Source organism: Sciurus carolinensis, chromosome 12 (assembly GCF_902686445.1).
Source record: "Sciurus carolinensis chromosome 12, mSciCar1.2, whole genome shotgun sequence".
NCBI lineage: Eukaryota > Metazoa > Chordata > Mammalia > Rodentia > Sciuridae > Sciurus > Sciurus carolinensis.
The window spans coordinates 29,514,014-29,802,371 of NC_062224.1; the positions used below are offsets into that span (position 1 = coordinate 29,514,014).

The following is a 288,358-nucleotide window of genomic DNA, read 5'->3' on the forward strand; positions in this document are numbered from 1 at the left end:
TCCCAGAGAAGGAGCCTCAATCTGTAGCGCTTGCCTATTTCTGAGGTGTAAATATTCCCACCTTGTCAAGTTCAGTTTGGCGGTGCTGATGGTGGAATCGTATTGCAAGGGCTCAGACTCAAATACACCACTTGGTCCTTTCTACTAAGTGGAAATGAAAAACACAAACCACTTCACCTCTCTCAACATTAATTTTTCCATCTCTAAAAATGATGGCAAATTATTGCTGTAAGATGTTTTTCATCTTAAATTTTGCAATTCCAAGGAAAGAAATTTTTTACTTGGTAAATGGACTAGCAGAGTAGCAGCTGTACTTCTTAAAGCTAAGCACTTCTAAGAAGAGCAAGGGTAGTTTCCCAGCTGTTCTCCTGTGCTGTGCCTGAGCCAAGTTTGGAAATATGTCCAGCTCGGCCTGGGGAGCATAACAACGGATGCAGGTGTTGCTGATTGTGTTACTAATAGCTGTAGGGGAAGGAGTCAGATTCAAAGTTGAAAGAGAAACGCAATCATTCAGTGAGGGAAATTTAAGATCTTCTTTGCAAGACTGCCCTAATCCCATTTAATGAACTAATTAATGACACCGGAATGATAAAGGCACAGACCGAGGCCTCAAGCAACTGAAGTGGAATCTGGCCTGGACCTGTCTCACTGCAAAACTTCATCTTTAATGGTAGAATCCAAAAGGACCTGTGAAGGAAAAGGAAACCACAGCCATAATCGCCCGGAGATGGAGTCGAAGCTTAGCTTTGCAGGGCCAGTCCACCTCTGGCTCTGCTTTACCCAGTCTTGACTAGGAGGGTGGTCAGGCAGCAAGACCTGGACTTCAGGTTTCTCCATAGTTGGAGAGGAGGGTGTCAACCGTGTGTCTCAGACACTGAGGGAAGAACCCTTGGCAATATAGTCTGAAAACCTTCGGGGTAATTCTGACCAGCAGCCACAGGTGAGAACATAATCTACTTATCCCTTCTATTTTTTAATGATTATTTGCTTGTTTCTAGTTTAGAATTCTAACAAATAATCTACTATAAATACTGTTACACACTTCTTATGTTGCTTACATGTATGCATTTTTGGCAGGACCGACACCAAGGAGTAGAAATACTGGATCATGGAAATGGTGACCATTTATTTTAGTTTTCCAAACTGAGACACTGTAGAGAATGAAGGGTAATCTTAAAAATAATTAGCATTCATTTATTGATAATCAAATTTATTTAATATGTTGGTAGACTATAAAAATATGAAACTGATTTTCAAAAATAAAATCCTTTCTAAAATATTAAATAGCATATATCATGTACATTAAAGTACATTTTTTTAATAATATATTGAAAAAATGAATTTATTTTGAAAAAAACAGAAAAACTTCTTGGTACATAGTCACACACATAAGTTAATTTTTCAGCCACATCGATATCTCTTCTAAAAAATATATATTTTAATAGAGTCCTCTTAATATATTTCATAAAACTGCTAGACTAATTTTACCAAAATTACATCTTATGCTTATTAATTTAATTGTTGACACCTTCAATGTCTGTTCTGCTGGGAGCATATTTTTAATTCAGGAAATGCTCTGTACAAGTACAAAGTAAATTCAGAACAAAGTTTGCTAAATGATGAGTAATCTCAACTTTAGTTTTTGTCATATGGAAATATAAAAATACTTATGCCTAATATTCTTCACGAAGAGTGTAATTGTGTTTCTATTTAGAATACTTTTCTTCAATAAATATTTTTAGAAGCAAAACTTATAAGTTGTCTCTATTTATAATTCTTTTCAAAACAAAATTGTGAGCCTTCTCAATTGTTTGTCTCTGATATAGAATATAAATGTATTCAATTAAAAGTAAGAACTCTATCGAACATGTCAATACAGTTCAATTTCAAAATTTCAGACTTAGGCCTCTTGGTGTTTACCACGGGCTCTGTTCTTAACATTGCCTGTAGAGAAAGAGGAGGGAGAGGAAGCTTCATCCACGTAGGACAGCCCAGACACAGGGTCTGGTCTGTATTGTAAATGGGGATCATGAAATTTAAAAAAAAAAAAAAAAATTTCTTTCAGAAGTAAATCTGGTATATTTGAGATCTCAACATTTAACCCTTCATATACCCCTAATTGCTTTTATGCATATAAATTACAGTGCCTTTTTGAAAAGTTCTGGCTCAATTTTGGAATATTCTGATTAAGATTTCTAATAGATTCTAAATATAATTCAAGCAAAATTTAGAGAATTCACTTCCAAAATTTCTAATACTATTGCAAGGCAATTAGGTTTATTGGCTAAGTAATTATTCAAATGCTCATACATTTCTAAAATCTGATAAATAATGGGCAGTAAATAGAGAGAAGTTGTGTGTGTTTGTGTGTTTGTGTGTACTTGTGTGTGTATGTGTGTGTGTGAGAGAGAGAGAGAGAGACTAAAATTTTGACAATATAGTTTCCATCTAGATTGGCAGGACAATATATTTTATTGTAGCAAAATAAACATAGTATAAAATTTACCATTTTAGCCACAGAATTCACTGGCAATAAATGCATTCACAATGTTGTACAACTGTCCCAATTTTTATTTCCAGAACTTTTTCATCATCCCAAACAGCAACTCTGTGCCCATTAAACATTTTCCTCTCCACACGTGCTGGCAACCTCTATTTTATTTTCTGTCTCTATGAATTTGTCTGTTATAGACACTTCATACAAGAGGTCATACAGCATTTGCCCTTCAGTGTCTGGTATTTTCACCATTTTGTAGTATGTATCAGAATTTCTTTCCTTTGTTCATTCCTTATTCCGGCTGATAATATTCTGTTATTCTGTTGTTGTGCTGTGTATATAGACCACGCTTTGTTTTTCCACTCATCTTCATTGAACATTGGGGTTTTTTCCATGTTTTGGCTCTTGTCAATAATGCTGCCATAAACATTTGTGTACAAGGATCTGTTTGAGTTCCTGTTTTTAATTCTTTTGCATATGTACCTAGAAGTGGAGTTGCTGGATTATATAGTCAGTCTGTTTGTTTTTATTGTTGTTGTTGTTTTAAGGATTCAAATACTATTTACCATAGTGGTGCACCATTTTACATTCCTACTAAATATGTAGGAAGACTCCAATTTCTCCATATCCTTGCCAACACTTATAAACTTTTCCATTTTAAAAGAATGATAGCTATCCTAGTGTGTGTTAAATGGTATCTCATTGTGGCTTTTATTTGCATTTCCCTAAGGTCTACTGATGTTGAGCATCTTTTTAAGGACATAATGGCTATATGTATATCTCTTGGAGAAATGTCTATACAAGTCCTCTACCCATTTTTAAATTAGATTGTTGCTTTATTGCTGTGTTGTAGTTGTTTATATGTTCTAGACACATTAGTACTTTATCAGATGTTTTCCTATATTTGTCTCATTCTGCAGGTTGTTTTTAACTCTATCGATAGTGTTTTTACAGTCAATGCAATGTCCACCAAAATTTGTATCTGTATCATCACTACTAAAATTCAGTTGACCCTTGTATCCAAAGGTTATGTATTGTGGGTTCCACATCTATGGATTCAACCAACCTCAGATTGAAAAGCTTTCTTAAAAATTTCTGAACAAATACAGATTTTTTTAAATAGTTATTATTTTCTAAATAATACAGAATTAAAATTACTTTATAGCATTTATATTATATTAGGCATTATAAATCATCTAGAGATGATTTTAAATATACAGGAGTATGTGCATAGGAGATATGCAAATACTTTGTCATTTTACATGTTTTCATAGTTTTCACAGATTTTGGTGTCCAAGGAGGATCCTGGAACCAATCCTTTACTGATGAGAGATGACTGTATTATCTTCAAGTTGAATACTTTAAGTGATTTTACAGAAGCATTAACCATATCATACATTTTCCCTTAGATAGAATATGTTTTAAAAGCTTTACTTTGATTCCCTGAGTTAGAGATAAAAACCCAGCCACTATTGGAATTATTTTCTATTTATATTATCAATGACACTGCTATAAAACACACATCATTTAACGTTTTGAACAGTTCTTCTGCTAATGGAGCCAAACCTCAGAGAGCTATCACTTTACTTTTTGTGTCTGCACAAGAAAATTAGAAATTTGAAAATGAGCAAAACTAATTTGCTATGTTCATTTGATCATAATGAAAAGTCATGCCTCATGAAGTGACATGAAAACTCATCTTTGTAGCTATTTGCAGCCTTCCTAAAATAGCCACTGCGATTTGCAGATACTCCTTTGGTCCATTTATGACTTCTGGGTTTCACGTGTTCAGACATACCACTAGGCTGGATGATGGGTAGTTGATGCCAACAAATATTTTGTGAAAATAATGTATTTAATAATACATTGTGAATATAATACATCATCACCTTCATTGAGAAACTGAGACATAATACTTAATTTAATGAAATATGCACTTCCACTAATTCTGGCTCATCATTCTCAATATAATTTATTGTGAAATAAAAAAAAATCACCAAATAATGACAAATAAATGACCAGTTATAGATTTATACCACTTACCACATAACAAATTCACCATAGATGATCATTTAGATTAAGTTTGATTCACTCTTTAATGGGACAGCTCAGCCTCTACTTTTTATTCATGTTTCTAGTACATCTAACCTCTAGTTTCTCAGTTTTCCTACTGAACATACCAACTTGAAACCATGAAGGAATCATGGTACTACTGGATGCTATTACACCACATGGCCAGCGGGGGCAGCAGTTAGTTCCATACTGGAAAGAAAAAAAAAAGGCGGCAGCGACCGCAGCTATCCTTAGACGTTGGTGTCCTAGAATTTGTTTGATCAAAGCACACTCTCCACGCTATACATCAAGAGAAAATTTTAGATACCTGGTATCCGGAGACAGTTGGGAAAGAAAAGTATGTTATCTCTGATTTCCTTGAAGAGTTAACAGTGGTTTAAATACCAATTCTCTTTCAACTGCACGTGTCCAGCACTTCTGGACAAGATCATGACCGAATCCAGAGTAAGAAGGTTGAAGTCAGTTCAATCCCCAGTACCATAAGAAAAAAAAAAAAAAAAAAAAAGGCTGAAGTCCCCCAAACTTTTCCTCGCTTATTTTAATGCAACTGTAAATGACAAATTCGTATTCAAAAATTTAAAATCCCAGGAAAAGTGCTAAACGGAACAACCTTCTAAGAAAGAATGTGTAAGCCAAAACTGTTCAGGGAAAACCAGGGCATGACTGGCCATAGGGAAGCACATTCCCAACGTCGGAGGGACAGTTTCCCTGATGGCTCACAAGAGACAGGATTGCTTGTCTTACTCATCTTCATTCCATCTCATTTACTTTTGACCATTTTGGTATGTAAACAGTGGGACCTCATCAGGGTCTTAATTTTACTTAGCCTGCTTAATGTGAACATGTGTTAATATTTTTAATGATGATTTAGATGTACTCTTTTTAAAATTATCTGCTCAAGTTTGTTTTTCTATTGGGTTGGGTTAAGTGTGTATATTTCTATTATTGATTTATAGGAGTTCTTTGTATATCTGATAAATAAGCTGCTTGCTAGTTATATGAATTATAAATATCTTTTATTACTCTTGGGGTTCTTTTGGAGGGGTTGTTGTTGTTCGTTGGTTGGTTTGTTGGCCTCCAAATGGTTTCTTTAGTGAATGAAAGTTCTTAACTTCAGTTTAATCCAATACCTGTCTAGAAATTCTTATTCCAAGGTCATGAAGGTATCATCCTATATTATTATCTTAGGGCTATTTATTTCTTTTGCCCTTCATATTTATCTATGCAATCCGCCTGGAATTGAGTCCTGGCTCTAGTGAGACAAAGAAATATAGTGAGGAAAGTGCCTGATTTTCTCATCTTGCTATCACTTGATCTTGTTTTGTTTTGTTTTCCCAGAATCTCCTTATCCACCGAGTTTCAGTGGAGATTCTGTCATATAGCTGGAAACCATATGTGTGGACCTGTTTCTGAACTCCATTCTTTTCCACTATGCAAACCACCATCTATCTTGGTACTATAACTTACAATAAATTGGTTCCTGGTGGTAAAACCTGTTCATTTTTGAACTTCCTCTAAAAGACTGGGTACGCTCTTCTAGGTCCTTTGCATTTCCATATAAATTTTAGAATCAGCATGTCAATTTTCATCCAAAACGACCAAAGGAAAAAAAGCTCTGTTCATATTGTGTTTGGGATTACATTGGATTTATAAATAAATTTGAAATAAATCCACATCCCAACCCGGTCCCCCCCCAAAAAAAAATCCACATCAATATGAGTCATGAACATGTTATATTCCTGTTTCATTAGATTCTCTTTAATTTCTCTCAGCAATCCTATGTAGTTTTCATTGCAGACATCCTGTTCATCTTTTAGATTTATGCCTATATATTTTGTTTATCTTGATGTTGTTGTACATTCTATTTTAATTTTATTTTCTAATTGTTTGTTGCTACCAAATAGAAATACAATTGGTATCTATATTCTGAACTTTTATCCAGTAACCTTGTTACATTCACATAGTCCAATAGCTTGTTTATACATTCTTTTAGATTTTTGTTATACACATAACCCTGTGATATGTGAAAATGGCAGTTTATTTCTTTGTACCTTGTATTATTTTTAAGTGCCTCATATATACCTCATTGCATCAGTCATAACCTCCAGCATCATGTTGAATAGAAATGGTTTGGTGGACAGGTTCCTCCACAGGGGAAGGTGGTTCCTATTTTACTATCAAGCTTGACATTACCTGCAGGGTTTCAGTATATGTCTGCAATCAGATTAAGAAAGTCCCTTTCTATTTGTATTTTATTAAGAATTTTTAAATTTTTTTAATTTGTTCTTTTTGGTTATACATGACAGTAGAATATATTTTGACATATATACATGTGGAGTATAACTTCCCATTGTTGTGGTTGTACATAATATGGAGTTATACTGGTCATATATTCATATATGAACGTAAAAAAAGTTTTGTCTGATTCATTCTATTGCCTTTCCCATTCCAATCCCTGCTTCTATCCCCCCACTCCACTCTGTTCAATCCAGTGAACCTCCTCTTCTTCCTACCCCCCATCTCCCCAGCCTATTGTGAGTCAGCGTCTGCATATCAGAAAGAACATTTGGCCTTTGGTTTTGAGGGCTTGGCTTATTCCATTTAGCATGATAGTGTCCAGTTCCATCCATTTATTGGCAAGTGCCATAGTTTTATTCTTCTTTAGGACTGAGTAATATTCCATTTGCATATTTACCACATTTTCTTTATCCATTCATCTGTTGAAGGGTACCTAGGTTGGTTCCATACCTTAGCTATTGTCAATTGAGCTGCTGTAAATATGTATATGGCCATCACTACAGTATGCTGATTTTAAGTCCTTTGGATACATATTGAGGAGTAGGATAACTGGGTCAAATGGTGGTTCCATTTCAAGTTTTCTGAGAAATCTCCATACGGTTTCCCAGAGTGGTTGCACCAATTTGCAGTCCCACCAGCCATGTATAAATGTACCTTTTCCCCATATCCTACTGAGATTTTTTAATCATAAACGTTATCAGATGTTTTTATATATGTATAGAGACCATGTGGTTTGTTTATCCTGTTAATTTTGTATATTACATAGTTTTATTTTGAATTTTAAGTTAATTTTGAATTCCAAGAATAAACTTGACTTGGTTAATTTTTTAAAATATTTTTATTTTTCTTTTTATAATTGCATTCAATTTCTTGAAGTTTGTTTTGAATTTTAACTTCTATGTTTGTGAGAGGGGTTGACTTGTAATTGTCTTTTCTAAATGTCTTTTCAGATTTTGTTTTAAGGTTATACATGGTTCATAAAAAAATTGAAAAGTATTCTCTGTTTTTCTATTCTCTGTTAGAGTTTGTGTAAGAAAGATTCTCTCTTTCTTAAATGTTTATAATAATTCATTAATAAAACAATATGGCTTGAATTTTCTTTCCTAAAAGGTTGTAAATGATAGATTCCAATAATATAACATACATAGTACTATTTAATTTTTCTGCTTCTTATTCTCCAGTTGGGTAAGCTGTGTGTTTCAAAGTATTTGTCTGTTCTGCTTTAATTTACTGGTATAAAGTTGTTTATAATGTTCTTTCAAGATATTTTTAGTATCTCTAAAATCTATAGTAAATATGTATATATTCATGTCTATAGTACAGCGATGCTTCCTTTTTATTCCTACAACTGGTTGTGAATTCTTGTCTATCTCTGTCTCTCCCAATTTTTTTTAAATCTATCTTGTCACAGAGATTAATTTATTTTATTAGGTTCTTTTTTCTCCTACTCCACATAGGCGAGTAACAAATTCTCTTTGAAAATATCTTTATTTTATGATAACTTTAAAAGGATATTTTTTGCAGTGCCAGGAACTGAACCCAGGGCCTAGCACAAGCTAGGCAAGTGCCCTGCTACTGAGCTACATCCCTTAAGAGAATAATTTTACTGTCTACAGAATTCTAGGTTTTCAGTTATTTCATCACTAAGATGTCATTGCATTGAATTACAACTTTCAGTTTCTATTTTGAGGTCAGCAGTCAGTCTTATTATTGGTTTTTTGAGGGTATTATGTTTTATCATCCTATGACTGCCTTTGGGAATTTCTTCTTGGCATTTAAAAAATTTTATATATTTGTATATGTAAAAATTATATGTAATTTTGTATATAAGAGCTATATATACATGAACATATATGTATACATGTAATATTATATACATATATATATATATATATTTTTTTTTTTTACTATGCTCTACCTAGGCATTACCCTGTTAAAGTAGACTTCTAGAGCCTTGATGTCTTCTTTCAATAGAAACAAAGAAATTTGTTTTGCTTTATTTTAAATGTTCTCATTTTAAGAGTAGTAACTAATCAAATATTTTTCCCACCTATGAGTTCAGGGAAAAATCAAGAGTGTATATAGTAATTACAGAAATAGAGCTCAAAATAATAATTTTATTCCTGATAAGGCTGAGTTTGAGAGAAATACTAATCTCGGATTTTAAACAGCTTTCTAACATTCCACCTGAAATCTGGACATAGGAACATTTTTCCCCAGTGAAGGATTTTCATCTGCAAACCAGGCACTTTCTCTCAAATGGCTGCCTAATATTGGACCCTGATAGTAAGGAAAGTGGCAACGATGCTATAATCTAGAAGGGAGATAATGTGTGCTTGCTCATAGCCAAAATCAATAAACTTTGAGCAAATAAGTCAGGGAAAAAGGAAAGACTCAATTTATTCATGATCAGTTCCTTCTTCCAATCTCACCAACTAGAGAAGTTACTTCCTTCCTAAAGCTAACAGACAGAATCGCTCCTCTCCCCTGGCGAGTTAAAATTTCCCCCACTCTATGGAAATATGCAATATGAGATAAGAAGTTTTCCTAAATAAATAAAATATACACTAAGAAGCATTTTTTTCCTATCTAGCCCCCAGTCCAATAGTTCAATGAGATTTTAGGTGAGTGCCTTGGATTACCTAGAAATTACTGAAAATGTGCTTCAGTTTGTGAAAAACCTACACAAAAGTAAATACAAATGTAATTCCAATTTTGATTTAGAATTCATAGTTGTAGAGAGAGCACCAGCTATGTGAGTTGGTTAGAAAAGGAATCATGGGAAGTAAAAATGGGCTGAATGGTAAAGAATCAAATAAACATTAAAAATCTTCCTGGGGGGTAACAGAGGGGTAATAAGTAAACCTGGGCAATTCATAACTTTTTATTTCTTTATACATTTTTATTAGAGCATTATAGTTATACATTGCAGTTGAGTTCATTTTGACAAAATCATACATGCAATGAATTTTATTCCAATCCCTACTCCCTGGCTTTTTCCTCCCCTCCTCCCTTCCCCTATTCTCCTTCTTTTACTCTACTGAACTTCCTTTTGCTCATTTATTTATTTTATTTTTGATTGGGACTTTCTACACGTATATCAAGGTAAAATTCCCCGTGGTAGGTTCATATATTCATATCACAGGATTTCGTTATATTCATTCTGTATTTCTTCCCTTTCCCTTCTTTCTTCCCTATCTCTCATTCTTATTCTCTACCTTCTGCTCTAATGATCTTACCAATATCTTTATGTCATCTGATCTCCCCACCACTTCTTTCCCTCACTTTGCTTTAGCTTCCACATATGAGCGAAAATATTTGACCCTTGATTTTCTGAGTCTGGTTTATTTCACTTAGCATGGTGTTCTCCTTTTCCATCCATTACCAGCAAATGCCATTATTTCATTCTTCATGACTGAGTAAAACTCCATTGTGTGTATATATATATATATATATATATATATATATTTATTTCTCTTTCTTTCTTTCTTTCTTTCTTTCTTTCTTTCTTTCTTTCTTTCTTTCTTTCTTTCTTTCTTTCTTTACCTGGAATTGAACCCAGGGGCCCTTAAACACAGGTCCACATCCCCAGCCCTTTTTATTTTTTATTTTGAGACAGAATGCCACTAAGTTGCTTAGGGCATCTCTAAGTTATTGAGGCTAGCTTTGAACTTATGATCCTTCTGCCTCAGCCTCCCAAACTTCTGGTATGCAGGCATTCACCACTGTGCCCGGCAAATTTTTTTGATCCATTCATCTATTGATGGGTAACTGGACTAATTCCATAATTTGGCTATTTCAAATTGTGTTCCTATAAACATTGACATAGAGGTATCTCTATAGTATGCTGATTTTAGTTTTTTAAATAAATACCAAGGAGTTCCACCACATGACCCTGCTATATACTTCTTAGCAATAAGCAATATAGAGACTGTGAATTAGATGGTCTCTAAGATTTCTTTTTCTCTAATAGTCCGTGCTCCATTACTAATTTATAAACTATAGTGTGCCCTAGATTTGTATGAACTACACATTCCTTCTACAAATCATGTTATAGACTGAATTGTGTTCCCCCAAAATTCAAATGCTGGCCAGATGTGGTGGCACACACCTATAATCCCAATGATTCAAGAGACTGAGACAGGATGATCACAAGTTTGAGGACAGTCTCAGGAATTTAACAAGGCCCTGTGCAAGTTAGCAAGACCCTGTCTCAACATAAAAGAGCTGAGGATATAGTTCAGTGGTAAAGTGCCCCTGGGTTCAATCCCAAAACCAAAACAAATTTTTTTAAATATATGTATGCTGAAGTCTTAATCCCTAACACCCCAAAACATGATTATAGTTGCAGATAGGACCCAAAAAAGAAGTAATTAAGTTAAAATGCGGCTACTATGCTGAGCCTTACTCCAGCCTAATCTATCCTTATAACAAGAGGAGATTAAGACACACGGAGACACACCAAGGGTATGTGTGCACTGTGTACCAAGGCACAAAGAAGGTAGTCATCTGGAAACCAGGGAGAGAGGCCTCTAAGAGCCTATCCTCAGGCACCTTGACCTTAGACTTTTCAGAACTGTGAAAAATGATTTTTTGCTTAAGTTGTCCAGTCTGTAATATTTTGTTATGGAAGCTCTTCTAAACTAATAGAGAGGAGGACCTTGAAATTAAAACCTGATTAACACAAGCTATTTTGAAGCTGGTCTTAACAGAGTTGGCACAATAAAAGGAATATATCCAACACTAAAGCGACCAGGAAAGTAAGCTAGTCCTTACTGAATGCCTGAGGAGGCAGCAAAGGAGAAATTACGTTGTATAACACACGCAAAAACAACCTCTAAAATTCCTCCCAATTCATCTCTCTCTCTCTAAAGCCCCACATCTCCTGGCAGCTGCTTATTATCTCTCCTTTTCTTTTTCTCCCTCCCTCAAAGTAAAAAAAAGAAAAGAAAAGAAAAAATGAAAAACTTCTCCAAAACTTTCTTTTTCTAGATATTTTATCCTTACCAAATCTCCAAGTAGTTTCCAAAGCCTCTGAATTTAAACTTGTCTAGACTTTTCCAAAGCTTTTACGCCCATCTGCCATCAGCATGATGAAAACCAACTAGTGACTTAAAACAATCCTGAAGACCTTTTTCATTTAGAGCCCGGGAAAAAAATGGAGCCTTTTCAATTATGTGTAAGTTAATATCTTTAATGTGAGTCCTGTCCCATTCAGGATAACTCAATAGTGTTTGAAAAGTGAAAATTCCTGAAGTCGGGCTTCATGAGGGATGACCCCATTAATTGTCAAAACAGCTCTCTTGTATTTTTTAGCTTTTGTTTTAAAATATGCTCTGTTATATTCACAAATTATCATTTGTTTAAATCAAAATAATTGGTTCATATGGAAAGAATTTTAAATATTGAACAACAACAAAACTAAAGCTATGTTTTGTAATTAAATTATTCAAAACTTGAACAAGTTACTGGTTTAATAGAAAAACCCATGCTTTAATTTACAAAACAGCAGGAAGTTCCTATAATGAAAATAGAATTTTGCCTGAGCAAGCTGAATTCCCATGCATCAATAGCAATGCTCAGTGTTTTACAGCTTTCCAAAGATGAGGTCACAATTCTAGGGCAGGCCCTGTACTCTATCTAGATGCCAAAAAGGAAGAGGATCAACAGCTAATTCCATGCCAACTGAAATAAGAAATTAGTCTAATATTAACAAGTAATTTGTTTTTAGTAAGCTTTCCAATAAAAATAAAGATAGTTTACATAGGCAGAGCCACCAAAACAAAGGCATTCATTCAAGAGAAATCAGCAAGAACTTGAGCAGCTACTGAAACTATCCGCCAATTCCAATAGAAACCATAAACAATATTTTTCATTTCTGAGAAATAAGTTTTATCTCAATGATTATTCATCAGGACACAAAGCCAAGCAGCTATTAAATATTCCATTTCATAGATGACCATACAAGGGGAATTCCAGTTAGAAATTTAGCCAAAAGACAAGTCATACCTGGTGCTTGCTGTTCTGCTAATTTCTTTAAGCCATCATAGGAATAATTTGTGATAATATAATAAAAAGAGGAAGTCTGTGCACCTAGAAAAGACTAAACAAACCTGGAGAGCTTAATGATCTTGTGCATGGCTACCCAAGTTCTTGTCTAAGCAAGAACCATGTCAGTTACCAATGGGGCAGGAACACAGGTGAATGTATGGGGAAATCTAAATCCACATCACCAGGTCTCAGACTCCATAAGAACAGGAGCGTCTGATCACTCATCCCTAAGGACTTAATGATACACCTTCAAGATGTGTTCCTTTAATTAAATTACATTAAGTCTAGTGGTATTTACCAAGGCTAAGATTTCATATAGAAAAGGACAGAAGTTAAAAAGAACACTCTCCCTTTATTTTTTATTTGCTCACTGGGATGCTTCCTCCTTGGCATATTCTTTATTAATTTCCTCTATGTGGCACCAAGGGAGCCTATGTTACATGTCTTCCTGCTCCCAGGCTGTAAGACTCTAGTGTTTAAATGAATGAATGAGTGACTCTTTAACTTCCCTTTTATAGGACATTACAGCTCTCTACTCTTGCAGAGAATCTGGTGAAGAGATTGTGACTCAGGAACACTAAGAAAGAAAGACCGATGCAGGAAATGGAATAAGTACATAAAGTGCACATCCTGTCTCTGTCCAATAGAAATTTAAAATCTAAAGCAGATATTCTGAAATCAGTGAAAATGTAAAGGACAAAGAAAATTAAATCAATAACAAAAAAGTATGTGCGTCAGCTCCATGAGTTTTAGTTTGAGGAGGAGTTATAAACCAGATCACAGATAGCAGTTTAAATTTTGAGTACAGAGCAAGTGGCAAGGATAAGCAATGACAAAGGGGACATGTAATCAAAGTGATGATAATCTTGCAACTGACTTCTGCCCTACCCCAAGTGCCTCTGATTATTATCATTGTATCCTGGATTTCCATCAAGTTAAGAAAAATAACATGAAATTCTTTTGAGTTCACAGTTGGCAGGTGTGGTATAAATTCTGACAGTCTCATAAGAGGGGGCACCCTTAATCCCATTTTATCAATGAGGAAGCCAGCTCAGGGATGTCACTTGAATCCACATCCATCTGGCTCCAAAGTCCATACTCTAAATCATCATCCTAGATTGCCCAGTTACCAGGGTTGCTTGTTGACATCTCAAGTCCATTGCTGCCAATCTCATAGAATAACAGACCTCTAAGAGCCAAGAGATTGGTCCATCATCAGGAACTAACCTGTCTTCCTTCATTACTAGATGTAAGGAAAGAGGATACTGACAATTGTCCTTCTTCACCAAATAGCTGTAAGATAAAAATGAAATACATATGTATTTCCACCAACCTATTTTTTTAACTTTTTTAAAAATTTTTATTTTTATTCATTGTACACAAATGGAGTATAACTATTGTTTCTCTGGTTTTATATGAAGTCGGGTCATATCATTTGCGTCTTCATACATGTATATAGGGTAATGATGTTTGTCTCATTCTATCATCTTTCCTTTCTCTCATTTCCGTCTACATAACATCCTTCTTCCATTCTCCCCTTACCTCCCCTGCCCCTGTTATGTATCATCAACCACTTATAAGAGAAATCATTTGGTCTTTGGTTTTTTGGAATTGGCTTATTTCACTTAGCATGATATTCTCCAGCTCCATCCATTTACCTGCAAAAGCCATAATTTTATTCTTCTTAATGACTGACTAATATTCCATTGTGTATATATACCACAGTTTCTTTATCCATTCATCTATTGAAGGGCATCTAGGTTGGTTCCACAACCTAGCTACTATGAATTGAGCTACTATAGACTTTGATGTGGCCATCAACCTGATTTTTACTGACATCTTATTACTGTGAAGGTAAAGGCAACATGATGGTTGGAAATACAATGGTCCCTAATCTTAAGAAGATTCAGTCTGGCTAAGGAGGCCAGAAAGAGAGAACATCAGATGAATAATGGCTAAACAATTTGACAGAGCCTGCAAATACTGTGCCCTCCCACTAAAAATTAGGGTGTGCTCACAGCTTATCACCAGCAACTAAAAAACAAAGCCAGGCATGTAATCAAGACTCCATACCTATTTACTAAATGAATAATAATAATGAATTAGTTAATTCAGGCCTGAGTTAATGCACTTTGGCAGTAAAATGCTATAAAAACATTTTTCAAATCTAAAAGAGAAGTTATTTTGTTATATTTGATGTTAATTCCTATATATACTCCTGAAGTCTGTGTATAAATATTATAAGATGAAAAATGATATCATCTCACGCTCTGAAAAAGCCACAGTAGCCACTTTTTCTTTGACCTCCTCATATCTAATCATAGATTTGGAAAATTAAGGTTGGAAGGGACCACACATATACTTTAGTTAATGTTCATTTCATATGAGAAAACTCTGATCCCAAGAGATTAAGCAGCTTCCCAAAGGGCTCCCTAGTGGCAGATCCAAGGCTTGGACGTGTGTATTCTGACGTCCACATCAGGACGTTTTCCAAGGCCTGCTTGGCCTCTCAATGCTATTTTGCTGCCTGGTTACTACCCAAACACACTCCCACATTTTTTCTAGAGTGACTTTGCCATGGCTCTTGTCAGCATCTCGAGGTTATGGTGGACCCCACCCTCCTGCCTCTTGAGCACAGATGCCACGTTACCCAGATGATTTCCACAACCTAGTTGCTGCCTTCATGGAACAGACAGCTGCTGGGCTGCCTTCTGAACCTGACTTCTACTCTCTACTCTCCCACAGAAACCAGTACTCTCACCTACACTGTGTGCACGTAGACACATGTGCATGTGTGAACACACACACACATATTCTATGGCTTCCACCAGGCATCTCAACCCTAGTAACACTGGACTCTGCTAGTTCTAACCAACTTTACCCCCTTGCTTATCTCCACAATTTCAAGGTCAGCATGCTGACAAATCCAGTCATGCAACATCAGAATATTTTTTAGAGATCTAATGAATAAGACTTTTGTTTCTGAAAGCATAGCATAGACAAGATAACCTGAAACCCTCACACTAAAAATGCTGGATAAAAATATGACAATCACCCCTTTGCATGTATAAATGCATTAGAAGGGTTGCATCATGAATATGTGATCTGGAAAGATTGTGAGGTCAATTTTCTGAGTTCAAAAACATGAGTTCACTTCAAATAGGTGGATACTGAAGCCACCTGTTGCCTTGCTGTACGAACTCATGCTAGGTGACCAGCACAGAGAAGGTGAACCACAAAGCCAAGAGCTTATGTTGGTAGGATGTCAGATCACTTCCTTGCCCCTGCTCACAGGTCATGATGCCCTATAATTTCGCAGAAAGTATCAAAGATAAAAGTCATTAACACAGCAAGAGCCACGGCAAGAAAACTTGACTGTGAGTATAAGGGGGAGGGTGGCTCCCCATTGTTGCATCCACAGGAAGCCCCAGCACAAAAGTGCACTAGAAAACCACAAGCCAGGAATTTTTCTCTCAAAAGGCATCAGAAGACCACATCTAAGATTTTATTTAAAAAGCAGATTAACAGCATGATAATTTTATATTTTTTTCTGTTCACATAGGTATTTGAAATATTAGAGATATCTTGACATGTAATATGAGAAAATTAATGTACTTTTCTATCTACTGAAAATCAAGTGGAGACAAAATTGGAGGATTATTATCGTCTCCCAGTTGTCAGCTCAAATTCACACACATACACTAAATCATATCAACCTGCTACATATTCTCATAATCATCTAAACTCTCTATTTTAGGGGATGATATAGGAGCCAGAGCTGAAGTCATGTTTGACTGGAGATCCTGCATAAGTCTGACCTGATCTTCCATGATTTGACAAAGAAGGAATGGAGAGTTGTTAATTATGGATACAAATTTTCAAATAGGAGGTATAGGTTTTGAGATCTAGTGTGTAGCAAGGTGACTATAGTCAATAATAATATACATTTCAAAATAACTAAAAATGTGAATTCAAATGTCTCAATAAAAAGTGATACATCATCCAAAATAAATAAATAAATAAATAAAAGCAGATTAACTCACTAGAATGGATTAGGTCTTCTAAGTTTGCCGAAACCCATGGAAGATAACCACATTTGGCCGCAGTTGACCATCCTTGACCTCTACGAAGAACACAGCACCCAGAGATAACCAAATCCCAAGCTAGAGTGGATTGTCTTAATTCCTTGATTTCTAGGCTTGCCAGTAGCAACTGTCATTTTGCATGCAGGGTTCTACATGACTCTTACAGACACATTTACAATCAGCATTTTAAAAATCAAGTTACATATTTTAATATTTTATTTAATATTTTAATACTTTATTTTAAATGTGTACACATGTATATGAGAGGAGGAGGAAGAGGAGAGAGAGAGAGAGATTAATGTGTGCTAAAATAGAAGGAGCCAAGTAAAACAGGTGGCATGCTCTTTCCTATTTCCATGTTTTTCCTAGAAATCTGAACTGGGAAATAGATGTTATTTTTGATATGTGTTTCTAATTTCATTATCTTGGACTAGAAAATTTGTGTTTTTCTATTTGTTTTTCCTTCCACTCTTGAGAATTAGACGTGTCCTCTATAAACTGTCATAAAAAGATCTATGATAGTGAATTGGAATATGTCTTAGTCAAATTCCCCAGAGAGACAGAACCAAACAGATATGTATATAGATATATGAAGGGGGATTTTGTTGTTGGAAAACTGACATACTCAAATGGCAGCTAAGTCTCATGACAGGCCACCTGCAAACTAGAGACCCTATGATGGTGATAGCATAGCTCAGTTCAAGTCAGAAGACCTCAGAACTAGTGATACCAAATGCCTGAGAACCAGGGGGGTACTGATGTAAGTTCTGGAGTCTAAAGGACAAAGAGTCTGGCATTCTGACACCCAAGGCAGCAAAAGAATTTATTCCAGCTCCCAGAGGGAGAGACCAATTCACCTTCTGTATTTGTTTTATCTGGGCCTCCAGCAAATAGGATGGTACCTATCCACACTGAGGCTAGATCTCCCCCACTTAGTCCCTCAGACTCACATGCTGATCTCTTTAGGAAACCCCTCATGCTAGATTTTCTTTCATCCAGTCAAGTTCACTCTAAAATTAACCATGAAGGAATTCAATGGCATTTGTCTCTGCAAAAAGACCTTATAGGGAGCATGTGAGTCAGTGACCATGATGGACACTTTGCTGTAGCCCATTTGTCGATGCTCTGAGGGATTTAGCTTAATTAAATGAAATGAGAGGATAAAAAGGACCTAGTCCATTTCCATGCTCCATAGACATTACTGGGCAGAAGCTCCCAGGTTCCAGGTGTTGAACTCTAAAACAAAGAGTAGAATTTCAATGCCTTTACTCCATGTACAAACAGAGAATCAACATGTATCCCATTTGTTTACAATAAAAATAAATTTTAAAAAAAGTAGAATTTCAAATACCAATTTTTAGATATTTTCCAATAAACAGCACCATGTGCCACAGAATTTTTTTCAAAAGCAGCATATTAGGTTGTCTACCGACTACAAGAGATACATGTTTAGGGAAGAAAATGTAGAAAATGTACATTGTGCACAAGTACAAATTTGTAACAGTGAATCCCACTATTATGTGTAATTATCATGCACCAATAAAAATATGATAAAAATGGAAAATACAGAAAAAATATAAAGGAAAATTTATGACCTCATCTGCGCAGAATGACTTATTCATGATTCCTGATTCTGACATACATGCTCATCTTTATTCCCACAATGACGTACTTATATTTGTTTTATGATTTATAATAATGTGATGATCTCTCATGGCCACCCCACCTGAAACAAGAGCTGGGACACTGATCATAAGTTCATGATCTTTCCCCAAATCACCTTCTTATCTCCTCCCAGCTCAGATGACTCTGTCTGAATTCAGCATCTGCAATTGCCTTAATTTTCTCTTTGTTTTTCTTGCATACATACGATACATTTATGTGTTTGTGTGTACATATACATGCAAATTCATATACACATTGTTATGATTATTTCATGTGTCAACTTGGCTGGGCCACAGGGTGTCCAGATATGTGGTCAAACATTATTCTGTGTTTCTGGAAGGATATTTTAGATGAGATTAACATTTAACCTTTTTTTCTGTACTGGGGATCACACCCAGGGCCTCATACATACTAGGCAGGCACTCTACCACTGAGCTATTCCCCTAGCCAACAAGATTAACAATTTAAATTAGTGGACTTTGAGTAAGGCAGACTGACCTTCATAATGTGGGTGGGCCTCATCCAATAGTTGAAGACCTGATTTGAATGAAAAGACTCTGCATATGTGTGTGTGTGCACTTTTATCCTCCATAAATTGTTTGCAAAGATAGAATCATACAAAAATCACTTGTTGGAGGGACTGCTTTTCTATTCAGTAGTATTATGGTTGGCTTTCTACATAACAAAGATAAAGTATAGAATAATTTTTGACAACTGGATGATAATGCATGATAATTATGGTATAATATGTTTAATCAATCTCAATTATTAGACCCTCATGTTACTAAATTGTTTACTGTGGTAAACACTGCTGTGCTGAACATCCTGGACTTGTCTTTTATCTGAAGATGAGTTCCCAGGAGAGGAAGAGTCAAAGTATATAAACTTTCTTTGAAGCATTGATACATGTCATCAAACTGCATTTGTCTTTTCAAGTCAGTAAATAGAGATTTCTACCTTCTGCTACCTTCATAATACTCCTTTGTATAGGAATGTCATCATTTATTTAATCAATGCAATATGTTAGTATTGACAACTTTTCTTTGCTATGATAAGCAAGGCTATAAAAAGCATTCTGGATTTGACTGATTATTTCCTCAGGAAGCATTCCTGAGTGGAATTCAATCTGTTTCTCCCACAGATGACAGCTCTGACAGTTACTGCCACTAGATCCACTCCTATCCCCCACCCATTCAACCCTCTGACCTAAACAAAGGTAGTTGTCTCATCCCTCGCCCCTCAGCTTGGCTCTGGGTGAGAGGAAAGAAAACATGAAAGAAAGACATTTAAACAATTGAACTTTTAAAAAATATCACACACCCATAGCTTTCTTTTTTGGTAATGCTGGGGATGGAACCTGGGGTCTCGCACATACTAAGCAACTGCTCTACCACTAAGCTACTCCCCCATCCCATTATACAACTTTTTAAAGGTCCATGAAATGCTGTTCCAACTTACACTTTCTTGCAGGGTATTAACTATTTGCAAATCACATCATTTCTGGCCTCATAATATGTTGTCTCCAGAGCATCAACTTCTGGGACTGCCTTTGGTATCCCAGCCTCTTCACACCTAGTTTTCTTATGGAGCATCAGGAAAGGCAAGAGACTCTTCCACAACCTCTGCCTGAGGTCTCTCCAGTGCTCCAGAGTTAGCAAGAGGTGTCAAGGTGGAAGCTGGTAGCTTCTCCCTAGAAAACAACTTTCAAAAAATTAGTCTCGGAAGTTTTTGTACCAGTTTCCTGGTCTGCTATTACTTTGGTTTATTTGGTTTTGTTTTTAGCTTTGGGCCTGCAAGGATGAAAATGTTGCATTATCATTACCTGTTAACATAGGCATAGGGAAATTTTTTTCTGGCCAAGGTGGTACCAGAGTACTCACTGATTATTTTTACTGTTTAACAGTCAGGCCATCAGAGGCAGAATATCCAACACATGAGCCGCCAGTGTCTTTATAAAATCTTAATGTCTTTCTGTTATCCAGAAATGCATGGCAAATTGCTTTGAGTCGTATTGTCCTATTGCAGAAACCAAATGCGGTGCTCTTGCCTTTAAAACAAAAAAAAAGTCTAAATGTCTTTCCTAAAGCCAAACTGAGGGAAGAGGATGAGATGACTAGCCTTGCTTGGGTCTGAGAGTTGAATGTGGGGTGGGGGCAGGATCTGGTGGCAAAAGCTGTTGTCAGAGGCATCAGTTAAGAAATATCTGGTACTCAGACATCACCAGCCTATGAGTTAAAAGAACCACATTCACATGAACTGCAAAACTTCTTAAAATCTCTTCCAGTAATCTCATCTTATTAATGAATGAATGCACGGCCCAAAGATGACTCAGCCCTTTTTATCATATTTTTTAAAAATTGTGACATAAATTACATAGCATAAAAGTTAACCATCCTAGCCAGTTTTAAGTTAGTCAGTGACATAAAGTCTATTTGTATAATGGTGCCACCACCTTCATCCAGAAAACTCTTTTGACCTTGCAAAGCTAAAATTCTGTTCCTGTTAAACCATAACTACCCCTCCCCCTCCCTGTGCCCCTGGAGTTTTCAGCCTGAGCAACTGAAGGAATGGGGGCATGGGGGTACCCACAGCCCTGCTCTTGTACCTATCATTGCCACTCGTCTTTTGATGGCAGCTCTTTTGGCTTGACCACACTCTCCTCAATGCTTCTTTTAACCTCCTATTACAAATGTCCTCAGGAGGGGACAGGCTTCATGATTCACCTGTGACTGCCACCTAGAGATAACCCACAGTGGTTCCATCAGTTTTAGAATTTTCCCAGTGCCTACGCTAGGATGCTGGTGCGTTTAATCCCCAACAGACAATATTTAGGATCATCTAAAGTGAGTATCTAATCTCTAAATTTACTAAAAAGTGAATAGACTACATATATATTCATGATGTAACTTGATTTTTAAAATGTAGATTGCAAACATTGTAAACATGCCTGTAAGAGACTGATAGAACCCCCAAGAGACAGCAATTTGCATACAAAATGTCAGTTGCCATTGGCAAGCCTAGAAATCAAGGAATTAAGAAAATCCACTCCAGCTTGGGGTCTGGTTACCTCTGGGTGCTTTTTTCATAGAGATTGAGGATGGTCAACTATGGTTGAATATGGTATCTGTCATGGGTTCAGGCAACCTTGGAAGACCTAATCCACTCTAGTGAGTTAACCTACTTTTAAAATAAAATCTTAGGTCATGGTCAACCCATGGATGAACTCCAGGAAGACAAGGGCAATTCCAAACATGGAGAAGTCTAACTCTCATTTTTTTCAAGATTTCAGGTTGCAAGGTGCTTCTTCATACACAGCAAAATGTCCTTCAACAATGTTGCAAGTTTGTTATAATCATCCCATTTTTTAGAAATAAGGAAACTGAGTCTGAAAGAGAAAGGAATTTGATTAGCAGTCATGCAAATAGTTGGGGTGTCTTCTCTCCAGTTCTCCCAGAAAAAACAGGAAAGGGAGAACTTCTTGAAATTTTAGAGAATTCCAAATGACTTTTGTCATTATTTCCTTAGAAAATAATTCTCAACATACTACCAGTGCAGCTTTGGTTACTGTTTTTGTTTAGCTGGAAAAGATTCAATCTGAATTTCTCATTTTTATTTTTAGTTACTTGAATTAATGCAATCCTAAAACTTGCTTGAATATTCTTGTTTTTTCTTTCATTGTTTCATTCTCTTATCATAACTGAATATATATATCCACCATTAATCCTATGGGTAAGAATAGCTACTTGTTGGTCAGTCATAGAAAAATGGATATTCTTTTCTCCTAAAAGGTACCTCCTCCTCTCAGATTCTTACCAGCTCACCTGCATATTTTTGCATTTCCAGCACAACAATAAATAAATGTATGAAGTACCACAGTGGTAAAATTTCATTCTGTCCTTTTTCTTTCAGATTTTTCTTTGGCCACTTTCTCTTTTTAATGTCTACCCTTTCCAGTCTCAGAACCTCAACACAAATGATTATTTTAGAGACAGTTTTCAAATTGTAGGAAAGGTTTTATCTCTTGTCCCTCCCCAGATACATAATTAATCCTATGGATTCGACATTGACCAATTTAGCATGAACAGTGTCTCTAGAGTCTACTCCTCATAAGCTGGATCCTGGAGTTCGTTGTGGTGTTTGGTGTATGCCAGTTCCTCAGCCACATGGCTTCTCTTCTTCACAGGGACAGATGGTATGCTCAGTGGGGGAGTAGTCGAACAGATGTGAGCAGCTATCTTCAGGTTGTGGGGGAGAGGCACAAGGCCTATCCTCCCAGAGAGCATAATATGACTGGTTTCTACATGCTGGCAGCCTTGCATATAGCAAGGGGCAATGTCTATTCTAACTATAGCCATATTTCAATTGTCATGGAGTTGTGGAATTCTACTGGGGTGTGGGACATGAAGACTTCTGCCTTGTTTCACGTCTCTCTCCTACATTGACTTTGTAAGACACTATATGTGAGAAAGAGGCATTGGAACTTTGCAGATTCACGTGGAAATCTCTTGAGCATTTTCATACCAAGTTGTTTTCAGTTGTTTCCAATCTCAGTACTATTGAAGCCTTTGAAGTGGCATGCATTTCATTTTGGCTTCTTAATGAGCCATCTTACCTCTCTGTACTTCAACAATAGGAAGAATCCTCTTCTTAATCTTCCAGCCACCTTCTCCTTCTGTTCCTCTGGCCCATTCCTTCTTTTCCATATAATAGCCTCACTTAAATTTATTTTATTTTATTTTATTTTATTTTATTTTATTTTATTTTATTTTATTTTATTTTATTTTATTTTATTTTATTTTTCAGTCTTCAGAGCTCTTTGCAATGTATTATCAGGTCTCCAAAAGCTATCGGGGAACACCTACCCACAAATTCCACTGTAATGTTGTAACCATAATCCCATTTTATGTGATTAACTCTGTAGATAACTGATCTGTGCAAACTCTATTTTCTATTCCCTGTCCCTCCCCCCAAGTGTGGGCTGAAACTCCCACCGAGGATTAAATGTGTGACTTTGCTTTCCTTGCCTGCCAAATACTCCGTCCTTGCTATGGAGCCTCCCATTCTCTTTGTGTTCCTGGTTCCTTGTTGATTAGCCCTTCCTTCCTCTGTAATAGGAGCTTTGGAGACAGGAAAAATAGTGACTTCCTGTTCTGCTTGTTTATTATGTTTAATTAACTCCTCTGTGACAATCTCTATTTATTGGCCAGGATAACATTCATATTTGAAAACTTGGTTTTCATCTATGGTTGAATTCTAAAATATTTACCATATCAGTTCTGGTTTTTGTAAATTATCCCATTAAAAAAAAAAAAAAAAGACTTATTTCTGTTACCCAGAATGCAGTTCTCAGATGGCAGTGGTTTGTGATACCCAACCATAAAAGATGGTGAAGTTCCAACTGTGGAGGTGAAAGGACAGAGATACAGGTAGATCTCTACCTGTATCTCCAATGCATCTGAATGTGTGATAAGCAAAAAGAGAAGACTAGGGTGGGCAAGTTAGGTTTCAGACCCTAATAAAGATGTGAACTCAAACACACTGAGAGTCCTCAGTGGTTGAGACTTGGTACATTCGGTATGTATCAGGATTGAAAGAGGCAAACATCCAGCACGTTCAGATATGCTTGCTTTGCTGCTGTCTTATCAGATGCTTATCCACAGGGGAAATATCCTAGAAGTGCCTCACTGCAGGAATTGAGTCTTCAAGAAAGCGTTTCTTCACTGGGAAAACATGGTCAAGGGCAGCAGGAAGTTAGATCAGTTCAACCTCATCCTGAAAGCAGCATCTAGAACCACCAAACTGTGGGTGCGCACTATTTCTGTTCTCCAACCATATTAGCCAGATTATTATGGTTTTAGGTGTTGAAAGCCCAATTTAAAATGGTTTAAGGAAAAAGAAAATGAGTTTATTGGATCAATATGTGAAGATACAAGGGAGAGCTAACTTCAGAAACCGACTAGGTTCAGGGGCTCATTGCTTTCTCTCCATCTCTTAGTTCTGCTTTCTTCTGTTTGGGGTCCATCCTTATGTTCTTTCCTCATGGTGGTAAGACGGCTGCCAAAAGTTGCCAGCCTTTGTCCTCTCCTCCCATTAATTCCAATCAGAAGAACCTGGCTCTCTCAAGCATTTAAAAAAGAAGAAGATGAAATCAAGTCTGACATCTAACTTTGACAGACTAGATCATGCTCCCACCCCTGAACTTGGCTGGGGAAAGGAGTATAGATATTGACTGGCCAGACCTGGATCACATGCCCACCCCTAGAGCCAGCCCTAAGCCACATGGGCTAAGAGGAGAACAAAGGAAGATCTTTTAAGAATATATCAGTTATGGGCCAGGGATATAGCTCAGTTGGTAGAGTGTTTGCCTTGCAAGCACAAGGCCCTGGGTTCAATCCCCAGCACCGCCAAAAAAAAAAAAGAATATATCAGTTCTTTGTTGGGCATAGTGGTGCACGCCTATAATCCCAGTGACTTGGGAGGCTAAGGCAGAAGGATCACGAGTTCAAAACCAGCCTCAGCAACTTAGTGAAGCCTTAAGTAATTCAGTGAGACCCTGTCTCTAAATAAAGTACAAAAAAGGGCTGGGGATGTGGCTCAGTGCTTAAGCACCTGTGGATTCACTCTCCAGTACCAAAAAAAAAAAAAAGAAACTATGGGTTCTGAAGAAAGTATGGGTTCTGATATCAATCAAATGTAGGGGGGTTGGAGACCACTCTAGCAAAACAATGTGCCCTGTGCCCAACTCACACCCACAACTGTCTCTATGGGGTAGAAGTCAAAGAGTTTGGTCTGATGTAGGCAGATTTATCCCAGAACTTCTGGGGCAGGTTTGGAATTCAACTCACCCAGTTAAGGTCTCCCCGCCCTCTCCTGGTGGGTAAGCCCATTTCTGCCTTCTTGTAACTCATGCACAACTTCAAGGTGCTATTCCTGTCATGTTGAGTGGGACTGCCGCCTCTCCTCAGTTTTAAAATCTTTTATACTTATGCAAGCATTAAAAAAAAAAAGCTGGACCATAAATTTCTTTGGTGTATAGGTATGAGTGTTTGGAAAGGGACAGAGATTGATAGTAATGATTTGAAAGTTCAAATTTAGAGACCCCTTAGGAATCACATTCAGGATTTTGTCATCTGGAAATAGCTGCCCTAGGCTTTTAGGTCTTAGACAAGACTTCACACAAAAGTTCAAGGATAGCAAGAAAATTAAAAGCTTATTTTCATCCAATATTCCAATTTTAACCTGTACAACATTTTGGGTAATGATATTTATAGAAGAACCAATTCCAAAGGAAAAATCTTCTCTTCTAGTTCCTCCTCCTCCTCCTCCTCCTCCTCTTCCTCCTCCTCCTCCTCCTCTTCTTCTTCTTTTCTCTCTCTCTCTCTCTCTCTCTCTCTCTCTCTCTCTCTCTCTCTCTTTCTGGTATGATACTGGAGATTGAACCCAGGACCTTGTGCATACTAAGCAAGTGCTCAAACCCTGAGCTACATCCCTAGCTCCACAACTTGGCAATTTTGAAAAAATATTGTAAATAATTGATTTTATTTTAAAAATGGATACTAAAGATTCCAGATTGTGCTGCAAATGTCTCCATCCCTCCTGACTTTTCCCAATAGCCCTCAACCCAAACTCTCAGCCCTTTTATCCCCAATGGGGTCTCTTCTTACCCCTGACAAGATATGACCTCTTCACAGGCTTAGTCTGATTTGTGCTATACACAGATTGGGTAATTTATGAACAACAGAAACTCATTTCTGAAGGCTGGGGAAGTCCAATCTCCAGGTGAGGGATTCTTGCTACATTATCCCATGGGGGAGGGCAGAAAGGCAAGATATGACAAAAGTGAAAGCAACCAAGAGAAAGAATAAGCAAGAAAGGAAAGGGACCAAGCTCATTCTTTCATCAGGAAATCACTCTTGCAATAAACTAACCCAATCTAAGCATGAGGAAAGAGCGCTCATTACCTATTCACCTCTTCATATCACAACTCTGTTGCATTGGAAGAGAAGTTTTCAATGCACGGATTTTGGAGGATGCATTGAAACCATAGCATAGGCTAAGGAAAGGAACACAGAGACTACTGATATGCGCCCTTCTGTGGTGAAGGAGGCATCAGTTTCCTTCATTCACGGCAACCAGAAGTTTTAGGAATAATAACCTAGAAATCTTATCCTTTTGTGCTACTATCTAACCTTTCCCCACTGGGCATCATCTGACACTATTGCGAAGTGAAAGCTCAGGCTCTTCCATGTGACTTATACCCCAGGTGACTTGTATTTCCTTTAAGAGACTTCTACCTTATAACTGAATTTCTCTAGGTCCCTCTCTCCTATCACCCCTCCCCAGGTCAAACCATTCTCCTCTGGGAAATGCACCCAGGACTGCTTCCCACAGATCTCTGCCAACAACCTCACTTTAGGGAAGGGCAGATTCTTGGAAGGAGGGGTTGGGCAGATGAAGTCGGGGAGGCAATGCTTAAGTCTTTCAGAATGGTGACTCAAAAAAATATTTATTTGGAAAGAAAATGTATTTAGACAAAAATGTTGCTGTTACATAACTCCTTTCTTTAAATATAGTTGAAAGAATAGATCTTCAATAAGATCACGTGTGCGTCAAAATCAAGTTCTCTACCTAACAATTTTCATGTAATCTGAATTATTTCTTATCAATCAAATCCACTTGTACTAGCCAATGGGTAAGTCAATGACATGATTGAAAGTCAGTTCTGGGTAGGACATGGTTGAGATCTCAAGGGAGGTACAGAGATGTAAAGGAGAAGGTCCCTTCAAGAGCTTGGCAGTGGGAAAAGATGTCATGCTCAGATTTTCAGAAATCCTATTTGGAGTTTATTTTAAATGACTGGAGGATGCCCTTTTTTCAAGGAGAAGATTCTGAAGAGTTATTGTATACATAAACCTTTGCCCTAAATGCTGATGTCACAACCCAAGAAGAGTGTACATACAGAGGTCAAAAGTTTACAAAAACATTCCCAGATAGCAGCGCCAGATGTTACATCTTTGAGCATTGGAGACAGTCTGCCTGCATTGCAACCAGTGTGAACCTCAACTCAGTTTACAGTGTGAACCCCAACTCAGTTTAGAACCTGGCTACACATCTTTTCTATACATGGTCTAACCTATGCCCAGGCAGCAGTCATCCCCGCCATAAGGCAATGTGTAGTTATAACAACTTAACTAGACTTAGTAAAGAATGGAATGGACCTTACCTGTCAGAGAGCTTAGAGAGATATGGAGGTCACAGCCCAGGTGAGACTTGAAGGACGAGAAGGATTAAAGAAGGCACACCAGGAAGAGGGTCAGCCCTAGCAAAGCTCCCAAGGTGAAAAGATTGGGCTCAGTTCAGGGCTCAGGAAGTGGGGTCTCCGAAGAGTAGCACTGAGATGAACATTCAGAAAGGTAGGAGGAGAACAAACCAGAAAGGGACTTGAATTACCTTATTAAACTTTGAACCCATGGTGAGAACTTAATAATTACTTGCCAATTCACTAATTAATCCAAGGTAGCAGAAATATATTTAGACTAACTAGAAGGAAATATTTCCTCAATGCAAGACATGATTTTCCACTTTGGGTCACAGTTAGTGAGCATTTCCTTTGTGCCAACCTTTTTTTTTTTTTTTTTTTTTTTCTCCTGTGCTGGGAATATGGCAATTTGTTAGACAAAAGTTCTGCTCTCAAGGAGCTGATATTTTGATGTGAATGTGGACAACAGACTATAAGAGCTGAATAAATGCATGAGTAATTAAGATCATCTCAGATAGTGATAGGTATTAGAAAGACCATGGAATGATCAGAAAATAAGTTGAAGAAGTGGGGATACTTTAGATAGGGTGGTCAGAGGATCTGAGAGAAAAACACATGATCAAGTTAAATCTCTGAAGGAACATTGGGCTCAGAGTTGTACCTATACACAAGGGTCCAAGGTGACCTGTTAGGGCAAGACTACACGTTTGGAGGTAGCTTCTATGGGAAGATGCTTAGAGAGAATTTTCTACTCTTCTGCAAAGGTAGCCTATATCCCCGAGAAGAGTCATGTGGTAGCCTGGACCATAACCCTACTATAATTTTCTGCTTTTTTATCTGGGAAACAACAGAAATGGACCTGTTCTTTCAAATTCCTTTGACTTATAGCATTCTGTGATTCCTACCATTGCATTTCATGTTCAAACTGCAGAGAAGAGAACAGAACCATTGTAAAGGAGCCACTGGATACTTGGACTATCCTTAAGCCTACAACTGGGGTGCTATGACATGTGACCACTAGGCTCAGTGCTGTGGAGTGAGGGGAAAGCTGGTGCTCAGCATCTGCACCTCCTCCTTCTGTATGCTGTCACATACTCCACAGATTAAATTTATTTATTTATTTATTTATTCCTAATGATGTTTCCAGACTTCCTCAAAGTTAAGCTTCTGGAAGGGCATTAGGTTCTGCCAAGTAGATGCTCTTGGTGGAGATTTGGAAAGCTAAAGAAAGGCTGTCTCCCTGCTGCTGGCCAGCCAGCATTGGTCGGGACAAACTGGGCCTTTCTGCTGGGGCAGCTTCCCTGTGGCTAGTCCCTGGCAGGAGGGTGCTAGGAAGTGCAGCTTCTGGATCCCTGGGTTCCACAAGAGTGTAGGTTCCTAAATGCAATCTTTGTGGCTCAGTTCAATTTCTTCTCTTTCTTGACTGAAGCAGAGGGAGCAGCTGCCTAGGAGGCAAAACTGTTCTGGAAGGCTTTTCTTGAGCCCCCTCCAGCCCTTGCACAGATTTTTTTAAGCCCCTAATTCCCTGTAGAATGTTGGCTGAAGAAGTTAGGAGAAATGTCTCTTTCCTTCGTGTGAGCCCTTCCTGATAGAGGCTCTAACCTGTGTTCAAAAGAGAAAAAGTTCTTTCAGACCCTGATTGTTAAAGTTTTAAATATATCACTTCTACCTTTATTTCCAAATCAGCCTAAGGCCTTTACTTCCTGAGAATCACAGCTCCCTATGTGAAGGAACTCTCTCCCTCTGTCCACCCCACGACTCTCAGGAATATATTGATCTTTAGCAAAAGCATTCACAGGGTTCAGGGATATTTAGATTGAAACTATTTACTCTACATTCAGATATATTACTGGGCGACCAGAATTTATAGCATAAAATGAGAAAAGTCACTGACTTACAAATAAACAGCTGAGACATAAAATGCATTTGTAAAACCGAGGACCCATATTTATACATAAAACCAGACCTTTCAAGGACTATAAAGAATTGATTTTTTTCCCTCTTCTTTGTTTTGGAAGACAACCATTGGTTTTCACTCAGTATTTCCCAAACAGGAAAGTATAGAATTTGAACGGATCTTTTCTCCTTGCTCTCCCTTCCCCCAGCTTTTTTTCTTTTTTTTTTTTTTCTTTTTCTTTTTTTTTTTTTCTTTTCTTTTTTTTTTTTTTTTTTTTTGTAGTTTCTGTCTTGGCTACTTTCTAAGAATTTTTGGAAATAAAACTATAGAAAATTGACTAAGGTTTGCATGAAACTTTAAAATATATACCATTGAACATCCTTTCGTCCATTAAAGTCTATGTCGTAAAAAAAGATAATTGAAAAGAAAATTAGCAGCTGAAGCACTCCTGTTTAGACTCACCAGAGAACCATTTCAGAGGTAATAGGGCTCATCCAGTCCTTTCACTGTATACAAAACATGATCTCTGAAAGCCATTTGTATTCAAATTAAGTGCATCTAAACCTACAATATTATTTGCTCTGAAAAATCACCTCTTCACCCCCGTTTCCACATATATGGATCCTCTAAAGAAGAGGATCCTTTGTTTCATAATTAAATAGAATCAGGACACTGAGAGAAAGGTTCTGATGGCAGGTAGTGTCCAGTCAAATTTCAGCAGGGAGGAAATGAAGAAGAAGGAAAAGAAAAGAACAAGTGTCATTCAAAGATTGAATTTGAATATTAGAGATTAGAGAAAGGGTCTACAGGCAAGTTTTCCCCATTTTGTGTACAGAAACAGTCAAAAAACAAGCCCAATTAATATTAATAATCCTCTTTATTTTCCCCATTATCTTCCTGAGTCCTTTCTTTTTAGTTGTTTTTATAAAACCGAAATTTCCTATTCCCTGCTTCCTTGAGATGCCTTCCCTTCCATGCATCTGAAGGCAGACCCAGAGTCTCAGATAATCTTCCAGCAAGATCATGGAAGATTACTGTCCTACTTTTCTTGCATTTTCCTCGTCTGTGTGAGAGCAATTCAATGGGTCAGCAAAGAATAGAGTTGGAAGCTTCTCCATGCTCTAATGGAACAGGCTCACCAAAAAAGAATGTTGTCCAGAAAGGAATTGCTGAGCAACTTGACTCTCCATTGGTCCCTAGCCTCTGAATACTCTTTCCAACAGCCAAGTCTATTGATCAAGTGCTTGGGAAGTGCCCCACACTCCTCTAGTCATTATGGGGTGCACAAAATAGAACAGGAATACAGGAATCTACAATTACACCACCAGAGATTCACTCTCACGGGATCACGTACTTTTGCAACTTCTCACATGAAGCTGCCATTAGGCATCTTTCACTGGATTATTTCCTGAACAAGATGGGAAAGAACTGAACTGAACTGGCTGGGAACCTACCTAAGAAAAGGGGGTTGTGGGAAAGAACGAAGGGCACCTTTGAAAGAACAAACTTGTTGGAAAGCCACTGGGATTGATATATTGATGTATAAAGAAGAAAGTGGGAGGGGGTAGGGTTCACTTAAACACATCGGTCCCTTGACAGTATTTTCCTTATATTTTTTCTTTTCTTTTTTAAATGGATGGCAAATGGGTTTGGGGGTGGGGGGAAATGTGGTACCCTTAGGATTTCTATTTATGGCTACATTTTATCTGACTTTAATAAAAACACCAACAAACAGAAGTAGGAATGTCCATGACACACTTCCTGACCTGTACAATCTCATAATAAGTTTGCATGCTGGTGGTTTCTGACTCAGGGACAGATGAGGAGCAAGAGCCAGGAAGGGAAAGGGGAGGACAATGCCTCTTGAAGTAAACTCAGACAATTAAAATTCCACCCTATGGGCACCAACATCAGGAAAAACTTTAAGAGAACAAATAATCTTGGGCTGAGAAACCTTGACACAGCCTCTGAAGTCAAGGTCTCAAAAATTCAGATAGGAAAAGTTCTTGGCATGATTTCTTTTGGCACAAGTCTCGAAAATTGAAATCAAATGCTGCACAGTCAAGCAGCTTCTAAGCAATTTCAAATAAGCACAGTCATAATTCATCTCCAGTCAAACAATGTGAGATTTTAATAAGAGCAACAGGAAAAGTTCTAGAAGGAAAGAACACTCCTAACTTCCATTGTTCTGCAAACACTCCCTCTCAAGTGATTTTTTTCCCCCTGCAGTTGCAGAGTGGGTGTCTGATGATCTGAACACGAAAAAAGGTAAATTGTACTCTTTTATTCCAGTAAAGGATAAGTGTGATTATTTCTTACATAATTCTGGATACATGATGTGCAAATGTATTTGCTTGTGTGATGTAGCAGAATTTGTGCTCGTCTAACTTCCCACCCAAGAAACTGGAAAATATCCATGTGATGAGGGAATGCCCCTTGGGGCCCAGTTTCTTCTTGGCCTGGAGACTGGCTTGCAGAATGTACTGTGCAAATTATTTAACTTCTTTCCTTTTTGCAGGGGCAGCTGCAAAATGGGATGGGGGTGGTGGTTCAGAAACTATATAAACCTGAATGTTGCTATGAAGGTACATAAACTCTTCCTAAAGGGCTATGCTGTCCATCAAAGTTTTGATACACACTCAATAATAATAACAACCATCAAGCCCAAGCATCTGTAGCCAGGACTCTGATCCAAAAGATTCAGACTTTATTAAGACTTCTTCCATCTTTAAAAGTTCTAGAACTCCACACTCACAAGCACCTGTTCTTGAGTGAAAAAATAAGGCTTAAAATTTTTTATATAGAAGAGGATTTTTTTTCTTTTTAAAACTTTTTAATTTGAAATAATGACAGATTTGTAAGAAGTTACAAAGATAGTACAGAGACGTCTGGTATATAGCTCCCCTAGCTTCTTCCAATTGAAATATCTTATAGAACTATAGTACATTATCAAAGTCAGGAAACTGATATTAGCACCACATTATTGACTAGATTTAGACTTTACTGGGTCTAGAACAGGTAGTTAAAACAACTTGGATCATCTGCATGATATTTATTCTTGAACGTGCCATGGTGTAGGGAATTTGACCTTGCTATCATTAGACCTATATATTTTGGGTAAATTATTTAATGTTACTAAGCCTCCATTTGTTCATCTATAAAATAAAAACAATACCATCAAGTTGTTATGAGGAAATATCTCTATTCCAGTGAGGGCATATATAAGGAACTCCCAGAATACTAGTTTTCTTCATTTCTTCACAAGACCTGACACTTTAGTTCCCAGAGTTTTGCAGGAGACCCACATGCCCTGCTAATAATTATCTGGGTTCTTGATTATAATTGTTGTTATTATTTTCTTTAGGTTGGTCCTGTCTCCTATAACCAACATCCCTGTCAGAGAACTTCCACAAAGTTTGTTTTAGTGAGAAGTCTCAACTCTGGGAAGAGTTTTAATGCCACTTCTGTCAGAAGCAGCCTTCTACCCCAGGAAAGTGTCTTGAAAACTTCAGGACCAGCCTGTTCTGTGAAGCCAGCATCCACCAAGTCATCTAGATGATCTAGACTCTTGTGTCCCCATGGCCTAGCACCCAAGCTGGAGTTGACAGCTGAGCTGGATGGTCTTCCCTGGCTTATAGGTGGACCCTGGAATAATGGTAAGGCTTTGACACTCCAGCTGAAAGAAGGGAATCAGTCTCAATTGTGGGGTTTCTTTCTGCCTTCCTGACTACCTGCCACCCTGTGCAGGTGCACGCTTTGTGGCATTGGGCCTGAGGGTGACTATAAAACCCAGATGGGCTTCTCCACCTAGTTTTTATTGTGTATTACAATAATTTGTCTATTATAAGCCAACTGGGTAAGTGCCATCCTTCATTTTCTTTTTGGTACAGTGCCTGCCATTGCCTTAATGTTCAATTAATAAAATTGCAGTAATGACCTTCCTTCTGGCCTAGTCTTTTGGAAGCAATGCTGGGCAGACAATATGTCTGGAGTGGATTTCCTCAGAGCCTCGGTTCTCAGCAGAGGTCAGAGTAATGTGGAGCAAGATGGGTGGACATGAGGGTTATATGGAGGGAGGCATACAGACAGGGTTGAGAGAAAGGGATGTTGGGGTGGTGATGGGGACATCCAAGGCTTAAGAATAGTCTGGAGAATTTTGTGAAAATACTCAACTTTGGTGTCAGACTGACTTTTATGAGACTCTTGGCTTTTCCATTGATCAGCTGTGTGCATTGGAACAAATCCTTTCAGCTTCTTTAGCCTTTCTTTTCTCACCTGTGAATGGGAACAATTCCTACCTCTAACATTGTGAAGGCTGAAAAAGATATTTCGCTTGATTAAACATTAGTCAAGCTCTTGAACTGGGTCCATCTGTGGCCTTCTTTTAAAATCTAGTCTTAACAAGAACACCCCCAACCTCACCCCACCACCTGTGTCCTGGATATCTGATCACCCTCCATGTTTGATCGAGTTCCTCATCCTCCACCATCTTCCAGGTGATTTCTAATCACCTTGACCTGTCTTCGGCAAGAATTCTGTTAGGTAATTTTAGCCAGAACCCATTCCTCCATATAGCTGGATATTTCCTCTTGGTAACATTCCATCCAGTGACCCCCACCATGCTCCTTGGCTATAAATTCCGGCTTGCCCATGCGGTTTTCAAAGTTGAAACCAACCTCTCCCCTGCTCTAAAACCCCATTGCAGTAGTCACTATATCTATCACATTAGTCCTGGGGTCTCCATGAGGAAGACCTTAACGAAGGCTTATGAATACATTTTTCTTTAACAAGACACAGTAAAACAAAGGCGTGGGGGAGGGCACCCAGGGATAAATGAAAATTTCCTCCCTACCCCAGGCTTCTAGTAATATCCAAGCACAGTTTTTACCTGAAACTGTTCATCTATCCACTTTGGGATACTGTCGGCCTACTCCTGTGGATTTAGGTTTAGGGATTGTTCCAGCTGACCTTGAATGTTGCATGTCAAATTTACCCTGGGGCACACAGGATAGTGACATGAATAGTTGCAGGATGGAGTTACACTTAGGAAACCCAGGGAGGTCACACCTAAGGCCCGAATGCTTCCTTTGGACTGCACAGGTAACCAGGTGTGACATGAAGGTCTTCACCCTGGCAGGAAGGGCTTTTTTTCCTTCCACGCTGCAGAAATGGAGGGTGCTAAGGCTGACTCTGTGCCAAAGGTGGTGTTCGGGGTTCTGAGCAAGACAACGTCGCGGGAGGCCAGGACATGCACTGGGGAGGTTCAGAGTGGCGGGGCCAGCTTGTTGGAAAGCAGGGGCGTCGGGCCCAGGCTCCCGCGGCGCGGCGACCACCAGGTGGCACCAAGGGCCCGGGGCCTGGCCGCCTCCCGCGGGCGGCGCGGCGGGGCGGGGCAGGAAGGGGTTAAGGAGCTGGCTGAGCCGCCGCCGCGGCTCTTCGGGGAAACCCGGCGCGGGGCGCGGAGGAGGGAGCGGCCGCGGGCTGCGGGGCCCGGCCAATCGGGCGGCGGGCCCGGCGCGCGCGGAGCAGGCAACATGGAGGGAGGCGCGGCGCCCGGCCGCCCGTGACGCGCCGCTGCCTGGCCGGCTCGTCGGCGAGCCCGAGCCGCCCGCGGCCCCGCGGCGCGGAGATGAGCAGGTCCGTGGCGCTACTGCTCTGCTTGCTGGGCTGCCACGTCTGGAAGGCGGTCACCAAGACGCTGCGGGAGCCAGGCGCCGGAGCCCAAGGTCGGTGGGCGGCGGCGGGGCCGGGGGCTTTGTGTCGCGCCGGGCCTGGCGCAGAGGCGGCGGCGGGAGGGTCCCGGGTTGCATTGTGGTGGAGGCGGCAGCCGCTGCCGGAGCCGCACCAGAGCCGCGCCGCACCGCCGGGCCTGCAGACACCGCGCTGCGCTCCCGAGGGGGCGGCGCCGCAAGGGGACGAGGGGCCCGCTGGGCAGATGCTCCCGGGGGGCTGGGGCGGGCGGGGGTGCGGGGGCACCAGCTGTTGTTGCTGCTGCTGCTGCTGCTGCTGGCTGGTCTGGATGCAACCGAAGATCCTTTCCTTTATGCGGTGATACGGACACGCGGCTCCATATCCTCCACGGAAGAGGGTGGCCCAGGGCTTGCTGCCGCCGCTCCCCAATCCAGGATCGGGGCTGGAGTCCTAGAATCCCAGCTCCGAGGCTGCGCTCGGCCCTTTTGTTGTGGTGGGGAGGGGGAGGCCGACGCCCCGGAGTACCCGCTGCGCCCCAGGACCCGGAGCTCTGCGGCTACTGCCCTCCACCAGCCTGCTGCAGTTTGGGAAAGTTTCGGGGTCTTCTCCCTATCCGATGTCTTTTGCAGACCTTTAGAGATTTGCTCAGCGGCCTAGGAATCATCGTGAGAGGAGAAAAATATTGGAATTGGAAAGCCCTAACCAGTTAAAACAAAAAAAAATCATATACCCGTCTGTCTCCAGCTCTTGCCTTTTGTCTAATCTTTGGCCTCTGCAAATCTGCTTTCCAGCCAGGGAAGTAACGTGGTCGCCTCTGAGAACGCCCACAAGACTGTCTTTTGTTTTTTACATCTGAATTTACCTGGGGGGGACCCCCAAAGCTTCCTTGGCATGCTTTTGTAGGGACAAAATCAAGTGCTTCTCTATTGCTGGCCTTTTAGATGAGATTGAGGCCCTCGGATGAGCATCTGCATCCCCTGGCTCCTTTGGGCCTCTCAGGTCTCTGGAAAGCTACTTCCCTGCGGCCACGTAGACCCCCAAGATCACAGAGAGGTGTGTGGCCTGCAAAGTTGGCCCTGCACACTGAGGGAGGAGGAGGGCTCCATCCCAGCGTTCTCTTGCTGGGACCCTGCCTTAGCTTTTTTCCTCATGCTAACCCTTCCCTGATGCCAGGGACCAGAGAAGCCTAGACCTAACACACCATGACAGGGAGGGGAGGCTCTGCCCACAATCTGGGTTTAATTTCTTACCTACATGTTGAATTAAAGGTTTTTATATCCATCATTTGACTGTATTCACTGTATTCAATGCAAAAACATGCATTGTTTTTTCCAGGGTTATGGTAGAAAATGACCATTATGATGTATATATAAATTTAGCATTACATTCTGGAAGGGGGGACATTGACAGGGTACAAAAAGACCCATATGTCTTTTCATGTAGGAGATGAATGTTTATGGCATTAGATCATCAGCACTGAATCGTAGCCTCTTTCATTTATACCCTACTGCTCTTTTCAATCAGCTATTTTAGTGAATATGATATTTGTGCCTCAATGAAGCCATTATTTTCAAAGAGCAGGTTGGATTTATGTCACTGGAAATAGTAATATATGGAAATATTGTTCATGCACTTATGAAATTGAGGAAGATATGGCTCCAATTTTTTAAGTCACCAAAAACCTACTAGATTTTAGGTCTAAGTTAATGCTTTACTGAGCTGTTGCTGCTAAACACTCAGAAATGGATATTCTGAAAAGAGGGGAGGAAAACCATCAACCTATGAGAATTTGTCATGGCTGAGTATCTTAGTATATGGTATGGTTTCAGTGGGAGTCAAGTGTCTTGGAATGTTCTTCCCCTTCGATTGATTCATTAACTTGTTATTTAGAGTAAGGATGAATTTTTAAGGTGTTGAATCCGGGAGCTGTAGCAAAAGTCAGGATCTCACCATCTGATATCTGGATTTTGAACTAGTCATTATTAAGGGAATGGACAATTTCTCTTTTGACACATGTGTTTGCCTTTAACCCCTGAGTTTGTTCAAAGCATCTTAACATTTATTACTTTGTTTTGGGTTTTTTTGCAGTGCTGGGGATTGAATCTGGGGCCTAGGCAAGCATTCTCCCACTGAGTCATATCCCCAGCCCATCACTGTCTTCTAATAGTTTTAAAATGCATGTCTTCTCTGTTCTCCTGGATCTTGTACACAGTGAAGACAAATGTTACATTCGATTTTACTTTGCATTTTTCACAGAAGTTTGCTGATTGTTTTGCTCATAGTTGGGGCTCAGGTAGTGCTGAATGGATGAAAGGTTGAAGATGCTAATGTGTATACCATAGTGCAATCTGGGATTATCATTATTAGCATGCATTTTAAGAAGGAAAGTTCAATGTCTAATTTCTCCAAAACCTAATTTGTAGGACTTGTTCTTGCATTGTGAAAACAAACTTGAATCAGATTTGGAACAAGCATGTACACACACATTGTACACCAACAGGGTTTGGAAATCACATAATACTTAGAGATCTCAAACATGTAGAAACCATGTACTCTAGTATTCCAACTAGATTCCAAATGACACCTTCTTTATTAAATAAATCTTTATTATAACATCTGGAGAAACCAACGTCTGCCAAATTTCTTGGCTTTACTTTGCTGTTTATATATTCAAGATAAAATTCAAGTTTTGGTGTTAGATTTTCTTACAAATCAGCAAAGTGATTTCCAACGCAGCGGTTAGTTGCCATGTGATTAATATCATTAATGTGAAGAATATGATTGGGTTTTTTATTAGGGGTCTAGATAGAGTTGCTCTGAAGCATTTACAGTATCTTTTGTGGAAATTTTACAGAAAGTGTTATTCAAAAGTATTGACTTTGACTTTCTGTGTGTCTTACCAAACTGCATGGAGGAAGCTTGATAGAGGGGGCCCTCTCTTTGAAGAGCAGTAAGCTGTGCAAATGTACTCTATAGGGGTATGTTTTTGAAGCCCAACACTATTTACATGCCAAAAGAAAGGTCAGAACTAGGTGAAAGACTTCATGCTCAGACTTACATTGTTCCATCTTTATTTTGTTGCTATTACCTAACAGTAAGGTAGTTTGCAATAATGTGTAAACTTTTTGTTCTTCCAGAAAAGCTACAATCTGGCATAACATTTGAGTGAATGGTTGGCTGCCTCTCTTCTCTCCAAGAGCTCTATTCTTTGCCAAACTCAAACTTCAGTTATTAGACCACTGTGATCAGTTGAAAGACTGAAGCAATGAATGGAGGTTTCTCAGGAGGGTCAGCCAACAAACATGACTTAGGCTGTCATAATATTAAGAGCAAAGAGCATGACTTTTTTTTTTTTTTTTTTTTTCTTGTGGTGCTGGAGATGAAACTCAGGGTCTCTTGCATGCTGGGAACGCATTCTACCAATGAGCTTTATGCCCAGCCCAAGAGCATACTATCTAAACAAAACTCAGGGGCTTGCATCTTGGGAACCTGGAGAAGTTAGACTGACAGAAGCCACTGGTGCTTCATTGAAAGCCAGATGTGATAACTCCATACAGAAGCAACTGCGACATCTAGGGGATTTCTGGCAAAGTCTTGGAAATGACTTTATGATTTTTGTTTTTTGAGACTTGGTTCACAATGTTGCCTAGGCTGCCTTCAAACTCCTGGGTTCAAGTGAGTAGCTGAAACTACAGGTGTGGGTCACTGTGCCCAGTTACAAATTATATTTATATTCCTGCTTGTTATGTAATACTTTGTAATTTATAGGCTACTAGCTTAAAATCCTAACCAAAGGAAGAAAAATACTGAGTGAACTAAATCCCAAGCTCTTTTTTATGTTTTATTTTGAAACAGGGTCTCAATTGCTGAGACTGGCTTTGAACTTCGGATCCTCCTGTCTCAGCATCCTGAACTGCTGGGATTATAGGCATGTGCCACTGCACCCAGCCACTGAGTGAATTTCTAAACTAATAGCTTTCAAATGGCTTTCTCAGTTTTAATCAGTTCTTCCTTTTGACACTGATATCTCTGTAAATCTATAAATCAAACTCTACAACTTTATCATTGTTGGCAAATATTAGGTAGTTTTAGGAAGTACTAATTTACTAGTTTTAATAGAAAGCACATGGAATTAAGTTGGACACCAGACATGTATAATACTGTATATTGAAGGAAAACTTAGATAAACATTTCAGAGGTTTAGATGAAAGAGTTCGTGATGACAACTACCTCGTGTACTTTTTATGAAACATGTTTAATGGAAATTTTTACACACACACAGTTTGATCAAGTTATAGAGAAATACTGTAAACAAATCATTTTCACTAGATTTTTACCAACTACTTTATGAGTTGAAAAGCACAATTCATACTAAATTATTTTGTTCCAGCAAACATGAAACTAAATATATTTTTTAAAATAAAACTTTAAGTAGATCAGTTAAGTATATGAAATAACTGTTTTTAAAAGAAATTCTACAGTATGACCCCTTTGCATGCCCTATATAAAGAAATGCCTAATATTTTTAAAGCCAAACTTGTAAATAGGCAAAATTTAAGGCAACTACCACTTTAGGAAGGGGCTTTTTAATAAGTTCTTTTAAAATAAACAATTTGGTCAGTATGTTTTGAATGAGTCCATCTTCCTGTGATCAATCATTTCATTTGCCAGCTCCTCTTCCTCCCTGATTCAAGTCAGTCTGCAAGTAGTTACTTTTCTTTCTTTCATTTATTCCTTACAAAATATATGAATCCTTACAGATTACAGTAATTAGACTTTCCTGTGTGGATAGCTCCACCTTTCCCATCTCTTGCCTTTAGCTGCTATTTCAGCTCTATTTCTTTATAACTAATAGAAACTTTTAATTCCGTGCACAAGGTTTACCTTCTCATCTTCCGCCCTTCTCCACCCCAGCATATTTTCTTAATTGGACTCAAAATCTGGCTATCCCCTTAGATCCTTTCTCTGCCTTGCAATCCATACAATCTATAATCTTATAAGCACATTTACATAGCTCATTTTAATACCAGCAGGATCTTGGAGATCAGGGTTATTTTCCTTGTTCCAAAGATGAAGAAACCAAGAGAAGTAAATTGTAAGGTAATGTTCTCTCCAGGCGCACAGACCTTGTGGTAGGTAGAATAATGGCACCAAAGATATCAGTGTCCTAATCCCCAGAACCTGTGAGTATGTTACTTTACATGGCACAAGAGACTTGACAGATAAGATTCTGTTAAAGATCATGAGATTGGATGATTACTCTGGATTACTTGTGTGGGGGGACCCAATAAAATCAGGAATCTTTATAAAAGGAAGGTAGAAGGAGTAGAATCAGAGGACATGGGATGATGGAAGCAGAGGGTCAGAGTTAGAGATAAAAGATGTTACACCCGCAGCTTTGAAGATGGAGGAAAGAACCATGAGCCACCTTTAGAAGGTAAGGAAACAGGTTCTCCCCTAGAACCTCCAGGAAGAGCACAGCTTTGTGAACATTTTGAAATTAGTCTAGTGAAACTGATTTGGAACTTCTGATCTCCAGAATTGTAAAATAATAAAATCATATTGTTTTAAGCCACTAAAGTTTTGGTAATATATTATTGCAGCAATTGGAAACTAATATGGACCCAAATCCCTAAAAACTGTAAACAGGGATACAACTGTTCGACATGGACCATTTTTTGGAATCAAGCTACTAAAGATAACATTTGAAAAAAATGCATGGGGTTGTTGCATCTGTTTAACAAAATTCTGCCAAACTGGAGCCATGGCAAGAATCCTTGGGGAACACCTCGAAGGATTACCAAAATAACTATTTTTCATCCAGATGAGATCAGTGTGCTAGGACTTTTTTTTTTCATAAGGAAGGTACATCAAGTCTGTCATGTTCCTTCTAGAGTTTGGATTCACATCTGCAGAGAGAACTTGGTTGACTTTTGAACCACCTGAAAAAAGCATTTTTAGAAAGCTTGCTTGCTTGGAAGCTATGCTCTAATTTTTGTTGAAACATAACTCTTAGTAGCAAAATAAGTTAGAGTTGTGATCAGAAGTCATCACAGGTTCTCAATGCCTTGAAATGTTAGGAACACCCCCCCACCCCCACCCCACCCCCGCAAACTTGAATAGCCTCCCAGTTGTCTCAGACAGAGGCTCAGAACACCCCCAGTATTTATCCATGTCTCTTAGGCAACTGGGCCCCTGTAGCTCCAGGATAGGCACCATTTAAACAATTGAAGGTGTCCCCAGGGCAGGTGCAGTGTGGGAACCAAGGATAAGCCTTGACCCTGAGCCTGTTAGGGAACACAGGAAAAGAGAAATCACTTGGCTTTCTCACTGAGAACAAAAGAATCAAGTTGAGTGTAGACAAGTGGGGGAGACAGGTTGACCCTGGGGCAGGTCCCAATACAGCAGCTGAAGAGGTCCCTGGGGATTCGGTGGAGAGTTTGAAATTCTAACCTGTGTCCCTGGGAAGGAGAAGGATGGGGACCTGGCTTAGCACAAGTTTCCCCCAAGGAAATGAAGAAAGAAGTCAAGAACGAAGAGAAGCTAGAACCTTCTTTACTTTTGGGTTTTGGCAATAAAAGGTAAATAAGTGGAGAAAGGAGAGAATCTTCTGGTGACTGAGGTCCTGGCATATTGGAGTAGTATACTTAACTCATCCTACCCCAACCCTCCTTCATTCTCTTAAGTTTTACTTCTGTGTAGACCTGAGTCCTCACCAGCATGCTTATGCCTGCCTCTGAGTCTGTTCTTTTGTCCCAGACTGCCTTCCAGTTTCTCTCTCTTCAAACACCTTTTTATCCAGTGTTCTTTCCTACAGAGTAATGTTTGAGTATTTCCCACTTACCCAAAGTATAAAGCATGAATTAGTAAGTCCAGCCTTTCCAGCCTCCCCGGTCTTCCTCAAGCGTGTCTCTCTCCCACCTTTACCTTCTGTTCTTCACCAGTTTAAATTATTTTCTCTGGTAGGACACTCTTGCCATTCCTGTATATCCTTACTTCCCTTCACCTACAGCTATTTTCTGCTCTTAAAATCAGGTTCCCACATCTTAGCATCTGCTCTATGAAGACAGAATGCCAAATGACTTATTAAATGAAAAGTGTTGGCACGTGGTCGGAGGAGGGGGTATTGTATTCTGTGTAAGCTTATTTCAAAGTTTTGGCCCTCTGATGTTTTACAGTCCAAGTAGACAAATAAATGAATAAAGTCAGAAGGACACACTAAAGTTCTTTTTATGTAATTAAGCAAGAGTCTGTTTAGTAAGTTGAAACCTGCCAATGCTTGGGTGGCTGAAAGTGACTGTCGCCTGTCAGTAATGTTTATTTCTAGGCATATCAAGGATTCACGCATAGTAAATACCAGGAAGTTTTATTAAGGAGGTTATATGTGTGCACCATGTCCCCCCGTGTTCCTGAAAGTGCTTAGACATAAGGGGGGGTCTTGGCGATTGGATGCTCAAGCCACTGCAGATAGGTAGGGCAGTCCTGTGTTACAGTGATTTCCACTTTCAGTTGGTGCCCTGATTAATAATTATGGAGACAATTAGGTGAAGCTCTCTTAGAGTATATAATCTGGGAAGATAAGATTATCAAATATAAATTTAATATATTCGTCAAGTGTTTCAAACCCCTAATTTTACAGAAAATATAACAAGATATGCTCAAATAAGAAAAATCCAAGATCTTTTGGAATAGTGGGAAGTAGCAAACAGCACAGGAAAATACGATTTTAGAACCAGATACTTTGCAAGTGAGTACTGAGTTTATGGAAGATTGTTTCATTCTATTACTTTGCTTGTCTTACTTTAAACTGCAAAGAGAGAGAGAAGTTTAATGAGGAAAGACAACTATTTCCAAGTCAAATGAACATTTTTGTTTGCTTGCATACACACATGCACACACACTGAAGATAATGATTGAATTTGTAGTAGGGGAAGGATTTGTGGTTTTGACAGAGATGAATGAAAGACACTGAATGCTTTGATTAAACCCATCCTAAGTCCATAAGGTGACTCATTGGAAAGACTTCTGATTTCAAAAACAGCAGTCTCAATGGATGAGGGTCACTCTTTGCCACTTCATGCCGACAGTATTAGAGTGTGGTTGTGGTTGGGTTCCTCCGCACCACAATGTGGCTTAAATCTTTCCTCTCTGAGAGGAAGGTCAACCAGGAATGTTTTCTGATGGAAATTTATCTTAACGGAGAGAATTAAAACACATGTATGTTGGATAGTGATATTTTATTATTAGATAACATTTATTATTAATTTAGTTGTTTATTAATAATTATCATTCATTTTTAATCATATTTTGTTAATAATTTGAATGAGGACTGGGTCAAGCCATGGATCATACTATCTTATGAATTGAAGTTAAAAGGGGGTTTGCAAAATGTAGATACAAATAAAAGAGCTGTAACTCCGGCAGAAACAAAATTTCAGAATACGACAGATTAATATTTCTTTTTTAATCAATGGGAAAAAGACTTAGATCCTTCAGGTGACCAAAATGTTCAAGGAAGGGCTATTGTGACTTGGTTACCCCAAATTCCGGGGTGATCATGGGTTGTCTTGATGAAGACATGGCTTCTAGAAAATGTGTTTGGACATAATACTACTGTGTTGTGAGCTGACCTGGCCGTCCTCAGAGGATTGCCTTTGGTCCTAGGTGGCAGATTTAAGGTTACTATTGATCCTGCTGGACATACCCAATGAGAACATGAGCTCAGGTTTCCAGGCTTATTGTACTGTTTATCCTTGTAATCCATGTGTAAGTTTTGGTGAGGGGGGTCTGGACTGGCAGGCCTCTGTGCACAGAACCCTCCAACAGGAACTTCATGGTCCTTGGTCATCACAGACTCAGCTTCAGAATATCTGAATTGAATTCAACGGGTGGAAAAGTTCAGAAATTTTTTTTAAAGGATAGCAGCTAAATGGGTAGTTTCAAAGTCTTGTTCACAAAACATGGTCCAGTTCCAGAGAATATTTGGTTTAGAAGAAAAGAAGACAAGGGGACATGTAGGGAATTTGAGATACTTTCAGGGCCAATACATTAGTTTTCTATTGAGACCCTAACAAATTACCTCACATTTAGTAGTTCAGAACACCCATCATCATGTGACAATTTTCATGGGACAGAAGCTGGGCATAGCTCAGTTAAGTCTCTGCTTTGAGCTTCACAAGGCCAAAATCAAAGCTTCAGCTGAACTCTGTTCTTTTTGGAGGCTCTGGGGAAGAATCTGCTTCCAAACCCATTCAAGTTGTCTGAATCCAGTTACTTGCAGATGCAGGCCTGAGGTCACCGTTGCTTTGCTATCTGTCAGCCAGGAGCCTTTCTTACCTCCACAAAGCCACCTACAGCCTGTCACCTTGCTTCTTCTGTCACCAGCCAGCAACAGCACATTTTATCCTCAGTATATCAGATGTCTCTGGTTTATTAATCTGCTATGCCTCTGACAACAGCCAGAGAAAGTCCCTCACCTTTAAGGGTTCATGTGATTAGATTGGACCTGCTGGATAATCCAGAGTAATCTCTCTGTTACCTTAAGCACTTTAATCACCCTTGTAGTCCCTTTTACCATTTGGCAGAATACATTTCCAGATTCTGGGGTTGTGGGATGTGGCTATTCAGTGGTCACAGCCCTAGTGCAGAGGATGGGTCATGCATCTCCAGTGGAACGAAGACACCTGTCACTAGCGGTGTTGAGGTGGAAAACTGCTGAGCATGTTCTCTCTGTAATTCTGGAGAAACATTTTGGGCAAGTGACTTGTGCCTTTTGCCCCTCAACTTTAGAACTTGACATGGGCACACATAAAAACAATGCAGCTTATGCAATAACAAAAGCTATTGTAAAGTACTGCATTTAAAGCTGAGTTTTTGTATTTTGACTCTGAGAACCTAGGAGTGAAGTTTATTTAGATAATAAATATTTAAATAGTATTTATTAAATATTTATTAAATGTTATTTAAACATTTAAATAACACTTATTAAATATTTATAATATCTCAGTTACACTTAATATTACGTCAGTGTAATAGAGACAGGTACTCTCCTGGACATGGAAAAAATACAGTAGTGATTACCTAATGTGTTGGGTGCTTATTATTACACAAAGTAACTTGATGGATTATCTTACTTAATCTTCACATCAATCCTTTGCAAGATAAATGTCATTCTTATTTTATAGAAGAAGATGGGGTGCAGAGAAGGTATACCACTTTCCCAGAATGACACAGTAATGAGCAGAATCCACTGTGTTACAGGGGACCACCGAGCTTTTACCCTCAGACTATGTCATTTATGAGTTTGAGGATAAAATTTTAATTTCACACATTTTTTCTATTTATTGATTTGTTTATTGCAGTCCTAAGGATGGTACCCAGGGCTTCACACATGGTAGGCAAGTGCTGTACCACTGAGCTATATCCCCAGCCCCAATTTCACATAATTTTAATTATTGTGATATTTTACCAGTATAAAATGGGGCTCTTAATTGTCCTGGTAATTTTTGTGAAGCAAAGCAAAATATACTCCCTTGTGTGCTCCTTCTTTGCCTTTGATCCATGGAAAGTGACCTTGAACAGTTATTTGCCGAGCATCTTCTAAGAGCAAAGCTTGGTACTTGGTGCTGTGTGGCATCCAGATTTGTAGAAGAGATAAGCAGCTCACACAAAGAACTCTCAAGAGGTTTTAAGGGATACTCAATAGAGCCATGTGGGATTGGGGGCTATACCCAGCCAGGGTTCCAGGAATCATTTGACTTGGGTACAAAGTTCAGTAATGTTAGAGAATCCTGAATCATGTTTGAGCCTACCAGTGGCAAGTTTGTTGGAAAGGTTGTGGTCCTGTGCAGAGCAACCACTCAGGGATGACTGTTTGGGATTCATGAGATGCCTTTTTTCTCTTTTTGGCACAAAGGGAGGAGTTGATTTGCTCTAAAGTGAATGTGAAATACCAGTATTTATTTGATATTTGAACTTACTTGCAAAACATTGATCTTTTTCTCTCTTTAAGAAAAACTTCCTGGCTTATGTTTGCTTATACAATAATCCCCCCCAAATTTTTAAAATGATTGTTTTATGTGACTGTAAACACATTTTCCAACTTATTTTATGAAAATGTCATAAAAGAAAAGAAAAAATTTTTACAGGGAATACCTATATACACCACTTAGATTCTGCAATTAACATTTTACTACACTTGCTTTATTATTACCTATTCACGTAGTCATCCTTGTACCCACCTGTAAATCATCATACTTTTTGATGTATTTTCAAGAATGTCTCAACCAAATACATCAGCATGTATATCATTAGTTTTTGATATTTATTTTTCTCTTAGAAAATTTATATACAAGAAAATACAATAATTATAAATATTATACATTCACCTGTGCAACCCAAACCCTTGTCAAGATACAGAATATTGCCATCATTCCAGAAAGGTCCCTCGTTCTCCATCCCAGCAAATCCTTGTCCCTTTTCTTCAGAGGCAACTACAGGTCTGATTTTTTCTACCATAGTTTGCTTGTTTGTTTGTTTCTACAACTTTATATACCTGCAGTCAGACAGTATATACTGTGGTGTGTTTTATTCACCATAATATTTGTTGAGATCCACTCATGTTGTGGCTTATATCAGTATAGTAGTGTGTTTCTTTTTATTGCTAAATAGTTTTCTGTCGTGTGGATACTCCAGGTTGCTTATCAGTTCTCTACTGATGTACACTAAGGTTGGTTTTAGTTTTGGCTGTGAAAATTTTATACAATTCCTCCGTGTACATATTTTTCATTTCTCTTGAAAAGATACCTTGGAGTAGAATTGCTGGCTAATAGGGTAAGTGAATGTTCAGTTTCATAAGAAACTGATATAACTTTTTCCAAATTGGTTGTATCTTTCTATATTCCCACCAAAAATGTATTTTTTTTTTTTTTTCCGGTGCTGGGGATTGAACCCAGGGCCTTATGCTTGCAAGGCAAACACTCTACCAACTGAGCTACATCCCCAGTCCCCATGTACATGATTTTCACCTGCTCTTTCTTATCAGTATTTGACATTGTTCATTTTTTTTTATTTTGGCCATTTTGAGGACAGCTTTATTTATTTATGTATATAAACATATTTGATAAAAATGTACAGTACATGTATTTTACTTTCCACATATAAATGACTTGAGTTTCTCAAAAATGTTGAAGCATTTTTAGGAACCAAAATTGAAGTTTCTGTACTGTGTTTGTTCTCAACAATATCTTGATGCAACACAGTTTTCTTTGTTATTTTATTGATCCTATCACATTTTCTAATTATCTCAATGTTTCTCATGCCTGATCATGTCGAACCACCTTATACATACCTACCAAACCGTGTGTGTGTGTGTGTGTGTGTCTGCGCGCACGCACGCACACATGTGTGCTCTCTCATGGGTGTGCATATGTGCCTGCATGTGTGTGTACCTGTGTGTGCCTGCAACTAAGATGGAGAGGAACTGGGAGAGAAAGATAAAATAACCCTCCCAGAGTCTTAATATATGCATAGCTCAGATGCAGATCTTGAGGTGATATGAAGTCGATTGAGTGCCAATTCCCCTCTTTAAAGGAAACCCAAGCGTGCATGCCAGTTGGAAAGTTCAAGGGTGGATATACTCAAAAAAGCCAAGATCTCTTAATGCCTAGGCAACTTCTAGAAGTTACTTGGGATACTTCATTGTCCCTTGTGAGTCACGAGTATATTGAGTCAACTCAACATGTTCTATAGTAGGTTTTCAAAGTTAAGATAATAAAATCATAACCTATTATAGAATCCATAAAGTTTGAGTCAGTGTTGAGTGTCCCAGGAGGTGGTCTACCGTAAAAAGTGAAACGCCTTGAGATTTATATAGTCGCCCCAAAGACTGGGCCTATCATTGAGAAAGTTCGGCTGGATGCGATTGTTCCTTATTTCCTTCCCTTGTGCCGTTGGTCTGTTGTGTGCTGACAAGTTGGTGATGGGAGTTTGATTCCAGTAGCAGCACCTGTGTTGAACAAAGGTTTATTGTACCAGGAACATTTGCCCACGGGAGCCAGTTCACTTCACTTGTCTTCACGTGAAGTGCTGTTACACAGCAGACTCGGTGTCACCCTGGGCTGTCTCCCCAGGAGACGGTTGCCAGGTACTGCCTCAAAGGCCCTACTGGCCTCTGCCTTTCACACAGGGCTCCAAGAGCCAGGTGGGAAGCAGGGAAGGAGCCGAGCATGGCATGGCAAGGGCTTGTCACTGCTGTGGTTTCATGATCAGGTGTATCCTGATCTGTGAGGGAACCCCTCGCTGTCCAGTGTGGAATTTCATGACTTGGCCACATGTTTTAGTCACCGGCTCAGTGGGCACACCTGGGGCTGTCTGTGTCCCAGAAGGGGACAGCGCCTAGTGTTGATACTATTAATTGAGTCACCATGTGACCAGGTTAAAGCTTGGTGAGCACTTGACCTTTCTGATGAAAGGGTATGTCATGTGCAGATTTGGTGGCGCTGAGCTACTTTGGCTTTGGAAGTTTGGGATTGAGGAAGAAGTGGGTGTTGGAGTCAGGTTCCTGTCTTGCAGTTCTGTTTCTTCTTCTTGTGACCTTTCCTAATTTTTCTATATCAGAGCCATCTACTGCATAGAAACTGCTTCTACTTAGAGAACAGTCCTGTGCAGGGGCCGCTCTCCTGCGGTATACACTGCAGACCTTCTGGTGGTGACATTTTCCCCAAGTCCTTGGTCTTTTTTGGACTCTGCATGGACAGATGGAATTTGTGGCATTAATAGTCCTTCTGTTGTTTATATTAAAATAGAGTTTTTTTTTTTTTAAAAAAAGGATAATTTTTTTTCGATCTTAGGGCACTTTCTTGCTTTGATGCTCACGAGCTGTGTTACTCGGTCTTGTTCCTCCTTGTGGAGCTCTATATGAGGGGTTTAATGTGTCAGAAATACTCAGATATTGCTGATTGATCTATTATTGTTCGTGTTTATCATATTAAAGGTGTGGTTATTCACAGTTGTGAAAACAAAACAGTTTTAGACAAATTCAAGACTGTTCTTCCCAACATTAAATACCAGAGGGCCATATCTGCTCTGTAAGGATAGTATGAAAGAAATTACTTGTGTTTAATGGCAGTTGATGTTTAAAATATATTACCATCTAATCAGAGGTTAGAGGCGATGGGATTTGTGATGCCTCCTTTAAAACAAGGTTTTTCACTCTGCTGGGCGGGTCGAGCTCCTCTCTTTGTTACCTACCATCTGCTCTACATGTTTTTGCATGTGTGATAAGGCATATGGTTAAGGGATAGAAAAGTCAATGCATGCAACTGGTGAGCATGGAGGACACGGTGTCTGCAGTCTGGCCAAGTTTGCAGCCCATCTGCCAGAGCACAGAGAGCCCTTTTAAAAAGCGACTTTGCTCACCAGGCCCTGTGTGGCAAGCCCCTCCATCCGTATTTAGTCCAAATGTTACAAATATGGCTGCAGCAAAATCAAGTCTCTCCTACCCAGATGACTTTGCTGGACACCATAGTTTTATGGAGACATATTATTTTCTTTTACCAAAAATGTAAAGACTATAGAGTACAATTAAGCTCAGAGCAATCTTTGTTCATTTACCTCTTGGCCAAGCAAACTGTTTGAGGGGCTTTTGATGCACACTTTATATTTTCTTTAAAATTGATTCTGGTGCTCAAGCTTAGATTTTCAGTTGGATTGCAAATTGATAAAACACTCTTATTGTGTACTTTCTCCACTACTTTCTGAAATTGTTTTCTTCACTGTCTTGAACCTCATTTACCTTTTAAATTTTAAAAATAAAGTCATTGCCTATACCATTACAATTTTTTTCATTGTCTTCATTGAAATGTAGATATCACATGTAAATATTAAACATGGGCATTCTAAATCAGTATGTGTTGAAGTACTTCATAGATGCAAAGTAAACAGGAGAAGGGAGTTCCTAGATTTTGGGTGAGGACTATTTTTTATGTGCATGTGTTAGAGAGAATATTAATTGGGTGGGGCTTCTTTCTACTCAAATCTTCCCATTTCCAAACTCAGACTCTTATAGTCCACAAGGGAAAGGACTGTAAATCTTGAAGTTAGATATTCCTCAACTTTATCCTTCTGTTGACTGTTGCATAACTGATGAGCCCTCTGTTCACCCATCCATTGGTCTGTCCAACAAAGAGTCTCCACTTTTCTTATTTTTCAACACTGAAATGTTGACATCATTATTATAAATGTGCATAGTCCTTAAGAGATTTTCAAGTACTTTCAGATCTATTATCTGTTTCACTTTTCAAAATCCTGAGATGTATTCAGGACAGATATTATTCTTTATTTTTTTCTGGAGTGAGCTGAGATTCTGCATTTTATTTTATTTTTTATGTCATTAGTTTATTTACAAACACATCTGACAAGCTATAGGAGTAGAGTAGTTTGACCCACTTTACAAAGAGATTGACCTCTTAAAACATAACCAGAGGGCTGGGGATATGGCTCAGTGGTAGAATGCTTGCCTAGCATGCATGAGGTCCTGGGTTTGATCCCTATCACTATAAAAGTAAAAAATAAAACATAGCTCATTATGGTGACCACGCCTGTAATCTGTGTAATATGGGAGGGTGAGGCAAGCAAATCTTGATTTATAGGACAGCCTGGGAAACTAAGTGAGTCCTGTCTTAAAATAAAAAAATGAAGAGCACTGGGGATGTAGCTCAGTGGTAAAATACCCTGGGGTTCAATTCCTGATGCCAAAAATAATCCCAGTGACTTGGGAGATAGAGGCAGGAGGATTTCAAATTCAAAGCCAGCCTCAGCAACTTGCAAGGCCCTAAGCAATTTAGTGAGACCATGTCTGTAAATAAAAAATAAAATAAGTAAATAAAAAGGACTGGGGATGTGGCTCAGTGGTTAAGTGCCTCTGGGTTCAATCCCCAGTATCAAAAACAAACAAACAAAAAAGAATACAGAACAGAAAATACAGATTGAAAGTACTCAGTCATGGTGACATACACCTATAATCCCAGCAACTTGGGAGGCTGAGACAAGAGGATTGCAAATTCAAGGCCAATCTCAGCAACTTAGTGAGACCCTGTCTCAAAAAATAAAAAAGGTAGGGGATGTGGCTCAGTATAGAGTGCCCCTGGGTTCAATCCCTGGTAAATAAATGAAAGAAAGAACACAGTCATCATAATTAAGAATCACCATTTGTTTCCCTGGGCTCCCATAGTAGCCCAGCAAACGGGAAGCTGTGAACTGTCCAATGCTGTGTCCCAACATGGTGCTGCAGGAAGCCCAGGGGAAGACAGAGACTGACAGCAGGAGAAAGAACCAGACTAAGTGCTCGCTTTCCACAACCTTGCTACCCTTCATGCTGAGACTGCATTTTAGCAAGTTCCGAGGAGGTGACAAAGGGCATGTTTCAGTGTTTGACTTTGAGTACTGAAGTGCATCTATGTGCCCAATAAATTCTGCCCTGACTTCAGAAGGGCTACATTTGTGATTCTCTAACTTCAGAAGGTGAAAAAGCAATATGCATCCAGTAGAAATCATACTCAGAATTTTGATCTTTCCCCAGGCTAGCAATTGTGGGATGGTGGTGTCAGGGAGGCCAGCTCCCATTGGCAGAGTTGTCATGTTGTTACCACATGTAAAGCATGCTGTGCTGGGTGACTGCTCAGCTGAAGGCTGATGCTGGTGTTCTGAGCATGTGTAAGGTGTGCAGGGTTAAGCTCCGATGTTCAGCAGGGTGGGTGCACCTTGCTCTCCATATTTTCAATCAAGCATAGGTTCACTAGGGTGCCTGCAGCTGTGGAACATCTATATCAGATATAGGTAATCAGAGAAATCCAGGGCACCTTGGATGTGAATGGCTAGACTATTGTCTGCCCTGAGAGCTACAATTCACACAAATGGCAGAGTGGCCCTTGGATGGAGCGAGTGTTTTCATCCCCTTCAGAAAATTTGGAGGATCCAGGGATCAGACTGGCAGGTGAGGAAGATGCAGGTGGAGAAGTGAACTGAGGCTCTGGAGGTCCAGGGATCCACCTAAGTCTCCATGACAGTCTTGCCAGTTCTTACTGTGGTGGCTGAGCAGAGGTGCACATTCAAGTTCCAAGATGTCAGACTCTGAGGCCCTTCCTGAAGGTAAGCTACAGGTGTAAGGGCTGAAGCAGAGAGGCTGAAGGAGCCATGGTCAGCTGCACTGAGACTCAGGCAGGGTGGGTGAGGCTGCCGTGGCCCTGCCTCAGCCTCATGGGCATGGACAGTGGAGACCTGTTCAGACACTGTTGTCCAAGATCGAAATCAAACAGGGAAACCCAGTTCCAATTCATCCTCCTTGTTAATGGTGTCACAACTGCTCCTGGATGTTCCCCCTAGAGTAAGGATAACTCTGATCCCGTATACTGCCTCCATCCCATCTCGGAGGCTCAACAGTGCCCTCCAAGCTGCATGACTGCTTCCCTTGACCCCTCATCTTCCAGGTGTGCTGCCCGGTATCCACATTCTAGCTCTCACAGCACCAGGTTCCTCACCTGTAAGCCTGCAAGGGAGACCTGCTCCTCTCTATCACCCAGTGCCCCACGGTGCCAGTCGGCTTCTCTTCTCCATGCCTGATGAGCCTATTATTCCTTTTTTAAAAAATATTTTTCTTAGTTGTTGATGAACCTTTATTTATTGATTTGTATGCGGTGCTGAGAATCAAACCCACTGCCTCACACATGCTAGGCAAGCACTCCACCACTGAGCCACAACCCCAGGCCCTATTATTCTTCCTTTTTATAAATGAAAACCAGTGTGATAGGAAACCCCGTGGTTATACGTGGAGGTGGATAATCCCACACTCCTCCCCTTCGTTTCTCCCCTCAGCTCATCTCTGTTACTGGCCTAAGCACCCACACTGTTTCCTTTATGATTTCTGTACAAGGACTCTGCTCAGAGCTGCCCAGTTCCCTGGTAGCAGTTCCTGCAGATTATTACCAAGCACAGCTCACATGTTCACTGTGAAGCATTGGTGGCTGGTTACCTAGTATGGTACCAGCATGGGGCACGCGATGAATTAAGACTTAGTCCCTGCTTTTCAGGAACTGAAGCTCCCCCGGGGGAAAGCAAAGATTAATATGGGGGTGGGTAGGGAGGGAGAAGGAACCAAGTGCTTTAGGTAGAAGCAAGGCTGTGGTGGCAGGGAAGGGAAGGAGGACCAGGGCGGGCAAGGAGGGCTGCATAGGGAAGCTACTTTCAAGCTGGGGTTGAAGGCAAAGAATGAATCACATAGAGAAGGAGATGAAAACACTCACTCCATCCAAGGGCCACTCTGCCATTCGTGTGAATTGTAGCTCTCAGGGCAGACAATAGTCTAGCCATTCACACCCAAGGTGCCTAAGTTTATAAAGTATTTGAAAAAAGAGTTTTATAAGTTTGTTTGATTTGCAAAATTATCAATTGCTGAGCGTGGTGGTCAACTCTTGTCTTACACCATATGAGGGCATAATGAGTAGTGGATTTCATTCTAAGCCTGTACACTGATTGCTGTGATCTGTCTTTCTCTCTCAAAGTACTGTAAATCCTCTTTCCCATTTATTCGCCTGGTCGATTAATATTCAACCAGATATTCCAACATCAAAGGGTCTGGCCTTTCCAGCCCCAACCCCAGTCTCCTCCACTAATCTCATGCAATTTGTTTAGAATGCAATTAGTTGTCTTTGTGACTGATCTCTTTTACTTTCTTTCCTCATTCTTGTTCTTGCTTTTTCAGTTAAGTTAGCTGAAAAGCATCCACATCACAGTAAGCCAAAGGGTACAGAAAGTTCAGCCCATTTAAAGTAAATTTCAGCAGAGGAAGAAAGAGACCATGCACATTGTTGAATGAAGCACTTGTGCCTGGGTCTTAGTTTATATTAGGGTTATCAAATGTGCAGTGTTTATCTTTCTAAGATGAGGAAGTTGATGTTCAGTATCTTAGTGATGGAGTGGGAGTGATTTAGTTTTCAGTGGAAAAGGCACTTCCAGTGTCCTCCTCGAACCCACACAAGAGGCACTATCTCAGTGTGGGGAGTGGGCTTTTGCAATCAGGATTAATTAGAGCTTTCTTTAATTCTCTTGCCTTGGCAGGAATTGAAAGGAAAGTAGCAAAGGAACCTATGTTGAAGTGCTATTCATTTATTCACTTATTCACAGATATTTATTGAAGCTCTCCTCTTATTTATTAAGCAATATAAAATAGAGACATGATCCCCAACCGTTTTTTTTACTGTGTCATATTTGTTCAATTTACAAGTTACACACAGAAATGCATACAAATGCACACATACAGTTTTTCTCTTTTACATACATAGGATCACACTATTACAGTATTTTGTAACTTGCTTTTTCCCTTTCAACAATGTTTCATTTGATTTCCTACCTTTGGAGTTTACATTTTATTGCATGCAGCCGACCATCAGTTAGCAGGATTGCTGTTCCAGATGGGAAAAAATAATGTTCTTAGACCGGTTATAGAACACCTATCTAGAGGTGTATGACCATGGGCAAGTGATTTTGTCCTGTGCTTTATACACACTCCTGTGTGGTTCTAACTATTTGTCATTTTTCTTGATCATGATGTAAGCGACTTCCTAGTTGGTTGTGAAAACTCAGGTTTGCTAACAAGTCACTTAACAACTATCATGAAAAAAGTTAAAAAGTTACATACTCATATCTTACATTGAATATGAAAAATATTTTCCTCCCCCCACACCCTATTATGTAAATAATTTAAAGTTGACATGATTTGAGATGGTAGCATGAAGCTAAATTTACTTTTAAAGGATAAAGAAAAGGGAAGTCGCTCTGTTACTTTAGGAAAAAGTAAATAAAACAGAGAAAAATGTTATAGGATGAAATGTAATCTGATGAACGTAATTGTAGATAATTTCTGCAGCTCCTGGCCTGATCTTTCCAGGTTGTCTCTGGGTAAGGGATGATAATACATACCTTGATAACTGCTCTTCTAACCACTGATTCTCAAACTTCCTTGTGTATGTGAATCACCTGGGAATCCTATTACAGATTAGGATTCAGCTGGTCTGTTGTGACCCCACTCTTAACAAGCTCCCAAATGAAACATGATCTTGCTCCTCTGTGGACCAGACTTGATATAGTGAGGCTCTGCCTTCACTTGGCAGATCCTGAAGTGTAGAGAATTATAGACCCACTGGATCTGGAACCAGCCTTTGGAATCCAACTCCCTTCATTGTACCCTGTTTTGCTCTTGCCACTTCTTTGGCCTTGGACTTTTAACTTCTCCATTCTAGAAAGCCACCTAGGAAATATTATTCTCACTTTGCTCAAAACCTAGCTGCAAGGGAGGTAGATGATTGAGGCCATTAAAGAGGTTTGGTAGAACACATGACTTAGGAGGGATTCTGCCTCTTCTTTCTAGGTAAGCATTCACTCAGTGACTTCATACAATAAAAATATTATGTATATAATATTTCATAATAGTGATTCGAGTTGTGGACTTCGGTTTCATGATTTTTGCTCTCCTTTTAGCCTACCTCCAATCCTTTGGCATTTTTTTCTTGTCCAGTTAAAGTTATTTTAAGGAGGAACAGAAATATTGATGTTGTCCTGGTTCTGGTCTGTGCTTAGTATTAGACTCCTCTTTTTCTTTTTAAATGGAGTGCCGCTGTTATCAGTCATAAAGCTTGCACATTTTTATGGGTTTGTGTTAGTGTGATTTTAGTATTATGCAAATGGCATCTTGAGTAAGTCATTTAATGTATTTTTGGGGAGCCCCTTTAAAGAAGTTGATGTTGCTCAGAGATGCAGTCCTTGGGTATTTCTCTCTCTCTCTCTCTCTCTCTCTCAGTAATATTGAAGAGCTAGATCTTTGAGCAGATGTAGTAAAAAGACTTCAGTTTTGGACCACACCCAGAAAAGCAGGCTCTGGCTGCTGCCTCTGGCTGCTGGATGTCTTCTTTGTCCCTATATAGAAGGTGGCTCAGGCACTGCTGAGGTAGCAGAATTCCCCGGTGACCTTTTAGTAATTTATCTCCTGGAGACTCTTAGCTGCCTGCAGAGTCCCCTAGGGCTGTAGAGGAGACTTTAAAACAATCATCCATGCGAGTAGTTGTCTTTCTAGTTCACAGGGCTTTTATTTTTGGTTTGTGTTTTTGAATGAATTAAGTGAACTTGAGTCCTCTAGCGCTGTGTGGGGTGAAATGCTCAGAGAGCAGGCACTCTGGGAGGGCTGAAGACCTCTGGTTTTTGTCCTTGCTTCAGAGTATCTGGGTCCCATGAAGGGGTAGGAGGGAAAGAAGTTCTAGCTTTCCAACTTTGATTCAGCAACTCTTCAATCAGGGTCTCCCTACCTGTGGTCCGTCTCTTCTTTTCACACAGACCTTGGGGCCTCTCCTACCTCAAAAATACACCTGTGAAACAGCCCCCTTTGACCAATACAGTAGCACCTCTACTTTATTTTTTTGATTCCATTACCAGAAAAACTGCTGTCTTCATGCAGTCTCTCCACTGCTCACCCCCAGAGTTGTGCCTTACCCTTCTGCCATCTGTGCCCACACTCACTTTCTGCCAAATCCAGCAGGCGCCTCTTGGTCTGTTGTCCTTCCCTTGAGCATTCTGTCCTGGCTTTTCTTCTCCCGCCAAAGCTGCCCTTTCTTAGTTACTTTGGGCCTTTCCTTTCTCAACTTCTCCTTCAGAGGAGGTGGTGGCCCAGGGGTCTGTCCCTGGCCTCCAAGAGCATCCTCTCTCCACCAAGGCTTCAGTTCCCAGCTGCCATCTGGATGGACTTCCAGTTCAGACCTCTCTGCTGGCCACCAGCCTGGTGCTGTTACTGTTCCTTGGATGTCTCCCCATGTGGCTCCAGCACTGTCTCTTGGCCCTGCCGCTCTTCCTGCCTGGAGCGCTTTGCTTTACTAAGTCAGGTTCGCTCTTAAGTATCAGGAGGCAGCCCTTTGGGGAAACCATCCCTGGTCTTCTCACCCCAGGTCTCTGTGTTTGCTGTTTATTTAAAAAATATTTAATGATGTGTTCTAGACTCTGTTCTAGGTGCTGAGGGTACAACAAAAAACCTGGGGGTACGCTGTGCACCCTGCATTGCTGTTGTCTGTACACGTCTTAATGCCTCTGTCTCCCCAGGGCTAGAGCTGCCTCTCACTCATCTGGTCCTCAGCTCTGTTTGCTGAAAGCAAATCTGATCATGCCCAATTCCTTCCTTCTCTTCTCTCCCTTTTCTGTGTGTGTCTTCTCTCCACTTCTCACAGGAACAAAAATCAGGAAATAGAACTCAGTAATTACAAGATTGAACCAATCAAATTTCATCATCAGGTCTGTTTTCTACGTAGCGTTTGTTTAAGTGTTTGGTGTGCGAGCATGATGCAAGGTGTGGGTTGAATGCTTCCTTTGTTTGACAGATGCTGAAGCTGGGGCCAGCAACAAAAGTTTCCTTTCTGCTCTGTCCTTTGTTTAGGGCTAGAGAACATGGTTCTCAGAGAAACCACTGTGAGAGAGGAATATTCTGCTTATTCTTAGATTATCCCTATGCCTGTGAATATCAGAGCATTTCATTGGCTGATAAGCACAGTATTTGCAGATGTTTTTAATTTTATAATATTATCATCCCTTTCTCTTGAAACAAAGTACCAAAGTCTCCTAAAACACAAGACTACAAAACTAGTCCATTTATTTTGGGGCTTATTATGGGCAAGGTTGCCAAACAAAATAAAAACTACCCAGTTAAATCTGCATTGCAGATAAGCAGTGAATTACTTTTTTTTCAGTGCTGGGAATTGAACCTGGGGTTTCCCACATGCTAAATATATATATGCTGCCACTGATGTACATTCCCAGCCCAAATAGGTTTTTAGTGTAAGTATATCCCTAATACTGCTTGAGATTGTTTTTACTACACTAAAAATTGAGTTGTCATTTTTCTGAAATTCAAATGTAACAGGGTATTCTGCATGTTATTCCCTAAATCTGGCAACTGTTATTAGTGGCAGAAGAAAGTTACCAGAATTGATGGGTTTGAGCTCTCCATTTGCAATGTTTCGGAGAGAGAGTTAGTACAAGCTGCTACCTTTGCCAACTTGTCTCAGCTCAATCCTGAACTGGAGGAGCAGCAAGTAGGTTCCCTCTTTCATTGCCCCTCCTTAGTGAAAGTCAGACTCTAATTGTGACAAAGTTGCTCAGTATGAAAGATGAAATCACAAATAGCAGTCCAGTGTTGCATCCCTGGGGTTTCTTGCTTATTATAGAAATAGAAGCTTTCAGATGTGTAAATACATCCAGTTTCATTTAGCAACAAGTTATTGAGTTTTCCTTTGTTAGGATGAGGAAAACAGTGTCCACCTTCAAGACACTCGCAGTCTTAGGAATAAAAAAACTTCCCAGTGAACTCAAGTCTGAGGACAATACTGTTAGCTGGGGAGTGTCCTAAAGCAACACTCTGGGGACCTGCCTGAGATCCTTAGTCCCATGGCCTGCAGGGCCTGCACACAGGTCATTTTTCCAAAGCTTTTCCAGTGTTTCTTTCTCCAGGGTGGAAACCCACTGATTTTCAGCAATGTGCATTCTCTTGTCCTCTGAGTGTGTAATATGAATAGTAAGTGGTTGAACTTTTGCTCATAAGTTAAACATGGGCAGTTTAAATTCTGGGTTTCCTGGTTCTTTTGGTACTGGACCAAATGGTCAGAAGAACATCTGTGTGCTGTCATATTTTAAAACTCATCCGTCCTGAGTGTGGCTGGAGAGGGTCAGACGCGACCTGCTAGAGTGCCTGAAATGGATGTAAAAATGGCATGGAAACTGCAGTCACTTATGTTTCTCTTCTATTTGTCAGTAGTCCTTTCTGCTGTGCAGTTTTCTGATGTAATTTTAGTCATGTTAACCGAAGACAGTGAAAATGATGAGTGTGAAACTGAATGTAATTAAGTGCTGACCGATGCACGCCTATTGTAGTGACACCGTTCACTAAATAAGTGCTAGCACCAGGCTGCTAATTAGACCCTCTTCTGTGGGGGGTGCCACTAATTAGCTTAACAAATCTGTCCTGTTGCTGAAATCTTGAGGCAGCTCCCAGGATGATTTGACCTGCAGATGGCATAGGATTTGTAACCCCCAAGTTAATTTGTCTCTAGATGTCCTAAGGACCTTCTGCATCCCAGTCCTGGTTAAAGACGCAGATTCCTTGATCTTACCTCCTAACTAACAGATCGGGATCTCTGGAATCTAGTTATGACCCTGGGATTCCATGTCTGGAACCAAGGGTTTGGTCTAAGCAACATTTTGGCAGCAGCAGACTGCTGTACAAATAGTTTTCTCCCAGTGAGACAGGCATAGAGACTGGTCCCGGCAGATGAGCATGCAGGCTTCCCTCTGTGTGGAGTAGTAGAGGTCCAGCCTCTTTACCTTTGCACAGGGTCCCTTATCCCTGCAATGGGTCTGGGGAATATCATGGGCCTCCTCAGAAGTCCTAGGTTCCTCTACAGTATTATCTGCAGCACTAGCTGATAACTTTGCATAGCTAGTCTGAGCGGGTGGTGGAATGAATGATTGGTGGAATTTTATCTCTTTTCCCTCTTTAATATATTCTTCCTGTTGTAGTGAAGGAAGATTTACTTTTTTACCTTGAGCAGTTTCACATTAAAATGATAAGCACAGATGGTCCCAACTTCCATTTGTTCAACTTAATGATTTTTCAGCTTTATGATGATGCAGAAGCTCTCTACATTCAGTAGAAATTGTACTTCAAATTATGCATCTTGACCTTTCCCCAGGTTAGTGATATGCAGTATGACTCTTTTCAGTGCCTGACTATAGACTGATATGTACTGAGCACGTTTAAGGTGGTCTGGGCTGAGCGATGATATTCTGTAGGTTAGGTATGTACCAAAAACATTTTCCTTATAATGTTTTCCACTTATGAGTTTATTCAGACATAATCCCAAGTAAGTTGAAGAGCATCTATAATTCTGTATACCTTATCAAAACTCTTCATTGCATAATAGTTAAATCTACAACAGTGTGACTATTGCCAGCAATTGGAAAAAAGTGTAAGAAAACTCTTACACAACATTTTGAAAATTCATATTATGAAGTCTCTGTATTTTATACTTTCCTTATTTGGACATTGTAGTGATTTATGCAGAATGGCCTCTAAAATGTATCCTTCAGTCAACTGAAAATAGGACTTGCTATGCAAATTAGTATCATAGATCAGTAGTTCTCGATAGGAATTTTTTTTTTAAGCTAAGCAGAGATGTTTTAATACCAAAAATGGAATTTGGGATGAACTTCCTCAGTTTCTTCTAGAAAATACAGCTTAAAACTTTTCTTCTGATGTGTTTTTCTAGTTCGTGCTATGTGATTCTATTAGTACCTTTTGTAAGATGAATTTCATCCAAACCCAAATGGTCAACTTTTTTTTAACAGTTTGATATACCTAGGCATAAGTACAAATTTTCTATCTCTTCCAGGTATTATGTTGCCTGATAAGTTAAAGATTACTGGCATGGACAAAATTTGCAAATGTAAAAACATTATACTTTATTTTTGAAGGACCTCAGTGACATTGAAATGTTGATACAGTATGAATTAGAATCCATCCTTCCCTTCTGTATCTCAGTCTTTCTTGTTATTGCAAACTGGTCATCTCAGTTGTCATCAGAGTGACATTCTTGTAGCACTCAATATAACCTCCCTATATCACCTTGCTGTTCAGCTCTTACTGTCCCCAGATGTACTCACTACCCAGACTTGGAGGATTGTTTGCTCTAAAGCCACTGTCCAAACTGAAAACCTATTTATTGCATGCATCCAAGTGTACGCAAATTTGTGAGGGACAAGGTAGAGTATGTCCCAAGTTCTGGCCATTCTCCTTAACATCTCATGCATATGATTTGGTGGTTGCTGGGACGTGGGGCCTAAAGGCACAGGTGAGGATGGGCACTTAACATGGACAGTGGGGACTGTAGGGATCTGTGGCATCATGGGTTCAGTATTTACAGTTTGATTATTTAGACTGAACCCAAAGTTCTGTAACACATAGGACTTTACAATTGTATTGAGGCAGACATTTCAGTGTTGTGGAATATGAGATGAGAAAGAACCTCATTGCTTTGAGAGAGCCCTGCCACTCTCTTGTGCCCACATCATGGGGCCACCATACTCCCTAGGCTTTGCATAGGCACTAGGCCTCTGCACAAGCCACCACAAAAATCCCTTGGTCTTCCTTCCTGGAAATTAACTGTGTGTATCCATGAGTACATACCGATACAAATAAGTGATCCAGCAAATGAATGGAGAAGAGACAAGCCTCCTATAAGGAAGAATTCCAAATAATTGAAGTTTTCACTCTGCTCTCAAGGAGGAAGAGCAAAACTCCACTCCTCAGTATGGGCCATGCATAGTGACTTCCTTCCAAAGAGGTCAGTATGGAAAAACTCTGCAGTGGAGAAACCTGACAAACAATGCCCCAGACAGGTGACCCAGGGCAATGTCCTTGGTGATAAGTCAAGTTGATAGAATGTACCTTTGGTGCAATGAGCTGTGAATGGCACAGAAGTCTATACTTTCTATAAAGTTTATATACTTCTGTTGTCTTCATCCCAGATCCCATGACCCTCATCAAATCACTAGAAAATCAGGGAAACCCAAATTGAAGGATGTTCTGCAAAACACATAACTGCTGCTCCTCTAAACCATCAAGGTCATTAAAAATCATGGAAAGTTGAGAAACCCTCACACCCAAGAGGAGTTTAAGGAGATTTGATGGCAGAATGTAATATGGTATCTCAGATGGGATGCTGGAACAGAAGAAGGATATTAGGGGAAAACTAAGGAAATCTGAGTAAAGCATAGCTCCAGTTAATCATAACATATCAATTTAGGTTCATTAATTATAACAACCAGGTGAGAGGTACACAGGAACTCTTGATATTATCTCTGCAAATCAAAAACCTTTTCAAAATTAAAGTGTTATTTAAAAAATAAAATAATCCTGAAAAGGAAGTTAACTATCAGTGTGGGAGGTAGAAGTGAAGAGATTTTAGATGATGAAGTCTGTAAGCTAAAAATAAAAGCTTTACAGGAGAAAATATATGCCACATTTGAATTTGGGGATTTTTTTTCTTTTTAGCATTGCCTTAATTAATAAGGTTTTTAAATTATTATTAATAGGAACTCCTCATACCATGAGAATATATTCCTCACCAATGTCATTGGTTTTCTTTATTTTGATTTCAGGTTAAAAAGTACATATATATTATGTATATATATGTACTTTTAATATCTTATATACATATATATTATATACATTATATATACATACACATACATATACATACATATATACATACATACTAGATGTCTTATGAAATTATGTACAGGTATCAACAAGTATATTAAAGACAAAAGATGTCAAAACAGATTAGTCATGACAGCAGAAGCAAATGCGGTAACATAATTAATGACTTTGCTAATTGCTATTTCCTTTATTAATTGGCATTTTTTTTAGTTTGACATGCACCTAACATGTATTATTTATGTTTATACCTGTGGTGTGTGAGTTTTCCTCAACTACTTCAGGTCTGAATCAGAACAAGATGGCAATCTGCTAGTGGCTTCAAGAATTTTAAGAATATAGAACTATTAATGTTTCTCCTGTATTAAATTCATTTTTCAAATATGTGTAATCCAGATGAGCACTTTGTTTCTGGAACTCTGGAACTTCAGTGCTAGGATCATACTCCTCTAAATCAGACCTCATGATTAATTCCAAAGTGAATAATATTCCAATAAAAGCATTTAATTGTGGTACACTTGTGAAGAAGAGTGTTTGGCTTTATAAATAGAAGTTTTTTTGTTTTTTTTTTTTTTACGCTGCATACATTTTAATGATTATTGTTGAGCATACATTTTGGAAATTTTTTACTTCAAACTGCAACAAGTTAAATAAATGTATATAATATACAAAGAAAATACAACCAAACATAAAACTTGCTTTAAGTGTGCCTTGCACCTAAGACCAGTGTTTCCCCCCACCCTTAATATATCTTTATTTTTGAGCTGCACATACACACTTAAGAATTTGATCTTTATAGTATGGCATTAAGGAAATAAAAATATACTCCCGCCTCAAAGAAATAAAAAGGTTGTGCATGATTATATGCCAAACAAAAAGAGAGAACACTTAGAAGTTTATTTCTTTTAAGCTGTGATAATTGAGCCATAACAATCCTGAAAGAGAGATTTTTTTTTTCCTACTGTTAAAGTGCTGGGCTCATTTTTTTATTTTTCTGTTTTCCAGAGACCTTTGATGTATTTAAACTAAAGATGCTCTTTGTGTGCTGTGTTCAGTTTAAGCCATCAAAAAGGGATCTGGGGACATGAACTATAGTTTAGGAATACCAGGACAATTTAAGGTTCTAGTCTTAAGCTCCAGGTAAAACATCATTCACTTACAGTCAAGTCCTGATGTTAGAGCACCTCAGTTGTGCTCAGGAGTTGTGCGGGTGGGTGCAGCCTCAGGACTTGGGTCACCCTGGTGAGGAAAGGTGCGTTCTGAGTCTGCTGAGGGTTTCTAGAAAGATTGGCTTCCTGACAAGAGGCAGTCAAGGTGAGCAGAGACAGCCGAGCCTACCCTCTTCTTTCCACTGAGTCACCGCTGGTGATCCCACACTCCAAGGGTGACTTTTGACTGGGGAGCAGCAAAAACCCAACCTGCTGAGGATGATTCCGTGAACCACCAGAAAGAACCTGAGTTTTTGATGGAGCCATTGAGCAGCTGGACCTGGCCGGCAACTGCTGCCTCCAGATGCCTATTTCTTTAAGAAAAAAGAAACCCCTGTTCACTTAAACCTCTGCTTAGTGGGTTTTCTACTCCTTGCAGTTCAAAGTATCCTTAACAGAAGCTGCTCTTTTATCCCAGTTCTAAGTGTGAGAGCAGGAAGACTTTCAGAGGTGGAGCCACGTCCGGAGGGTCTCAGGACTCCCACCTGGAGCTCTGGCACTTGCCTGCTTAGGAATACCTTTCCTCAAAGATGGGGCATTCAGCTTCTCTCCATGATGGGTGTACTTGGAGCAAATCTGATAATAAATATAGCTTTTCCAGAGTGCTCATGTCTGTCTCTGGGGAATTTCTTCAGGAACTTGGACTCTGCTCTCCAGGGCTAAAGCTTCAGCTTACATAAATAATTGATATTCTGATAATACACTAAGTTCATCTGCAGGAGTTGCCGTAACAAAAGACCACAAACTGGGTGACTGTAACAGCAGAAGTCTATTTCTCACCGTTCTGGATGTTGGAAATCTAAGGTCAAGGTGCCAACCAATTGGGTTCTTGGTAAGGACCCTCTTCCTGGCTTGTACACAGCCATCTTCTCTGTGTGCCCTCACATAGTGGGGAGAGGGATCTGTTTCTCTCTTCCTTTTCTTATAAGATCACCAAGTCTATCAGACTAGTACTCTATTTTTACGAATTTATTAAAGGTGAATTTCCTCTGAAAAGCCTATTCTCCAAAACCAGTCACACTGGTGGTTAGGACTTTGGTGTGTCAGTTTGGTTGGACAGAATTATTCCCATATTATGTAACATAGGACAATCCAGGAGAAACAAAAGATGCAAGAAATTCCAACCAACCCCAGTGCTGGCAGGTTGTCCCTCTGTTTAATGTTTTAGAGCCAACTGTGGTCCTGGCACCCAAATTGGGACATATTCAGAACAGCTCAGCCATCTCTGTGGGGCATCCCTCCTAGGGTTGCTCGGAGCTCACTTGGAATCCTCAGGATTTCAGTTTTCAAGGTAGCCAGCTCATGGCTGCTCCAATTCCCTAGATGGATTATAATTGGGGGGGGGGGGGGATTGAAGGGTTTAAAGAAGAACACTTCCAGAAAAATGGGGATGGGGGTGGTTATTTGCAGCAGTGATTTCCCATGTTGGCCCATTACTACTGATGTTGGGCTTTTGGAAAGGTTGTCCCAGCATGACTCTAAGTGAGACAACATGATTTGCTTAGAGAGAACCCCAACTGGAGCTCAAATGTATTATAGGAGTGAGAAAGTAAAATGTGATTCTGTCCATCTTTACTGCATTTAGAAAATTCAAACCCAGACAAATGATCCCTAAATCCTGAGTTCAAGAAACTATGTCTTATCAGCATGGATTGTAGAAACCCATAGCCATTGCACACAGTATCATTGAGAAAGTATGTCAACCCTCTGAGTGCACTCACACTTTTAAATTTTGTTGGCATTTTAACTAAAACCATATTTGTGTAGAACTGAAAATAATAGGAGGTCATGGGCAACATCTCCTTGATACTAAGGGAGCATCTCTAGGCCAACACTGCCTCCTTCTATGCCCACATAGAATGTAAAGCATATCCCCATTTCAGAAATATTAAAGTGGAATAGCAAAGTGACATCTTGAATTCTAAGAAATGCATGTGACACAGATTTTTGTAGTTCACAGAAAACGTTTCTGCATGTGACTTTGTGCTGATGTAAACCCCCCAGCCATCACAAGTCAAGTCCTGATGTTAGAGTATCAGTTGGTCTTCTCTGTTTTGTCCACAGGATACAAAATAAGTTTTGCTGATGAAACTGCTCTATCTGGTCTTTTCCCCCCACTTAATAAACCTGGGTCTTTTTCAGTCCAAGAAGATGTGGGTCTTCTTGCCTCAGGAGAGACATGCACAAACACCATAACCCCAACCACCCTGATGGGCCAGTGCCACCAGATGGTGGCCTCACATCTTGGCATGTCTCTATAGGTTTCCCTTTCACTTCACTTGGTTTTTGAGGGGACCATGCTCTGAGGAACAGCTTTTCATCATTATTCCTTTCTCTCTCAGAATACAGCATTGTTGACTTGCATATAAATCAAAGATTTCACAGTTGTCACTCATAAGGACCTCTGGTACCACATGCCATATTAAGTGCCTGATTGCTGGTTAAAAATCTGGGGGCAGTCTCAGAGATTGAAAGCATTTCTTTCCATCACCAGTCAAGGTAAATAACAAAAGCTTCAGCAAGTCAGAAATGTGATGCTAGGTGGAAGATAAAAATAAATCTAATTTTTATTATCAATCTTACGAATTTATTCCTACATTCTTCTTCATTTTTTTCATCTTTGTTTTTGTGGCTAGGGATGGAACCCAGGGCCTTACATGCACATGGTAGGTACACTGTCTACCACTGAGCCATGCCTCAGCTCTCTCCTTTTTACTCATTCATTCATTCATTCATTCATTTATTAATTTAATTTTTGGTACCAGGGAATAAACCCAGGGGCACTTAACCACTGAACCACATCCCCAGCCCTTTTTGTGTTTTATTTTGAGACTGGGTCTTGCTAAGTTGCTTAGGCCCTCACTAAGTTCCTAAGGCTGGCTTTGAACTTGGGATCCTCCTGCCTCCCAAGTCACTGGGATTACAGACATGTGCCATCACACCTGGCTCTCCTTCAGTTTTTAACCTGCGTTAGAAAAGAAAGCAGTGTTATCTGAACATACACACTTACTTGATTTTAATGGAATCAAAGATAAAATATATTTGTAAACAAAGATAAAGCACAGTTGTATACAGTTTGCTTTTGTTGATGAGTTAATCTAATACACAAAGAATGTGTTTCTGGAGTCTATCACAAATTTAAAAAGGCTGAAATCTCTTGTCAATTTCAGGTTACAAATCAAACAAGTTCAGCATTGCATTTTTCAGTTCTCACCACTATTGCACAATAGAAGCACATCTCTTGTAAAATGTTTAATTGCTGCTTAAAAATTGATAATCTCCCTTGGCTCATGCTCTGTTTTCTTTCTATTTGGAAATCATGGTGAGGAATTCTAGGACTGTGGAGTTTTATTTATTTTCTTAGGAGAAAACCTTTCTTTTTTGTAAAACTAAAAGGATAGATTTTTGAAATCAGCATGTTTAGTGTAAATTTATGCTGTTTTCTTTGTAAAAGAGAAATGAAATATTTCAAGTGAGGTAACACATGTTTGAACCTGCATACTGGTTCCTTGATGTATTTGTGTACCCTTCCCTAAAGCCCTGAAAGCTTTTGGCATCCCATGAATACAGTTTGGGAAACATCATATTGAAGATTTACGTTCGTTTGACTTCTTTAAATTTCTTGAATGTTCTGTAAATGCACTGTTGCATGCACCTATTCCTGAAAGTCATAAACAAAAGTAAGGTTAATAATGTTAAGGGTTAACCTCAATTGTTCAGAAATGTGATTTGAGGTGGAGATTTTGTAAATCAGCTACCCTCAGATTTCCTGATTCCTGGAGCATCATTAGTACTGCAGTGTTTACCAGCCATTGAATAACGAGCAAGGAGACGATGGTGTCTCCTCTTCCATCCCAGAACCATATTTGAAAATCCGGGGTTTGAGGATGTGTTTCACTTTTCTATTGTTCATTAAAAGTGGGGCTATAGGAAATCTTTACTGTGGTTAAACCACTCCCGGAGGAATATGTAAAAGGAAATCCTAGGCTTACTGAGGCCAGAATAATGGAGCCATGATATCCGGGTGAGTTCTTTGACATGTTTAGGGGTTGTGGACGTGCTGGAGAGTGAGGAGCACTCTCTTGGAGGAGAGACTTCCTAGGGGAAAGGCTTTGGATACTCAGGAGGCAGAATTGAAAGCCTGGGCCTGTGGTTCTGGGAGGAAGGCTGCTGCTGAAATCTTGAGCTCTGAGATGGGTACTCCAGAGAGCAGGGGACGGTGACCAGGATGGACAGAGAAGCTGTATAAGGTGCCAAACACAGTTTTTTTTTTTTTTTTTAAGGATGCATAATAATTACACAAAATAGTGGGTTTCAGTGTGGCATCTTCACACATGCACATAACATACTTTGCTCAGTTTCATTCCCCAGTACCTTCTTTTCCTTCCTCTCCTTCTGCTCCCAGTCTTCTTCCTCTGCCCAATGGATCTCCCTTCTATTTTCATGAGATCCCTTTGTTCCATTTTTTTTTTTCCTCTCTCTCTAGCTTCCACCTGTGAGAAAAAGCATATGATCATTGACTTTCTGAGTCTGGCTTATTTCATTCAGCATGATGTTCTCCAATTCCATCCATTTTCCTACAGATGACATTATTTCATTCTTTTTATGGATGAATAAAACTCCATTGTGTATATATATCACATTTTCGTTATCCATTCATCTATTGACAGGCCCCCTAGCCTGGTTCTATAATTTGCCTATTGTGAATTGTGTGACTGTGAACATTGGTATGCATGTATTGCTCTGACATGCTGACTTTAGTTCATTTGAGTAAATACCAAGGAGTGATAGCAGAGACCATTTCGAGGTCTTCTGAGGAGCCTCCATACTGCTTTCCATAGTGGCTATAATAATTACATTCCCACCCACAATGTATAAGAGTCCCTCCCTTCCATCCTTGTCAGCATTTATTATTTATTTGTGTTCTTGATGGCTGCCATTCTACCTGGAGTGGGATGAAATCTCAGTGTGGTTTTGACCTGCATTTCCCTGACGGCTAGAGATGTTGAACATTTTCTTCATGTAATTATTGGTCATTTGTATTTCTTCTCTTGAAAGATATCAGTTTGGTTCATTTGACCATTTATTGAATGAATTATTTACATAACAGTCCCAGACCCAGAGCCCAGGAGCTGGGGAAAGATGGTGTTCAGCTTGTATTAAGCAGGCAGAGTTCTCATAGTGGTTAGGAACTATACGAGTAGCTGTGGATTGCCAAGAGGAGATTTAGAGAGTGAGCTGTACTGCTTGTATTTTGGGGTGACTGTGATTTAATATGAAAAGGGCTGCAGGCTCTGTGTTGTGATGTCACTAGAGTGACATTGGTTTGCTTGGAATATACATTAGTAGATTCTGTTCTTTTTTTATTGCCATAAATGCTATAGATTGCAAAATGATTCCAAACTCCACCTTCCTCCCCCATGTATCCTTGTTCTCCTAACCTACCCATTCCTCAGATCAACTGTGAAAGAGGATTCAGGAGGAGAGATAAAGTATCAGATCACTGAGGATAAGTAAAGAACAGTGCCTATAACTTGATTTGTACTAGGAATGCTGCATTCATTAATTTGGTCTTGGCATTTCAGCCTGGTAAGTTCTGTCTGTCCTATAAAGACTTTATATTTGTATCACCTCTTTCATGAGATTGAAAACCCACATATCTATTTTACAAAAGAAAACATTGCTCAAGCAGTCCCATATCAGGATCTGTCCTATAAAAAAGAATGTGACCCCATCTAACACTGACCCAAAGAAATTTGGGGGCTACTCTTGAAATTTGAATACCTGTCACATTTCTTCCTTTGACTATTGTGTACAAGATTTTCTGCATTTTCACTTTTAATTCTATTTTCCTATGGCATGATACCCAAAGAAAGCCATGGAAGTAAAGGAGAAAAAAAAATTTGAGAAGATCATGATTTGACAATAGAGTAAAGTAATTCAATCTGGAATGGACTGAAGTTTATTATTTATATGAACCATGATGAGAGGGGAAATGTTGACTGAGCAAATTCAGTTTATAGACAATGATTTTTTCAACCAGTTTCAGGGCTATCCAATGCAGTAAAGAGAGTGCTTATCTTAAATGCATCGTATGACAGATCTTTTTGAAATGAATAAGAAGCATCACTCAAAACTAGCTTAAGCAATAAAGGCAGTATCCATTTATGAGACTAAAAATTCAAAAGTGTAGTGGTGGCCTCAGGTGAAGCTTGACAAAGCTAGGCATTGTCACTGAAGTCCTGGTTTCTCTCTATCTGCTTTGCTCTCAAATGGTGTCAACTGTATTGTAAGGTTGTCTCCCCTTGTGCCCCTAAAATGACTTTCAGTAGGTCACAGGGCCATATGTATCCTTGTTCCTGGCATTCCCTGAAAGAGCCCGCCATTTGTTCTTACTGCATCAGCTTGGCATTCTTATCAGATGTCACCTCTGGAATCAAACAGAATCCTAAATGGAAATTGTGGGCTCACTAAAAAGGTCTGTCTGCAGGGCTGGGGAGATAGCTCAGCTGGTAGAGTGCTTGCCTTGCAAGCACAAGGCCCTGAGTTCTATCCCCAGTACCGCAAAAAAAAAAAAAAAAAAAAGGTCTACCTGCAGTCATTCAGCTTAGCTGCTTTGTCAGGATTCTAGTTTGTAAACTATTAATTTTCAGTTCAGGTTAGTATACCCATTTTAAACTTACAAATGAGTATCTATAAAAAATATGCAGTGCTTGTCTTTACCCTAGCATGTGATTCTCAACTTTTTTTCCACATCACTATACCTGAGGGCTTTATTCCACCTGTAGCCATATGGGACTCTTGGATGCTTTCAGTTGTGTTGGCTTTGCCAATGCTGCTTGTTTGTTGACAACTGAGGGTGAATTGCTTAACCTCTGAGCTGCAAGTTCTTAATGGAACTTCCCCTCTTTATAGGGTAGTTTTTTGAATGTTTCCTGGGATGACGTATCTGTCAGAAGAAGCCCACTGATGGACATGTGGTTTCTGATCCCTACTCTGATAGTCAGAGGCAGAAATAAAGGGTGGCCACGTCTCTTGGTGCCCTGGGGATGCCTATATTTGCTATATACTAAAACTTGGAGTGGAGGTGCTTGTTAAGACCTGAGTCATTTGAAAACCAGGTTGCCAAATCACAGGGGCTAGATAGGGATTAGAGATAAAATAGTGAGGAAATCAAGGAAGCCAGTGAAGGAAGAGTAACAACATCAATCAAGTGGAAGCAGCCAGACTCCTGTGCTACTGCAGCTTCAGAACACCTGAGATGAGGCTGATTCAACTTCAGGAGAAGGGTAAGTTACCTAAAACACACAACTTCAGTAATTCTTACAGAATCAGCATTGTTGTGCTTCAAGGGTTAAACTCCAAGGCCCTGCCTACTCTACTTCTGAATCACTTAGTTGCTGATAAAAACCAAGCGTAATATTTATATTTAAAAAGGTTTGTTTTCTTTGAGGCTGCAAAGGTACCAGTGGATTCAAGCAACACGTATGCAATATCTCTGTCTAGGCTGTTCTGAACAAGTTTCCTTACCAAGATAAGTTATCTCTGATAATCTCATAGAAATAACTAGCATCTAATGTGCTCTTGGTGCATGCTAGACTCTGGTCCCTATAAGTATTGACCTTATTCTTCTAACAGTCTTTGTGGTGAGGCGACCTACAGAGGATTAGGCAGCTTGTCCAAGGTTGCACAACTGAGAAGAGGGATTTGAACCCAGCTCATCTAGCTCCAGACCTGTTAACTGCCATACTGTACTACCTTCTAGTGTTTGATGTTGGTTAATTGAAAAAAAAAAAAAAAAAAGAAATGCTTGATCTAAAACGTAAAGCTAATTTTATAATTTTTTTTATCACCACATTTTAGTGGTGAAAATCCTCCATGTGTAGCTGGGTCCTCCTGACCAAAAAATAGAAAAGAACAGTAGGAAGCCCTCGTTCTCGCTAGAGGCAGCCGTTTGAGACTTATTTTTAATTACTTACTGAGCCTACTTCAACAGATGAACTCTGAGTGAAATGGTGGGTTACACAGGAGGCAGGGAGAACATAAGCCCATCCTCACATGGCTCTTCCGAGTTATTAATAGAACATAAAACAGAAGAATCTAAACTTTCCCAACAGATACATTAGAGGGTAATTAGCTGCAGTGGAAAATGATTCTTTTTGCTGAACAGCTCATCCTTGATTTTGCAATCCTGAGCATCCATAGGGTATTTGCAATGTGATTTGATATAGATATGTTTAATCTGTACTAGGTTGAAGTCAGAAATATGGTCCAAGAGTAAGAGTCCACATCGATCGCTGATTACAAAGAGTGTGAGGAGATGGACTGATGGGGTGGCAGATCAGTCTCTTCCCTTTTGATGACTTGTCTTTGCCCAGGTCAGAGTAAAGCAGCTTTCGCATTCGGCACCACCCAGCCATTCACTCCCTGGCCTGATTGGATAGGAAAGCAAGCACCATCATGGGTGAACACGAGTAGGTAGTATGGAGATTAAAAAAAAAAAAAAAAAAAATGGATACATATTCCAGGATTTATCCAACATTAAAGCTGAGTTCCACCTGATGACTCCCACAGAGCAGGTAGGCTTTTATGAAACTCCCACAAAACATGAAGCACCCTGACCTAGGCTAGAAGTCTTTGAGATGCACAGTTTTGGGGGTGAACAAAATGGCCTGGGAAGGAAGCAGACCTTAAAGGGCAATAAAGCTTGGAACAACCAAACAGGGAGGGAAGATTTTGAGAGCTGAGGTCAAAGCACGGCCATGGGGGACAGTGGGAAGTTGTGGGGGTGACCAGGGAGGGACGGCATTCTTCTAGGAACAGCAGTAAGTCCTGCTGGCCAAAGGAGAGTGTGCAGCCAGAGGCAGCAGTTGTCTGGGTACAGAAGACCAGTTGACTGTGCAGGTCTCAAGCAGAGAGGTGTTCTGGAAAATTCTCTTAAAAGATATGAGGCAGTTTACATTACAAAGCAGACAATCATCTGTAGTTTACCCTGTGGCAATTTCAGGTGTGGTAAGCAGGCCACACTGGCTAGATCCACTGGTGACCCCACGGATTTGGGATTGGTGCCCTCAGGGGACTGTACCGCCAGCAGGTCCTGGAGATGACAGGCAGTGCTGCCCTGGGAACTGACACCCTTGTTCAGAGAATCAGTTTTGTTCTTCAGTTGTTAGCACAAGTCGAACTTGTTGGCACTTAGCTGCTTTAATTAAATATTGTATAAACCATAAATGCAAAAAGGAGATTATCTGTCTGTGAAGCATCAATTGAAATTTTAGAAAGAGTCAATAAAGGTCAGCCACTGAAAAAAGTTGGGGTATCCCACAATAAAAAAAAAAAAAAATGACAGGAAGGAGAACAGTCATGAAAATCTATAAGGACCCACGTCAGACTGCTTTGTGTCTCACACTCCCCTGTGGACTTGGGAAAGAGCAACACAGAAAGCCAGGGTTTTCTGTGTTCAGTGTTGATTTTGCAAGAAAGATGACATAGAACTCCATCAGCTGTCAGGGAAGGAGAGAAAGAGTGGGGACATCGGATCGCATGGTCGTAACCAGTTTATTGCTGTTAGTTATTTATCATTGGACAGATGTGTCCTGTGATGTACCTCCAGCTTTTCTCAACTCTTGTCACTTAACATTGCTTATTTTTCCATCTTGTTCTGAGTCCTCAGATGCTGAATGTAGGAGTCAGTACAGATGTTTCTTCTCAGAAAGTGATTGGAAGTATAAAGACCTTTATTTAGGATGGGTTCCCTGGCCTGTGATTTGTTACTAAATCCATGACTACGGTGTGGTTCCTATCATGACAGCAAGGATATTGATGGTCTCGTTTGGTTTTTTTGTTCTTATGTTGTGGACTATTTCTCTCCGACACACACACACACATACCGTTGCATCTAAGGCTTTTTAACAATCACTGGTGGTTAAGTAGATTTTAAGATTGTCAACAGGAATTCTCTTAAACATTCCTTGGGTGGATGTGTGTAATGTGAGTAAAGCCATCACCAAAAACAAACATTAAATCTCAGCTGGGTACACACGGCAGGCAAATAGTGCATAGGACAGAGGCTGAGTGGAGTTGATGCCAACAGAGTACTTTAGTGCTGGCCAGAGATTGCTGATCACCAGGAGAATATGGCATATTGGAATAGTCACATTGTTTTGCAATAGGGAAAGATATATTTGTTCATAAAATAGAAAGAATGTTTCCCCCAAAGAAGAAATAAGATGGACCTCTTACGAGTGTCATTGGAGGATGGGAGAAGGACCTGCATCGCCCTGGGATGGTCTGTCACTCACGCCCTACTTGAAGTGGACTTCTCAGCTTAAATAACCTCATCTTCCTGGGGGAAAGGTGGAGATGAAAATGAAGCCAGGTCTCAGTTGAGTGAGACAAGAGGCTGCCTTGGTGTTCACTTCCAACTTTCTTGGTGTTCAGAATCGGGCACTTGGCACTGGTCATATTCCTCTCAGTTCTTACGCATTTTGGGGTGGGGGTTAAGACTCAGCTTCGTCTTACCGTCATCCCCTTAACTGGCCATCGATTTATGGATTGTGGGAGTTCCAAAGTCACATGATTTCCCTCTTATAAAATTGGCTCACCATCACCCTTTCCATTTCTGATGCTCCATTTTGAAGTGGTTTATGTTCTGGACTTTTTCACCGCTATATTCTTAGTAGCACCAAAAGTGGAAGCTTTTCCTGGCAAGTAGATGAGTCTTTTAAACTGCACTATTTTCAAGGATCTTTTTTTTTAATTGTCAAAAGGAAACTATTCACTGAATAACACTGGAATCTTAAAACCTTGTTCTTTTCTTCCAACCATGTTACTTCCCACTTAATTTAAGTAAAATCACACCACAGAGGTCAAAAGATATCATTCTCCCTTTTACAAAACTGTTCTGATTGTGGAAGCATATGCATTTGACTATTTTAGCTTGCAACGTTAAATGCCTTTGAATCCTATCATTAGGTCTTCTCTTTCCTAATTCTGTATGGCCCATAAAATAGGTTTTTAGTTTTTTATTTTTTGTTTTTTGTTTTTATTGTAAGTTGACTTTCTAGATAGGTCTCCTTCTAAGGAAGAGAACATCCTAGTCATCTGAGAGTGGTACTACCATCTTAGGAGAGATATATATTTCACTCCACATGGAAACTTTGTTATTCTTTTATTATGCATAAGTCTCTGGCAGCCCAATAAAGGTAAGTCCATCCTGAGGCAAGATCTCCATTAATGAAGATCAGGCCCAAACACTGAGGTGAATTCACCAGAATGGTCCCACTCTTGGGGGTCACTTGGTGACTTACTTCCTTATTACACCTGGAAGAGTCCTTTCATGCCATTTGAAACATTGTTACTATTAAGCGATTTGGGTGATAATGACTGATACTGCCACGTAATGTAGGGATCAGTAACATTTGACTGAGTGCAATATCCTTTTGAAGGTAACAGGGACAGTGGGCCACATCTCCACTGTATGCAGCTAAAGTTAGATGAGTGGGATAGAAAAACTTGAGGCTCTCTTCTTTAAATCCACAGGCTATTTTATCTATTGTGGCTGAAGTATGATGGAAAAGAATTACAATAAAACCATCTTTTTAAATACTCTTAAAATAAATACGACTGGTTTGAGTGTTGGAAAGCACTCTGGAAAAGAAAACCTGGTGGTGAACCAAAGAGAAGTCCCTTGGCAGCTGACTCTCCCTCCAGCTGTATTCAGTTATTGAACAGCTGTCAAAGAAAGCAAAGCATTATTTGTCCATTTAGAACAATTTTAGAGAGCTGTTTTTAACCCCCCAGTGGTATCTTTCTGCAGCCTTCTAATCTCTGCAAAGGTTTTAAAAGATATAATAACCCATGCTTGTGTCAGGCCCAAGGTTACTGCCAGAGCATAATGAGACACCGTACTCATGTGAAAGGAATTATAACCCTTAGAATTTAGTTCCTGCAGAATTTTGCACTGTGACATGTAATCATATATAGCTGTCTTGGCTCAGAGTCAGCAAGAGTAGATGCTTCTATGATTTGTTTCTCAACTGTATGATAAATAATGCAAGATAAAAATACAATGCTGTTTGTACTCCTTGCCTAACTAAAGAATTAGAAACAAGAATCAGGTGAATTTCTGTTCCAAACATTTCATCCTATAGAGAGGCCGAGTCTGTGTAGTTTTATGAACTTGTAATAATACAAAATGCAGCCAGCGTAGTCTTTCTTTTTGAGTCAGTGCACAAACCATTTTGGTTTTGAAACCTGGGTTTTTTTTTTTTGTTTGTTTGGTTTTTTTTTCCATTTTCATTAAAGTGTTTTGTTTTCTGACTGGGTATGCTAGTATTTGCATATATGCAAATTTTAGTCTTAGGAAAATTCAGAATGTTTGTGTTTTGGCTTTTCTCTGTGACTAGTTTGCCAAAAAAGTTTTTTTTTTTTAATTTTAGTTGTAGTATACAAAATTATAAATCTATGTATGAAATCAGGTCATAGTAACAAAGTTTAAAAAAAAAAAACTATTTGGTGGCTTCTGAGGCCTAAAGCTAAAACTGTGGGTTTCTCCTTGTTATATATTTGTGAGAAGCAGTTCTGAGAGGTGTCCTCTTGGGAGTAAGAGAACAGTTAGTCTATCTGAGGATAAGCTGTGTTTCTTAAGACCCCGGGGACACAGATATGAGTTTACTTCAGAAAATCTCAGCCTGTATTCTACTGGATTTTCATTTCCAGTTGCTCTCATTTTCCTAACCAGAAATTCTCCTCCAAGGAAATCGTGTGAGTTACTTTATCTCTTATCTAAAGCATTTAATATGTGTATTTTGATTATTCCAAAGATTGTTTATTAGCACCATTATTTTTACCATGTAGCAAACGTGAACATATAAGGAAATTATTTTACATCGAGCCTTCTTGAGTCAGACAAAAAAATGATCAAATGTAAAATAAACCATGTGAATTTGACAGTGAATGCCAAGGTCCACACAAAATCTGCCCATCTTACATCCCCATTGAACTCTCTTCAAATGCAGTATTTAGTCACAGTTGACCTACACAAAATAAGTTACCTGAGTTACCTAAAATCTTTCATACTTTTTACCGATAATTTTCAGTATATCTTCTGCATGATGTTAGTGTAATAACTATTAAAATAGAACTAGAAGAATATCATTTCTTATGTTCATACTTACTACATGATTAAAGGTGGTTGAACTCATTTTTTATATTTTATATTACAAATGAGTATTTTTATCTGCTGTTCTCATTTCTTTCATTAAAAGGGCTACAGATGGAGACTTTTACAAAATATGCCTCTTCTGTCTCTTCCTTGAATCCTTGCATTAAAGGATTGCTTCTGTTTTGGTTGGTTTCCCATTCCCCACTTGGAGAATATCTTCCCGTGTGTCAGAATCCCTGGCCATGAGTCACGCTGTGATGGGGAGGAAAGGTGAGGTAGCCTTGTTCTTTTGGGGGGAACAAGTAATTTCTGCTGAAGTGAACAAAGGGTGGGGGCTGTGGCATCACACCCAGAGGCTTGTGCTGGAAACATACATATGCATCGTGATTATCCAGGTCTCTTCCATCCTCTGGAGTGCGGCTGGCCCCTGCACAGATGCTTCCTGCGTATCACCGTTCTTGGTCGTTCTCTGGTCTTCTCCATCTAGGTGGGGCAGTTGTCACACCTGTGACTTTCTGGTTTTTCTTGATGTTCTTCTTCCCCTTTGGTCCCATCTGAAGTCTTTAGAAGACCTCTTAGAACTGCAGGTAGTCCTTCCTCTTGGGAATGTGTTCAAGGAATAATGACAAGGAAGGAAGCAGGTACAGGTTCAGTTCAGATGCAGTTTTAAAAAAATATTTTTGACCTCCAGTTGGTGAACTTGCAGGTGCAGAATCCATGAATAAGGGGAGTTAGTTGACTTTATTTATTTATAACTTATGTCAAGTGTGTCTTGTGAAATTTTAGTGCAACCAAACTTCTTTTTTTAACCGTCAGTGTATATAAGTGGTTTTATTCTTTAGTGACTACTGGCTCTTTGCTGTGGCAGTCAGGTCCCAGCAGTTGAGGAAACGCCCACCTCTCTCTGGACAAGACGTCCTAGTGCCACCTCTCCTTGGCCTCCCCTATCCCATACACCTTTCTATACTCTCTACCCTTAACCTGGCTTCACCTGGGCCTCCTGTTTCCTTGAATGGGAAAGGCCTGTGTTTCTGCCCTATTCATTGGCCACTATCTTATAATTTTTCTTCAGTCTCCCCCAGAAAAATATCTGGGTAGACAACTCTCCTACTAGACACAGTAGACAGGCACAGTGAGCAGCTCAAGTGTTGGTGGACTATTTAGACCCTGTGTCTCCTGGTTGCCTTTAGGACCCAGGGTGGGCAGAGCATCTTTCTCTTACATTGTACCAAGGAATGTGTGAGTTTATCTGTGAAATAAATTTGTAAAAGTAAAATTGCTTATCAAAGCATCAAAGCATACATGCATTTGTGAATTTGATAATAGACTTTGCCAAATTTTCCTCCAGAGGGTTTATTCTAATTTATATTCCAACCGGGAGTGAATGTTGAATCCCCATTGTTCTATCGTTATATCAATAGTGTATCATCAGATATTTGGATTTTTGCCCATCAAGTAAGAAATTGGCATAACAACTTATAAAGATAACCTATAAAACCTGAAATAACTGTACTGTGATCCTGCCTAGACCCTCCAATTGGAAAGACAGTAATTGGGTGGAGGTGGCCATCCAACCACAGTTTCTACATCAGCATCTGCGAGCCAATCCTGAAGGAAGCCAGATACCCTGGCTTACCCAGAGGACTGCTCTCTTATAAATGCAGGTCATACAAAGACTTTCATTTAGTAGATACTGACTTTGCACTGCAGGACTTCTGAGCACAGATGCATGAGCGTGAGTGGCCTAGTAAGGGACAAACCACATGCTGCCTTCTGGGTTGATGCCTGGGCATTGCAGAGGCAACCTGACTGTCTAAACAGAATACCAAGGAATGCCTGTCAACCAGATCAGACAAATCTTCATGCATAAGAGTGTTCACTATATATATATAATAAATATATATTTCAATATATATATATATATTTTTTTTTTTAGGTGTTGATGGACCTTTATTTTATTTATTTGTATATGGTACTGAGAATTGAACCCAGGGCCTCACTTATGCTAGGCAAGCACTCAACCACTGAGCTACAACCCCAGCCCAAGTGTTCACTCTTAAAATTATTTATTGTAATGAAAAAGCTGAAAACAGTCTTCTACAAGTTCAAACTAGGAAATTATTCCTTGATATTTTCATAAGGTAGGTGTTAGGTTACCTTTAACATGAGATTTAATGTCAAGGAATTTTTGGGGGGTTGATGGTACTGGTACTAGGGATTAGACCCAGGGGTGCTCTGCCACTGAACTACATCCCTAGCTATTTTATTTTTAATTAAATTAATTTTTTTTTCTTTTGGTACTAGGGATTAAACCCAGGAGCCTCTTTACTACTGAGCTACATCCTTAGTACATGTTTGTCGGGGTTTCGGCCGGACCCCTGACCCTAGGTGTGGCAAGGCTAAGATGGCGCCTGGCAGTGAGCCAGAGCAGTTAACTTTTGCACAAACAACTGACATTATTTTGAGGAAGTTCCAGGGATTGGCTAAGCTCCCTGATGGACAGTACAGGTCCACTATATGCCTGCCTTCGCTGCCTGTATCTGTTAATGCTCTCCCCTCGTGCGAAAATGCTGATTGGTTACAAGTACTGTATATATTGGAGTGTAAGTTCCACAAAGAGGGAGAACAAAGAAAGAGAGAACAAAGAAAGAACTATGAGGAAGAAACGCGCAAAATAAAGAGCTCAAAAGAACCAGGCCTGTGTCTTATCTCTCTGCGGGCAGGGAGTGCGATACATGTTGTCGTAGTTGTTGTTGTTTTGAGGCAGGATCTCTAAGTGACTGAGAGTAAGTTGCTGAGGTTGGTGTGGAACTTGGCAATCCTCCTGCCTCAGCCTCATGAGTAGCTGGGAACACAGTCGTGCACCATCACACCTGGCACAAGGGAAAATATTCATATGATAAATTTAAGGTAAAAATGCACCTATAATATAATCTTCCTCCTGTGTAAAGAAAAATTGAAAAGAAAAAAACAAACACACACACACACACACACACACACACACACACACACACACACAAAAGAGAGAGAGAGAGAAACAAACCAACCTGAAAGAAGTAAGCTAAGCTGTTAAGAGTTACTTGCCCCTAGTGGGTAGGTTTATGAGTGGTATTTTTTTTTTCTACTGCTTTAAGCTTTTCTGTATTAATGTACTACCTTACATTGATGGTCAGGGGAGAAAAAGGTAAAATTCTCATCTTCCTCCAGCCCCTCATTGTTCCATTTAAAGGACATTGCTGCTTGCTAAGGCCTGAGCCTGGGACAGAGGGGCACCCGGTGAATCTCAGGGAGGAAAGGGGATAGTTTGTATGTGATCAAGATCTAAGCAATCTTGATTCATCAGAACATAGTAAGCACTTTGGGTTGAGGGTTTGAAAAAGTATGTACTTGTATAAGTATTAAGTCATGTTGGTCTGGTTTCCATTTCTATAACAAGTGTCTAAGATAATCAACTTATAAAGATAAAAGGCTTATTATGGCTTATAACTTTAGAGGTTTTAGCCTATGGTCAGTTGGCCTCATTGCTTTGGTCCCATGGTGGCACATCAAGGTAAGAGTGATGTTGGAGCAGAAATGCTCACCTCATGTCTGGGAAGTAAAAAAAAAAAAAAAAGAGGAGAGACAAGGCTCCCACAATCCCCTTAAATGGCATATACCCAGCAACCTAAAGTCCTCCAAATAGGTCCTAGCTCCTAAAGTTTCCACCAACTCCCAGTAGTGCCAGCTAGGAACCACTCTTAACACATGAGCCTTTGGAGGATATTTAAGATTCAAACTATAGCATAGGTTCTCTAGAATAAGGGGATAATTTGGTATTAAAAAGTAACTTCTTGCAAATCAAAACTACTCTAAGATTGCATCTCATCCCAGTCAGAATGGAAATTATCAAGAATATAAGCAACTGGGGCTATAGCTCAGTTGGTTGAGTGCTTGCCTCGCAAGCACAAGGCCCTGGGTTCAAATCCCCAGTACCACCAAAAAAAAAAAAAAAAAAAAAAAAAAGAATATAAGCAACAATAAATGTTGGTGAGGATATGGGGAAAAAGGTAAACTCATACATTGCTGGTGGGACTGTAAATTAATGCGACCACTCTGGAAAGCAGTATGGAGATTGCCCAGAAAACTTGGAATGGAACCACCATTTGATCCAGTTATCCCACTCCTTGGTTTATACCCAAAGGAACTAAAATCAGCATACTACAGAGATACAGCCAGATCAATGTTTATAGCACCTCAATTCATAATAGCTAAACTATGGAACCAACCTAGGTTGTTTCCATCCATCCTAGATGAATGGATAAAGAAAACGTGGTACATATACACAATGACCTATTACTCAGAAATTATGACATTTGCTGGTAAATGGATGTATCATGTTAAGTGAAATAAACCAGTTCCCAAAAACCAAAGGCCAAATGTTTTCTCTGATATGTGGATGCTAATTCACAATAAAGAGGGGGAGGGGGAGGAAAGAATAGAGTTACTTTGGATTAGGGGAAGGAAGTGAAGGGAGGGGAGGGGGTGTGGGAGTAGGAAGGATAATAGAATGAATCAGATATTATTACCCTACATGCATATATGACTACACGACTGATGTGATTCTACATCATTTACAACTAGAAGAATGAGAAGTTATACTGCATTTATGTATGATGTATCAAAATGCATTCTACTGTCATGTTTAACTAATTAGAACAAATTTTTAAAAATTCCTCAGAAAATAAAATAAAATAAAAGGTAATTTCTCTTAGATGATGTCAGAGGCATCCTCCACAGTAGAGAAAAATCAGTAATGGAGAAGGAAGCATAGTCATTTCTTTTAATGATAATGATAGCAGCTGACACTTATGGAAAACTAGTTATGTGCTGTGCACAAATTTCAATGTCCTGCACATACTTAACCATAAAATTGATATGAAAGTACAATGCTTTAAATGTTATCATTGGTCCCACTCTGCACATAGAGAAATTGAGGCAAAGAGATTATATAACTGACCCCCGGTCACATGCCAAAAGACCCGGGGAGTATAGGCAGTAGGGGGAATGTTCTATGTCTGTATTCGTTGTGGTGGGTACATGGGTGTATACATTTGTCCAAATTCATTGAACTATATACTTAAAATGGATGGACTTTATCTAAATTATACCTCTATAAAATTGGTTTAAAAATAATTAGAAGGCCTGCTGATTACCTATTCCCTAATTCCACACTGGCATCTGAGAACTAAACCTTCTGATAAGTGGAAAGGCAAGGCTAGTCAAAACTCACCCACTAGTCCCAGAAGAACAGGAGGGCAATGTAGCTATACAGAGTGGGACAGCCCTTTCTCCACAGCTGCAGGCCAGGCCAGGGAGGCAGGGGTTGCTGGCTTGGGGGCTGCTCCTGGCCTGTTCTCCTGGGCTCCTTAGATAGGAGAGAGGAACATTGTGTACTGGATGCTGGCTGACCTGTCACCCCCAGGAATGTGGACCACTTTTGGGGCATATTCCCTGTCTTTGGGGTTGGGATGAAATACCTTGATCCATCCCAGGGATGAGGAGGGGTGTCAGGGCCCTCGAACTGTTTACCCAGAAATAACATGATATTCACAGGCAGCTTGCCTCTGAGTTAAGTTGTACTGTTGGATGGTCGGCCAGATTGATCCAGTAACCCTCTTGCATGTACAGTGAGCATGATTCATGCCCCAGACAAATTACAGTCCCCCACAGTGCCAGCTATAAAAAGATGTGGAAACAAGCAAACCCACAAAAGTTAAAATCTGCAACTGAGTGGTCAGGAGAGACCTTTCTAAGGAGATGTCATTTAAGCTCAGACCTGAAGGAGACCCAAGAACCAGCAAGGCAAAGAGGTGGGTGGGACAACAAATGTCCTGAAATGAGAACAACTTGGTTGCTTGAGTTGACTAAAAAGCAGCTTGGTGGGAACCCAGTGCAGAGGCTCTTGTGCCCAGAGATGAGTGATCCAGACCATACACCTACCACCTCTTTGTGGTATCTGGTATAGCCTGTGAGCCCCTCAAGAATAGCAGTCTCCACTTTTAAAATGAAGCTGACCATCCCCAAACCCAGCACCATACGATATGGGAGCCACTAGCTATATTTAGGCATATAGTTTTTTTGTTGGTTTTATTTGTTTTTTGATACTGGAATTGAGCCCAGGAGCAATTAACCACTGAGCTACATTCCACATCCCCAGCTTTTTTTTTTTTTTTTTTTTTTTTTAAGATAAGGTCTAACTGGTCTTAAACTTGGCAATCCTCACACCTCAGCCTCTCGAGTCTCTGGGATTACAGGCATGTGCCACCATGCCCTGCTGCTAGATTTAAGCTTTTATGAATTAAAATGAAATTAACAGTCCAGCTCCTCATTCACACTGGGCACATGTCAAGGGCTCAGTAGCCTCACATGACTGGTGGTTGCCCTATTGGACAGTACAGATAACAGTTCTGGCTCTGCAAAAAGTTCTATTGGCTAAATAAAAGAAGTTGAAAGCATGTCAAATAGATTTCTTCTTCTTCTTCTACTTTTTTTTTTTTTTTCCTTTTGTCAGTAATGTCAGGATTGGTGGTGATGAGGGTAATGTGCATTCCAGTCTGTTTCTGAATTTCCAGGCTGTAGGGTGGTGGTTCATCTTATTGTATTCCACATGACCCAGTCTCTCGACATACCGCCCCTCCAGCCCTTCACACCATCAGGTTTGGGCAGTGGAAAATGACTTCTCTGTGATTGATCAAGGAAGCTGTGTCAACAGGAAATATCAGCCAGTGAGATGGAGCAGACTTCAGGAAAGATAACGGGAGGGGAGGCCAGGCTCTACATGTCATGTTCAGCTATGTGGCCTCAGGAAGTAGGACAGGAGTAATTCTACTTGCATAGAGTGGAGGTGACGTTCTGTTTCAGCAGGAAATGAATCACCCTCCTTAAAGATCATGGAGGCTCACTTTTCTCAGATCACACTACTGCAGATCATGAAGTGGTTTCCATAATCACACTTTATTTCTTCCAAATTCAGGATGACAATGCAAATAGTGAATGGAGTTATTCACCTTGGGCTTCTGTTTTTCTTTACCCTTGGAATGTTTATGTATGCACCATAATTGCCCTTTGCGTATGAATGAGCTTTATTATAAAAGGTTTGGAAATCTGAAAAAAACAACAAAAATTAAAATCCACAAATACCTAGTTCTCCTGTACCTTAAAAGTGATCAATTCCTTTATCATAGGAAAGTTGATCTATTAAAATATATTTTACTGATTTAGAGGCTGCCTATGGTTCATGAGTTTTCATTTCAAATACTTGTTCAGCTGGATCCTTAGCAGGGCTACGGGTAAGTGTTAATATCAGACTCCTGAGGCCAGAGTTAGGACAGTGTGAAAGAGAAATTACAGAGGGGAAAATTTTAGGTCAGGAAAAGGAAAGATTTTCCAATGCTCAGAGCTGTCCAGTCACGGAATAGGCTGGCTGCCCAGGCAGGGCCACATGTGGCAGATGCTAGGGACATTTCAGCCTCCAGTGTGGGGTTTCTCCCTCCTGGGGCTATCAGGAGCTCCCTGTTTCCTTCCTCCAACTTCTGGGTCCCAGGACAGAAGGAAGGGAGAACATGGAAGAGGGAGTGCTCTTGCTAGTCAGAGCAGAAATTTTAAGTGGGTTTCCAGGACAGGGAAAATGTTCTAATCAAGTGCTATCAGACCCTAGGACTCCTGGAGCGGGTCCCTGGACCAGTGCTTTGTTTTTGGCACTCAGGGAGATGCAGAGCTCAGGCCAGAATGGAAATCAGCAGTCTGTTTGCTTCATCAAGAACTTCTTGCTCAAAAGGAAAAAATGAAAACATGCCAAACTCAGTCCAGTAGTTGATTTACATTCTGGTGCCAAATTGAAAAAAAAAAAAAAAAAAAAAACCAGTAAGAGTCCACTTTGCATGCAGGCACTTCTGTGAGCCATAATCTAAGCAGCACAGGCCTGAAGTGTGGAGCCACAGGGGAAGGTCCCTGAGAAGGTGGAGACCCAGGCCAAGTCCTCTCCCCCAACCTCGCCCACTGGCTCTCACCAAAGCAAGCCCCACTTTTACTTAGCATTAGCACAGTACTTTATCTTAAAGAAAGGGCACAAAGGCCAAAAAATATTGGAAACCTCTTCACATAGCAGCAGACTTATTTCAAGAGTTCAGCAACAAGGTGGCAATGAGGAGTTTGGCACAGAGCTGACATGTCAGCATGGACACCACCTCCATTTCTAACTTGGGAACTGGCAGCACATTTTTGTCCCCTGCCACATCTTTTTTTTTTTTTTTTTTTCCAAGCCAACTTTCATATGCAGGGAGCTTTTTCTCTTCTTTTCTGGTAACCTCCTAATCTGATCAGATTTAAAAAGCAGTGCCTGGTACTTAAACCAGAGGCATCTTCGTATATATATTGTGTGCATGCACTAATTTGTAATCAAAAAACTTCAACTATTATTTACAACTATAATGCACTAATTAAAAATGTGGGGAAAATGTTTTAAAAAATTGGACAATGCAAACTTAACTCTCAACTTTTGTCCTGTGGCATTTGTGTACTCTGGACAGATCACTTAGCTTCTCCGAGTTGGTTTCCTTGTCTGTAAAAGTGGGGCACATCTCACAGACCTCATGGTAAAAGTAAATGATGAAATGACATGTGAATATGCTCTGGTAAGCTGTACAGCAATGCTCACTTGTGGGATGATGTCCTCAGCTTCTGCCTTCGTCTAACACTGTTTAAGCACCATTTTTCTTAGGTTGAGCTGTTACTAAACTGTACTGCTTATGAAAGATGGTTGGAAGAAATACCCTGCTGTGTGCATGCAAAAGGATAGGGCAGAGAATAGCTGTGACTTTGTGTAACAGCTCTCCTTCCTTCCCAGTGCCCCAGGTGCCCCTGTTGCCCCTGTCCTTCAGGTGGAAAGACAGGGAGCCTCCTCTCTTTCCTCCTCCTGCAAGGAGATGGTGCAGTTTACTGGGATGTAGCAGGGAAGAAGAAATCTGTGCCTAAGTTTCAGTCTCAGCAACCCAAGAGCAACTTACTTGAAAGGAGTCCCACAATGCCTGAAGATGAAGCCATATGCACTGCTCATATTTAATGTCAGGAGGGAGATCAGGTCTCTTTAAAGGAGGAAACAAACTCATTTGCATAAGGAAGGCAAAGATCACTTTCATGCAGACTGGAGCCTTCCAAGGCCATACACTACTTTGGCAGCAAGTGGGTTGAAAATTATTAAAAAGAAACATGGGTTCAGTTTTCCCCCCTCTCTTCTCCCTCCACTCTAATTTATTAAAATGTTCAGTGCAAATGGATATTTTGCAGTAACACATTGGGAATATACTTGTGCTGGCAGAATGCATGTGTGTGTTCTACCTTGTGCTTATAAAATTGCAAAAACCTGCTCAGCTCTTTGGTCAGAAATGCTTACACTTAGCATGAAAGTCAGTGGCCCGTGTTTTAAGGAAGGCAGTAACTAAATGGGTATTTTTTGTGGGGGAGGGGCTGTGTGAGCAACCTGTGGGTGAGCCTATCAGGCTTAACAGCATTAAAAGCAGGGATACCACTCAGAACAGATGGGTACCTGGCAACCTTCCCTTCCGGCAGCCTTTGGGTCCCCTGGGCCCTGCTGACCTGGCCTCTGCCCTCACTTCAGGACTCTCTCTCCCTCTCACCACAGAGCTAACTGCCTTCCAAGTACCTAGAGATGGAGAGGGAAGGAGACCTATAGAAGCTCCATGCTCAAACCCCAGGGATCTTCCTATGAGAAGGAGTTTGTTTTAAAGACCTACCAGTTAGGAAGAGTTTTCAGTGCAGGGTTGTGGAATCAGCCTCTCAGGCTGTGGGAATGGGGGCCAGGAGGGCTGCTGCCACTCTGCAGAGATAGACCAGGCAGGTCATGGTTCTCTGCATCCACTGCTGAGGCCTTGCGGTGGGTCATAAGACCAGAGCAATTTGCAGCTCAGCTCCATCATTATTGGGGCATTTTTAACCTTTTTCAGGGCATCCTTCTCATTACTTTAAGAACATTAGCTGCTCTGCTATGTCATGAGATTACATTAAGATCAAATGAGAGAACCTGTGCGATTGTTGTTTGGAAACTCTAATATTCTCGACATATATGTTATTTTTTTAAATCACTTTTCTTCTTAACTATCAAATTCCTCCCTTACCAATTGCTTTCTCTCAGTCCACACCCACCTCCAAGCAGACATAGCAACAGAAACTGGAAACTAGCCATTCTTTTGGTCTTTCAAGTCCAGAAAGAAAATTTGAACTATCAAGTGTCATTGGCTAGGTAAGCCCAGTTCTCATCTGCTGTCAGGCTGACTGGTCCTGTGATCCAGAGACTTGAGAAAATTAGACTATAAGCATAAACATTAAGCATACCTTTTGTCTTCTTTCTTTCTAATTAAAGATTTATGTGAACATTAAGAAAGAATAATTATCACTGAAAGTTTCCTACATTAAAATATTAGCAGTATTTTACCTGTGTTTTTCATGAATAATTTGCGTTTCACATTGCATAAAGGTAAGGCATAGAAACCATATGTCCCCTTCAAGCCCTAAAGCAAGGCTTTAGAACTTAGGTGGGATTCACTTCTGAATATTTTGTTTTCTGTGTGAGTTTCACATTCACATTCTGTTGAGTATGTCACTTTGAACCCTAGGATTCTCAGTCAGGACTATATGAGTACTGTGGTTTTCTTGAGGTCGTCTTTAAATTGTGAATGAATGTTCAGCTTACTAGTTATTTTGGTTAATGTATGTATTAAAAAATAAGATAAACTTGGTTTCTGCCTGCTCCTAATTCGTATTTTGTTCACATTTAAATTATATGACCATTAATTTGTTACTCATACATTACATAATAATAAGAAATTACATAATCATAAGCAAATGCTCAGAGTATAAAGTAGAACCAGATTTTCAACAAGGAATAACTACTCTTGTTAAGGTTATATTTGTTTTATTATAAGTTGAAAAACTGGCAGTTATTTATGGAAATATTGATCAAAATAGACTTTGTGAAGATAACATATCTGAGTGTTCCATATCTCCAAAAATGCTCTGCTTTTAAAAATGAAATGTTAGCAGATGTTTGTCTGTTTACAAGACTTTCTCTGAAGAACCTCCCCGTTGTATCTGTAATGTTCATGATGAGGTAGCAGATCTGCTTCCTGACATTCCAGCTCATGCCCCTCCTAGGTAAATGCTGCATACTCTGATTGTGTGCTTGGAAGTAGAACATAAAGTATTGCATGTGGATTGTATGTGTGACAGTCACTGATTTTGAAAGACTAATATATGAATATGAACAGCTTGAGCGTGACAAAATTGTGTAGTATTTTCTAATAGTAAAGACTAAAAAGTCTCCATTTCCCCACATCGTGCCTATGTTCCTAAATAAGTGCTAAATATTTATTGACTGGTTGATTGGAAAGAAACATCACAGTTTAGAAGAATATTTCACATTTTTGTGGTGGTGAATATGGGAGTCTTCTTCAAGACCCTTCCTGCTTTAACATGAAATTGTTAGCTGGGCACAGTGGCGCACACATATAATCCAGTGACTTTGAAGACTGAGGCAGGAGGATCACAAGTTCAAGGCCTGCCTAGGCAACTTTGTGAAACCCTGTCCTGTCTTAAAATAAAAAAGGACTGGGGATATAGCGCAATCCCCAGTACAAAAAACAAAACAAACAAAAACCAGAACCTTCCCTATTTAATCCTGTGTTCAGCCCACTGGCTGTGCTTATGTGAATCTGTATGCGTTAGACCAAGGTCATGGGTTCAGCCCCCATCTGGCCCACATACATGGGGCCAACACTACCATAAAAGCAAATGGAAAGTTGTCAGAATTTCCTGAAAAACAAGTCAAAGTGTTTGCACTCTTCAGGGTAGATTGAAGAGAAATATTACTCCTGGGTTAGCACCTGGAATCAGGAAATGAGGTCTTTGTGACAGTACCTTGTTTATTTCCACACCCACAAAATGTAATGACCCAAAGCCCTGCAGAGGTTCCCAGGTTCACTCCAGAGTTACGGAGTGTTTTGAAAGGGCCTGTGGCATGATGGCAGTCTTGCTCTGGAAAGCTTCGTCCATCCAGCAGGAGTATTAGCCTTTATGGATATTTGCTTAGTTCAGTTTGGATGAGTAGGTGGATATGACCTAATGGAGCAGAAGAACTGGAATCCGGAAGAAACTACTGGTCCTCTGGGTGCAGAGTGTCAGGTTTAAGATGCAAAGTGCTGTTCTGCCCTGGTTTATGTTTTGGGTCACCCTTGAGAATCTTCACCTTGAATCTGATGGTCTTGCCAGGCAAATTGTAGAGCGCATCTAATCCTAAAAAAACTAAATAAATAACTCTGTATTGGCTAATTCTGATGATCAGATGACTTCAACAATTTTCCTCTGCACAGTTTTAATATTTTAATGTGACTTTTTAAAGAAGAACCAGAAATACTAATCCTGTCATAGCCTCAGTGAAACACCTGCATTTACATTCATAACTTAATATCTTGTGAATCAAGTTATTTTGATAAATATGCCTTCAAGCTAGGGTCCAGCCCTGGCAAGACACATATGTGGGTTTGGTTCCTCTTGGGTAATTCTGCATGTTAATGATTATGCTGTTGGACCCTTCCCTGGTGGCAATTTAGGTGCACTTTCACTAAGAGCCACTGCCCAGCTTCTCCTCCTCTGTATTGAAAGGGGGCAGAAGATCCAGTTTATTCTTCCTCCCCCTTTTTTCGTCCCCCACTTCATGAACATGTACCTTCAACAACCATCTCTGAACTATCCCTTTGTCCTGTAATCTCCCTCTATAGCAATCTGTCTGTATATTGCTTAAGATTAATCACTTCTCTCCTTGCTCAAAAATCTTCAGTGATCCTCTGCTGTTCAGTCTGAAGTTTTTCAGTTGCTGCCCTGGTACATTTGGTTACTTTTTAGAAGTCAATTTCCTCAGGTTTCATGCCAATTGTGCTTCCCTGACCAGACATTTTCTCCTTTCACTGCCTAAATATTTTTCAATGATCTAAAATTTATTTATTCATGAAACCTAAACTTCTAGAAAGTTCTTTCTTGCAGCAAATATAAATATCATCAGTTCTGTACCAGTACTCTATTAACAGTGTAACTACAGCCAAAAAAACCTTGAGTCTCTTACTTTTTTAAAAATAAAGATTTTATTATTATTCAGGTAATGGAGGCTGACAGATCAGAGGGTAAACTGCCACTGAACAGATAGTTCGTTATAGTTCCCGGGAGGGAGGGGAATGCTGTACCCTTTAGGTCCATCAGGAAGCAGAGGAAGTGAAGGAAAATGTGAGCAAGAGTCTTCAGAGAGAGAGAGAGAGAGAGAATGTGCGTGCACATGCGTGTGTGTGTGTGTGCATTTCAGGAAGGAATATACGAGGCAGGTAAGCAGCCTAGGAAGGTTTAGGATTGGCTAATTTGAATAATTTCATCACCTCTGGGTCATAGCTACTGCACCCAATTGCCTGGTTTCTCCTGGAACAATAAGGGCAGAGGAATAGTAGCTTTTAATGTAAGGACCCCAAAGGAGGTAGTTTGGGGTGTGGGTTCTGGATTTGTTGGTTGCAATAAAAACCATGCTGCCTTGGGAGGGGCAGTTCTTCCGTGGTTTGCAAGCTCCAAGATGTCAAAGCATCAAAATTAGAGAGTAGACATCATTAGACACCTACTCACCCTAACAGCCCCATCTCCATTATAAACTGCTGTGCAACCTTGAATGATACTTCGAGTGCCTCATCTGTAAAATGATGGGTTGAAATCATGACACATCCAAGTCCCCACTCTTTCTTCCCTATGGGGATAAAGTTTCTGACACTTCCCACAACTTCTTCCCCATCTCAGATTCTTTGGCTTCTGTTCCAGTGGGAAGGTGCATGGTCAGCCCCAGAACTGACCCCAGTATCTGTGAAGTGGGTGACTCTATGTGACTCCTGCTTATGGAGGCTGGTCTGTAGCCAGCCACCCTGGGCTTCACTTTAACTTTAACCTCTTGCATATGTGGACTTTTCTGCCTATGCTTGTGTTTCTAAATCCTTTGGCTAATGGATTCTCTTGGGGGCATACTTATTAGCCCTGCAACTTTCATAACTTTTGAGTTCTTGGTCTGAGCCAAATGTTTTGACCCATTTGACAGGAGATACTTAATAATGCCTTTCTGAAGGAGAACTAAAAACAGCATCCATTTCTGAAATATGGCAGACCTGTGCTGCCACTTGGAAAAATAAATCTCTGTTTTATGTGGTTGAATTAGTAATGGAGGCAGGCGGCAGTGAAAGGGTGTGTGGAAAGCTTGACTTTCAAAGCAAGAGAGGAAAATAAAAACTCCTTGTTGATATTGCTGCCAGGACATGGGCTACAAAGGTTGAAAGGTGAAAGGTTAATCCATTTGGCACAAAGTAAGAACCATTCTTAATATGTGAAAATTATTGTATGTTGATGTTCATTACAGAAAAAAAAAATAATTAGAAACAGTACTTTACTGTTAAGTCAGATCCCACACCAAACAGATGAAGCAGGAAATTTCAATAGTATTGTGAAAAGTTTTACATTACTTAGAAAACTCCAATAAATTGGATTTCAAAAATATTGCTGTTAATTGGGTTTTGTAACTTATAGGAGTGAGTATAGCCAACAGTGCTGTCCCATTAATATAGAATTTATTCAAACAAATGTAAAGAGCAGAACTGGTACTTGACTAAACAAATGTGCAATGAATTTGTGAAATGAATAGCAACTGGCACCCTAATTAGCATGTCATTTTAATTCTGCTCTTAATTACTGCCGTGGTGACCTAAATGTGGCTTTGCAACTCAGGACTTTAAAGGGAACTACAGTGATCAGTGCTTAAAAACAAACAAAACACACACAAAAGCTTAGAGTAAAAAACCCTCAGATTCTCCTTCTCCTTGTTGTCCTTTGGGGAAGGCTGGACCCATATGGAACATTCTAGAACAACATGTTAAGCTAACAGAACAGAGTGACTGGTAGGTGGAAGTAAGTGTGGTATGAGGAGTGGGAGTGGTTAGAATTTGCCAAGAGAAAAGGATAATTTGGCCCTCTCTGACAGAAAGTTATTTAAAGAATGTGAAAATCCACAGGTGGAAAGAACCTTCATAAACCAAAGGACATTAACAAACTTGGAACTGTCTTGTCTGTGTTGTTTTTCCCCCTGGGTCCCCAACCCCTTCTCCTAGACCTCTAGCCCGCTCCTTTCCTGCTTCAACCTTCCTAATTCCTGGATTCCTAAGTGATCAAGAAGAACTGTTTGAGGCCAGAGATTCTGCCCTTCTTGGAAGTTAATACACTAGCCGGGCACAGTTTTATAGATGCTGGTAGAAGACATGATACTTCTGGGTCAGAAATAAAGGCCATTTATTCCTCACAACAGCAGTAGCAGTAGCCAGAGTATCCAACATTCTTGTATCAGTTCCCTGAGCCCTAACTCCTATAAGGACAACACAAAGAGAGCCACCTGATAACTGTGCACACAGTGGTTTGCTTTACAGATGAGAAACCCTGAGCCTTGGGAACCCAAATGTACAGTAAAGAACGCCTGCCCTTTGCTGTACAGGGAGATAGTAGCTCTGTCTTCCACAACTGTTAACTAAGTGAACGTCCTCGAAAAGATTGCACAGAACATTAGAGCAGTCACAAGTTACTCTGGTCACAAGGTTTGCAGCAGTACAGGAGAGTCATGGAGAATTCTCCAAACAGTGGCTTCTGCTGTCCCTATGACTCTCTTGTCTTTGATCAGTATGAGAGAAAACTTAAGAATTTCACAAACTAGCCAGGTTAATTCCTTCCATGTACCTTTTCAGGAGATCTTTTGTGATTTTTCTATAGATAAACTTGGTAATCCTCATTTAAGAGTCAAATGTTTGGAAATAATGACTATTTTAAAATGGCTAAAAGGGACTGGGGATATAGTTCAATGGTAGAGTGCTTACCTGGCATGCCTGAGGCCCAGGGTTCAATCCCCGGAAGGAAGGGAGGGAGGAAGGAAGGAAGGAAGGAAGGAAGGAAGAAAGGAAGGAAGGGTGGGAGGGAGGGGCTAACAGTTACTAAGCCCTGTATGCCGCACCACTGAGAAGTACACTGTATTCCCTCACTGTAGCTCTAGGGGGTTACTATGTTAAGGGGCAGAACCCACATTTCTTATGATGAGAAAACTGCTTCACAGCATTAAGCTATCAGTAACAGAAATGACACTCAGACCGGGTCAGAAATGACCCCGACCCAGAATGTCAGGATCCAAAGCTTGTGCCAGGGTATACTGTTTTTCCCTTTTCCATTTTCTTTCATTGAGAAGATTGTGGTGGATGTGGGGGTGTTAATGGTGATTTTGAGATTTGGTTTCAACAAATAAAATTAGCGGAATGCTTGCAAGTAGGCAAAATCAAGAACACCTGAATGTTCACCTTATAAACAGCATCACATTAATCCTCCACATTAATCCTACAGTCTTTTCAAGGGTGATGGTGTTTGTCTCTTATGGTGGCTCAAGGAGGTCATGAACTTGCTTGAAGCCATACAACTGACTAAATTAGGAACCTGGAAGCCAGGGCCACCCTATGTGGCCATAAAACACTACTAGTTGTCAAGAATATTCATACATGGACCGTAAATTGCCCTAAAATAGTTCAACTTCATCTGAAACAGGAAAAAAAAAAAAAAAAAAACATTTTAATAATAGGTTCACTGTAGCTTGTTAAATAATTCCATTTCTTTGAAAGACTGAGTACATATGTGTAATCTAATCACTGCATTGACTAAACTCAGCTGCTCTGAGGGTCTTTATCTTGCTTTCATAATATTTCAAGTGCTGCAGAGCTTCACATACTTGGGCCATTCATGGCCTTCCAGCAGCCTCTTCAGCTGGCCACCTTTGTCCCTCTTCTTTTTTTTATTTCTTTTTTTAATTTTAAAAATAATGAGTCCATTTCCTTACTACCAGCTCCCACTTAGCACTTTCTAACTGTTCCCTCCCCAGAGGGGGAAAAAATGACTTTTTAAAAATAATCATCATCATTTTCCTCATCAAAGCTCAAGGCTTCTTTATTCAAAATAAATACCATGTAATTTTGCTCTCATCCTAGCCCTAGACAAAAAAAAAAAAAAAAGAAAAGAAAAAAAATGGTTATAAATGCATATCAGCAGATATAGGTAGATCTGGAAACACACACAGACAAATGTAATTTTCCCCAGCAGGTTGCCTTGGCAACCAGTCCACTAACATCTTCCAACAGACATTTGAAGCTTGGCTAAGGTATGCACGCTAATTGTATAGACATGCTTAATACTGTCCGTTAACATAGTAGTTCCCAGATTCGTCCAAGTCCTCATAAGGGGACTTTGTGCCCTCGTGAACATTTTAAAACACCAACAAAACGAGCATTTTAAAGTGGTTTCTTGTAGTGGTTTCCTTATAAATACGTGTGGGTCCTCTAGTTACCACTAGGTTGCACCATCAAAATTCTCTTGTTCAGTAGCACAGAGTACCATGTGAAGCTGAGCAAACACATTTACCATATTTGCATTTTCATGTTATTGTCATTATGTATTTTACCATATCTGATCAAAACGAAGGTATTCTTAGGTTTATGGATATGTATTCACTTTTATGGGAGAGTTTGTAAAAGTTGAAGCCATGGTTTTAAAAAGTTTTTAGCTACATTTAGCATCATTTTGGTTTTTAGTAACTGCTTCAATTATTATTTATTTTGAACAGTCACATTCTTTATCTCAAAAGTTCCCACCAAGATAAGTAATTATATTTTAGAACAGTACTTTAAAGCTATATCTAAGTGATTCCAGAAAGCACATAGAGAAGATTATGTCATTTTAGCCTTTTGTCCAATATGTATTTATTAAATGAGATCACAGGAACATCCTGTCATTAATTTTGCTTGTGAACTCTTGGTTGTATATGTAACTTGTACAGTTGAATCAGTAAGTCCAGCCATGGTTTTCACATTATCCCAGGATGTTTACCTAAATAATCCTTTGATTGGTTGCAAGAATGTAGCTACTTTATATTTGCTCTGACAGTATCATATATATATGGAACTAGCCCCAGAAAAAAATCATTTTGCACCAGGTACAGCCACGCAGTATGAACTTCTGCTATTGAATTGGTTTCAGTGACTTGGATAGTTCTAACAGAATCCTTTGCCAAAAAGTTGGTATTTCCTACTTCCATTATAGAGTGTTTCAAGGGAGGAAAGCAGGTACCCTGTCTCTTGGGGGAAAAAAAAAAAAAAAAAACAAGAAAACTCTTTGTGTGTGTGTGTGTGTGTGTAATGATTAATTGTTGTGCTTTTATGAATGTTGATTGTGTATTTCAACATTCTTGGCAACTTGGTGACATTGGTTAGAAAGTGTTCATAGGATGATCATCGATTTGATTCTCATACAAATTTCTCAGGGGAGGGGAGGAAGAGAATCCACTCCTAAATAATTACCCAGAGGTATGGTAGTGTCCCTGCCAAGACAGAATTTTATCCACCAGAGGGACCATTGAGGAGGTTGAGGTGACAGAGAGAGTACATTGTTGCACAGCCTGTCAAAACAATGATGGGAAAAAAAAAAGATTCCAAGCACATGTCAGTAGCAGGCTATTGGCTGCCTGCATAGATCTCTCCTTCCCAGCCAAAGCGGTAACTGTTGAGTCTGCCACATGGCTTTTCATGAGGCTGGGAGTGCGAGTCAGTAGCCAAGGATGGGAGAAACACCCAAAGGCACAAAACGACTCTCTTATTCCTGGAGGCTGCTGTAGCAAACTTCACTCCCGTTGGCTTTTCGGGTGAGTAGAAAATCAAATGCATGTTAAAATCTCTGAAAATTAAGAAACACATTGAAAAGGAAACCTTAGCAGAGGTGGGAATTTGGTATGGGAACTTGTGACATCAGATCAGTAGAGAAGTTTAGGGCAGTTTGTGGTGCCATCAAGAGCAAAACACATCTCCATGGAGGACAACTGTACAGGGGTAATCAGGAAACCAGGAAGGTTCCTGTGCCCAGCAAATATGTCTCTCTGAAGTAAGCCTGCCTTGTCTTTTCTCTTCTGGATGGCAGAGCAGGAGTCTTTGTCTTTGCAGAAGATCATATTGCTTTTAGAATTAAAAACACTCTGGGTATGGTGACACAGGCCTATAATCCCAGTGACTTGGGAGGCTAACGCAGGAGGTTTGCAAGTTCAAGCCTAACCAGGCAACTTAGCAAGACTGTGTCTCAAAATTGTTATGACAAGATTGTAATAAATAACCAAGTCAATCTCCAAGCAGGGGATGGAACATATATTCACCAGCTGGTGGGCCAAGAGGCAGACTGTAAGTCTGCACTTCTCAGCCCCCTCCAGGGGTTAGAGCACACCTTTTATAGTTCAACACCACAAGTAAAGCATGTCAGTACATTAATCATAAGTGGCTGTTGCTATCATTCAAAATCACAAACAAAAATCATGAGATCTAAAATCATAAGCAGAAGGGGAAGTGGGTCAAAACAACCCTTGTTGAGTGTGATTTGAAGAATAGTTACTAATGTCTAGACAATCATTCTCTGACATTCTATGCAGTTAAGGTACATTGCACAAGTACAGTGTATAAGAATTGACATTTTGTATTGCCAAATATGTTATGCTAAGCAACTGTTTTTTGGTGCAGAGGTGGGGTGTTACCATGAGAGGAGCATTTCTTACCTGAGAGGAGTCTCAGGGTAAAATGGAGTGTTTGGTCATTGCCCATAAAGCCTGGCCCATAACAAAATAAAAATATAAGAAAGGTTGGGGATAAAGCTCAGTAGTAGAGCACCCAGTACCCCCCCACACACACACACAAAGAAGAATAATTAAACACACGTAAGGATTGCCAAATGCTTTTGTGATGCTAGGAACTGAATGTAAAGGAGTCCTGGCATGTACATGTTGCAGAAGATTTTTTTTTAGTTATATTATACATAATGTATTAGTAAATAATATATTAATATAATAACCATATTATGTGACCTACTACATAATGTTATATGGTAAATAATATACAGGTTTTAAAAACCATGGTATTTGCTTAGAGAACATGATTCACAAAAGATTGAAAATTTTTAAATTTCAATTTTAAAAATAAAATTGAACAGCATAAAGTATATGTGTACTTATGAGAAAATAAATTACAGAAAAGCTCTAGTGGAACAATGTGCATCCCAATTTTATTAGATCACAGAGTGGACAAACCTTGTATGTTTGTAAGAAAAATAATAGATAGAAATCTGCCCCTTCACAGGTGTCTTAGAATTGGGCTTTTTGTGACTGTATAAAGACATGGGAATTCCATGCACATTCTGCTACTGTAAATTTCTAGAAACACGGGGCAGAATCTCTTAGAGCACAGGTCTGTAACATTTTTAAAACAGCCTCTCATTTGGAAAATGTTTTTAAGTGATCAAGTGATCTTTATTGTTTCATTTAAGAGATAAAAAGTCATTGTAGCTCCCTTAAATTGGGGTTAAATATAGATAATGATAGTGCTGGAGGCTAAGTATGCTGACTTCCTTTCCAGCTGCTGCCCTGGTGTCAGGCAGCCCCAAAGCTCCGGGCAACTTAACATCAGAGCCCTGTTTGCTATGCCTGGGGGAAATGGACTCTGTCAGGCCCTTACGACTAACCCAGAAAACACTGGGTTCCCCATGAGGGTGGGTTGCTGTGGAAACCAACAGCTCTAAAAACCAAAGGAAAGGAAAAATTAAAATCCCACGACAAAGGCCAATTTGAGGAAATATAAAAGAGAACACAAAACACTCAGAGGAAGCTAAAAACTTCACAGAACAAACCCAAACAACAACAGTTCAAGTCCACAGACATCCTCACCTTCCCTTCAGAGATGAAGTCAGAGTTTGTTAGATGTGAGAGTTGAGAAGTATAGGATATTCAAAAAGCAGGTGAATATTGTGCTTTCAGCTCTGTTCCCAGTGGAACATCACAAAGGGATTTCTGTTCTGGAATATTCCATGTTAGCACGTAGTTTTAAGAGAGACAGAGGGTGTTTGTTCTGGAGTTTGGATGAGAAGTTATAAAAAAGATGCCTTCTGATATTAAAAGTAACTGAAGGTGTTCAATATTACTTAAAGATGAGGAGCAGCAGGAAAACCCAGGCCTGCTTTATTTGTGGCCCTGTCGTCAGGCAGTTTCGTCAAACCCTAACTGGGGGAGTCTTCCATGTACCATAATTCCGTCCTCTTGTCCCTGCAATTATGTTTGTTCTTTACTTGCTACTTAGAGGTCCCTTCTTCTAAGCCAACAATTTGAAACAGTCTTGTTGCATTTAGTTCTAAATCTGTGGCAGTTAAAAAGGAAATGACTAAAAGATAATACTGGACTAAAAGATAATGTTTAGTTTTCTACCCACAAAGCAGATGCTCTTTGTACTACTTAAAATGGACTAGTTTGTACCCACAGAGCCAAAGTTCTTGCAATTGCCAAGAGCAAGGGAGCTCTGAATCATGCTAGAGGAAGAATTCCTGAGTGCTTGCTGCTTCCTTCTTGGCTCTGCCACTGGCTGATGAAAATTCGAGACCACTCTAGAGGCGATGACTGAATTCCTAATCATGAAGTAATTCACTGAGTAACTGTGTAGCAAGAAAAGACCTGAGCTCCACCCCCCGGGGGGTCCACCCACAGTGGGCAGGCATGCAGGGTAGACTCCATGAGGGGTGCTGACCAAGAATGAAGTCCAGGGCTGGAGGAGAACTGGCAGGTGCAGTTTCAAGGACATGGTCCAGCCTTGTGAAGTCATGCCAAGATGGCACAAGACGCGTGAAGAGTAAACAGCATTGCCCACATTAGCTGGTTTAAGGAGAAGGACGTTCATTAAAGCTTTTAGGTGACTCAGAGAATTTGGGGGAGGACAGGGCTAGAAGCCAGAACAATGCCAGAGCCATACATGGAGGAACTGTTCACATGACACTTTTGATGTCCCCAAACCAGATGCCTAGTCCAAGGTAACTTTGGTCAGAAAAAGCACCTGCTTCTTGATGATACTGTCTTCCAAATCAGAATCTAGCATGAAGACATCAGAGTAGCAGAGCCAAAGTCCATTCCTTCTCCATCTTAGCTACTAAGGAGGCTGGGAACATGGGTTTCTGGAAATCATAGAAACATCCTCAAATGGAAGAAGTCTTTGAAAAGATGCCCAGTCGTCCATGGGACTCATCTGCTATGCCTCCTGTCCTAGTCTCGGCCTCACTTGTCATGTCTTCCAGGAAGCATTCCCCACTGAACCCGTAACCCATAATCAGGGTCAGTCTGTGTACAGCTCCTTCCCAGAAAGCCACGTCCATACCATTGGAGAAGTGGTCCTACCACACCCTTTTGTAAATCTCTGGATGGTCACCCCCACCTCAGTGGATGCTTTCAGATCTTTGTTGTTTTCTCTTGGTTTTGCACACAAACTCCAGATCTCATTAGCCTCTTCTTTGCTGTATCTTATATACTAACCAACCCCATTTCATCCTTTTCCCTCTCTGGTACCCACATGGTCACCCATTCTCCCCATCAAAAACCGTCAACTCTAAAAATGAAGCCATGTATCTTTTTCTTTTGTTATATATCTCCCATAGCACCTAGCATCAAGCTAAGCTTACGATAGTTGATTAATAAATATTTTCTAAGTACAGTTCATTAGTTATCTGAATTGATCAGTGCTTTCCAAATGGATTTTAGTAGTAACTACTTAAAAATAGTGAAGAAGAAATAAATGAAAGAGGGACACTTAGACTATGTTCCAGTAAATCTTAATGGGAAAATGTACATCCACAAGACTGGGATCCTAATTAGAATAAGATATATTTCATGTTTGTATAAATATGTCAAAATAGATTCTACTATCATGTAGAACTAAAAAGAACAAATAAATAAAAACTTCACAGACACTGAAATTAAAATTCAAGATCATTTTTTTGTGAGACAAATATTATTCTTTTGATATTTTTCAGTCATTTAAAAGTATAAAAATTATTCTTGGTTTATGGACCATTCAGAAACAAGCCATGGACCATATTCAGCTTGAGTGTTGGGCTACAATTGCTCACCCCTGCTACAGATGATGGGAGGGGAACAACTAAAAGGGTTCAAGGTCAGTTCAGTATTTAGATAACTCCCTCTGATTTCAGTGGAACTTTGAAGCTCAGGTCTGAAGATGGGGGAAATTTTGCTAAAGAGTCTGGATTATAGTGAGGGCTTGAAATAGAGCAATGTTAACATGGAGGCAAAGGAAGGACCTGCTTCTGGATGTGTATTTTGGAATCAAAATCAACAGAACTTGGTGACTGATGTGCAGGGTAAGGAGTGAAAGAATGATGTCCCAGTTTTGGTGTAATAACAACTGCCCCAGGTCAGTAGGATCCTGAAACTCTCACTGATCACAAAGAAACACCGTGTATCTTAACATGTTTAGGTCTGGGGCCATTTATAGGCTCTTCTTTTATCTGTAAAAGACTAGTGTTAATAGTGCCTCACCTGGTCAGGTTTCTTCTTTGGTTGTCTTAGTAGTAATAATTTTGTTTGCTGTTGAATAGATAGCCTCAGTGTTGCTCTAATTAAAATGATACCCCAGTGGTCTGTAAGACTTACCCAACCACTGACACTTTTCCCTGATCTGTCATGCCAAAAGAAGGTGCTAAGTAATTTCTTCCAAAGTATATAATTGCAGAACATAAACTAGGCTCCCCATATTAGAAGAAATTCAAGTGGTACAATCTAGGACTGATTAGAGTTTATTTCATGAATAAACTTTCTCTGTTTATTCATGAATCCTTTTTTGCAAATCTTGGTGGTTTTCGCCTTCTCAGCAAACATTAAAGGGAGAGTTGAAACCTAATCCCAATTGTTAGTAAATGTTACATTACCATAAAATTACATAAATCATCAATGAAGCCCTACAAAGCTCTTCCCACTTGCCCTCTTGCCATGTGAATATTATGAAAATGAGTTTATGTTATAATTTAACCTCCTATTTGGGGACATGGGAGACCAAGTTCAATGAGAAACTGTGTAGTGTGTTATACCTTCTGCAAGTCTGCCTGAAGACACTGATATGATTGGAGGACTGACTCAGTGTATCATATACATCGCATCCTTGATTTTCATGTTGATTTTATCCCGCACCGACCATGTATGTCCCTTCTGTAGTGGCCAGAGTCCTGTTGGGGCTGTTTTCCAGCAATGCTAGAAAGAATGAAAGACTATTGTGTTTGTTGTCCAGCATGTTGAAGGGATAGAACTTGTCTCTCAATTATCTGTTGGAGTAAGCAGGAAGGAGTAAAGAAGAAAGCTGTGTATGGCAGGCAGTGACTTTGAAGAAAGTAGGAAATTATTTAAGGTAAAAGGGGGACCTCTGAGAAGAAACCATCACCAGTCAACATGACCCACACTGAGGATGTTGACCTAGATTTTCTTACCATGGCCGCCTTCCACCTCTTAGCACAGCTATGGCAGAATTGCTGTTGCTGTTTCTTAATTCACAACAGCTGTTCTCTTTGCTTCTTCTGCTTCCAGAAGTCACACTAAAGGTGCATGTCAGTGACGCCAGTACCCACCAGCCTATCGCAGATGCGCTTATTGAGATCTTCACCAACCAGGTCTCCATTGCCTCTGGCACGTCAGGGACAGATGGTGTCGCCTTCGTCAAGTTCCAGTACAAGCTGGGCAGTCAGTTGATCGTCACCGCCACAAAGCATGCCTACGTGCCAAACTCTGCCCCGTGGAAGCCAATCCGATTACCTGGTAAGGCATTCTTAATCTTTCTCCAAAACAGACTTCATGGTATTGGCAAATGATGTTGGAGTCGGAACAGAAAAGGTTTTGAAGGTGTAAGTCAGACCGTCAGTAAAACCTGTGTGTCTGTTTTCTGCTTACTGTGTCACGCACGCACAGTGGACTCAGAAGCTTGAGCATTTCTGCTCATCTCCCCACCCTCGCTTTGCACCATGACAACTAGTAGGACAAGGTGTGTGGCCATGCTTTAGTGTACAATGCCCTCATCTGCTTCCAGGGCCTTCTTCCTCCACTGTCACACCAGAGGCCCAAGTACAAGGATGTCCAATGGGTACAAGGCCTTAAGAGACTGTGTTTCTTTCCCCTTTCCTGCTGGTCACTGTACAGAACAGAGTGTCCACTGCCAGGAGCAAGGATGATGCCTGACACAGCTTCAGCTCGGTGTAGGGTAGGTGGGGAGTGGGAGCTGCTGGACCTTGACCTGACCTCAGGCTTCACCTGGTACCCAGACCATACTGCCTGTTGGCACTCGGACTGCTGAGTGGTGAGGCTGGGGCTGAGAGTCGTGACAGCACAGGCTTTAGAAACGACCATCTTGGGCTCTAGAGTCCTTTCTGCAGTGGAGCCCTCTAACTTCCATGCCAGTCTCTGTAAAATGGAGCTAAGACTACCTTGTGGACTAGTTCTGGCTGAAAATTAGTCACCACAGGTAAACTACCCTAGTGTGCCCAGCACGGTAGGGGTCAGGATGTGTGCAGCATTGAGGGCAGTGCTGAGAAAACTACCTGAGCTAGTGCTCACCTCTGTCCTGTACCACAGCCAGACTCACTCCTGCAGGGACCCTGCTGCCCCTGAGGATATGTGGCCACACCTAGAAGTGCTTTTTCTCTGTTTGATAAAGCCCCAGTGTCTACTCAAATTCACAAGATGCTTTGTATTTCAATTTACTTTTTATAAAGTTCCTGTTGCCTGCCAGGCACTGCCCTGGGCACCAGACCTGGATCTTGGCCTAGAGAGTTTCTACTTCGGTTTTGAAGTCAACCCTAGAAATGATTTCCATCACATTAGTAAGGACTCTCCAGAGAGACAGAACTGATAGGATATCTAGAAAGAGAGAGGGAAGAAGGGATTTACTAGGGAAATGACTTTACCTGATTATGGAGGCCATTTTATACTGGAGAATCAGGGAAACCTATAATGTGACTCAGTTGAGGTCCAAAGGTCCCAGAATCAAGGACTCCAGTGTGTAAGGCTTAGTCTGAGATAAAGGGCCGAGAGCCCAGGGGCCACTGGTATGAGCCCCCAAATATAAAAGTCAGAGAACCTGGAGTTCTGACCTCCAAGGGCAGAGGAAGAAGGGCATCCCAGCTCCAAAAGAGAGTTAGCAAGATTTTGCCTTTCCTCCATCTTTAGTTCTATCTGGGCCCCCACCCAATTACATGATGCCCCCCTGCCCCCCCGCACACACACACTGAAAGCAGATCTTTCCCAGACTGCTCACTTGTGGGCCAAGATGACTGAGCCCAAGCATTGTAACCAAATGCCAAACCACCTGGGTTTTCCTTTAGCAGAATAGGTATGTGCTCAGTGTCAACAGAAGCTTTTAAAATAAATAATGCATTGATGGAGAATAATTAATACTTTTCCACTTGTCTTGGCAAGTTGATATACAAAGTCAACCATCACGCTTGGATAAACTTTTGTACAGACACCCATGTGGGATGCCAGGAGAGGAGGCTTAACCAGTGCAGGGGAGTGAACTGGGCTTCCTGGAGGAGATAACGGGGGTGCTGACCCTTGAGGTTAATAGATACCAGCATCAAAAAGTAATGGTAGATTCATCATTGAGATTTCATTAAATTTACAAATTAAGTTACACAATAATATGGTCCTATTTGTAGAAAGCCTATTTTTTTTGCTCCAGTGGTATTTTAATTTTAATTTTTAGTAGGTCTCACATTTTTATTGACAAACATTAATATATTTTTGTTACTGTTATATATGAAATCTTTTCTTCTAGTAAATCTTCTAAAAGATTGTTTGAATATATGTAAACTACTGGTTTTTGTATGTAGATTTTGTACTTGGTAATCTAAATGAGCTATCTTACTATTTGTAGTAGCTATTAATAAAATATCTTAAATCTAAAAAATAAAAACAAAAAAAATAAAATTTACATGGAAAAAAAAGTGTTGGTAGAAACAGAGAGCCAGGACTCAGCCATTCAATCTGGGGAGGCTGCCTTGGGAATCTGTATTTTAACAAGCAATCTTATCACTGCCACCACTAGATACTTTATGTATAAAAACATTCACTAAGGTTTGAGATCACTGCTGTATTAGTTATGGAAAGTGAATTTGATGTCAATACAATCAAGGAGGTTGTTTAGGAAAATTTAAGAGAAAAATGGACAGACCTGAGAAATATTTAGCAGGCAACATCATTGGAAGGCCTTGGAGAATGGATGGAAAAGAGGTAAAGTCATGAGTTGAACCCAGATATCTGCCTGGTGAAAACTGGACGGGACCTTCAAGGGCAGGTGATAGGCTTGGAGACCACACCCTCCAGGTGCAAGCAGAGGCAGATGGAGACCTTAAAAGACACCAGGGAAACGGGAATTGAGGAACAGGTGTTGGAGTGGTGGCTGATGATAAGCTTAATGTATCCTATATTTGGTTAAATTGCGTCTGGGACACCAAGTGAGCATAACCGACCTTCAGTTTGAAATGCATTTGGGGTTCAAGAGAGAGGTTTGGGCTGGAAGTTTAGTTTGGAATCATCAGGAGTGTCAAGATGAGAGTCAAAACTATGAGCTGCACCAGAGAATGGGCAACAGTGGGCCTGGGACAGAACCCTGGACAGTCAGCAAAAGAGGAAAGGATGTATTTGTTAGGTTCCATCTCAAAACAAACACACACAGTTGACTTCATTATTTTCTATATTGAGAAGACACTAGAAATAATCCAGGGGAAATTTAGACAGTATCTGCCTGTGTTAGGTGAACAGCCACATAGAGTACAGTCAATTGGAAGTTCTAGTCTATAAAGTCACCTCAAAGATGGGAGTTAGCAGATGCTGAACCAGTACTATGAGGGAAGCACAGGTTAAGTTTGTTCCTGGAAGCCTCTGTGCTCAACAATGTTTTCATAACTTTGAGGTATTTGTGTTTTTGTTTAAAAATACCTTATTTAATATTTGCTGTTGACTTGTGAACTTTGTACTCAAGGTCCATAGCACTGTAGTCCATGGCCAAACCAAGCTTATGTGTCACACATATTTTCTCTGTAAGGCATATCACAGCCTCTTTCACTAAGGAACACAGACAGCACTTCAGCTTATGCTCAGGGGCCATTTTCAGTAGTGCAATCATCAAGAGAAAGCAAAAAAAAACAAAACAAAACAAAAAAAAACAAAAAAACGTGAAAAGCTTAGCAGCTAAATAAATGGAGAAAAGGACACACATAGATATCAGAGCAAAAGCAAGATGCAGTGTCCAATGTCTTCCCTGGAAATGTGTGTATCAAGAGACTCACATTTTGGCTATTCTTTCCATAAGCAGGTAAAGCACCAAGAGTATTGATTTTGAAGTGACAAGTAAATTTTAGCAAGTAGGCACATTTGCAGATATGGAATCCATGAATAATGAAAATCAACTGTGCTCTAATTACATTAATTTTGACTATGTTAACAGATGATCCTTTGAGGAAAAAGAAACCATTTCCATAATATCCATTTTCTTAAATGAGTCAAGTAATGGCAACAATGTAGTTTAATTGAAAGAGTTTTGGATGAAACATAAAGACACCTGAGTATCAGGCCTGCCCACCCCCCTTGCTGACCCTACATAGCTTGGGCCTATCAAGAGTTTCTGAACCTGTTTCTTAGTTCTAAAATGAAATTGAATAGACTGAATAATTTCCAAGCACCTCCCCAGGTCTTTGATTATTTTATTCTGCTTGACTTTTCAACGTAATAAAGATGCTCTTAACTGGAATGAAACAAGAAGCAACCAAAATTTAGATGGGCCTCTTGTAAAAGAAAGCGGAGTAAATTATTGCTTTTGTCACATTTTTGGGGGTCAGGTCATGACACTTTTGGTATTTCAGATAATTGGACAAGGAAGAGAGAAGAACTGGGAGAGCCTCTTCTAAACTAAATGAAAAAAACCAAAACTAATAAATATTTTCTGTGTGTACTGTGTGTGCACACAGTATTTTAGTTGGCATGAGCATCCTTATGAGATCTTGGAATGAATTTCTTTTTTCATCCTTGACATTAGCTCCTGGGGGATGTGTTGGGTTTTTTCCCTTTCATAGAAGCAGGTATAAATTGGGGATGAGGGAGCCCAGCATAAAGCAAGCACTCTTTACCTTTGACCAACAAGAAAGCATAAATTTAGCTAAATAAAAATATAATCCATCCATAAAGACTGACACTCTGCATCTTTAAAATTGTTTCCTTTTCAATAGTCACTGCCTCAGGCAAGAGCTTTTACAGTGATCTAGGACTGTTGCTGCAGCCTCTGGTCAGGTTAATCTGCTCCCTTGAAACCACCCACTACATTGCCGAGCACAGTGTCTTAAAATGCTTGTGTCTGGTTATGTTTTACACCAACCTAAAATCCTTGGGTGGCAGCAGATGGGTGTAAAGAGGCGTGCAGAGCCTTCTCCCCTGACCGCTGCTCTCTGACCTGCCTTATAGTCTGGCTCCCCTGGACAGTTGTCATTCCTTAAAAGAGTCTGGCCTTTCTGTTTGTCCGAGCTGTTATTCCTTTATCATAACTTAATTGACAAGCTTGTCTTTTGTCTTTAAAGCCCACCTGGGAATGTTTTCTGTTTCAGGAAGTCTTCCTGCCTCTTCCAGGTAGAGTTAGATGTTCCTTTCTTTGGATTTATCAAAAAAACAAGGGTCTGGATGTAGCTCATTGGTAGAGCATTTGCCTAGCAAGTGCAAGTCCCTGGGTTCCGTCCTCAGCACCACCAAAAAAAAAAAAAAAAAAAAATCTACTTGTGTGAAGAGGACCTCTGGGTATCAGTCTGAGATGAGTAGAAGTACCGTCTACTTGAAACTTCCACTTCCCACCTTGGGTACAATGGATTTGGGTCTCTAGTCCCTACCCTCCTGCTCCAGGAAGCCCCTGCCACACTTTCAGGCTCATTATAAGAAATCATTTTTTTTCTCTTTTGAGAAACAATTTGCCAAGCAGCTGCCCTGTTACCGTGTTTAGGTGAGAAAAGTTTTCAAAACACTGCAGTGGTTGGACACGTAACTCTTAAAGGATGCCCACAGGTAGTTTACAGCTCAGGGACCCCTATGCCTGTCAGACAGAGGTGTTCCGAGCCTAGAAAATGCCTTAATGCCTGGGTGAGCTCTGGACTGGAGTAGCACTTAGAGAGGCAGAGTGTGGCCCTGCTGCATTTGGAGATGAGCTCCTTCCCACAGATGCACCCACCACAGCGGTCTGTCCTTTATTCCTGGCCATCAGGTACCTTATGCCATTAGGCTACAGGGTTAGTGTTAGAGGTTAAAATAAAGAAGATTTTATCATCTCAGGGCCCCTCCTGCCAATGGAACCACCCATGGTCAGGCAGGCAGGCAGAGGCAGGAGCTCTCTAAACCCTTTGCTGTAGCAGTTTCTTCTCATTCTTCCTCCCTAACCATGTCTGACTTTGAATTGAGACCAGTTCTTTTTTCTTTAGCTTTTCTGTTCATTTTTATGTTTGGGATGTAATGTGCCATCTGTGCAGCCACCACATCACCCGATTCTAGCCTTTCTCACCCCCACCTGGAATCCCGTCCCATCAGCACTGCCTTGCTGTTCCCCATCCCTTCCAGCACCTGGCAACACTCATTTGCCTTCTGTCTCTTGGATTTGCCTTTCTGGACATTGCGTATAAATGGAATCAGACAGTGCATGGTCTTTGTGCCTGGCATGTCTCACTTGACTTCATGTGCAAGGTCCACCCATGTTCTAGCATGTCCACACTACATTCCTGTTTATGGATGAATAATATTCCCTTGTATATGTATACCACACTTAATTTTTTCTGTTCATCAGTTGACCAACATTTACCTGGGTTGTTTCCATTTTTTTGCTATCATGAGAAATGCTGTGTGAACATTCATGTGCAAGTTTGTATGTGTGTGTTCGGGATGTAGCTCAGTGGTAGAGTGCTTGCCTAGGATGTGCATGGCCATGGGTTCAATCCCTAGTACCACAAAAAAATAAATAAATTTCTGTGTGAACACATTTCGGTCTCTTGGGTATATACTCACAAGTGGAATTATGGAGTTATATCATCATTCTGATCATGGCACGTGCCACACTGTTTATTGTATAGCTATTTACTGTGTCCTAATCTTCCTCTGCTGCATAATTCTTGAAGGTACTGTCTGCCTTCCTCATTTATCTGCTCCACCCAGGAGCTAGCACTGGGCCTTGCACATAGTAGCAGCTAAATAAATTGCCTATGTAGGGCTAAGAGAGAAAAGAGGACACATCCAAGGCCAGGTTAGTGGTCCCCAATGGCACTATTAAGAACCCATACTGGGCTGGGGAGATAGCTCAGTCGGTAGAGTGCTTGCCTTGTAAGCACAAGGTCCTGGGTTTGATCCCCAGCACTGAAAAAAAAAAAAAAAACCCATACTGTTAAGTCATTGTTCTTTCTAGTTCCTGATATTTTCCTAGAAAGTCATGTTACCTCTCTCAGCCTCACTTTACTCTTCTCTTGACTTAATGTGGACAGGGTAAAGTCCAAGTGTCCTTCTAAAGCTTGAGTTTATGTGCATAAAGGTTGAGGACAGACTCCAGAGTTCAAGTCCTGGCTCCTGTTCTTATCAGCTAGGTAATGAAGGGCCGGTTATTTCCTCACCTTTAAGCCAATTCCCTTACCTATAAAATAGATGTGTCAATAATAGCTAATAACACTTCAGAGAGGTGTTTTGATATTTAGTAGATAAATGGCCAAAACCAAAGGATTTAGAATAGTGTCTGTATGTTATAAGGGTTTGGGAATGTTAGTGATTAGTATTATTCTATAATGCAGGTTTTTTTTTCTTATATCGGTGCATTCTACCCAGAAATGTAGAGACTTCATGAAAATTTTTTTGAAAATCCAGGTACTTAAACAATAATTTTTAAATGACATAGTTCTATCATGTTATTAGTCTCCAGAATAGGGGCAAATATTTTACCATGAGGCACACATAATCTAAATACAAGTTTAATTTTTTTTCTTAATATCTAACATTATGTATTCTACATTTATATAGTGTATGCATTAAGCTTTTAATATACTCCTAGTGTGAAGAGGCTGTTACTTTACTAGAAACTCGTAACAAAATTTTTCTTTTGACCATTGTAGGGCAAGCAGTTTGTGTATAAGAGATTGCAATAATACTCTTGTGGTATTTTGAAAGGCTTTCACTGATCATCTTGAAAATCAGTATTATTGATTGATTTGACATCAAAATTAAAAGAATACAGAGTACCCGGAAAATTAGAGTGGGCCTTTGAATTGGAATGTCAGAATAAACTCATGTCCATTTTTGTTCCTGCAGTATTTTCTTCGCTGAGCCTTGGCCTGCTTCCAGAGCGATCTGCTACTCTAATGGTCTATGAAGATGTTGTCCAAATAGTATCAGGATTCCAAGGTAGGTGTAATATTTTAAAAGGGAAGCAACAGTAACTTTGGGGCTGACTACTAAAATCTCATGAGGGATGGTGATAGAAATGAATTTATCCGCAGCTGGGACGTAACATGTTTTGTCCCTGTGAGGTCACAACACATCTAAATTTTGGTTAAACTATCAGTTGACTGTAATCTCATTTCTGTCAGACCCATCCTTCAAGAATATGAAGGGGAAAAGGGGACTGTCCTGCTCTGCCCCTGCCATCTTCTCTTGTCTCCCAAGGAGAGACTGTTCATTTTGCCTGGGTCACAGTCCAGGGCAGACCTGGCTGCATTTACTAGTGGGCTGCTCACTCTCAAAGGCTCATCCATATCCGAATGTTGCTTTTTCCTCTCTCTCACCCCTTGGAAGCCCCAGAGTCATTATTGCCCCCTTCTTTTTCCTCCACAGCCATTTTGACACTTGTTGTTCTGCATTTCCCTACAGGAGAAAACATGTCATTCCTTCCCTTTCCCTCTGTCTTTAGTGAGGTATTTGGGACCCATGCTGAACCTATAGGATCCGGAGCGATGGCCGCACTGTATTGCATCATGGCTCTCTGGCCTCCTTGTTGCTGGCTGCTCACCTCCTCGCTGTCGCCTGCCAGCCCTGACACCTAGTATCTCCTCCCGTGGCTCTGAGGGGTTTCATGAGGGATCGCAGAGTCCCTGTCATGTGTGGTCTGTAAGCAGTCATCCTCTGCCCTTGCAGGGTCGTGTGTGACTTTCGTCTCCCCTTCTCACACTTCCATGAGTCCAGTACAGTTACAGTGAACCTGGCCCCCGGCCAAGTCACTGCCAGTCACTACCCTGCGCTTGCACCTCCATTTGCACTGCCATTCCCAGGCACTTCCTCGGGCCCTGGTGGATCCCTGCAGTTGCCCCCAGCTGGTGTGCTGGCCTGCAGTCTTTGCAATGGGATTGGAGCTGAACTTGAGAAGGGTCAACTGGGCTTCGTGCCTTGAGTCTCTCCCTTCCTGGCCCCACTTTACCTATAGAATAAAATCAGTCTCCTTCCTGAGCACTCACAGGCCTCTGGGATCTGGCCTCAACCTCTCTTCTAAGTGTTCTTCTCCCTCGTGTGTTTTGTCCTGGCCTGAGTTTCTTTTCCTGTTTTCTGTTTGGGACATCCCACCTCACCTTCTATCCTGTCTTCAAACCCTCCCTGGACAACGAGACCAGCTTAAATGTCACATTCTCCAGCTCCTTCCTGTATCTCCACTGGAGATGAGAGTCATACCAACTGCCTTGCCTTGCAGCCCCCTCTGCCAAGGGCTTTGGATCATGTGACCCCCAACCCTCTAGGCCGTGCTGTCCGGATCTGGAGCAGACATCCAGCAAAGGGGTAACCATTCCACCGAGTGGCCAGGACTTGGGACCTGGCTGAAGCCAGCAGCTCTGGCTTCTGTTTCTTTTACTGAGACTGAACTACGAATCTAGGAGAGGTGGGAATTGCAGCTGACTGGTTAGGAGGTGCATGCTGGGCCCGTGCACTTGCCTGGTGAGGAAGAAGAGACCATTTGGTAACAAGTCAGAAGGAAGTAGACCAAGAGTTAGTGGAGTCTTGTTGATGGCCTTGGAGTGAGAGTGAATCCCATACACTTCTTCCTTGTCATCCCAGAGCCGTCCTCAGCCCAGAACCAGCTGCGCCAGCTCCTGCACTTTCAATGCCCTCTGGCTCCTGTCCTCAGGTATCCACAAGCCTCGCCCTCCCTTGTTGCCCCTCAGGTCCTTATATATCACACGCCAGCCAGGGCCTCTGGACCCTTTTACAACTCCTCCTTGTCTACCATGCTTGGTGGCATACTCAACTAAATTTAAAAACCCAAAGGGCAACAACTGTGTTTCATGATCTTGGTACCTTCAAAGCCTGACCCTGTGCCTGCCTTATGACAGGTACCCAGTGAGTAATTCACTGATGGAGTAAACAAATACAAAGAGACCGTCAAAAGCCAGCTGCTTTTTTGGACTTCCTATATAGACTGCTTATTCCATGGTCAATATTTTTCTTTGTTGTGAATGCCAAAACAAAATAAATACACACACGCACACACACACGCACACACACACACACACACACACACACATCCGTACACACAGTGCTTGAATAATTCCTTCTCTGCAGAGCAGTCATATTATAAGTAAGCCCAAGGAGGTAAGTCATTCAGGTAGTTTTTGTTAACAATTAATTTATTCAGTCTATTGAATCCTTGCCTCCTGTTGCTAACCAGAAACTAATTGAGAACCATTTCTTCCTCTCCATAATCCCCTTACCATGCCAGCTTCCCAAAATTACAGATGTTTTGTTAATTTATTTAACTTACCCTATTTCATGAATTTAACAACATTTAATTTTACTATTCCTTGGCATGGCAGTAACAGTAATGGATAGCTTACAAGTTGGAAGAAAAGCACTTTCATTCTCCAAAACCAACATATCACTGAATTTATGAAAGATGTATTGTTTTTATTCTCAAACTGTTCATATTTGGTAGCATTTATTATTTTTCAATGAGTTTAGAAGAGGGAAAAAGATAAATTCTTGCCTGCTCAGAAATGTTAAGTGCTGTAAGCCAGTTTACTTGAGCATGTTGCTTGGATGGTCTGATGTGTCAGACAAGCCTGGAAAAAGGAGTAGGTCTATGACGGCAGAGCGTTTGTGAAACTTCACACAGAGAGTTTGCAGTGTGAAATGATGCTGCATTGTTTGATGTGACACTAGCGAAAAAGCTTCCAGAGCATGAAGGCTACTGGGGGAGAGATGGAGATGGGAAGAGAAAGGAAATGGAGCCATTGTTCTCCCGGGCAAAGTCTCAATGCTGCAGCTGGAGTTTTGACTTTAAAATGTTAACAACCAAATAAGATAAACTCATGGTAATGAAAGTTTTTCTATAAAAATAAAATGAGTATCTGCTTGCTTCATTCTTTGAAATAAAGTCTCTCCCTATTCATCGATAAAACAATTCTGTCGTCAAGGTAGGTAGGATTAGGTAGCTTACTGCAAACATCCGAGCTGCAGTAAATGCATGTTTCCAATGGAATTGGCCTTAGCAGTCAACACTCCTTGCATTTTAAAAGTAAAGGAAGCAATTATCTTGTTAGTGTTGATATTCTTTCATAAAGAAAACCTGGAACAGTCATATAACAGTGGGAATAAAGGAAGGGGGCCACTGAGGAGTAACTGGTCAGTTAGAGGAATTTCCCACAGTAGAGGCTGTACCTGAAAATGTGCTCATTGTTGTAAAACGCTGGCAAATAGGGGCTGGGGAGATAGCTCAGTCGGTAGAGTGCTTGCCTTGTAAGCACTAAAGCCCTGGGTTCGATCCCCAGCACCCCCCCAAAAAAAAAAAAAAAAAAACGCTGGCAAATATCTTTGATTTGTCAGTGAGAAGAGGAAGAAGAGAACACTGGTCAATTTTTGATAAGAATTATTTTCTTATGGGATATTTACACTTGGCTGAAGAACACATTCAATGGAAATCTTGCAGGGAGGGGGTTTGGTGGTAAATTCAGAAATGAGTCCCAAGGTGATCCATGGTAAGGGATGAAGAGTGACACTGGAGTTCTTTGAATGTTGCACACTGAACTGGGGACCACCCTGCAGCTCTGCCTCTCGGAATCCTGCATACCATCTTGGGAGAGAGATCCAGAATGTGATGACTGTAAATAGGAAGATACAGGCAGGATGCCCCAGACTGCTCCTGGCTACTCATCTGTCGACAGGCCAACCGGCACCACCCAGACTGGCAGTCTCCATCCTTTGCGGGTCCTCTTCACTGTGCCCTGCACGTTCCCTTTTCTGTTGCCCAGAGCATGTGCTGGAAGCCTTTCTTGTGTCCACCTTCAGGCCCCATCTCTTAGCAGTGACCTTGCTGATTGTTTCAGAGAGCAAATTAAGGCCTTCGGTGTATGGTGACTTCAGTCGCCTTCCTTCTGCTTGCTCTCTGACAGGGACCTGCTCGTGTTCCTTCCTGCAGTTTCTCTGCCCCACCGTGAGCCTCTTCACATTCCCACCAGGTCCCCTCCCTGATCTCCTCCTCTTCAACCTTCCTCCATTTGTGCAGAATCTTCTGATGTTCTCTAGTTCTTTTTCAGCTCTCAGGATTGCTGAGGTCTACCTTTAATGTGAAGCCCTTCTTACACCTGCAGGTTGCAGTCTCCTCATTTCCTTTCCCTCCCAAACTTTGGAGAATCTACCCCTGCCATGCGCTTTCCTTTGAGCCCCCTTTTACTTGGCCTTGGGCTATTCTTTAGAAATTTCTCTTGCTGAGCTCAGCAGGACTTTGCCAGATCCAACAACCCCTTTACAGTCCTCATTCTGATTGACTTCTGCCTGGCTTTAAACCTTCCCCATTTCTTCCTTCTTGACTCTTGTTTCTCCTTCCCATCTCTGCCCCTAACTTTGTTCATTTCTTCTCATCTTTCTCATGTTCTTAGTTCCCTATCACTTATTCCAAAAATGATTTTCAACTCTATCCACCTCTTCTGTGTCAAAGCCCACCATGTCACTGTCTTTATTTGGAGATTTTAGCATTTTCTCACTGGGACTACTTCGTAGCAGCTTCGGCATTAGGCTCTCTCCACCCACAGCCATTCCCCACCTGCTGTCAGAATCAGGTAAAAACAACTACCATTGTTTCACTGCTATGCCAGGAACTCCCATGACCTTCCCTGGCAGGCCACAAGTCCAAGCTTTTGAGTGGCACATGCTGAGCCCTTCACAAGCCTCATCCTCTGCCCCAGGTCCCAAGCAGCCTCTGCCGGGCACCCACACTTCCTCAGCCTCCAGACACATGCTGGACTGTCCGGCATCTCTGCTCTTCATATGTGTGTGTCTCTTCCCATCTGCCTCCTCACATGTTCTAGAACTCAGAACACTGTGATTAGCAAGCCATTTCCATATCTGCCTCCTCTATTCTTTCTTTAAAATTTTTTTTTAGTTTTGATGGACGTTTATTTTGCTTATTTATTTCTATGCAGTGCTGAGTATTGAACCCAGTGCCTCACACATACTAGGCAAGTGCTCTACACCAAGCTACAACTCCAGCCCGCCTCTACTCTTGAGTCCAGGAATGCAGAGGCTTTGTCCTTTTCCTCTTTGGATATCCCGCGTCCATGATGCAGGAGACTCTCAGCTTGTTTGGGGGATTATTGTGAAGATTCTCAGAATATACAGAGAATGGCCATCCACTGGGGCATTTAGCAGTGTCTGGAGACATTTTAGTTGTCCCATCATGAGGGCTGCTACTGGCATCTAGTGGGTAGAAGCCAAAAATGCTATTGAATGTGCTACAATGCACAGGATGGACTCCGTCCCAACAAAGCATTACCTGGCCCAGAGCATTGGTGATCCTGATCTAGTTGGAATTAAAATAAAGCATAATTATAACATAGCACATTGCCAAATATAGTTTATTCTTCTCATTCAGTTCTAAGCATTGGTGACCATCAGGAATAGTGAGAACATGGTGCAGTGCATTCCACAGAACACCTGACTTTAAAGTTCTTCACTCTAAAAAAGGAAGAAGAGATGATAAAGTAATGCTTATCCTGTGCCTTATCCTGCTCCTTTACATGTGTGTTCTGAACTAACATCACAACCATTTTAGGGGATAGGTATGATTCATACCCATTTTAATGATAAAAGAAACTTGAAGCCCAAATCTACTTAATTAAGGTGGTAGTCAGGGAGGGCTTAAGCCTGGAGTTAGGTGACTCTGAATAAGACCCATATTCTTCTCTCATAGTGCCTCTGATTAGGGAGATATACAAATATTCACATAAACATGGCACAAGGCACAGTCACATTTGGAGTGTATGGGAGATACAAATGGAGCTTAGAGCTTGGGATGGGGTCAAGAAAGTCTACGTAAAGAGGTGGCATTTGAGATGTGTTTTGGATGATATGTAGACTGTAAGATGAGCATGAGCATATATATAGACATAGAACTGTGTGGCCCCGTTTGGCCAGATGACTGGAGCTGATTGGTAACTGAGCATTTATTTTGAGGTAGGCATGGGATAACAGAAAGGGACACAGAAATTTGAATGAAAAGATTTCTTCCTCTTATGAGCAGAATGACTTTGGCCAAGTTGCTTAACTTCTTTGACTTTAGTTTCCTCACCCATAAAGAGAGAAGATCATTCCTTCTTCACAGGGTTATTGTAAATATTGTGTGTGTGTGTGTGTATCTTTACCCCCCATATATATGTGTATATATATATATATATATATATATATATATATATATATACACACACACACATATATGTAAGTAGCATATATGTATAGAAGTATAGATTGGTAATTTAGAATTTATATGTTGTAAGTTATAATTTACAAAGTTATATGTTATATATATATATATATATATACACATGTGTATACATGTATGTGTATGTATACATTATATAACTTTATAAATTTTAAAGCACCAATGTATGCCTCTCCCTTGGATGAAGTAGTAGTTTGGATCTCTATTAGTCTACATATTTTTGTGGTTGTTCTTATCATTATTTTTAAATGGTTTCTGAGAGGACATGGTCAGTGCAGTATCTTAGAACAAACAATGTGTTAGTAGGTGAAATGATCAGTGCTATATCTGAGAACAGATGTGGAGTAAAAAAGAAAATGGGGTAAAACTGAGGTTGGGGGACAGTTAGGAGAATTTTAGAATAGTTGAGGGAAAGGTAACATAGGGAACAAAGGACAGAGGCAGAAAGGGAGGAAAAGATGATGAAAAAATGTTGACAAAGGCAAATTGGTCACTCTTGGCATTTAAGTGAACATGAAAGTTATTAGAAAGGAAAAAGGATGATATTGACCTGGAGTCAAAACTGGATGTTGGGGAGGATGTGGGATCATTAAAGGAGAGAGAAAGCACATGATGATTTTGAAGTGCACAATGGGCATCTGGGTAGAAATATCTTAGAAGTAAAGGGGAAGTGCAGATGGGGAACTCAGAAAAGAGTTCAGGGCTGGAGAGGACAGTGATAGTCAAGGTTTTAACAATGTAAATGTGAGGAACTTGCTAAAGAGAGAGTAGAGAAACGGCAGAAGCAGTGAATGGCAGCCCTTTAGGAACTATTTCATCTGAAGGCAGGAAGAAAATAAAAGTACTTGCAAGGGTAAAAGCAGATTCTGGAGAGAACCAGTGTGCAGGCCCATGAATACCGGGAAAGAGGGGGTTCGTGGGTGGGGATAGCAAACAGTGTTGACCATTGTGAAGAGGTGGATGAGGATAAAGACTGAGAAGTGGTCATGGGGTTTGCAGTTTATGCAGTCAACGTTTCCAGCATATGCTGTGGGTAAAAGCCACATCACTGGAGGTTGGGTAGAAGAGAAGGCATTTGCTTATGGGGATAATAGAGTTAAAGTAATTTTGATTGTGATTTTTCTACACGGGGAGGAAATGAGTCTGTTGGTGAGGGAGGAAAAACCTATGGACAAAGAGATTGTGGACAAAGGCAAGAATTGTTGGTGGAGTCACATCTTACAATAAACAAGCAACAGTTGGTGTAGGGGTTGGGGTTGACCTTGGAGGAGAGAAAAAAAGGACCGATTTTGAAGTGTAGAGAGGGGAAGTGAGGACCCAGTGTCTTCAGCAAAGTTGAATCTAAGCATTTTGAGGATGAGGATGGAGCCATAAGTGTGAGAAGAACAGAGGAAGTTGAAACAGCTGCTGTGAAGAACAGAGGAAGTTTGAAATAGCTGCTCGGAGGAATGTGAGAGGCAAGCAGGCATGACAGGCGGGCTGGTCCACTCTCCAGCCTCATTTCCACCCAGTCGCATGAAAATTTAGCAGCTTTAATGCGTGAAGATAGACCAGATCACAACCACTCCCCCAACCCACGTATACCCATTTGGATATGTTTAGGCCATGGCTTAGAATAACCTGTGCCCTTAGATTCCTCAGATGTCTCTATCATTTCACCAGTCATAGGTTTTGCCTGCAGTCAGCTGTGGGAACATGTTGGGTCCCTCAGCAGGCAGTATCCGTGTCATGGCAGTGACAGTGCGTGTCAGAGCCACTGGGCCAACCCCTTCCTTTCTCACAAACTTGCCCTAGGCATAGCCCCCTAGGTACTCCTGTGCTCTAGCCACAACGGATAGACCCTGGAGATCTGTTTAGTGACCAAATTCTCCTGCTCAAGGAAGGACGGGGACACAGAAGAGGGAGGGAGAATAGAGAGATGCATCTCCCACCCAAATGCATGATGTGTGTGATCTGCTTAAGAATGGAAGAAGCGGGGAGTGAGAAAGAACGGGAATGCACTGGAATGACGCCCAGGGCCCCCCACGGTCTGTGGTGCTCCGGGTTCTTGGCCAGCCCTGAAAGGCCTGGTTGGTCAGTCTGTGTCTCTCCTCATCCTCCAGCAGCCTGCCCCTTACCTGGTCAGTCTGAGTAGGTTTCTGTCACTCATTTGCACACAGATCTCAACCCTCTTGTCTCACAGAAGCTGTGGGCCCAGATCCCACTCTGTTCTGAATCTACCAACCTGGTCAAGGCCTTCTGCCTTGATCCTGGTGAAACCCACCTCCTCCTTTATCCTGTCACATATAGACACACCATTCTTTTCTTCATATTTGCCAAGTTCTTTGCTTTTCCGGTGTGTGAAACCCAGGCCCCTACTCAGTAGCATATTAACTGGCATTGTTTCAACTGAATAGCAGTAGAGACGTGCATGTCCCCATTGTTGAAAACCTAAGAAGAGAAGTAGTGACTGCTAGTATGTAGTCAGGGTGAGGAGATGAAAAGCCAGAAGGCAGACTCGGACTTTCTACCTGGGGTGTGGGTGGGACGAGAAAAGAGAACGAAAGAAGCAGCTTGTGTGTGCCCCAGTGGAAGAAAGGGGATAGGAGCAAACTGCTCCCACAGGACACAAGGCCTTCTTGGGGACTGCAAGGAGTCTGGATTTGTTACAGACCAAGGAAATAGCAGGAATGAGAGATCAGTATTCAGTAGAATCAAAAGCAAAGAAGACCAGGCTAATAAAATGGAGAAAATGTTGAAAGATACAGATGCACTAGCAGAGACTAGTATATGGCTGTGCGTTTGTTTTAGGGATGAATATAGGATGTGGATGATCTGGAACTGGACTGATGGATGTGTGCAATGAGTTTCAGTGGAAGTGACCCAAGTGAGAAAGGACCATCATGACTTTGGGCACCTGGCTCCCTGGGCTCTGAACCTGGGCCTATGTTTCACAGAGGACAGCCAGCCAGAGGAGGGATCTTACCAGTGATTTTTAGGTGGAAGGAGTACCATGGCTGTCTACCACTTAGGTCACAGGTAGCCACGATGACCCTATCCATACAAGACATAAGTCTGTAAGTTTTTTGGGCTTCCATGGTCTCACCTATAGGAAGAGAACCTTGGACTCATTGATTCTTCAAACTTTTGCTTCTAGAATACTTCTGGATAGGCTGTTCCTCCCTTGCAAGTTAAAGGGAACCCTGGGGCGGGTGTGAACACCATTCACTCCTGGCAAGGCTGGTATACTAGGCCAGCTGTGGGTTGGGAAGACGGAACCTTTGCCTAAGCTTCAAACTCAAGCTGGAGTAGGATATACAGTTTTTGTCTTAATGATATTTTTGCTGGATTTATGCAAAATTACTTCCCACCTTCACGTAAACAGGTTCAAATTTTGTAATCATAACAACATCTGGAAAAAGGTAAACTGCAGGCGACATCACATGGTGACTGGGTACACCAACTTTCTCACAAAGGAGCAGATCTTGGTGAAGGAACCTATTTCACATCATTTTCAAGTCTTATTATAAAACCTGTGACATAATCTGACACAAGTAGTAAGCACCCCTGAGGAATAATCGGGTTGCCAGATGGCAGTTTCCACAGGGAGAAGAATATTCATACTGGTGGGCTCTTGTTTGCAACTTTTTCCAAAACTGCACATTTAATTCCCTTGCTCTGCTTCACTTTGGTCCGCAGAGTTAAACCAGATTTTGCCAGAGAGATGAAGGATGGTTTGTACCCAAGTCAAAATTTATCTCTGGCATTGTTTATGTAAAGGGATAATTGTCAAATACTTGTTTCATTTACTCCACTTTCCCAAAATGTTACCCGATCCCCAGGCAAATGTCCTGCAGTGACAAGAGTGTTCACAAATAGAACTTGGAAAAAGCTTTTTTGTTAAAAACCTAAATAACATCCTGTGTCAAAACAAATGTGACAATGGGCTATTATTTCTCGCCCCATAATAGCATGTTGTCACATTTTTGTGTCCTGCCTGAATGAGGGCTGGGAGGTAGTCTGGGAAGGAGTAGGGTGGGGGAGGCAAGCCCTTCCTGGTTTTGCATTTTCTAAAATGGAATGGACTCCTCAGGGAGGTGGTAACTCAGAGTTTAATCCCTGCAGGTGCCCGGCCACAGCCTCGCGTTCATTTCCAGAGAAGGGCCCTGAGGTTGCCTGAGAACACCAGCTACAGCGACCTGACCGCTTTCCTCACGGCTGCCAGTTCCCCCTCAGAGGTGGACAGTTTTCCTTATTTGCGAGGATTAGATGGAAATGGAACAGGTAATTTGAATCTCTTCTCTGATTTTCAGGTGGAACTTGTTGGTTTTATTTTGTATTTATTGGTTTTGGGTATGGTTGGAAGCATGCTTATGCTGAAGGGGAGAAGGGTACTGGAGTTGCCGAAGAAGAACTCTTCCCACAAGTGCAAGTGCATCTGTGCTGTTAGGTTCCACCAGTGCATTTGGGGGAATTCAGTCTGCACCCCTGCATAGTTGTGTTTTAGTGAATTAGTGTTCTCCAGTCTTTCTGCTGGAACCCACTGCCTGAGGCACCTTCTCTAAGCTCTCCTTTCATGGACTACATTCAATTCAGAGAACTTCTTACTATTGAAATTGCATTTTTTCCCCCTTTTTACATATGAGATCAGGATTAGGGGATTTCTGCCTCCCTGACCTCCACTTTGTCCCACTTGCCTCCCTATATGTGGTTGGGGGTGCACAGCCTGCCCAGTTGCTCTGGAGGAGCTGCAGAGCCCCCACCACCACGCACCACAGCTGGGAGGGGAAAGGGTGGGGCTGGGCCTCATTTGTAGATTAGCAATGGCACTCCACACCTCACCAGCACGGGGGCCCTAAGAAGCAGGGAGCTTCTGCTCTTTGTCATCAGTATCCATCCAGCTTTCCCCCACATAGTCCCCCTCTCTGCATTTGCTTTCTCTACCTTTCTTTCCTTTCAAAGGGAATTGGAAGGGGCCCTGGAGAGGGGGTTCCTTGGAGTGTCTTAGAGTGGCCAGCTTTGAAGTTATGTGGAATCTTCTTCTGGCAGATCTCTAAGTCAGTTCTGTCATTGTCATTATTATAACATGACATGTATCCAGCTACAAGATCAGAGTAACCAAAAACTACCAGCCAGAAAGTAGGGGATAATTCCTTACCAGAGAAGGCCTGCCAACACCTGCCTTCCATCTCCATTCATAGCCAACAGGGCGCTTGGTGATAACATGGTCCCGGGTCCCCCATGGTGCATAAGGACAGCAAGGTTTTTGAAGCCCTAAATCATTGTCTTGTCTTCCTCTTCTTTCCCCCAATTTAGACTAGATACAGCATAAAATTGAAAACCAGAGGCTGTTCTGGTCTAAATTGTGCTAGGTAAGTTACTACATTTCCCAGGGACACTTTTATTGAATTTCACTTGATTTTACAGTACTTTACATGAACTTGTAATTCTGAAAAAGCTTTTAAACCTGAAATATCTGATCCATTTTATAGTATGTTAATAAATTTCTTATTAGAGATGAAGGTGACCTGGTCATTTCTTACTCACTTTTCTTCCCTCTATGGTACTTAGTTTGAGAATTGTTTCTCCCTTTAATTTTTGTGTCCTGGAGATATGATTAATATGTCATCATTTGCCATCAGACAGATGTGTGTCACCTTTAGTAAACATTCTCGGGAGAAAAAATAATAACTTTTAGTTTAAATGTATGAGAGAGAAGCATTGCTTTGCTCTTGCACATTTGAGACTGTCCTAACTTCCATCCAATGTCCCCAACAAAAGGGAACACAGTCATAAAACCCCAACTCAGAGGTACAACCTCATTTTTCAGAGCTCATTAATTTTTCTGTGTCCCACTTCCAATAGCTTTTGAATAAATTATGAAATCTGAGAAGACTGGGCAGGAAGAACACAAAGACACAGGACTATTGATTTTAGAGAAGTTTGTCTTATTTTAAAATCACTCTATTTCACAGGGAAGAGAGAAGGTCTTTAGAAAGTGACATTAAAATTCTTTTCCACTGAAATAACTGATGAGTTGACCTAGAAAGGACAGGCCTTCTCGAGACCTACCAGCACAGGCATCCAGCCTGTGGTACAGTCACATGTGCCTGGGGGGACCTAAACCTGGGGGCCACTGAGCACCATTACCCTGCCGCTCCTGAGCTCCATGCCGGCCTCAGTTGCAGCTCGAGCACAGCTTCTCTTCTGCCCCACAGTTACTTGCCCCTGCTTTACAAAAGGCACCTAAGAGATCTCAGCTTAGAGGGAGAACCCAGGCCAGGTGTGTCTGTGAGATGACAGGTCATGTCTGTGAAGTCAACAAAGGTGAAAGGAAACAGGAGGCTGCAAAAGGGATTAGAAGGAGGTTTTCTTGGGACATCATAAGGGCAGTTTAGAGAAAGTAGAGAAACACAGCCATATGGAGAGCTCAGTCACTTCCCACTCGCTCCTTCCAGTCCCTCTGCTCCGTGGCTTCCTGGCATTAAAAGGAGTCACCCTCCTCTCCCGCAGGCCAAAGACATTATACCTTAAAGCATCACACTCTCCCCTGGTTGCTAAGAAAGCGCTGACCTGTGCATTCCCAATGCTCTGTGGCATTCCCAAGGGGTCTTAAAGGAATAACTTCTGCTGACAACTCCAGGAAGACAGAGAGGAGAACAATAAATGATCAAGTTGCCAGTTGTCCTGCAACCCTGAAAAGTTGGTAACAGGTTGATTATCCTTTACCCAAAATGCTTAGGCAAAAGTATTTCAGATTTTGAAGAGTGTTTTTTTTTTAATATTTGCATAGACGTTATCATTTGAATATCAAGAGACTTAGAAATCTAGATTTCAGATTTGATCGGGAATCAGGAGCAGAGTGCAGTGGCTCACCCCTGTAATCCCAGCAGTTTAGGAGGCTGAGGCAAGAGGATTACAGGTTTGAGGCCAGCCTCAACAACTTAGCAAAACTCTCAGTAATTTAGCAAGAACCTTTCTCAAAATATAAAGGACTGGAGATGTAGCTCAATGGTGGAGCTTGGTGGTAATTGAATGTAGATATTTGAATCTACATTCAATTACCACTATCACAAAAATAAAAGATTTTTCCAGATCAGAACCCTGGTGGCTGAGCTGCACTGCTCATGTTACCAGTAACTGATCAGCTAGAAGCCTGAGATGAGACCATTGTCTCCTAGCTGTCCATGATGCTTCCCACTCCTCCTGTTCTTTGACCTGACACCTGTCTTGATTTGGACATAAAGAACCAAGTCACATCAAGATGGGGCAGAAAGCTAGGCACAGTGGTGCACACCTGTAATCCTAGCAGCTCAGGAGGCTGAGGCAGGAGGATCACATGTTCAAAATCAGCCTCAGCAATTTAGCAAGACCCTAAGCAATTTAGCGAGACCTTGTCTCAAAATAAAAATTAAAAAGGGCTGGGAATGTGACTCAGTGGTTAAGAACTCCTGAATTCAATCCTCAGTACCAAAAAAAGAAAAAAAAAAAAGAAGAAGATGGGCAGGAAGAGAGGCCTGGTTATCTGTAGAACTCAAAGAGTATAAGGAAAATAATAGCCCTTAAAATATGAATCATTTCAGAATAAAGAAAGCAGGAGGGTAGGAGTGTCATCAGGGAAGCATGGAGTAGGAGAAAGCCTTTAATGGAGTATGAAGAAGGAAACAGGCTTCCAAAAAGCAGATATGACTACCTGAAATGTTTCAAGGCAACTAGAAAACTTCTAAAGGGACCCCTAGTGACAGGAACCTAATGCATAGTGCTTTCATTTAATATGCTCTTTCCTGCAATGTTGGCTTTCTTCTGAATGTTAAGAATATTTATGTCCATATATTCAAGAAGGCATTTGGTCCACCCTCCTTAGTTATGAAGATAAGAAAAACAGCCCTAGAGTAGCAGAGCAACTTGCCAGACTGTGTGGATAGTTCACAGCAGATCTGGTTCTGGAACCCCACTTCCCTGGACCAGGAATGTATGGGATCATGGAAAGGAAGAATCAAAAAAGGAGGAGGGCGGAGGGAGATGCCATTTCTAATGCTTTCTGCTTCACTTACTTGCTGTCTCCCTATACAGGGAAATCCCACAGGGGGCTTGATGGAAGAAAACAGTGTTCCCTAAAGGAAGACGTTAACTCCAAGTTGTTTACACAGAGTCCAACAAGTTATTTAATGTCTCTGTAGTTTTAAGTTAAGCTAACTAGTGCATGACGGTAGGATAGCTACCATTGCTGCCCTCTCCAAGCCTGATTTTAAGCATAAAATGGGAGGGTTTTACCTTCCCGAAGAGGTTATGATGAGAATCATCCAGAGATTCTGACAAAACCTAGAGCCGGACTTTATTGGCCTGGCTTTGCTACTGTGTCACCTTTAGCACTTGTCACCTGTCCCAATCCACAGGTATTTTAACCAGAAACATGGTAAATTCTGGGGTTTGGTTTTCTTCATCCTAAAATAAAATGACCAGACTAAAAATAAAAGTCTTCTCTTCCCCTGCCTTTCCCTCATTGAAAAACAGAGATGAGAGGCTCTCCTGTCATTGACTGTTCAAAAGTTGCTCTTGTGAAGGATTTAACTAAACCTCCCTGTAGAAACTCTCAAATTCACGATTTGCTTTCAATGTGTTCTTGTTCCAAAATAGAGGCATTAGCTCAGATAGATAGGTAAGTGAATAAGGAACTGATAGGAAACCCTATAGATCATATTCTAATATTGCTTAAAATTTTTTATCACTGTCATTCTGTTCAAGGAGGGATGGAAAATTATGGCAGAATACATTTGCATGATATTATATTTTACTATAGAGAAATCTAAAATGGATTGCTTAAGTGAATAAATATTATACACTCCCATAAAGCATTCTCTAACTTATCAGGAGACAGTCATTAAAACATTGGCTTGAATAAGTCCTCTAATGGAAAGTAAATGGGATATTAAGTTCCTTTTAAATAGACCAAAATAACAATGGCAACTAAAATAAATCATAAATACTTCAAGTTCAAATTTTAATAGTCTACTTTTAGCAGAAGTTAATATTTTAAAGCAGACCTTGAAGCAATTTACTTCTTAAAAAAAACACTCTCTAAAATATTTGGAGCAGGGCTGGGGATATAACTCAGTTGGTAGAGTGCTTGCTTAGCATGCACAAGGCCCTGGGTTCAATCCCCAGCACCACCTAAAAAAAAGAAAAAAAAATTATAAAAGATTTGGTTTCATTATGGTTATCTATTATTGATGTGTGCTATTATATGTGTTATATATGTTATTGGGACTTACTTTGTATAGAAGTTATTTTCAGTGATTTCCACATACACCTTCACCGTGCATTATAAAGAGAAAACTCTTTCCCTTTTGAGGTCCTTTTGGGAAATGTCGTGTAATCGAATTGGCAACCCGGAGCTTGGAATCTGGTTCTGTACAAGTACATGACCGTAGGGTAGCTACCATTACTGCCCTCTCCAAACCTGTTTTTTATGCATATGATGGGGGCGGTTTTACCTGCCTGAAGAGGTTATGATGAGGATTATGGACACAGTTCCTGGCATGTAGGAGGTCCCACTCACCAAGTGTTATCTGTGACTATTCTTCTACAAGGGTTTCTGCAGCCCCAGGTGCTTAGTGAAAACATGACGGAAAATGCCTCTCCCTTCTAGGAAACAGCACCAGGTATGACCTGACCCCCGTCACGGCTGTCAGCGTCCACTTGCTCAGCAGCAATGGAACCCCGGTGCTGGTGGACGGTCCCATCTACGTCACTGTGCCGCTGGCCACCCAGAGCAGTCTGAGGCACAATGCTTACGTGGCAGCATGGCGGTTTGACCAGAAGCTGGGTAAGCAAGAGTCCTGCATCACCACTGGCTGGCAAGACTTTGTTACTGTTCGCTTTTCCTTCTGAGGAGCTCGTGGATGTCTGCTTTCCTCGTAGTTAGTGGCTACTGCTGCTCACAGGTGCATTTTGGTTTCTGGTGGGTAAGGATTGCTCCACCATGTCCTTCAGCCACTCTGGTGGGAGTTCGATTTTTTTTTTTTATTTTGTACTTTGAAACTAATTAACTTGAAAAGAACCTTTAATTATGTGATGAGCTAAAATGGGATCTCCTCATCTTTATCCTTTGATTCTTCAGGAGGTTGTATGATCTCTCTTGGTTACATGGTCTTTTTGTGTCTTCTAAAAAAGGAAAAATATTTGACAACATTTTGCAAAGCAAATAAAAGTTACTTATCCTACCACCTAGTGAAAATCACTAAGATGTTTTGAATCCTATGCTTGTCATTTCATTTGCACATGTGTGGTAGTTACTAATTGGTGCTGTGTAACAAATTACCTTAAAATTTAGCAGCTTAAAGCAACAGTGAACGTCAACTGCCTCGTGGTTTCTGGGGGTCAGCCAGGCACAATTGAGCTGAGTGTTTCAGGCTCAGGGTCTCTAGCAAGGTTGCAGTCACACTGTCAGCCAGGGCTCTGGCTCATCTCTGGTCATCTTAAGCAGGGTTGAGCGGGATCAGTAGGCATGCTTCAGGACTCACTCGCATAGTTGCAGTCAGACCTCAGTTCCTTACCAGTTGTCAGTCAGAAGCTTCAATTTCTTGCATAGGGGACTCTCCATAGAACTACTTAAAGTCTAGCAGCTTGCTTTCCTTTGGAGTGAGTAATCCAGGAGAAAATAAAAATTTAAAAGCACAAGTACCCCAAATGGAAGTTCCCTTAAAGGTTGCTCTCTAGCCAGCATTTTAAAAGAAATGGGATTATTCCTAGGTAATGTGCTTTATATAGCTTGTTTCTAAAAACCAATAGAATAGCATGAACATCATTCTAAGTATTATTATTCAGCAGTATCAATTTTAGTGAGTGTGCAGTATTCCATTCATGGATATATTATTCATAAACTCTTTACAGTAAAAATGTTACTCTTCTAAATGTTTGATAAATATCTTTGCAGCTAAATTTTTATGTATAACCATAATTATTATCTCATTTGTGAGAAACATGCATTTACAGGGAATCATTCTCTCATATATTCTGCCTCCCTTTGTTAGCCCTCTCAGTGAGCCCCAAACACACTCAGGTCTGTGCTCTGGAAAAGCAGCAAAACATTGATTAAGTGCAGGACTCTGTGGACACGGTGGGTTGAAGTTCTACCTATGCCACCCTTGGCTGTGTGGCCCTGGTCAAGTTGCTTAACCTTTCTGTACCAGTTTCCATAGCTTTAAAATAGGAATAATAATAGCACCTGCTGTTTTTATGAGAAGTGTATTAGGGTTCTCCAGAGAAACAATTATTTGATGGAGATCAGGGAAAGAAATAAAGGAATTGGCCCATTGAATGAGGAGGACAAGCCCAAAATGCAGGATAAACTGGCCAAATAAAAATGCAGAGAAGAATCGATGTTGCAATTTAAGTCTAACAATAATCGGAGGAAGAATTTCTTCTTTGGGGAACCTCAGTCTTTCTCTAAAGATTAGATGAGGGTGATCTGCTTTACTCAAAGTCTGTGATTTCAATGTTATTCTCCTTCCCCACAAAATACCTTCACAACAGCATCCAGGTGCATTTGATCACCTATCGGGGCTATGCCTTACGACCAGTTGACAGATGAGACTCATGGTCACAGGAGTGGATGAGTCAGTACCAGAAGGAGCTCAGTGCTGCACTGGGTCCATAGCAAGCAGGCCTGAGAGTTCACAGAGCAAACAGAGGTCCCCACTCTGGAGAAGGCCCTCTCTGGTGGTGCCACCCCAGCACTCCAGATTTTTTGTAGCACAGGTTTCTTGAGAGATTGTTCCCCACATGCTGCTCCTACCTCTCAAACCCCTGTGGTCCCTCCTCCTCCTTCCAGTCTCCCGAAATGAACATCACTGAGGCCATCAGCAGCTGCCAGTTGTGGAATCGGTGACCTCCTCACCCTCTCTGATGTCCCTGCAGCATTTCATGGCTTCCTTTCCTCTGACAAGCGTCCTCTTCTTGGGCTTCTGACCTAGTTTCCCCTGGGTTCTCTGTATGCCTGTCCCTGGGTTCTGTCCCATGCCCCACTCTTGGCTAACTTGACATGCCATTGCTGGGGCATCTCACCACGTCCCGCACTCCTGCAGCTACCAGAGGTTCCCACCATCTCTCAAACTTCTGTCTCTGCATAGCCCACAGGAAACTCAAATGCAACCTGTAAACACTTAGCTACCCCCACACACACATACTCCAACCTCCGCACCTGCTCAGCTCTCTGTCTCCTCTCTTGGTTAAGGGCATCATCTACCAATCATCAAAAAAGTAACCTCAGAGTTTCTCAACTTACTCTTTGGCATCAGTGCCCCATGCCACCTGCAGCAGTGTCTGATCCTTACAGTCATGTTGATGTGAGATCATTGATTCTCAAATTTACCCTCTCCTTCTCTGGGTCATCACTACCTCAGCTAAGACCCTTTTCAATTCCAGCAGTTGTCTGGATGCTTTGAACCCCTCCTTCCCTCCGTGGTCCTTGTGCATGGCTGCTTGGGTTATCTGCAAAGCCACAGACTATCTAAGAGTCATTCATGTGAGGAAGGCCAGACTACAGCATGGCACACAGAGCTCTGCAGAGCCAGCCCCAGCCATCGGCCTTCATCCCAGACGCTGTCCTGTGCTTGCCTCCGTTTCCACCATACCAAACTATTTACCCTTCCTTGGACCAGCTAAGGCCTCCCTCAGAGCTTGTCACTCTGCATGACCAGAACCTGTTCTCCAGCTCCCTTTGTCCCTCCAGCACATGTGCACTGTAGTACTGGCATTGCATCAGGACATGGCTGTGCTCTTCCTCAGTCACCACCTGGAACTCACAGAGTCCCATTTGTCTTTGAATCCTTAGGAGTAAGAACAGTTCCCAGCACATGCAAGGTATCCAGTTGAAATGTCTGTTGAATAATCCAATCGAATGAGGATGACTGAGATGTTTTTAGAAGTCAGACATGTAATATTATAATATGACATTATGCTCAAGATGATTGTATACGTAGACTTCACCTTTACATATGTACATGTGTTAACTTTCTGTCACTGTGACAGAATGAATGCCTCAGAAGGAGGAAAGTTTTGTTTGGGCTCAGGGTTTCAGAGGTTTCATCTGTGGTCACTTGGCCTTGTTGCCTTTGGGCCTGTGGCATGGCAGTACATCATAGGAGGGAGCACACGGCAGAAGACACTGTTCCATTAATGACAGCAGGAAAGGAAAGGGTTGAAGTTCCAATACCTCTTTCAAGGGCAGGCCCCTCGTGACCTAACTTCCTTCCACTAGGTCCCACCCCCTGAAGGTTCCACCACCTCCAATGGCACCACTGACTAGGGGCCAAATCTGTGATCTATGAGCCTTTGGAGGGGTGGCCATTCAAGATCCACACAGAGGGACAGAAGGATGATTCTTGGAGCTCTTCTTCATGGGAGAATAGTTACATTGGATCTTTCCCCATCATTATTCTCTTTCTTCTTCCTGCGTCCTCTTTCCTAAATGAACACATTTGAGTATAGGTGACTCGGACTGGGATGATAAAAGATCATGTTCCCAACACAACGAAGCTTTCTCTAGGTTGCACGTGTGTGTTGCGGGTGTGGTAATGATGTGGTGTGGATATATAAAAGCAGTACGGTACCCTCACTCTCACTGGTGTTTTTCATGTACAGTTTACAAACAATAAAATTTTATTTGAAGAATTGTTCGATGTACATGGCAGGTTGAATAAAGCCCTTCCTCCAAATGTCTCCACATCCTAATCCTTGGACCCTGTTAATATTCCCTTATGTGGTTAAGGGACACCAGGGTCTTTATCAGAAGGAGGCAAAGGAATTGGAGTCGGAGGAGATGGCGGTGTGATGGTGGGGCAGGGTTAGAGCGCTCTACAGGTGGAGAAAAGGGCCATGAACCAGGGAGTATAGGTGGCCACTGGAGCTGAGAAGGGCCAGAAAGGATTTCTCCCATAAACCAGCCCTGCAGAGATCTTCACTTTGGCCCAGAGAACTATATGTGGACTCTTGACCTCTGGAAGCATAAAAGAATAAATTTGTAGTATGTTCAAACCCTCAATTTATGATAATTTGTTATAGCAGCAGTTTGGAAGCTAATACAATATAGAAATCACTGGAAATAAAGAAGTGCACATTGTTATAAAGCCCCTGAAATATATCTTCTAGTTCTCTGTTTCTTCTCCAGAAATAATCCCTGTGGTATTGAGCCTTTTCAGTGGGAGTCTTCATTGTGTGGTTGATCTATTTCCATTTAAATGGTCTTTTTAACTTAGCATTTACTGCAAAAAAAATGTAACTGCCAAATTCCTGGCTGTAACAGATTGCATGTGCACAGAGAAAAGCCAACGTTTGGATCGTCATTCAGAAATACTCGAATGAATTAAAATATGTTTTCTGAAAACTTTAAGATTCGATGGACATTTCAAAGAAACCATATGTTCCTTAACTGACTAAATTCAAATGAAGCCTACATATCTCATAAGTTGTTTTACTAATATATTTAATCAATAATATCATTATGTAAGTTCAAACTGAAATATTTCAATTAAATAAAAACTTCCCAAGACAGCATTATCAGATCAAGAAAACAATTTAGGAATGCACCAAAACATATCTTAATAAACACATACAGTTTATCATTAGTTTATCATTAGTTTATCATTAGTTGCTGCTTATGGTTACAATAATCACTTCAAATAATTTAATACTTTAAATTATCTACTTTGGAGATAAATCAAAATAATTACCAATTCTGAATTGTTAAACAACCAGAAGTAGCAACTTATAAATCCATTAAGAATTTTTTGCCTAAATCCGGTTGACCAACTATGACCCAAAAGCCAAGATTGGGGTTTACATTTTTTTTGTTTTTTTTTAATGATTGAAGAAAGAATCAAAAGAGGCAAGAGGGAGAAATGGTCAAAGGATACAGAGTTTCCAGTAAATTCTAGAGATCTACCTTATAGTAGTGTGAATATAGTTAACAGTGCTACACTGTATACTTAGAATTTGTTAAGAGAATAAGTCTTAAATATTCTTACCATAAGAAGAAAATGGTAGTGGTGAGGTAACAGTGTGTTGTTTATCTTGATATGTATGTTGAATCATCAAGTCGTGCACCGTAAGTATATACAATTTTTATTCGTCAGTTATAACTCAGTAAGAATGGAGGGAAATAAGAATCAAAAGAATATCTCATGACAATTTTTTTTAAATTATATGAAACTCACTGTAACTGACAGAACACTCGGCTTGCACGTGTGGGGCTCTGGGTTTGATCCCCAGCACTGCAAAAAAAAAAGGAAGGGAGAGAGATGGAGGGAAAAATGAAATTTTATTTAACTCATGCATAAGCATCACTAAATAAAGTTTTATTAGCATACAGCCATGGTCATCTGTTAGTATGCTTCGACACTACAGCACTCTGTGAGTATCTAGTTATCATTTAGGTCCCCCCAAGCCAAAAATATTTGCTATCAATCTGATTTTTTACAGAAAAAGTTTGTGACCCCTGACCTATTGCCTCCTGAGGGGAAGCTTTTTCCATTCTTATATCACAATGCAAGAATATTCTACACTTTGCAGGACCAAACTGGGGTATGGGTTCAGCCACAACCTCCATATTTCCCATGTACCAGACTGCCTTGTGCACTTTGCCAAATATGACAGCTGATGTTCAGAGAATCAAATTTTCGCTGTAAAAAAAAGATAAACTTCTTTTATAGTTCAGTAGGACTTCTGTTTGAATGATAAAACCACATTTTTAATATTGACTCTATAAATCCATGTTTTAACTCTAACTCAAATACTAAAATCCTTGATTACAGATAAAAGTTTACTCTTAGTAGAGAGAGTTAGATGGACCCTTTCTGATACCTTCAGAGGGATCAGTATTTAGTGCTACCATTTATTCCACTTGTCATTTTTTTAATGACCATGACTGTCTTTCAATGTTCTTTTTTTTTTCTTGGAACTTGTGAAGAATTTCTCATACTAGAAATTAGCATCTCCATAGTCCAACCTACATATTCACCAGAAGGTGACCTAATAGATTAACACTAATAACACTGGATCATGTTCAATATGTTTACATCAGTGTCAGTTGGCTACATGGCTGTATATACTCTCAAATACTTTGTTTAAAAATGCACAACCTACATATTCTAGATTGAAACTTTTGCTGCCTTAACAGTAAGCTTTGCTGAAAATGTGTTAAAATTCCACTTGATTTTTAGCACAAAGAGGACCCTACTTAGTGGTCTTCTGAGGAATTGGCAGAATTCTTTAACTTTTGATCATCTGATTGTGCCCTCTCTGGGTGCTAGGTAGAAAGGTGTGTTTGAAAGAATGGGATGGGATGTGAATGAACATACCCATCTTGTCAGTCATGTGTAGTGGTCAATTTGACCTCTGAAAGAAGCAGTGTTCCTTCCCAGGTCTGGTAAAGATAGTTGGTCACGGTGAATGCATTTCAGCTGGGACTTTCTGCACAGTAAGAGATGACCATGTCAACTTGCTTTTCTGGACCTTTACTCTTTCTTTAGTATATAACTGGGGCAGCAGATGGCTGTCTGATGTAGGAGCTTGTCAAACTGAGATCTGACTTGTAGCCCTGGGGAATGGTCACTTATGAACAAGCAAACCAGGTCAGTGGTTGGAATTTAAAGTGACTGACTGACAGTGAGTGGCAAAGAAATTGAGATTTAAGATTTTGGATTTGCTAAGTTTCTGCTATTTAATGGCACCTCATTTGATTTGGATACTTTCATTCTCATGAGATGACAAAAATAAAAGCATATTCTAAGAGCAAAGCTACATTGTAGAATCCAGTTTTAACTGCCTTCTCAAAACATAGCAGGCAGAGCGTATGTGGGTTGCTATAGAAATGGTGGTTACTGAACTGGCTTCTTATCATGTATGGTGCATACGTGGCATGGTTCAGGAGTACCTAGTTGTAATTGGCCTGGAGTAGATTTGTGTCTGCTTCAGATGGTGGACGTTACTGCTGATGCTGTGCACATTTAATTAGTCCTTTAGGTAAGTCATGGCCAGCTTGTCCTTGAATGTGGAGCTTATTTAAAATACAGATCTAATATTTTTTTCCATTTCATTAGTTTTGAGGGAGTGGATAACAGGAGGGAGTGGAAGTTCTTAAAGCACTAATTTTGCTTATAATTTTTAGGAAATGAAGATCATAGTACTGAACATGTAAACTACAGACCCTGGGTGATAATGATGTGTAGGTACAGTTGTAGCAAATATTACTGCTCCAGGTAGGGGATATCGATGATGGGGGAGGCTGTACCTGGGGTGGGGGTGGGGAATAGACAGAAGTGAGAATACCTTTTTCTGTTTTGCTGTGAACCTAAAACTGTTCTTTGGGGAAAAAAAAAAGTAATTCATAATAACATTACTAGCTTATCTTTTTTCTCCATCATAAGCCACATGTCTGGATGAAAGAACTCTGATTGGAATACTGGGTGTTGTGATTATATGGTAAGGGTGAACTGTTTTATATTTTATGGGCAAAAGTTAGAACAGAAAAATGAGTTTATTTCTCTACATTAAGTATGTATTTATATGCATGACATTAATTTTAGTCATAGACACCATTTTTTTCCCATGAGAACAGATGCAGTTGTGAAGGGTGTTGAACAGAGGAAGTCAGCTTACCTTAGTATAATATTAATATATCCCTAAGAATGCTGTTACCTGAAATAGGTCATTTCAGAGCAAAAACAATGGCTTAGAAACAAGTCTCAGGAAAAAAGATTCTGTACTTTGCCAGATGTAAAAATTATCCTTGGAAGTGAATTGGACTTCAGTGAGATGTGTGGGAGAAAAGGGGTGATTCACCTGCAAAGAAAGCTGATCGATATGATGTAGCAGATGGCAAAGAAAACTGACCACATAGGACTCGTTTGAGTAAATGATGACAAAGTGAAAACTTTGTCTTGCCAGAGATTTCAACAGCCAGTCAATGGTGATTTGCTCTTTGATACAGATGGGGTTCTTTGGGCTGCTATGAACCCTTAGCATCCCAGTTGGAGTGTTCTGCCCCTCTGGGCAGACAAGAGGGGATAAAACCAGGGTAATAGCCCTTGTGCTGTCCCTGGGAGTGATCTCAGAACAGGGGCAGTTGTTTTTCAGTGTTACCTAGCAACTCAAGAAACAATTTTGTTATATCAATCTATTTCTGAGAATTGTTAAGCCTTTTGTGTTGGTAGCCTCCCCCAAATGACAATTTTCAGAAAATAATATCATCCCACTAGCTCTGGCATAACTGTGATTCAAAGCGCTTTTGTTTTAAAACCCTATTCTTAGGAATTTGGTTTTCTTAAAATATCATTGGCTGGAGAACTAGCATTTCCCATGCTTGGGTTTAATGAAAACCATTTTTTGACAAACTTGACAAAGTACTGTTGCTTGCTTTTGTGGTCTTAGAGTTAACAGATCAGTGTCTTCCTCCTCAAAGAAAACCTGTCTTCTTTTATAGTCAATTTTAATGACCAATTATGGAGAGTCACTTTGTGGGCTCTCTGTGGCAAGTGTGTGTCCTGCTGGCTTTTCACATCACCAAGAAGCCTCTGTGCCCCTTGGTGTTCTGCTATTTGGCCTGGGTTTTAAGTACGGATCTAACATGTTCATTCCAGTATCACTCTGGATGAAAAGTAATTTGGAAGGTAATGGTGCCACAGTTATTTTCAAAAACAAATATTTTAAGGGTATTATATTGCCAATTTCCTCTGTGTAAATGAATAATAAGTAAAAATATTTTTGGTAGATTTGAATGTTGCACTGGATAATGCATAGCCTCTGGCATTAGTGGACAGATTACTAAGGCAGCATGAACCCCAGCAATTGGGACAGCATGGGCTAGAGTCATGGCTCCTCATTGGGTCACCGATAATTCTGTGAGCTAGAGTAATAAGTCCTTGAACCTCTTGGGCTTCCATCTTCTCATCAGTAAAATAGGAAACACAGTAGCCACAGTCCCTACCTCAGAGAATTGTTATGAATGAAGAACAATTACAGTAGCACTGGGCACTTGGTGAAAGGCTTTGTGGGTGTAGGCCATTGTTGTTGTTATCATCATTGTTGTTCTTTCTTAGTGAATTTGGGGTAAAGTATGATAAGAAAGGAGGACAGGTACTATCAAGATTTAATGTCCCTAAATGTAGCATCCCAATCTCACCTTCTCCCCCAGGCTGGTATTCAGCTAGGATGCCCCAGCCTCCAGTCTGACTGGTCAAGTGCCCATGTTCTACCAGCTGTTTTATATTTTGAATATCATTAATTATTTGGAGTTGAATATCCAAATAACCCTTCAGTTCAGAATAGGTACTGCCTTTTAATTTGAGCAATGTAAGAACCTGCCTTCAGGTATGCAGAGCAGGTCTCTCACTAGTGGAGGAGCCCAGCCACCTGCCTGGGTCTGCTTCTTTCTTTCCATTGGACACCACTGGCCATTACGGCAACCTGTCTTGTCATCCTCATCTCCAATGAGGACAGCAAGGATGGGTGCTTGGGGTAAATGAAGATTCCAGATGTCCTTGGTTTCCTGAACAAGATTCAGTGCTTCCAACCTGGGGCCTGAAGACCCAGGGGTTTTTTTTGGTATCTGGTAATTTCTGCAAGGAACTTCAAATTGGGGATTTGGGTTTTGATAATGATCTTTTAGAATTTAACTTGAAAATATTCCATGTCATTTGGATTTGATACAGAACTTAAAATTGTCAGATTTTTTGATGCCTGAATTTACATTTATAAATGGACTTTTTTATAGAATAGACTAATGAACACTGAACAGCAGTAGACATGGTAGGAGAATGATGCAATCCCAGCATATTTAAGGAAAAATGAAAAAGTACATTAGAAGAAAGGAAGTTTTATAGTAAGTTCAGCTCATGGAAAGTGATGGAAGAATTGTATCATAGACATGCCAAACTCAAAAGAAGCCCCACCCTGGGCCATCTATGTCCCATTTATGTTGCAATCTAGACATTCGGCTCAGTAATACATCATCAGGTACTACATTAATTAAAATTAATGTTTTTAATTTTATTGAAACAGTATAGCCTTGTTTCTGTTTGTTTGTTTGTTTTTTGACAAATTTGGTTTTATATTTTTACATGAGCTGTAATCTCTTTTAGATTAGGACATACTTAACACATATGATTTTTTAAAAAAGGTTATGACTCCATATAAGTTTTCTTTTTAAAGTGATTTTGTGTATAAATCAGGTCTGAAATTTCTCAAGGTCTGTAAATGTTAGGGATGGGACTGTCCGGGGGTAAATTACCAACTTCCCTGGACCCAATGTTTCTAGCCTCAAAAATGAGATAGATAAAGCCTACCATCCAATATCCTAAAAAGCTTAACTATGATGTGCATAATGCATTATGCACATTCTGGCCACATGTTAGGTTCCTAATATTGTGATTCTTTTTGCTCCTTCTCTTGAATCCTCCCTTTAAAGTCATTTGTGTGCACACATGTGGGCAGACACACACCCCAGACAAACTCAGCACGTACAGAATGTGGAGGTTCAGAGGTCTCCACAGAAGCACCCTCACTTGCTCCTCGTAGATGTGGTTGTACACAACAGCCCAGCCATTTAAAATATGCAGTTCGAAGTGACCAAAATCGAAGTGAGAGAAAAGTAGGATTACAACTCAGATCTTTTAGAAGAAATGGTTTGACTGGGGAGATAGCTCAGTTGGTAAAGTGCTTGCCTTACAAGCACATAGGCCCTGGGTTCGATCCCCAGCACTGCAAAGAAAAAAAAAGTTTTAATCAACTCATTCTTAGCCGAGCTTATCCATTAGGAAAACAGATATTACTCTAAACCGACATGTTTCATCATTGTTCTCAAAACTGCTCTGTGGGTGGTGAGCTGTCCTCTTTCCTCATCGAGGAAGAAGCTAAAACTGGGCAAGTGAGTACTCGAGGCACATGCAGGACATCCCTGGAAGTGAAGAAGGGGAGGTGCAGAACAGGGTTTCCTTCAGACTGCAGATCCTTTCCTTTTCCAGAATATCAGATTTTTGTGCATTCCTGCTTCTAAGCCAGGACTTAACATGGCTTCAAAGAATAATGAACTGGATCTGGGAATGCAGAGCCACAGCCCATTCCCAGATGTGTCTTATGATTAGTTTGGGGATATTTGTTTGTTTGTTGTGTTTGAATTTACTGCCAACATTAAAAAGGGGGGAAAGATTTCCCATGGAATTCTCTTTTTTTAAAAAATGAGCCATTCATTTGTCCAGCAAATATCTTCTCCATGCCAGAAATCCCGCTGTTGTACACTCTTGGGATAAAGCAGTGTCAAAACAAATTAGGGAAGGGCCCTATAATTATGAAACTTTTGTTCTAGAAGGAGACGATGTACCAGTATACTTAGATGGTACCATAGGACAGTTTAGCCAAGTGGTGACAGAGAGAGTGATTGGTTGGTCAGCGTCTGCAGAGGATTGACATTTGAACCAAGATCCAGAAGACACCTAGGAGCCTGACATGGGACAATCTTGGGGTCAGAGCACCCTGGGAGTAGATAAAAAGGTCTTGATTTGGAACCAGTTTGGCCACACATACAGCAGCCAGGTCACTGAGAAGCACTTTCCCTTAAGTAATGACAACATCACCTGTAGGCATTTGAATCTGCTAACCCCTGACCTAGTCTGCCAAGTGACTAGTTTCCTTGCTGAGCTGATCAGAGATACTTCTGATGTTGCTTCCAGCAATGACCACCCAGTTGATGCACCACAGCCATATTGTGGGAAATGGCAAAGGGCTTTTCTGAGAAGACTGCTACCCCTACTCAAGAGCACATAACTTAGAGCTTTGCTGCTGAAATGGTGGTCCACAGATGAGTGGCACCTGCATCACCCAGGAGCTTCAGAAGAGCCCCTCAGGCTGTCCTCCCAATCCACCCCATCAGACCCTACACTTAGGACATCTCCCATCTTAATAGGCTCTTTAGAAAGACCTGGTAGAGAGCATCCTATCACATCTCTCCTGCTTGCTGACTCTCTTGTGCCATCCGTCATCCTGAACTGTTTTTCTAATGCCAGAGCCTACTGGCCATGCCACTCACAGTCCTTTGCTTTCCCCGCCCAGCTCCTTCCAACCTGTAATTGCAAGATGGTTTTGGACTTAGTACTGAACTAAATTTTTCTCCAGATGAGTCTAGTTAACTCATACTCTGATACTACTTTCTGCAAATTTATAAATATATACATATATCCATTAAATTTTATTAATGCTACTGTGTAGCCTAATACTTTTGGCCATCTATTCAAGATCTAAACTTTCTCTTTTTAAAATTTTTTTATTCGGGCTGGGGAGATAGATCAGTTAAGAGGCCCTGGGTTCGATCCCCAGTACCGCAAAAAAAAAAATAGCTTAAAAATTTTTATTCTAATTAGTTATACATGAGAGTAGAATGCATTTTGACACATGATACATAAATGGAGTATAACTTCTCAGGTTCTGGTTGTACCTGATGTAGAATCACACTGGTCATGCATATGTACCTAGGGTAATAATGTCCCACTCATTCTACTATCCTGCCTAATCCCACCCCCTCCCCTCCTTTCACTCTCCTCTACCTAATCCAAAGTACCTGTTCTTTCCTAACCCCCACCTTATTATCAATTAGCATCTGCATATCAGAGAAAACATTCAACCTTTGGTTTTTTAGGACTGACTTATTTCACTTATCATGATATTCTATAGCTCCATCTATTAACCAGCAAATGCCATAATTTCATCCTTCTTTAAGGCTGAGTAATATTCCATTGTGTAAAAAGAGGGGTGGGAAGGGTGGAGGAAGGAAAAATAACAGATTGAGACAAACATCATTACCCTATGTACATGTATGATTACACAAATGGTATGATTCTACTTCATGTACAACCAGAGAAATAAGTTGTACCCCCATTTGTTTACAATGAATCAAATAAATTATTTAAAAGTTTTCCATTGTGTATGTATTTTCCATTGTGTACCACATTTTCTTTGTCCGTTCATCTGTTGAAAGGCCCCTGGGTTGGCTCCATAGTTTAGCTGTTGTGAATTGAGCTGCTGTAAACATTGATGTGACTGGATCACTGTAGTATGCTGATTTTAAGTCCTTTGGATATAAACTGAGAAGTGCAATAGCTGTGTCAAATGGCAGTTCCATTCCAGGTTTTCTTCATACTGCTTTCCAGAGTGGTTGCACCAATTTGCAGTCCCAGCAGCAGGGTATGAGTGTACCTTTTTCCCCACAACCTCATCAACATTTATTGTTGCTTGTATTCTTGATAATTGCCATTCTGACTGGAGTGAGATGAAATCTTAGAGCAGTTTTGTTTGCATTTCTCTAATTGCTAGAGATGTTGAACATTTTTCATATGTTTGTTGATTGATTGTATTTCTTCAGTGAAATGTCTGTTCAGTTCCTTAAGCCATTTATTAATCAGGATATTTGGGGGGGGATTGGTATTAAGTTTTTTGAGTTCTTTATATATCCTGGAGATTAATACTCTATCTGAGGTAAAGATTTTTCCAATTCTGTAGGCTTTCTCTTCACGTTATTATTTCCTTTGCTGAGAAAGGTTTTTAGTTTGAATCCATTCCATTTATTGATTCTTGATTGTACTTCTTGAACTTGTTAAGGAAGTCAGATCCTAAGCCAACATGGTGAATATTTGGGCCTACATTTTCTCCTATTAGGCACAGGGTCTCTGTTCTAGTGACTAAGTCTTTGATCCACTTTGAGTTGAGTTTTGGGCAAGGTAAAAGTTAGGGGTTTAATTTCATTTTATTACATATGAATTCCAAGTGTTCCTAGCACTATTTGTTAAAGGTGCTATCTTTTCTCCAATGAACATTTTTGGCACCTTTTTGTAGTATGAGATAACTGTATTTATGTGGGTTTGTCTCTGTGTCTTCTGTTCTGTATGATTGGTCTACATGTCCGTTTTGGTGCCAATACCATGCCGTTTTTATTACTATTGCTCTGTAGTATAGTTCAGGTCTGGTATTGTGATGCCTTCTGCTTCAGACTTCTAGCTAAGGATTGCTTTGGCTATTCCAGGTCTCTTATTTTTCCAAATGAATTTCATGATTGCTTTTTCTAGTTCTATGAAGAATGTCACTGGGAAGGCATAAGCTTTCTATAACTGCCAGAATCTTTATGGTTTCCCATTATTGCTTCTTTCCTAAATTGCATTTCAGTAAGTCCTGTGATCACTTAGCAAAAACTTAAAGGAAAAAAAATAGTTGCTTCAATTAAATTTATTTTTTAGGAATCTCTTTCCCTCCTTTCATGCACAAGGCCCTGGGTTTGATCCCCAGTACTGCAAAAAGGAAAAAAAAAAAATCTTCCTCAGAAATCACATAACCAGGGAACATCTTGTAGCAAATACAGGCTCATTTCATGTCTTAATTTCTAATATTCAATGTATCTGTGATTTTGTGCTTCAAACAGAAGGTTGTTGATTATAGTGAGTTGCCCTTAATTCCATTCTTGTCCAAACCAGTCCTGAAATGTACTTGCCCAAGGCTATAAGAATTTATCTGTAAGCACATTGCTTTCTCTCTTCAGTTTGATTGCTTTCAACAAGAATGATTAGATAATTGCCCACCAGACAAGTGTTTTGCTATATAATTAACGAGGAATGTTTACTCCTCACAAATTTCATGGAAAAATAATTCCAAAGAAGGCAACCTAGCTATTCAAAGCCACAGACTTTAATTTGGAAAAGAGAAAGCTACTCCACAATAGGGTAAATGTGGAAATTGTCACTGTTCCTATCGTACTGATGAATGAAGCTTAAGGGCTGGTAGATTTTTATATTTTGCTGTTAGCGAATGATCCTGTGCCAGTGTGTTAAAGCATGCAACAAAGTAGACTTAGATCTTGGTACTACTATGTGTACGATTGGTAAAAAATCATAGTAGAGGTTAAAAGAGATGAAAGTCCCCCAAAGCAAGTCATCTCTCTAGCTCCTAAAGAAAACCCAGTATATTCAGGGATCAGGAAGGCACAGTAATGACGGTGATGAGGAGGAGGATGAGGATAAGAGGAAGAGGAAGAAGAGCAGCTCACTCTGGATCCAAGAGATACACTTCTTAAGAAGATTGTTCCCCCAAAGAGTTAATGCTTACTCCTTGCCTGGTTCTTTGGCCAGAGCCACCACAGCCCAAGTGAGGAGATAGTTACTGACCAGAGAAAACAGCTGAAAAGCAGGGAAAAAGTGGTTCCCACTGTCTGAGTTCATGCCTGCATTAGCACAAGCGGCCTCATCCAGAATGTTATTCTAGACATGTGAGGAGTGGGAGAGCAAACCAATATGGAACAGTGACATTCTGAATCCAGGCTCAGAATTGTCATTCTCTAGAGTTAAGCCAAGCACCATAGAAAGAGATTTTCAAAAAAAAAAAAAAAATGTGTATTGAAATACCTCCCTCATCTTTTGGAATTGAGTTAGTTATGTATTCTGCTAACAAGTTTCACTGTGTTTAAAGCACCCGAGTTCTTCATGTAGAAACTGTATTTATCTACAATGATTATTATGCACAATAAAGGACAGACAGGAGAAGATAGTCCTCGTGCTCCCCTGCAGGATGGGATGGGATATCCTAGCAATCATCAGAGGGCCACTTTCCTACCTAGTTACCAAGCACTAATGAGGTCAACTTTTATTTGCAACATATAAAAAAAAAAGGGAGTTAAAAAATTGAACAAATGGTTTCCCCAAAGGCAAAGTAATGGTAAAATACAAGGAGAGACTCACCCGAAACACATGTCTAATTTTAATACAACCTAAGGAGGTCAGATTTATCTTGCCTTTGTTACCTGGCATGTTTATTTTGCCTGGAAGCCTCTCTGTAATAGGTCCACTACCTCATTCCAACAAGCACTTGGTAACAAGCAAAAAACAACCTGATCTTATGAGTACTGTGGAGTTTAAAAAGGAAACTGTATGTGAAAACCTACACTTTCAGAGATTACATGTTGACATTGACACAGTTTTAGTGTGGGGGGAGGGTGATCTGCTTCCCACTAATAGATTGCAGGGGTGAAAGAACAGAGCTTGCACAAGAACTCAGCAAACTATAAGAAACAAGCAAAGGGAAGCAAATGTGACTGCAGGTAGGACTGTTTATCATCACAGCAAACACATCCATAACCCTCAACTCTGTATTCCTAAGGGCATTGGTATTTCAGAACCTAGCATTATAATTATCATAATCAGAACCCTGAATTTTAAAGATAAATAAAAAATGTGTGTATTTTTGTAAGGCAGGAGAAAAGGATGCTTTTTAAAATTTGTATAAAACTGCCTTTTCCAATTTTGGCACATGTAGAAGATAGCTTCCATGCCACGGTTAGGAGGTGTCCTGAGGGTTGTCACCGAGGGATACTTCTCCCAACCTCTGTGCAGTGAGGCTTACCTTTTATCTGGTTTATATATTTGTTTCTGCTTCAGATTCCATTAGAGGATTTGAATGCCTTACAACTATTTGAAAACTGACAATTTAGAAATTTCTGTCATGCAGAATTTCTTCCTTGGTGTTGCCAGAGAGATCACCACATGAGCTTCACATACCGGCAGTCCCAGTAATAGACAAGGCCACAGGCCTCAATCAGAGCAAAAAGGCTCATGTCACCCAGCCAGCTCCTGAGACACCTGCTCAGTAGCCAGGTTGGTGTATTGGGACCGTACACCTTCTACAGGTTGGAGCCCAGGACCCTGATGGGGGCTGGAGTGGCCAGACACTTGGGGTCCTGCCTACCTGCACCAGGTGACCCTGCCTTGGACTTGCACATCCCAGCAGCTGCCTGCTTGGAAGGAGGATGCTGAGGGGACAGTAGGAAGCCATGGGAAGAGGCCTGGAAGGAATAGCCTAGGGAAGGGCAGAAAAAGAGTCCAGAGGAAGTAGGTCCCAGGAGGCAGCTCTGCAGGTGCTAGTATGACATCAGAAGCTGCTCTGTGTCTGAACCACAAAGGTGAGAAGCTTCACTAGGACAGCCCTTTGAAGATGCACTGCCCCAGGAACATCCAGAGGCTGGCCACACCTGGCTGCAGATGAACTTCCTGGAGGAGAACAGGCAAGAGCAGCAGGAGCTTTCTTTGTCCATAGAGTAGGAGCAACCTGGTCCCTGCCTTGTTCTGCCTGAGCAGTGCCCGATGCCCCCGCACACAAACACTCTGTTAGCATCTGATCACAGCACCAGCCGTCACATAAGCTTGGTCAACATAAAGAGACTTTAGGGACATTTGTTTTCTCTGCCAGCAGTATCATCTATGAAGAAGGAATCTCAGCCCTTGGTCCCTAGGCCTGAGCACAATAATCTCTTCTTATATGTGCCTGCTGCCCAGGTGGGGAAACCAGCCTGCACCCGCCGCAGCATCAGGATTCCAGTAATGAGAAGCATATGTTTCTAGTACACAATTCATTAATTCTTGTATTCCCCATAGCTTACTTCCTCCCACAAAACACAGAAACCTGGAAAATGCTTTGCCAGTAACAGCATGATTGTTGTTGAATCCCAAAACAGTGTCATCCTTTAGTCACTGGCTATGTGTGCATTTTATAGAAAAATGTACGCCAAAATAAATAACTCTTTCCCAGCTGGCTCTGGTCCCTTTAGTTGGGAAGGGTAGCATCCCATTTTAATCACACTTTGCAGGGATATCTTTCCTGCCGACCGCAGGTTACCTGATGTTATTTTTGGATTGCGTCTCTAGCTTTCACTCCATCTGAAGTACTGTTGAGTTCCTACCCGTGGATATTTCTAGGTGTAAAGAAGGCGAAAGGAATATAAGACACAGGCCCAAACTCTCAAAGCTTACAGTCTCATAGAGGCAATAAGACCTAGAAAAACAGCCAGCAACCTAAGCTATACTAGATATACTAGAAGGAAAAGTACATAACTTGATTTGTATCTTGGAACATGGGTAGACTTTTTGAAGTGAGGGGAAAAAAAAGATAATCAGCAAGTCACAGACTTGAGCAAAAGTCACACTTTTTGTATTGTGTATTGTAAGGACCAACTTGGCAAGAACTAATGAGGGGGAGTGTGGCAGAGGGACAGGTGTTGGGAAGGCTGGCCATGCTGTGCCTTCATTTACAGGTCCCCAGGGGCCACTGCTGATGGCATTTGAAGCCCTTCCCAGGTGGAGCCAAACTCATTCCCAGACTCGGTACCACTATTCCCTCACAACCCAGGTTTCCCTCTGCCCCATCTTGTCTATCTTTTATACCCACTGCATCATGACTATGTCCTTGCTATTCCCTTTCCCCAGAATGTCCTCTCCTTTTTTCTCCTGGCCTCACCCCCTCCCCCTACTGACAAACCCTGCTTGATCATCAAAGCTAACTTCATCCTTCTCCCCTGCCCCAGGGGCACTCTTTCCCTTGCTGTACTCCCAGAGCAGCTATGACTTCTTCAATCAGTGATCTTTCTGGCTTCCAATAGCACCACCACCAGACCCTGGGTCTCCCTGGCTGGACCCGGGACCTGTCAGCTAGATGGCGTGTGTGTCTGTGTTTGTGTGTGTTCTTCTACCCACTTGACTTGCTCCAGATGTAACTTGGAGGTATTTTTAAAGTCTGTTTCGATTGATTTTCTTGCATTGTAGAAGGCAAAGGCAACTTAAGGGTAAAAGTAGGTGGTTTGCTCATGAATGAGCAAGAATGAGGGCTGTTTCCAGCTCTTATCCTCTGGGGCCCATTTATCCTAACCTAAGTATCTGCCCCATTTGAAGAGCAGTGACGCAAGAATCCAATTTGGGGAAAACTGCAAAGCAAAGAAGGCACAGCCACCTCCTGGCTGATCCAGAAATCTTGCAATTGGGGGAGCATGTGCGTGGGAGTGGGCATGGTATGTAAGTCATGACAGAAATCGAGGGGGCCCTGGGGCCCAGGCATGGGTGCAAGCAGTCACAAAGTCTGTTCTCTACTTCTGGGTAAACTTTCTTACCCATTATAGAGAACTTTTTTCTTCACCTATTCAGTGTCTTCTGTTTCTACTTCCTTAGGAGCCCCGTGGAGATAGTGATTCTCTCAGTTGCCAACAATCTGTGGGTAGTAGACACACTTCCAGAAATGAATCTGAATTGGGATTCCATGTCCTCAGACTCACTTTAGAATCCTTTCAGTTTAAATTCTGCTAACTTGAAAAGGAATCATCTGGAGTCATGATGGAGCCTGTTGCATGGGACAGCCAGAGAATGCAAAGCTCTTCTGGATGCCTGGCTTTTCCCACTGTCCCCTTTATATCGCTGCCCTTTGAGCAGAGGAGGGGGGCTGTGAGACAGGAGGCATCACATCGCAGGGTACCCTTCTACCCACTGCATTTGAATGTTACCATGGCAACTGATAGTGCCTAGAAGCTGCCTATGTATTGTTTCTTTCTTGGGGCAGCAGGGAACCATGCACTATTGCCTCAGCAATTTGTGCACCTGAGAAAGGAAGAGATGTGGAGACTGGTAGAATATTCTGTACACTTGATCCTTTCAGGCCTCTAGTGCCACAGAAGCGCTTCTGTGGCTGATGCTTGTAGGAGCGAGGCGGCTATGCAGGAGCCCTGAGTGTTCAGCCCACACCTCCACACATGGTCATGAGTCATGGGAGAGCTTCACCTGCCTCTCCCTTGCCTTCTGCCCATAGCAGCCCTCCCAGGCCTCAGAGCAAGGTGCTCTGCCGTTCAGCCCAGTGGTTCCACTTCTGGCTGGGAAACCACCAACAACCTTAGGCAAGTTAGTCTTCCTCAGTGGGTCTGCTCCTGCAAACTTTACAAAGTAACAGAATAATCAGACACTGGGAAGGTTGGTAGGAATACAACATGACAGAAAGGAAGCAATAACCCCAGCCTGGAGTCAGGCAGGCCTAAGTCCCTCAACTGTGCTTTCCAGCACCAAAAGATCTTGGAAGGGTTTTGCAGCTTCCTAGTCCTCAGTGTCTTCATCTGAAAAGGGACCCTGAGGCCTACCCTGTATGGTTGTTGTGAGAATTTTAGATAATGCACGTAAGACATGTATACTGTCTAATACATAGTGCTTCCTGAATGATGATTATTGAAGTAGTAATTGATGAGAAAGCATGGACTTTGACTTATTCAGTGTATCCTAACATCACCACCAACTGGGAATGTTTTTAAATACTCACCTAAGCCAGATTTACTGGGAAAGAATTTGCAAAGGTAGGATTGAGGAATCATAATTTTTTTTAAAAAGCTGTCTAAATTTATGATTACACAAATGGTATGCCTTGACTCCATGTACAAACAGAGAAAGAACATGTATCCCATTTGTTTACAATTAAAAAAAAAAAAAAAAAGCTGTCTAAGTAATTGCAACATAGCCAGTCTGTGATTGGGAATAGGAAATGTATTTGTTCAAGGATAATGATTATAAACAACACAAGATTCCCCACTTCTTTCCACTTCCAACAACCCCTGGCATGCTGCCATTATTCTATTCCTGCACTCCAAAGGCTTCTGCTGAAACTATCTGTATTTGGAAAGAGGGATGTTTAATAAAGTGGCTAAAACTAATTTGATTGGGGGAAGGCAAAGAAAGACTAAAATTATTCACTTTTTCCCTAAAGGGAAGTTGAAAAGCATTTTTACTGAAAGCTCTATGCAATCTCTAGGTGACAGTTTAACTCTCTGGACTAGCAAATAAGCTATAAACATGACATTTAAGGTGACTTTTACAAATACATAAGCCTTAATAGGAGTTTAGCACGCTCATAACTGAAGTTCTTTTCTGAATCCCACAGGAACGTGGCTGAAGAGTGGTCTAGGCCTTGTGCACCAGGAAGGCAGCCAGCTCACGTGGACGTACATTGCCCCCCAGCTGGGGTACTGGGTGGCAGCCATGTCTCCTCCCATCCCAGGTAACATGAAGCCAACACTGGCAATGATGGGGACTGATTTCTTTGAGGGCTCAGGCTAAGTATGCTTTTGAAAATAACTTCAGCAGAGAGTTCACATCCTACTCAAAACTGCTTCAAAGTCTGAAATCAAATGATGGAAAAAAGGCATTTGTGGGGGTGGAGGAGTTCTGGTTGGAACTTCACCATTTAAGATAAGAATAATGCATGGAAAACAGTCTTATCTCCTGTTTCTGTTTTGCTCGGACAGCTGCCGCGGGCCATTCTTAATCAAAAACCCAACAGATGAGGCTCAGACCTCCTCCCTAATTCCCAAAACAGCTGGGGCCTGGTGTGAGCAAGCTCATAGGAAGAACATTCAACAGTGAGACTAACAGAAAGTCACCATTGTGGGCTTCTTGGGGCAAAATATTTAATTTGACATTTCCTCACTGCTTATCAATTGTCCTGTGTCCAAAAAAATAATCTCTACTTAGGGTATGTGAATTAACTCCTGTTTTTTAAAGTGTGATTAAAAATGTGATTTGTAGCCTATATTCCCAAATGCATATTCCAGAATTATCTTTCAAATTGTGTATCTCAAGAGAATCATTTTCCAGTGATGGCTTCATTGCTACATTTCCATTAGAATCCATAACACTTGGACTGCCTACCTTCTTGAAACTTTTCCATGGTGACCAATCTTTATGCTTAGAAGGCATCTTTGATTATTATTTTTTTAAACCCATCTAAAAGTCATACACACCCTAATCTGGTAATAAAATAGGTGATTGAGCTATGATTAAAAGGTCTCTCTCCAAAATTAACCACGAAGGCAGTTCCAAATGAAAGGTCGAAGTATTTTAGCAATGGGATTATCACTGGAAGTAACACTTAGACTCCCAAAGTAACTAATGTGTTAGAGGCCATTCCTAGATGGGTGTTAAAAAGTTTGCTACAGTGATTTTATATTTCCATACCAAGAAAAGTACACTCCACATGTGTGTTTTCCTTGATGGTGTGGTTCTTGTAGCATTGTATGAACCAGGTACAGAAATGCCCCATTTTCCTAATTTGAAATATTAGAGAATGTGACTAAGAAGAAAGAAAGAAAAGAAATTCCTTAGGTACCAAAGTAGAGGCCATGTATTAGAGGCCCATGCATTAAAGTGAACTTTTATTTTAGACAGATTTCAAAACAACTGTGGCTATCAGCTTTCCATCATGCCACAGATGAATATATGCTTTTGTAAAAAAGGAAAAGGGAACTGCCAAACACAGCCATGAAGTAAGAGACTCAGAGCTCTGAAAGCATTCATGACCCAGCCTGATGGTATTTAATGTGTGGATACAGGCACGGGTAACCTCACAGCCATCAATTTATTAAAGCAAATGACAGTGATGCTGTGCTTTCACGTGTCCAAAAACAAGAAGAAAATCATGGGGGTTTCATTCTTTAATTCTCTGCTTAAGAAGGAAGCAAAACACAGCTACGAATTTTGTGCAGTTTTCTAGTGGCAAAGTTTAAAATAATTACATTCTGAGTACTTAACAGACTAAGTTTCAGTTTTCTGGAAATTATTTTCACAGGTACTTAAGAGTTGTTTTGTTTATCTTGTTTTTGTGGTGCTGGGGATCAAACCCAGGTAGCCAAATTTTCTTGGTGGCTTTGTCCCCATCTAGGGAGGTTGCCTTTGTATAAGAAGTTGTATATATGAACAATTTAAGGCAGTGTGGAGTCATCAACTCTTTTTCCAGCTTAACCCCCAACATCCCACACCATTGAAATGAATCATATTTGAGAGAGAATGGTATTCTCTTTGGACTTAGGAAATGCCACTATTTCCAAAAATTGATAAACCTCTTTGGGTTGATCTAACTCTTAAGAGATTTGGCTCCTTTATAAGATTTCTAAAGAAATCTGTCTCTTGAAGTATCAAAAAAAATTTTTTTAAGCAAATGGGTATTTGTGGAATTTAATAATCATAACAAGGCTGCCTTGGAATAATGTTGAAACCACAGTTCTTTCCTTTCCTTTCATTGGTGCACTGCCAGCATATTGACCACCAATAAATGCCCAAAACGTAATTTGCGAGGTTTTTGTTGTTGACCCATTGTCAGTGACATTAAGACAGATTTGCACTATTATTAAAGAGTGTGAATTAAACTCATATCTCTTGGTATTCTTTTTTTGTAGTGCTGGGATTGAACCCAGGGCCTTGTGCATACAAAGCAAGCACTGTATCTACTGAGCTACATCCCTAGCCCATCTTGGTATTCTTTATAATATAAATTTTTAAAGGAAATATTTTTATCTCTAGTAACCTTATCTGTAAATTATGAAGAGGTCTATGGCAGGGCTGGGTTGTAGCCCAGTGGTAAAACGCTTACCTCACCCAAGTGAGGCACTAGATTCAATCCTCAGCACCACATAAAAATAAATAAAATAAAGGTATTGACAATCTACAAGTATAAATATTAAAAAAAAAAAAGAGGTCTGTGGCTATCCAAGCTTGATGAAACACATCAGTAATTCTAGCTACAAGGGAGGCTGAAGCAGGCTGATCACAAGTTCAAGGCTGTTCTGGGTAACTTAGCGAGACCCTGTTGCAAAATACAATAAAGAGAGTTGGGAATGTATAGTTTACTGGTAAAATGCTTGCCTGGCATGAGCAAGGCCCTGGGTTCAGTCCCCAGTACCATTTAAAAAAAGAAAAGAAAACAACATGTATCCCATTTGTTTACAATAAAAAAAAAGAAAAAAGAAAAAAAGAAAAGAGGTCTGTGGCCATGTGCGGTTAGTCTTTTTAAAAACATAGAAGTGTTTTATTTTTTTAAATGGAAAGAATTTCCATCACACTTAACACCCTGTAATAAGTTATTGACTTTTTAAAGCCATAGTAAATTTGTGTCATACATTTAAGCTGATGCATTTAGGCAAAGGGCACTATACATAATCATAGTTGGCTGCCCAAGCAAAGTGAGAATAAAATCTTGTGGTTTCATTTTTCCTGTTGTATAAAATCCCCAGATACTCAGACCATCTCTTACAGGTGAGAATCCCCTTATTATGTTCTTATGCATCCATTTCCTTTTATTAAAAGATCATCTATTTAAAATGCTGAACATGCTACCAGGTGAGGCTCTCTTCTCGGCTAAGGAGGGTCTCTTGACACAGCCACATTCCTACTTGAGTTTCCAAAGTGCTACTGGCCCTGGAAGCTTCCATAATATTAATCATGGAATGAAATGATGGTGGTGCCACAAATCTATCATCCAAAGGGTGTTTTCGTCTGGCCTTTGCTCTGTGCCCCAGCCAGGAAGAATAAGAAAAAGACATTATGTTCTCAACTAATTATCCCTCTCTTTATTTAAAGGTATCAAAAATCTAAAATGCCATTTTCTGACCTTCTAGGTCCCGTTGTAACACAGGACATTACCACGTATCACACGGTGTTTCTTTTGGCCATTTTAGGAGGAATGGCTTTCATACTTTTGGTTTTGCTGTGTCTCCTTTTATATTATTGCAGGTAAAGTGTTACCATTTTGGCAATATCTTTTTTTTAATATAGAATTTCTTGTGCAGTTGATATTTGGAAGCATTGGTATGGCGTTCTTTTTTTTTTTTTTTTCCCTAAATTGAGGTCCTTTTTCTTACAAGAACTCAAATGCATGATCTAAATTACAAATGAACCTACAGGATGTGTCAGGCCAAGGGGAGTTGTATAAAAGAGTTTGACAATTGTCATATGATTCCCTCAGAGTACTCCCAAATACTGAGAGATGATACTCTCAAGATCAAAGCAGAATTCTTATTTTGATGCCACGTCTGTTCAGTGAGCAAGAATGTTTACTGTTGACTCTTGGGTGACCCCTTACCAATGAATTAGTTGGCTGTTCTTACAAAGCCTGAGGATCACTCTCCAGATGCCCTGGGTCAGCATAGGGGGAGTGAGGGTTTGCGGTGAGAGGCTTCTGGCCCCTGACTAGTTGTTTTGTTCCTCCTTGTGGAAATTGGGAGTTAGGGTTTTGCCTGAAACTTGAAACTACTCTACCATGAGAATCTCTAATCTCGGTTATGGGTTGTGTCTTTGGTCACAGGAGGAAGTGCTTGAAACCCCGTCAACACCACAGAAAACTGCAGCTTCCAGCAGCCCTCGAGAGTTCCAAAAGAGATCAGTCCACTTCCATGTCGCACATCAACTTGCTGTTCTCTCGTCGGGCATCGGAATTCCCGGGACCTCTGTCTGTTGCCAGTCATAGCCGCCCAGAGGCCCCAGGGACCAAGGAGCTGATGAGTGGGGTCCACTTAGAAATGATGTCCCCCAGTGGAGAGGGGGACCTGCACACACCCATGCTGAAGCTCTCCTACAGTACCTCACAAGAATTTAGCTCCCGGGAAGAATTGCTCTCCCACAAGGAAGAAGATAAAAGCCAAACCTCCTTTGATAACTTGACTCCGAGTGGGACACTGGGCAAAGACTACCATAAGTCAGTGGAAATTTTTCCCTTGAAGGCAAGAAAATCCATGGAAAGAGAAGGCTACGAGTCCCCGGGCCACAATGACTACAGGGGAAGTTACAACACTACACTCTCCCAGCCTTTATTTGAAAAGCAGGACCGAGAAGGCCCAGCATCCACAGGAAGCAAACTCGCCATTCAGGAACATATGTACCCTGCGCCTTCATCTCCTGAAAAAGAGCAACTGCTGGACCGCAGACCTACTGAATGTATGATGTCGCGATCAGTGGATCACCTGGAGAGACCTACATCTTTCCCACGACCAGGCCAATTGATCTGCTGTAGTTCTGTGGACCAGGTCAATGACAGCGTTTACAGGAAAGTGTTACCTGCCTTGGTCATCCCTGCCCATTATATGAAACTCCCAGGGGACCATTCCTATGTCAGCCAGCCTCTGGTCGTCCCAGCAGACCAGCAGCTGGAAATTGGAAGACTTCAGGCTGAGCTCTCCAACCCCCATGCCGGGATCTTCCCACACCCTTCCTCTCAGATACAGGGCCAACCCTTGTCTTCCCAGGCTATCTCTCAGCAGCACCTGCAGGAGGCAGGCACGCGGGAATGGAGCCCTCAGAACGCATCCATGTCAGAGTCTCTGTCCATCCCAGCATCCTTGAATGATGCAGCTCTGGCTCAAATGAACAGCGAGGTGCAGCTCCTGACAGAAAAGGCTCTGATGGAACTTGGTGGTGGGAAACCACTTCCACATCCCCGGGCTTGGTTTGTCTCCCTGGATGGAAGGTCCAATGCTCATGTTAGACATTCATACATTGATCTCCAAAGAGCTGGAAGGAATGGAAGTAACGATGCCAGTTTGGACTCTGGTGTGGATATGAATGAACCAAAATCTGCCCGCAAGGGAAGGGGAGACCCTTTGTCTCTCCAGCAGAGTCACCCACCTGTCCAAGAGCACCAGCAGAAAGAGCCCAGGGCCCCAGACAGCGCCGCCTACACACAGCTGGTGTATTTGGATGACATGGACCCAAGCGGCAGCGAGTGTGGGACCACAGTCTGCACCCCCGAGGACAGTACGCTGCGATGCTTGTTGGAAGGCTCAAGTCGGAGAAGTGGTGGACAGCTGCCCAGCCTGCAAGAAGAGACGACCAGACGAACTGCAGATGTCCCCCCAGAGCCGTTAACCAGTCCCCACCAGAGAAGATCTGCTCATGATGAGGATGAAGACGATGACGATGATGACGACCAAGGAGAAGACAAGAAGAGCCCCTGGCAGAAACGGGAGGAGAGACCCCTGATGGCATTTAACATTAAGTGAGCTGTCACAGAGCCACCCAGCTGTGGAATATAACCTTGCCAAATATCCTTTCTTACTGAAGCGCATACCTGTTTGTGGAGGAGCCGAACATCGGCGACCAGGGGAACGGACGTTCGCTGCGTTGGCATGGCCGTGTCAATGGTAGGAAGGAATTAAAGTTATTACTGGGAATAAAGGATGACTGGTCGGTGCCGCACCTCCAGGGAGGTGGCTAGAAGTGTCTGAACGTCGTTCCACAGACTTGACCTGTCCACCCACCAGGGACCCTGCAAAACCGCCCGTGATGTTGCTACACTCCAAGGATCACCTCAGTTCTCCCTCGGATTCTGGGAACAGATGAAACTCTATTTGCATTGCTTGAATCCATTTTCTCACGATAATGCTACTGTGAAGCTATTCTTGAGAAATGAGGGTGGCACTTTGTGTCCCAAGGTAGGCATTATCTCCAAGGAAAGCTATGCATTGCTGCTTTGTTTCTTATTTTGCTTAGATTTTGCTTTGGTTAGGGTTCGTTTGGGAGTTTGCTTCTTCTTCTCCCCCCCCCCCAATACAATTTGGTTGTAAAAATTGTATTCCCTCATTTTAATCTGTTCTACTTCTCAGTGGTTTATTTTGGTGTCTCCCTTCAGGAACTCCTGAGTGTCATCTTTAATATCCAAGCCTTTTAATGAAATCGTACTGAAATTTTTATCAGCTAAGAGTCTTTCAATTCTGGTCCCATTAACTCCAAGTGCCTTTTTTACAGTGACAACAGACAGTCCCTCAGTTTTTTGGTTTTTCTTAATCCCTTTAATTGAACTGCCTGGATTTTATATAAAGTTATTAAATGATACCCCTTTTGTTAAACTGCATGCTGCCAAGTGCCATTTGTGCTCAGCATTCTCATTTCAGCTCAGTGTACTCTCTAGTTACCATGTGTAATGTGGGTTCTGTTTAGCTAAGATAGACTAGAGGACACTTTAGAGATGCCCTTCCCTACCCCATCCCTTTGGCCACTAGCCACCGTTATGGTTTTACTGGCTGTTTGTATATACGGTTGGTTGCATATTAACTCTGGAATCCTATGGGCTGATCTTGCTCGGCAAACATGAGAGTATGGACTGAGCAAGGGGACTGAATGTGATTATTAAAAAAATCTTATGTACTATCCAAAAGTGCCAGAATGACTCTTCTGTGCATTCTCTCTAAAGAGCTGCTTAGTTATCCAAAAATGAAAATTCAAAATAAACTCAGAAGAAAATAAAACTATTTTTGTGATCATTTTAATTCACTCTGAACCATTATCTGTTGCAAAATCGTTACCAAGACTTTTTAAATCATTCCTTGACAGCCAAAAATGTGGTGGTTAGACTTGTAAACAGCCACGCAGGAATTTTCCTTAAAACCCACCTTTGTCTTTAGTGTCATTCAAGAACACAAGGTAACATTTTGTTTTTTTCAGGTAAGGAGAGATGTCTGTATATTACAGGAAACTGGTGCTTTAGGTTCAGTATTGATCCATCTTGGAACAGCTTCAAGAAGATTTTGTTAAAATGACCAAGTCATCCTAGATGTATAATGCTGTTCATAATGGAGATGATGTCAGAACATAGATTGGAGGAAATAAATTGAACCAGCTATGTTTACAGTCAGCAGCTTCCTTACAAAATCTTCATTCATGAATTTCTTACAGATAGAAAATCAAGCTGGTTGCTATGATTTTAATTCTTCAGTGGTAACATTTAGTATTTGGCTTTCAAGAAGGGAAATGGTTGAGAAAGTTTCCCAACAGTGAGACAAGTCAATGGCGGTCAGGAACCTGTGGTCTAAGGAGTGAGGTAGAGTTTTCAGGAGTGAACGTTCTCACCAGTAGGTGGCGGTGAAACCGTACAGACTGTGCTAAGACTCCAGGAAGGAGTCATTTGTCAACTCCCTCTAAACAAAGTGTAAGTTGCCTCCTGGAGAATGCCCAGGGCCAGACGTTGGTGGTGGGGGCAGAGAGAAGGATGCCAGAGCTCCCTGCTGTCCCTGGTCCCCCTCAGCCTAGGGCTGCTGCCAGTAGAATCACTTCCTTCAAGCATCAGTTTCCAGGGAAACCCTGTTTGATCATGTCACCTGTGGGAAGCGGATGACACATGAACCCTTGGCACTGATTATAGGAGATCTGGCAGGAAGATTGGGGCAGGGGAGGGCTGCTCTTCTGACTCCTTAACTGAGACATAATCTGAGTTGGCTGTGATCATGGAAATTATTGATCAGCCAGCAGTGGCCACAACGTGGGAAGGCAAGCCAAATGGGTTTGCCAAAAAGAAATTGGTTCTTCCAAAAGTGAAGTCGAATTGACCTTACCGTTATCCATATTGGACCTTAGAGGTTAACATTTTTTCTCATGGTGCTAATACTGATCATCAGACTAGAATTCTCCGGACAGAGTACTGTGACTGCAGACTTTGAACATTTCATTTATCTTTCCCTGTAGCCTGGTGCAGGTGGTGAGGGTAAAATATGTCACGGTATTCTAAATCTATTGTATTGTCTAAAGGACCAGAGGCATCAAAGGCATCTTGCTTGTGCCACCTAATGGTGAGTTTCACTCGCCTGCCTGGCAGCAGATATCTAGTCGCAGGTCTCCATGGCCAGCTCTGGGAGGTGGAAGAGGGCATGCCCAGGGATGAATCAGAGCCTGGTCTGTCTACAGGCGAGGAGGGTGAGGAGACTGTGGTCCATGGGGTCCCTAACCGGAAAGAGTATTGAGAACAAAAATTTATTCCAGTTTCAAAAGCTTGTCCAGAAGATGTGTCTATTCTTTGTTTTCTACCTAATCAACCAAATGAAGGAGTGGTGGTTAAATAATTGAAGTCACTCAGCTCACAAGAAGTGATGTGCTCAAACCAGCCCTCTGGAAATAAATTCATTTGTGCTATAAATGTTCCTAATGAAGCATGTGTCAGACACAACTTGCAAATAATAATAAAATACATCATACTCTGTTGCAAATTTCCTTTGACAATTGTTCTCACCCAGTGCTTTTGTTGATTATCATCACAGCCGTCATTGTTGTGACTGACAAGAATATGGCTCTGACATGAATACTGTTATTTAATGATTAAGGTGAAATTGAAACAACAAAGATACATTTCAGAATGTCACTCATGGCATGGCTCCTTTGCTGAGTCAGATAGCTTTTAAATACTGGCAGAATATTTTCTCAGAACTTTTGTGCTGTTTACAGTGTACCAACTTCAGACATTGTACCAGTTTAAGTTTTAATTCACATCGTTAACATTTTCTCTTTTTTTTTTTTTTTTTTGGCGGTGCTGGGGATTGAACCCACGGCCTTGTGCTTGCGACTGAGCTATATCCCCAGCCCCATCGTTAACATTTTCTGTATCGCCTTCTTAAATCTAGAAACCAACAAATCAAGACCTGATCTGTAGTATTTGCCAATTTCTGTGATGCAGATACTACCAATGTGGCCAATTTCAAGCAAATGGAGAGATGTCACTGCACATGAGAGCAGCTGGGGAGAGATATACAAAAGCACATGGGCATGTCGTATTCCCCTAGATACATGTGGTAGAGGAAAATAACCTTAAGAGTCAGGTGATAATAGTAAAAAACACAATTGATCCACAGTATTCAAGAATTCCATTTTGACAAATTTGCCTACTTGCTGAAATATATCTGCAAAGCCCAAATCAGTACTTACTGTGCTTTTGAGCTCACTGACAGATAATGCAATTCCAGAGCAATGGAAAACTCAAGGTGCCCCAGGCACAGGCCCAAGGTAATGCTCTGCCTTCTTGTTTTAGCTTTCAGAGCTCTCAAACAGTATCCTTTCATATGCCAGCTGCCCTGGCCACTGCCACATTTTCTGCATTTTTGTGCTCTTTGTTGGTGATTTGGCTTTTAAACATAGCCCCCAGCATAGTGCTAAAGATGTGTATCAAGGAGGGAACACGTGTGTTAGAGAAGCTTTATTCAGCCATGTTCCAGTGATGCATTGTCAATGAATTAACAATATATTTAGTAAGATGTTTTTAAACGGAAACACACACACCAAACAAGCTTATGTAATCGATTCATTGAAAGAAATGTGACCAGAGGCTGGCAGAAACCCACCTCTATGTTGGCCCTAGGAGCAGTGGCTGTTAACATTGTCCTTGCTAATTCAGTGTTACAGAGCATGTACAGAGCACAACTATACTGCAGATAATGAGAACTGACTATCACAAACAATTAGGAACAATGATTTTTTTAAGTAATAGTTAACCTTCATTAACATGTTAGCATGTTTAGTTAAACTTTTAAGACTTGCTTTTTGTCTTTGTTTTTGTTTGTTTGGAGGGTTTGTTTGTTTGTTTGGTACTGAGGACTGAACCCAGGGGTGCTTATCCACTGAGCCACATCCCCAGCCCTTTTTTATATTTTATTAGAGACAGGGGTCTCGCTGGGTTGCTAAGTGCCTGGCAAAATTATTGAGACTGGATTTGAACTCCTGTCTCAACCTCCTGAGGCACTGGGATTACAGGCTTATGCACTACTTGCTTGTGCCCAGCGAGACTTGCTTTTTAATAATGGCTGTGTCTAACACTGACTTGCAATGTCCCTCATAAACTCATTCTGAAATGCCTCGCAAACAAATGTCTACCGAACTCCTGGTCTCTTGTTTTTTCACTTTTAATTTTTGTTTTTTTAAAGCCTTTTTATTTTCAAATCATTTTACAGTTACAAAGAAGTTGCAAAAATAGTATAGAGAGTCCCTGTGCCCTTCAGCCAGCTTCCATAATATGTTTGTCCTTCAGAAATGTGGGACATTTGTCAGAACTCAGAAAGCAACGCTGTGGGGCTGCAATCATGGCTCAGTGGTAGAGCACTTGCCTAGCATGCATGCGGCACTGGGTTCAATCCTCAGCACCATATAAAAATAAAAAAAATAAAGGTATTGTGTCCATCTACAAATAAAAAAAATTAAAATAAAAATTAAAAAAGAAATCAACACTGGTACCATACTATGAACTAAACTACAAACTATTCCATTTCTGCAGATTTTTTCCATTAATGTCAAAAAGTTATATATTTTAGTTGTCCAATGATGATGACATTCATCATTCTTTTACAAATTAGGAAGTACAAATAGATAAAGAAAAGTCAGTCACCAACAACTGCCATGCAGACAAACTGTAGCTGGCATTTTGTTGTTTCTCCTGCAATTCTTTACCCACGTAAATGCATATTTCCTACAAAAAAGATGCTCACCCTCACCCTGCCACCTGCTTCTCCCACTAAACACTGTATTGTAAAAGGCCTTCCCTGTTAGCACTTGTAACTCCAGATCATCATTTTTATTTCATTAAGATTTTTTATGTTAACTTTTGAAACTTTGGATGGAAATCTCTGATGAGGATAGAAAGATCTAGGTGCTCTTCAGGCTTTAGTGGCAACTGGATGTAATATGGGCAATATTCATAGGGAAGGATCAGGTACCCTCCCTAAGTGCAAGTTTGGCTGCAGGAGGTGGGAGGGATCAGTGGAAGTGTGCCCTAAGCTATACGAGCAGATAGGCACCATCCACTTAAGTGACAGAGACCCTATACATCTGCAACTTTATTTAGAATAAATTAGCACCAATAAATACAGCAGCAGTGAGACAAAGCACCCAAGAATATGAGACCAGAACCAAAAAGGAAGAAGACCACAAAACCTAATGGTACTTGGGCTGCAATATGATAAACATTGTATGATTTCCTGTGTCCCTCCCCTTGCAGATGTCACTTTTGCAGATCTCTGGAATACTAGAAACGATAGATAGAAACATGATTTTTCAACCATTTTAGAATTCCACAATTCTATCTGCTGTTTTTTTTTTTTTTTACCACAGCTAAAACAAGATGCAATAATGTTTTGGGACATTTATGACCACCCTTGAGGTCATGGAGAAACAGTTGAGTGGGCACAAGGGTTGTCATGACCCTTGGAACAGGAGAAGACAGTGGGCAATGGAGAAGGGCGGTTGCCATAATAGATGGAAAGAGATCCACCCAGACTTGCCAGGTGAAATGGAAATTGCAAGCCTTTCCCTCGCCTTTTACATTCAAACCATGAATGTAAATACACACCAAAATACCTGGCACGTGTTTTTATCCTTCTTTGCAGTGTGATTTGTTTAATGTCTGTATTCTGGTATTGCGAAGTGGCTAATCATTTGTGTAAGACCATTTGTACCTCAACAGAATGAACAGGAACTGAGGAGCCTGAGCATTTTGAACGTGACAAAGCCATGAAGATCTCACGCTGAGGAAATAGAAGCCTCAAACCACAGGAGTTGACCTCCCCACAGGCAGTGAGTGACCACATGGGGTCCAGGCCCCACCTCCTGACAGGGTCACAGTGTGCAGCCACCTCCATGGACTGCTTCTCCATCCCCTGCCCTCTGTCCACATTCTACATAAGTAAGAGTAGATACTCAAAATCAGAATCTAAAGTTTTACAAGCCATGCTAATTATTCAATTTCTAGGGTTGTGTAAAGAACCTTGGAGTTGAAGTCAAAAGACCTAGTTGTCAGCCTGTCTCTGGGGGTCAGACAGATGACTTACTTCTGATGCATTGGAAAGAGGGTAGGTTGAGTTCAAATAAGACATGAATATCAAAGTTCCTTTTAAACTGTAAATTGCTATACAAATATAAGTTGTTATTCTTCTTTGTATCCTATTGTTCCCTAATCATTACTACAGGGCAACAGGGAGTTTGGGTTTTAGTTTTTGGTTTTGTTTATTTCATTTTTTGTTGGGTTGGTTTTTTTGTTTGTTTGTTTGGTTTTGTTTGGTTTTGTTTGGTCTTTTGTTTTTGTTTTTTTTGTTTGTTGTTGTTAATGTTATAGGCTGGGGCCTTCTGAGAAACGAGGCAGCATGAAGGCCCCGCTTCAAACCCCAATTCTTGTGATCCAGTCAGAAAGATTTTAGATTAGTTGCTAAGAGTAACAGGCATGAGTTTATTAGAAGGGATAGGAAAGGGAGAAAAGGGACACTCTCAAGGGAGAGAGTGAGTCCTTTCAGAGGGGAGGGACAGTATGCCTCTCTTGCTCTCCAGTTTTATTGGGGGTCCCAGGGAAGTTTCCAGAGAGTCCTTCCCAGGTCCACCTCTTGACTTTTGACTGACAGTAGGATTACACCAGGTTTTCTAGTCCCCTCCGCCATCCACTCTAGGTCACCTTGGCTTGTGCTAACCAGTTCTAATTGGAATCTGCTCTTACAGATTTTATGGTTAAGGTAGTTCTCCTTATCTTTCTGAGTTCTGGGATCTGGTCTGTGTAAGGGTCACAAAAGTCTCCCCTTCAGGGTAACGTGTTCTTTTCAGCATTTCAGAGCCTAAATTTCTCCTGCAGACAGCAAGTAGTTTGCTGAGGAATGTAACATATCCTGTTCCCTGAAGCCAAGCAGGGCGGTGGATTGATTTTTCAAAGTAAAAGCTTGGGGGGGTCAGCGCAGTGGACCTATTTTGTCGATTTAGTCCCTTAACCTCATGCTCCTACCACTCACATCTGTGTGTCCCATTCAGTTGTTTTGTAGTAACAGCTGCTTCTTAGCTCCTCTTTTGGGAAAATGGTAGAAAAATCAATTGTCTTCTTTCCCCATTCTTACCGCTTTCTACAAGCTTCAGTTGAATAATCTCTCCCTTTTTCCACCTAGGCTGTTTTTTTGTGAGGGGTTTGAAGTTAACCAGTAGGATCAATGAAGCTGCCCCCTCTCATTTCATGGATTGAAGTCCCCTGTTAACCATGGGATATGTCCCAGATTTCCCTGAGACCATAGGCAGAACTGAACCCTATGTACATACACACTGATGAGAAAGTTTATGCAATAAGTAATAAATCAAAACAATTGTAACAATGTAGTGTACATTAGATTGAACCACAGCCTCAGCCACACATACTGAGCCTGGTAAGCAAGACACTGAGTGACTAACATGTAGGCAGCACATACAATCTGGGATGTCGGACAAAGGGATGATTTGAATCTTGGGCACGATGGAGCGGGGTGGTAAGATTTCCTCATGCAACTCAGAATAGCATGCTATTTAAAACCTGAGAATTGTTTGTTTCTGGAAATTCCCATTTAATATTTTCTACTTGATATTTTCAGACTGCACTTGACCATGGGTATCTGAAACCAGAGAACACAAAACCTCAGAGAAGAGGGACCTACTGTAAATACTTACATAAAGATGTACATGCTAAGTAGCTTTTGGTTTCAAGTGACAGAATTTCATTGTCAAGGGAGATCTGGAAAGTGGGGAACGCCAGTGTGTTGTCATGTGTCTGCTGAATCTGGGGGCTCCGGTGTGTCTGGTGCACACTTCTGGGTGTGTCCGTGAAGGTGTTTCCAGGTGAGATTAGCATAGAGTCAGTAAAGTAGATCACCCTCCCTAGTGTGGGAGGTGTTATCCAATCCACTGAGGGCCTGACCCGAACAAAAGACAGGAAGGAGGAATCTGCCCCACCTTTATTTTTCCTGCCTCCCTGCTGGAGCTGGGTAATCTCATCTCATCTTCTGCCCTTGGACTGAGGTTCACACATCAGCTTTCCTGGGTCTCCAGCTTGCCATAAAGGTGGCAGACTGTGGTACTTCTAAGCCTCCAAAATTATGTTAGCCAATCCCCATAATAAATTACAGATAGATATCATATACGTGTATGTGTATATGTGTAAATATATATCACACACCTAAATCTATCGATTTTGTGCCTGTGGAAAATCCTGAATAAATCCCCCCACCACATACCTTATTTGGAGTAAACCAAGGGGACCAACCACAAAAGACAAAACATAATATTGACTCCAAGAAAGATTTCATATTAGAGGTTACTTTCGTAACACATTACCTTTTTAAATATTTTTATTCATGCTTTTTACTTATCCATAATAATAAGATTCATTCAACATAATTATAAAAGCATGGAATATAATTTGTTCTAATTCAGTCCTGAGTACTTCCCCTTTCCCTCTCCTCCTCACTCCCCCTGTTCCCTTCCCTCTATTCTACTAATTGGTCTATTTATTTAACAGTTTTTTTTTTTTAATTAGTGTCTTGTGGATATACATAATGGCAAGAGTCACTGTGGTATATTCATATGTGTACATAGGAAAGTTAGGTTAGATTCCCTATCCCATTTCTCCACCCTTTCCTTCGTTCCTCTTTGTCTACTCCACTGATCTTTCTTCTATTCTTTTTTGTAAATCCCCCCACCACATACCTTATTTGAATTAGCTTCTGTACATCAGAGAAAACATTCCACCTTTGACTTTTTGGTACTGGCTTATTTCACTTAGCATGATAGTCTCCAGTTCCATTCATTTACCAGCAAATACCATAAAGTCATTCTTTATGTCTGAGTAATACTTCATTTTATGTATGTGTGTGTGTGTGTGTGTGTGTATAATGTAATGTAATATATATATATATATATATGTAATTTTCTTTATTGCTACAAACATTGATGTGACTACGCCACTATAGTATGCTGATTTTAAATCTTTTAGATGAATATTGAGGAGTGGGATAGCTGGATAGCTGAGTCATATGGTTTGAGGAATCTCCATACTGCTTTCCAGAGTAGTTATACTAATTTTCAGTGCCACCAACAATGTATGAGAGTACCTTTTTCCCCCACATCCTCGCCAACATTATTGTTACTTGTAGTTTTAATAATTGCCATTCTGACTAGAGTGAGATGAAATTTCAGTGTAGTTTTTCTTCTTTTTTTTTTTTTTTTTTTGTGGTGCTGGGGATTGAACCCAAGGCCTTGCACTTGTGAGGCAAGAACTCTACCAACTGAACTATATCCCCAACCCTAGTGTAGTTTTAATTTGAATTTCTTCACTTGCTAGAGATGTTGAACATTTTTTCCTGTATTTATTGACCAATACAGTTCTTTTGAGAACTGTCTATTTAGTTCCTTTTCCCTTTTATTGATTGGGTTTTTTTTTTTTTTTTTTTGGTATTATATTTTTTGAGTTCTTTGTGTATCCTGGATATTAATGCCCTGAAAAGCAGGTGGCAAAGATTTTCTCCCATTCCTTAGACTCTCTCTTTATTCTTGTTTCCTTTGCTGTGAAGAAGCTTTTTAGTTTGAAACCATCCCACTTATTGATTTTTTTTTTTTAATTTTACTTCTTATTCTTTAGGAGTCTTGTTAAGGAAGTCAGTTCCTAAGCCAAAATGTTAGAGTGTTGGGCCTATAGTTTCTTCTAGCCGTTACAGGGTTTCTGGTTTATTTCCTAGGTTTTTGATTCACTTTGAGTTGAGTTTTATGCAGGATGAAGGATAAGGGTTAAATTTAATTCTACTACATATGAATTTCCAATTTTCCCGGCACTGTTTGTTAAAGTCTATCTTTTCTCTAATGTATGTTTTTGGCACTCTTTTCTAATATGAGATAACTGTATTTATGTGAGTTTATCTCTGTGTCTTTTATTCTATTCCATTGGTCTTCATTGCCTGTTTTGGTTACCAGTACCATGCTGTTTTTGTTACTATAGTTCTGTAGTATAAGTTGAGGTCTGATATTTTGATGCCTCCTGCTTTGCTTTTTCTCACTAAGGATTGCTCTGGCTATTCTGAGTCTCTTATTTTTCCAAATGAATTTCATAATTGCTTATTCTAGTTCTATGTTTTAGTCAGCTTTTTTGCTACTGTGACTAAATGATCTGACTAGCACAATTATAGAGGGCCCACAGGTTCAGAGGTCTTAGTCCGTAGAAGGCCAGCTCCAATCCTCCATGCTCAAGGTAAGGCAGAATATCATGGCAGAAGACTTGGCAGAGGGAAGCAGCTTGCATCATGGTGATCAGAAAGCAGAGATGGTCCACTTGCCAGATATAAAGATATACTCCAAAGCCTTGCCCCAATTCCCACCTCCTCTGGCCACACCCTACCACTTCAGTTACCACTCAGTTAATCCCTATCAGGGGATTAAATCACTGATGGGGTTAAGACTTTCTCCTCTGAACCTTCTGGCATTGTCTCACACATGAGATTTTGGGAGGCACCTCATATCCAAACCATAACATTCTGTAAAGAATGTCATTGGAATTCCGATGGAAATTGCATTAAATATATATAGTTATTTTGGTAGTATGACCATTTTGACAATGTTAACTCTACCTATCCAAGAACATAGAAGGTCTTTCCATCTTCTAAGATTTTCTTCAATTTCTATCTTTAGTTTTCCATACTTTCATCGTAGAGGTCCTTCACCTCTTTTGTTAGATTGATTCCCAAGTATTTTATTTGTGAATGAGATAGTTTTCATAATTTATTTTTCAGCAGACTTGTCATTGTTTTATGATTGATTTTGGGGTGTTGATCTTATATCTTGCTACTTTGCTGAATTCCTTTATGAACTCCAGAAGTCTTCTGGTGAAGTTTTTGGGTCTTCTAAAAATAGGATCATGTTGTCAGCAAACAGATATTTTGAGCTCTTTTTCCTACTTGTGTCCCTTTAATTTTCTTCTCTTACCTAATGGCTCTGGCTAGAGTTTTAAGGACTATGTCCTAACACATTCTCTTGCTTCAAAAGTCACACTCCCCTCTTATGTGACTCAGGCAGTTGATATGTGTCTACTTGCATCCAAAGACACTGACATAAAGTACTACCCAAACTGTGCAAAGGCCTAGGATTTGAATGGAAACCCAGATGCTTTACCCAGAAGTGCAGTCTTCTCTGCCCCCACTCAGCTGCCTCACAGATTTTAATGCTAAGGATCAAAGTAGCAGCTGATACTTGTGCATCCTATGTTATTAGTGGAGTTCTAAGCACTTCCTGTGATCAACTGATTTATTGCCCACCTGCTATAGTTTGGATGTTGAGTGTCCCCCAGAGGTTCATGTGTTAAAGGCTCCATCCCCAGCATGACACTCTTCAGGTGGCACCTTTAGGAGGTGAGGCCTAGTGAGAGGTACTTAGGTCACTGAGGGATTGTGGGACTGTAGTCTCTTCCTCTTCCCTCTTGCTTCCTGACTTGAGAGGTAAGCAGTTGGCTCCACCTTGTGATTCCTGCCAATGCCTTCCAGCACTCTTATCAGAGACCCAGAGTGCTGGGTCCACCTGATCTTGTACTGGAACCTCCAGAACTGTGAGGTTAATAAACTCTTTCCAAGTTAATTATCTCGGGTATCTTCATAGTGACAGAAAGTTGACCAACACACCACCATAACCTGATGCGGCCAGTGCTTCCGCCATTTCACAGACAGCAACTTAGAGAAGCAGAATAACTTAACCTATTAACCTGTATCCTTTGTCACTCTGCATTACTCATTAAATAGTGCTGTTTTATGATGGACAACTAAAACAACTAGATTGCTAACATTTTGATAAATAGTATAACATAAGTATAGATTCTTTCCAGAAACATGGAAATGGTTACTGATATCCTAAGAGATCCCGCAAGCCACAGAAAGCTGGCTTAACACCCACTCCCCCATAGTGAGACATTTTGGAGCCCTATGATGCCAGTCACTCTAGGGATTATAATATTTTTTTTAAAATAAGGTAAAGTAAGCTAAAATAAGATCAAATGTCTAGGAGTAGAAATTTTCATGTTTGATACCAGGAGACACACAAAAGAGGCATAAGGATAACAAACATAAAAGATAAAACCTCCAATCGCAATGGAAATCCATGACATCTTTCCTTCAAAGAGACCAGAAAGATAGATTCTCATTTTCTTTAGTGAGAAAAGAGGTGTTTAAGGTCTTTCTCAAGGAGAGATTTGCCTTTTTCTACATTGAAGGGTAAAGGGCATCTTCAGAGAAGTGACAACACAGAACACAGACAATTTTTGGCAATAGAGTACTTTGGGATTCTCATGAGAGTCAGTGTGGGGACTTAGGGGTGAATTTTTGTTTTGCTTTGTTTTTGCAGTGCTGAGGATTGAACCCAGGGCCTTGTACCTGCCAGGCAAGTGTTGTACTACTAAGCTACATTTGCAACCCAGATAGTTGTATAAGGGTATTATCCTATAATTCTGAACCTAGTTCTCCCAGATCATCATTGAAATGAGACAGAGCATCAATAAATGAATAGTCAAGGCTATTATTTCAAACTGTAATGAAATTTTGTTATGCGAGCATCAGTTTTCCATTAATATCAGCTAGAACTGCAGTGTTCCTTCTAGTTCAGTACTAGAAGCAATACAACACACTTTTATTTTTGCATATTTTTTGGTGCATTATAGCTGTGCATAATGATGGGATTCATTGTTACATGTTTGTACACTCACATGATATAACAATATAATTCAATATAATTTAGCCAATATCATTCCCCAGTATTTTCCCTTTGCCTCCTTTCCACCCTACCCTTGATACTGCTGGTGATGAGAATCAATGAGGACCAAGTTCTGTTTCCCCACACAGAACTACCCTATGACCCAACTATACTACCCCTTGGTAATTATTCTGAAGAATTAAACTCCTCATTACAGTGAAGATTGAACACCCAAGAAATACTCAGGCAAGTGTAGAAAGCAAGTTTTATTTAAAGGATAGAATAGCAATAGACTTCCCCTCGGAGAAAGAAGGGGATCCAGAGCTGGTATCTAAAGAACAGGGTTGTCCTGCCCCTTTTACACATTTTAGATTTCCTATGTTTTCATGTCCTCCTTTTCCCCTTATCTTACCTATGTGACCAAAAGGTGGTTCAAAGGGTGGAGTGATCTAGGGAGGAAGGTAGCAGCCCAGGAGGCATTAATTAACAGCCCCTTGCTCAGAAGAACAATCCCTGGGAGCAGGTTACCTTAGCAACAGGTAGAGGAGGAGGAGGAAGGGTTCTGGAGGTATTAGCCATTGATTTCCTTTCCAACCAGCCTCCATCTCCCTCATGGACCCAATTATTTATTATCTACACTGACTACCTTTTGTCCTCCAACTTCACCCTTAGTTCCTTTCCTCTGTTCTACTGATTTCCCTCCAATTTTCCTAAGATCCCATCCCCTACCTTTCTTTTCCTTTTTTTCTCTGGCTTCCATGATGAGAAAAAACATTGAGTGCTAATGGTATAGCCCATCTTGTAGGGCGCTTGCCTTGCATGCAGAAGGACCAGGGTTCAAATCCCCAGCACCGCAGGATGGGAAAAAGAAAAAAAAAAAAAACAAGTCAAAACATTGAATTTGGCTTATTTTGTTTCTCATAATGTTCTCAAGTTTCATTCACTTTCCTGCAAATGAAACAACTGCATTCTTTATGACTGAATAAAACTCCATTGTGTGTGTATACATAAACATATTTTCTTTATCCATTCATCCATTGACAGGTACCTAGACTAGTTCGATAGTTTGGCTATTGTGAATTGTGCTACTGTAAACATGGGTATGCGTGTATCACTGTAATGAGGAGTTTAATTCTTCAGAATAATTACCAAGGGGTAGTATAGTTGGGTCATAGGGTAGTTCTGTGCCTAGTTTTTTGAGGAATCTTCATACTGATTTCCATAGTGGAACAGCACACTGTTTTAAGCTTAACATTTTTATTGAACTAATAGAATAAATTTTGGATCTTTCATTTATTTTGTATTTGAGACAGTGGTATGTGAGTGTGTGCACATACACATGAAGGGGGAAAGTGGCACAGGAGACAGTACACATATGCCCCATAGAGATACTAGCTAGTAAGTGAATTTTAAAACATTATAAAATCAAAGTAAGCAAACCACATCATGACTTTTGATCTTTCATCTACCTCTAAAACAAGTAACTTATTTAGCAGATGAAAAGCTATTTGCTGTTTTCTCCTTATGTGTTTCTCCTTATATCTTTAAAGACTGATTTCCTATGCCTCTTTCTGGCTAATAATTCAATTGACACCCAATCAATAGAGTGGACCCTAATGTCTGTGTCTTTACTATGTCATCTTCAAAGTTATTTGTCCTTACAGGGGCCAATCACAGTACTTTGTGTTTTTGTTTTGTTTCACCTTTTAACTAGAACTGGGAAAGGCAGAGCTAGTGGTAAAGCTACAAGAGAGGAAACTCTGAAATAGCCAATAGTTGTATTTTTTCCATTATCTAAATTACCCAGTAATCATCAATGAAGTCCACATTTTGCCTAAGACAGCCAGGCCACAAGAGAGCAATGTGATTCTGTGCACTCCAAGAACCAAAGGAGAATCCTGGCCCTGTGCAGAACCCTGATTCTACCTGCTTGTAAGCTCAAAAATAAACTGCAATATATACTTCAAGTTTTTAACCTGCTTCTTTGGAAGTAGGCGAAAATTTTTACCAGTCCTGCATAATTTGTGCCGCCCAATTATTGTGCTCATCAATCATCATGATGAAACAACAAATTCTCATTTGTTGCATTTATATGTCCTCTGGTCTTTAAATGAGCCAAAGAGTATTCTTTGCTCCCCTGCCTTTGAATTATAGTATTTTCACAAGGTAAGTACAAAGAAGGTACATAAGAAGCCCGAATTTTGTGAATAGTAATTGTAGTCATTCTCTAACTCAGTTTTCAAAACACATGGTTTCAGCCTTTGACATTAAGAAGGGAGTGAGATAATGGAATATTAGCCTTAAAGAAGAATGAAATTATGGCATTTCCCAGTGAATGGATAGAGCTGGAGAATATCATGCATGCTAAGCGAAATAAGCCAATCCCCCCAAAAAAACGAAAGCAAATGTTTTCTCTGATATGCAGATGCTAATTCACAATAAGAGGGGAGGGGCTGGGGAAGAAGAGAGGTACTTTGGATTAGGCAGAAGGAATGGAGGGAGGGGAGGAGGTAGGGAGAGGATAGTAGAATGAATTGGACACTAATACCCTATATGCATATATGATTACACAAGTGATGTGATCTTACATCATGTACAACCAGAAGAATAAGAAGTTATACTCCATTTATGTATAATGTGTCAGAATGTGTTCTACTGTCATGTAGAACTAATTAAAAAATAATTTAAAAAAGAAAGGAGTGAGAACAAAAAGTTTCACCAAAGCTGAGATGCCATCCAATTCCTAAGTTGGGTTCTTTGAACTCTAGATAGATACACCAAGAAAATACAGATTTGAACTGATTCCCATATAACATCTTGAATTTCCCAACTGAACTTGAATTATTTCAATGGCAAAAATTAATTAAAAATTTATCCTGAGGATATTAGTTCTCATCTATTGTGTGACTCAAAATTTCTTTGTTTTCAGGAATACCATAGTAGCAACAATGTTTTCCTTTTCTATTTTTTTTTCACTTGAGAATAAGCTTTAGACTAATTAGAAAAATGCCTTGGTATGATTCAATACTTTCCTCAAGCTCCCCTCAACCCAGGCCTGTAGCATTGACCTACCCAAGGAATTCAGGATACCACAAATCCTTGGTGCATGAAGTCACCACATTCTCAGATTGTTCACAAGTATGATCATCCCTTATCTGTTTCCTTTGATGAAATCATTCCTAGTTGTTTCAATATGTGAATCTATAGATAAAATCTTATCACTGCATTTTTGTTATACCACTAATATGCTGGTGACTAAGATAACAGGGTGATGAGTCCATTGTGATTTCAAATGTAATAAGCCCCAGTAGATAGTTTTTAAGTTATTTTAAGATGGAAGTGAATAGAAAATTCTGGCACCAAGCCTTCCCTATGTCCGCTTTTGCTTCTGGTTATGGAACTCCTAAGGCTTCCTTGCCACCAACAAGAGCTGTAGCCGTAGCACTGGCCTCTGTGAATAGGTTCCAAACACTTCAACAAAGCTGGTGTAGGGAGCTGGTGCCTTTTTACAAAAAAGTGGGATTGTCATCCTTGGTTCTAATAAGTTTACAATTTTGCTGAGGAAACAAATATAAATATTTGAGAAAGTTTTGGTGCAGGTGGGTAGGGTGTTAACTAAGTCTTTGAAGTCTGAATATGAAACTCTTCCACCCCAGCTTGGGCTTAATTCACACTGAAATAAATGAAAAAGGGAAAGAGCACATTAGGTTTCACTCAGGATTAAAGCCCCAGGGAACGCTTAGAGTTGCCACCATGTGCTTCTGTCTTAGAGCTGAGATCTTCCAGTTGCGATTAGAGCGAGCATCTTTGAAAGACTAATTCTGAGTGCTAGAGAAGACTAATGGTTTTATTCAAAGAGGAATGTCAGCTACCTCCATGTAGAAAAAGGCCAATCACGGAGAGGAGGAGCACTCGTTAAAGCAAGTGACAGCCACATGTGGCAGAGTTTTGAGAACTGAGGGAGGTCAAGCACAGATTTAGTTATAAACTCTAGTCTTCCCTCTTAAGAATGAGTTAATCTTAGCCCATCTTGGTGGCACATGCCTGTAATCCCAGTTACTGACAAGACTGAGGCAGGAGGATCCCAAATTCAAGGCCACCCTTAGCAACTTAGTGAAACCCTGTCTCAACATAAAATAAAAGATCTGGGAATGTGACTCAGTGGTAGAGTGTCCCTGGATTCAATCCCTAATACTGATAGCCGGGTGTGGTGGTGCACACTTGTAAATCCCAGGGGCTCTGGAGGCTGAAGCAGGAGGATCAGAAGTTCAAAGCCAACCTCAGCAAAAGTGAGGTGCTAAGCAAGTCAGTGAGACCTGTCTCTAGATAAAATACAAAATAGGGCTGGGGATGACTCAGTAGCTGAGCACCCTTGAGTTCAATTCCTGGTACAAAATTAAAAAAGAAAATGCAATCTCCAATACTGAAATTTTTTTAAAAAATAAATTGCTCTTAAGACCAACTTAAAAATGAGTTAATTTTAAGATGAATCCTATTGAATGAATCAAAAAAGGAAAGTACCCTCCCAGAATTTGATATGGATATAATGGGATATTGGTGTGCAGGATTTACAAAGAAAATATCTGGGAACTAGTCCCACAACTCTGAGCTCACTTATGAAATGGGCGAGACAGTGAGCGTGTTTAGGGAGGATTTCTCTGAAAAAAGTGGTGCTGTGAACTCCAGCACCACGCCCTTACTCCCACATACAGGACAAGGCCCTGGGAAAGGGTGCAGAAACTCCTGTGAGCAGAAGCTAAAGCTGCAGGAGGAAGAGGCACTGACCACAGCTGTCCTCTGACCACACGCTCTCCATTGTGGCTTCCCTATCTGGGAAAAAAAGATTTAATGCCAAAACAAGCAGAAGTTTTGGTGGTTCACAGGAATGAATATTGGAACTAACAAATAGAAGCTCGTTTTGTTGCCAGGAATGGTGGCTCATGCCTGTAATCCTAGCTACTTGGGAGGCTGAAACAGGAAGATCAGGAGGCCAGCCTTGGCAACTTAGTGAGACCCTCTCTAAAAAGAGAATAAAAAGACCTGGGATGTAGCTCAGTGGTAAAGTACCCCTGGGTTCAATTGCCAGTACCACAGGGTCTGCTACATGATTGTTCCTTGAGAGTAACCAGAAATATCACCAACCTGACAGTTTCTAGTCACTGGGCAGAGAGGGCTTCCCTCAGACCCCCACCAAAAAGGACTGTGGGGGATATAACAAAGTTTAAGTTGTGTTTGACTTTGTTACAAGTCAGATTTATTTGACATACTAGTTAAAATGGTGTGCTCTCTGTTTTCTCCTCTACTCTTCCTCCAAGCATGTGGCAGAATTGAGTCCATTTCTTTGTGCTTCTGCCTCAGAGTTATCTGAGTGGCACAGGTAAGGGATGCTGAAAAAGGTATGCAAAAAAGGGGTGGCCAGGGTAGGTGGAAGGACACAGGGCTGGAGTGGCCAGTCTTCCCAATATGTGCCTATGCTTGCAGGGCTCAGGGACAGTAGAGTCACTGGACCAAGAAGAAGCATGGATCACAAATGTCCAACAGGAACCAGTGGGGGAAAATGACTCCAAAGGAATCCCATTATGGTTTGGATATGAGGTGTCCCTCAAAAGCTCAGGTGTAACCCCAATACCCAAAAAAAGAAAAAGTGTGAGACAGTGCAAGAATTTTCATAGGTAGAATGATTAGATTATGAGATTTGTAACCTAATTAGTGGATTAATTCACTCGAATAGATTAACTGGGTGGTGACTACAGTCAGGTAGGATGTGGCTGGAGGAAGTAGATCACTGGGGGTGTGCTTTTAGGGTTTACATTTTGTCTCTGGTGAGCCAAGCACTCTCTCAGTTTTCTGACTATCATGTCCTGACCCCCTTTCCTCTGTCACGTCCTTCTGCCACCATGGTCTGACTCGCCTTGTACCCAGAGCAATGGAGTCAGCTGACCATAAACTGAACCTCTGAAACCATGAGCCAAAATAAACTTTTCCTTCTCTCAGTTGTTCTCGTTGAGTATTTTGGTCACAGCAACACAAAACTGATTACAACACATTCCCAGGGCACTGGTGCTAGTTGAAATCTGTGTACCCTTGAACAACATTAAGGGAGGGTAAGCAGTCATAAAAAGATAACATTGTGTCTTCCACTGGTCTAGGACCCTGGGGTCTCAGATTCACACCTAGGTGCCCTTAAAAATAAAGCAATGGATGTTCCTCTTATAAATTTGTGGACTGAGATCCGAGATCCATACTCATCACAATAGCAAGAAACTCTCTGTCCTTAGATCTGATGAGCAATCAGCCATGACCATCAGGCAGACAACAGACTGAGATTTTCACTTATGATTTTCAAATTCTAAGATTAATTTTTTTGTGATATTTAAAAATTGTCTGTCTTTACAGGACATACATGTCTACAATAATAATAAACACCCTAGCAGGTTGACAGACATGATGTTTTAAGGGATTCTTCAGCAGAGGCAGGCGAATGTGTGTTTCTTTTGGTGTAGTTGACATCAGGCTGTCTTCCCAGTCCTCTCTGGAAAATGCTCTCCCATGCTGCCCCATCCATAAGTCACAGTGGTGGACTTCTGCAGCCATGCTCATAGAACAATACTGTCCTCTGCAGTTGGTTTGTCCTCAGATTCTCCAAGAGGTATGGTGGACATGGCAGGTGGCCCTCTAACTTCCATGTCTCCCCTGCTGTGTAACATAGTAGCTGTGTTGGGTAGGACTGACTGCAGAAGTATAAGGGCCCCAATTTTGCCTAAGATAATTAACATAAATGAATCCTCTTGGCCCCATGATTGGTTGAGTAATAACGATATGGATTAAATTAGTTTAATTAGAATAGAATTAAAGATTTCTGTTTTTTGTTTGTTTTTTTTTTTTTTGGTGCTGGGGATCGAACCAGGGCCTTGTGCTTACAAGGCAAGCACTCTATCGACTGAGCTATCTCCCCAGCCCCAAGATTTCTGTTTAACCACTGGAGGGAAAGAAAAAAAAAAGATGCTCTTTCTGTACCACATGGGTGAAAGCTGAAACTGCCTGAGTCATTTTGCTACCAGGAAGGAAGTCAGAGGATGCAACTGACAAAAGGCAGCAGAATCACTGAAAAACTGAACTGGAGTCCTGATCAAACCATAACTGCCTTACAATGCCATCAGACTTACAGAGTATGACTAATAAATTCTTTTTCTTATTGAAATCTGCTTGACTTGTGCTTCCTGAAATAGCTGGAATGTAAATTTGGTCCCAAGAAGAAAGGAATTACAAGTAACAAACCCTAAAGGGTGAAATTGGCTAAGTGAAAGATATGGAATAGAAAACAGACTGGACTGGGATGTTGGCAATCCTTTTGTGTCTGGCAATGCAACTGGGACTCAGAAGCTGTGCCTCCCAAGATCCAACACAAGATTGGTAGGAAAAAATTGAGATATTGGAGTGTATTGATGGCTTATTGCAGCTTTACTTAAGATTCTACCAGAAAGAGGCATGCTTAGGCTTCCAGAGAAAGGAAATACGATTTTGCAAAAATATAATTTAGCAAATGTCTAATAGAACTTGCAATTCAAGATATCTGAGGATATAAAAATTTGGAGTCTGATGTGGTGTGATAAAGTCAAACCATTTACTCAAATCAGGAGAGGGAAAGGGTTCAAATGAGGCAGGATGCCCCCTGCTAAACAGAAATAATGACCACAGTTGTACAGATGGTGGACCTCGGCCCACCAAGGGATAGCAGCTGTGTCTCCCCATTCCAAGGTATTATTTTGAATTTCCCTAGGGCAGAAGCCTAGGTGGAAGCATGGCCATTAAACTCAGGACTCGGAAAGGATAAAACACAGTTAACATAAAGAGGTCCAGATTAAAAACTGCTAGGCACATCCTTTGGCTTTGGTACAAGCCCAATGAAAATGACTTCATTTTTGGTAAACTTTACATAGAGTTTGTTCCTCTTACTTCAACCTCATACCATGATGTTGGATATTTCCTGTTCATCATTCTCTTACCTGGATAGAGTTCTGGTAAAGATATAGCTCTGTGTGACACAGCCTTTGGTTTCCAACTCTACCTTTCTTCTGGTTTTTTTTTTTTTTTTTTTTTTTTTTGGTTGACCTAGGTCATATGATTCCATAAGTATGAATGGAAAAAATGAAAAAAAAAGAAAGAACCCAAAGAACTTTTAAAAAGCAGGTCTAAGTTGATTTTATTTCCTTTCATTGCTCATTTGTAACTTCTGAGGGAGCAGGCAGTGGTCTTTGGTGAAGTTTATTTTCCCCATGATTTGTGTTTCTTCAGTACCCAGAGAAACTGGTTTTAAAGTTGTTCTGAAGGGCACCTGGGTTCTGTGAAGTATGGAGCCAAGGGGATTAGACAGGCTCTTCCAAACTTTATGAATTTATGTGCTCCAAATCTTGCACAATTACTGTATCAAAAATGATTCAACATTTTTTTTAAAATATAACATTTGAAAACCATCTTTGTAGACAGCAGCAACAGGGGCCTGATCCCAAGCAAGTTGTGCAATTTGCTCTTTTCTAAAAAAAAAAAAAAAAAAAAAAAAAAATCCAACAGAGACCCTGGGACGGAAGTATGGAGAAGAAGACGAAGCCACCCTTCAAAGCATGAGATTCCACAGCTTGGGGAGTGTGGGTTCCACCCAGAAGAAGAAAAGAGGCAGAGAGCCTGGGTCTGGGGTAACATCAAGATGCTATGCCAGCTGTCAAGGTAAGGATTAGGGAGAGCAGTCACCCCTAAAATTGCGCCATTAAAGGGATTTTAAAATTTAACCTCAGCAGCTACCCTCAAAGATGTCACCCAGGGCAACAGGAGAAAAGCATACAGAGAGGGGCTCACTGCTTCCAGACATGGTTTGATGTCACAGAATGTGGAGTCAAAGGACCTCAGAGGTCAGCTGGTCCTGTCTCCTCATTTGCAAATTTAAGGAGAAGCTTGACTGAGACCTGGTTCACTGACCACACATAAGCAACCTATAGCAGTGAAAAGCTATGGATCCCAGCCCAGCCCAAGTTGAATCCTTTCTAAGTGTATATCCTACTCCAAAGAGAATTATTTTGAGGACCTTCAAAGATAATACATCAGGAACATGATGTAACTGGTGAATTTTTTTCCCATGCTTTTTGCCCTACATATGGATTCTCTGGCATCATCTATCCAAAAGCACTCCACACTGAAGATATTTGGAGGAGTGATGGCTGAAAAATATCTATGCATAAATTACATGTTGCTATTTTTTATTTGAATTTGCATTAGCTATTCCTGTTCGCCTCTTCATTGGAGAAGGTGGGTGAATTTTGTTAAGCAATAATTTCCTGTTGAATAAGCCTGAGAATTAGTCCATCTTTATCTTTCCAGTTTTCTGTTGACTCCTCTGGTGACTCACACTCAGATCTTTAAAGGCTGAAGTACTGGAGGATAAGATCACTAATAGTATTCATGTTGTTTTAGTTCATTCAATATCACTTGCAACGCAACAGTCATTTCTCAAGTACCAGCTATGCAATAAGCTCTAAATGAAGTCTTGGGGATACAGGCAGGATTCTGTTCCCACAGCTCTCTCTCACCAGCAGTCAGTAACAAGTGTAACAGATTTTTAGAAATTGTTAAAGTTCTGTTTGTAATTATCTCCCCTTGATAGAGTCACAAAAAGTGAAAGAGTTTTCCCATAGTGGGAGAGTTGAGTCATGTTGTAAATTATTACCGCCATTCTGATGCTCACGGTTCAGATAGAAAACTTTTAAGAAATTTTGACCAGGTGTGATGGTGCACACCTGCTAGTCCATGCAGCTGAGGAGGCTGAGGGAGGGGGGTCAATGGAGCCCAGAAATGTAGACCATAACATTGTATCAAAAAGAAAAAGAAAAGAAAGAATAAGGGAAGGAAGGAAGGGGGAGGGAAGGGAAAGGAAAGAAAGAGAAAGGAAAGGAAGAAAGGAAAAGGAAAGGAAGGAAGGGGGAAGGGAAGGGAAAGGAAAGGAAAGAAAGAGAAAGGAAAGGAAGAAAGGAAAAGGGAAGGAAGGAAGGGGGAAGGGAAGGGAAAGGAAAGGAAGAAAGAGGGAAGGAAGGGGGAAGGGAAGGGAGAATGAAAGAAGAAAGAAAGAAAAAGAAAGAAAGAAAGAAAGAAAGAAAGAAAAAGAAAGAAAGAGAAAGGGAGGGAGAGAGAGAGGGAAGGAAGGAAAGAAGGAAGGAAAGGAGGAAGGAAGGAAGGGAAAGAAAGGAAGAGAGGAAGAGAAAGGAAAGAAAGGGGGAAGGGAAGGGAGAATGAAAGAAGAAAGAAAAAGAAAGAAAGAAAGAAAGAAAGAAAGAAAGAAAGAAAAGAAAAAGGAAGAGGGAGGGAGAGAGGGAGGGAAAAAAGGAAGGAAAGGAGGAAGGAGGGAAGGGAAAGAAAGAGAGGAAGAGAAAGGAAAGAAAGGGGGAAGGGAAGGGAGAATGAAAGAAGAAAGAAAAGAGAGAAAAGAAAAGGAAGGAAGGGAGGGAGGGAGGGAGAAGGGAAGGGAAAGAAAAGGAAGGAAGAAAGTAATTTCATAGATTGTACTGGTCAGCACAAGGTATACAGAGGAAAATGTATTGAGGTCTAATATGGATAAAGAATATACTCCTATGTAAAAATTAATGGGGAAATACAAGACAGCCCATTTTCGCTTTTTCTGTGAAGGACTTGGGGATGGACGAAACCCTGTAAAAGGGCTGAAGGCCTCACAGGGGTTGCTGTAGCCAACATCTTTCTTATTCCAGTGGCATCTTGAGATTCATATTGACTCTTCCATCTCTCCTATAAGAACCAAAAGACTGAGAGCAGAGACACAGGCCCGCTGTGTCCTGACTTAAGAAAGTCATTGGCATTAGTATATCCTGCCCCTCCCAAATCCTTCCTGAGGAGAAATGACTGGAGTTATGAAAACTAGAGTCAGCCAATGTTTTTTTTTTTTTTTTTCTTTTTTTGGGGTGCTGGGGATCGAACCCAGGGCCTTGTGCTTGCAAGGCAAGCACTCTACCGACTGAGCTATCTCCCCAGCCCTGGCCAATGTTTTCATTTGCGATTTCGATCTTTTCTTTTGTTCACATATTCAACAGTTACCTTTTAATTTTCTAAAGCCTATTATCAAAGAAAACTTCATTGGATTCAGCCACTTGGGTGCATGGCGGAGAACTGAAATGAAATGTCTGTAAATGATTTACATGAACCCCAGAAGTCACCCTACCGAACTGCAGCAACAGGAAGTGCCACAATAGAGGTGTCTTGGGGAGCTGGCTGGGAGCTCACACTGTGCAGTTATTTAAGAAAATGAGATGTAATTTCATCTATCAGTGCAACAGGCAATTAGAAATTTTTGATGAAAGTAAACCTTTGTTCCTCATCTCAAATTGCAAACTACATAAGGGATTTGTTCTACTCACACCTGAACCCAAAGAATATTCTCTACATGGGAAAAGACATTTGAAAATAAGACTTAGGACTAAAGAACTCACCCATGCTGGGTGAGACTAGGATCTCCCTTCTCTGGTCATGGTTAGAGGGAAAGGCATCATGCAGATATGGACAGGTGCCTGGTGGGGAAAAACCAAATTTTTTCTAAAGGCAGAAGGTGCTGTTGAAATGTCCTCCTTACCTGGTAGAGACCTGGCTAGGCTTTTTCCATTCTTGCAAGTATTACTTAAGTTGCATAAATGTAAGGTACATAGCAACTACTGGTCTGGGAGAGGGTCCAGCAGGATTTTTGTCTTTGTCTTAGCAAAACTGCTTCCTGGGCAGTGGTTTGATCTACTTAAGACACTTAAGGTCCATTGAATGGAGACCCACAGCACAGTCCCTTCTCTGCTGCACTTCAAGTTAGAGACATCTATGGAGGGATTTGTTAGCTATGAAACAAACAAACAAATGAAATAAAATGACCATGAGCACTGAAAGAAATGAGTCCCAATGAGTAGGCCACACTTCTGCATCAGGAGGACCCAGTGAAGCAGAAATGGTTCTGCCCAAGAAGTGGCAGAACTTCTTCTGAAGGCAGGTAGACACCATAGGAAGAAGGTTTCTAGGAGAATCCTAGGTGCAGCCCCTTCCAATTAGTTATAGTAGTAGAGAACAGAATTCCCCATGGCAGCTGTGATACCAGGCCCCTGCCCTTGGGGCAGAGCAGCCTCTGAAGTATCCAACTTCCAGAGAGTTTTAAACCTTCTCCAGCATTCATGTCCACCCTTAGCATAGTGGTATGGGTGTAGGCAAGTCTGAGCCTGAGTTTCCTGGCCTTTATGGGGCATTGACAGGCTTAGAGAGAGGGGCTGGTTAGACTTGTTCCTGATTATCATGTCATGCGGGGGTAGAGACTGACCATGGGGACATTGTGGGAGTGGAGGGCATTATGGAAAACTGAATAAAAAGAAAAGACTTGAGAGGTCTAGGGGGTAAGGGTGTTAATTGAGTCTCTAAGGGTATCCACAGAGAGATATCCAGGAGTGGGAAGGGGGCAGGTGCTGGCTCAAGCTCATCCCTTTGTCTCAACATAGGAGAGCTTGGTGCAATACAAGTGAGGAGAGCCATTGCTCACCACTCTTATACCAATCTGGAATCAAATATACCTTTGCAGGCTGATGTCATCATGTTAAGTGATGAGTGTTCTGTTACCTCCTTGTTGCTGCCCAGGCTTCTGCTAATAATGCGGGGCCTTCAAGTACCCATCCAAATGCTTGTCTGTGACCTCATACAGCCTGTGACCAAGTACAGGCACTTGTGGGGTGACTTGCCCAAAGGAACTGAAGGGAAAAGAGCCTGTGAGACTCTGACTTCATCTGTTTGGTAATATTTAGTAGCTGATGGTGCAGAGACTAGAGGACACACATACTCATAAGGATCCTGTTATGCTTCTCAGCCCTGGTCTACCACAAAACAAGGTTGAGAATCCAGAACTGAAAAGGGGAAAAAAATCTAGGTCAGAAGATCAGAAGAAAGGAACCAGTATCAAGTTCTCAAATCCAGGAACCAAGCCAGGTGCAAGCTGTCAGGTAAGAGTAAACTAAGAAGCAAGTGGTTCAGAGCCAGGGCCTGGGCAGGAAGTGTGAATGTCCAGGTAGGATGCATTATGCCCTGACTGGTGGTCCTGCAGGTGGCACATTGGAGCAAGCCTTTTTGTTGCCCTCAACTGTTCAGTATCCTGTCTGCTATTTACCCAAGAATTGAGGATGGCTTAACCAAAAGTTTGAAAGGGACCTAAAAAGTATGATTCCTATAACCCAAACATGCTGATTCCTTGTTACTTCCACCTGGCTGGTCTGCACTGGAAGCAGCAGAAAGACGTGTTTAAGTACCAGGCAGTTTGTCCTCTCCTAAAAGCTGGAGCAATCGAAGGCTCAGGACCACATAGATGAACCCATAGGCAAGCTAAGCCAAGGCCTGAGCTTCACTGTGGTCAGCTTGGCCTTCATTTAATCTGCTTTTGCCCCCCACCCCCCACCCCAGGGATGTTTGGCTCCTGAAAAACATCCAGAAAGCAGAAACTCCTGTCATTATTTCTTTCTACATTACCCAAAGGGAAAGAAAGAAAGAAGGAGGAGGCTGAGTGGAGAACACCCAGAGGGTGATCAGAGGCTGATGTGAATGAGGAAGAACAGTAGAAGCAAGAAAGGGCCTGATGTAAAATTTCAAGGGGTGCATGCAGCACAGTGGATCCACAATTGTTCAGTTTAGATCTGACTGGGTTCAATCCCCAGCACCGTAAATAAATTAGATTTACTAAATTTAAATCTGAGGGAGGATTTTAGCTTTACTCTTACAGCCTCAATAATTATTCTCCCGTGTCTCAAACATGCCCAAACAAAATTGGGATGGTGGTATGTTCTCAAATTCTTCCGAGAAAGAATAAAAGAACAAATACAGCAGCCAATCGACTAAACATGGGCAGTTGTGCGACATCATCAAAAGGGATCATCTTAAAGTAGGGTAAAAATAAAAGAGCTGCCTCCTTCTGTTATGTGATTAGGGAGCTACAGACAACACATACACACAGAGGAAGGAGCAGATGGAGAGTGGCTTTCTCAAATGCCCACACTCCTTAGGCTTCTGCCTTACTGAAATTCCCATTAACATTCTAAATGTCTCAGCAGTAATTTCCTAACATCGCCATTTGCATGGGCAGACCTGTAGCAGGGGTGGATATGTTGGCATATTGAAGATAGTGAAGGATGGGAGGGTAATAGCCTTTAAGGTTTGAATTTCTTAACATTTAGAGAGTGGTTCATTTTGTCACACTATCTGAATATTTTCCCAAGAGTAAGTTTTGCTAAGGAGTTGCACATAATGGAACATTCCGGCTTTCAATGTTATTCTATTTTAAAAGCATTCTTTAAATAAGGCAAGCATGTCTTTATTTTATAGCATTCTTGAATTTTTCTCTTGAAATATATACGAAAATTCTGGAGTCATGTTTGATTTCTAAAAGATACTGCCAAAAATTTGCTTTTTCAAAACAACAAATAATTTAAGTGCAAGTTAAAACATGAAGTACAACTGGGGGTTTTAGTGCATGCCTATAATCCCAGTGACTTCGGAGGCTGAGGCAAGAGAATCACAAGTTGGAGGCTAGCCCAAGCAATTTAGGGAGACCTTCAGCAACTTAGTGAGACCCTCAGCAATTTAGCAAAACCCTGTCTCAAAACAAAAAACAAAAAGAACTGGGAAAGTAGCTTAGTGGTAAAGTGGCCCTAGGTTCAATCCTCAGTACCATAAATAAATAAAAAAAAAGAAAAGAAAAGAAAAGAAAGTACAACTATCAGTGTTATGCAATTTGATCTACTGATTGTAAAACTATAAGAAGATATAGTTGTATAAACAATTCATTTAAAATTTTATCATGAATACCGAATGCAATTCAAATTTTTTGCATGACCATGTCAATTGATTAAAAATTATTTCCTAAGCTATTCACCATTAATCCATTAATTCTTTTCACTGAGGAAAAGATTACATTTTCTATTAATTTTTAAATCATTGATTAAAAGGTCAGAACTATTGTTCTTACTGGAAATGTTACTTTCCATGTCCTCCTCTGGTTCAGACCTTCCAGAATTATCTTGCGGTGTGAAGCCTCTGCCCAGTAATTCTCTCTCACACAACATTACCTTATCTAGTCCTGCTGGTCTTTTTGCATCCTGTGCTACTGGACTGAATCTGAGACCTCAATCTCAGATCTCAGAGCCTGAGGTTCTCTGGCTGGGGAGCAATTCCCTCCCCATTCTTTTATTTCCAAAGTCCCAAAACAAACCAGCCAGTTAGGGTGAGCTCATGTCTCATCCCCTCTCAAATCACTTTCCTATTCACCACGACACGATGCTTCAAAATGCAATTTATTTCTATTATATTTCCTGCCACCGTAACAACATGTTTCTAGAGAGCAATCTGTATCTTACTCTTTCTTTAGTTCCCCAAATGTATCCAGTTATGACATCCAGCATTTAAGCGCTTGATTTGAAGATTAGTCTTGGGTTAATATCCCAGTTTGGCCATTTCATTGACAATTTCTATAAGCTAACATTTATTGAACACTGTGGTTGTCATGACTGTACTCTGATGCGGGAATTAAAAACTGAGTCAGGTATGGTTCCTGCTTTCAAGGTACTGTAAATGGAATTATTTTCCCCACACCCAACCTGCCCCATTCAGATGATGAAACCCTAACTTCCAGTGTAGCTGTATTTGGAGATGAGGCCTCTAAGGTTAAGGTTAAATGAAGTCAAAAGAATAGAGCCCTGATCCAATAGGATTAGCAACCTTGTAAATGGAGACTCCAAAAACGAAGAGAGATGAGACACCAGGGAGATCACTCTCTCCTTACATATCCATACACAGGAAAGGACATGTGATGTCATAGCAAGAAGGTGACTGTCTATAAGCCATGAAGAAAGCCCTCACCAGAAACCAACTCCGACTACACCTTGATCTTGGGCTTCCAGACTGTGAGAAAATACATGTCTGTTGTATAATCCACCTGGGGTATTTTGTTACGGAAGCCTGAGCTGACTAAGACACAAGATATTGGAGTTCAGCTGGGTGTTTTATTTGTAGGACATGTCTCAGCTCAGGCCAGGTTGGTGAGAACGCCTTCTATAGCCATTTGTGACAATGGAGTGGGACAGGGACTCTTGAAAATTCAGAAGCAGCCTTACTGTCAGGACTCAGATTGCTGAGAGACTGGGTAGCTGCTGTGGGTCCAGGATAATGGTAGCAACCCATGTATAGGTTGATGGGGAGACCTAGGTAATAAATGACATGGAAGTCTGGAGCTACCTACGAAGGTGCTGATCTATTTAAAGGATCCAACAGGGAAGTGGTATGGCTGCAGCCATGGGGAGGAAGCCTCAACTACTTTGAGTGCCCCAAGTTCCTGGCCTCAGCCTCAGTCAGATCTCAGGCTTTGTCCTCTAGCCCAGGCTTTCAGAAGGTCCCTGAAGGCAAGGCCACATTCCTAAGCTCTGCAATACTTAAGGAGCAAACAGTTTAATTAACTTATCTCAGCGATACTCTGAGCATGTGCTCACTAAGACACCTCCCTGCTCAGTCAGTGTCTCCAGGAACTAAAAGTAAAATTGACAACAGAGACTCATTTAATAGCAGAATTCAGTGAATGGAGTTACTGAGGCTTCAGACCTACTCTATACAACAAGCTTCCAAGGCAAATGGAAGAAGGACAACCAACCCACATGGTGATCTTTGACCTCTGGTTACTTCAGTATCCCCCAGGTAAAAAGAGTATATAGCTGATTATTCACTGGAGTGTCTGCCCCATCCGATTCAACTGTTCTCTAACACCCTGTTTTCATTTCTCCTTCCTCTGCTAGATGAACCATACCCCTGTATCTCCAGTTCAAATCCCCAAGAGAGAGACTCTAATTTGGCCTTTGATCCCTCTTTGGGGGACTGCTTTCCTAGAGTCACTTGATGATCTTGACAGCCTGTGGGCAGTCTGCCCTGGCCTTCCTGGCAGTAGTCACCTGTGCCAGGCACCTTTCCCTCCAAGGGGGAGGTGAGAATCCAGGCATATTGAGGCAAGACTGCCCTGCTGTACTGGACAGAAAATTCTTAGCTCCAAGTAACAGAAATGAAACACAAGGAACCTAAACACTAGGTGATTCATTTTTTTCGCATAATAAAAAAACTGCAGGTAAATGGTCTTAGGGCTCAGTGGGTGCTCAGTGGTTATGACCCCATCCGTGACATCTTTCCTTTCTATTGGACAGAGGACGCAGAAGTTTAATGAATGCATCATACCTTAAGATTTGTGTGACACTCCCCCGCAGGAGGCATCTTTTATTTTTTTATTTGTATTCATTCTTTTTAGTTAATACATGACAGTAGAATGTATTTTGACATACTTCCCATTTTTGTGCTTGTACATGATATGGAGTTACACTGGTCATATATTCACATATGAACCTACGAAAGTTATATCCGATTTATTCTACTGTCTTTCCCATTCCTAAACCCCCTCCTTTCCCCCAGCTCCCCCCTGTCCAATCCAGTGAACCTCTACCCCCACTCCCATTCCCCACCTCTTACTGCTCCACCCCTCCATTGTGAGTCAGCATCTGCATATCAGAGAGAACATTTGGCCTTTGGTTTTTGGGGATTGGCTTATTTCACTTAGCCTGATAGTCCCCAGGAGACATCTTTATGTCTCAATAACAAAACAAGTCAAGGTCCCACTTTTCACTGCAAGAGAAGCTGGGAGAGCTGGTAACTGGTGTTAGGGGAAAATTGATTCTAATGACAAGGGAGAGCTGGCACGTTGTGTAGACAGGTTCCTGCCTTGTTAAGTAAACAGGCAAGTTCCAATACCGTACCACAATTACCATGATAACTTGCTAAAAACACTATTTGGGATGTTGCATAACATTTTTGAAGCCAAGATTCCTACATTGGAAAATGAAACTGATAATGCTTACATCACAGAACTGTACAGATTAATATGAATAATATAGAAGAAAATCTGTTTTGATGCAATATATATATGCATGTGTGTACATATATTTATTATGTATATATCAATACATTTGTTTCTTCCTACCCATCACCTATAAACACACAAAATACTTGGTAACCATAAATATTGCATATCTGGAACATTATCCTCTTGAATTATGTTGGATATTTGTAAAAAGGAAAAAAAAAGATCAATGTGACATGCAAAGTAAAAGTAAACATGAAATATTCAAAGACTGGCATGCTAGGAATTAATTTAAAATGCAATCATACTTCATTGTATTTATCAGAAAGCTCAGTAACCTCATTTAAGCATCTAACACATTTCCCCCAGGTCATCTGATTACCCATTGTAACCCTCCCCAGCTCGGAACTTCTGAATAATCTCTTCCTTCCTGCAACTAAAGCAAATAAAACTTGGATTTTGTTCTTCTTCTTTTTTTTTTTTTTTTTTTCCTGCACTGTAGAGTCCTTGGAACAGCTAGGGGTCATTTCTCATCTACAAAAATGCACAGTAACCACAGTTTTGCCTCCAAGTTTCCTTCCTTACCAATGGTTCAAAACAGTAGCTAAAATCCATTTTTCACACCTGCATCTTTGCAACATAATCTGGTGGATGCTCCTGTGGTGGATTGAATTTATTCACATTTGATTTTGAGACTTTTTATCAAATTATCCCTGATTATAACACCTCCCAGTTCCATTTATGGATACTTTCCCTGCCAATTATGCAAAAAACCTTTGGTTTCCTTCTTTCTCCTGCAACTTATTATCAGAGGTGCCTGCTGCCTACCCCACGATCTAAGAATTCTTCCTGTAATTCAAAATTCATCTTAGAACCCACCACCTCCAGGAAATTTATATTGGCAATGGTGTAAAGTCATATCTATCCTAAAAACAATACTCTCTTAATGCCTGCTCTTCAGTGAGGCTACAAAGCCAAGAGACAGTGATAGATCTTTTTCTCTGCAATGTAAGCTCTGCCAGGCTTGTTATGCCTGAACTTTAGTAATACACCTGTGTAGTGCCTGTAAACATCGAAAGTACTTTCACTTGCACTGCATCTTCTGGGAGTCACACAGCCTCACAACTACCATGTGATACAGGTAGGGTAGACAACATCATCCCAATTTACAGCCAAGATAACCGATACCCTGTGGGATGAAGGGACTTGCCATGTACTTGTATAGATCACAAAGCAAAGCAGCAAAGCCTTTAAGACACCCTTGATCTTTCAGCAAGCAGCTCAGCACTTTCTCTATAACCCATGGATGTGTTCGTTAGTCACTGCACCACAATGCATTATTTACTTTTCTCAGAATGGCTCATCAACCATGGAAGAGGGGAGGATTGACATTTGCATTCCTTAGTCTTTGCTTTTTTCAGAACCGACTACAATGAGTTGTACTCCGAAATGGTTATGGAGTAGCACCATTCAACATGTGATGTGTATTTGTTCCTGGGACTGTCATAATATAAGACCACAAACTTGGTGGCTTAAAACAACAGATATTTATTCTCTTATAATTCTTGGGGACAGAAATCAAAGTGTTAGCAGGACAGGGGAGAATTCTCCCTTGTCTCTTCCAGTTTCTAGTGTTCCCTTGGCTTGGCATTCCTTGGCTCAGGCTGTATAATTTCAATCCCCACTCCCCGCTCCTCACAACCCCATCTTCATTGTCCTTCTTTTCTGTGTATCTGTGGGTCCTTCTCTTTTGTCTGTGTAATCTCCTTCTATATCTTTCTTTTAAGGATGCCTCATTGGATTTAGGGTATGTCAGGTAATCTAGTATGACCTCAGCTCAAGATCCTTAATCACATCTGTAAGGACCCTTTTGTCACATAACACCACATTCTAAGATAAGGACAAGACATACATTTTGGGCACTGCTGTTCAATTCATTATAGATGTGGGTTATGGGAAATGTCTGATATGGTTGCAACCTCAAGATGGTTATAATAGGTCAGTACTAGTGGGACACAATCTTCCAAGGGTCACTCATATTTATTTATATCTTGAAAGTAAATCACCTGTCCCATCTTCTCCTAGATGTTTATATAGCAAAATAGTCTTGGAAGGTAGAAGATAGAGATCATATCTCTCTTCAAAGCAAGCCTATAAGCATTAGGTTCCCTCCTTGTGTACTGCTGGTGGAAATGTAAAATTGTGCAGTCAGTATGGAAAACAATTTGATGTTTCCTCAAAAAATTAAACATAGAATTACCGTATGATCCAGCAATTCTACTTCTGGGTATATATCCAAAAGAATTGAAAAAAAGAGTCTCAAAGAAACATCTGTACCCTCATGTTCTTGTTATTATTATTATTATAGCTGAAAGGGATAAGCCAAGTGCCCATTAATGGATGGATGGATGGATAAGCAAAATATTCTATATACATACAGTAGAGTATTATTCAGCCCTAAAAAGAAATGAATTTATGACACATGCTACACTATGGATGAATCTTGAAGTCATTAGGTTAAGTCAAATAAGCCAGATGTAAAAGGACAATTTCTGAGCTATCTACTTTTGTCTGATTCATAGAGACAGCAAGTAGACTGATGGTTGCCAAAGACTGGAGGGAGTGGGGATTTTTTGTTTACCTGGTACAAACTTTCATTTTTACAAGATGAAAAAAGTTCTGAAATGGATGGTGGTTGGTGACTGTATAATAAAATGAATGTACTTAAGACCATTGAACTCTATACTTAAAAATTAATTTGGTATATTTTATATTATGTCTACTTTATCATGATTACCATGGCTCTTTATGTCCAGAATGTCTGTCATAATGCAAGACCTCCAGGGATAGTCGGATATTCTTTAATAATCCTTATTAGTATGAATTCCATTCAGTTTCCTCTCAGTCTCTCTCTCTTATTTATTGCTATTGAGAGATAGTTCTGTTCACTCCAGACAAACCTCATCAGGTACAATGGGTATCACAGATATGTCCAAACCATCTAATCCTTGTATTAAACAGTGCCTTACAAAACAACCTACTCTTTCCTGTGCTTGGCACAGTATTTAAAGAATTCATGTACTAATTGTGAATGGTCAACTTTTGTCTATTAAATAAAAGATTTAACCAAACACACACACACACACTCACACACACACACACACATAAATATTACAAATGAAGAGGAGTAAAGAGGAAAAAAGTACAAAAGGACTTTATTATAGAAAACAAGCTTTTACGTGTTTTGACTCGTTTATTTCTTTTTCTATAAACTAGACTATTGGGACAAATTAGTTCCAATATTATGGATTGACTTGTCTCCTGGGTCAAATCTATTTACTCTGTAGAAGGAAGTCACAAACTGTACTTCCAATAAGAGAACTTCCATTTAAGTAAAGGAAAAAAGGTTGAGGCAATTCCCTCTGTACACAAATGACTGAATTGCCCATCCTGCATGGGCAAGAAGATGACGTTGAATAGTTGTTGTGCATAAGTGAATGTGTGTAATGAAAAAATATTATTATTTTTTTATTAAAATATTTTTTTATTTTTACAGACACATTTTGATTCATTGTACACAAATGGGGTACAGATTTTCATGAAAAAAATGTTATTTAAAATGAATCATCTTCCACAATTTCTGTAAATCTGTTCTCCAACTTAAGAGTTTTTATAAAAATTCAATGAGACTATAAATCTCAACAAATTTTCATACTGAGGTTTATACGTGTCAATCTTACTTGGTCTTAAATGTAAGTAGGGAAGGCGGAGGACCATGAATCTACAATTCCTTCTGAAAACATCCACACTAAAATTTATGCAGCTGGGGTTGTGGCTTGGTGGTAGAGCGCTTGCCTTGCATGCGTGGGGCATTGGGTTCGATCCTCGGCACCACATGAATAAATAAAATTTTTTTAAAAATTTATCCTAGGAGACACTATTTACAAATAAATAAGATAATTTAAAGGGTTTTGCTTTGTTTTTTATTTTAATAAAATAAAAAGCTGCATATATATTTTTAATCACTGTTTATCTCCCTTCTCCCACCTGGAGTTACATCAGGGCAGATTCCAGAGCTGGGCCCATGGTGTTTGAATCTTGGTAAGCTTCTGTCTCAGAAACGAGAGGTTTGTCTTCCCTTTTTGTAGGCACATCAGTCTCTGACGTTCTCCTGCAACTGTAGGGAAAGGAAAGAATAACACTAACATTGAACTCTCTGGTGGTCTTCCAATGACTTCTGCTATTATAAGTTGGATGTGGTAGGAAACTATTCCTCACTGGACTGGTCCTGCCTCCTCCTAACTGGTCTGTTAGATATGGAGGAAGGAAGCTCAGCACCTTGTGTTCTTAGCCTTGTGCTCTTAGTTATTGCCTCACTTCTGCAAGTATGTGTGTATATGTGTGTGTGTGTTATTGGGAATGGAACTCAGGGCTCATGCATGCTAGCAAGTGCTCTACTACTGAACTATATCCCTAAGCCTATAGGCTTACTCCTAAGAGCATGAATTGTCCCATTAACCATGAACATCTTCTTACTCAAATAGTATTACAGTACGTCTTTGAACCTGACTTTGTGAGCCTTTGAGAGTACAGCTGTCCCTTGATATCCATGGGGGATTGGTTTCAGGACAGTTCCCGGCCCTCTGTGAATACCAATACCTATAGATGCTGAAATCCCTTATATAAAATGACATCATATTTACATATTTACACATATACTCCCATTATTTTACCTCATCTCTGCTTATAATACCTAATACAATGTAAATAGCTATTATACTCTATTGTCTTGGGAATGTGATAAGGAAAAAAAGTCTGTACCTTTTCAGTACAGCCACAATTTTTTTCCAATATTTTCCATCTTTAGTTATTTGAATCTATGCACGTAGAATCTGTGGATACAACAGATTGACTGTATGTCCAAAGGGTAAATTCCCCAAGGATGTTGCCAAGTTGTTCTCCAGAGAGGTTACACCAATTTGTACTTTCTCCAACAGTATAGGAACCTATCCATTTCCCTACATACACACCAGCACTACTTAAGACATTCCTCGACCTTAACCGTGGCCCAGGGCTCTGACTAGTAAAACTAACTCACTTGATCGAAAAGACCAGGTAAGTGCACCATTTTAGACATTTTAAAACTGCAAATGCCTAGCTGTTATGGAGGTGGGGAGAGGAGATAAGAAGTTGGGGATGAAGAGGGTTGAGGAGGAAAGGGAGGGGGAAAGAATAAATATTTTCAAATACATCTACTGGACTATTGTACTTTGCCTTTAATTGCCTCATGACCAGTGTTGTGGTTTAGATATTAAGTATCATCCAAAGACTTGTGTTGAAGGCTTGGTCCCTAATGTAGCAATGTTCAGAGGTATGGAATAGATCATGAAGGCTCTGTCCTCATCAGTGGATTAATCCATTGAGGAATTCATATTTGATAGCATTTTTGGGAGTTGGTGGAAAGTGTAGGAACTTGGGCCTCATGGAAGGAAGCAGGTCACTGCCAGTGTGCCCTGAAAGGGTGCACTTTATGACCAGCCACTTCCCCTTTCCCCCTCTCTCTCTTTCTCTCTACTTTCTGGCTGCCACAAGGTAAGAAGCTTTCCTTTGCTATTGGCTTCTGCCATGATGCTCTGCCTCATCACAGGCCTAAAACAATGGAATCAGCCAACGATGGACTGAGACCTCTGAAGTCATAAGCCAAAATAAATCTTGCCTCCTTCATGTTGTTTTCCTAAGGTATTTTGTCTCAGTGACTAAAAGCTGACTAACATAGCCAGGATGAGACCAGAAGAGAGAGTGCTGGTTTGTGAAATTTGGCTCCTATGAGTGGGCTTGGGCCACACTGCTTACTATGGTAAAACTGAGACCTCCTAATCTGATCTCCATCTGTGACACTTAGCTTTCCAAGATGGCGATGACACACAGCAAGCCCATCGTTATCTTTGTAAAACATTCTCACGCACACTAGGAAAGGCAACTTTTGAGCAAAATCTGTGTCCAGAATTAGGCAACAGATGGAATCTGTCATATCCTCCAAGCATCCAGAACACCTCCCTGACTCATTCCGTGGAATCTTGTCATGTGTCTGTATCAATTGATAACTTTTCAATGTCCCAGGGTTACCTTTCCAAACCAGTATCAGCATTATCTAAAAGGGACTTTAGATAATGTCCCACTCTATTCTGAGTGCATTAACTTTTTTCCCTACTTTTGTTTTATCAACTCCCTTGAAGGGACTGTCTATGTGAATTTCTAGCCAGTCAAACTAAGCATTGTGAAATTCATCGTGTATACAAGATTAAGGGTCACTGATCTTGTGGGACATTTTCTCTGTCACTGCCTTTGTTAGCAATGCTGGAATGATCATTAGCAAGGTCAAGGAACTTCACTCATATAGATCAGTGGATCCCAGATAATAAATGTGAAGGCTACAAACACTATGTTAGGCTGGTGGAGAGAGTGTGGCACTGGGGTCAGGATCCAAGTCTGGATCTGGTTAACCAGTGATGTTTCAGTTTTTCTCTTAAGGTAACTTCCCCCAAACTTGATGTCACCCATTAGGGGAAGTGTTAATAACTGCACAAGTCATATGACAGAAGAGACAGAAGAACAAAACCAAGAAAGGGAAAGATCTTTAGGGGAAAAATATACATTTAATAACTAAAGGAATGATTTTATGTAATTATTACCATTGATTTGTTACACAATATATGCAATATGTGGTAATGTAATGTATACAATTATTATAATACAATAATACATACAGCACAATGCAAAAATCTTAATAACAATTTTGCTTAGCAACATTGAAAAGAACATTTTATTTCCTTAGGACTCTTTAGAAAACACTAGGCAAAATAGAATACTGCTGGCTTTATAGGTACACAGATAGGTTTGAATCCAGTTTCAGGCAATTGTTGAGTGAGTCTGGGTAAATTATTCAATCTTGTTTGCTCTCCATTTTCTCATTTAAAAAAATGGGAAGAACAAAATATTCTTTTCAGGCTGTCATGAGGATTAAAAATCAATGGGTTTAGATTTTTAGTTACGCAAAATGAGTAAGTCCTAAAGATTCGTTGTACAAGATTGTGCCTATAGTTAACATAATATTGTACTGAACACTTTGAAAGTCTATTAAGAGGGTATATTGGGGCTGGGATTGTAGCTCAGTGGTAGAGGGCTTGCCTAGCCTGTGTAAGGCACTGGGTTAGAGTCTCAGCACTGCATGTAAATAAATAAATAAAATACACGTCCATCAACAATTTTTTAAAAATTTATTTTAAAGAGGGTAAGTCTTGCCAAGAGCAATGGCACACACCTTTAATCTCAGCAGCTCCAGAGGCTGAGGCAGGAGGATCACAAGTTCAAAGTCAACCTCAGCAAAAGTGAGGTTTAGCAACTCAGTGAGACCCTGTCTCTAAATAAAATACAAAATATGACTGGGGATGTGGCTCAGTGACCAAGTGCCCCTGAATTCAATCCCCAGTACCCCTGCTCCCACAAAAAAAGAGGGTAAGTCTTAAGTTGTTTTTACCACAATAAAAAATGTTAAATGGCAATATTTACAAAACGGATATCTGATACACTAGGAGACTTCAATTGGCAGTATTTATTAATGTTGTTAAAAACTGGATAGCACCTTTTTTTGTTTGTTTTACTTATCTTTTAATGAAAGCAATGCTAAGTTTAGCAAATTACTCTGGTTTTTCATGATTCTCTGTTGCAAACTGAGGGACCAGGAAACTGTTACTTGTTCCAGATTTTGCAAGTGACTGATTTGAGTATAGATTAGATGAAACAACCCTTCCTACATTACAGTTTACCAGGGGGCTCAACTAGAATGTCCACTATAGAGAACTTCCTTATGGGATTTTGTCCTTCAGGAAGTTGGACAGCATTCAGTCTGGATTTGAATCTCAGTAGCACCAAGAATTTCATTATTAAAAGTTCACATAAAGGGGTTTACTTGCTCCTAAAAGACTTTAGGGTTTAATTGGTTGGTTTTTCACATGTTCGGGTTTTCTTCCTTAGCAGTTTATTAGGAAAATTTTCAAAGAAAGAAAAATTCGACTAATTGCACAGTGAACTTCCATACATCCATGCATTAGATTCTACAAGAAACATGTTTGCTGTATTTGTTTTATTACATAACTATCCATCTCTCCATCCCTCTATTTATCCATGATCATACGATTTTTAAAACACACAGCAGTGGTGTTGTTGTTAAAAGCTTAGCAACTGGTTCCCATGGGGTTGTCACCAGGGGGGTCCTGGGCAGGGGCAACCTCAACTCAGAACAACAGAATCCTTAGCAAGCATTGCAGAAAGGAATTTAAAGGTATGTCAGGTAGAAGCACAGACAAGTTTATTTAGGAAAGCAGGGAGTACACATTCAAGGGAGAACACAGACTATTTTGAGAGTGAGATGCTTTTGGAGTCTTGGGCTCTTCTTTTTTAAAAGAAATTTCATGAGGGGTGGACATGGGGAGGTACGTCATTGTTTCAGTCAGTTTTGCACTGCTGTGACCAAAGGACTGGACAAGAACAATGTAGAGGAGGAAAAGTTTATTTTGACTCATGATTTCAGAGATTCAGTCCATGGTTGACTGACTTGACTGACTCCACAGGTCTGGGCTTGAAGTGAGGCCAGAACATAATGGCAGAAGGGCATGGTGGAGGAAAGCAGCTCATGATGTGGTAACCAGGAGAGAGAGAGAGAGAGAGAGAGAGAGAGAGAGAGAGAGAGAGAGAGAGAGAGAGAGAGAGGTATTCCCTGCTCACCAGAGACAAAAATATAAATTCTAAAGGCACACCCACAGTGATCTATGTATGTCCTCCAACCACAACCTATTTGCCTATAGTTTCCACCAGTTTATCCAGACTATAACAGTAAAGATGGCATTAGCCTAGGGATCACAAGACAGTTTATGGTGACCTGGCTGTTCTCAGGATGCTTACATTGACATCTCCATTGTCTGATTAACAGGTAACATTGGGAACGTCCCCTGTATTATGGGTTTTGTATCTCCCTCTGCACAATCTGTTCAGTGAACTAATCAACATACATAAGGACAATTTTCATAAGTGGGTGAATTTCTATTAAGTTTAAGATTGTGAGTGAAAACTTTTAGATTTTCCAAAAATTTGAGAGTGGGAAAAAAACTAGCTTGGGAGTGACAAGCCCAGAAGGAACAGTGGCTTTGGAGTGAAGGTGTGAGGAAATTTAGCACAAGGCTTTCAGGTTGAAGTTACAGTCTCCTTTTCTACCGTTTTTCACTTCTTCTGTTTTACAGCAGGGTGGTGGGGAAGCCTTGATTTTTATCATGATTTCTGTCATGTGAGCATGTAACAGTGGTTCACTTTATGCTTTCAATATGACCCTTGCTGCTCTGCCACTGCATCTTATTTTTAAAATGTACATGTTTCTTTCTCTTCCTCTCTCCCTGCTCCTCCCCAATCTTGCCCCCTCCCTAATCTCAGGGGAAACAGGATTACCTTTCTTCCCCATCCTTGGCAGAGTTACCATCTCAGAAATGACTAGCTCCCAAATTAACAAGCGAATTACAACTCCAGACAGAGGACACATGGAATGTAGCCTTTGAGTCACCTCTTTAAACGCCCCCTGTTCCTGCTGATGGGCAGAATCACAGCCTCTGGGACAGGAGACCCCTGTGTTTGTCCTTTGCGAGCAAACCAATAAGCTTTCTTTTTTCTTTTTCTCAAAACCATGTCCTCATTATTGGATTGGCATTGAGTACAAGGACTGAGCTTTCAGCAACGAACACTCTTGCTACTGTCAATATCCACCCACCAAAGTCATAGCACTGAACTTGGAATTGGAGGACGTGCCCATAATGGACTCTTGCAAGCTCATGTGAGCCAGTTTCAATGCTCCATTTTTTTCATTCTTTTACTATTCTTACTCTCCTCCCCTTCTCCATTCACTGTGTCCTCCACCTTTAAGACAATTTACTGGGGACAGCTGAAATTCCCATATATTCTAAGCAATTCAAGTGCGTGGCAGGCTGAGTCTACCCCCCAGGGATAAATACAACCCCAAAAGAGTACTTAGGAGAGTTACAAAGAAGGAATTCTCTTATATGAAGAATAAAGGGTAAGTAAGGAGAAAGTACACTGTCCTCTGGCTTTTTAGACTCATGTCCCCTTCTCCCCAATCCTCACACATTTTGTTTTTGAAGGAATGGGAAGGTGAACCCAGTACTCCCATATAATCCTGGAAAAAATAATCTCTGGTTCTAAGAGAAACAAAGTAAACAGCATCTCTCCTTTCTATCACTGTACCTTTGAATTTTATGAAAATCCATGGTAAGGGGAAATTTTTCTGGAACTAGACTATCGAAAGGTATTGGGCTTGCTAAAAGGTATATTCTCTCATTCAGCAGCTTTCTATGAAGGGTCCTCTAAATTCCAGGCTCTGATTGGTGATGTGGATTCAGAGATAAGTAAATGAGTTATTCAAGAGGCAATGGTCTAGTGTTGCAAGCATGTAAATGTCTAATAGAGAGGGTGTCATTTGGGCTGAGAGGAAAGTAAGGAGGGCGTTCCAGGCTGAGGACCAAGTGAAAGACCTGGTGCAGAGGAAGAGCCTGGTGCATCCCAGAGGTTAAAGAAGCAAAATGTGGGGGAGTAAGGAGGGCATGGGGAGGTTGAGGCAGGGTACAGCTAGTTTGTAAATATCCTTAAATACTACCCTAGGCAACTTGGACTCAATGCAGAAAGCATCTGGGAGCTACAAGGGTCTTAAGTCAGGGGACTGGCATGATTGGGTTGCTATAGAAGGATTTTTAAGTAGTGCTTTTGAAAAGAGACTGGAAGCAGAGACCACTCACATGGAAGGCTATTGGAGCTATGGCGTCGTACACAGTCAATTCCCTCTGCTTTCACTCATTTCCTCTCACCCCTCTACCTTCCTGTTCCCTCCTCCTTCTCTTGGTTTTCCTTTATGTCCTTTCTCTTCCATAGCTACTTTCTTCACTTTACTATCTCCTTTCTCCAAGTTTTCTTTCTGGGATTGTTCAGAAACTCTGATTTGGGATAGGCTGAAATAGATCCGTTTGCTTTCTTGAGTTCTAGCAAAATTTTCTGGTCCAACAGCATGCTTCTGGAACATATTTATTTATTTGCTTATTTATTTATTTTGACACCAATATCATTTATTAATAAAAACATTTATTAACTTTGGAAATACAGTATTAAATGGTGCACTGTTAATAAGCCTGTACGTATTTAAGGAGTTCAGCAAGTAGTGAGGTTTCAGTGTGACCTTGTTTATAGAATTAAGACACCTTCCAGTTCTTAAATAAATGCATGTTTCCATCTATCTGGCATCATTTCAGAGTCCTCTAGAATTTTCAGTGTCATTGCCCTCAAGCCGAAACTTGTCTTATAGAGGCAAGACACACCCATCGCAAGTCAAGTTTGTAATGTAGCTAATTTGCATTATGCACTGTGGCACCACACTGCTGAACAATAAGAATAATAAGCAGAATAATGAGAGGCAAGAGGTGAAAATTAGAATGACCACAAGAAATGCTTTCAAATGCATAATTCCAAAAGGTGCAGTAGGGCTACTCAATAATTAGAAATGGAGTCACCTTAAAAATAAAGATAAAGCCAAATATGAGTCTGAAGTAGGTCGGCTATCAGGAATAGTCAGTGCAAACTGCTGGTTTGGCATGAGTCTTTTTCAGACATACCCAGGTATACAGACAATAATCATAATTGATAGTAAGTAGTGAGTCAAGTTTTTTAAGATTTTATTTGGTCTTTGCTTTTCTACTGGACGATGGTTGTCGCTGCATAATAAAATACTCCAAAATAAAATGGCTTGAAGTAATGACCACTTATTATTTTTCACAAGTCTACGGGTTATATGGAGAGTTATGCTGACCTCAGTTGGACTCCCTCACATATTTGTCGTTAGTTAACTGAGGATTGAGAATACAAGGGACCTGAGTTGGCTCAGCTCTGCTCTGCTCCACATTCAGCCAGAGGCTAACCCAAGAACAGAAGTATGCAAGGTCTCATTCTGTCACCCTATCTCTTAACTTCTTTAAATTTTCATCTTTTTATTTCTTTAAACTTCATTCTATTTCCTCAGATTCGTATTCCAGTTCCTTAAATATCTCTGCAGTTGTGTCTAATATAAATAGTTGTATCTAATAAAAAATAGACAAGAGTAGCCTATATATGGTAAGCATATATAGGCTCAAAATGAATCTTGATATTTCCCGTATTAATTCAACATTGCCTTTGGAGTCCTATAGTCAAAAATCCCTTAATTGCTTCTCTTTATAATCCCACTCACCTCTAACCCCACTTACTATTTGCATTGTAGTATTCAGAAAAGAAAATATGGGAGAATATTCAAATACGTTTGGAGGTCAAGAACTATATAGTATTACTTTACAATTAATGCATAGCACTCTTCCAAAGACAGATTGACTTATGTAAAATTTACATTGTAATTAAGACATCTGTAATTTGTCATTGACTATTCTCCTATAGATAACAGGAACTACCCCTAGTCTCTTTCTGTATTATATGTGGCTTTAAAATCTTTATTTTCACCTAAAAGTGCTTACTTTGTAAGCAAAAAGAGGCTTATGTGTAAGTTCCTACTATATTAAGAAGTTACATCCCTAATGTACATTAGAATTGCTATGAAAAAAACCCCAAAGGAATAAAATTTAATAAAAAAAAAAAAGAACAGACCAATCACCACTGGGAAGTCCAAAAAAAAAAAAAAAAGAAAGAAAGAAAAGGGGAGGGGGAGGAAAGAAGGAAGAAAATAAACACTGAAGGTGAAGGAGATAGGGAAAAACTGGAACACTTGCATACTGTTGGTAGGACTATAAATACAGCTGCTACCAAAAACATACAGAAGTCCTTCAAAAAAAATTAAACATGGAATTACTGTATGATTCAGCAACTTCGCTTCTGGGTAGAAATGCAAAAAAAAACTAGAAACAAGGCCTTGAAGAGATATTTGTACACCTGTGTTCATAACAGCATTGTTCATAATAGCCAAAAGATGTAAGAAACCCTATGTCCATCAGTAGATGAATAGATAAACAAAAAATGTTGTCTATACATAAATGGTATCTTATTTAGCTTTAGAAAGGAATAAAATCTGACCCCTGCTGTAACATGAATGAAACTTGAGGGCATTATGTTATGTGAAATAAGCCACTGACAAAAAGAGAAAACAGTTTACGTGAGGTATCTAGAGTAGTCAAACTCCTAGAAACAAAATAGAATGGTGGTTGCCAGAATCTGGAAGGGGATGGAAATGGGGAAATGTTTAATGGGTGTGGAGTTCAGTTTTGCAAAATGAAAGAAAAGTTCAAGTATACTCACAGTGTTGTACTATACAGTTAAAAATGGCAAAGACAGTAAAGATTTTTTTATGTTGTATGTTTTACCATGATTAAAAAACAAAGAAATTATCCAGCCTGGGGTCACAAGCCTGTAATCCCAGAGGCTCAGGAGGCTGAGGCAGGAGGATTGCGAGTTTTAAGCTGGATCAGCAATTTAGCGAGGCCCTAAGCGAGAACCTGTCTCTAAATAAAATACAAAAAAGGGCTGGGTATGTGGCTCAGTGGTTAAGCGCCCCTGGGTTCAATTCCTGGTCCCAGGGCAGAAAAAAAAAGAAGTTATAATACTTTAAAAGAAACAAGACCGATTATACAACTATGGTCTTATATCTGTAATAGGAGATGAGCCAGGCAGAACAGGAAATTCCCAAGTGCTCTTTTAACACACTGACAACCACTCTACAGAACTCTTTTTCCCCCAAATAAGCTTTGGAACTGAGAGTCCAGAAGTGCCACTTGGCTTCCATTCTCCAAACTCTGGGATTAAGCCAGGGAAAGAAGCAAAATATTTTAGAAACATATTCTATACATGACAATAGATTTAGGAACCCCCAGGGTCATGTGCAAATTTTTTCCTCCTTCAAAAGATTAATGCTGGGAAACATTTGTATTATATAATACTTCAATCCAGTACTGTTCAAATGTCTGAGCAAACTTATTTCCATTCTGGGGAACAGATGTTCCCTGCTTGTCATTGTTTTCTGGTGTTTAACTGTTTTTTGATGTCCTCATTTAATTTCTCCAAGATTGTTTTGTTAGCTTTTTTGAGAGGTTCTTAGTTAATGCTTGAAAATTCCAATAAATACATGTCTACTGAGTTTCCTTTGCCTTGTATTTTAAAAAAATCTTTGAGAGAACCTTTTTGACTGGCTATTGTGGTTGATCTGTGGGGTTTGGTCAGGTTCCTTGTGGTAACTCAAGCAGGTTACAATTTTCCAACTATTCATGTTCCTAGAGATGAGCTGCAGGAACTCCATTGATCTGTATTTGCCTTTATCCTCAAATATGAAGCTCAAGGCCACTTAGGACTCTCTCAGAAATAGTTGCAATTGTTAAAAGTAATACTGTATTTCCTCCATGTTTTGGCCCCATTTGCACTTCTTACAGAACCTTAGCTGGATCAACATCAAACAGCTAATGGACTTTGAAATCGCTGTGCAATTTTTGTCTTTAGATACTTCTATATCGTATTTTTAGGACATAGTCTCCCTTCTAGGGGAAAAAAGCCACAAAATAGTCTCAGTACCTTTAGCAAATAAATGACCCACACCCCAAATTTCTGGTGATCTTTTAGTCTCCTTTTCCTCATTGCACAATTTCTGCTTTTGTGAAAACCACCGTGTAGACTTCTGGCGATCCTGCAGGAACTTTGAACATTATCTTAGGAAAGCAAAGGAAGGACTGCTGTGTACAGAACGAAAACAAATGGAATCTGAACTTCACCTGCCTTTTCTTTGGCAATCTAGGCTATGACCTTCACTTTGGGGTTGGCAGAGTGGCTTACCTGAAACGGTGTCCCCGTTTCCCTCAAAATGTTTGTTCTGGTCCCAGAGGACTGTATTTATCCCAAATGGGGGAAGTTTTATGATTGTGAGAATGGTTGAACAGAAAGGTGGGAAGTTGAAGGCAGTCTGGTATGACTTTGACTTTGGTTTTACAATCGATAGATATAGATACGTGAAATGGAATTTTTAAAAGCAAATGCGTACGAGGGGGCAGGAAGAGCTTCGGGGAGTCACTGGCCTTGGCATGCCTACTCCTTTGTAAAATTCCCTGCAAAAGCAGAAGCGCTCTGAAACAGGCGGAGATGTAAAATCGCGTGGCTTGTGTTCCTAAAATGCGGATGCATAGCAGTCTTCACGTCCTGGCCTTGAGAGTTGAGGATAGGTCAGAGTTGCAGCTCAGGCTTCCCAGTGCAGAGCCGGACGGCTCCTCAAGGCCTCGGGCTAGGAGTCCCCCAGCTCCATTAACCCTCCCCCAAACTCCCGCCCCGCGGGGCTGGGGAAAACCCGCTTCCTCCAGCCGGGCGAGGTCGGGGGGGCGAGGCTAGACTATGGGCGGGGAAGGAGGGCGGGGTCATGCGGGGGCGGGGCCGGGCGGGCCGGGGCGGGGCCGGGCGGGGTGGGCGGGACGGGCGCGGCGCCTGGCTCCGGACTCGGAGCAGGACGGCGGGCGGCACTAGAGGGAGCTGCCGCCGTGCCCGCCCCACCGTGCCGCGCCCGCCGCTCCGAGCGCCGCCTCCTCAGTCCGCGCCGCCGCGATGGCGGAGGACAGCGAGTCTGCGGCCAGCCAGCAGAGCCTGGAGCTGGTCGACCAGGACACGTGCGGGATAGACGGGGACAATGAGGAAGAGACTGAGCACGCCAAAGGGTAGGAAGGGGCGCGCGGGCGCCACCGGGAACGACAGGGCGGAAACCACACGCGCCTTGGGTCTCCGTTCGGGCTTGTTTCTCCGGGGTGTGGGGCCCCGCGGTTGCTCAGCTCTGCAGTGATTTAGCCCCGGCTCGAGACCATTGTGAAGTACAGGTCGCAGGATCGCAGGAGAGGGGAGGCCCAGGGTGGGCGGGGAGGCGGGGACCCCGGACCGGGGACGGCGACGCGGTTGTCACCTGCCGCGCGTCCCCGCCGGCTGGCCTCGCCCATCCCCGCTGCTGGCTTTGGCCCCGTGGGGGCTGCGTGCTGCCCTTGCCAGAGAGTGACTCTCGGTGGGAACCGAGGAGAGGCGCGACGCCCTTCCCTTTGTGGCGGCGGCGTCCTCGACCGTCCGCAGCGCGTGGGATGGAAGTGGTCCTCCCTGTTCCTTGCCATCCTTCCTTGAGTCTTTTCACGCCCTCCCCCCCTTCTCCTCCCCCAGGCACCACCATCCCCAGTAAAGTACAAACGGGCAGAGCCCGTGTAGGGAGTGCAACCGAGATGTACCCCTGGCGGTTTCTGGGCTGCTGACAGCGAACTGCGCAAAGTTCTGCCTCTGCCGCCGGGCAGGGGGCGCCGAAGGGGTCCCGGCGCGGCCGGCTCCTGGGGACACTCAGTTTTGCCACCTTCCAGTGGGTCCTTAGAGGCCTGTTTAGAGCAGAGCTAACCCCCTTGAACCAAGCTCCCGCGGACCTGACCGCATCCTGCTTGCAAACCCAGTAATTGCTCTCCGAAGCCAAATGCACCAAGTGTTTTAACACTTGATCGGATTTCTTCATCCTTTGCGCTTGCCCTCCTTTCTACCCTGCAGACTTGATTTGCTCCCGTGTTGAAGAAAAGATTGCTCTGGTTAAGGCTGGTATTGAAGTTCTCTTTTTTAGAGGCGGGGTGTTTGTCATTTTAAATAAAAGACTCTTGTCCTTTTATAGGTGTTTGTATTATCCTTCTACCCTGTTGGATTCAAATTATGCGCCCGCACACAGCAGTTATTGCTGCCCCCTTCGAACTGAGATTTTCTGTGAACCGTGGTGACTGTATAAGTGGGTCAGGCTAAAAACACGATTAGGGAGGCTTGAGTCACAGATGGCTTATTTATTCAGTTCGTGGAGAGATTCATTAAATGATTGATGATTGAAAGTGTATTTGCATTCTAGTTAAAGTCTACTATAAGATTTATTTAAGAAAGGAACCTTTATTGACCTTTAGTGCGTTAGAAAATATTAAATGATAGATCAAGAAAAAGAAAAGCTGACTACATGTATCTTCCATTGGCAAGCTGTTTTTTTAAACAGCAAACACTTAAGTGGCAGCTGCAAGTACTGAATGTTATTCAAGTCTAGAAAAGATTTTTAAAGAGAGGAAAAGAAATTGTACAGAAATCTGAGCCTGTATTCTCTTTATCTAGTGGTAGAAATATGCCTGTGATAGATAGCTAAATAAAATATGTTTCTGAAACAATAGCTCTGTTGCCAGAAATGGTTCCAGATGCAAGCTGATGGATTACTCACATAAGTTCAGCACCTGTTATCTTTCTGGGGAGAACCTGGACTCCTCCCCCTGTAATTTCTGCATATTCTTTGGTATTCTGGGTTAGAAATTTGATTAGGGCCTCATTGCTTACACAGTCAAGAATGTTCATGGTACAGAGAATTACTCATCTATGTGCCCATTGATCTGGGACTGTTCCCTGACACCTTGCTGGTAGGCTGTGTGAAGTTCCCAGAATAACATCCAAAGGCATCTTGAGCCCTCTTCAGAGGTTTCCAGTTTTGTACATCAACATGTTAATTATGTGTTAGCATGTTTAATCAAAATTTAGAGATGCCCCATGGACTGAAATGTTTTAACCAAAAGCAGGTAATGTGATAGTAATTTCTAGTGAGAGAAAGATTAATATAATGGATTTATTGTAGTCTCTTAACATATAAGAAGATTCATAAAACTCCAAGTTGCTGCTCTTGTTGAACTGCTTTTTTGGATTTGAATTTAGCAGTGCGTGCCAGATTTGGGGGAGTGATTGTGTTTGATTTGGCTCCTGTACTGATGATACTGCTCCGTAGAAACCTAGGTTTTTTTTTTTTAAGTAGTTCAAGTTTGTAAATGTTAAAATTTGAAAGAGTCCTCTTTTCTATACTTAGCCTCTTCATTCTCTACCAATTTAAATAAGCAACAAACAATAAGCCTTTAGAGAATGAGTAGGTTAATGCTTCACCTTTAAAAGACAGATTATCACTTTGAGGCCAGTTGGTGGTGGTCAGTGCACAGAGCAGTAATTTACAAGTTTCCTTGTAGCCTGAAAGATTTAATTCACCCCCATCATTCAGGGTAATGTATTTGCTAGTTATTTTAACAAATTGGGTTGAAACGATAGCTTCAGGTAAAAGAAAAATACCCAGTGAGATTATTATTCTGTACTAAAATCTAAATATTACTACATATGCTTTTATTTTCATATAATTTTATGAACTAAAAGGAGTATTTAATTTTATAGATAATGCTGAAAGTATGTGAGTGAAATGAGATATTTTATGTTTAATTAAAAAGGAATAAGTATTATAAAATGCTTGAATCTTATTACCTTTGTGTCTTATTTTCATGGAAAATGTGCTTATTTTAACTTTTTGGTTCATTCAAGTATAGATGTGGTATATACTGTAAACATTTCATGAATTCCCAAAAAAATGCAGAAGGGGAGAGATTATCAGTTTCAGTAAGTGAGACTATATTTAGAGAAGTGTACTGTTATTATTTTTGAACAATATGCAGCAAATTAGAAACAAGCTAATAGAGGATTACCTAGAAAGATTCTATTACTTGCTTGAATGTATGATTTATAATTGATTAAAAATAAGCAGGTCTTAGTGAAGAACTTGAGGGAGCCCTGAAAAAGCAAATTAAAAGCTATAAGGCAGTCTTGTCGATACTGTTATTTCCTTATAAAAACTTTCTACATAGATAAAAATTAGTTTCAGTCCAGCTTCCTATATAAATTATTAGAAATAGGTTTAAGTGACTGAAGATTTCTGTTCTGTGGGTTCCAGTTGTCCAGAAGAGGTCACCTGTAGGATGCATTTCATAGGAACTTTCACACTTGGGTTTGAGGTTAGGTAGCTAATCAAGAATCCCTAATATTTAACCCTCTGCTCATCTTTTTTTTTTTTTTTTTTTTTTTTTTGTGGTGCTGGGGATTGAACCCAGGACCTTCTGCTTACGAGGCAAGCACTCTACCAACTGAGCTATCTCCCTAGCACCCCTCTGCTCATTGTTGATGTGTTATGCTTTCCATTATTTTCTTCTGAAGAATTTTTGGGAAACTGTTGAGGAAGGAACGGGTAAATTGTTGAAGCATTAGCTAAAATTCACCATCTTCTTAGCCCATCTATGTGCATCTTCCCCATTTGTGAACAACATCTGGTAGGGGTCACAGTCACCCCACATTAGGCACAGTCATTATCCAGTGTTGAAAACAGTCACACAGTTGGTCTCAAATAAAACTGATGTTTAGTTGATAACAAAACCAGGTCTCTCTCCTTGCTTTGCCAACACTAACTTTCAGAATGCATATGCCCTACACAAATTGATGTTTTTCATCCCATTTTCACTCAGAATTTCCTCTACAGTGTACTCTATGGGGAAATACCAACAATATTTATGTAGGGAATAAAAATAAACAAGTGTATGTGTTGGCAGATAAGTGACTAAGTCCCTGGGGTAGAAGTGATAACGTGATATAATTTTAGTATTTGAGAGTTAAGACTTTTTTTTTTTTTTTTTTTGGTACTGGGGATTGAACCCAGGACCGCTTAACCATTGAGCTGCATAACATACCCAGCCCTTTTTTGTGCTTTATTTAAAGAAAGGTCTCACTGAGTTACTTGGGTCCTTGCTTTTGCTAAGGCTGGCTTTGATCCAAGATCCTCCTGCCTCAGCCTCCCAAGCCTCTGGGATTATAGGCATGTACCACCAGGCCCAGTGAGAGTTAAGACATTTTTAAGGACTTTTTTTTTCCTTGGAAAAATTAAAGATCTGGTATTTGACAAAGATGAAAGCTTTGACAGATGAAATTCTTATAACAAAGAATATGACCTCTCTTCTACCATCCCCAATTTAGGGGGAAAAAAACCTGAAATTTTCTGGGTAGCATATCTGACTTAATTTATTGTTGAGATTGATTATGGAAACTTCCCCTTAGTTATATGGATTCAGTGGGAAAGTTAAGAAACTAACTATAACTCTCAATAGAGTTTTCTTGTCATGGGAAATTTATAACATAATTCAGTTACCCTTTCTGAAATTTGATCTATTATCAGTTGCAAAAATGGAAATGGAAAGATGTATTAAAAGCCCTTGCCCACGGGACCTCCTCGTTCAAGAAATACAGTTTTAAAAGATCAAATATCAGCTTAAACTTGTGTCTGAGACAGTGATATCACCTTTTGGCCCAGAATAGACTCCTCCCTGCTCCCATGGTGGCTAAAATACAGAAAATTTCTAAGTATAGGACATGTACCTGGCCAGCTTTGTTACTTAGCACATTGTACTGTAAATCTATACTAGTTAAAATCACTTTGTTTTAACAGAACTAAAGTTCTGTTCCAAGTTCAAGAAAGGAGATAAGTTGTTATTCCACTTGAAAATATGTCAATCACTTTTACTGATTATAAGAGTAAAAATATGCTTATTAAAAAATTCAAACAATATATAGTGAGTGAAAGCCCCTGGTTTTCCTAGATATTCCTAAAAATTCCAGTTTAACAGTTCAATTAACTCACATTTTAATATATGGGTATATGTAATTAACATGAATAAAAGCATGCTTCCAGGGGTTTACTCTTTACCTTGTTTTTTCACTATTAGTGTTATCTGCTAGCTTTCTGGAATAATAGAAATATCCAGTTTGGTAGTCATGAACCACCTAGAGCTATTGACCACTTAAAATGTGGCTAGTGTGACTGAGGAACTGGATTCAGTATTTTATTTATTTGAAATTAATTTAAATTTATGTATTTATTATTTATTTGTGATGCTTTCTGGGGATTGAACTCAGGGGCACTTGACCACTGAGCCACACCACCAGCTCTATTTTGTATTTTATTTAGAGACAGGGTATCACTGAATTGCTTAGCACCTCACTTTTACTGAGGCTGGCTTTGAACTGGTGATCCTCCTGCCTCAGCCTCCCGAGCTGCTGGGATTTAATCAGGCCTGAGCCACTGCAACTGCCCTGAAATTAATTTAAATTTAAATACCCCCGTGCGACTTGTGGCTATCATATTAGAAAGCTTCCATCACATCCTACATTTGAATTTTATGTTTTCATGGCACTAAAAATATTTCTTTATTTTCTTATTGTTTGCAGACAGTGTTAAATTTTCATTTCTCCTTTTTTTTTTTTTTTTTTAAATCCTGGGGTTTATCTGTAAATTTTGAATAAGCATGTTTTTAATCCATATTTCCCTGTTACTGTCAGAAATTAACCATACTCTAAAATACTATACCATCTTGTAAGACACAAATATGTAGGAGGTTTTGCTTTTATTTCCTAGGTCTTGTTGAAATATCCTAGTTTCTTGTGACTTCTTTAGTATTTGCTCTTGTGTCCTTAAAAATGTTTTTCTTAACTATTATTATATTTCACATCCATGTTGTCAGAAACTTCTTAGACTTTACTGACAGCTTTGCCATTTTTATTGCTTACAACTCTTCCTTATTAAACATGTTCTCTACTTTCTTCTTTAAGTACTAATTAAATTTTTTAAATTTTTTATTTTTTTTGCAGTATTGGGGATTGAAGTCAGGGTCTCACATGTACCAGGCAAACATTCTAGCACTGAACTACCCCAGATCTTCCTTTTTTCTTTTGAGACCCGGTCTCTCTATATTACCCATTCAGACCTCAAACTTGCCATCCTCCTGACTCAGCCTCCAAAGTCATTGGGATTCTAGGCATGCACCAATATATCCACCTTGATTTTTTTTCTTATGTTGTGGATATGGCTAGTTCTTTCATGTCTGAAGTTTCTTTTACCCTCATATGTATTTCTATAATAATTGTTTCCCCTCCCTCTCTCCCTTTCTTCCTTCTTTCCTCCCTTTCTTCCTTCTTTCCTTCCCTCCTTCCCTCCTGTCTTCCTCCAGCCCTCTCTTTTGCAATGCTGAGGATGGAACCTAGAGCCTTGAAATATTTAGGTGTTTGACTGCTGAACCACAATCCCATCCCAACAATTATTTTTCTTTAAATTCCCCACACATTGTTTTATTATTTTCTTGTGTTTAGTGGTATAGAGATTGTTTTCTCTGCCAGTCTGCTTCTCTTTCTTATTTAGGTAACCTATTCTTTTTCCTTATTTGTCTTGTTTTCAGTCTAGAAGCTTCTAGGATTTATCCCTGTCCTTATAACCAAGGGGTTTCATGTCCTTTACCTTCCAGGATTACAGTGTGTTTAGTAGTTATACAAAATGACTCAAACTAGTACATGTTTAGGGGGGCTTCTTGGGACTTAAGTTTTCTTGGTCTCAAGCATGTCTGACCTGCCTCCACCTACCTGCATCACTGGACTCCTGATGGTTTTGGTTCCTTTAACTCTCCTTCAGCATTTGTACCTGGTGGCATGCAGTTGTCTTGCTTTCACTTTACCCCTAGGACCTCCCTAAGGGGCTCTTGTTCACACCATTTACTGAAGGTGTTGAGGTAATGGGGCGGGGCGTGATTATAGCAGGGGGCCAAAAACAACTGCAAATTCAGTGCCAGACTTCATTGCTCACCAAGGGAATTTGTCTGTCCACGCTCCTCCTCAGGCCATCCTGTGTGACTTCCCCTTATGTCCTGTCCTTCTGAGGGTGTTCTCATCTTTCTTTATCTCTATTTCAAATTCAAGGTCAACCCAAATGTCCTCTCTTTCATGACGCCAATGATGACCCCTCTCAGAAGTTCTGGAGCCCTTAGTGATTGTGTCCTTTCCATGGCACCTCCCGCTAGCCTCACCCACCCTGTTTCTCCAGTCATCTGCGCAGGCAGACCCTTGTTCTACTGCCACAGAAGGCATGGCTCTTAGAGATAAGTGACTTGTTGGGGGCCACATGACTGGTAAGTAGGGGAACATAGCTCTTTGCATCTGTTGTTTAATGTGTGGGAACATCTACAGATTGGCCCAAGAAAAAGGAGATTTTATTTAAACATACAATAGGTGATTTCAAAATAAAGAATAGCTAGTCTTTATTAGAATTAGTGACCCAAGTTTTATTTATCTCTAGCCTCTGCTCCTTCCTCCCTCCCTCTCAGCCCTGTCTCCTCTCCTCACCCACTTTTGCACCTTGGCTTGTTGTGTAAGCACCATGCACTCCTGCCATGAAGTGCTGCCTCACCAAAGCAATAGAGCCAATTATGGACTAAAACCTCTATAAATGTTAGCCAAAATAAACCTTTTTTCTTTATGTTAGTTATCTCAAATATTTTGTTATAGTTGTGAAAAGTTGACTAATATAGTGGTCAACAGTAGTTTTCAGAGATGGAGATGGTGGGCCCCTGGCAGTGGACCAAATCCTGTGTCTTTTCAAATTCATATTTTGAAGCCTAAATATCCAGTGTGATGGTATCAGGACATAGAGCCTTGGGAGGTGATTAGGTCTTGAGGGTGGAGCCCTCTTGATGGGTTTAGAGATGAAGAGACCAGAGCTCTGTCTCCACCAGAAAGATTCCTTACGAGAACCCAGCAATACTGACACTCGAATCTTGAACTTCCAGCTTCCAGTACTATGAGAAGCAAATGTCTGTTGTTTAAGGTACTTTGTTGTTGGTGTTTTCTAATAGCAGCCTGAAGTGACTTAAGACACATCTGCAAATATGTCTACAGAGCATGTCCACCTGTTTACTCACAGTTCAAGGCCAGCCTCTACAACTGAGTGAGAATCTCTCAAATTAAAAAAAAAGGACTGGGGATGTAGCTCAGTTGTAAGTCACCTCAGGGTTCAATCCTCGGTACCTAAATAAATAGAAAAGTATCCTTGCTCCTTGGTAGGCATTGGGACATCCAAAAAAGGACTTAAAAAATGAAAATTTGGTATGCAAGGGAATTTAGAAGTAGGAATATAATTTAAAAAGCACATCAAATTTTTAACTTTGCTAATACACATTAATATTATTAACTATAACAAAGGTAATACAATCTTGAAATGAATCTCAGCCAGAAAGAATTTTTTTTTAACTTATCTAACTTTAGTAAGCTGAGAAAGGACCAGAAATGAGAAAAGCCAGATGCTGGTAGATATCAGCTATTCTATCAGGAAAAAAAAAAAAAATTGCGAGCATGGGTGAGAAAAAGCTATTAAAAATGGGTAACTTTTCACTAATTTGGACTATTATAAAGGATAGTCATTAGTCTGCCAACTTTCTCGAGCTTTTTTAAATTTTTTTTCTACTTCTTTTGTTCATTTCATTTTTAGGAAGAGTTTTTCCTAAGGTGGACAGAAGTAAGCCTTTTGCTTTTGTTGTTGAATAGCTAAAAACAGTTGTACTGAATCTCTCAGTTATATGTATTGATCTTAAAAGAATACATACTTTCTTTAACCTTTTATAACATTTCCTCTTCTAATCTTGGACTGTTTTCAAAGATAGGTCTCACTTCATAAACTGAACTTTGCACTAGACTAGTTTCTGGCCAATGAGTGCTGAATAAAATTGTATTATAGTTAAACGTTATCTCTTATGAGAAATGGGTTTTTATGTGAAGTAGGCATCAAAATGGATTGATAATAGTGGGATTAATGTAGGAGAAGGCTAATGAGATAGGCCATACTTTCTCATGTTTAGATAGGATAGGAGTTTAAATGAACCAGCAACTGGAAGCAACCCAATGTCTATGAAAAGGGATTGGTTCACAATACAGACTGGAAGCTACTAGCACAGGGGATTGTCAAGGTTCCACTTCAGCCAGGCTTGAATACAGGGCTTGCTATTCAGTCATTATGGAGGGCTCACAGCCCCCTGATGACAGCTGGAAGGTTGGTTTTGTGCTTTTGGGGAAAAGAGTGAAGAAATCAATAGTGGAATTCCACAGAGAGCCACTGACAAATCTCACATGATTTCAAGACTTTAGGTTCATGACTTCAGGTTCTTGAAGAACCTGAATTGCAGTTAAAATTCATTATTGAATGAGATGGTCTCATGATAATGTAACATGGTGCTCTTGATCCAGGATGGGGACAGATTTATGGTGAGTATAACTGATAATTTGAGTCAGCCTCAGCTGAGTTCCCCAGCTGTGGATATTCATTATCTTTTATCATCAGGACAATGTGATGCACCTTGGGGTGACCTTTACTGTTTTTAATAAATGGAACCAAAACCTCCTCATGCTTTTTTTCTCTTTTTTTCTTGTGTACTGGGGATTGAACCCAGGGGTGCTCTACCACTGAATGACATCTCCAGGCCTTTTTATTTTTTGAGACAGGATCAGAGTTGTCCAAGCTGGTCTCAAACTTTAAATCCTCCCATCTCAGCTGCCTCAGTGCCTAGGATTACAGGTGTGGGGCTGGGGAGATAGCTCAGTCGGTAGAGTGCTTGCCTTGCAAGCATGAGGCCCTGGGTTCGATCCCCAGCACCGCCAAAAAAAAAAAAAAAAAAAGATTACAGGTGTGCACCAGCCTGCCTGGCCCTCACGTTCTCTTTCTAGTGTAGTCCCTTTCCTTCTAGGGAAGTAATTTGATATCCTAACCAGAGCACCAGGACACGTGTACACGTATACGGTACTAAAGATCTATCGTGATTTGATAGAAAACAGGGAAGGTTAATGAAAAAATATTTGAAGATTTTGAGTAGGCAGCTCACAAAAGAAGATCTAAAAATTGCCAATAAACACCTAAAAGGATGGTTAACCTGTAAAAATGCATAAATAAGCAATGTAATTACGTGGATTCTGGGACCATCCTGGTTGTATTTGAGTCCTGGCCCTACCCTTATAGCTCTGTGACTTTTAGTGGTTTACTTAATCTCTGTATATTGCAGTTGCTTTTCTAAAAGATGGGAGTAATAATAAAGGGACTTATATCAAAGTTGCACAGTTAATAGTGCACAAGGTCAGAATCTATGGTACTTATTACAGTGCCTGCTACATAGTAAGTGCTCTAAATTGTTAGCTGCAGTGACAGTGATGGTGGTGGTGATGGTGATGGTGGCAGGGGTGATGATGGTGGCAGTGGTGGTGATGGAGATAACTATTATGGTAGTGGTGATGGCGATGGTGATGGAGATAAGGTAATGGTGGCAGTGGTGATTGATGTAATGGCTGTGGTAGTGGTGGTGGCAGTGCTGATTATGGTGGTGGTGATGATGGTGATGGTGATGTTGATGGTAATGCCAGATTGTTCTTCCCAGTGCGTTTGCTTCAGTTTACATTCGCCAGGAGTATATTAGTGTTCCCTTTCCTCCATTCTTCTCTTATTAGACTAACAGGTTTGTGAAATCAGTGGATAAAATGCCATCTCTTAAAAGTTTGTTGACTGTTAGGCATCCTTTATTATGAAGTGCTTATTCATATCCTCAGCCTATTCTTCTGCCAGTCTTTTGTCTTTTTCATACTGATTTTTTTTTGTTGATTTCTCATTCATCCAGCGAATATTTATCGAGGATCTTTAATGTCGGATGCTAGGAATACAATGGAAAATCGTGTTTTTATGGATCTTGTGTTGCAGTTAGAAGTAGACAAAAATAGTTTTAGTAATATGTTAAATGAAGAAAATTAAAGTAGGAGAATCATAATAGCTAACATATATGCAGAATGATTTGTATGTATTAACTCATTTTATCCTTACAGTTTTTCATAATATTTATTGAAAACTTTATCCTGGGGCTGGGGAGATAGCTTAGTCGGTAGAGTGCTTGCCTTGCAAGCACAAGGCCCTGGGTTCGATCCCCAGCAACTCCAAAAAAAAAAATAAAATAAAAAAGAAAACTTTATCCTTTTACTCCTGTGTAAACGGAAGCACCGAGAGTTAAATAATACACCCTAAAGTAACACGGCTGGGAGAAAAGGGAGCTAGATTCAAAACCTTCCTAGCTAATGCCTTTAGTCCTGGCAAGGATATTATTTTGCCACTAAAGTAAACTAGAAGATAAAGCATAAAGGGGAAAATAGCTCTTTATATATTTTAGCTATTATAACTTTGTCAGGTGTTTTATAAATATCTTGCCTCATTGAGTTGTTTTGAATTTTTTTTTATAATTGCTTTGCCATGAAATGTTTACTTTTTTTGGAGGGTGGGGTACTGGGGACTGAGCTCAGGGGCAATCGACTACTGAGCCACATCCTCAGCCCTATTTTGTATTTTTTATTTAGAGACAGGGTCTCACTGAGTTGCTTAGTGCCTCACTTTTACTGAGGTTGACTTTTAACTTGCAATCCTCCTGCCTCAGCCTCTTGAGCTGCTGGAATTAAAGGTGTGCACCACCGTGCCTGGCAAAATGTTTTATTTTGATGTAGTTAAAATTATCATCTTTCATCCTGTAGTTGGTACTTCTAGGTCCTCGTTTAAGATATTTTTTCCTCTCTGACATTATGAAGTAATCACTTTGTTCTTTCAATTCTTCTTACAACACATTACTTGAAATATTTACTTCATTACTATGTGCTGGACACTGTTCTAGGCATTGGACAGTTGTGAACTAAGTGCACAAAAATTAGTTTTCATTTTCTAAGTTTGGGTCTTTAACTTATTTGAAATCTGCTTTTGAATATTGTGGGAGAATAGCAATTATTTTCATTTTTCTCTTATGGGAATTCAGTTTCTCTGATGCTTCTGATTTAAAGATTCATGTTTGTACTACTGATTTTGATGCAATCTTTATTATTTATCTAGTTCCTATCTATTGAGTTGTTATTGGCACATCTGTTATATTTCAGTGATCTGTTTCTCTAGTTTTAGTCTCTGTTGTATATTAAAAGTGTTTTAGTTGCAAAGATATTGTGATTATTAAAACAGATCAGAAAATACATTAAAATAGAAGATTACTTATCTATAATCCCACCATTTTCTTTTCTCTTTGTCTGTACTGGGATTGAAATCAGGGTTTCACACATGGTAGGCAGATGCTGTACCACTAAGCTATATCTCCAGCCCTAATCTCACCTTTTTCTTTTTGTTGTTGTTTTCACTTTTGTTTATTTGGTATTGGGGTTTAAACCCAGGGGTGCTTTACCACTGAGCTACATCCCCAACCCTTTTTATTGTTTTATTTTGAGCAGGGCCTCACTAAGGTGTTTAGGACCTTGTTAAATTGCTGAGGCTGGCCTTGAACTTGCTATCCTCCTGCCTCAGCCTCCTGAGCTGTTGGGATTCCAGGTGTGAGCCACTGTACCTGGTAGTCTCACCACTTTCTATGCAGGTAATTGGAAATCAAGAGGGAGAATGTTTGTATTAAACCACTGATGTTTCCTCTTTTGCACAGTGTAAGAGCTGAGTGATCATTTATCCTGTAAAGTCTAATATTGCTTCTCATCTTTGGAATCTGTATTCTGTAGATTGAGCATATTTCATGTGACTCTTAAAATTAATGTATTAATTATGATTGGTTGAGCTGCTGTAGATCCTGTGTTAGTCAGCTTTTTGTCACTGTAACAAAATATCTGAGAAAAACAACAAAAGAAGGAAAGATTGATTTTGCCTGGTGGTTTCAGTCCAAGGTTGGTTGGCTTCATTGCTTTGGGCCTGAGGTTAGGCAGATCATCATGGTGGAAGAATGTAGTGGAACAATACCCTGCTTACCTCCTCTGCGTGACTGGGAAGAAGACACAGAGAAAGGTAGAGGAAGAGGCTGGGGATAAGATATAGTCCCCAAAGGCATGACCCCAAGGACTCACTCCTTTATTTAGTTCTACCTCCAAGAGTTTCTACTTCCTTCCAATAGTCCATTTAGTGACTCATTTAGTGGATTAATCCGTTGAAGAGGGTAGAGCCCTTAGGATCTAATCACTTTCCCAGCACCCCCACCTCTGAACACGTCTGCATTGGGAACTTTACATGACCCTTGGGGGCCATTCCAGATCTAAACTACAACAGACTCTAACATGTGATTGCTCAATGCAATGGAAATTTCCTTCTTATCCATGTAACAGTCTTGAGCGTGTGTTCAGATGATGATGCTCATTTGGTCATTTGGAGACTAGGTGTCTCCTATTGTGTGGCTCTGCCATCCTCTAGTATCTTATCCTGCATCTGCATCTAGTTAGTACGAGGAAAAGAAAGAGGGTGATGAAGTCTACCCAAGAGGGTTTTCATGCCAACAGGAAGCAGCAGACACCAGTCTGCGCACTTTTCAGTGATTAGAACTTGGTGACCACACCTGACTGCCAGAGAGCTGGAATTGTCCAGCTGTGAGCCCAGAGAGAAAGATTTTTTGGAATTCTTCTGGACCAAGTATGAAATGTTTTCATGGCTCTGTTACATTGGCTCTTCCATTAAGTCCTGTCTGTAGATTCCACGGATATTTCTTCAAAATTTTCTGGTGTGTCACATTAAATATTTGACATTTTCACAGCGGAGAAGGAGTGTATTGGTTTTCACTTGAGGTTTGACTATTTCCAGAGAGTCTTCTAGACACACTGAAGTGTTTGTACTTTCTGAGGTAGCAAAATTGAGAACCTTTCTTTGTGGATCTTTCATGTGAAATCTTGGGAAAGAAAAAAAGATGGACTTCTCTTCTTGAAGCTCGAGAGACTTTAAAAGGGTGACATGATTTTCCCGGCTGAATTTCTGTGACTTGGTAATTGACCTCAAGCACTGAAGTCTGAATCAGACGCTTCATAGGATTTCTAAGAGGAATCATCTCCTGAGCAAGAGATTTCCTTTATCTTCCTGCAGCCTGCTCAACATCTCTCCCACCAGGCATTTTGACATCTCTGTTATGCATGTAGCTCTTAAGAGACCTGGATTCTCGGGGGGCCAGACCCCAACTAGGCAGTGGTAGCTGGCTCTGCACCTGCTCATGCCTTACCACCATCCTGCCCTCTCCAGGGAGCAGTTTCACTTGCTAATTTTTATTTTTTACTTTTTAAAGTTTTTTTAATTTTTAAATTTGGGGGGTGGTACTGGGGATTGAACCCAGGGGAACTTAACCACTGAGCCACATTCCCAGCTCTTTTTAAAATATTTTATTTAGAGACAGGGTCTCTCTCAGTTGTTTAGGGCCTCGCTGTGTTGCTTTGACTGACTTTGAACTTGCAATCCTCCTGCCTCAGCCTCCTGAGCTACTGGGATTACAGGTGTGTGCCACTGTGCCCAGCTCACTTGATGATCTTTAAAAACAGTTTCATTAAAATATAATGTACATACCATACAGTTTATCCATTTAAAGTGTACAATTCAGTGGCTTTTAGAACATTCACAGAGTTGTGCAACCATCACCACAATTTTTGAACATTTCCATCACTCCTAAAGGAAACCCGCATATCTTAGCCATCAACCCCCTACTCCTCCAGCTCCCCAGCCCCTGAGAACCACTAATCTCCCTTCTGTTTCTATAGATATGCCTGTTTGGATATTTTCTGTAAATTGAATCATAATAATATATGGTCCTTTACCTAATTGTCACTTACTGTGCTTTCAAGATTCAACCTTGTTGTATATATAAACACTTCATTTTAATTGCTAAATAATATTCCATTGTATGGATATACCACATTCCCTTATCCATTCTTTAGCCTATGAATATTTGGTGGGGGAGGAGCCATTAAGAATAAGGCCACTATGTGATACATGCATACTGACGCTTATAGCAGCACAATCTATAATATCCAAGTTATGGAACCAGACTAGGTGCCCATGAATAAAGGAAAGGATAAAGAGTGGTATATATACACAATGGAGTTCTACTTAGCCATAAAGAAGAATGAAATTTTGTTAGTTACTGGTAAATGGGTGGAGCTGCAGAACATCATGCCAAGTGAAATAAGCCAGACTCAGAAAGTCGAGGGTCAAGTGTTTTCTTTCATGTAGAAGCTAGAGAGAAAAAGGGAATAAAAAAAGAGGCTCTCATGAAAATAGAAGGGAGTTCATAGAGAAGTGGGGGCAAAGGGAGAGGAAGGAGGGGCCAATAGAATAGAGGAAGGGGATCAGTGGGAAGAAGGGAGGGGGAAAAAGGAAATACTGAGGATTGAAATGGAGAAAACTCTGTTTTATGCATTTGTGTATACATCAAAATAAACCCTACTATTATGTATAACTATAATGTAAAAAATATAATGAAAAAAAGAGAGTCATTATGACTTCATACCTAAGTTAACTAAATGGATACGTTTTTCATTTCTCTTTGGTTATATACCTGGGAGTGTAGTTACTGGGTTATATTGGGAATCTGTATTTAATATTCTCAGGACTGGCAAAGAAAGATTGCTTACTTAAGTAGCTTCACCATTTTACATTCCCACTGGCAATGTACAAGGGTTCCAATTTCTCTCTATCCTCACCAAAACTTTTTATTATCTATATCTATCTATCTATCTATCTATCTATTGATCGATCACACTGGGGATTACATCCAGGGATGCCTAACCACTGAGCAACATCCTCAGCCCTTTTTTATTTTCTATGTTGAAACAGGGTCTTGCTAAGTTGCTGAGGCTGGTGTCAAACTTGTGATCCTCCTCTCTCAGCTCCTGAATTGCTAGAATTATAGGCATGCACCACTGTACCCAGTCCATTTTCTTTATTATAGTTATCCCAGTAGTGTGAGGTGTTATGCTTGCCACCTTATTCCCAGTTCTGGTTTCCTTAAGACTTCTGAGAAATGGAAAAGTAGCTCTTCCTCATTCAAGGGTTGGAAAGTTTGGAGCATGTGTCTGGGAGTTTGGAGGAGGGATGACTCATTTAGTGCCCATTTTTGTAGCTCGCTGCCAATTTATTTTAATGTTCAGATGAGAGGGGGAAGGGCAAGGAATCCCTTTTGAACTAGTTAAGAAAAGACGAGTACAGTCTCCCCCATTATACCAAAATTAAAAAGTATAATTTTAGCAATACAGTTTTGGTGGGGGAGTTTTGGTGAGTATAGTAATTAACTCCCGAAGTATAATTAATGGAAAATTTCATTATACAAGTGTCCTAAAAATGATAGAATAGGTGATGTATTTTGGTGAAATAGTCTGGTATTTTAATTTTTTATCTCTGTATCCACTCCAGCTTCCATGACTTTAATTTATTTGCTTTAGATAAAATGAATCCACATAGGACATAACTTCTGGATCATTGAAAGAGGTATTTTCATGCAATTGGATAGGCATCTGTTTCAAAGCATCTGGAACCAGTCACAACCTCTCATTCTGTATTCCTCTGTAAGAAAGTTTCTGGGAAATTTGGAGATATTTTAAACTTGGTGTATTGTAACAGAAAGCTGCATGGTCCTGGGCGCCTAGTGGTTTCTAGAAAAGCCTTAACCAGCAACAATTAAATAATAAGTGGGGGGCAGAAGAGGGATAATTTCCTGAACTGTGAAGCCCAGGGATGTCTTCAACTTTGTCTACCTCTCTGTGCACCCAACCCAGTACCCAGCTCATAGTACAAGTTCAGTAAATATAACAGGTTGGAAGAGTCTCTGCCATCACAGTATGGGAAACTGTAGCTTTCTGTGGTGTTTTACTGCCTCACAGTGTGTGATTGGAGCCACTGCAAGAGTCAGAGTCATTCATTTATTCACTCAACAGGCATTTGTTACTAACATTGACCTGTGTCAGGCATTAGAGACCTCAAAGGGATGCAGGTGTGAAATAGGTTTCTTATGTAACATACACATAAGACTGCATGCTTAAGTCACAACGTAACAGTATAGCAAATTTATCATTTATAAGGTGGCAGCTTTTGGGAACATGAAGGAAAACCTAAAATATTCTTAGTCCTAGATCAGAGAACTTACAAAGCTGCATATATCCACAGCATACTTCTAGCTCCAGTACCTGGCTGCAATATTCATTTAAGCCCAATTGCTAGTCAGATATTTATGGGCATCCTTAGTCACCAGATGATTTTAAATATAAACATCATGATAGTACAAATTTGATTGTACTGATCAAAGTAAACACTCATTTTGGAATGAGAATGCAGTCCTATTTTTAGACCACTAGGGCACCACTTGACAAGGTCTTAATGTATCTTCAAAAATGAGCACTGCTTTCTAGTTTTGGATTAGGAACAGGGAAATATGAATCTGTAGCTCAAGTATTTGTGTCTTAAACAGTTTCTCTCACTATGGAATATTCATTTCATATTTTGACTTTACAGAGGAATGAATTACCCATTTTAGATTTCAAATGTATTACTTTAACACAGGAATAACTGATGGGAAGCGAGTCCCTTTCTAACCTAGATAAACCTTTATAATCTTGGGCACTAAGGCTAGCACTTTATCAGTTGGGTACGCCAGGTTATGAAGTGGTAAAAAACCACCTTACAGTTCTGATACTTAAGTCAGCAAACATACTGTTTTCCTCTCATGCTACCTGGGGGTGGGCAGGGACCTGTGTGTAAGGTATTACCCAGGTGCATTGGCTGGAGCAGACGCCATCCAGTCAGTGCTCATTTTGATTGAAGGCTGCAAGGCTTGGCGGGGAAACCAAATAGGGCAAGAGAAAGCATAATGGTTGTGAAGAACTTTGGCCCAGGGGGAAGGCATCAGCACTCCTGGCTCATGTGACCTGAATGCTTGGACCTAATATCATGGGCTGTGGAAATGTCCTTCCTGGTACTCTCTAGAACCTGCTTGAGAGGAGATTGAGAAATACCAGTGAGCACTGTGTCTTAAGGAACGGACTCTGCTGGGAAAGCAAATGGCACCAAGAGTGTGGAGGATAGTGTCTGGAGAGAAAGATGCCTGGCATGCAGCAGGAGCCCGCGAGTTTGGGACACCTGATTTGGAGAAAGGGAGGAGCATCAAGGTTTCTCAGAGGAGGTGATACTTGGTGATACTTGAGTGACCTATGGGTAGCCAGGAGATGAAGGAGAGAAGGCTATCCTGGCAGAGGAAGAAGGCTGATTATAACAGTTCTGATTATTTACCAAGTGACTTCCTCTGCCAGCCAATAGGCTATACATACCATCTCTGTCTCATTTAATTTTCCATAGGCCTTGCATTTGTGTATTATCTGTAGGCTTAAGAATGAATGTAAACTCCTTAGGACAGGTCTTTGCTCTGCTCATGGCTATGTCTCCACATTGCAGTTGCTGTGGCTGATTAAAAAACCATCAGCCTTGTACCTTTCTCACAGATCTGGTGCACTAGGGGTTTGGGAAAGACAGCTGAGGGAGGTTCTCGCTTGTGGTCTTAAAACTGCAGTCCAATTTTGGTGGCTTCCTTACAATACTGGCTGCTGTTGGCTGCTGTTGGTCAGGGGCTCAGTCTGTCTCAACCAGGGTGTCCTTGTATGGTTTCATCAGCATGGAAGGTCTCAAGGGATTCAGCCCACCAGTGTATTCTAAGAGAAATAGGTGAAGGCCACAGTATGGCCTATTGTGACTGGGAAGTCATAGTGTCACTTCCCATTGTGGTTAGAGCAAGTTACAAAACCACCCAGATTCAAAGGGAAGAGATTAGATCCCACCTCTCCTTGAAAGACATTTCAAAGAAGTTTTGGACATGTTTAAAACTGCTTGCACCTGCGCCGGTGTCTGTCAAAACAATCAAATAAGCAATTACAAAAAGCACCCTCTGCCAAATAAAAAAGAAGAAATGGACCTCACTGAAATTGTGGAACAGATGAGCATCCAGTAAGCAGGAATGTGTCAGCCTCTTCCTCTGCTGTTAGTGTTTGGACAATATAGTTAGATCCCTGTGTTAACAAGTTCTATTATAATGAGACTTTTTTGTATTTATTATGTACTTTTGGAAAGTAGGGATATGGTACATTACATACACACATTTTATTCCAAATGGGTTAGAAAACTAACCTTTTCTCAGAATAATTAAATTACAGAGAACAAAGGCATAGAAGGATATTTACATGATTTAGAATAGGAGAGACCTTTGTAAGCAAGATTTAAAAGCCAAGAAGCCACAAGGGGACATTTTTTAATATTAGATTACATAAAAATTTTTAAAAAGATACCCAAGGCTTAAATCTACAAAACAAATCAGTAAAGTATTTGTGATCTAAATAACAGACCCAAACTAGGTAATGTGATCTAAGCATAAAGTCCTATCTCTCTCATGGGACTGTCAAGGGACTTAAATGAGATTAAGTGCCCAAAGTAAATACTTAATGTAGGTACTACTGATACTTAAAAGAATGCCTACAAATCATTTTTAAAGATGATTAATAAAAAAGGGATATAAGTGAACAATTCATCAAATAATATACATGGCCAATAAACATATAAGATGTATAGCCACACTCCTGATTGAAGAAAAAAATTAAGTCTACCTTGAGGTTTTTTTTTTTCACTTATAGTAAGTTCTTCCTTCACAGGTGAGAAGGGGTGATACTAGTTCAAGGCTGGCCCAAGTGGATGGACACTGGTTTCCTGTTGCTAGAGTACACTTTATTTAGTATACTATTTAGGAAAGAGTCTGAACTATTCAATAAAACCAAAATTGCTTTCACCTAACCTTTCCGCCTTTGGACATACAGACTTGCTTGAATGCAGAAATATGTAAGTACCTGAATATTTTTTTTTGCAGCAGCCTTTTGAACATAGGAATGGCTCAATAAAATGTGGTCTGGCTCCACAATGGAGTGTACCAGCTGCTGAAGAGAAACGAGGTAGCTCAGGGTATCCTGATGTGGAAGGAACTCTAAGACACTTGTTCATGGAAGGGGGAGAATGCAAGTTTCAAATAATATGTTTAAGATTAAATTTTTGTTTCAAAATTATTCATAGGGGCTAGGTTTGTGGTTCAGTGGCAGAATACTTGCCTAGCATGTGTGAGGCACTGGATTTGATCCTTAGCACCACATAAAAAAATACATAAAATGAGCTTATAAAAAAAGTTTTTAAAAAATTGTTCATAGTGACAATGAGAAACATGCTTAGAGAAGTAAGACAATTTTGGAAACATATATCAGAAACACTATTGATTACCTTTGAGGGACAGTATTACATGATATCTAATGTATATTAATAACACTTGAGTCTTATATGATGAATGTATATGATAATTAAATAAAAATTAAGAAAGAAAATAAGTAGGGACAGGTAAACCTGATTGATTTAGAGTAATAGATCGGAACCATTTTCCCCAGTATTCCCTACATGGGGTGGGCAGTAATGTGATAATAATTGCTGATGCTAAATTTTAATTTACATTCTGGGTATTTGGTGCCAGAGTAAGTCTGGCGGAGCAGAGGGTGGGTTGTGCAGTATAGGTGCCTAGTGGTGTAGATGGTGTCCACCCCTGTCTGTGGACCCAGCCTCCCTCATGCTGGCTAAGAATATAGCCTGTGTGTGGGGTCTCTCAGGAAGCACAGGGCCCTCTTCATATAGAACACCCAGAGCCCAAAGGAAACAGAATTAGAAGTATAACAAAATCAAGATGATTTTGATGGTTGTGGCTCCAAATAAGTTTTCCTAGGTGGTGTGTGGTGTCTTGGCAATGATTCACAACCTTGAGCTTGACCCTGGCTCCTTTGCTTATGGGCTGAGTGCCTTTACCTAAGGTATCACACCTCAAAACTAAGTCCTCATCTAAGGTGCGTTCCTTCTCCCCAACTCACAGGCTGTCATGAGGTTAAAATAAGATAATTTTTATTAAAGAATTTGTATTAGAAAGCACCGCATATGTCGCAAGTATTACCATTATGCAGGGGTTTGTGTTTAATTTTTTTTTCTTGTGTCTCTTCTTTTTTTCCTTTTGCTCTTTTAGAAGATGACACATAAGATGACAAGGGTTCTTATTGGAAATGTCTCACTAGTTAATGTTTTTGTCACTTGAGTTTTTTATTGTTACCCCTCCTAGTAAAAATCTTTATCAGGAGAAATTTCCTCATCTACAGAAAAACAGTTTCTTTCAATTATGTTGCTACAAGATGAGTAGTTTGGTGGGCTAGGGTTGTGGCTCTGTGCTTCTCATGTGCAAGGCCCAGGATTTGATTCCTAGCACTTCAGGAGGGGGAATAAAAAAACAAAACAAAACAAAAGACTGGTGTTTGTTGTCCCCAAGAGATGTTTATAATGGATTTTTTTTTTGCATGCATCTCTCCCTTGAAAGGCTGAGTAAAAAGTAGATTAATAGGGCAGTGATAACCATGAAAGCTGTTTGACTTCAGTTATAAAATCTAGTTTTCCTGCTTTAGGTGACTTCTAAGCACCTAAGGGATGACGAATATTTTTCTGCATTGACATCTTAATCTGACTACCCTTCACATCCTAACAGTTATTTTCTACTGTTTCTAATATGTGTCTTTCTAAGTGATTGATTGTATGCAACTCAATTTTACATAATGACTTATTTTTTTGGTTTGCTTTACCCTTCTGGCATTTCTTACAGAAGTCCTGCAGGGGATTTGGGAGCCAAAAAGAAAAAGAAGAAGCAGAAGAGGAAAAAGGAGAAGCCAAATTCTGGAGGCACCAAGTCTGACTCTGCATCTGATTCCCAAGAGATTAAAATTCAGCCGCCTTCAAAAGTGAGAGTCTGTTTTCATTTTACCTCTTGTTCCTCGTGCAGATGAGAGCGGGTTTGTGCAGTGTAGCACCCTGCCGGACCAGATACTCTGTAGTTAGCGTTTTGCTGTGACTGCGTTTGAATGGCATAGTAGCTGGAAGGTATTTACAGCTTCCCTAAAATCAGCTGACACCCACCTAAGAGGTACTTTTGTGCTTTTGTGTGTGTGTGTGTGTATGTGTGGATATCTTCCCTTTCTCAGTTCTTTAGTATTTAGATTGTAGTTGTTAGAAGAAAGTCTCAGTGTGAGCTTGCAAGGTTTTTTGAAATTACACTTAATATTTGACTATTTTAGTTCAGAAGATATTCACATTTTAATTTTTCTGGGTGTCTGTCTAATTACCTGCCTAGCACAACACCATCTGGCATCAGATTTCAGCGGGAGCAGCCATGGGTAAGTCTTACGTTGACTTTGAATCAGACCAGTGTCAGTGACCATTTCTCATTCTGTTGTCAAGGGCGTGGAATATCTTCTAACATTCTCCCCGAAGAAACACCCATTGCAGACTAAACCAGAAGTCGTCTAGCTGGGCCCCCTGTTGGCAGACTGCTGGCGGAGCAGAGGGTGGGTTGTGCAGTATAGGTGCCTAGTGGTGCAGATGGTGTCCACCCCTGTCTGTGGACCCAGCCTCCCTCATGCTGGCTAAGAATATAGCCTGTGTGTGGGGTCTCTCAGGAAGCACAGGGCCCTCTTCATATAGAACACCCAGAGCCCAAAGGAACAGAATTAGAAGTATAACAAAATCAAGATGATTTTGATGGTTGTGGCTCCAAATAAGTTTTCCTAGGTGGTGTGTGGTGTCTTGGCAATGATCCACGACCTTGAGCTTGACCCTGGCTCCTTTGCTTATGGGCTGAGTGCCTTTACCTAAGGTATCACACCTCAAAACTAAGTCCTCATCTAAAGTGTGTTCCTTCTCCCCAACTCCCAGGCTGTCATGAGGTTAAAATAAGATAATTTTTATTAAAGAATTTGTATTAGAAAGCACCGCATATGTCGCAAGTATTACCATTATGCAGGGGTTTGTGTTTAATTTTTCTTTCTTATATGGAACTTACATTCTGTCACATAAAATGAATCTTGTGGGTAGTTTGTTGTTGTTTTTGTTGTTACTATTACCTGCTCTACACAAAACCAGGAATCACTGAGAAGGAAAATTACTTGCCCCAGTTTTGCCCTGACTGACTTTGTGGGGAGAGAAGAAAGTGGAGTCTTCCTCCCTAGCTTTTCAACTTGCTTCTCAGGTAATAAATACTCTGTCCACTAGCCATAAGTTCCAAGGTAACTCATAGGAGAATACCACGATGAGCTTGCAAAATGTTTCTCCCATTTCTAAATGTTGCTTTCTCAGATAAATGCAGCATCACTTCCCTGCAGTTGTGGCATCTCCTTTTGCTTCTACCATCCCATCAGCTTCCACCCATCTCCCCACCCTCGTGAATCTGAGCCTTTTGCTCACCTTGATCTCTGATGCAGAAGTGGAGCCAAACAAGGCAGGAGGAACTGCAAACATTATCTAGTAGAGAGTTTCTTTTCTTTTTTAAACTAGGAGCAAGTCAGCAGTGTTGTAATATGGGTTTTCCTCCTTTCTATGGTTTAAAAATGGGGACTTTCCACCCTTAGACTCATGGCAGCTCTAGATAACATTCTAATTTTAAATGGACTGCATTTGGAGAACATTCTCTCCCTCTTTCCTTCCTTCCTACTTCCTACCTTTTTTCGTTCATTCGTTCGGTCCTTCCTTCCTTCCTTCCTTCCTTCATTCGTTCGGTCCTTCCTTCCTTCCTTCCTTCCTTCCTTCCTTCCTTCCTTCCTTTCTGTGCTGGGGATTGAACCAGGACCTTCTGCATGCCAAGCAGTTGCTCTACCCCAGAACGAAATCTCCAGCCCCTTCTTATAGACATTTTAGTGGTGGAGGTCTTGGATATTTTCCCCAAGGCATTAAATTTAGCAAATAATGGGCAAGAATGTCACTGATGTTTACTATTCCCTATGGAGCAAATGTAGAAGAAAAGAGGAATACATGCCTTTTACAGAGGAATATAATAGTGGGTACTTAATATGGAACTAATACACATTCTCACCTTTCTCCTCAGGTTGTGCTATTATGGAATGTGAATGGATACGTTTAGGAATTTATCATAGGGCAGGAGGTGTAGCTCAATGGTAGAGCACTTGCTTAGCATGTGCTTGGCCCTGGAAAGAAAACAATAAAAGAAAGAATTTATCATAGCTGGTTTTCTTTATTGATTTGTCACCATGGATTTTGAAACTTGTGCTTACTTAAATCTATTTTCAGAGATCTTTTAAATAGGCCTGGGGTGCAGCCCCATGGTAGAACACACCTAGCATGGGCTCTATCTCCAGTGCCACAAGACAAAAGAGAAAGCATTTTAATAGTCAACTTGGGATATTAATATTTACAAATGGTCATTTCATGTAGTAGGTTCTGGTTAACTTGATGATGCTAACTAGTTAGAACATAAACCCCTGTGAGACTTTCCTCATGGAGTCAGGATTATCACTGACTCCTTTGGAATAAAGGTGCGAGTTCATGTTTGCTGCAAAATAATTGACTTTTGATACATTAATTAGTGTTAGAAGACTTGACTACCAGGAAAGAAGATTACCAAGGCACATTTGGTGTAGACCCTGGTGATATATTTTTGTAAGCCTGGTCTCTACTTTGCCTTTTTAAGCTAAATTTAAATGCATGTTCAGTCTTTGTTAGTTGAAATGTGCTATGATCTCAATTCCTATTGAAGTTGTAGTCTCTTAATAGATTGTGTTGTTGGGGTTGAAATGAATGCAAATTTTGTTTACCTAGAAATCAGTTACTTAGAATGTTGAACGATCAAAAGAGACTTAAGCAAAAGGAATAATCCCCAAATACAATAAATTAGAACAGGAAAAGTATTTTGGTAAATTTCTATGTGTATTTAAGATGGCCCTTATGATTCAGATCTCAATTAGAATGTAAGATAAACAGCTTACATAAATTGTGACGATGGCATCATAAATCATGGCATTCCTGGGTCATGTCATTAGACTTCTGAGTGGAGGCATTAAACCTTTAACCTGCCTCCAGTTAGACTTCAGAACTTTGTTTCCTGGATCATTTTATTATCAAGACCCCTAGGGAACCAGTGAATAAAGCAGCCTTAGGATAGTCTGTGTTTAATAAAACCAGTTAAACTGTGCTGTGTCAGATGGATAAGCTTCCCAGGTTAAAATGATTTGCCCCAGACCACAGATTTCAAAGTGGAGCAGAAGTCCAAAGGTACTGTTTATAAACCACTGAGGGTTGATCACACCTTTTCTTTGTGTCCGTAATATGTTGACATAGAACAAAACTGACGGCTCTGAAATTTCTTCTAACAACTTCAAAATTGCAATGAAGAATATTCCTTGAGTGGTGTCAGGATTCTGACTTTTCAGTTTGCATATTGGGAAAAAGTCACTCATTTCCCTGTTCAGTCCTATGCATTGTCCTCCTCTCATTTTAAGTATAGCCCATGTTCTGTGTATTAACACATTATTTGAGGAATTAAAAAAAAGCTGGAGAGTCCCCAAGAGATGACAGGAATACTGGCTTTGAGAAGGGAGCTTTAGAATTTAAAGGTGTTGTCCATCTTACAAACTGAGAATATGTTTTACCTAAAAAGGAGGCTGGTTTTCAACACTGGGTTGGGGGGACAGATGGTAAGTGCTGAGGACTGTAATTGTTTTGGAGCTGCTGGCCTTCTGTCAGCAGGCTTGTCTCCAAGGAGCACTAGGGCTAGGAGAGGGCTGGGGGTGGTCCAGGAAGAAGGGGTGTGGTGAGAGGGTTCCTTTCTTAGTCATGTCCTTCCCAGCTTAGCACCAACTTCAGATTTCTTTTTCTTCCTTTTTTTCTTTTAATTTAATGATCTAAAATTTCCCTCGTTTGCCTAGTTTCTGTTCTAGAAGTTATTTCCTTTGTCCCCCCATTTGCTACTGCATAGCATTAAACCTGGCACAACCGCGGCTTGTGGCTGCCTGGCTGCTGTATGACAGTAATGCATGCGTTGCATGTCACTCCTTTTGACTTCTCCTCCCAGAGGAGCAGTGGTGGGACCATTGCAGATGGGTGGGAACCTGAAACAAAGGGTGCTTCCATTTACTTTAGATTTCCCAAACTGCCAGAGCCCCATTTAAACTACAGAACTGTTGTTATTGGTAACAGAGTATGTTTGCTTATCTCCTAGTATGTTAACCTACTAGAGCTGTAGCCTCCAGCCGACTTCGAGGAGGTTGGGCAGTGTTTAGGGATGGCAGTCTCCAAGGCAGAGAAACGTGCATCTGCCCCAGGTTCAAGAGCAGTGGCAGCTTCCTCATACCTTGTGTCTCTGTGTCTTTGCTGTTCTAGAATCCCACCATCCCCATGCAGAAGCTGCAGGATATCCAGAGAGCAATGGAACTACTCTCCGCATGCCAGGGCCCTGCCAGGAACATTGACGAGGCTACAAAACGCAGATACCAGTTTTGGGATACACAGCCAGTACCCAAACTAAGTAAGCTCTTCGATTCCCCACCCCTCCAAAACCTGAGGGTTGATTAACAACAATCAAAAATATAAAATAGACTTTACTTCACCTATGTCATTTGTTCCATACCATAGATTCAGCATTTACATAGAAGTAATATTTGTCTTTTTAAAATATAAAATATTAGATAGTGACATTGGCTTCCAATTACAATGATTTTATCTGACTTGTATCCCTATTAAAGTATCTGATTTCCTCACACTTGAATATGATATCAAATTATAGATAATTTTATAGATATTATGGTATGTGTGTGATTCTCTTGCTACCTTTATTCTCCTCAGTCATGGAGTTTTTCGTAAATAAGAACTTAGACTTTTTACTCCTCAGTTATTCTATAAGACACAAAAGGTTTTCCCTATAATATCTTATTGAAATGTACAGTTTTTTATCATTTAATGATAGGATTCTGGAACACTCACCAATGGTGTTAGTTCCAGTTCAGTACCATTCTAGTGTCACTTGGGAATTAGAGCACATATTGAAGGTGAAGATCTCATACTTCAGTACGCTAAGAAACTATCATGGCGCCTCACCCCCGATGCTTTCCTGTTCTATCAGATTTTGATTAGACTTTTACCAGTGAAGTCACCATGCACAATAGAAATCTCCTACTTTGTATTATGTGTATATAAAAGTAATTGTCACATAATAATTTCTACTCTTTTTTTTTGTGAGTTCAGGTTCTGAGTCTATGTCATACAAAGAGTTGCCAGCTAAAACTGTAAATAGCCCAGCTATGTGCAGATAGTCCATTTTGTCAAATATAAATCAAGAAACAATTCTTTTCTATGTCTTCAAATATTAGTTTTAGGGCTGGGGAGATAGCTCAGTCGGTAGAGTGTTTGCCTTGTAAGCACAAGGCCCTGGGTTCGATCCCCAGCACCGCAAAAAAAAAAAAAAAAAAAAAAAAAAAAAAAATTAGTTTTAAACTTTTGAAAGCTGCCATTCCTCTCCCACCCACTCTTACCCAACAGGTTTAAAGGCTATGAGCTTCTGAGTGGGAAAGAAGGACTGGGATATAACTCAGTGGTAGAGCACTTGCCTCGCATGCACAAGGTCCTGGGTTCAACCTTCAGCACTGCAAAAAGAGAAAAGAAAAATCCAGGCATGGTGGTGCATGCCTATGATCCCAGTTACTTGGGAGGCTAAGCCAGAAGGATTACAAATTTGAAGCTAGTCTGAGCAAGTTAATAAGACCCTGCCTCAAAATGAAAAGTTGAAAGGGTTGTGGATGTAACTCAGTAGTAGAATACCCAAGGGCTCTATCCTTGGTACAAAAATTAAGAAGAAGGAGGAAATGATCTTCACTTGCCTTTTTTCTTTTGGATTCTAAAAATGTATTTAGTAATGGGAGAAGATTCTTTAAAAACAATTTATGGAATTCTTAATTGTATTCAGTTGAATGGACCTTGACTGAGGATCTAGGTCTATTGGCTTGAATGCTTTGGGTTAAGCTGAATACTACTCACCAAACCTCCTTCCCATCCTGCAGAGAAAAAAAACACTTATAACCAGCACCTAACCCCCAGGCCACCTTTTGGGGATGATAACCCAGGGGGGTTCATTCTATTACTGTCTAGGGGTGCTGGGTTTCCTTGTTTCTTTTCAGCAAAAAATATTGAAGAACAGGACACAGAGATAGCAAGCAAGTAGGAAGTTTATTGCAAAAGTGACAGATAAACTTCTCTGGAGAGAAGGGGCCCCGGAGCTGGGAATGCAGTGTGGGAGTATTGGCTTGTTCTTTTTATGGTCTCTGGAATTTCCTCCTTTCCTTATCTCCTCCCTTGTACAAGATCTCCTCACCATTATTCATTGGTGGCCCATCTGTCCATGTGTCTGTTTTAGTTTTTCTACTGGGCCCCCGTATTTAGGAGCATGAGTAGGGAAGTATCTATCTGATTGGGCCCCCCACTTGTGTCCATGAGCACTTTCATCCGCCAGGAGGTTGACCTCATCAGAAGGCCCTCTCCATGCTCCTTTGTTCTGGCCCTGCCCCCAACCTCCTCACTTGTCGTCTTGTCCTGACTACCTAAGCCCTTCTACGTCATCACTACTTTGCCCCTTTGCCAAATCCTTGCACAGTTTTTCAGTTCCTGTAACTCTTGGTGCTCACTTCAGTTCAGAGGCCATAGGTGAAGGAGGCCAGGTTGTGGGAAAAGGGTGAATATGAGGTTGAGGAGGACATTTGGAGGTCAAACTCTGCTGTTCCTTTCTTGTGCATCCAGAGGGTGGTCAGTTTGGAGCTGACCCCAGCTGTCTGGAACCGTTTGCATAGAATGGTTATAGACACAGTGTGAGAGTCAATCACCAAGCTGTGGTCAGGGACTCTGTATGGGAGGGATGGAGAATTTGGCCTTCTGGGCTGACTTGAGGAAGTCTGTGGAGATGAACTGGTAAAGTGAAGATAAAACAAGAATAACCAGGTTAAGGATTAGACAAGGGATGGGAGCTGGTACAAACCCTGTGACTTCTACTTGCAGAGAGGTCCTGTGATGGGAAGAACCAGGCCCTGAGGTTCTTTCACTCATCAGTTGTTTGCTGAATGTTATTAAATGTCAGGCAGAGTATTTGCACATGCTCCAGAATCAGTGGTGGGAAAGCAGGACAAATGGTGGCTAGGCAAGGTGAGGAGGAGAACATATTTTAGGTAGGAAAAAGCTTTAGTCAGGGAGAGATGCCATGGGAAAATGATGCATAAATGTCTATCTGAGAAAGTCCCAGGGCGGATCTGCATGATGACCAAGGCAGGGCTTCAGTAGAAGAAAGGCACCAGGAAGGCCCTGAGCTGAGGTAAGCTTGAGACAGGTCAGTGTGGCCAGTGCACTGGGAGCAAGGGGCAGAGAGGGGTGAAGTGGAGCAAGAGATAGCGTGAGAAAGAGCTTGCATTTTATTCCAGCTGCAAGGTGTTCTGCAGAGGATGAATTGGAAGAAGGAATATTTCCATAGAGACTGATGGTGTGAACTACATTGCTAGTAGAACAGTTGGAGAGAAATCACCAGTCTTAAAATTAGTTTTAGGGTTTGCTGCGGGAGGGGTCAAAAGTCACTCACACACTCTTTCCCCCAGTTTGTGGAACTGTGGTATAAGTAGAGAACAGCTCTAAAGCTGTCATATCAAACCTGTGTTGCTCACAGTGGTGCTATGTGCTGAATCTACAACCTATGTTTGTGGCTAAGAAATCACTAAATAATTTCATGATGCCGTCTTTGTCATTCCTCCTTTGATTTAACTGGTGAAGTGACAGTTATTCTACACCACCACCTGACTTTCTTGTTTCAACGCAGAGAATGATGAAATAATAGCATGATTTTAGACTATATTAAACTTAAGTATCCCAAATCTGATTTTTTAATATCACTGACCACTTGAGATTGTCAGAATGCTTTGGTAATTTTTTGCTTTTGTCTTCTTGTATTTCTTTCCAGATGAAGTCATAACATCTCATGGTGCAATTGAACCAGACAAGGACAATGTACGTCAAGAACCATATTCTTTGCCACAGGGTTTTATGTGGGACACTTTAGACTTGAGTAATGCTGAAGTGGTGAGTAAAACTCTTTAATCCAACATTTGTATTCACAAAATTGCTTCTGCATTAGTTCTGAGCACCATAGATAGGATGCTTGTTATATATCTTGTAGCTCAAGGAATTATACACCTTATTAAATGAGAATTATGTAGAAGATGATGACAACATGTTCCGCTTCGACTATTCGCCTGAGTTCCTATTGTGGTATGTCTTGCTATTCAGGGTGTCATGGATTGGACTGTTAGAGTGGGAGGTCTCACGTCTGTTCCTGTGTTTTTGCACACTAACCCGTGCCTGTTTTTCTTGTCTTCTCTGACTTCAGGGCTTTGCGTCCCCCAGGCTGGCTCTTGCAGTGGCACTGTGGGGTCAGAGTGTCTTCAAATAAAAAACTCGTAGGGTTCATAAGTGCCATCCCAGCAAACATCCGCATTTATGACAGGTACATTTAAAGCTAGTCTATGTCAACTTTTGTGTTTCTTTTCCAAGAATTGCAATGAGAGTAAGCTTTTAAAAATTATTCATTATGAGTCGTCAGTAGTGGGGGACATTGTGTGTGTGAGGACAGAGGCTGTATGGGAACTTTGCTCAGTTTTGGTGTGAACCTAAAAACTTTTAGAGTTAAGTTCATTAATTAGTTAAATAAAAGAAAACTTGGATTGTGAACGAAAAAAAGGAGGACAACAGACTCTGTCCATCCCTCCATCTGCCCCTCTTTCCTTCCTTTCTTCCCCCTTTTTCCTTTCCCTTTCTCTTATTTTTCCTTTTTTTTCTTTTTCTTTGTCTCATACATGTACATGTGTATGTATGTTTCAGAATCAATAAAGCCATAAACTGTCATTTCAGATTTATTTCTGGAAAAAATTAAAAATTTTAGTAGGAATAGAACCTTTCCCTCCATAGGATAGCATTTTTGCTCTTGCTGTCTAACATAGAAAATCGAAGATCCAACTATAAAAATCAAATATCTAATGTATACAAGGTGTGTTTAGCATTCAGTATATCGGGTTAGTTTATTTACTGATAAAAACATGTGATCTCAAGGAATATTGTGTGCTAAACAAGATACCTACATACCTGGAAGCAGAGCTATTTTATTGAAGCCTGGAAAAGCACTGGCTCTGGTCTGGTCAAGCCCTTCTCAGGGATCCTGGGGATTTGTATCATGCTTCAAAGAACATCTTACCAGATTCTGCACCAGGGTGACCCAGTTTTTTGCCATAATTGCATATATTACAGGAAAAACAGATAAACTTGGAGACACATCTGAACAAATTTCTAAGATGAAAACTTATAAAAGACCAAAGTGTTAAAATGTATTTAGAACAAAGGGATTGAGCCTCCCTGCATGTAGTTATAATCATTTTGGCAGGGATGTATGGCAAATAGTGTTTTTTGTTTGTTTTTCTTTTGTTTTTGCTTTTTGGTATCAGGGATTGAACTCAGGGTCACTCAACCACTGAGCCACATCCTCAGTCCTTTTTTATATTTTATTTAAAGACAGGTTCTTACTGAGTTGCTTAGTGCCTCGATAAGTTGTTAAGGCTGACTTTGAACTAGCAATCCTCCTGCCTCAGCATCCTAAGCTGCTGGGATTACAGGTATATGCCACCTCGCCTGGTGGCAAATAGTATTTTGATCTGAATTTGTGAAACATCTAAATGAAGAAATATTTTTCTTAAGTATTGTGTTAAAGGATAACTTCTACTTTGTTATTCTTTGAAATTTTATGAGCATTGACTTATGTTTTAAAATGTGTTCATCTTGTATTGGCTCTAATTTTCAGCATCTTTCTTTTTTAGTGTGAAGAAAATGGTAGAAATCAACTTTCTTTGTGTTCATAAAAAATTGAGATCAAAACGGGTAGCCCCAGTGTTAATTCGAGAAATTACTAGAAGAGTGAACCTGGAAGGAATCTTTCAGGCTGTGTACACTGCAGGAGTCGTTCTTCCTAAGCCAGTGGCCACATGCAGGTAATGATAACTCAATATCCCTACCCCAAGTGTTCCCTTTACCAAGCCCATTGAGCCTCATGACCATTTTGCTAGAAGTGTTACTCCCCTCAGGCCTGTTACTCCCTTCGGGTAAGGGATTTGGCTCACTGGGGTTTGTGTAGTTTTGTTAGTAGCAGAGATGGAGACCATTCATCTCAGTATGTCATATAGCCACTTGGTGATTTTTTTTTTTTTTTTTTTTTTGCGGTGCTGGGGATTTGAAGCCAGGGCCTTGTGCTTATGAGGCAAACACTCTACCAACCTAGCTATATCCCCAGCCTGCCACTTGGTGATTTTTTTAAAAAAAGTTTTTAATATTTCCCTGCTATTGATGCAGGATCTGTATTTCTTTTTGTGTTCCATTCAAAAGACTAGTGCTGTTTTTGCATGGAGAAACCCAGAGCATTGTGATCTCAGAATGTCCACTGTAGTGGTATTTTCTCTCCACCGCTAAATTCAGTTTTCTTCCATGCTTTGCAACGCTACTGAACCATTCCAAGAGTCTGATAAGCATCAGTTGAAAAGTCCTAGATGTACTTGTTTGTTAAGAATAAAAAGAAGGCATAAGCTCTGTTTTTATGACTTCCTTAGTTGTAATCAAGCTTTTAAGAGCTGATCCATTGAGAAGACACTCAACTGAACTAACCTGTGTCTGAAACATAAGAGTTATCCCCTCCACTATTTTATTGAGTCAAAAAGTTAAAACTTCAAGTAAACATAATATAAAAGATAAAACTACAAAATTACTGTAACCTATTAAATTATTACATTCAAAGATAAACAGGATAAAAGATGTATTTTAATACAAATCTGTTATCCCAATACCTAAATTGGAATCACTTAAAACATTTAGGTTAGTTTTTCAAAAAGTTGTTTTCTTTGGTGTGCATTTGACTGAAAAGCTACTTATTACATAGGAAATAGTTTTGTGGTTTTAAACCTGTTGGTTTACCTTTGATAAAATCAGTGTTGGCAAACCTGGGCAGAATTAATATTTCTCTTGAGGTTTTAAGATTCCTCTTTAGTGAAAGAAATAAAAGGTAACAAACTTAAAAGGAACATACAGAGGAATGTAAGACATTTTAAAGATGAAAAATTGAATAATAAAATTATTGCATAGGAAGAGGGCCAGCATCTAGCACTATGCCAGGCATAGCGTAAGTATTTAGTAAATTCTTATGGAACAGCTGGACTGAGGCAGAGTGAAACCATATAGAGTTATAAATCAATTAGATTTTAAAACCTTTATTGTATTCCAGATACTGGCATCGATCCCTAAACCCCAGAAAATTGGTAGAAGTGAAATTTTCTCACTTGAGTAGAAATATGACATTACAGAGAACAATGAAGCTTTACAGACTTCCGGATGTAAGTAAGAATGATTTGCAGTTTTTGAAGCTATAACAATTGAAGCTTTTAAAAGGAAAGACATATTTGCAACAGTCTAAAAATGGACCTGTGTGTCTGTAAAAGGGAATTTGTAGCTAAAAAGATTGCATAGAATACAGGAACAAGGAAAGTAGGGGAGTTCATTTGGAAATACCGGTTTTGTTGTTTTTGTTATTTTCTTTCTTTTTAAGATTTTTTAAAAGTTCTTCAGTTTGTAGTTGGGTGAGATGGAACGCAAGTTAAGTAAGTTTTGGCATTTGGGTATTTATGGGAAGAGGGGAGAAAAGTTCAGGTTGCCACTGATTTCTTGATACCATAGAATGGAAAAGTCAAGTTTAGAAATGAACCCAAGGGAGAGGAAATAATATTTCATTAAATTATCTTATTTTCTAAAGGATCAAATTCCCAATATGAAAAGTTATTTCTCTTAATAGGAAAAGTTAAGTACATTTAAAATTAAGTAAGGCACATTTATATTTTAACCTTTACTGGGGACTCAAATGGTATATTATTTATCAGTTGCTCTGAAAGATTGTCACAGATTGAGCAGTTTAAGATAATACATTTATTCTTATATGGGTTTTGTGGGTAAGGGATTCAGGTACTGGGTCCCATTCTTTGGGGTCTCATGAAGCTGTCATCAAGGTGTCAGCCAGGGCTGGGGTCTCATCTGAAACGTGACTGGGGAAGGACCTGCTTTCAGGCTTCCATGGTTGTTGGCAGGATTGACTTCCTTGCTGGCTTGTGGACTACAGGCCTCAATTTCTTCTTTGCAGATGCCAGAGGCCATCCTCAGTTCTTGGTCACGTGGTTTTCACTATAGGGCAGATCACAGCATAGAAGCTTATTGACCAAAGTCAGGGAAAGCCAGAGAGTCTGTAGAGAATCTGCCAGCTAGATGGAATTTAGAACTTTATATAATCAATTCATGAAAGTGTTATCCAGTCACTGCTGTCATTTCTATTGGTTGGAAGCGACTCACAAGTCGCACAACTGTTGGTTAGAAACAGGTCACAAATCCCATTTCTATGGTACAGAAGCAAATCATAGGTCCACCTGCACACAACAGGAGCAGATCACACAACTTGTTAACTCCAGAAGGTATGAAAACCGGGTACCTTCTTAGAATCTATCCACTACAGATGGGATCTTTTGTTTGAAGTTTTCCTCTGTGTGAATTCAAATAAAAACTTTAAGCATGCCTATTTTTTTTCATTAGGAGCTAATGGTGTTCTACTTTGGTCTCCTCAAGTTTCACTTTATTGAACCTAAAGCAATCTCGTTTATGTGTAGGGAAAAGACCCACTTAAACATAGGCTGCCTAAAATGGAATTAAGAATAAGCTTTGTTATCTATAATTGGTTTATTCACAATGATTAAGATGTTAAAAATTATTCTTGGCTTTTATATTTGGGTACGGATATCTCTCTTTTCATAGATAACAAAGTTTGGGTTGGTTGGTGATAAATCACAGGTCAGGCCTTGGTTGTGAAACTAGACTTTGGCATCCCCCTTCAGATAGCTTGTGTAGCACACATGTGGTTGTAGTGACTGCCTTTTCCCCCAATAAATTGAATGTTTATATATATATAAACATATATATATATATGTTTCATATATACTTTTCAGTTTATTCTCACAACCTTTTGAAGTTAATACTTCGTTTTCCCCTTATACAGATGAAAAAACAGACTTATGAAGGTTGACACTCATTCAAGGGCCTATCACCAGTAAGTGGATGATTTGAGATAGTGGTTTCCCTGATAGACCCTGTTGCTTCTGCTGTCACCTCTCACATGCCCCTGGTAGGAGGACCAGGGCCATCATAGGCCATGCTGTAGAGTCATTACAGTGCAGCATGGAGAAACATAATTGTCACAGTCCAGGTTTCATTGGTGTATTCCAGTCTCCTTTCCCACTTCTAAGATATGGAAAAGGAAAATGAAGAGTAATTAATGGAAAAAGAAGAGTGGATAAAGTGGGTAAAAGAGATGAAAGTACATATGTTGAAAAACTGAGCTGGGTGCAATCAGTGGTGCACACTTGTAATCCCAACAACTCAAGAGGCTGAGGCAGGAGGATTGCAAGTTCAAGGCCAGCCTGGACAACTTGGGAAGACCCTGTCTCAAAATTAAAAAAACATAAAAAGGACTTGGGATGTAATTCAGTGGCAGAGCACCACAGGGTTCAATTCCTGGTACCAAAAAAGGAAAAAGAAAAATTGGAAGGTGCCAACAAAAGGTATTTGGCATTTGCCTCTTGTGGTAAAAGCTGGATAGTGCAGCATATGCAAGATCCTTTTTCTCTCCAGGATCCAGACGGATGAGACCACTGCTAGCAGTCAAATCAACTAAGAACATTTATGTACCATTTAGCATAAAAAGAGCCTTACTTAATGCAATTCTTGCTCTATAGATCAGTCTAGTTTTCTGATTTGTCATTTTTGTTTCTGCTTATAGTATTTGCTTTATATCTTCTTTCTGGACTTCTGAATAAAGCAGTTAACATTTATTGGGCCAGCCTTGCGCTGGACATTCAACTTCTGTAATCTCATTTAGTCTCATTTATTATTCATAACTATCACAGGAGATCAGGTCATTGTCCCCATATCATGGAAGAGGATATTGAAACACAAGATTGATGGGCCCGAAATCTGCTAGGCAGCTGCAGAGCTCTCCCTGTATCCATACCAGTAGCTTCTGTTCCCTAGAGTACTAGGTTTCCCCAAGAAACACATCTCCCCCCTCACCATGTCTCTATCCTCGAGAGTTCTTTTTTTTTTTTTTCCTGAGTTGAGTATTTTCAAATTAGGTTGGATTTTGTGTGTGTGTCAATGACTTTGGTGGTAAAGGTCAATATGAAGTAGATAAAAAGCAGCAGTCAGGTTAATCTACCAGGGGTCTAATTTTACGCAACAAGAAGGATATCCTTGCTAAGACACGGGGTGTTCTGTGTGTAGCATTATATGGATTTTTAGTGTTGAACATCCTGCTGCTCCTCCTTAAATCATATAACCATAATCATGCTTGCATTTGCCCTGAAATCATGGCTCTTAAGCCACATAGTTTGACAAATGGAAGCATTACTATTTTCTAACAGAGCTGAGAGCTTTATTTCCTTATGCACTTGCAAGCAGATTTTACACAGATTTCAATGTATGTATAGCCCAGCAAGTAATGGATATTAGTTGGACCCTGCAAAGTACATCTGACTCAGATACAGGATTTTCTTTTGACACATCAGATTTTCTGTTACTGGAAACATCTCTTCACTTTTCGTTGACCTCTTTAGGAAACACAGCCCCTTTACTTTCTCTCTTTATACAAAAACTTAGTGTTTTATCAAAGCTTACATCTTCCCACTTTTCCCTGAAGACAATACCTAGAGTTGGTTTATTTCACATTTCAAATACTGTGTAATTCTTCCATAGGTTTTTTTAATCCATTGCGGGTCAGCACAGTTGAATAGTTTTCCTATTTTCTAGCCACCCACCTTTTTTATAGCTGGTATACTCTGTTCTCTTTTGCTTTAATGTGTCTGTAAATACTTGTTTGAAATGCTTATAAATTGTCAAAGTTATGATGCTTTCTAGTATTTGCCCAAATATACTGTTTCATTAAGTCTTTAAATTCTACTACCTACTTTTCTGACCTTCTGAGACCGAAGATAGCAGTGCGGTCTGGGAACCCTTGAAAGTCATAATGATGGGCATACAATTAGAATTAGGATTTGAATCCATGAAATCAACACTATTTCTATAACAACACTTAAACATAATTTGCATATTTACTTTCATCCTCTTAAAAGTGTTACTAAAAAGTGTTCCAGAGGCTATATGGAATGTATGCTTATGTCAGCTTTTGTTTTAAAATGTTCTCAGTTTAATTTCAATTTAATATGATAAATGTGGATATATACTAACATAAGCAGAACTTTTCAGGGGTTCTCAGTAATTACTAGTACTAAGAGGTCCTGAGACTGAAATGTTTGAGAACTGCTGTTTAAGGATGACGGTGGGCTAAAGGTGTGTTGCTTTAGTGATTTCACATTGTGTATATTCAGTTAGAATATTTTGAAAGAAGTGGCAACTTTCTACCTTCTAAATGTTCTGTATTAATAGATGTCATATATCCTGTTGCTTTCATTAATTAATCTAATTGTTTGATATTATTCATTGTTATTGAACCAGTAACAAAGGAAAAAAAAAAGAATGGGTATTTAATCAAGCAAAGAAAGTCTGCTTCATAGCAGAAATTAATTTTTGACTATGGTTTAAATAGATATGTTATGTGCTTTTGGTCTTTTAACTAGCATTTAGAAATGCATATTTATTTTATTTTTCTTTCAGTTGTGACCTGGATATTTCTGACTTACCAGCTTTCAGAGCAACAAAAAACAAAACATATGAGTTGTCCATTAAATGTTAAGGACTCAAATTCTCTAAATTCAGATTATTAAATGTCATTTTAGCTGCAGTACTGTTTAGATTAAATAAATTATCATTGAAGGGCCCCATAGTAGATATTAGGCCAAGAGTTATTGAATCTGTAAATGTAAGCGTGCATCTCCTATTCTTCCCTCCCCACAATGATCAATAATTAATCAGCATTCTGTCACTAAACCCTTGAAACCTCAGCACAACTAAACAGTAGATCAGTGGTGGCCTTCAAGATAAAAACCTATTTTTCCCCATGAGATTCTACCTGGGGATCTGCAGAAATTATAATGAGCTAATTCTGCAGGAAGTTTTTATTTTAAAGTATTTACAAGGCTTAGGGTATAGCTCAATGGTAGAATGCTATGTGAAGCCCTGGGTTTAGTCCCCAGAACCACAAAAAGAAAAGCAAATTATAAACCATTGAGGGCAGAAATGCAGATGAGCAGTATTTTTGTTATTTGTTTCCTAAAATTTATTGAGCATTTCTCTAAGTGGTGGGGGGAATCAAGTTATTGGTGGTGGTAGTGGTGGGGTTAAACTGTAGTTTTTAATGTTTTTGTTGTATTTGTTTGTTAGACTTTTTCATGTCTTGTCTCAAGTGCCCTGGTAATCTGGATAGTTCTAGAGAACCAGAGTGATGTTAGGAGTTTTCAAATAACCACAGTGGAGCAAAATCAAATGGGGATCTGTCCTAACCTATGTAGGCTTTTTATTCCTATGACTCCATTTAAAAATTATATAACACTGCAGTGGTGTTAAAATGCCTACTCTGATTATCTTTTAATCAAAAGCTATGTCATGAAGTCCAGACCAGTATTTGATAGTCCTGCACCTTTAGAAAATACCTGCCTATTGGGCTGGGATGTAGCTCAATGGTGGGCTACTTGCCTAGCATGTGTGAGGCCCTGAGTTTGATCCCCAGCAGTGGGGGAGGGGAGAAAATACCTAGATATTATATTAAAATTCTTGCCTTTCTCATCTTGATCAGTATGGTTTACTCTTATATTATTTTTGTTTCAGGAAACAAAATCACAACATCCTTTTCTGTTCCAGCTGTGTTTTCAGAATGTTAGATTTGATAGTTTTAAAGCAGATACCCCCAGAGTCAGGCAATTTTTATGCCCTGTCACATAGATTGAAAATTCTTGGTATTAGTATTTCAGTCGATTCATAGCATTCCTCTTGATTCGTTTGGGTCATGAACAGGACTGCCACATAGAAATAAGAACATTTCCTAGCATGTATTTTAACTGAGTGCTTCTCAAACTTTAACATGTATACAAATCACCAGGGAATCTTGTTCAATTGCAGCTTCTAACACACTTAAGTCTAGGGTGGGACTGAGATTCCGCTGTTCTAACAATCTCCCATGTGATGCAGATTCTGTAGGTCTGCTGATCAAAGGGCACAAAGTAGTTTTATCTCTCTTATATTTAAACTTCTGGGATTTGTCTTATTTTCCTTTAACAAGGTTACCAAGACTTCAGGTTTGAGACCAATGGAACCAAAAGATATTAAAGCAGTGCGAGAACTAATCAACACTTACTTGAAGCAGTTCCATCTAGCACCGGTGATGGATGAAGAGGAAGTAGCCCACTGGTTCCTCCCTCAGGAGCACATTATCGACACATTTGTAGTGGAGGTAAAGATAAGGTGATAAAATGGTACTGACAAGTATGCACACACTGTGTGATAAAGTTTATTTTCCAGAAAGACCATATAGTATCCATCTTTTCCCTCTTCCTCCATGACTTACCTTCTGGATTAGATTTCTGCTCACCTTCATGGAATTGCATTTTCTTCTTTAGTTTCCATTTCTGGACAAGAGTGTACTTTTACTACTTACTAATGCTTTTCTGTTGTTATCTGTGTGATTAAATGCTTTTCTCCTTTTTCAAAGGCTATTTTGGATGACCTCATCCCAGGTGGCTGCATCCTAAGGCTTCTTTTGGTTTTGGAAAAACTGAATTGCCTTTGGTTGAGATGCCATGGATTCAGCCACTTAACCCTTGTTCAAGAAAGGAAAGAAGGGGAAGGAAAAGTAACAGTCCAGATTTTCTGATTCTTGTTTAGATGAATCACTTGGAAGCTCTTTTGGTAGAAGTGGGTTGAGATGAGAAGTTGGGCTTTTAATCTTGTAAATACTTGGAGGGGAGAGGGCCAGTTAGAAGTGATTCCAGGGATTTGTTTACATTAGGTATATTCAGAAGTGTTTACTCAGTGCTATCAGGCACGGTCTGGGTGTAGGATTGCAGGCCCAGTATGTTAGTCAGCATTTTGTCACTGAAAAAATATCTGAGAAAATCAACTAAACTGAGGAAAAAATTATTTTGGCTCATGATTTCAGAAGTTTCAGTTTATGGTCAGCTGGCTCCATTGTTTTGGGGCCTGTGGTAATGCAGAACATCATGATGGAAGGAGGACCTGGTGTTTGGAAAGCAAGAGAGAGAGCAAGGGGCTGGGGATAAGATATACCCTTTCAGGGCCTGCCCACAGTGTCCTGTTCCTCCAAATAAGCCATCCCACCTAAAGTTTCTACTACTGCCCAATAATGCCATCATATAATGAGTCCATTAATGGATTCATTCACTGTTGAGGTTAGAGCCCTCATGATCCAATCACTTCCCCAAAACCCCAACTCTGAACATGGCTGCTTTGGAGTCCAAACATGTAAAACGAGCCTTTGGGGCACATTCCAGATCTAAACTATAACACTCAGTTAAGACTGCAATGAAAGGGAGCCATGGTAGAGGTGACTCAAAGGACATTCCTGAAGAACAGCTGAGCAGTCTGTTTCTAAATTTTTATTTCCAAAGCAACAGAATAGTTGCCATCTTTGTTTTTAAAAAAAAGTCTTTATGCACCTAATGTAACTTTCTCAGGGCAGCTCATCTCAAACTTTTTCATTTCAGAACCCCTTTACTCTGAAGAATTACTGGGGACCCCAAAGGGCTTTTATTTTATGGATTACATCTCTAGATGTATACTTTTTCAAAACTGAGACATTTGATATTATTTCATATAACAATGTAATAATAAATTCATTACATTACTGTTACCTAAACATATTTTGTTTGAAAAATAACTATTTTTCCAAACCACAAAATTAGTGAAAGATGGTATCATTTATATTTTTGCAAATCCTGTTAATGTCTGACTTATAGAAGACAACTGGGAACTCATCTGCTTCTGCTTTCAATCTCTTGTGATATGTTATGTGAAGGAAATATTTCAGATGAAATATTGAAGATTTGGATAAAAATGAATATTTTAATTGCCTTTTCAGATGATTATAGAGCTCTTAAATCATACCAGTAAGCTTTTTATCCTCTATTACATTAAAATCCATCAGTCTGTCTTGTCCTTGTGGGGTTTTTTTTCTTTGTTCTTTTTTTTGGGGGGGTCTGGGGCTGTATTGTCCTTTGAATGAATCTTTTATCCATGTCTGAGTTTGTAACATTTTACAGTGGCCATTTGGAAAATACGGATTCATTGAAGTTAAATTTCATCCTATATTTTAAAAAGTCACATTTGTGGATATCAGAAAAGGCTATAATGTAGCACAGGCTTTTCCAAAAAATTAACTTGCAACTGAAAGCTCACATTTTATCACTGGCAATGTATCCTACCAGGCCCCCCTACCTGCTAGAACTGATAGGCTCTCATTCATTTTTAAAAAAATGCACCATACACCAAGTCTGAATGGCCATAGTTTTTGTAGTTCTACTTTCAAGTAGTGTTCCATAAAAGAAGTGGCTGGCTCAGCTCCCAAGTTGTGTCCTCCTGGAGGCAGCCTGTGTTTTGGAGTGGAGATGGCAGCCTTCTAATACCTAGAGCTTTCATTTCTGCAAAACCAGAGAATCTTTCATCACTGTTTGATAGTATAGAGCACTGACTATTCAGTCAGCCTGAGGGAAACTTTCCTGATAGGACATTCTGCTAAGAACTTTATGCAGATCACTGACTAGCACTTGCCCTACAGTTCCAACTGTCTGCTCTTCTTGGCCACTACCCAGCATAACATAAGGGGCTCACACTGGGCTACCAAGAAAGAAGTCTTACTTGTTGCGTTTCATTCTGACAGAAAGTTATGGTGCAAGTCAGACATCTGAGTTAGCTGCTTGTAGTTTGTTCAAGGAGACACTTACTTGTTGTCACTTTTGTCCCTTAGAGCTCCAGTGGGAAACTGACTGACTTCCTGAGCTTCTACACACTCCCGTCCACAGTCATGCACCATCCTGCTCATAAGAGTCTCAAAGCTGCCTACTCCTTCTATAATATTCACACGGAGACACCTCTGCTGGACCTCATGAATGATGCACTCATTATAGCAAAGTTGGTGAGTGACTCACTCATTCCATTTTTGTGCAATCTGGTTCTTCAAGAATGTATATCAAAATACATAAAACATCTCATGTTGTTCTCTTCCACTCAGGTGGAATTCATGCAAGGTCCCACTCCTCCCCCATTGACAATGGAAGAATTTTTCTGAGTTTCTTTTAAAACATAGCAGATGTTTTTCATCATTGATTTTATTACAATTTAACAAAAAAGAAATATTGTACAAATTAAAAGCTTTTAACCCTTTTGTAAGAATATACAAAACTCATAAGGAATATAAAATACTTTCTCATAATATAAGGAAAAATACATGAGTAAATATGTGTGTTGAGTGAATATTTAGCCACAGTAAGTTTTCTGATTCAACTAAACAGCCTCTGAATGTTAAAATGAAAGGAATTAACTTGAAAATACATATCTTACTTTTTATGTTTTCTCAGTGTAGAAATACAGGTAACTATTAAATTCTTGCTACAAATCAACATCTTTACTTTAAAAAGAAATTGAATCAGCTGACATACATTTTGACAATAGACAGTGAATATGGGAAAATAATTGCTCATGAGAAATTGGAAACAGTACTTTAAAATGTTTTCCTTGCATTTCTCTGGCATTTGATTATTGAAAACATTGTATAAATTTGGATCTCCAAATTGTATACTTTTGGATCTCCAAATCAACATTTTCATGATTGCTCATTTTCACCTACTTTCTCCAAGTGGTCAATAAGTAAAAACCCTGAGAAATAAAAATTTAGGTGCTCCTTCTATATCACATTTTGCATAATATTACTAACATTTTAAGAAATTAAAATGTTAAACTTATTTTCCAGTGTCAGTCCAAGATAAACATGCTATTTAAAGTTCTTACAATTTTGGTTTCTTAGCAGTGGCTTCACTTAAATTAGACCTTAGGCCAGTCATTAATAATCCTAGAAATGCACCATCTAGACAATTGCTCCCTTCTGAATCAAGAACAAAATATTTTATGAAATCTTAATAGGTTATTTTTGTCAGGGCTAGCCATTTGACCACATTTTTTAAAATTCAGCATTTTGAAATAACTTGCTGAATCTATCAGATTCACGACTAGCTTTTAAAGACAACTTTGTACAGACTTCTTAACCTATACTATACATTGCAGACATTTAAGTCCTATTATAATGCATATCCAACCAATTAGTAGAAGAATCAAATGTTATGCCAAAATATATAATTTCTATAGATAGTCCTTCAGCGTTTTAAATTTTAAATCCTTCTTTCTTTGGCAGAAAGGATTTGATGTATTCAATGCATTAGATTTGATGGAAAATAAGACCTTCTTGGAAAAACTCAAGTTTGGTATAGGAGATGGTAGTTTGCAGTATTACTTGTACAACTGGAGGTGTCCAGGAACAGATTCTGAAAAGGTAAGTGATGTTGAAAAAACCTTTGTAAAAACAGTAAATCTACCTAGCCAATTCTATCCTTGCTTCCCTTTGGATAATTCTAAATAGTTTTAAAATCACAGATCTTTTGTACTACATTATAAATTAATTTACTTGTTCTTATTATTTCATTTCTTCCCTTCAGGTTGGACTTGTACTACAGTAGATAGCTATTTTGATTTCTAGAACTCTGACATCCTCATTTGTTCATATCGTATTTAATGATTCCTGGAACCACCATTCCAACCATTCCAAAGAAGAATAAAAGCACAACTTAAGTGAAATTGAAGTAGTCAGTAACAATCAGCAAAGATGAAAAAACACCCCATATGTGACCAGTTGTACACATTCCTAGTTAGAATGTTAAAATGCATCTTTTTTTTTTTTTTCTCTGTTTACCCACTTGTGGGAGGGATGAAAGGGTACAAAGAGCACATTTTTTTCTGATTTTCGAAATTTTGGCTTTCTTGGTGAAGTAAGGGTACTTTTCCACTCTAGAAAAGGAACCGTTTTTCCACAAACTAAAGAGAAGTCACAGCATCGTGTAAGGAAATCTCTGCTATTGTGTGGAGATAAGCTGCTGCATTTCTACTTATTAAGTGGTGGTGTATTTGTCTGTATAATAGAACAAATGATCCAATTGGAAAATTTTTACATATATCACCTTACATGACATCACTGGGAACATTTATGGAATGACGAGTATGGAGCTAAATGAAAATGCACTGATTGCTAAGTACAGTATCACTCTATAGGCGAAGTTGCCAAATCAGTAAACACAGATTTGTACTTTGATCTTCAGCAGATCAGTAGATGGTTTCAAAAGCAAAGTTTGAGGCAAATAGTAAGTGTGCTCTCTGAAAGAGCACACGCCTGTGAATGACCAGACATTTCCACTGCTGCATCATCTCCAGTTTCTTCTCAGCAACATCAAGGATACATGAGGGAAAGAAAATAAAAGCTCTAAGGTCAAAACTAATGCCGGGTTGATTTATTAGTGCTATCAGGCATTGATAGTTTGAATGTTTTTATTACTTATGCAAAATTGCACATATTCCTTTATGCTGACTTTTAATTTATCATGAACTGTCATGCTAATGGAAAATGTCTTATTTGTAAATAAGTATTCATAATTTTGTTACCGATGGTGTTTTTACCTAGAATTTGAAAAACAAAGTTTCACAGTGTACATGTATGTGTATATATACCGCCAGTAATCCAAGGGATAAATAAGATGCTAAACAAGGCTGCAGACTGGCCTTCACTCAAGTATCACAAAGTAGACACTTCTTCCTGCCTTTACTGTACCAGTGCCTCGGCTGCTCAGTCCAGAAAAAGTTAATTGCGTTAGAAAACAAAATGGCATTCCCCTCATCTTTTAAGTAATCCAGTAAAACCAGTCATTATCTTAATACCAGCCAGGGGCCATCAAAATATGGCTCCCAGGCTTAATCTGGTCCATCACTTGTTTTTGTACAGCCCACGAACTAAGAATGCTTTTTATCTTTTTGAATAATTGGGGGAAACAGTCAAAATTGACATTTTATGACATGAAAATTATATGAAATTCAAATTTCAGCATTCATAAAAAGTTTTCCTGGAACACAGCCACCCTTTTGTGTCTCACCTGTGGCCACTTCATGCTACAAAGGCAAATTGGAAATTTGTGACAGACCGTATGGCCTGCAAAGCCTAAAACAGCTGCTAACTGGCCCTTTACAGGTTGTGGATCTTGATTTTCTAAGGAGTTGAAAACTACAGCTGTGGCACCCAAGACTGCCACTAGAGGGGACACTTGGGCCCCACAGTAGTGCTTAACAGATTAGCAATGTTCTTAAAGACACATGGAAGACTTCTCATTGCAGATGGTACAAACTCAGCTGCGTTACCATTCTTAACAGAAGGAGAAAAGCGTCAAGAAACAAAACTCTACCTATTGGAACACTTTATGGGAACACCAGCATTAATTAAGAATTTACGCAATCTGGATTCATGGCTCTAGTTAGGAATCATATTCCACTCATTTTTATGGCCGGTATTATTCAAATAGGTTTTCAAATAATTGCAGAATTGTCAGAAATTTTGTCATGAGCTTACCATTATACTGTTTCTTTAAAGATTCATTTACATATTCCAGTTGTTATAGAATTTGTTATTTTACTTGAGTCTTAAATACAATTATTTCTACATTGTCCTCTTTATAATTCAAGCAGATTGCCCGGGAACATTTTAAACTAGAGAATCAGTAAATATAGTATTTGCAAATTTTAAAGAAGTATTTTCCTGTACTGTCTTATATAATGAAAATGCTGGGTCTTTTCTTAATTTGTGCCAAGATGGCACTAAGTAAAATCTAAATGAACAGGTGGCATAATCCATTGAATCAACCAGATTTTAGGCTGAAATTCTGGTAAAGCCATTACCTTCCCCTCAATTATCGAAAGTAACTTCCAAATACACATTGTAGACACTTAACACAGAGCACTACGCAACATGTCTTAACCTGTCAAAACAAAATCTCATTTGAGAACCATGCTTAATTTTTAAAAAATTTACTTCTTGCCACACCTCACCTAATTACCATTTTTTTTGGGGGGGGGGCTCACGTGTGTGCCTGCATGCACAGGCACACATGCTGGAAATTAAATTTGAGGGTCTACCACTGAGCTATTCCCCTAGCCCCCATCATACTTTTTTTGGTAGATGGACACGTTTTGTCTTATGTGGCACAGGGGATTGAACTCAGTGCCTCACATGTGCTAGGCAAGTGCTCTACCACTGAGCCACAACCCCAGCCCCCCATCATACTTCTTATACATGTTAGATTTCCAAGTAAGTTAACCATGTACAGGCAAGTGAATCCTCATTAAAATACTTTATCTGTTTTTTTTCTATCCCCATTGGGACTTTATCCCAAGCTGATGTCTGTGCCTACCTAAAAAAAAGCCAAACTGAAATAAGTTCAAAAAAAACCCAAAAAAACAAAAAAAAATACCTTCTAAAGACAAAGTATTGCTTGGCGTTTAGTAGCTTTCCTTTAAAACTCAATGCTTCCAATCTAGTTTCACTGGCCCTACTTTGTAGAACCACGTTTACTGTGGCACATTTTCCAAGTTTGATGGGAAAATGTTAGTTAGGTGTTATAAGCTACAGATGTTCTTGCTAACAAGCATTGTACCAGCCTTTAAAACAGTGAATTTATACAAGCATGGACATTAGTTTCAATAAACTTGTTTTCATATTCATATTTTTGAATATTTTCTGCACCAACGTTTCTAGGTTTCAGCATGTCTGTGCCATTGTTTCAAACACTAGTACATACTTGAAGGAAACATCACTACACAGGATCCCAATATACACACATATTTTTCACTTTATTTGTTTCAAGGCTTCATTACAAGGTGTCCTTTTATAAATTGCATGAAATGAAAAGTTTATACAGGATTACTTTGAAGTAGTTTTTTTACTTTTGGGTGGTTTCCTTATCTTATTAGGGTTAGGAATCAATTTCTTTATTTTAAGAGGCTGTAAAGATACAGAGACTTGCTGACCTTCAAGTTTTCTCTTGTGCTTTGAGAGGTCTTCAAATGAAGTTTCCAAAGTCTCTTTGTCTTGGCTTCCCAAAGATTCAGTCTCTAAATTGTCTCCAGAATCTTCAATTCTGTCTTGAAGCCATGGTACAGTTAAACTGGGAACTCTGGGAATGATAGCTTTTACTTCATCCACAAAGTCAGTGGTGTGCTTTTTGAATCCCAGTGCTAGCACACATTTTAAGCCAATGACAGGGGCGAGCGTCTCACTGAGGCGGGGAACCTGACATGCAGGAACGATTCTGCTTACACTTAGCTGAATCAAGTGTGAGGTGATGATGGCAGGCTTGACTGACTTACACACTAAAACTAAGAGCAGTTCACTCCTTTCCAGGGCTCTGGTGACTTCATTAACACCGATAGCAAGCTGCTTCCTGACCTGCACAGGTGTCCACCCTGAAACTTGCTGGTTAGCTTCTGGCCTTTTGTCTTTCAGATCATCACTTATATCAACATCTAGGCTGCATCTTTCTACCCTGTGCTTCTTTATAAAAGGTGTTTTTTTCCTTTTTTTCTTATCCTCAATTTTCCGAAGTCCAATAGATTTAAACTTCTCCTCAAGTGTCTGTAATATGAAGTGTATGTCCTCTCTCTCCAGGGTGCTCCAACAGAGAGCATAGGGGTTGTTCAACGATGTCTTTACAACCAGAGGTCTTGTCTTGCGAATGGATCCCCTTGCCGGTGCTTGAGGGGCTGCAGGCATTTTGAAAGTCCTTTGCAGAAAAACAATGACAGTAGAACATTGAGGTCAGCTAGGAAAGCCTGTCTTGAGAATATCTTGGTTGTGTTTTTCTGATTCTTGATAAGCTATAGCAAGCCTAATTACATAGGTCCCACCTTTTCCCCATTTCTACAGGTGACCCTGACTTTCTTCATATATAGGCAATATGGGAATGTTTTATATCACTGCAATTACAGTGAAATCCCATTGTTTATCATTTCACTTATTTAAAAATATTTCTATTTGTTCATAATTAGCCTTTTACTAACTGTATGGTAGTCTTATAGATTTATTAGTATGTCTTAAATTACTCTCTAGTTGGGTTTCCCTTCATCTACTCTTACAGCATATATTTACTGATCTCTTGCTACAGGCCCTGGGGCTCATGGTGAACAAGACCCTGTGTCCTACACACAGGTCCACATCTGTAAGAGCCCCAGAAACCTCTGAATTAACCAGGTGTGCACACAACTAAGACTTCCAATAGTACTTTCATTCTGTCCTGTTTTGTAAGTTCCCCTTCCTCCCTGGCCTAGTTTTCTTCAGATCCTTCCTGAACATTTGATACACATGTAGACGTATACCACTGCCCATGCTTATTACAAGCTGACTACTCTGACTACTCTTTAGTTTTCATGAAACTGCTCTGTTTCATGAAAACTAAAGAAATGTAATAAAATTTAAAGATCCCGATCCATTAAAGAGAAATAGAAAGGGTCCTTATTAAGGATATGCTATAAACCATAGGTCTAGAGAGCATATCCTGTTCATTCTTCCCAGACCCGACAGTATATTCCTTTCTCTTCCTCAATTTTCTTCCCTTTCTGGGGCTCAGTGAGAAACATAGGGACCCACTTTGCAAAACTAAAAGAAGTGAAATCCCTTTCAATAGAGTGTGTCAGTGTATAAAGTACTTTCTCTCATGTATTATCTGATTATTCTAACATCACTACAGATTCCCCGATGTGTGAATGAGGAAACAGATTCAGTACCCGAAGTTGCAACTAGTTTTTCTACGTTAGTACTTCAAATATAACCTGTAGCTTTTAAAAAAACACCTATGTGGTTGGTTCTTACCCCAGATCTATTGAATTGGAAACAGTACTACCAAGGAATCTAGGCTTTTATATTTAGAAAAAAAAAGTGCTGCCCAAGTGAATCTGATATAGAGTCCACAAATTAGGAAATTAGGTGTGGAACAGGTCCCTTTCATACACTGGACAGCCTGAGAAATGGTCCACTCATGTCTCCTGGGTTTCTACTATTTCTAATAACCTTCCTCCAGAAAGCCTTGGGAGTGACAGAAAACCTTGGTCATGTCCATATCTCCAGTGCTGGAGATATCTGCTGCCTTCTCCCATCCCCCCATTATCTATGCTCAGGAATAAAAGTAGCTAATCGAAACCCAATAAAGTGACTGCTAGTGTATGACATCACGGTGAAGGTGGTTAGGAAGAGGGAAACAAATGAAGAACAAGACAAATATGATCTAACAGATTTTGCTGAACTACAAGACAGTTATTGGGTCTCAGGATCCAAACAGCACAGAACCTTCTCTGATCTGCAGAATCTTGCAGGGGAGATGAAAAGTAGTTTAGAAAAGCAGAATGTAACTAAAAACAACAAAAATCCTTCAGAGAAAGGGAGCAAAACAGGAAGTTTGCCAAGGTGCCTTCAATGCCTAGAGGACCAAATGCAAACTCTAGGGTGACATACAGGTCTCTGGGCCCTCCACATGCCCACCTTCCACCAACCTTTCCCTATGCCACACCCTGCATATTACCAACTCTGAACCCATACTACTTATAAGGATACCACTAGTTTCTCAGCAGTCTTTATACACATTCTCTTCGTCGGGTTGACCGCCTTACTTAAAACATGGGTCACCAGGATGCACCAAGCAAAAACAGTCTCTGCCTCAGTGAGCTAGAGTTTACAAGACCTATCTACCGGCAGACAATAAAGCAATGTAATGTGGTGCACGTTAAGGTCAGGGTACTACAGGAACACAGTAGAGGTCTAAGTTGAGAAGGGGTTAGGAGAGGAAGGCTTCCTATAGGAAGTGACTTTTTTTTAACTACCTTTGAAGTATTCCTATCAAAAGGAACACGAAACAACAGTACTCCAGGGGGCAGAGTTACAGGAAATGAAAAACTTCAGTGTCGCTGGGGTAGAAATGCTAGAGAAAAACGGAAGCGATACCAGAAAAAGTAGGTAAGGACCCAACGGTGAGGACTTGCGAACTCAGGCTTTTTGGGGGAGGCCGCTGGTGGTGGCGGCGTTGCTGACTCAGGGTTAGTCCCTCCCTACTGTCCGCGGTCCAGCGATGGTGCAGAGGCTTCCGGAACCCGTGGAGACTTCGCGTGCTCCCAGGCTTCAGCCTCTGACAGTGCCCCACGCCCGCACCCACCCGGAAGGGTACCTCCTTGCGGCGTCTGCGTGGCCCTCCGCCTCACGATCGCGACTCCAGTCACTCACTAGCCACAGCGCCGGCCCCACGTGCGCCTGCGCCGCGCGTGCGCAGAGCCCTTGCCCTCACGACCCGCCTTCGGGATGGACTGGACGGCGGGAAATCGCGCGGGGCTCTTAAAGTGTAGTTACTCTGTGTTTGGTCGCTCCCAATCGCGTCTCGAGGGGGCGGCAGAACGTGGCCCCATCGTTTAAAACACAAAATGCTCTGAATATATGACCGGGATGGAGGTTCTGCGCAGTGCTCTAAGCTGCAGTGCGCAGATGCAACATCCCGTCTCGCGAGACCGTGAGGTTGCCACGGTAACTGCCACTCACCATCTCGACTGCCTCCTTAGGGGACCAGTGTACCGCCAATAGTTCCAGGAGTGGTTCTCTCAGGGGACCCTTTCCCTTCTAACCCAATTTCCACCTTCCAGCGTGTTGGAGCCTTAGCCCTCTCTTCTCGCTCTAAGGATGCAAAATCCCAGCCTCATTGCCCCACTGTCAATCGAATCCCTTCAGACTGCCCAGCACTGTGAAAACCAAATAAGTGGGGAGTTGGAGAGTCGAGGAAAACAGGAAGTTATAGGCAATAATGTAGCGACTCTTGAATCCCCCGGAAGACAAGGGGAATTAGGCCTGCTTTGAGTTCACCCACAGCAGTCCGGAATATCCTATCAAGGGTCTGCTGTGACTGTTCCTACCAGTGGAGACATAGTTATGAATGGAGTCGCTGAAAAGTCGTGGACAATTGGTAAAAGAGCTGAATAACATGTTAGAGACCAGGAATCTAAATTTGTTGATCTATTCTGAGCAACTTAGAAGTTGGTAGGTTGTTTTGACATAATGCCTCCTCCTTCACAGTCCTTTTTTCTTTTCCTGACTTGGGACCTCTTTCTCTTCGTTTTTTCCATATTATCCTCCTTTTCTCAGTCTCTTCATTTCTTGTTTTCTTCCTCATTTTTTGGATCTAGCTTCTATATTTTCAATTTTCATCATCTCTGTAGTACCTAACAAAGTAAAACAAAAAGAGTGTTACTTTTGGTCAAGATTATTGCAAGTCTGGTGTGGCTGTGCCCACCTGTAATCCCATGGACTCAGGAGGCTGAAGCAGGAGGATCACAAATTCAAAGCCAACCCCAGCAATTTAATGAGCCCCTAAGCAATTTAGTGAGACCCAGTCTCAAAAATAACAAACAAAAAGGGCTGGGGGCTGGGGTTGTGGCTCAGTGGTAGATTGCTTGCCTAGCATGTGTGAGATACTGGATTCCATTCTCAGCACCTTATATAAATGAATAAATAAATGTTCATCGACAACTGAAATATATTGAAGATATAATATAAGATTAAGCATTAAAAAGAAAAATAACTGCTGGGATGTGGCTCAGTGGTAAAGTGCCCCTGGGTTAAATACCTAGTATAAAAAAATTACATTTATTGCAGGTTACATAAAGTATGTATGACATGATTATCATAAGAAAGAACAAGGTTACAATGAGTTTGAATATATCAACAGGCTTTTGTTTCATAAAACGGATCAGTAATTTATGATGGTAAACTGTAAACACAATGCATTTCTAAAGACAACTAGAGACTAGAGTGATGGAAAGAAATTTATATACGGTTTTGAACCCCTAGGATTCCAGTTTTATACTTTGAATATCATCTGAGCTTGCATTTGCTCCACTGGAAATTATCAGCCCTTGCATTACATGACTTTGGAGGCTGCCTAGGTTGATGCTAACTTCATCACTAGTATATGACCCTAGGCAAATTAACCTTCTCCATGAAGTGAAAAAAGAGTGTCTACTGTGAGGATCACAGGAGTTGACCTCTGTAAGGTACTTAGCCTAGTACCTGGCACATAGTAAGTGCTTGGTAAACTGAACAGTGACAACCATACCAGAATTAAGTTTATAAAAATTAAATGTAGTCTATGAATTTAGTGCTTGTGTTTTAAGAGTAGCAATGCAATTTCCACAAGAAGTTTGTTAAAATGCACAACTACATTTCAAAAGTTAATTTTATCTCCCATTTGTGTAGCATAAGCATTACAACAAAAAAGTAAAAAAAGAAAAAAGTCTTCCATGACCCAATCATCTCAAATATTTTCCATTCAGGATTCCCTTCTAATTTATTTCACATAAATTCAGGCTAAAAATAATATAAATTAAATTTTGTGTACTGGTTTCTTTTCCACATTGTCTTTCTCATGTTTCTCAAATACAGGCTTCCAGGGATCACTTTAACTCTTATGCATTTGGTATTCCATGATCAGTTTTACTTTTTAAGGAGAGCTGTTATTTTACTTTATAAAATATCAGTTAAGTCTTTGCATAACTTATAAAAACTTTTAATAGTTTATAAAGTTCATAAAAACCTTTTTATATTAATTCTAGAATTGGACTATTGTTAGATTTATATGCTTGCCATGATATAACAGTGGTTTAAGATTCTGGGTGTTAAGTGTGTCATTATTTACAATCCTTAGACAAAATAAAGGAAATTCCCAGCAAGAAAGTTTGTCACTAGAAAAATGTGACAGAATAGAACACCAGATTCTTATTTCTCTTTATGGCATTCTGACCTTTGCTCTGTGTGGGTTATTGTAACAACCCTTGTTACATAAACAATAATCGGTTATTTTCAATTTTTATTTTAGTATTTTAGTTACTAAAAATAGTCAAGGATGAGCTGCAAAATCATAGAACAGACTTTGAGTCTGAGCCATTGGGAGCTCTGCTAGTTAGGACTGCCTGACACTCCAAACACATCTGCGTCCATGGAGACAATGTGAATAGGAGGAGTTTCATGCATTGTAGCAATTCTAAGGAACAGCATAGCAGCACATTCATAAATAAAGCTAGTAAGGAGAAAAGAGCCTGACTGGACTCAGGTCATTTATTATCCTTACAGGCAAAACCGAGATCAGCATGCCAGTTCCCTGCACCCCTAACATCATGGGACAACATTCAGAAAAAGAATGTGCTTTGAAAAGAGATCTTAAAAGAACATTCTAGACTTACTAAGCAAACAGAGCAGTGTAACTTCCTTCTGCTCTTCTCCTGCATTCTTGAAATGACTGTAATGCCAAAATATCTCAACTGACGTTACAGAATGACACTTTTCCACAGAAGCCACACTGGACTAATAGAAAGCTCTCACTGTTCTGAAGCTGCCATTGGCCTGGAACCCCCACCCTGCAATTCTGTCATCCAGGACACCAACACATACACACATACACATAAACCCTGCTCAGAATGTTTCTCTAAAATTTGTGTCATTCACTTGGAAATTCATTAGTTTCACCACAAAAATATTTTTCTAAGAAAAAGTTCGCATGAAAAAGCAAAATATTTAAAACGTGGTTTTATGCAAAGGCAAGTTTTCTTCTTCTCTGGTTGCATTGTTCTACCTTCTAACTCAGGAGCTCTCTTCACACTGAGCTTGTTTTCTTCCAGTCGCCTTTCTCCATGAATGCTGTTTAAAAAAGAATTGGAAATGAGCTCCCATGTGACCTGGGAATGTGTTTCCAGTGTTCTGGAAATGAGATGAAAAGAGACTCACAACCTCATCCAGAATGTCTGCAGACTTGAAACAGCTTTGGTTTTGCTTCCTGGAAAACTGGGTCAAGCTGAACAGGCGTGCAGTCCTTTACCTTTGCTATAATTAAGAGGAGGCTGGGGTTTTGCAGCCTGTGGGCAAAACCCCAGTCCTTTTACATTCGTGATGAACAGTGTCCAGAGAGAACGCGAGTGGCTGGGGGAGACACGAGAGGCTGGAAATAACCACCACCCACAGCCCAGGTTTCTAGACATTGAGAGGAGAGAGGTATCCATCAAGAAGGAATCCTGAGGTCCGCGCCCTGGAGGAGCCTCCGTATGTTTCCTGGAAACAACTTTTGAGAGTAAAAGCGCGAGCCAGCGGCTAGAGGAACTTTCTTGAGTGTCCTCTCTTCCTGGCCAGTGCCGCTAAGATGGCAGCAAAGGGGCGCGGTCTCCAGTCCGGGTGGGACAACGCCGTCACTGCCCAGCCCCGCCCTCAGCACCTGGACCCAAGGGAGCTGCCGGGCCCCGGAGCGCGGCCAATCGGAGCGGCCGCCGGAGGAGAGCTGTCCTGTAAGGAGCGGCCCAGCACACACCAGGCACCGAGCGCCCAGAGAGCAGCAGCATCCCTGCCTTTGTCACCATGTCCCTGCAGGTAACACGGGGCATAGGGAAGCCTTGCGGGTGGGGATGGGGATGCTCTTAGAGGGAAGCGCTCAAATGGGGCGCGAGACAGGTATGCCTGCTGTCCTCCCCGGGAGCGCTGGACAGCGACCCTGTTGTCACTCCCACACCTGCCCCAGCGCCATCTTATTGCAGCGTAGACTGCACCTTGCCACCTGTTGATGACAAGCCAGGCTCTCGATGACAACCATTCTGGACCCCAGACACTGGTTGAACTACCCTCAGTGGAAAAGTAAGCACAGGCCTCTGGCAGCGGTAGCAGGCCCTCCCCCAGCCACTCTGGGTCTCTGGGAAGGAGGTGACATCCACGGAGGGAGACCTTCACATTGGAACCTTCTTGGGTTCTCATAGGCTAGTATCTCTCTGAACAGCTGAGCTCTGTGAGGCTCTAACTTTAAAATACTGTTTTATTGATGTTTCTGAAGTGGAAAACTTTGGGAAAGGGAGCAAATAGAATAAATAAGCATCTTCAGGAACTCCTTCACCCGGGTGATAACCTCTGCCAAAGACAGGTGACTTCTTTGTATTTTTCCATATGCGTATGTGCATATGATTGTAAGTGCACCTATATGTGCCTGAAATGCACACACTTATGATGTTATTGTGTGTATGCAATTTTGTTCCTGTACTTACTACTGTATTTTGAGCATTTTCTTACCATTAATGTCCTTCTAAAGTTTAATTGTTTATGTGCATAAAATTTCACAGATAGGTGTAGCTATTTTTTTTTAACCATTTCTTCAGGCAAGATGTTATAGGTGTGTAAAGGACACTCTCCAGAGTCACAGAGGCTCACACCCATGCCCTGTCACCCCCTTTATGTCTGCAACATATTTTAATCTCTGTGCCTCAATCATCTCATTTAGAAAGGGAGAACAAATAACTGTTAAGTGAGCAGAAGTACAGCATTTCAAACCGTGCTTGGTGAAGAGTAAATGTCCAGTAAGAATAAGCTTGTTAGATAATTAATTCATACTGAACTGTTTCCCAAATAATCAAAACTTTCTTCAAATCAAAAGATCTGAATGGTTGCTGTTTAGCTTAGTACTTTGGTTTTTTGCTATTGTTGTTGCTGGCTTTTTTTTATTTCTATAATGTTTTATTTCTTTAGCTTTAAAAATATTTTCAGTAAGGATTTAAAGGTAGAAGACTAAGAAGTACCCACCATAATGTTACCTACTAACAATGCCCTTGAATACTCAGAGAAAAATTCCATTTAAAACACCCAGTGGGGAAGTTGAGTACAGGGTACACTGAAATCTTACCATTTTTATAACTTTTACCTGAATCTAAAATTATTTTAAAATAAAACTCTCAAAGTATTAATAAAAAATTAAAAGTAACTTAAAAGACCAATAGCCGGCTGATATATTTAAACCTTCATAACCTAACTGGCATTATGGCAGCCATTGCATTGGTACTTGTGTTGCTCCAAGATGCTACATGTGACTCATTCAGAAGAAGTGAGAGGAAGGGGAGCAAGTACAGGGCCTCCAATCTTCTATGTTTTATGCTAGAATAAACAGAACTGGCACTCACTCCTGGAAGCAACAAGACAAATGGAATTCCTAACTCAACTACGATCCCCCAGCTTTATTTTTAAATTACAGTGTGTTTACTCTCTCAGCACAGTTTTAGGATGGTTGAAGTCATCTTAACTGGACATATTTCTTTCCTACATGGTGAAGCTAAAATAGCAAAACTGCTCCTTCAAGAAGGCGCATCTTTTCAAGTCTAGAGGGAGTCATGATTTTACACTGAGCTAATAACTAACCACTGATTAAGATCAGTGAAGTACCTTGACTGTGAGGAGTTCTCATCTACCTGATTCACTTGCTCAATGGGAATGAATGACTCAAAATGGCTTTATCAAGGTTACATGTGAGATACCTATGTGCTTCTGCTGCAGAAAGCTGTGTCTCATCTTTATAACTTTCTGACCTTTTCAATATCCAGTCACTCATTGACTCATCCAACAAGAATGTATGTACCAGACTCACACCTGCCTCTGCCACCTGAGGGCAGTCTGTAAGGCTCTCAGCTGTGGCCACCAAGGTGTGTGTTTATGCCTACGCTCCATTATGTGTATGTGAAGGAGGAAACTAAAGAATTCCACCCAACCTTTGTGCTGAGCCCTGGTAAATTCTGTCCATGCTGCCTGGAGAAACTTTGTTGCCCCTGTTCACTCAACAAACACTAACCACCTTCCCCCAGGCTCATCCCTCTGGGCTGCCCCTCCCTCCTCTGGTGCTGCTTCTCCTCTGTAGCAGGTCTCACAGGATCACTGCTGATGTGCAGGTCTCCCTCTGGATCCTGAGCACCTTCAATCAGACTTCCCTGCTCATCCCTGCCTGCCTAGCACAGGCCAGGCCCATCCTAGGTGTTCAGTGCCCTGTTAATTAGCATGGCACCTGTGATGAGCTCTGGGAGGGAAGAGTCCACAGAATCAAATTAAGAATATTTATATTCCTAATTGGATTTAGTCCTCGAACCTTCTTGCTGAGACTCATACAAATTGGGTTTCCCTTATCAGAACTACTGGGACCAAAAGCATTTCAGATTTTGGAATATTTCAACATACAGAATGAGATATCTTGGGGATGGGATTCAAGTCTAAACATGAAATCCATGTATGTTTTATATATGTGAATATACCTTGATAGCCTAGAGGTCATTTTATGTATTTTTAGTGCACCTGTGTTTTGAATGTGCTCGTGGTGTGAAATTTTCATGGTGTGAAATTTATCTATCGGCACTCCGAAAGTTCAACCTGGGAGCTTTTCGGATTTCAGATTTTTGGATTATGGATGTCCAACCTATAGTATCTGTTTTTCCTCGTGAAGCTGCACCTCAGAGGAGCTTTTTGTCTTGCAGAGTCCCACAGCAGTGTGCCTCAAAGGTAGAGTAGAAATCTAAGTATGCCACGCAAGGCCAGTATTATTTCCACTGCTACTCACTGTGGTTGGGGAGGTGTCTTGGTGGAAGGGACAGTGGAACAGGGCACTAAAGTAAGAACAGATCAAATAGAGGTGTCAGGGAAGGCAGGCTGGACAGAAAGGAATGCTGGGTGCTGCTCTAGACCAGGGTTCCCTACCTGGGGAGGGAGGAGGGACAAACGGGGATTGCTGGAATGGCATGGGACAGTGTGTCGGGGTCAGTGTGGAGGGGGTCTAAGATGTTCATTAGATCTTTTTGTGCTTCTGCAGCCCCAAGAATATGAAGAATAACTTCCCATAAACTCCTTCCTGCAAGGCAGGGTGGGGGGCTTGCATGATTTTTCAGAAACATTAGAATATTAATCAAGGTTTGGTTGGCCAAAAAGAATTGAGTTGGTGTCACTGGAGAAAGGCATGAAGCTTCATAGCACAGAACCCTTGAGATGCTGATACACCTGAAGAGAAGCATCCCTGCACCCTGCCCCCTCAGTCACCTGGCTGGCTTGTCCTGGGGAGCCCTGGTCACTCGTACAGCATTTGTTTTGTTTTCCTTGCACATGGACTATATGCACATTATGAAAACTTTGTAGAGAAGAGAAGTTTTAAAAACCCGGGAAACCTACCAATAATCAGAGGCAATTACTGTCTACCTATTTAATATATTTCTAGTCTGATTTTTTTTCTATATAGCTTTCAAAGCTGAGCATTCTGAAACATTTTTGTGTTCTTTGTTAAAAGATAAACTAAAAGTGTTTTTCGTGTCCTCATAATTGTGCTTTTATTAAGAGTGACTTTTTCTACCCACTCTTCCAAAGAGTCTTTTAATACAACTAATAATAGCTGACCCTTACTGAATAATCACCATATACCAGCCATTCTCTTAAGTATGTTACATGTACTTACATTACATTATTAAATCACATTATTTAAGTTCTCTTAACAAAAGTGTTGTTATTGTCTTGTATTCCAGATGAAGAAACAGACACAGGTTAGTAACTTGCCCAAGGTACCCAACTCTTCAGTAATAACACTGAACTTAACCATGATGTTATGAGAGTAGCAACTGAGTTCCTTGAAGGGCAAGGCAACTTTCTCACAAGCACACATCCTTCTTCGTCTCCTATAGAAATTTGTTAGGAAGCAGGGCCATTTTCAAGGTTATTTAGGCTGAAGATCCTGGTCTCCAATTTAGAGATGACTCATGTTCATCACAAAGCAACAATCCTGGCTGTGCTGCTGTCCTGTCTTTGGGGTTGGCTTTGCCCAGCAACACTGCTGAGCTCATAGGCTTCTAAGGTTACAATAGGGCTGTCTCTTCACTTTCTCTACCAGGCATTTGGACCAAAAGGAAACACTGGCACCAGGGGAAAAATATAGGACAGATGAGGGCAGGGCTGGGATGCCATGTTCACCTTCCCTAATTTGATACCCAGGCTACCGACGACTCTTGTTCCCCCAACTTAAAGCAAATGCCAGAAGGTAGATACAGTTAATTAAAAAAAAAAGAATAAGGAATTCTAATAAGGAAAATAATCATCTAAGAGGTCAAAAGGGAGAGAGATGAAGTGTCCAGGAGTGCTCAGACTCCAGGGCAGGCAGAGCTGGACTTCCTCCCTGAGTGGAATTCAGCAAGAGAGCACCTGCTGTCACAGTCTAAGACCCTTGGGAGGTAGGGAATGCATGCTGTAGTTTGGATATGGAATGTACCCCAGAGGTCCTTGTGGTATAGGATCTGTCCCTAGCATGGCACTATTGGAAGATGGTAAAAACTTTTTTAAAAGAGGTAGAGGCCAGTGGGAGGGCTCTAAGTCATTGGGGACATGATCTTGAAGTGGACTGTGATCCTTGCTCCTTCTCCCTTGCTGTCTTTTGTTTCCAGACATGAGTAAAGTGGTTTTGCTTCACCACACACTCCTGCCACGATTATCTTGCCACAGAGCCAAAGCCATGGAGTCAGTCCCTTGTGGACTTAAACATCCAGAACTGTGGACCACAATAAACCTTTCCTCTTTATAATTTGATTAATCTTCAGTGAGTGTGTGATAGTGACAGAAAGCTGATTCACACAGAGAGACTGGGGTTTTTGGAGAGAATTCAGGAAGATACAGACAATGTTTCCCACTCGAGTGTATTTGTATGTTCAGTTTTGCTAATCAGCTCTAAGTTGCTTGAAGAACTTCTCTTTTCTGGACATTAGTTGATATTAAGTCTTACAGTTTTTGTTCTCTGTGTTGAAACTATACAAGCAATCCAACGAAATCAATGATATTGACTGTACTCAGAAACTAGTTAATGCACGAGATAGGAAGAAATCCACTGACATTGAAGGGTGTGGGCACTGTGAGAGTTAGTGTCGTGGACATGGAAGAGGAAGTTGGTGTTCACAGGATGATCCAGAAAGCTGCACTGAGTGTGATGCCCTTTAAAATATGTAAATGGATCCTTTTCAGTGTCATGAATTTTATTTAGTTATCCATACTTTGTTTATGTATCAGGTAATTTCCAAGAAAGGTGTCTATGTGTCCCAATAAATTAGGAAAATTCTAGTGGAACCCGAGCAGTAATTTCTATTTGACCCCCCCCTTCCTCCTCTCTGAGTTTCATTCCTTGTTGGTCAACACCCACAAAGTGCAGTGAACCTTCCTAACATTAGCACATGCACTGTGTGCCTTTTGTTTTGCTTTTTGTGTTACTTTTTATTATTTGACTTTAGGCAGATTTTGACAGGGCCACAGAAGATGTGAGGAAGCTGAAAACAAGACCGGAGGATGAAGAACTGAAGGAGCTCTATGGCCTTTACAAGCAAGCTGTCATTGGAGACATTGATATTGGTATTATATTATCCTCTTAAAAAATAAGGACATACTTGGTTTAAAGAGTATTTGTGAAAGTGCACAATAAGAAGTCAACTTGAAAATCTTTCTCTCCTTCTTTTGGCAGCATGTCCAGTACTATTGGATGCAAAAGGCAGGGCGAAGTGGGAAGCATGGAGCCTCCAAAAAGGTTTTAATTCTTAAACAAATTTCAAGTCAGGCTTCTTACTCACCCCCACACTAACTAGCGATGTGATCTGTTTGTGTCTTTCTAGGGTTGTCGAAGGAGAATGCCATGAGTGCCTATATTTCTAAAGCAAAAGATTTGATCGAAAAATATGGAATTTAGAGCGCAGCTGATGAGAATGTGCTCCTTCTGAAGGCTTCATAATGGTATCTAGACCTAACCTTTAGTGGGAAATGCACAGTTAACACTGTGGACCACAGACCTTTTTTTTTTTTTTTTTTTTTTTTGCTATGAGCAGGAATTGTAATACTTAGGAGCATGGTGAAAATGCACAGTTAACTAAATTTCACTGGCTTAAACCAAGTGACTTTAGAGGTTCTTTTAAAAAATCATTGCTCTGGTAGTACATATACTAAAACATACCCCCCCCCTCGCCCCCGCAGTGTTGTTTGAAGGCATGCTAGGCAAGCACTCTACCATTTGAGCTACTGCCCTACCTGTATACCAAAACTTTGATTATTTGCTCTTTTGACAAATCTGTTCTCTATAATGAGTGAGTACTACTGGGGTAATAAAAACAGTTTATTAAGAATCAACAGCAGCCGGGTACAGAGTGCACATCTGTAATCTTAGCTTCTTGGGAAGCTGAGGGCAGTAGGATTACAAGTTCGAGGCCAGCCTTGTGGGGCTGCAGGGAGTGGCTCAGTGGTAGAACAGTTGCCTGATGTGCATGAGGTCTAGGGTCCCATCCCCAGTACCACAAATAAACCAGGAAGGAAGAAATTTAAATTTAATAAACCAGGAAGTCTGTCTCTAGCTCCTCAAAGAAGGAAAAAAGCCACTGTGGAAATTTTAAATGTTTACCTTTAAAACATAAGAGAATCAAACTTAAATGTATCTAATGGTCCACTGTACTCCTTCTGTGCCCCTTGGGTTCAGTTTTGTCACAGTGAAAATGTGAAGTCCTGACCCAACTCAGTCTTTCCCAGATCACAGGTTCTTTGAAAGCCGCATATAGTGACACATGCTTGAACTCAGGAAGCTAAGGCAGGAGGATCACAAGTTTGAGATCAGCCTGGGCAATTTAGTGAGATTCTGTCGCAAAAAATAAAAAAGGGCTGGGGCTGTAGCTCAGTGGTAAAGCATTGCCTAGAACGTGCCAGGCCCTGGGTTTGATCCTCAGTACTGTAAGGAAAGAGAAAAAAGAAAACCTGTTTGAGATTCCACAGGATAAACATCCCTCAAAAGAATGTACCTGTTTCCTGCATGAGTTTAGGTTTGGGGGATCAGGATAGAGCTCAGTGGTGGAGTGCTTATCTAGCATGTGTGAAGCCCTGGGTTCCATCCAGCACCACAAAAACAAAACAAAACAAAAAACAAACAAAAAAACCCTCCAAAAAAAGAGTTCAGGTTTGATATGGAATTACCAGATGGATAGATTGGCTTCATTTTACCTAATGAACAAAACAAAGCAAAAGCCTCTTGATCCACTAGATGAATTTTCAGGGAATTAAACTGAGTAATACCAAAATGTTATGTACTATATGATTCTATTTAGGTGAAATTCTTGAAGTGGCAAATTATAGATATAAAGGATAGAATTGTTTCCAGGGGTTGGGGTTGTGGCTCAGTGATAGAACACTTGGCCTAGCACGTGTGAGGCACTGGGTTCAATTCTCAGAACCACATAAAAATAAATAAATAAAGGCACTGTGTTCATCTACAACTAAAATAAAATATTTAAAAAAAAAGAATTGTGTTTTCCAGAAAGGAGGGAGGTGTATATGGTTAGCACAGGGCAGCAGGAGGGTCCTATAGTGTTAGAAGTTCTGTCTCTTGACTGTTGCACTGTCAATATTCTGGTTGTAATATTTACTATTTGCCCAGTGTTAATAGTAGGAGAAACTTTTTATTAGTGCATATTAATTATACAGCATAATGGGTTTTATTTTAGTATATTCGCTCATGAATATAGCATACTTTATTCATTTTATAGTATTTCTATATTATTTCCTAAAATTACCTGGGGAGCTACAGTTACCTTGAAAAAACTTAATTAAAAAAATCAAGATTGATTTCTTATCTGTAAATTTTGGGAATGCAAAAATGATTCTCATCTTTACTAAGTTTTGCCTAAGGATAGAAGTTTTCCATACTGAGGTCAAGGCTTAAGTCCTTCAAAGATAAGACGTTAGCAATGATGGGCCTGGTTGTTTGTAAACAAAGGCCTGGAAACTCAGAGCTTTTCTCTAGTGGACTTTACCTCCACCAGCTGGAGGAGCAGCAGAAGCAGCTCACCCCCAAATCCTGGCATTTGCTACACCATGAGACTCCTGAAATCCAAACTGTGTTGACTAAAGTGTTTTTTAAATTAATATTCACAAATTCAAATTACTTTTTAAAAATATTTTATTAGTTTTTGATGGACCTTTTATTTTATTTATTTATCTGTGGTGCTGAGAATCGAACCCAGGGCCTCATACATGCTAGTCAAGCACTCTACCACTGAGCCACAAACCCCAGCACCCCGCCTCTCTTTTTTGTACCAGGAATTGAACCCAGTGGCACTTAACCACTGAACCCTTTTTATTTTTTATTTTGAGACAGGGCCTGCTAAGTTGCTCAGACTGGCCTTAAACTTGTGATACTCCTGCCTTAGCCTCCAAGTCCCTGGAATTATAGGCATGTGCCACTGTGCCTGGCTCAAATTACTTTTGTACCAATCTTTTAGTAAGGGGGCTCTGGAAATTGCATCAAATTAAAGGGTGGTACAGTATATAATAAACATTTAGCATAATTTGCTTGAGGTTGTTTCCAGCCCAAGTTTATTATGTGAATTCTAACTCAAAGCCCTCCTTCTAGTAATGAATTTTATGTTATTTGTACTTTGTTAAAAAGGGAGCGTAAATTCTGGAAAATTTTCCTGTGTGCATTTTCCTTAATCTTATTTATTAAGATCCTACCTACATTATTTTAAAATAGTAAGAAAGAATAAGCTCATGTTACACGATTGTAAACAAGTAGATGCTTTAAAAGTTAACATTTTAATATATGATGTTATGTTAAGCAGTGTGGGCTGTAAGAAAATGACATCAGTCACCCTAGGTAGTGGAGTTTGGTGTAAAGATGTAAAAGAAATAAGGAAATTGGGGGAGGGGATCTGACTGCATTAGTTAGGCTTGATGAGAGGAACCAGTTTGGGAATTGACAGAGTTCAGGGTCCACGGATAATAATTCCAATCATTTCCCCTGTCACCCATTTTTACCACTAAAATAAATGAGGAGGACTGGAAGGTATAGTTCAGAACACTTGCCTGGTATGCACAAAAGGCCCTGGTTTTGGTCCCCAGCACTGGAAAAAAAAAAAGTAATTGAAGGAAAAATAATACTTTACCAAGCATGAATTTTGTTGACAAACTTCGCACAAATGAGCATCAAATTAAATTCTAATACAAAGATAAAGAACTCTGCCAGAAGTATTTCTTACCTGTTTGCCTTTCATCACAAGATACATAAATAATCCATGGAGAAATACATTTATTCATATATAATAAATCACCCTGACAGTAGAAAATGTGTGATTTCCAATCTCTGACTAAAACTTCTGAGGCTACATCTGTATAAACAAGATGACTATTGTAAGGCCAAGAGGAAAAAACCTACAAGTTGGCAAGCAATTATAGTTCTAGACACTTGGCTATGTAGTTCTTGATGAAGTTTTCATTGTCAGGTTGCAGAAGATAAAAGTGATCTCCTGGCAGCACATGAATATCGCATTTCCACTGGTATTTCTTTCCAGGCTAACATAAACAAAATTTCATTGAATAACAAAAGACATTTACCAGTACAACTAAAGACTTATTTCCACATATTATTTGTCTAAGAGTTGATACCCAGTGGTGGAGTTACTTTCAAGGTGTCAGGTTCTATGTGTCCTATATCTTTAATTTCTCTAAGATCTATCAGTATACAGTGGTTACTTGTGTTCTCTCATTTTACATAAGATCAGTACCTCTCCATTTATATTACATAAAAATGGGATGAATTTTGTATTAACTGCAGTAACTGGTAGTTGACATTTGCTGAAAACAATCAAACATAAATTTCAATAAAATACCCAAAACTATAAAAATAATTTTACCTTCTACATTTTTTTGCTAGGTCTTCAGATTCAACAAAGCATGTTAAGTCACAAGAAAGAATGGCCTTAGAAGGTGTGTCGAAACTGTAGACAAAAAAGAGCTGGTTAAGCAACACCCCAGAACCTCTTCCTGTTAATAACTTCATTGAAATGAAACAGGGGGCCTCACCTTTTACTTTTCTGACAGTGCGTGCAAACATTTTTCCACCAGGAGCACGTCTCCCTGTGAAACTGCCGGAGAGTCACTTTGGTCCAGGTCATTTTCCAATCTCATCTAAGTTCTAGAATGTGCAGGTGGCAGCAGGATGGGTGTCCCAGGCTCAGGGTGAGGCTGGTTACAACCAGTGCTGTTGACCATTGTAACCTAAATGTGACCTCCCTGCTCCCTCCCAGCTCTCTGCATGGTCCAGTGAAGGTTCCCATGTACAGAACAAGATCAGGTTCAACCTCAGTTTCACCACAAGAGCACAAATATATTTACTAAGCTGGATGCTGGGTGCTGGGGACATGCAAATAAGCAAATCAAGTCTTGCCCTCTTATGTCTGAGACTGGCTGGGGAGAGAATGTGGATGAAATAATCAGACAACTCAAGAGAGATGGAAGTACTACCAAACCAGGTGATCTCAGAGCATGGGACAGGTGGGGGGACAGGCCAGGGTCAAGGTGGGTCTCCTGGAGGAAGTGGAGTGCATCTGAGATCTGAATGAATAGTAAAGAACTGAATGAAGGGGACAGAGACTGCAGGGAAACAGAAAAGGAGTTCAATTTATTGCTCAGAGAATGCAGCGGGTATTGGGAGAAATTAAGGTGAAGGAGTAAGCAAGGGCCAGGTGTAGGCTACGTAGAGGATTGTGGTTGTCCCAAGAATGATATGTCACAAAAGGATTTAAGTCATGATCAAACTTGACTCTCATCCCCCTGAATATAGTGCAGGGAATGGACTGGAAGGGGACAAGTGTGTATGAGAGGACCAACTAAGGGGCTCTTCAATAGTCCAGGCAAGGGTTTCTCTTCTACAGGATGTAAAAACTAGGAGTGTGACTCCTATCCTCAGAGTGAGGGGGTAAAAAACAGATTGACTCATGGGAAATTGTGGTGCAGGGCACACTGCAGGCCCGCTAAGGAGAGGTGGGGGTGTCATAGGCTCAGTCCTTGTCAAGTGTACAAAGAGGCATCGCAAATCAGCTAGGGTTTTAACAGGAGCTGGGGACCCAGTGTGGGGTGGTGGGTCAGAAGGAACTCACTTCAACTCGCAGGCTTCAGTATTGGTCCACAAGGAAGATCGGGAGCAAGGCTAGAGGCCAAAGGGAAAGGGTTTGTGGCAGTGGGACAGGAACTAACCACTGCCACCTGGCCAGGCCCTTCTCTCATTCTAAGTGAATGCCTTATACTACTGGAGAGGGGCATGAACACCTCATGGCAGAGCACAGGTGAAAACACCTGGCTGCTGGGGAAGGACAGACACACAACCCTCTACCCTTGGGGAAGTAGGACACAGTTCTATTCCAAATCCAAGCAGAGTGGCTAGGTGGGTAACAGGGTGGCAAAGCACTTGTCTAGCATGCAAAAGGTCCTGGATTCCATCCCCAGCACCGCAAAACAAAACAGAAAAACCAATGAAGCAGAGGTCTGCTGCTTGGGAGAAGAGGCAAGAATTTTCCATCCAAGCCAACCAAGATACATGTGGTAAGATTTGTCTGTAACAGGGAGAAGGGACAGCCATCCTGAAAAAGTCCCACCCACAAAGCCCAGACACAGGGGCCTACTTAGGAATGATGCTTGTGACAGTCTAGATGCCCAAGAACTCTGGTAGCCCACATCCGGTAACAAGCAACAGTCATCTACATGGGGAGCAGTAATAAAAGGGGAGAGACTATCCTCAGTCTCAGGGAAGAATGAAGGTTGGGGGTGAAGCAGGACTACTAAGGGAAAAAAGTATGCTTCAGCAGCCTCATCCCCACATTAACACCAAAGGAACAGGGAATTGATGGTGCATAAAGGTAACCATAGCAACAACAAAACCCAGACTCAGCTCAACTCCAGTCTAGATTGACTCAAACTCCCCCCAGTAAGGGCAGAAAGAGAGATGTGCTCAAATTCATATCACAGATTCATTTCTGCATCTACCATTTTATAAATGATAATTGCCTTCCAAAAAGTATAAAAAGTTTTAAAATTTTACACATAACAATTCAACAAAATTTTCAGATGCACAAGAAATAAACAATTGATTGTTAAGAGATAAAACAGTCAAAAGAATCAGGTGTGTGGTCTGGGGCTGTGGCTCAGTGGTAGAGAACTTGCCTAGCATGTGTGAGGCCCTGGGTTTGATTGTCAGCATCACATAAATAAAGATGTGTCCATCTACAACTAAAAAGAAAAAAAAGAATCAGGTGTGAATAAGACCAAAATGTCGTAACAAACAGGAGCTCTAGAGTATCTATGATAAATATGTCACCTTAGTGGGAAAGGTAGATAGTGTACATATGCAAATGAGGAATGTCTTTTTAGAGATGAAAACTCTTAGAAAGAGTCCAATAGAATTTCTAGAAATAACCAGCCACAGAAAAGAAGAATTTATTTGAGAGGCTTGTCTTTGGACTCACAGCCAGGGAAACAGTGAACTTGAAGACAGCCAGTAGAAATTATCCACACAGAAACAAAGAGAAATAAAAGTTTAGCAAAGACATCATCCAAGAGATGTGGGACAAAAGCAGCCTAGCGTGTGTAGAGTCAGGATCTCAGAGGAGCGTCAGGCAAGAGACTGTCAGAGCTTTGGAACTGTGCCACTGACACATCTCCACTCTGGACACCAGGCTCTGAGCATTGGTGTTAGGTGATGGGGAAGGACTGAGAGACGCTCTGGGCCTAATTTATTTATACTGGAAAAAGCTGAGAGCTGAGGCTGGGTAAAGACCCAACAGACTGAGAAAGGGGAAGAAGCAAGAGAGAAACAGAAGAACCTGAGAGCAGGGTCTGGGGAGACCTTTTGGAACTGGAGAAGGCTAATCGTGGTGACTTGACTACCGCAATGTGATTCACCCAAGTGAGGGTGAGAATGTTAAGATGGTTTTCTTTATTCTAGAAGTGGAATAGTCCTAGGACTGACTTGTGTTTTATTTTTGGTCTTTGGGAGGTTTATTTGGAGTGAAAAAAATGGAATGCTAGTGAGTTTTTTAAAACTATGTTTCATTTTTAAAAATGGCCTGTGTTTAGTTATATGTCAAACCCAAACTAATGGCCTATGTTTAGTTACATGAGTTACTTTTTTCCCCTTTGCTTGCACAGATGAGATAAGATGTTAAAGAAATGTGCTCAGAATCTCATAGCTGGTGAGACACAGGCAGAGGGTCTTGATAGTAGTAAGGGGACTCTTTAACAGTTAAACCTTAGTGTTTGACTATTGTACAAGGCCTAATTATCATACACAAGACTATGTATATACTATGTATATACTATTTCTTTTTTTTATTATCAGCATAGAAATTTATTTGAATTCAAAATAATATGGTTATATTTAGAATAATGTAATAATTATCTAAAGCAAATATCATCATTGGCTCTGAAACAGTCTAAAGATATCATTCTGTGAAGTCCAAAAATATGTAGTAAGAATGTATACAGAAGCAAAAAAATATAGAAATAAATCTGCTGAGTACTAGGAGTTGTAACAAGAGGGGTACACTGAGATACTGTAACAGAGTCTAAATGATAAAACATGCAGCAACAAGTCCTCTTGCTTTATCAACTCCCTGGAGAATAAACCAGTAACCTCAGGAATGCAAGAATACCAGCACTTGGTTAACAGGACAAACTTCCTGAGGGACATAGGTAGTAATTCACTATACTTCCTTTCTCTAACTCCTTTCCTCACTTCGATTTCTTTTCTTTCCTTTAAGATGGGTTTCATCCTATTAACAAAATATTTGGCAATATTTTATTTTTTGCAAAGTAAATTTCCCATTCAAAGTATTCAACAATTTAGTAGAAGTTACTCTAGGATCAAACATTTTAAAAAGATTAATTCAGTTAGTTAGCAGAGACCATCAGTGGCTGGCAGAAAAAAAAAATTTTTTTTTCCTGATAATATGTTTGCTAAATAGACAAAAAGAATAAGCAGTTAAAAATGGGTGGTAAATCCTAGGGATTACTTAACACAGACAATCAAAAGAGACAGATGACCTTTGATTAAATCCATTTACTTGTGGAGTGAGCTAGGAGGTGGTGGCTCCAAGATAGTTTGGTTCCCAACAATGTCCATGGCCAAAGGGCATATTCAGAAGTTCTCTTCCTCTCGTAGAAACTGGAAAACAGCTGAGAAGTCTTTTGTGGAATAGCCCTTTGCACACATAATCCTGTAGATCTGATGAGCCAGATTGCTCAGAAGGATTGGGCTCTTTGTGCTGGTAGCAGAATCTTGTGCCAACCCCAGATCCTTAACCATGAGTGTTGTTCCAAATCCACCCTGATAGTTATTAGCCGAAGGAACTCCATCCATCACCCCTGGTACAGGATTAGAAGTGTCACTTGACCAACACCGTCCTGAACTCATATTTAGGATTTTAGCCAATAGTTTTGGGTCAAGTCCTAACCTGATTCCAAGATTCATAGCTTCAGCGGTTCCAATCATACTAATAGCTAACAGCATGTTGTTGCAGATCTTTGCAGCCTGCCCAGTTCCAACAGCTCCACAATACACCACATTGGAGCCCATGCAACCCAGCAACTCTTGGGCAGCAGCAAATTCTTCTTCGACTCCTCCTACCATAAATGTGAGGTTCCCAGACCGAGCAGCTCCCACACCACCAGAAACAGGGGCGTTCATGAAAACTGCTCCCATTTTCTCAACTTCTTTGGCCAATTCCTTTGAAACAGAAGGATCAATAGTACTGGAATCTATTAATAATGAGCCTTTCTTCACTTTTTTTAGAATCCCATTTGCTCCAGAGTAAGCTTCTACAGCATTGATACTGGTAGGCAGCATTGTAATAATTCTGTCAGCCTTTTCAGCTACATCTGCTGGGGAAGACACTACCTGTTCACCTGCCTCTTGAAACTCTTTGCACGCATCAGGGAATACATCATAAATAATGAGCGGATAACCATGTTTCATGAGATTTTTTTGCCATTGGATTCCCCATGTTGCCCAGTCCAATGAATCCAACCGGAGTCTTAGAAGCCATTGACCTAGAACACACCGCTGCAAGGCTGGCTGCTGCCGGCCGCTGCCTGTGGTTCCAGTACCGGAGGCCGGAGGTGGCTCTTCGGAGCCACAAGGAGGTTGCCATGCTCCCCGCCCGCCCCGTCTCCCCGCGGTGACCTCCACCGCCTCCCAGCTGGGCCACTGACGGAGAGAGTGCGCAACCCCGCGGCGGGCTGGCGCGATAGCCTATGTATACGCTATTTCTTTGAATATTCATAGCAATGTGGATTATTTATGATTTTAAAAAATTAACTGGCAATTAGTAATTTTACATATATCTATATACATATATACGTATATGGTATACAAGGTGACATTTCGATACATGTATTCATTGTGGTATACAAGGTGACATTCTGATGCATGTATTCATTATGGATCAATTAAGTCCAGCTAATTTGCACATCTATCACTTGACATACTTAAAATTTTTATGATGTGAACATTTAAAATCTATCTTAGAGATCTTGAAATGTATATTATGTTGTCATTAACTGTAGTCATCATGCTAATAGGTCTTAAAAACTTATTCCTCCTCTTTAACTGAACACTAGTACCCTCTAGCCAGCATCTCCCCATTCCTCCCCAAATATCCAGCAACTGGTAGCCACCATTTCACCCTCTACTTCTATTGGTTCACATTTTTAGTTTCCACATATTAGTGAGAATGTGCAGTGTTTGTCTTTCTCTGTCTCGTTTATTTCACTTAAATAATTTCCTCAGGGCTCATCCATGCTGTCATAAGTGACAAGACTTCATTATTTTTAAGGCTGAATATTATACCACCGTGTATATATACATTTTCTTTATTTGCTGAAGTAGGCTTAGGCTGATCCACATTTGGCCCTTGTGGATAATGCAACAATGAACACAGGAGTGCAGATCTCTCCTAAGAAACTAATATGGTAATTCTATTTCTGTTTTTTGAGGAATCCCCATTCTCCATAATGGCTGTACTAATTCACATCACGGCAACAGTGAGCAGGTGTTCCCTGTTCTCCACCTCTTTTTTTGCACTTAATATCTTTTGTGTTTTGGATAATCATCATCCTGGCAGGTATCAGGTGGCATCTCATTTTGGTTTTGATTTGCATTTCCCTGATGATTAGTGATGTTGAGCACCTTTTCCTACATCATTTGCACATCTTTGAGAAATGTCTATCAGGTCCTTTGCCCCATTTTTACATCAGATTGTTTTCTTGCTATTGGCTCTTTGGGTCCCTCATACATTTTGGATACTAACCTCTTATTAGTGTCTGATTACAGATACTTTCTCCTAATCTATAGGTCTTCTCTTCTCCCAATTGATTGTTTCCTTTGCTGTGGAGAAGCTTTTTGATTTGTATAATCTCATTTGTCAATCTTTGCTTGTTTCCTGTACTTTTGGGGTTATGTCCACAAAATCACTGTCCAGGTCAATGTCACGGAGTTTTCCCCGAAAGTTTTCTTTCAGGAAGTTTTCATTGTTGGGTCTCATGTTTAGTTTTGAATATTTTTGAGTTGATCTTTGTATACAGTGTGAGGCAAATGTCCAGTTTCATTCTTTTGCATATGGCTATCCAGTTTTGCCAACACCATTTATTAAAGAGAGAAAAGAGTGTCCTTTCCTTATTCTGTATTTGGCATTTTTGTGGACCATAAGTGCATAGGTTTACGTCTGGGCTTTCAATTCTGTTCCTTGGTTACTACATCTGTTTTTATGCTAGCACCATGTGAATTTGATTGCTGTAGCTTTATCTGAGGCAGGTATTTTTTGTTTTGTTTTTTGGTACTGGGGATTGAACTGAGGTGCAATTTATCATTGAGCTGCATTTCCAGCCCTTTTTATTTTTTATTTTGAGACAGGGTCTTGCTAAGTTGCTCAGGGCCTTGCTAAATTGCTGAGGCTGACTTTGAACTTGCCATCCTCCTGCCTCAGCTTCCTGAGTCACTGGAATTAATAGGTGTGCATCACTGTGCCCAGCTGAGACAGGTATTTCTTTGATCTTGATTCTGTGCTCAGCCAGAAACACAAGACGGCTTAGTCTTATGGGAATCACAGATACTTAGGATAGAAAAGGAGATAAGAATAGGCTGAGGATATCTAGGAAGTAAATTCTGAACTTAGACAGCAAGTGGAAAGACATGTGAAAATGGAAAGGCCTTTCTCAGTTCTCTGATTCACTTTTTGTAGGTATCTGTATAAACATCTGGTAGCAAGCACAGCCCATGGTGGTCCAATGCCTGTTGCAGGTTTTGTGGTTGAAATAAAAGTAATGTAGGCCCAAACACCTGCTTTCAAGGAACTTAAACCAAGAGAACAAGCACCAGGTAAAATAGAAGAAATGCATGATGGTATATAAGGGTGACTAGGCTCCAATGCCAGTTCTACAATGGTGACTTTGGGGATGATAGACCAGGAGGAGCCATCTGTAGGCTTAGGTTGTTGGGGGAAGATTGACAGAGTCTTAAGATTTCAATCCTATCAGAAGACTCAAGCATTAATCCAGACATCCCATTGAGACAAGGAAGGAGAGAGATGTCCTGAAGCTAAAGAAGTTCTGGAACAAATTCACAATAAAGCAAGCTTAGCCAACTATTGCTCACCTCTGTCTACCCCACACTTCACAATAGGTAGTGATCCATTCCTGCTGATCCTGCAAAAAATGCTTTGACATTTATTCAATAAATATCCATTATATGATACAACATGCACGTCTAACCTATTGTATGTTTACATATATTTTAAAGAAAAGATGTGCTGGTCATTTTATAGACCCAATTTCTGTTCTTAGTCTCCATTCTAAGCCAGTACAGATATCGCAGTTGGCTCTAAAGGAAATGGAAACCAACTCTTTGAACATTACCTTTCCATATACACACCCTCTGAGAACTGCCAATCTACGTTTTTCTGTAAATATCCACACACAATGTTGTCTCAGTTACTTACCTGTAATTACTAACAAACTGCACATCTGCCAACAGTTTGGGAATACATTGTTGTTAAAGTTCTCGGTCATCAATAATTTTCTTGGGGTGCCTCCATACTTTATGGTGTAAGAGCTCATTTGTTCTTCCAACAATTCATTAAGTTTGGCAATTTGAGGCTGGGCCTTTGACTGGAAACACCAACACACACAGGACAATGTGGGTAAAACACAGCTGCTCATAAATTGAAAGTTTTCTATTGAAAATCAAGTCCTTAAATCAAGGTGAGGAAATGGAATTCTTCATCTAAAGGCTTCAAGAGAAAATTTTTCTTTATGAAAGCAGGAAAAGGAAAGTTCTTAGTAATTTTAGTCTTATAGTGCCACCAAAATGGCATTCTGGACTCAGAATCCCTGCAGACGTGAATTCTGAGGAGAGGATGAGGGACCAAAAGGGGAAGAGGAAGAGTAGCAGGAACCACAGTTTAAACTAGGTTTAAAAGTTACAGAAGTTTGACATCACTGTCCCCTTTCAAATTTTCAAGGATTCTTTCCTGGTTCTGATTGATCACTTTTCTGAAAATTGATTGAGTTCCCAGCTACCCAAAGAAAGAAAAAGCACAGATGCCTCTGAGTTCAGAGGCAGGAGCAGTGCAGGTGATTATCAAGGGACCGATGAAGTGCACTTCAGAGAAATGGAGAGAGTATGACATTGAAAGGGATTTGAGGAATTTTCAATAGCAAATAGTGTACCTGCCATCATTCCCTTGTCAGACCAAAGTTGCCAGAAAGGAAAACAACAGCCTGATTTTTCTTGCCCCCATTTTCTTCCCCTTCCTCCTCTTTCCAAAGAAAATGAAATCACTTACATGGGGGGTAGTCATACTTGACATAAACAAGTGTACTGGCTCCAGATTATATTTTTCCTTTAGGTGCAGGGAAGTCATAAAAGCAATGTAGGATCCCATACTAACTTGTGTAAAGACAAACATGATGATAACTGTTCAGTAAGACTTATGATGGTACAAGTATTATAAGCACAGCAATGATCATGAAAGAAAAGTATAAGTTAATTGATTAATAACCATTTTATAAAGGTATATTTTCAATGATTAGTGTCAACATAAAGAATATTTCAAAGACACTAGTATCAATGTCCCCAGTGCTACATTTTGGATCTGGAATGTCCCCAAAGTTTGTGTTAAAGGTTTGGTCCCCAGCATGGTATTATTGGGAAGAATTTTAAGAGGTGGGGCCTAGAGGGAGGTCTTTGGGTTATTGAGAAAGTGCCTCCAAAATGGATTGTGGGATCCCAGTCCCTTCCTCTTCCCCTCTTTAACACCCTGATGATGAGGTCAGTGATTTTGCTCTGCCACAGGCACAAAGTAGCAGGACTAAGAAATTGTGGATTGAAACCTTCAAAACTATGAGCCAAGTAAACCTTGTCTCCCTGTATGTTGATTATCTCAGGTACTTTGTTACAGTAAGGGAAAGCTGAGTAACATACCCAGAGGCTTGAAATTCATTTAAATTTCCTTTTCTTCTTCAAAGATGTGTATGACTAGATCTTTGGCAGTTATATCAGCAGTTCTTAAAGAATGATCTGGGGACCTCTGGGAATTTCTGAGATTCCAACTGGTGGCCAAGCAGGTCAAAGCTGTTTTCAGGAATGCACAGTGGATTTTTCCAAAAGTTATATGACATGGGATATTGCAAGAATGTAAATGCAGAGAGATTAGAGTCCAGCTGCCTTCTATTATGCTAGCCAGTAAACAGATTTGCAAAAGTGTAAAGCAATGTCATTTATCTCATTAAAAATTTTTTTTGGTAAAAATATACTCTTTTTCATAAAATAGTTTATGTCAGTAACATGTGGGTTGTTAGTATTGTTTTAAAATAAGTTAGTGATTAAATACATTTAAAATTTCTCAGTTGCATTTTCTAATGTGGTAGATATTTACAGATATATAACACATAAAAAAAAGATATTTGAGGTCCTCAATGCATTCTAAAATTACAAAAGGTTACTGGAACCAAAAAGTTTGTGAACTGCTATAGATAAGTAGAATAAATTTGGTAAACAAATATTCACATTATTCATTTGTAAATTGCACATTTACATGTCTTATGAAAGAAAGCAAGCCCAGCCCCATGTCCATAATTGATGGAGTGTGAAGTACAGGTAATTAGGAAACATATATCAAGAGCTTTAACAACATGCATCTCATTTAACCTAAATATTGGGAATTTATCCTAAGAAAGTGATAATAGACTTACACTAAATTTTCTATCAGAGTGTTCATTGAAATACTGCTTATAAAAGAAAGAGAAATAAATAATTTCCACAAAAGAAGATCAATTAAAATATCAGGATTTACGGGCTGTGAAAGATGATCACAGAAACAATTAAGTGATGAAATTCAGATAAAGATATAAAACAGGACCTCATCATGTAGAATGTAGAATTACATTATCCTGTTAATGTAGACTTACTAAGGAACTACATTAAAACTTTAAAGCATTGTTATCTGGAGGGTAGGATGATGAGTAATTTTTATTTTTCAATTTTTGCTTTGCCATATTTATTAAAAAAACTGTATAGCAGCCAAAACTTATTGAGTCCTTTCTATAAACCATGTTATTTATGATCACTATTCATGTAATCCCCAGAAGAAGGGACTATCATTATTTCAGTTTTATAGAGGAGGAAAGCAATTCAGAGGCCTAAGAAACTTACCCAAGGTACTAAAAGGTAGCCAGAACCCCAGGATCTATAACCTAACCTCAGAATTATACAATCTAACTCCAGAAACATACTTTTTTACATAATTTATATTTTTAAAATATATGGAATATAAGTTGTTGCTAGAGTACTGATTTTATGCCTCAAATGAAAAAGGTATAATTATTATACAAACTGAAAAGTTATGAGAGTTGTGATTGTCATCATTACATAACATGCTCTTCAGTCAGTACAAAAGGTATGAATCTCACAAGACAGAAAGAACAACATTCATGGACTTGTGAAGAAATTTCCCCAGATGTCTTTTAGAACATTTAAATACCTGTGGTCAAAACATGCAAATGGTTTATCCTGGATGATTAGCAGCAGAGCATGAGCAATTTCCTTAGCTTCCTCATTGATGTCATTCACAAAATGTTCTTCAAGACAACTTTCTCTTCTAGCAACTCTTAGAGAGAGCACTGGGGATTGGAAAACACAAGTAAGTACAAGCGATAATGAGTGAGGTACTGTGATGTTTAAAGTGTCTTATATTCACACAATGGGAGCACCTCCAAAGAAACAAATAATGACCACGTATGTGAGCAAAAGGGTTAGAATTTGCTGATAAGAAAATCAGCATAAGATACAAAAGACTAAACATCTGAAAGATACCTTCTAATTTCAAATACCTAGAAATTATAGATAGATGAAAAACACATGCAATTAGATGTGTAGTCTAGCTCACAGTAGGGGAGAATCTAGAAGAAGAATAAAATAAGAAGAAACTGAAAATTTCTAGAGGTGAGTATGTACCAATGAAATGGCAATTCTGACAGCCATTGCCTCTATCAGAAAAGTCAAACACCAGCTTTCAAGCGAGTTAGGAGACAAGACATTGAAATTCCTTAAATTTGAGAGTCAGAAGTGAGTCCTTTACATAAAACCAGGAAACTCTTAAGTTCTAAACCCTCCATGGAGAAATAGTAAGGGAAACTTAGGCATCCTCCTGATGACAAAGGGAGAAAGCAGAACTTTCTGGTTTTGCCCTGCCTTTGGATGAAGTGGGGCTTATGTAAGTCTGCCCTTAGATTTTTAAACCAAAGGCTTGCATTTTATTTATATCATCATGGTAGTACGAGGAAAATGAAGTTGAAAAAATAACTCTAGGTGAGCCTATGTTAGTGTCATCCAAGGTCGTTGCTGTTAAAAAGCATTGACAAGTCATCTCCTGATGAATACATACATTAATCTTTCCAGAATTAAGAATCAAGATGGGAGCTGGGCTTTTAGCTCAGTGGTAGAGCACTTGCCTAGCATGTGTAAGTCACTGTGTCCAATTCTCAGCACTGCATACAAATAAAATAAAAGGTCCATTGACAACTAAAAAAAAAAAAAAAAAAAAAATTAAAAAAAGAATCAAGCTGACCCAAATAACACTATGCTAGAATAAAGTCTAATAAACTTACACTAATACAACAAAACCCAGCACTCAACAAAGTAAAACACACAATGCCTAGGATCTAATCCACACTCACCAGATATGCCAAAGGAAAAAAAAAATGGAACTCATTATGACTCATAATGAGACAGGAAGGTAGACCACCCATAGGAGATAGACCTTAGAGAAGAGAACAAGGGAATAAGACCATACCATTCTAGAAGGAGACAGTGGGCCTGGGGAACATCCTGTCTGTCACTGCCACTGAACTTCAACTACTAAGGCTCTTCCTTAGTTACCTCTACTCCTACCCCTAGCAATGGCTGACCACAAAATCTACCCTTACCTGAAGTGCTTCCTCTCCCCAACAGACATGCCAAACCACAAGGTTGGACTTGTCCTCTTAATTATGCAAATAATTGATTAACTGTATGTACTTCTAATAGGCTAATTAAATAAAGAGCTTGACTGGTCCATGCTAGCATCCCTCATCATTCACTTGTGCTGGCCCAATGGATATGCCTTTAAAAACCCCTAAAAAACCCAGTCACTCGATTGGGGATATAGCTCAGTTGGTAAAGTGCTTGCTTCATGTGCACAAGGCCCTGGATTCAGTCCTCAGCACCACACACACACACACACACACACACACACACACAAATACAAATCCAGACACTCACTGGCATTCCTTTGTTGGGATTCCTCCCTCTTTGGGGGCTCTGCTTTCTTTCTCTTCTCTAAGAAATCTTGTTCCTTTGCTCTCACCCCGTATCCATGATTCTTTGAATTTGCAAGACAAAGCCCCATGTTATAATACAGGTTGCCAGGGCCATAGGAGAGACAAATATGAGAACAGATAAGAAATAACAAATGATGGATTTAGAACCTTAAAAGAGTTATTATAAATATGCTCAGTAATGTAAATGAAGCCATGAACATAGTGAGAAGAGGAAGATGTTTTTTTAAAGACCCAAGTGTGGACCTTCCAGGGATATGAAATACAATCTCTGAAACTAAACACACACACACACACACACACACACAGATGGAATTAACAGCAGATTAGACATGAAGAAGAAGTGACAGCAAACTTGGAACATATTTAAAATGAAACTATCTAAAATTAAGCACAGAGGAAACATGACCAAAAACCAGAGAAATTAAGGTTGTACACTTTTTGTGTACAATGAATAAAAAAAAATGAATAAACAAAAGCAAAACAACAAAAACAGTGTCCTGTGAGTACGATACCATTGAGTTCGACATAAGTGTAGCTGAAGTCCCAGGACACTAGAGAAGAAAGAAATAGAAAGACATTTGGAGAAATAATGGCTGAATATTTCCTAATTTGACAACAATTATAAAGTCACACATCAAGGGGCTCAAGAAACCCAAACAGAATAAACAGTGAAAAACACATCAAGGCAGGTAGTAATCAAATTGCTGAAAACAAATTAAAAAGCCATAAGCAGCCACAGAAGAGAGACATAGAGATGCAAATATAAGAATGACCACAGATTTCATGCTAGAAACTGTAGGCCAGAGGACAATATGGGGGAGCACAATTGTCAAGTTGGAGTTCTATAAACTAGTGACCATATTGCAAACAGGAAAATTAAAGACATTTTTAGACACACAAAAACCAAGAGATTTCAATGCAGCAGACTTCCACTTAAATATTAAAGGAACATTTTTTTAGGCAGAACAAAAAATCAGATGAAATATGAATCTACTTGAACAAAGAAAATCATGTAAATAAATATAAAATAATTTTTTTCTAATTTTTAAGTCACTGTAAAACACCATTGACTACACAAAAATGATATGTGAGAATTTGTATTATGAAAGTAGCACAAAGTTTAATATAGGGAATGGAGTGACATTCTTTTCCCTCTTGTACTTTTATTAAAAATGAAGTGGTAAATTAAAATTTGAAGATAGATTGAGATAAGCTAAAGATGCATGTTTTGGATTCTAAACAAACACCTAAGGAAAAAAACAATGATCTATAGCTAACAAACCAATGATGGAGTAAATGAAATGCTTTAAAAACTAATCTGTAAGTAAAGAGAGGTGAAAGAAAAAACAAAAAAAATGGGACAAGTTGAAAACAAATTATAAGATGGTAGACTTAAATCTAACCATATTAGTAATTAGAATGACATGATAGATTCAAATACCACATTTAAAAGGTAAAGATGAGGGCTGGGGTTGTAGCTCAGTGGTAGAGTGCTTGCCTAGCATGTATGAGGCACTGGGTTTGATTCTCAGAAACATATAAAAAAATAAAGTAAGATAAAGGTCCACTGACAACTGAAAATATATTTTTTTAAAGGGCAAGATGATTAGACTGACTTACAAAGTGAAATCTGTCTACATGCTGTCAACAAGGAACACATTTTAAGTATAAATCACAGAGAAAAGGTACAAGAACGGGATAAGATAACCCATACAAGCAATAATGAAACAAATGGGAGTAGGTATAATTAGTATCATAAAAGAACAAGGATTTAAAAATAAGAGACAGGCTGGATGCAGTGGTGCACACCTGTAATCCCAGTGACTTGGAAGGCTGAGGCAGGAGGATTGAAAGTTTGAGACCAGTCTCAACAACTTAGTGAGACACTATCTCAAAATACAAAATAAAAATTAGTACAACCATCATGCAAGCAGTGTGGAGACTCTTCAAACAAACAAACAAACAAAAACAAACAAACACTAGGAATGAAACCTTGATATGACTCAGCTATCCCACTCCTTGGTGTTTATCCACAAGAACAAAAATCAGCATATTAGAGTCATACAGCCACGTCAATGTTTATAGCAACACAATTTACAATAGTCAAATGATGGAATCAACCTGAATGTCCAATGCCCATCAACAAATAAATGGGTTGAGAAAATGTGATATATATATTTATATATACAAACACACATACAGATATCATGTGGTGATATATGTATATATATTTATGTATGTATATATCCATACAATGGAGTTTTACTCAACCATGAAGAATAAAATAATTGGCATTTGCAGGTAATGGAAGGAAATGTAGAAATTCATGCTAAGTAAAATAAACCAGATTCAGAAAATCAAGAGTCCAATGTTCTCACATGTGGAAACTAGAGCAAAATAAGGGAAAGAAGGTCGTGGGGGAGGGGTTAAGCTATCATGAAGATATTAAAGGGGGTTGGGAGGGAGGCAAGAATGGAGGCCAGATGGATTGTATAGAGGAAAATGAGGGGTGGGGAGAAGGAAAAATAATAGAATGAGACAAATGTCATTACCCTATGTACATGTATGATTATGCAAATGGTGTGACTCTATTTCATGTACAACTAGAGAAAGTTGTACCCCTTTTGTGTACAATGAATCAAAATTTTAAAAAAGTAAAAAAAAAAGAGATGAAGATTTAGGGTTGATCATTGGAGAAGAACAAGAGGGAGCGAGGAAAGAAGGGAAAGGGGAAGAAATATGAATTCAATAATATCATGTTATATACATATATCAATGTACCAAAAAGAATTTCAACTGTATGTACATGTAGAAAATACCAAACAAAAATAAATAAAGGAGTAAAAGGAATATCAATAGAGAAGAGGAGGGAAAATAGGGGGAAGGAGGAGGGAAGGGAAAGGGCTGGGGAATAGGGTTTGAAATCAAATTCCTTACATGTATTATTTTGTCAAAATGAACCCCAATACTATGTAGAATTATAATGGTGTGATAAAATTAAAAATAGTAAAAATACAAAATAAAAAGTTCTAGGGATGTAGCTCTCAGTGATACAGTACCCCTGGGTTTAATCCCCAGTACCAAAAAAAAAAATTATCTATCTATCCATCCATCCATCCATCCATCTATCCATCCATCCATCCCAGGAGAAGAGCAAGAACATTGCATAGTAAAGAGTTTGCATATTTAAGACAATTTAAGATTAACTGGGCCTAGTGGCACACAACTATAATCCTAGAAACTTGGGAGGGTGAGGTTGGATGATTGAAAGTCTGGTGCCAGCCTGTGCAACTTAGCAAGAGCCTGTGCCAATTTTTTTTAAGGTCTGGGAATGTAACTCCATGGTAGAGCGCTTGCCTAGTATGCATAAGGCCTTGGGTTCAATCCCCAGTAACACACACACACACAACATGGAAGAACAAAAGAAAAAAAAATCAGATTCCTAAATATGTGCATACAATAACAGAGCTTCAACATATATAAAGCAAAATACCTAGAATTCAAAGAAAAAAGACAAACCCATATAATTGCTGCTTTCAACACTCTTATCAGAACTAAGATCTCTTGATAGAAAATATAGATATAAAGTCAGGAATGCTCTACAAGGCAAACAAGGCAGTCAACCAACTTAATGATTTTAGAATATTCCATACAACAGTAGGATGCACATTCTTCCAGTGGACATGGTGCATTTGCCAAAGTATACCATATTTTCAGCCATAACACATACCTAAATAAATTTAAAGGACCTGAAACCAATTGCATTCTCTTATTCACAACACATTTAGGCAGAATAAGAATCTCTTAGCCGTTTATTCCGGTCTTCTGTTAGGTACAGGAGGTCAATATAACTGGTAAATCTTCTCCAGGACTGATTTTCTGTATGGCTCTTACTTCCGCCAGGGTTCCCTTGTAGGTCACAATGACATTGGGGCAACAACTATGATTCATTAATGCAACATCAGGAAATATCGCAGATCCCAAATGAGAAAGCTCTTCAACTTCAATTGTGATGCCATTACAGTTAACCTGTGCAAAGAGCACTCCGAGGCTGCTGTGGTCAGGGAATTCGAGGTGCTTGGAGTAGAACTGATGGCGAGTAGCAAAGTCGCTCTGAATCAAATCCTCCTTCTCATTGTCTAGCTTATCCAGATGTGATTCAAACTCCTTCACAGCTAACAATTTCTCTGAAGGCGTTCTCTCTGGGTGCATTTTCTGTTTGGCCAGAATCCTTGCTGTTAGCCTCACAGTCTCGGAAGGATTCCAGTTTACCCCAAAAACAACCATGGGAGAACACTCCAGCTTGTGCATGGGCCAATCTTCTTTCTGACACTCCACACTGCAGTAAAATGCCTGCTTGCATCTTCCACATTTCGACAATCCTTCTTTCCTGGCAAAGTAGTACTCGCAGTGGTTGCTCAGCTCCTTGACCGTGAGCACGTAGGCGTAGGGCGGGCAGAAGAAGGGCAAGTCCACCTGGAAGGGCTGCAGGGCCCGCAGCTCCCGCCCTTGCCCTGGCTGCAGAACCGCTCCAGGCCGCCGTGGCTCTCTGCCCTCATAGTGGCCGCTCGGGGTGCAGCTCCCCGCGAGCTGTTATTGGAGACACGTCACCCTGAGCTGCGGGGGGCGGGGTGGGAAGCCACCCGCGTCTGGAAGGGATGGCCCGCCGACCTCTTTAAAAAAAATTTTTTTTTTTTAATTTGAAGATGGGCACAACATATTTATTTTTTTAAATATGAGGATTGAGCCCAGCGCCTCACACATGCCAGGCAAGTGCTCTACCACTAAGCCCCAGTCCCAGCCCCCTAACCCTTTTTTAAAAACTGTATTTCACTAGATCCACAAAAAAGGGCACTGTGGAATCAGTCACCTCAGCCCCAGGGGCTGAGCCACCCGTGACTGTGGTGGGGAAAATCCACACCCCATCAGGAGCAGAAATACACTTAACACCCAGGACACAGGGTCTAAATCAAATATTTTCAGCTAATGGAAGTACTTATGGAGAAACTTATAGAGTGTAAGAAAATACTCCAATATGAATTAAATTAAATCAAACAAGAAATGAAAAAAAAATGTAACTTGTAATTTTTAAATTTTGAATAGAAATAGACAATTGCACAAAGATCTAACAGAATATTGAAAAGAAACTGAATAAAAAGACAAAAGTTTTTCCAAAATGTCGAAAAATAGTTTCCTGTGACATACAGATAGGTGCAAAATATTTATATGGACCGAAAGGGCAGGGATAAAAGAGATAGGAACCAAGTGAGACAAGTATAAATCAGAAACATGAACAGCATCAGATTTTTTAAAAAGGGCCTCTGCCTAATTTCATAAAAACTCTTGGATCAAAACTCTCGGATCAAAAAACAACAACAAAACCACAAAGTGAATTATAGGATATTTAAAAGTGATTTTAAAAACTTACTATATGTCAGAATTTAGCTTTAAGAAGTTATGCCAAAAAGGAAAATAAGTGAACTAGCTCCATTCATAGATACAGAAAAAGAAAAAAATTACATTGAAAAATATAAAAGAAAGAAAATAACAAATATAAAAGTATATTTATGCATTAGCAAAAAAAAAAAAGGAGACTAATTTGCAATACTCTACCCAAAGCACTTGGAAATTTACATGAAATTTACATATCATAAAAAAAGAAATGTACTAAAATTGACCCTAGTAAAAATAGAAAATTTAGATTCATAATTTTAATAGAACACAGTTATTGAAGAAGTATGCCCATACAAAGTGCACTGGGCCCAGGTGATTTCATAGGAAAATTCTTCAGAATTCTCAAAGGACATAATGTTAATGGTACTTGAATTCACCAAAGCACAGAAAAAGAAGGAAATCTTCTATATTCTTTTTATGCAGTTACTATAACAATCACACCTAAATGTGAAAAGATTGGAAAATATCAGCAATTTTAGTCTGACATTAATTGTGAATGCACATGAATGTAGGGACTGCTGTGAAAGATGCTGTTGAAGGAAAAGAGCCTTAGCAGGCATTTGAGTGTGTGCAGGGACCAGCTGACGAGCTCTTAGGTCAGTCCTGGCCTCCTGGACTACCGTCCTGGCTCTCTTCCAAACAAGTCTGCCTAGTGTTGGGACCTGGGAAAATCCCTCTTTTCATTACTTCTTTAAAATGAACTGTAGACCAAGCCCCAAAATCCAGAGGCCGAGTGCTTTCTCTGATAAGTGCATGTCAATATAAAACATGATGGGGGGAAGAGAAGAATGAAGGAATTTTGGATGGTGTAGGGGAAAATGGGGTGGGAGGGGGTGGGGGACAGAAAGATAGTAGAATGAAACAGACAGCATTACCCTATGTATATGTATGATTACATGAATGGTGTGAATAGGCATTGTGTACAACCATAGAAATGAAAAGTTGTACCCCATTTGTGTACAATGAATCAAAATGCAGTCTGTAAAAATAAGAGATTTTAATAACAAAAGAAAAAAGTGAACTATAGAAAATGTATTTTCATTTCAACATAAACATGTATGTGACAAGAAAAAATGTAAAAAGTCATGAAATTCAAGATATACTGTACTTACTTCCACAATCCCAGTTTATTCCCACAAAGGAAGCACTTGTTGCCAGTTTTGTATATTCTGCTGTCTTGGTGTATCTTCCACATCATTCTGCATCTTTATATAAACTTCCATTGTATTCATGTGTACCTGTGTGTGTATATATCCTTTTACTCTTTTGCACAAATAGGAGCATACCATGACCCCATAATGATATCTTGCTCCCTGACTTGATTGTATAACACAGACTGTGCCCCTCCCTTGTACATGCAGATTTCATTCATTTGTTTAAAAGTGGCACCATATCAAATAGTAACTATGTTCCATGATTTATTTAATTTTTTATTAATGGATGTTGATGTTTTATCAGGGTTTTATTTTGTTGTTCTTTTGTTGTTTTTGTATGTTTGGGTATTTTGGTCATTAGAAACAATGCCAGAAGACAGGTGTGGTGACACATAAGTATATTCCCAGCTACTTGGGATATTGAGGCAGAAGGGTTACAAGTTTGATGTTAGCAAGACCTTATCTCTAAATAAAAAGGGGTGAGGATATAGCTTACTATTAGGGTGCTTGTCTAGCATGCATAAGCCCTAGGGTTAGATCCCCAGTGCCACAAAAACAGAAAATAAAGCTATAGTATAGAATCTTGTACAAACACTGTCATACATTGGGAACTACAGCTTTAATTTAAATTCACAGAACTGACTTTCAAATAAACCATAACAGGAAGACTGTTCAGGAATTGAGCACAATCCAAATGTCTCCCTTTAGAGTTGATAAAATAAATAGGAGTCAGTACATAATTTCATAAGACTGCCTAGCTTGTCACTTTGGACAAGTCACAGATTTTTAATGACAAAGAACCCATCTCCCATTTATTTCTTTATCTCATTTACCTTGAAGAGCTTAAGCAAAGAAAAGCAGGTCATCTTGCATTGTATAAATCATCTAACTGAAAATAAAGGGTGGAAAAGGATGCCTGAGGAGATTCAGATGAGCTAGTTTTAAACATACCTGAGACTGAACTCCACAGATCGTGTACGTGGCTACTCCCTCCTTCGGGAGCTGGGGCTCACTTCACTCACTGTCCTGGGGGTGACCTTCTGAGGAGTGCGGAAAGAAGTGAGGAAAGCAACTTCACAGTGGAGAAACCTGGCCCTACTTTGGCAAGGTGATCAAGTTTATTCTTATTTATGTGTTAACTGTACATATTCTCAACATAAATGATGAGAATATCACCAGTAGGCTTTTCTTACTCAAAAGCCATAAGATTAACCATTATATACATTATATATCATACATATTATAGAACCGGGGCTCCCTTGCCTGGGTATAAGCTACAGTGGTTGCCTCACACTTTGGCCCCAAAGACCTTTGCTACTTTATAATAAGAATAAGGAAGGACTCCAGAAGTTTTGGCTTCAATGGGTTATGGAGGCTGATATTTACCTATTTAGAAATTAAGACATGTAGGATGCTTCAATGGCTCTTTCATTCCAAGTCTGAATAATCTGTAATGGCTTTTGCCTTTTAAAGAACTGCTCATACCTACACTCAAGGTGTGCAATTTCTTTTTCTTCCAACTCAAAAAAAAAAAAAAATGATCGGTGTCCATAGGTTGATAGTGCTACACTCACATCCTGATGCTGGCATAAAATGCTCCATTCCCTATGACACCATAGGCCATGTTATTCACATCTATGGGGCTGAGAGGAAGGGCACCTTTGTTATCATTTCCCCATAAAGATCCTCCTCACATTCCTCCTCAGAAACCCTGGAACACAGAAGGTGGTGGGTTAAAATATTCAAAGTGATGAAAGACAAACCTGTCAGCCAAGAATCCTATGGTCAGCTCATGTGTCCTTCCCACAGCAGACAGCAATGGTGGTGTTCCCAGATGTTTCACTCCTTTCAAGCTGCAGCATCAAAATACCTTAGGCTGGGTGGCTTTTAAATAAGAAATTGATTTCTCAAAGTTCTGTGTTCTGAGGAGTCTGATAAGTCCAAGGTCCAGGTGCCAGGGGATCAGATGTGTGGAGAGGACCCACCTTCTCCATTTAACATGGGACCTTGTTACTGTACCCTCACATGGCAGGGAAGGAAGGACTGAACCCACTCCTTCAAGCCCACTCCTTCCTTCTTTCCTTCCTTCATTCCTTAAATTATTTATGGCACAGATTACTGAAATCAGGGCTTACCACATGCTTTTGAAAGTGTTCTACCACGGAGGTTCAGCTCCAGCATTTTTATTTTATTTTGAGGCAGGGTCTTGCTAAGTTACCCAGACAGTCCTCAGACTTGTGCTTTTCCTGCCTCAGACTTCAGAGTAGCTCCAATGACAGGCCTGTCCCACCATGTCTGGCCTAATGCGTGTGCCGGTGCATGAGTGTACGTGTGGTGTGTGGTGTGTGGAGTTGGAGATCCAGCCAGTGCCTCGTGCATGTGAAACAGTGCTCTTTTCTAAAGGCATCCATTCATCCATGGTGTCAGAGCCTCATGGTCTAACCACATCCTGAAGGCCCAGTTTCTGAACACATTTGGGTTTAAGTTTCAGCTGGAGTTTTGGAGGGATTAACACTTTGAACCACAGCACCAGGTAAACAGGGTCACCACCAGAGGTGCCCTGCGTGTGGGGAGTCCTTCCAGTTGAACTGAAGGACTTTGAATGGGACCTCACAGTTAGATGGAGACAGGAAGAGCTCTGGTAAAGGCAAATTCATGATACCTATAAAAGACAAGGCTGCTTTTGTTTTCTACATGGTTTAAGAGACTTATATAGCAAAAACTCCAAATATGAGTCCATGTTTTTGAAAACACATGTAACTTTGTGACATCAGGAACTGAGGGGAGATGAGTTAGAGGTGCATAGGAGGAGCACTTGCAATCGTAAAGAATTTATGCCATTTTAGGTCTACATAAAAGCAAGGTATCACTCTCCTATGTTAAACAGAATCCCATGGGAATCACAAAGAAATAGCTATAGTAGAGATAAAAATGAGAGGCATGGGAACTTACATGTTTTACTACAAAAATCAGCTAAGTAGGAAAGATGATAGGCATGTGGGAAATGAGGGCAAAAGCAGCTATATGACCATAGGAAACAACAAAATGACAGAAGGCAGTCCTCCCTCATCAGGACTTGCTTTAAGAGAAAATACATGATATACTCCAATCCAAAGACACCATGTACTGAACTCTGAGCTAAAATAAATCTGTACTTTTTTTGTTTCCATTTCCTAATCTTTTAAAAAAGAACTTTATAGTTACACATGGTAGTTGGGTTCATCCAAACTTATCCATGCATGGAAATCAATTTCCATTCATGATCCCCCTTTTTCCTCCTGTCCCCCTCCTCTCCCATTTTCCTTCCTCTGTTCTACTAGACTTCCTTTTGCTCATCTATTAATTTATATTTGATTGACTCTTTCTGTTATCCTTTCCTTCCCTCCCTCTTTCCTTTATTTTACTGTAGTTTCTGCATATGACAGAAAACATTCAAGCTTTGAATTTCTGAGTTTGGTTCATTCCACTTAGCATGATATATTCTATATCCATTCATTTAACAGCAAATGCCATAATTTCATTCCTTTCGATGGCTGAACAGAACTCCATTGTGTGTGTGTGTGTGTGTGTGTGTGTGTGTGTGTATATAAATGGTGTTATGGTTTGGATATGAGGTGTCTCCCAAAAACTCACACATGAGACAATGCAGAAAGGTTCAGAGGAGGAATGATTGGGTTGTCAGAGTCTTAACCCCAATCAGTGAATGCGGGGGCATCCGGAATTCCATCCAGTGCTTGACAAAGATCCTCTGGAGGATGATTGCAAAGGCTCATCCTAAAAGGAATTGCCGGATGTTTTGCTCCGGAGCATGGTGTTTTCTCTGCTGTGTTTTTCTGATAATATATTACTCATTTCAGTCTGAACGGATTGCTTAAGGGGATGAAGGGAATACAACAAAAATTCTAGAAAATATTACCTACAATCTGAAAAACAAAAAATTTGTTACCATTAACAAAATTAAAAATAATTTTGCAACCGTGCAATGAGTCTCTGAAAGCCTCTGGAGAAAATAGTTATAAATCTGCCTTTCTCTCCAACAGGCTGTTTAAATTTTAACAATGGTTTTGTTTATGTGTGGTAGTGAGGTAAGAGAATAAGGTTCCAAGACATTCCTTCCTTCCTACAAAGAATATGTCACCCCTATAATAAATGTTGGCACACAATATTCATTGGCACCGCTGCCCTCCTGTAACCCTTAACTCAGCAATTTAGATATTAACCAGAGGGACCTATTAGAAATGGTCACATGAGATTACTTGTCTATCACTTTAACCGCAAGAATAATAAGAATAGTCTTAGGTCATGTAGAGTTTAGATTTTTAAGGAAATAAACATTGTATTAGCTCATCAATGTAGTTAGATATTCTTAAAACAATTGTGATTAGGTAAGGATGATCTGTAAGGTTGTTGTTTTCTGCCTATGCTTTGAAAACTTCTTTAATATTAACCACAAGACTGCCATTATAGCCTGAAGAAAACTGTATATAAACCCAGCCCTCCCCAGAATAAAGTGGGATTGATTGCACCAGAACTAGAGTCTGTGTCTTTCATTCTCCATCCATCGCCGACGCTGTCTCCCCGCGCCCCGTTTACCGGTGTGGAACCCATGGACTCCTGCTAGGGCTGGACCCCGGCAAGTGAATTAATCCCTGATGGGATTAATTGAAGTGATAGGGTATGGCTGGAGGAGATTGGAATTGGGGCATGGCTTTGGGGTATATATTTTATATCTGAAACATGGAGCCCGATTCTCTCTTTCTCCTTCCTAATCACAGTGATGTGA

The 288,358-nt window shown here is 40.2% G+C and overlaps 5 protein-coding genes, 3 non-coding genes and 1 pseudogene across 12 annotated transcripts; 5 read left to right on the plus strand and 4 right to left on the minus strand.

Moving 5' to 3' along the window:
- The first annotated feature begins 532 nt into the window (after nt 1-532).
- Nucleotides 533-155,509, plus strand: Fam171a1 (family with sequence similarity 171 member A1). 2 transcript variants are annotated; one of them, XM_047521277.1, is made up of 9 exons: nt 533-940; nt 33,190-33,481; nt 101,771-101,998; nt 109,550-109,642; nt 120,039-120,197; nt 125,563-125,739; nt 146,679-146,795; nt 150,187-150,301; nt 150,873-155,509. In XM_047521277.1, the coding sequence occupies exons 4-9, from the start codon at nt 109,600-109,602 to the stop codon at nt 152,560-152,562; spliced, it is 2,301 nt and encodes a 766-aa protein (XP_047377233.1). In that variant the 5' UTR covers nt 533-940; nt 33,190-33,481; nt 101,771-101,998; nt 109,550-109,599; the 3' UTR covers nt 152,563-155,509. The 2 variants fall into 2 exon arrangements, with proteins under 2 accessions (XP_047377233.1, XP_047377232.1); XM_047521276.1 differs by lacking the exons at nt 533-940; nt 33,190-33,481 and adding an exon at nt 35,244-35,551.
- On the plus strand, nt 1,904-2,033 carry LOC124962494 (small nucleolar RNA SNORA51). The gene has a single exon (XR_007104509.1). It is a non-coding gene; the product is annotated as a small nucleolar RNA SNORA51 (small nucleolar RNA).
- Trnaa-ugc (transfer RNA alanine (anticodon UGC)) lies at nt 25,000-25,076 on the plus strand. The gene has a single exon. It is a non-coding gene; the product is annotated as a tRNA-Ala (tRNA).
- A 43,804-nt stretch (nt 155,510-199,313) lies between the features above and the next one.
- Nmt2 (N-myristoyltransferase 2) lies at nt 199,314-246,128 on the plus strand. Of its 2 annotated transcripts, XM_047520775.1 has the most exons (13): nt 199,363-199,528; nt 221,030-221,165; nt 221,555-221,597; nt 225,592-225,736; nt 229,199-229,317; nt 229,415-229,506; nt 229,625-229,741; nt 231,102-231,272; nt 232,553-232,661; nt 238,592-238,762; nt 241,292-241,459; nt 242,732-242,869; nt 243,033-246,128. In XM_047520775.1, exons 1-13 carry the CDS (start codon nt 199,501-199,503, stop codon nt 243,051-243,053), a joined length of 1,458 nt encoding a protein of 485 aa, XP_047376731.1. In that variant the 5' UTR covers nt 199,363-199,500; the 3' UTR covers nt 243,054-246,128. The 2 variants fall into 2 exon arrangements, with proteins under 2 accessions (XP_047376730.1, XP_047376731.1); XM_047520774.1 differs by lacking the exon at nt 221,555-221,597 and having other exon boundaries at nt 199,314-199,528.
- On the minus strand, nt 202,747-202,822 carry Trnat-cgu (transfer RNA threonine (anticodon CGU)). The gene has a single exon. It is a non-coding gene; the product is annotated as a tRNA-Thr (tRNA).
- Nucleotides 246,129-246,216: 88 nt separating the features above from the next.
- Nucleotides 246,217-249,882, minus strand: Rpp38 (ribonuclease P/MRP subunit p38). 2 transcript variants are annotated; one of them, XM_047520776.1, is made up of 2 exons: nt 249,621-249,882; nt 246,217-247,190 (listed from the first exon to the last, which is right to left on the minus strand). In XM_047520776.1, exon 2 carries the CDS (start codon nt 247,178-247,180, stop codon nt 246,332-246,334), a length of 849 nt encoding a protein of 282 aa, XP_047376732.1. In that variant the 5' UTR covers nt 247,181-247,190; nt 249,621-249,882; the 3' UTR covers nt 246,217-246,331. The 2 variants fall into 2 exon arrangements, with proteins under 2 accessions (XP_047376732.1, XP_047376733.1); XM_047520777.1 differs by lacking the exon at nt 249,621-249,882 and adding an exon at nt 249,401-249,609.
- Nucleotides 249,883-253,118: 3,236 nt separating this feature from the next.
- Nucleotides 253,119-260,069, plus strand: Acbd7 (acyl-CoA binding domain containing 7). 2 transcript variants are annotated; one of them, XM_047521360.1, is made up of 4 exons: nt 253,119-253,849; nt 259,528-259,645; nt 259,755-259,817; nt 259,903-260,069. In XM_047521360.1, exons 1-4 carry the CDS (start codon nt 253,838-253,840, stop codon nt 259,974-259,976), a joined length of 267 nt encoding a protein of 88 aa, XP_047377316.1. In that variant the 5' UTR covers nt 253,119-253,837; the 3' UTR covers nt 259,977-260,069. The 2 variants fall into 2 exon arrangements, with proteins under 2 accessions (XP_047377316.1, XP_047377315.1); XM_047521359.1 differs by having other exon boundaries at nt 259,542-259,645.
- An 8,148-nt stretch (nt 260,070-268,217) lies between these two features.
- Nucleotides 268,218-269,244, minus strand: LOC124961939 (3-hydroxyisobutyrate dehydrogenase, mitochondrial-like). Its single transcript, XM_047520992.1, is given in 2 exon segments — nt 268,218-269,078; nt 269,080-269,244. Coding segments are annotated over 2 exon segments (1,011 nt in total). The 3' UTR covers nt 268,218-268,232.
- Nucleotides 269,245-280,751: 11,507 nt separating this feature from the next.
- Nucleotides 280,752-283,638, minus strand: LOC124961163 (N-lysine methyltransferase SMYD2-like; annotated as a pseudogene).
- Between the last annotated feature and the right edge of the window lie 4,720 nt (nt 283,639-288,358).

Excerpts from the sequence above, each read along its gene's own strand:
- Fam171a1 (XM_047521276.1), top strand. The coding sequence starts at position 35,455 with ATGAGCAGGTCCGTGGCGCTACTGCTCTGCTTGCTGGGCTGCCACGTC. Across the intron at positions 35,552-101,770 it reads GCCAGGCGCCGGAGCCCAAG|AAGTCACACTAAAGGTGCAT; the intron begins GTCGGTGGGCGG and ends TTCTGCTTCCAG. Across the intron at positions 150,302-150,872 it reads CTCCTTTTATATTATTGCAG|GAGGAAGTGCTTGAAACCCC; the intron begins GTAAAGTGTTAC and ends CTTTGGTCACAG.
- Nmt2 (XM_047520774.1), top strand. The coding sequence starts at position 199,419 with ATGGCGGAGGACAGCGAGTCTGCGGCCAGCCAGCAGAGCCTGGAGCTG. Across the intron at positions 229,742-231,101 it reads AACATCCGCATTTATGACAG|TGTGAAGAAAATGGTAGAAA; the intron begins GTACATTTAAAG and ends TTTCTTTTTTAG. Across the intron at positions 232,662-238,591 it reads AGCTTTACAGACTTCCGGAT|GTTACCAAGACTTCAGGTTT; the intron begins GTAAGTAAGAAT and ends TCCTTTAACAAG.
- Rpp38 (XM_047520776.1), bottom strand. The coding sequence starts at position 247,180 with ATGCCTGCAGCCCCTCAAGCACCGGCAAGGGGATCCATTCGCAAGACA.
- Acbd7 (XM_047521359.1), top strand. The coding sequence starts at position 253,626 with ATGGCAGCAAAGGGGCGCGGTCTCCAGTCCGGGTGGGACAACGCCGTC. Across the intron at positions 253,850-259,541 it reads TTGTCACCATGTCCCTGCAG|GGCCACAGAAGATGTGAGGA; the intron begins GTAACACGGGGC and ends AGATTTTGACAG. Across the intron at positions 259,646-259,754 it reads CATTGGAGACATTGATATTG|CATGTCCAGTACTATTGGAT; the intron begins GTATTATATTAT and ends TTCTTTTGGCAG.